The 288358-nt window shown below is 41.3% G+C and overlaps 1 protein-coding gene across 5 annotated transcripts; it reads right to left on the minus strand.

The window, feature by feature from the left end:
• Positions 1-11315: 11315 nt before the first annotated feature.
• On the minus strand, positions 11316-156045 carry tbx4 (T-box transcription factor 4). Of its 5 annotated transcripts, none has more exons than XM_072590038.1 (9): positions 155881-156045; positions 124818-124976; positions 113098-113192; positions 60423-60542; positions 58800-58947; positions 47237-47389; positions 27056-27168; positions 24132-24358; positions 11316-12225 (listed from the first exon to the last, which is right to left on the minus strand). In XM_072590038.1, the coding sequence occupies exons 2-9, from the start codon at positions 124971-124973 to the stop codon at positions 11609-11611; spliced, it is 1629 nt and encodes a 542-aa protein (XP_072446139.1). In that variant the 5' UTR covers positions 124974-124976; positions 155881-156045; the 3' UTR covers positions 11316-11608. The 5 variants fall into 5 exon arrangements, with proteins under 5 accessions (XP_072446139.1, XP_072446140.1, XP_072446142.1 ...); XM_072590039.1 differs by lacking the exon at positions 155881-156045 and adding an exon at positions 146939-146978; XM_072590041.1 differs by lacking the exon at positions 155881-156045 and adding an exon at positions 146014-146490 and having other exon boundaries at positions 27080-27168.
• Between the last annotated feature and the right edge of the window lie 132313 nt (positions 156046-288358).

Consider the following 288358-nt stretch of genomic DNA (forward strand, 5'->3'; position numbering starts at 1 on the left):
GCATGATCCATGCCCATTGTCCACACAAATCTATGCAGAGTTGCCCCCAATAACTGGAATGATTCTCTCAGCAACTCAGTGTAATGAATGCTATCCCCAGACTCGAGGTCCCTACTTTCCCCAGGAAGTCATCAACTGCCTTACTGATAAGCCACCTGACCATTATTGCCCAAACCCCCAGAACTGACCACAGCATCTCAACTGTAATTTATGGACTGGTTGCTTTTGATCTTCAGAACTGACTGTTGCTCAATCCCCAGACTGCAATTATACAGACCTCCAGCTTAGGTCAGATCATGTACCTGACTGACTATGGCTAACCACTGGACTGGAATCTGCTGAGGCCGTAGACTGTTCAGTGCTCCCCACCATGATAATCCACTAAACAGCAATGCAAGACACAAGGCTGGTACCCTGTAACTGAGCACTGAAGAGCCTGTGCACTAAGGAAGAAATGTGAAGTAGATAGAGGCTGGCAGTCTCTAAGTAAGTAGTATGGAAGTAAGCAGAAAGAAAGCAAGCTAAGAGCTATAAGATGCATCCTGTCTCAATATTTCCAACTCAGGATGGGGAGTGGCTTGGGGTGGGGGATGGAATTTACAACTAAAGCATTGCAACAACTTGCATGTTTCGGTTCTTTTTTTTTGAAAATTAGATATACTTTTTAAACATTTGCTTAAGAATTCATAATTTTCAAATCATTTTAAACATTTATAAATATATGTATGAACATTGCATTATTCAATGGATACACTTTCTAATCCTGCCAGCTGAAATCAGATACATCAGAAATGAAAACCTCAGAACTCATTGGTTTTTTAATGTTTCCACTTGCATTTAGCAAGTGGATGAGGCACTTGCTTAAATGGACCTCATGAACAAATTAAATTAGGCTTCTAAAGGACTCTGAATTATAACTGAGAACTATTCAGGCAAGTGATTACGGAGTTCCCACAAGGATAAAGCAAACCAATTGCTGGTCTTCAAACAGATGACAACCTCTAATGTGAGCAAAACTTTCATTTATGGGACATAGAGGAATATAAATGAACCTTCCAAGTCCAACATGGAAATTTGCATCTTCCTCCATGCTGGACTCCACTCTTTTCCACTTCTTATTCCTTCCTAATTGTTCCATGTTAGCATCCACTGCAGATGGGAAGTAGACCAACAGCACTTAAAAGACAGCTAGGAATTAAGATATTCTGAATCTAAAACACAGGCCAGCTAATGCATTTCTTATTTGTCTTGACCAGTGTCTTATTAAAATGGCAGAGTTGAAATTGATTACAGTGTACCTGCCTCATGTTCATCACCGTTATTTTGTCTTCGGCTTGATTTTATAAATTGCTAATTACTATTTCTTCTTAATCCTGTAGGTCTGGTTGGTTCCTACAGCTGTTTGGCATTGCCCATTGCTTAGAATTCCTGATACCACACTGGCAAAATGAGAAAGGAAGCAGTAAAATCTGACACAGAAAATTGGCTTTTACTGTTGTTTCTTCACCTAGTCAATTTCCATATATGAAGCAGATCTTTTATCTGCAACAGACATCTGATGGCTATGTTTACAGCCTATGTTTTAACTTATGTGGTAAACTTACAAGCCTATAAAAACATAAGTAACAAACTCACAGTTTCTGTAATTTTCAGATGACGATAAAGCCGTTGACTTAATTTGGATATTAGAATTCAATCCTTTAGCTGTTCTTTTTCAGATGCATTTTACTGTGTGATGACAAATTTGAATACTTCAGAATCAGTGCTATTAGTGAAAATGTCCTGGCACTTTTGTCACTGGAATATGTTTTGAATTGATTGTGACACCTGATTCTCTCAAAATGAATGCAGTACCTTCGGCTGTCAGCAAACTGAAATGAATGTTAAACTAAGCCAGGTTATGAAAAATCTCTGGAGAACATACGGTAATTGTCCTTTGAGGATATCCATACTGTATATCCTTTAATCTGGTTCAATTCAAGTTCTAGTCATTTCAATTAACCCTTTCAGTACCAAAGATTTATTGCACACTTCTGTGTTAACTGGCAGTTGCTTCTTGTTGTACCATCTCTATAAGTGTTATGTGATATTACACTGTGAAAATAGCAATTTGCTTGAAATATTTGTATGTGTTCACCCTCTCCTCAGATGGCTATGGACTAAGAACAGGTTCAACGTCCCCAACAATACAGTATCTCAGAAATTGGATACATAATTCTTGGTTTTTCTGATAACACACCTGGTGCATACTGCAGTGACTGTCTGTTTAAAACAATGAACTAATGAAGCGAAGGGCAACAGTAGGACTTATGTGGAATACTGCTATCTAGTCCTGCATTCATCATCCATATTAAAGTGTCTGTACCAAATATGCAAATTTAAAGTCAAAAGCTAACAGCCCATTTTAAAGTACTCAACTATTTATTCTTTTAAACTCTCATTGCTCATATTCTTTTTCGTATGAAATAGAAGGGTAGCACATTCAGCTAGTGGGCCTACACACATTTCTGTAGTCAGTATAAGGGCAGGTGTAACAGATTGTCAGATCATGGAAATGGGTCAGGCAATACAGAAGTGGGAATGATCTGCTCGAGCTCCTTAAGTTGGCTTTGATCTAAGATATCACATGTTCAATGAAGGAAGGCAGTTTTAATGTGGTTTAAATTAATGTAGTTTATGTAAAGCTCATGCTTACAGTTTGCACTGTCCAAATTATGCAGCACAGCAATTGACCAAGGCTTCTCCAACACTTCCTTCCAAACAAGACACTCACCATCCAAAAAAGGTGTTATGAGTTAGGAACACCACCAACACCACCGCCACCTCCAAATTACACACCATCTGACTTGGAAACATAATGGTTCTTCATCACTAAGTCAAAATCCTAGAAGTACTTATCTATGGGAGCACCTTCACTGTGTAGTCAGCAATAGTTCAAGAAGAGCTTAAAAAAGGCAATAAGTGCTGCTTTTACCAGTGGAACCATATTCCATATTTAAAACTCCTATAATCAGAGAAGTGATTGTTAGTAATTAGAGGGAGATTTGAAATACAAACATATGAACAAGGTGCAGGAGTAGGACATTCAGCCACACAGCCCACTTCACCATTCAGTAAAAACATGGTTGATCTGAATGCATCCTCAAATCTGCACTTTCTCCCACTCCTGATAACCTTTTGTTCCATTATTTTGCCAGAATCAAGCTACCATTGCCTTACAAATATTCAAAGTCACTTCTTCCGCCACCATTTCAAGAATAGAGTTTAAAAGACTCATGACCCTCTCAGAGGTGAAATTTCACCTCAACTCTGATATAATCAGGCAACCCCTGACTTTTAAACGGTGACCCTTCATTCATGATTCTCCTGTCAGAGAGAAAAAAGATCAGCTTAAAATGTATCACCAAGTAAATCTAAAGTTTGCTGTGTGAAAATAACAGTGGTTGGTTTTCGATTCTGTTCAGCTATACATGTTGGATATGCCCAATATACTGAAAATTGGGAGAAAACATACATATGTAAAAGTGATTATGATTTCATAGAAACAAAATCATTTTTACAAGAAACCAAAAATAATCAGGCATTAACAACATAGTTGGTCTGCTGGGTATTTTGTTTACATTAGCTGCCAAAAATTTAAATTGGAGGAATAATTCTGAAAAAGTCACAAGGTCAGTTGAAATGGAAAACTTTTTCTGGCCTATTTAATCCCATTGTTTCTCAAAGTCAGCTTTCCCATCCCCAATTAAACTTTTAAAGAAGTATCCACCTGTATGTTAGCCTTAATTTATAATTTCATCTGAAGCACAGCCTTCATTGTGAACTGGACATGGAATATTAAGAGACTTGGCTAGAACTGTTTGGGTGAGTCAATGCATAAATTGGGATGGCGATAGGTGTATTCATGGTGCATGAGGTGCTTGAAGTGTAAAATGAACTTTGTTCTGATCTCATCATGAATGAATGTACCATGTCCAAATCATTTGCATTTCCAAAGAGACTTCCTATCCTGCGCATCTTGTTTGCTACAAGAAAAGTTGTGGGAGAGGAGTGATAAAGGAAAGTTTTGGTATTGCAAAAAGGTAAACACGTATAATAATAGAGAAGAAATGCATTGAAGAAAAGGCAAAATGAAATAAAAGCTAATAGTTGAAAATAAATACATATTTCAAACCAACACACAAACCTCTGTGACAACTTTTAAGAATCTAATATCAGAGGCCAGATGAGCCAACCTGTTGTGCAGCTGTTTTGTTTGCCCAAGTTGCACTAAGGGAAGGGTAGAACAAAAAGGCATGAAATGTAGCTTGGTTCCATTCAATAACATTTAAAGCTTTAATAAGGCTTTTATCAGTCAGAAACTTGGCCACCACAAGGTAGTAGCATGTATTAATGACTTATCCTCACTCAAAGTGTAGCTCCCCACTGGGATGATATGATCACTTCATTCTTTCATATATACTATGTGATCTCCACACACCCCATTACTCAATTTCCAAGGTTTTTATGTGGAGGATGACTTGTTTATATAAAAAAAGCTATATAAATTAGAACAAGCACTTTCAACTTTGGGATTAGATACTTTAAATGACACTTAGTTTATGATGTCAAGTTTTCATTGAGTACGATATCCTTCTTGTATTATTGAAATCCAAATAGATCAGACCAGAGAGGGTTAAAAGGTTTGAATTAGCCCTGCTATTGTTCAGCTGAGTCATTCAGACTCGGAGTGTCCCAGTCTCATCCATGATCTGTGTCATATCAGCCATTCTCAATTGGAACAGAGGTAATGGAACCAGAATAGGCCTTTCCATTTCTGGGATAAGAAAGGGAAAATCAACGTTGCCCTATTTCTAACCACAAAAATGACCCTACTAGAGGTGCAAGGGGATTCTAGTCTGCAAAAATTGTACATAGCAACAGGTCAGCCATTTCAAAGGAGGTGAGAATATTGAAGAAAAATCTAGAGAAAAAAACTTTAAATGTTGTACATTAGTTTGCAAGGTATTTTGTTGTTGCAATTCATACCTTAACAATGAGGCAGAGAAGAAAAAGAAGCAAATCTTACACTCCAGATTCTATTACTTAATGGGACAACCAGTCATTCAGGCGGAAAGATAGATGGCTTGAGAATTGGCTTGGCCAGTCATGTGAAGACATCAGAAATTCACGACACTGAGTAGACATCAACCTCGAATCAAGTGACAACTGACAATGACAAGTTAGTCAGTGCAGTTAGGTTTAAGCATACAGTCTGGGGGAGATGTTAAATGATGCAAGAGGAGAAAGCTGTTCCTGACATGCAACATTTTCAAGCATTTCTTAGTGGCTAATTTACAAATTGGCATAGTCTAAGAATACGTTTATTGCAAGCAGTCATTGGGTAAAATTACAGCGTAAACTGCTACTCTTGTAGTGTAATCTGGAGTTTCAGTGCATTTTGTTCCAAAGTTGATTTACTTCCTGATTCTGGACTATATTTATAGGATAAATAACATCAATGTGAAGCAAACCACAACAACATCACTACTAACATTTAGTTAGGGAGTCTTGTAAATTACAGGGAAACAGGAGAAAAAGGGAACTAAATAGGAAAAAAGAAACAACAACAAAAAATAAACTACAAATCACAATCTATTGACCAGTCCACTTTCTTACATATGACTTGTTGAAACACACGTAATTGAAAATTTACTTCAAAGCTTTATGCAAACATCTTGATTAGTGGTTAGTTTCTATTCTCAACAAAATAAAAGTCACAGGTTACAGAGGAAAACATTTTTAAAATGTTTATTAATCCCAAATATCATAAACGCTAAAAAATGTGACCAGCCATTTGTTTATCTTTTGAACCAAACTATATACCTGATTTGTCTCGGCAAGTGACAGCTGTATTAACCTTTCGAGGTCACCAGAACACAAACTTCTACAAAATCGAGGATTCCAACATCCAGCCAATCATACAGATCAAAGTTTGGATAATTAAGGTGACCTATGTTACAGTGTGATCTTGAGAGCCTCTAATGAAAACAATGGAATTATTATTTGGTCCAGTTCCATTGGGTTAGTTTGTTATTGCTACTAGTCTGGCCAATAGCTAGCTTCAGGGAAAGAGCACTAGAATTAGAATCTAATTAAAGAGCTTTTGAATGATAAACCGTGTCATCCCTCACTGAGTAAGTGATAGCAATACTTAATCAGATTCAGAGAAGTACAAACCAATGCTATCAAATCTGCCTTGCTGGAACAGCTGGAAGAAACCAGTGGTACCTATAAAAATCAAGCCACAGCCACTACAATCCAATACTTCTCAGGTGAATGAGCTGGCAGTGAATGTCAAGCTGCATTAAGGCTGAACTCATTAAGGCTGGTCAGGCTCAAATTGTTTTATTCTTCTGACCAAAGCAGGAAGTATAGCTAGCTTCAGTAGCACTAGGTGGGGAAACATTTACATAAATACCAAATAAAATGCAGTTTTATCAGCTTTGAAATGATTGTAAATATTTTTTCCATCTCTGACTGAGATCATAAAGAGGTTAAATTGTGCAGAGTGCAAATATTGGAAACAGTCAAATGTTCTGAGTAATGGTCGTTCACTGAGTTATTCAAAAGATACAATGTTCTTACATTTAGGATATATAAAATATGGTTAAAACAGTGGCCCTGGTCTCTGATAAGATATAGCACCCACTGAACAAGACTCTTGTTGAATCAAACTGTTCAGAATTTGAATATTGGAAGTCTTATTTAAATTGTAATCACAACACTTCATATTGAGTTTATCACACTTAATGTTTTTTCTCAATTGAAAATTAATACTTAATTTCTGGTCCCACACAGCCCTTCACCAATGTGTGAAACTGGAAACAATTTAACTTCTGTGCTCAGCTTTGCTTTGGGTCTGATCCCAACACATTTCTGCCATTGGCTTAGAACAATTTGTAACTGTACAATAATATTTTATTGGCTACATTTTTCAGCTGAAATGGTTTCTGCACAGTCCTTAAAGTTGAACCATGGAAGTCATCACTCAATTAATCCACCAGATAAGTCTGTCATAATTTTTAAAAAGTTTTTTTAATGCAATGATCTGACTCTGGTATAAATAGGCAGGTTGGGCATTTGCTGAATATGATATTCACACAGCTCATGGATCTGATAACATATTTCTGAATGTGTTAATGTACTATTCCACCAAGTTTCTTGTAAAATACATCATATACAATATGCCCCCAGCACATATCCTATATATGCATATTTAAAGCTGAATATAATGTGTTGAGAAAAAATGTTTATTACTGCATAGCATATTCTTTTATTTGGTCAATATTGTTGACAGACTCCTTATAAATTTTAAGGTAAACAGACTATTTACAGGTAAAACCCATGGCAGAGAATATACAACATATTGAATTATTATTTTCAGAATGCGTTGTTTCTTAAATTTAATTTGAAGCAGATGTTTACTGTAATGTTACATTATTTGGTGGAGAAATGTAGTTTCTTAAGCAGATACAATAAATGTAATGGGATAGGTTGTTTCATTGCTGTGTACGTTCTGCTTCATTTAGGAAATGTGCAATGTTTGAGCAACAAATTCTTCATTTGTTTGACTGTATTGCTCATGAAAACTGAATGTTGATTCTGCTAACACTACACTGCCTTGTCCAGCACTCAAATGTCAATATGTAATAGTTATCGCTGTACAAAGTATTGCTAATTGCCCAATCAGTCATCACTATAGGTCCATGCCAGTTAATGTTCCACACATATCTCCTTCCACTCTTCATCTAACCCTATTCTACTATTCCTTTATTCCTGCAATAGTTACTGAGCTTCCTATGAATGCATTCTGACTGCTGTTTGGTTAATGAAGTTTGATTGACCAATGCAAGTTGTGTTGCCTGGTTTTGATTTAATCAGTTAACTAGGTCAGTTAACAATCCTTGCAGTAACTTCATCCTAATCATAGGCCAACCAACAGCAATCTCTTCCCAAGCTGTATAATTTGATATTTAATTTCCACGTTGTTTTCTTGTATTTCAGTTCTGATGAATGCAAAATGAAAAGCTTTAACTTCATGTCATTTTAGCAATGTTTAAGTCTGTAGTACCAAGGATTCAATTGACTAACATGGGAGGATTCAGATTTGCCCAAGTAGAATCTATGTGTTCAAAGGGAAATTTTTAAAAATGCTATTTTTGAAGCCCTCGTCTATACATTTTTAAGTGTGAACTTAAGAAATAGTAATTCTAAACCTGTTTTCATTAATATGTTTGACATTTTGGCAGGCTTTTGAATTAGCAATCCCAACAACAATCCTCCTGAGCTGTTCAGCCACACCAATTTGACTCTTTTTAAATTACCATGTGTATATAACTGTTCAAAATAATTTAGAGGAGTTCACACATTTGAACAAATCACTTGAATACTGTAAAACAAAAATATTTGGTCTTTAACCCCCAGCAGAAAATGTATAGAACTCTCTCATAATTATCAATATACAGTAACACAGCATCATATTAGGATTTTATTATGACACTTATTTGCATATGCTTCAGTTATTTATTATAAAATTCCTACCCTTGTTTTCAAATTACTCCATGGTTTCACCTCACCACCATCCCAAGTTTGTAATCTCTCCAGCTCTACAATCCTCAGTGATTTCTGTAGTTCCCTCTCATATCTCTAATTTTTATTTCTCCAGCATTGATAGCTGTACATTTATTTCAATTTTCTAAGCTCTAAGCTCTAAAGTTCTACCTCTAATCATCTCTGCCTTTCTACCCCTCTTTCCTTTTCTAAGACACTCCTTAAAATTTCACTCTTTGACCAGGCTTTTGGTCACCTGTAATAATATCTCTTGGCCCAGTATCAAATTTTGTCTGACACTGCTCCTATAAATATAAATGTTTGAGAATAATAGATTTTAATGAAACAATAAGTAATTTTCAGGTTGATAATGATGGTATATAAGTCATTGTAGGAATACTATAATACCTAGGGCATGTTACTTTTTGGAACTGCCAATGGTTCATTTTATAACTTACGGAAAGGTAAGAAATTCATTGATCCTCACTAATACACTGAATTGCTTTCTATCAACAGCTCATGGTTAAAGATTATCAATTTTAATTTTATTTTCTTTAATATGTTTTCTTCTACTAACACGTAATTGTGCCCTTTCGGCTACACATACAAGCAGTTATTAACAACCGATTGCTGAAAACATCCTTGTGATTTTAACTTTCAAAATATTGTTCACAACATTCTCTTGCAGCTGTATTTTAAACCTATATGAAACACTGTACTGCGCAGAATCCACTTGCAAATTAAGACTGATATTTTTGGCATTTTAATTAATATCATGCGACAAAATACAGTTGCAGATTTCAGCACCAGTATCCCTATTGATGCCTTTTTTTGGACTTACTCATGGTACAAACCGCCAGTTTGGCCACAAAACAAGAATGATTGTGCTTCAAAAAAATGAATCAATTTCAAAGCATGGTTGTACATCACAGTGAATGAAAAGGCACTATAAAAATGCAAGTTCATTCTTTTACCATGCTGTGCAGTACCGATTGCATGAAGAGCTCAATGAAACTATTTTATGGAAGCATCCTATCAGTGCAGTGCAAGGAGCACGATTGAAGAATTGGCAGCAAACTATTGGCTTGACCTTGCGTGGCATTGCGCAGCAATTATACTTTTCATGTCAGTTTAATGTTTGCGGAGCGAATTAAGCTGTTATTTTAGTGATTGAATATGGATCAATTGCTATGGTGTCCCCTTTCAGTAGTCTCATAATGTTGTACAATTGTAAGAGAAACTATGAAGCGATACTGGCCAGTTCTGTACAAGAGAGAAGAGAAGAACTGAGTTTGAATCCAACACATCCATCTTGTGGTACCTTCTTTCAGAGATCATTGCACGAGCAGAAGGTTATTTATCCACCTTTTTCGTTTAGATAATGTATTAAGTCACAAAGAAAGGACGTTTTACAATGATTTTTGTGCAGGGTTTAGAGGAACAAATTTATAAACAATCTATTTACAGTTTCACCACTGCTAGCATACAGGAAAATATTCCTTCTCCCAAAAGTGCCTGTACATTTCACATTTTCCTTACTTAGAAGACTGCATAGTATTAGAAAATAGTTGAAGAAAGATTGTGAAGAACGTGCACTGAAAAGCAACTTTTGAAAACATGATTGAGAGGTTTAATGGATGTCAGCAGTTGGAAAGTTAACTGACATCTGACTGTACAGAATTGTTATGGGGTTAAGCACTAAACTATAACATCAGTTGAAACACAAAGGTGTTAGGCACTGGTGTGGCTTAATAAAATGTTGCAAAGATTCAGCTATTATCTGAATTTAGGATGGTGTTTCTGAAAAGTTAATCTAAAAGTGCTTCACATTTGTAAACCACTATTTACCAAATTGGTTCACTGACTATGCAAGTTTGATAAATACTCCTTTTTCTCAATGTTCTCTGCATCAATATTGGAATCTCACCTCATTGTTTACACAGGTTTTACACTGCAAACAACTGATTACCCAAGTTTGCAAGCAAGTGAGTTTTCTTAGAAACTGCATGTAAAAGGCTGTATAGTTATGTCAAATTATGCACATGAACATGGCTAGTTTACATGGGTAATTAAGCAAACAAATATATATTTGGTATTATTCAGTAACTGGACACTTTTTCAAAGGTTAAATAACAAAAAAAAAAGAATAATTACAAGTTGGTGCTTCTCACAATGCAGTGGATTTAGTCACAGTCACACTGCATCACAGAACACAAGGACTTTGGTACTTCCCAGAGATCCTGGTGGCCCCACAAACAACAACCAGGGCCAAGCAACAGAAAGTTCTGGGTTTATGTGATCTCAGACCCAAATGAGGAAGAGTTAATTGATAAGCAAGTTGCTTTCTTAAGAAGGATTTTGCTTCTCCCTGGGGCAGCACTGGCAGACAGCTGGCAGCAATTTTTGCAGAATGAAGCACAACATGAGCAGGCAATAGGAGATGGGATGGGTGGGGATAACCCCAGCAGAGTGGGGGCTTGATCGGAGAAAGAAACATTTTAAAATGATTACAGCTCCAGCCACTGAATTCACAGTCATCAAATATTATTCATAGATAGATAATTTTAAAATATGATACTGCTCTTTATATATTCCACTATTGGATATAAGCACAAAATACTTGTCCAAAATAGCGCTGTCCATACAAGGATGTGCAGAATGTTTAGACTTCCCAGTCTAGTCACATAGAACTTCACAATACGAGAGTACTGAAGCATTGCCCATTATGTATTTTTAAGTTTACTCAACGCATCTTTGCAAAAAATGTTTTTACATCTCCTCAACATTGAGCAAGAATTGCATAATCTAAACAAAGCAGTGAAAAGCAGGAGTATTCTTGGAGGACTATCCTTAAAGTCAATAATAAAATATCTCTAGTTTAGCAGAGTCAAATTGAGAGATTGTATCGAGGCAACTTCAAAGCTTTTGCAGTGTGAAATCTATCTGCCTAACATTAGAAATCCAAAACAGTTTCTGCATTCTTCTTATTAATACTGCTTGGTTATATCAGTCTGAGTCAACTGTCTGTCCAGTTTGTCACAGGCCCCAAACCAGAATGGTATTGGGTAGGTAGCTCCCTTGGTAAAGATAGGCTTTGTGAGAAAAGGAATTCCCGAGTGTTCTGAGTGTGAGGAGAAGATGGCACTCTCTCGTGTGGCGAGAGAGGAATTCTGTCCCGTGGAGAACATGAAGAAATGGGTACCCGTTGTCGAACCTGGTGTTGAGGTGGCGAATGATAGCCACTAAACTGTGAATCACAGGGAGGCTGTGTGCTCTGTCCTGGGATGGTAGAGAGGTGGGGCATCATGGCTGTGGTGGTGAAGTGAGCTGAGAAATGCTGATAAGGAACAGTTTCCATGGTCTGAACACTGCAGTTACCATATGGTGGTACTGAAGCCCACATGTTGCAGTTTAATGTTTGAGGAGGATGCTCCTCGGCAGCAGCTCCTCCAGGCACATCACTTCCAGCAGTGGAAAACATGCAGGCGTCCCTTAGATCGGCCTCATTTCGATAGGATGGGCTCATCACCTGTTGGTCATATGGCGGCGGACGAAAGTAATGTTCTTCAGCAATGGAAGTAGGGGCTTCTAGAAAAGGCCGCTTACACGACAGCTCTGGATGACCATGGGCTTCTGAAAGGAGGCAAAAATATGTTTATCATTGTCATTAATCCCATGGCAGGACAAGAAATCACTACAGACACACCTTTCTGCAGCAGTGGCAGTGATAGTCATATACTAAGGCAACACACCACTGAAAATACTATTTATCTTTGAATCCACTAATGACAAATATGTTGTTAAAAATAAGATCTATTTTAAAAACGTTTCCTTTTATAATTTCTGCCCATCTGTATCTTTCCCTATTATTGATTTTTAAATTTCTTTGAGAGAGTTTCATGATGATCACGGTGACAAATCATACCATTGGGAATTAGAAGATATTGCCATTTCAAAATGTTTGATACTGCTACTCTAGCCTATTAATTCCTCATTTCATAAACTCCAATTATGACTGACAGATAAAGAGCTATGTGGTTGTAACTGTGACTCACTATTTAAGGATTGTATGTAAGATCGATATCCATCCTTTAAAACTGATTAGCTGGACTGACAAATTATAAACCTTTTATTTTAGTTCCTTATACCTTAACTGTGTCTATCAATCCAAGTGTGAGTAGGGTTATGATCAAAGAAGATTGGGTTTAAATCTTAAATATTAATTAGATTACTTTGATTAATTAGATTATCTTTGTCCTGCTAGGGGTTGCAATATTAGTAATAAGTTGTTAATTTCAGTTTAAGTTATAAACAAGGTGTCCAAAATCTGCTACTCATAAGATCTGTAACAATTGAGCGATTTTGAGGATCAATGAATATTTTCATTTCAATGCGTTGCGATCCAGTGATAATGATGATTCCATTTGCTATCCCTAAGTCATAACAAGGGAGAGAAACAAGAGTTACCATGTCAAGTCCAAAGAAGGTTCAGAAAGAATTTACAACAATATTGTCAGTGTTGAAGGATTTGAACTGTAGGGAGAGGCTGAATAGGCTGGGGCTGTTTTCCTGGGGTGTCGGAGGCTGAGGGGTAACCTTACAGAAGTTTATAAAATCATGAGGGGCATGGATAGGGTAAATAGACAAAGTCTTTTCCCTGGGGTGGGGAAGTCCAGAACTTGAAGGCATAGGTTTAGGGTGAGAGGGGAAAAATTTACAAGCGACCTAAGGGGCCATGTTTTCACATAGAGGGTGGTGCATGTATGGAATGAGCTGCCAGAGGAAGTGGTAGAGGCTGGTACAATTACAGCATTCATAAGGCATCTGGATGGGTAAATGAATAGGAAGGGATTACAGGGATATGGACCAAGGGCTGACAAATGGGACTAGATTAATTTAGGATATCTGATTGGCACAGACGAGTTGGACTGAAGGATCTATTTTCGTGCTGCACAGCTCTGTGACTTTCTTCAGAACTGAAGGGCTGGATAATAATTTTTTTAATGCTCTTGACAAAGCAGGAGGAGGAGCAAGTAAAACAGACGGTGAAGGTACCTGAGCAAAATACAAAGGGAGTGTTAATAGTGGTAAAGGAGAGATTGAGATTCAAAAGTAGTTGTTAATAGTAGGCTTGAAAAAGAGAAAATAAGTCAAATCCATTGAACGCAAAGCCAACAATGGCACAGGTTGAGGGAGGGAGGAGGGAGACAGTGTCCATGCTTTGAAGATGTTGAGCTCAACATTGACCCTGAAGTGTTTAAGTGGAAAATGAAGAGCTGATCCTCCAGCTTGTGTTTAGCTTTAGATTCCCTACAGTGTGGAAATAGGCCCTACGGCCCAACAAGTCCACACCAACCCTCTGAAGAGTAACCCACCCAGATCCATTTCCCTCTGACTAATCCACCTAACACTATGGGTAATTTAGCTTGGCCAATTCACCCTAACCTGCACACCTTTGGACTGTGGGAGGAAACCAGAGCACCCAGAGGAAACCCACACAGACACGGGAGAATGTGCAAACTCCACATAGTCACTGAGGCTCGAATCGAACCTGGGTCCCTGGCACTGTGAGGCAGCAGTGCTAACCACTGTGCCACCCATTTACTGGAGCAGTACAACAGGCCCAGGACAAAAGTTGGTGTAACAGCAGGTGATTTACTGAATTTGCAAGCAAGAATGTTGGGGTTAGTTGCATGGACAAAGCAGAGAGATTCCATAAAAAAGTAGTCACCCAGTCTACATTTGGTCTCACCGATGTACAGGAGACTGCACATGAGCAGAGGATACAGGAGACTAGACTGAAAGAAGCACAAGGAAAATGCTGGAAGATGTGTCTGGGGCCTTGGGAGTGTGACAAAACTTAGAAGCAGAAGATAGGAGCAGGAGTAAGTCATTAGATCCCTCAAGTCTATTATGAGAAACAATATGATCATGGCTGATCATCAAGCTCAAAACCCTAATCTTGCCTGCCTCCATAGCCCTTGGTCCCTTTAGTCACAATCCCCAAATCTGCCTCCTTCTGGAAAACATCGTGAATTAACCTCAACTGCTTTCTATGATATTAGCCTACTGGTATTATCATTGGACTGTTAATCCAGAGACCCAGATCATGTTCTAGGGACCCGAGTTTGAATCCCACCATTGCAGATGGTGGAATTTGAATTCAATTTTTTAAAAATCTGGAATCAAGAGTCTACTGATGGCCATTAAACCATCGTCGATTGTCAGGAAAAACCTATCTGGTTCATTAAAGAAACTACTATCCTTAACAGGTCTGGCCTACATATGACTCCAGACTAATGTGATGATGATCCTCATTTAACAAGGTCATGTTGTCCATGATTTTTTTTCAGGAGGTCGTAAAGACACATGTTCCAAAATATCTGGGGTTGATCTACTTGAAGAAACTTTTAAGTTTTAACAGAACTGTTTGTGCAATGAAAGGGGAGTGGCCAGTTCTCCCAGCTCAGCTTTTCTCTGATTTGGGTTTGGTTTGATTTTAGCAAGCCGTCAGTTGTGAAGATGCTGAACCCAAAGAAGCAGGTCCGTGCTGATCCTCCCTCTCTCTGACATCTCTGCTGTAAGACCCTGGGTTGGATTTTTCCTTTTTTTTGCAAAAGAGTGTTTATAGGGATTGTTGCAAGTATTTGAAACAGCATCATTAAGTTGGGATATTCTGTTGGGTTTTCAGATAGATTATGTTATTCAATATTGTGTTTTCTTCTGTTTGTGTTTCACTTGGTAACCTTGCAAATAAATTCTGTTTTGTTTAAAACTAAGTGGTTGGGCCAGCTGCATCCCTCCTGGAATACCTACATCATACCTGCTTAAAACAACTAGCAAAGTTAGGGGTCCAGGTTACTTTCTTGAAATGTTTTGAGGGGGTCTGGCTTGGTCCATAACAGATTGGAAGCTCTTTGCAGGATTTGGTCTACAGCTCCAAATTGGGAATTGGGTTGTTGGACTCAAAGGGTGCAAGTGGCAGATGTTGGTGTCTTTTGTTCTGAGTGTTGAATTTGGTTAGCTTAAATAGTGCTTGAGATAGCAATAGCTCTTTCAGTCACTAAGAGTTTTCTGGGGGTGGAAGGAGTGACTTTGGGAGTTTTACAAAAGATAATTAAGGCCAAACTGCTGGAATTAGCAGACAAGCTAGGGTTGGAGCTGCCTCCTTCAATTTACAGCAATAGCTCAGCATTTACATTTGCAGGAAACACCATCAGAAACTTTAGAGATGGCTAAAATTCAATCGAAAATGAAGCAGCTTGAGTTACAGGCAAAAGACAAGGGCGACGTAAATTAAATGGTTTGAATTATGATTAAAAGCATAGGAAAGAGAAGAACAAATTGCTTTGGCAGAACAAAAAGAAGAAGAGAGAAAGAGAGAAAGAAATAGAGAATGAAGAGAGAAAAGGATAGAGAGGAAAGGAAGATAGAGAGGGAGTTTGAACTTCAGAAATTGGCACTTAGACAGGAAAGTCAGCTTAAAAGGATGAAGATGAAGGCTGAATGAGGAAGAGAGTGTGAATGAGCAAACCCATGGTAGCCAAAGGCCTGGTGAGAAACTGTTTAAATATATTCAAACATTGCCTAAATTTGATGAGAAGGATATGGGAGTGTTTTTCATCTCATTTGAAAAGTGGTGAACAGTGACCATGTGGATTTTGTTAATCCAAACAAAACTTGTAGATAGAGCTAGTAAGGTATTTGCATCAGTAATAAAGGAGGTATCTGGGGTGTATGAGGAGGTGAAAAAAAAATCTTAAGTGCAAATGAGCTTGTGCCAGAAGCCTACAGACAATGTTCTAGGAATCTAAGGAGGGACCCTGGTCAATCCTACATTGAGTTTGAAAGGATCAAAGTAATAGGTTTTGATAGGTGGATAAGGGCATTAAAACAGAGCAAACCTGTGATGTTCTGAGAGAGACAATTATTTTGGAGGAATTCAAAAATTCACTTCCTGAAGTATTGAGAACTCATACGGAAGAGCAGAAAGTTAAAATGGCAAGATTAACAGCTGAAATAACGAAGGATTATGAGTTGGTCCATAAATCAAAATTTGGCTTCCAAAATCAATTTTAATCTGTGAGGAACTTCCAGTGATATATGAACCTCGAAAAACAAGGTTTAGTGGACCTTATCAAGTGAGGTGAACTATTTGATAAGGACTCCAGACAGAAAGAAATCTCACATAGTGTGTCATGTGAATACGCTCAAAAGGTATTTTGACAGGAAGGAAAGCCAAAGGAGACTGTGTCATTAGGTACAACACAGAGGGAAGAACCAAGTTCAGAGAATTCTGAACTGGATATTCCTCAAATTAAATTGGACAATGAGAAAGTTGTCAAAAGTTGGGTTAAATTATTGAGTTACCCTATGGAGGAAAATCAAAATGACCTGAAAGAGTTATTACTATTGCATGGGGAAATATGTGGAAATAAGCTAGGAAGTACTAACCTAATTTTACATGCTGTAGATATAGGAGATGCTGTTCCAATTAAGCAACATCCTTATAGGCAAAACCCTCTAAAGTTGGTACAGGTTCAAAAGGAGACTGAATGCACACTCCAAGATGACATAATCAAAGTGAGTTACAGTGACTGGAGCTCACCCATTGTAATGGTGCCAAAACCAGATGGTACCCAATGGTTATGTGTGGACTATTGCAAAGTCAATGCCATTACAAAGACTGATGCATATCCAAATCTGTTTTTGGAAGACTGTGTTGAAAAGGTGGGACAAGCAACTTATATCTCTAAGTTGGACTTACTTAGAGGATACTGACAGGTACCTTTGTCCAAAAGCTTTCATAATGCCGTTTGGACTGTATCAGTTTAAAGTCATGCCATTTGGTATGGAAAATGCATCAGCCACATTTCAGAGACTAACCAATAAGGTCATTTCCAGATTACTCAATTGTGTAGTTTATATTGATGACCTGGTGGTTTTTAGTCACACGTGGAAGGAACATTTGCAACATTTATCAGAATTGTTTGACTTTGGGAGGCAGGCTTGGTAATAAACCTGGTTAAAAGTGAATTTGTCAAGCCCAAGCCACTTTTGTGGGCCATGTTATTGGACATGGACAAATGGCCCCAGAGAATGCAAAAACAAAGATAATTGGGGAGTTTCCCATACCATCGACAAAAAGGGAAGTACTACAATTCCTGGGATTGAGTGGATTTTATCAAACATTTGTACCAAATTTTCGTAGTGTGGCTGCTTCATTCACTGAATTGCTAAAGAAAGGCCAAAAGTTTCACTGAACAATTGACTGTCAGGAGGCCTTTGACAGCCTGGAATCTGTGTTAAGCACTGCCCAGTGTTAGCCATACCTAATTATGCAAAGTCCTTCAAGGTGGCTGTCAATGCAAGTGATGTGGGGTGTCAGCACTGTGTTCTTACAAGACAACAACAAGATAATAAAAGACCGATTGGCTATTTCTCCAGGATACTGAACATTCATCAGCAGAAATATTTGACAGTTGAGAAGGAGACTTATGGCTTGGCGTTGGCATTGCAACATTTCAATGTTGATGTTACCAGTAATGTATCTGAGACAATCATATACACTGATCATAACCCATTGAAATTTGTGGAGAAATGTAAGGACAAAAATCCCAGATTGTTTAGACGGAGCTTGTTGTTACAGCCATTCAATTTGAAAACTGTGCATGTGACAGGATGAGAAATTGCTGACTCATTGTCGAGACTTGAATGAGAAATTGAGGTATTTGGTGGCAGGAGTAAAACAGACTGAAACAGAATATAGTAGTGCATGTTTGCATGATTATTGTCAATGTAATGTATATCAATTTTGTAGTGTATGGGTTTTGAAATGAAGCCATCTTTGAGTATTAATGGTTCTTTTTTTTAAAGGGGGGAGGTGTTGCGATGCCGCTCCTTTAACAATGTTGTCCTTGGGTTTTTCTTTCAGGGGATTGTAAAGACACAGCTTCAGAAATGTCTGGGGTTATAGAACATAGAACATTACAGTGCAGTACAGGCCCTTCAGCCCTTGATGCTGCGCCAACCTGTGGAACCAATCTGAAACTCATCTAACCTACACTATTCCATTCTGATCCATATATTTATCCAATGAATCTACTTGAAGAAGCTTTTCAGTTAAAAAAAACACTTGTACAATGAAAGGGGAGTGGCCAGTTCTCCCAGCTCAGCTTTTCTCTGGTTTGGTTTGGTTTTAGCAAGTAGTCAGTTGTGAGGCTGCTGGACCCAAAGAAACAGGTCCATGCTGATCCTCCCTCTCTCTGACATCTCTCCTGCAGGAACCTGTGTTGGATTTTTTCCTTTCTTTGCAAAGAGGTAGTTATGGGAATTATTGCAAGTATTTGGAACAGCATCACTGAGTTGGGATAATCAATTGGGTTTTTGGATAGGTTAAGTTATTCTGCATTCTGTTCTCTTTTGTTTGTGCTTCATGCGGTAATATTGCAAATAAATTCTGTTTTGTTTAAAACTAAGTGGTTTGGCCAGTGACATCATTCCTGGAATATCCACTTCACACCTGCTTAAAACAACCAGCAAAGTTAGGATCCAGGCTACTTTCTTGAAATGTTCTGAGGGGGTCTGGCCTAGTCCATAACAGTAACAACGAAGTGGTTGACTTTTAACTTCCCTCTGGGTAATTAGGGATGGGTAATAAATGCTGCCCCAGCCAGCGACGCTCTCGTCTAGTGAATGAATAAAGAAAACAATCCACAGGCTCACTACACTCTTGGTGAAGAAATTTCTCCTCAACTCAGTCCTAAAAGGTTTACCCTGTTTCTTTGAGTTATGATCCTGAGTTCTGGACTTCCCCACCATCAGGAATATCCTTCCTGCATCTAATCTGTCTAGTTCTATGAGAACTTCATTGGTTTCATTCTTCTAAATGTCAGTGAATACAATTCTAATGGACTCAATCTCTCCTCCTAGGTCAGGAATCAGTTTGGTAAACCAAAAAGATAAAGGGGCATGTGTTCCACTTTCTGTAATTGCATGGTAAGGTGCCATGGAAGGATAAGAGAGAGTCAGGTGTAATGCGTTCCTTTTCCTCCAACTCTCCCTTTGTCAACAGCATAAACACCACCACCTTCCAGCCCCTTCAGTTCCTAAGAAGAGTCTTTGGACTGAAAACATTAAATCTGCTCCTCTCAGCACAGAAGCTGTTGACCTGTTGAGTTTCTCCAGCATTTTCCATATTTTATTATGTGCTAGCTGGTTGGTAAGGCACAGAGCTCCTTGTGAGAGAGCAGTTTGACTGTCTGCCCTGCCCTCTCTGCTGGAAACTGTAGCAGATAGGAATGTGACAAGCGGAACATTATGACAGCACTGTGTCTGAAAAATAAAGTTACTTTTTAAGAAAGTGATGATAGTCGTCTGTAAAAAAAAATCTGCTTTCCAAGCTGGTGTTTACATTGGCTGATGTTCATCCACTTTTTAGGACAACTGGAAGTTTCAGTAATTTATTGCCATTCGTTATCTTGTATAAGTAGAAACAGCTCGTCCAAGTACAACCCAGCTCTCCGTTATAAAACACCATTGCTGTAAGACCAACTGGCTCAGCATCAATCAACACAAGGAATGCTTATCAGTCCGAGCTGTTAATTACTGACAGTTGGCTTGCAGAACTTGTTCTTGTATTTACCCAGACAGCCTCAGTACATAGATTAATGTGTCACATCCTGACAAGATCGGGCTGCCTTCTCATTTACCTTATCGCTCCCTTTCCTCCCATCCACACCATAGTCAAACTACATTTCCTATTAATGTCGGCAGGGTAATCACTTCATGCAGACAGACACACCAATGGAACTTCTTAAATGCAAATACATACAGCGTAGTATGTGTTCTCTTAAAAATCACGCAACACCACAGGTTATAGTCCAACAGGTTTATTTGGTAGCACTAACTTTCGAAGCACTGCTCCTTCATCAGTTAGCCAGTTATCTGACAAAGGAGCAGCACTCCAAAAGCTTGTACTTCCAAATAAACCGGTTGGGCTAAAACCTGGTGTTGTGTGATTTTTAACCGGATTTGGTATAAACAGACATTGTAACACCAGGCAGATGAAGTCCCATACCTCCACGCTGTGTTTCACAGTTCTATTGGCAAAATCAATGTTTCGGGCAAAAGCCCTTCATCAGGAATAAAGGCAGAGAGCCTGAAGCGTGGAGAGATAAGCTAGAGGAGGGTGGGGGTGGGGAGAGAGTAGCATGGAGTACAATAGGTGAGTGGGGGAGGGGATGAAAGTGATAGGTCAGGGAGGAGGGTGGAATGGATAGGTGGAAAAGGAGATAGGCAGGTAGGACAAGTCATGGGGACAGTGCTGAGCTGAAAGTTTGGAACTAGGGTGAGGTGGGAGAAGGGGAAATGAGGAAACTGTTGAAGTCCACATTGATGCCCTGGGGTTGAAGTGTTCCGAGGCGGAAGATGAGGCGTTCTTCCTCTAGGCGTCTGGTAGTGAGGGAACGGCAGTGTAGGAGGCCCAGGACCTCCACGTCTTCGGCAGAGTGGGAGGGGGAGTTGAAATGTTGGGCCACAGGGCGGTGTGGTTGATTGGTGCGGGTGTCCCAGAGATGTTCCCTAAAGCGCTCTGCTAGGAGGCATCCAATCTCCACAATGTAGAGGAGACCGCATCGTGGTGAGGACCAGTTCGGAAACAAATGAGAGTGTCAGTGAAAGGGTACTGTTGGGGACATCGGGAGAGGGAAAAATGGAGGGCTTGGAGTCATCACCTCAGGAGATCTCCCACCCACAGCTTCCAACCTCATAATCCAGGAACCCTGCACTGCCTGGTTCTACCTCCTTCCCAAGATCCACAAGCCTGACCACCCTGGCCGACCCATTGTCTTAGCATGCTCCTGCCCCACTGAACTCATTTCTACCTACCTCGACACTGTCCTATCCCCCCTAGTCCAGGGACTCCCCACATACGTTCGAGACACCACCCACGCCCTCCACCTCCTCCAAGACTTCCGCTTCCCCGGCCCCCAACGCCTCATCTTCACCATGGATATCCAATCCCTCTACACCTCCATCCGCCATGACCAGGGCCTCCAAGCCCTCCATTTTTTCCTCTCCCGATGTCCCCAACAGTACCTTTCCCACCGACACTCTCATTCGTTTGGCCAAACTGGTCCTCACCCTTAACAATTTCTCCTTCAAATCCTACCACTTCCTCCAGACCAAAGGGGTAGCCATGGGCACACGTTTGGGCCCCAGCTATGCCTGTCTCTTTGTTGGCTACGTAGAGCAGTCGATCTTCCATAATTACACCCGCACCACTCCCCACCTCTTCCTCCGCTACATTGATGACTGCATTGGCGCCACCTTGTGCTCCCGCGTGGAGGTTGAGCAATTCATCAACTTCACCAACACATTCCACCCTGACTTTAAATTTACCTGGACCATCTCTGACACCTCCCTCCCCTTCTTGGACCTCTCCATCTCCATTAATGACAACCGACTTGACACCGACATTTTTTACAAACCCACTGGCTCCCACAACTACCTGGATTACACCTCTTCCCACCCTACCTCTTGCAAAAATGCCATCCCGTATTCCCAATTCCTCCGCCTCCGCCGTATCTGCTCCCAGGAGGACCAATTCCACCACAGAACACACCAGATGGCCTCCTTCTTTAGAGACCGCAATTTCCCTTCCCACGTGGTTAAAGATGCCCTCCAACGCATCTCATCCACATCCCACACCTCCGCCCTCAGACCCCACCCCTCCAACCGTAACAAGGACAGAACGCCCCTCGTGCTCACCTTCCACCCTACCTTCGCATAAACCAAATCATCCGCCGACATTTCCGCCACCTCCAAAAAGACCCCGCCACCAGGGATATATTTCCCTCCCCACCCCTTTCCGCCTTCCGCAAAGACCGTTCTCTCTGTTACTACCTGGTCAGGTCCACGCCCCCCCTACAACCCACCCTCCCATCCTTGCACCTTCCCAGCCACCGCAGGAACTGCAAAACCTGCGCCCACACCTCCTCCCTCACCTCCATCAAAGGCCCTAAAGGTGCCTTCCACATCCATCAATGTTTTACCTGCAGATCCACCAATATCATTTATTGTATCCGTTGCTCCCGATGCGGTCTCCTCTACTTTGGGAGAGTCGACGCCTCCTAGCAGAGCGCTTTAGGGAACATCTCCGAGACACCCGCACCAATCAACCACACCGCCCTGTGGCTCAACTTTTCAACTCCCCCTCCCATTCTGCCGAGGACATGGAGGTCCTGGGCCTCCTTCACCGCCGCTCCCTCACCACCAGACGCCTGAAGGAAGAACGCCTCATCTTCCGCCTCGGAACACTTCAACCCCAGGGCATCAATGTGGACTTCAACAGTTTTCTCATTTCCCCTTCCCCCACCTCACCCTAGTTCTAAACTTCCAGCTCAGTAACTGTCCCCATGACTTGTCCGGACTTGTCCTACCTGCCTATCTCCTTTTCCACCTATCCACTCCACCCTCCTCCCTGACCTATCACTTTCATCCCCTCCCCCACTCACCTATTGTACTCCATGCTACTCTCTCCCCACCCCCACCCTCCTCTAGCTTATCTCTCTACGCTTCAGGCTCACTGCCTTTATTCCTGATGAAGGGCTTTTGCCCGAAATGTCGATTTTGCTGCTCCTCGGATGCTGCCTGAACTGCTGTCTCTTCCAGCACCACTAATCCAGAATCTGGTTTCCAGCGTCTGCAGTCATTGTTTTTACCTTCACAGTTCTATTCCCAGGTCCCGTACAGACCCCACATAATGGAAAAGAAAGTCAAAACAAAAATTCATAGAGAAAAAACATGCTATCATGATCAATGAACCGACAGAGAAAGCTGAAAAGATAACCAGATCTTGATATTTTGCGGGATTTTTGCCAGATTTTGACACGCTCGTTCGTTTTTGACTGGAGAACCGTTCCGTTTAATTTATTTGGCAATTACTGTCGGTAAATGTGAATGTTACAGATCTGTCTGTCCACAACAGGGAAAGTTCACCTTATCAGTGATACAAGGGAAAAACAGGATGGGGGGGGGGACTTTAAACCGCCCCGAACAGAGGGGGGAAAGCACAGAGCTCCTTGTGAGAGATCATGATTCGAAGATGCCGGTGTTGGACTGGGGTGTACAAAGTTAAAAATCACACAACACCCGGTAATAGTCCAACAGGTTTAATTGGAAGCACTAGCTTTCGGAGCGACGCTCCTTCATCAGGTGATTGTCAGACTAGTGTGCTTCCAATTAAACCTGTTGGACTATAACCTGGTATTGTGTGATTTTTAACTTTGTGAGAGATCAGTTTGACTGTCTGCCCTGTCCTCTCTGCTGGCAACCTTAGCAGATAGGAATGTGACAAGCGGAACATTATGACAGCACTGTGTCTGAAAAATAAAGTCACTTTTTAACAAAGTGTTGATAGTCAAACTGAGGAGGTTTGTTGCCATTTTGAGTCGGAACAATTCAAGGTATTAGATTGCGTCAATACAATGTTTTACCTTTGCTCATTGAATATGCATTTAAACTCAGTTCCCAGTTACCTCTTGGTTTAAAACAGTGGTAAATGAGCCCGGAGTCTCTCTGCGCCGCGAAGGGACTGAGTGCCAGGTCCTGGGCGCCGGGTGAGCTGAGCGGAATGGGCCCAGAACTGTCGTACGGATAATGCTGATGAGCCTGTGCTATACTGCCTTCCATTTTCGGTGTCAACTGGCCATGATTCGAAATCAGTCTTTGCCTGACGATGCTTTTGGAAATGACCGGATATTCCCTGCGAAGAAAAAAAAGACACCGGAAGAAATTTGTGTTTATACCAGGTGTAACATTACAGTGGAGTCAGGGCCAAGAGACGGGGGAGGTAATTAGATTAGAGGGTTCAGAGATAAAAGTTTTTAAAATAAACTGTTTCACTGCAGCGCGATGTAGGACTGAGGAACTAAACCCGTGTGTCTGTGGGAGGATGGAATCTCTCTAACCAATTTCATACAACTGTAAACATGGGAACTTTCAGTTAAAGCGTGGACACATTAGTGGTAAGGTTCTTAACTGAGAAGGCGGATTGGAGGAAGGAGACCAGCGGAGTGCCTCGGGAACTGTTCTATATCCACGGCTTCTCTCGGAATTATATTAATAACTCCGACTCGGGTACAATAAGTGGCACAATTTCAAATATTGCAGGTGACCAAACTTGGAAATCCTGTTAACTGTGAGGAGTGTAATGGCTACATAGGGAGATGGATGGAAAGAGCCTTCCCATGGAATCTCGTGCAGAACAGAATCAAGTGACACATTTAGTCGGCAGAATGAGGAAAGGGCGATGGAAGGTAAAGGCTGCCGTTCTCTTGGCAGAAGTGGGGACTGCGGATACTGGAGATGAGAGCGGTGCTGGAAAATCACAACAGGTCAGGCAGCATCCGAGGAGCAGGAAAATCGACGTTTTGGGCAAAAGCCCTTCATCAGCAATTCTCCAGGGACTGCAGTAATAGGCACGGTTCATGCACAAGCCTGTGGTTGTGGTTGGGCAGGTTAAAACGTTGACAAGGTATATAGAATTCCAAACATTGATTACAAAGCAAGGAAGTTATAACAAATCCTCATTTGTTCTCGCTTCACCTATAATATTGGTTCTAACTTTTCATCCTCTGAGGAACTGTCAGATCAAGCCTTGTGTGTTGACAATTTAGATTAGATTCCCTACTGTGTGGAAACGGGCCCTTCGGCCCAACTAGTCCAGCCCAACCCTCTCACTCAGACTCACCCCCTACCCATCCCTGTAATCCTGCATTTGCCATAGCTAACCCACCCCAGTCTAGGCAAAAGTGAGGACTGCAGATGCTGGAAACCAGAGTTTAGATCAGAGTGGTGCTGGAAAAGCACAGCAGGTCAGGCAGCATCCGAGGAGCAGGAAAATCAATGTTTCAGTCAAGAGACCTTCATCAGGAATAACCCACCCAGTCTGCACATCCTTGGACACTACTGTCAATTTCCCATGGCCAATCCACCCTAACCTGCCCATCTTTGGACTGCGGGAGGAAACCAGAGCACCCGGAGGAAACCCACACAGACACTGGGAGAATGTGCAAACTCCACACAGTCAGCCAAGGCTGGAATTGAACCCTGGTCCCTCACGCTATGAGGTAGCATTACTAGCCACTGTATGGCCTCTAAGGCGAACATTCTAGAAGTTCCTTACCTGCATTTAACTTTGTAACCCTAACCTCACATTCTAGACTTGCAGCAACTGGAAAACTACTTTCCATTTGCCCAGTCATGTCCTTTCCTACTTTTTAATGCATCTCTCAGATTTCCCCACAATATGCAATCTTCTGAGACAAATGTATTTTTTTGCTTTGTTTTGGAATGTTTCAAAAACAGACCAATCCAATAAATCTGCCTTATACCGTCTCTGAAGTCTCAAGATCCTCCCCAGAGCACACATCTCAATAATGCACATGGTATTCCAATTGAGATATTATTAAATTTCAACCTTAGTTTGTCATTTCCGCTGGGCTGTTATGTTCTATACTTGAGATAAATTCTAAGATTCTCTGTAACAGTCTAATCAGCCTACACCTGGGGGAGATTAGATTTTATATTTGGGTGATGAAAAAGTAATTGAATAAAGGGGGTGGAAGAAACATGTTTTTCACAACCTGAGTTGGGGAATGATCAAATCCACCCGATCTTCAACAACATTGAGAGTTTACTTCAATGGACAGCTTCACCTGCCTCCATCACCAACATCTTTTCAAGGGCAATCAGGGACGGGCAATAAATACTGGCCGGTCAGCGACAATCAGGGTCTGGATGGAATGCTCTTCAGAGGATAGGTGTGGGCTCGATGGGCTGAATAGCCAGCTTCCACACTGTAGGGATTCTATGATTCTAATCACCTTGCATGAAGAATAAATACAAGAATAAAAATAATGGTGAACACGCATTACCCCACACTGCCTGACCGAATTCCACCTGCCCCTTTTAAGAGTTTTAATCAACAAGGCAAGGGTCATGGGGAAAGGTAGGAAAGTGGAGTTGAGGATGATCAGATCAGCTAGGATAGCATTGAATGGCAGAACAGTCTCTGTCTGCCGTGACCTCTGATAGTCCTTGAGCCCACGCCCATGTTCGCAACCACCCATGGCTTCCATTTCATTTTCTGATTGAAAACACTCAATGGACATCTTGGAAAAAAACAGCATTTCTCCCTGAAAACAAAATCCCTCTATCTTTTCAGCTGTGCAGGAGTGACAGACGCCAAGAGACAGACCATCACCCCATGGCTGGAAATGACCAGAACTGATGGAAGGTGCTTGAACCAGTTGGACTGAAAACAACAAATGCTGGAGGTCACATGCATGAATGTTGGATGAGCCACTGTAACCTCCAGCACATTTTGTTTTTAGTGATGAAGACAAGATTCATGAAATCAAAACACAGTGACCTCAATCATTGAAATGAAATGTAGTACCTGCATGTTTGTTGCATAACGTACCTCTGTAAACGAGATACGCGCAGATCACTGTCATCGCCCCCTCGGAATCCTTTAGCAAAGGGGTTGTTTTCAATTTTGAGCTGGGTAATCTGAGGAGAATACACAAGATCTTTATTAACTTGCTGTCTATCAGATTATTTCAGTTTCTGTATGTACATTCAACAAATGGTTCTTGCTCTCTGCTTCCTTTTTCTAAAATATCTCCCATTCAGAGTACTTATTACTGTCATCCGACTCTGCCGTGAGCTGTGTGTCAACATCTGTTTCAGTGACAGTGGCTACTTAGCCCTTACTGCATTGTTTAAATTCAAGCTGCGGTCTGAGACAATAATAGCAAATGGAGAAATGTCTTAAGTAAGAGCAAATTACTGCAGATGCTGGAATCTGTACCGAAAACAACAAATGCAGAAGATTACAACGGGTCAGACAGCATCCATGGAGAGACAGCAAGCTAACATTTTGAGGTAAAAACAATGACTGCAGATGCTGGAAACCAGATTCTGGATTAGTAGTGCTGGAAGAGCACAGCAGTTCAGGCAGCATCTGAGGAGCAGCTCCTTGGATGCTGCCTGAACTGCTGTGTCTTCCAGCACCACTAATCCAGAAGCTAACATTTTGAGTCTAGGTTAAAAATCACACAACACAAGGTTATAGTCAAGACTGGGGTGCTGGAAAAGCACAGCAAGTCAGGCGGCTTCCTAGGACCAACAGAATCAGTTTCTGGCATAAGTTCTTAATCAGAAATGAGGCTTGGGGGGATGGGGGGGGGGGGGGGGGGGGGGAGGGGAATCAATGTGAATTTCACCAATTTCCTCATTTCCCCTCCCCCCACCTTATCACAGTCCCAAGCCTTCAACTCAGCACAACCCCCTTGACCGGTCCTACCTGTCCACCTTCCTTCCCACCCAGCCGCTCCACCCTCCCCTCTGACCAATTACCTCCACCCACACTTTCATCTACCTATCACATTCCCAGCTACCTTGCCCCCACACTACCCCTTCCATTTATCTCTCAGCTCCCCAGCCCACAAGCCTCATTCCTGATGAAGGGCTTGTGCCCAAAACATCGATTCTGCTGCTCCTCGGATGTTGCCTGACCTGCTGTGTTTTTCCAGCACTCCATTCTTGACTCTGATCTCCAGCATCTGCAGTCATCACTGACACCAGGTTATAGTCCAACAGGTTTGTGTGGAAGTATCGGCTGTTAACAGCAACCCAGGTTTGTCCAATATATCATTTTAATTGCATGACACTGTGATCTTTTGCTATAAATTCTATCTTATGATCCTAGTTAATTGATGAAGGAGCAGTGCTCTGAAAGCTAGTGCTTACAAATAAACCTGTTGGATTATAACCTTGTGTTGTGTGATTTTTAACTTTGTCCACCACAGTCCAACCGGATCCTCCACATCGTTTTGAGTCTACATGACTCTTTGAAGAGTGGGTGCTGCCTCACCTGCATTTGTAATTACCTTTACTTAAGTACTGCTTCTGAAGCATTGTGAATCAGATACATTTCAACAATTTCTCTTGAGTCTTTCAAGGGCAGAGGCGCTGCCTTTTCCAGCAGTGGTAAGGCTGGAGGGTGAATCGGATCCTACTCTCCCTATTCCTGAAGTGACTATTTCATACCCTTACTAAACAGAGAGCTTCATCTGGAGGCTCACTGAGATGTTACCTAGTATGGTGACGAAACATCCGAAAACCAACCTTCCAGCTCAGCAAGCAAACCTACATCCTGAACCTCAACCAAATCTTCTCCAAACTCACTAAGAGAGCTTCCCTTTTGGAAAAATGAAGATGTCTTCAGAACAGATTTAAAACATGATAATGGGATCATCAGCAAAATGACAAACATACCCCAGTCAGTAAATGGGCGCAGGAACTCAGAACCTGAGGTGAAGGAATGGTGTCCATGTGGCGCTGAGCTAATGTCCAACAATTCCTTTCTCCACAGTGAAGGTACTCGCTCAGTTTATAGCAACATATCTGAACTTCCAATTCAGTTTGTTTTTGTTTTAATTAGAGTGAAATAGGAGCTGTACAATGTGCAAACTGCACATAGACAGTTGCCTGATGCTGGAATCGAACCGGGGTCCTTGTTGTGAGGCAGCAGAGCTAACCACTGAGCCACTCCCCTGTGGAGTCTCCCCCCTCTCCTTTTGTCCATTAAACGGCGGATCCAAAGAAAATCTCTCACCTGGGAGAAGATTTGCTTCGTGCCAGAGAACCGATCAGCACTGCCTCAAACTGTTCCTCTCAGCATCTGAGCATCAACATTTATCATCACATCCTCCAACACTGCGCTCCCTACTGGCCTATTAAAATGACGTCATCACAACCACCTGACGAAGGAGCAGCAGTCCAAAAGCTAGTGCTTCCAAATAAACCTGTTGGACTATAAGCTGGTGTTGTGCAATTTTTAACTTTGTAACCGCAGTCCAACACCAGCTCCTCCAAATCGTCACAACAGGGAGGGTGATCTTTTTAAATAAAAAAGCCACCAAATAAATGCTAGTGCGACTTTCACTTTCTCCATTAGAATTTGAATGTTTCTTGAGAACTCTCTTTCTCCCCTAGAAACCATAAACAGAACCTGTTACCTCCAAGTTCCAGGGACTAGATCTCCTACCCACAGCTTCCAACCTCATAGTCGGGGAACCCCACACTGCCTGGTTCTACCTCCTTCCCAAGATCCACAAGCCTGACCACTCTGGCCGACCCATTGTAACCAAGAACTCCCCACATACATTCGAGACATCACCCACACCCTCCACCTCCTCCAAGACTTCTGTTTCCCCAGCCCCCAATGCCTCATCTTCACCATGGATATCCAGTCCCTCTACACCTCTATCTGCCATGACCAGGGCCTCCAAGCCCTCCGCTTTTTCCTCTCCCGACGTCCCCAACAGTACCCTTCCACCAACACTCTCATTCGTTTGGCCGAACTGGTCCTCACCCTTAACAATTTCTCCTTTGGATCCTCCCACTTCCTCCAGACCAAAGGCGTAGCCATGGGCACACGTATGGGCCCCAGCTATGCCTGTCTCTTTGTTGGCTACGTAGAGCAGTTGATCTTCCGTAATTACACCGGCACCACTCCTCACATCTTCCTCCGCTACATTGATGACTGCATTGGGGCCATCTCGTGCTCCCGCGAGGCGGTTGAGCAATTCATCAACTTCACCAACACATTCCACCCTGACCTTAAAATTACCTGGACCATCTCTGACACCTCCCTCCCCTTCCTGGACCTCTCCATCTCTATTAAAGATGACCGACTTGACACTGACATTTTTTACAAACCCACCGACTCCCACAGCTACCTGGCTTACACCTCTTCCCACCCTACCTCTTGCAAAAATGCCATCCCGTATTCCCAATTCCTCCGCCTCTGCCGTATCTGCTCCCAGGAGGACCAGTTCCACCACAGAACACACCAGATAGCCTCCTTCTTTAGAGACCATAATTTCCCTTCCCACGTGGTTAAAGATGCCCTCCAACATATCTCATCCACATCCCGCACCTCCACCCTCAGACCCCACCCCTCCAACCGTAACAAGGACAGAACGCCCCTGGTGCTCACCTTCTACCCTACCAACCTTTGCATAAACCAAATCATCCGCCGACATTTCCGCCACCTCCAAAAAGACCCCACCACCAGGGATATATATTCCTCCCCACCCATTCCGCCTTCAGCAAAGACCGTTCACTCCGTGACTACGTGGTCAGGTCCACACCCCCCCTACAACCCACCCTCTCATCCTGGCACCTTCTCCTGCCACCGCAGGAACTGCAAAACCTGCGTCCACACCTCCTCCCTCACCTCTATCCAAGGCCCTAAAGGAGCCTTCCACATCCATCAAAGTTTTACCTGCACATCCACTAATATCATTTATTATATCCGTTGCTCCCGATGCGGTCTCCTCTACATTGGGGAGACTGGACACCTCCCAGCAGAGCGCTTCAGGGAACATCTCCGAGACACCCGCACCAATCAACCACACCGCCCTGTGGCCCAACATTTCAACTCACCGCCGCTCCCTCACCACCAGACGCCTGGAGGAAGAACGCCTCATCTTCCGCCTCGGAACACTTCAACCCCAGGGCATCAATGTGGACTTCACCAGTTTCCTCATTTCCCCTTCCCCCACCTCACCCTAGTTCTAAACTTCCAGCTCAGCACTGTCCCCATGACTTGTCCTACCTGCCTATCTTCTTTTCCACCTATCCACTCCTCCCTCCCCCCACCCCCAACCTATCACCTTCATCCCCTCCCCTACTCATCTATTGTACTCTATGCTACTTTCTCCCCACCCCCACACTCCTCTCACTTATCTCTCCATGCTTCAGGCTCTCTGCCTTTATTCCTGATGAAGGGCTTTTGCCCGAAACGTCAATTTCCCTGCTCCTCAGTTGCTGCCTGAACTGCTGTGCTCTTCCAGCACCACTAATCCAGAATCTGGTTTCCAGCATCTGCAGTCATTGTTTTTACCTGGTTTTTACACCCAGTCCTGGTAGATGCTGATCCAGACTGACTGACCAACAGCCCCCAGTTTCACCTTGTCCCCTCCCCACATACAGTCAGGACACTTGGCTCTCCATATAATCACACCAAGGTTTACCAACAGAGACCACAATGATCTAAATCCCGCAGCTGCCATTAATACTATTAAAACTGAACAGTGATGAGAGTTGGGAATACTCCCTTTTGCAGTCCATTGTAATTTCAGGTGAAGTTTGCACTCAATGCCTGATCCCAAAAGCTCTTTTCAGAGCCACCCACAACTTCCCTGAAACAGCTGAACCATTATGTTTCTGGGTATGTATAATTAATGTCTCTGCAACATTTGTGTTTATAAATGTTTTGTTCTGCTACCCACAAGCTAGCCACCAGGGGTGCTGCCTGGGCCAGTGCTAACAAATAGGGGTTTCCTGTCAGATTTTGAATTTAAAGGTGGGGTTTCCAACGGAGGGCCAGTGGGAATGCGTGAATCCTTGAAGCTTTTCCTGTCACAGATACACGGCCGCCCGCAACCACAATCTCGGGCAGTGTGCCCCTCCAGCCTCTTGTGTAGGAAAGGAGAGAGCTAGCATTTCTGATGGGGGATTGTGACCAGGGATCCTTCCATTCTGACAGTGTGGACAGTCAGGAACCTGCAAACCACCACCCCATGACCCAACTACTGCCCCCTGACCCACAGGCACATCACCACAGGTAAGTGTTACAGGTTAGGCTGCCCAGACAGTACAGTGCCAAATAGCTGGGTGCGGGAGGTACCGTTTGATTGGGTGTCAGCTGGGTAGAGGGCTCGGTGACAGGGGTAGTGTGCCAAGGAGCAAGGTTCCACACTGCAAGGTGGCAATGAAGCCAGGCAACTGATGCAGTGTCTAGGGCAGGAAGGGGGAGGGTAGATCTGGTCTGGAATGAGGGTGGGGAGTATGGTAGATCCCAGCTGGGGGAAGCTGGATTGGCCCCAGGCCAGAGAAAGGGGATTGGGGGAAGTGGGCAGAAGCAGCTCTTTGGCAATGGAGGTGGGGGTGGAAGGGAATCACATACAGATGCAGGAAGGGGAGAGGTGGGAGAGTGAGTTTGGACCGGGGAACAAGGGATTGGGGAGAATGGGTCTGGGGTTGGGGAGGGGAAAGGGGTTGGATCCAGGGCAGAGGTAGGGGTACTCGGGAAGTGGGGGATTACTCTGAAGTGGGAGAAGAGAGAATTTTCCTGGAGATTCAAGTGCGGAACCTGGGAGGGGGCATGTCGAGCAGGTCTGGGTAGGGATGGGGGTTCTGGCCAGGGACAGGAAGGAAGAGGGTTGGTAGGTCCAGAAAGAAATGGGGACAGTGGGTCTGGAACCAGTTTGGGGGAATGTGTTCTGTGGCAGGGGGGGGGTGTCTGGGATGTTTAAGGGAGGAGATGTAGCTGGGGTTCTGATGTAAATATGGGGTTAATTGAATCATTCCTCAGAAGTTGAGCAACGCATTTATTAGTCTAACTTTTCCTGAGCAGCTGTTCATGTGATTTCATCAGAACCCTCCGAATTTCCCAGTTTAGGTGGATACTTTCAGAGGGTTCCAGGTGTAGGAGTATTGTCCTGTGGAATATTCATTTTCCCAGGCAATTCCTCCAGAGTCTGTCACAATGGGATTTTACAGGATCTCCATGCAAATCTCCCTTTTACGACTGCCAGCCATCTGAAAATCTAGGCCGTTGTGTAACTCATGGTCCAGTTAATCGCACTTTAGGTTCAATTCCCTCTCGGGGGAATATCAAACACAAAAGAAGGGTTGGAGTTGCCTTCTTTGAAATGGATCATTAGCCCATCGGATATGCTTAGATGCATAAAAAATATCATCTGATATTCTTTGATGACCCTTAGTTAACATGGATACAGACAATCTGATCATTTTCACAGTGTGGAACTGTTTCTTGTGTTCACCCTCGGGACATGGATGTCTCTTGTTAACCAACATTTAATTACCCACCCTAGATGCCCTTCAGAAGATTGTGGTGAGCTGCCTTCTTGAACTGCTGCAGTCCACCTGCTGTGGGTTGGCCCACAGTGTCATTAGGGAGGGAATTCCAGGATTTGTGACAAGTCACCACAAGTCAATAAGATTTCCAGTGTAGAAGACAGTTGTATGCACTAAGAGCTGGATTGTGTGTCAGTGGGCGGCATGGTGGCACAGTGGTTAGCACTGCTGCCTCACAGCGCCAGAGATCCGGGTTCAATTCCCGCCTCAGGCGACTGACTGTGTGGAGTTTGCACGTTCTCCCCGTGTCTGCTTGGGTTTCCTCCGGGTGCTCCGGTTTCCTCCCACAGTCCAAAGATGTGCAGGTCAGGTGAATTGGCTATGCTAAATTGCCCGTAGTGTTAGGAAGGGGTAAATGTAGGGGTATGGGTGGGTTGCGCTTCGGCGGGGTGGTGTGGACTTGTTGGGCCGAAGGGCCTGTTTCCACACTGTAAGTAATCTAATCTAAAAGTGATAAGTAACAGCTCTGGAAAAATCCAGCAGCAATGTCTCCATCTGATCCATGAGGAGGTCTGTCAAACAAATGCTTGTATCCTTTGTGAAGCCTGCGCAAAAATGTTCACACCAAACTGCTGCAAAATCTGTTTGATGGACTGGATTCTGTGTCCAGGTGTCTGAAACTTATTCACATAAGAACCTGTTCTTTCTACTCTGCAAAGATCATTGTCCCAGGAAGGATAAGGAAAAGGTCTTAAAGATATTTTACAGCCTCTTTGAAGCAATAACCTTAATGCTTAGGAGGAGATTGTTACCCAATCATTCAAAATGGTGACAATGTGTCTAACCAGGTTACATCAATGCCTTGATTCCAAATGCCATAATGACTAGGAGGAGTGACTGCAGTGAAGAAAAAAAGAAGTAAATTCTGAATTTCAGGTCCCACTACCTCTTGGGACATCCTGCTCCTTCTGAGAATCAACCTGTTCAGTCACATGAAGCCCCACGGCAGAAACATGCAACCCTGCGTAGAGATCATCCTTGAAGCCCAGAAGGGACAGTTGTGACTGTGGGAGCTTACTGAGTGCAAAGTGGTTCCTGTATTCCCAACTTTACAATGGTGACTACCCTGCAGAGTATTTCATTGGCTACAAAGTACTTTCAGCTGTCTGCCTGACGGTTGTGAAAAGCGCTTTGCAGAACAAGCTGATGTTTGATATACCTTCACAGGCATAAACACCAGGAATTCTACAGAAGACTGGCTTCTGATTGAAGAATGCTAAATATTGTCCAAATTCTAGCATAGGACTTGCAATACATTAAAGTCTAGGAGATGGAAAGAGACAAGAACCAATTTCTACTATCAAGAGTGTTTTTCCAGTAGTGTAAGTTCAACTCCCAGAGCCAAGGAATCTCTGGAGACAGACCAATAACTACATGTAAAATATTAATGAGGAACATATGAAACTGTTATTCTGATATTAATCAATGCTGACTAGATGCATTTTGCATATGACATCAACACTGTCACAGTACCACAATAACCATCGTGTTCAGTAAACCATAAATTTATTTTTTCTCTACCCATCTTTTTGATATCAATTTCTCCTTTTAGTAAAAGTCTTCCACATAACTATAATATGCACTATTGTGGTGCTAATTTAATTGATAGATTATGATATAATTCCCAAGTAGTTGGGGTGCTATTATACAATGACGGTAAACTCTCTGAATGGAACCAAGAGGTGCTGGGTCTGCCAGAGGGCATTATTTCATTTGAATTGTATTTTTGGCAGAATAGAAGTGAGTCATAAAGACTGTTGGAGTTTTATTTCTGTAGTTATTTGTCATAATTTCTAATCCAACATTTTTATTAAAAATATCATTTGGAAAGATACGCTGTGGTTTTATTATTTTTGACTTGCTCCATACTACCTCCTAACAGCAGTAGTGTTTATTCATTCCCTAGCACCCATGTTGTGTGTGTACAGGTGTAGGACACAGTGAAGAACAATGAGTGCAGAAATCTTTATTCATATTCCACCAACAGGAAGGAAGGAAACACCTGAATGGCCAGTGACAAGCAATGCCCTCCTCAACAAAGGGCAAGGCAGACTGAGCAAAACAGTGAAAGGGGGAAGGCAGGGATTAAATCAAAATAGAGTCAGAGGGGGAAATAAAACACTCCACACCCTGCGGTGCCCACCTCTCCCTGAAAACCTCAAGGCTGTTAGTAGACACCGCGTGCTCCTTCTCCAGGGACACCCGGGGCCGGACGTAACAGCGGAAGAGGGGCAGACAATTAGCCATAGTGACCCCCTCCATGGCCTGCTGCCTGGATCTTTTAATGTCCAGTTTGGCCAGGCCCAGGAGCAGATCTACGAGGAGATCCTCTGACCTGCCCCTCCCACTTCGCACTGCGTGCCCAAAGATCCAGACCGTGGGGCTGAAGTGTAACCAAAAACATGAAAGAAGGTCTTTAAGGAAAGCAAAAAGGGAGTGCAAACACCCACACACCATATATACATTGTTCACGGAACTTTGGTGTTGCCAATTAATGGCCTTAGTTTTAAAACTGATGGGGCAAGACCCTGTCCTGTCAACCATTAATCCAAACCCAGCTCAGAAAGGGTTATATATTCAGCTGGTTGTGAATATTTCAGTAAAATTCTGTAACGGTCTCTGAAAGTGTTGGAGAGTCACTTTGCCTTCTTATGACAGACACATTCATTGCTGTAATCCTCTGCCTTGCTCTCAACTATCTTACAGAAGAGTCAGGAGTTCAAGTGGAAAATGTTTTCCACCTGTATAAGGCAGAACAGTACAATTCCTGGCACCAGTCTGAGCTGTCCTGTGTCAGGGGGCAATGGTCTGTACACTATCACCTGCTGATACTTCGGTGAACTATTGTCCTCTGACCCCAATTAACAAACAATTAGGAAACCATTTTGTGCCACACAATGACCCTTTAGCTAATCACTGTCAGCACTTTGGTACTGGTGCATGATTAAAAGGACGAGACATGTTTGATCATGGAGCGAGCCCTTCATTTTATGGAAACGGATTGAATATCAAAATGGTTTGAGAAAGGGATAGTACTGTGCTGACTGAATGATGCAGGTATACACATCTGCATTATTTGACTGGAGCCCAGTGAGTCATGGAGTCATACAGCACGGAAACAGACCCTTCATTCCAAACAATCCATGCTGACTGTAATTCCAAACTAAACTAGTTCCACCTTCCTGAGATTGGCGCATAACCCTCCAAATATTTCATATTACTGTAATTATCTCAATGTATTTTAAATGTTATAACTGTATCCACATTCACCACTTCTTTGGCCTCAAGGAAATAGTGAGGTAAGAGATCAATCTGAGACTGGTACAGCTGAGAACAGAAGTGAGTCAAACAGTCAGGGCAGGTAGGGACAAGGTATGACTAATAAATTAAACTGCATTTATTTCAATGCAAGGGGCCTAACAGAGAAGGCAGATGAACTCAGGGCATGGTTAAGAATATGGGACTGGGATATCATAGCAATTACAGAAACATGACTCAGGGATGGACAGGACTGGCAGTTTAATGTTCCAAGATATAAATGCTACAGGAAGGAAAGAAAGGGAGGCATGAAAGGAGGGGGATTGGCGTTTTTGATAAGGGATAGCATTACAGTTGTACTGAGGGAGGATATTCCTGGAAATACATCCAGGGAAGTTATTCAGGTTAAACTGAGAAATTCAAAAGGGACGATCACCTTATAAGGATTGTATTATAGACCCCCTAATAGCCAGCGGGAAGTTGAGAAACAAATTTGTAAAGAGATCTCAGCTATCTGTAAGAATCTGTAAGGCGGCATGGTGGCACAATGGTTAGCACTGCTGCCTCACAGCACCAGGGACCCAGGTTCAATCCTCACCTCGGGCTACTGTCTGCGTGGGTTTGCTCCGGTTTCCTCCCACAGTCCAAAGATGTGCAGGTTAGGTGAATTGGCCATGCTAAATTGTCCGTAGTGTTTCCACACTGTAAGTAATCTAATAATAGGGTGGTTATGATCGGGGATTTTAACTTTCCAAACGTAGACTGGGACTGCCATAGTGTTAAGGGTTTAGACGGAGAGGAATTTGTTAAGTGTGTACAAGACAATTTTCTGATTCAGTATGTGGATGTACCTACTAGAGAAGGTGCAAAACTTAACCTACACTTGGGAAATAAGGCAGGGCAGTGACTGAGGTGTCAGTGGGGGAGCACTTTGGGGCCAGCGACCATAATTCTATTAGATTTAAAATTGCAATGGAAAAGGATAGACCAGATCTAAAAGTTGAAGTTCTAAATTTGAGAAAGGCCAATTTTGATGGTATTAGGCAAGAACTTTCAAAAGCTGATTGGGGGCAGATGTTCGCAGGTAAAGGGACGGCTGGAAAATGGGAAGCCTTCAGAAATGAGATAACAAGAATCCAGAGAAAGTATATTCCTGTCAGGGTGAAAGGGAAGGCTGGTAGGTATAGGGAATGCTGGATGACTAGAGGGTTTGGTTAAGAAAAAGAAGGAAGTATATGTCAGGTATAGACTGGATAGATTGAGTGAATCCTTAGAAGAGTACAAAGGCAGTAGGAATATAATTTAGAGGGAAATCAGAAGGGCAAAAAGGGGACATGAGATAGTTTTGGCAAATAGAATTAAGGAGAATCCAAATGGCTTTTACATTAAGGACAAAAGGGTAACTAGGGTGAGAATAGGGTCTCTCAAAATCAGTAAGGCGGCCTTTTTGTGGAGCCGCAGGAAAGGGGGGAGATACCAAATGAGTATTTTGCATCAGTATTTACTGTGGAAAAGGATATGGACGATATAGAATGTAGGGAAATAGGTGGTGATGTCTTGAAAAATGTCCATATTACAGAGGAGGAAGTGCTGGATGTCTTGAAATGCATAAAGATGGATAAATCCCCAGGATCTGATCAGATGTATCCTAGAACTCTTTGGGAAGCTGGGTAAGTGATTGCTGGGCCTCTTGCTGAGATATTTGTATCATCGATAGTCACAGGTGAGGTGCCAGAAGACTGGATATTGGCTAACGTGGTAAGGACAAGCCAGGGAACAAAAGAGCAGTGAGCCCGATGTCGGTGGTGGGCAAGTTGTTGGAAGGAATCCTGAGGAATAGGATCTAAATGTATTTGGAAAGGCAAGGACTGATTAGGCTTTGTGCGTGGGAAATCATGTCTCACAAACTTGACTGAGTTTTTTGAAGAAGTAACAAAGAAGATTGATGAGGGCAAAGCGATAGATGTGATCTATATGGACTTCAGTAAGGCGTTCGACAAGGTTCCCCATGGGACAACTGGTTAGCAAGGTTAGATCTCATGGAATGCAGGGAGAACTAGCCATTTGGATACAGAACTGGCTCAAAGGTAGAAGACAGAGGGTGGTGGTGGAAGGTTGTTTTTCAGACTGGAGGCCTGTGACCAGTGGAGTGCCACAAGGATAGGTGCTGGGTCCTCTACTTTTCGTCATTTACATAAATGATTTGGATGAGAGCATAAGAGGTATAGTTAGTAAGTTTGCAGATGACACCAAAATTGGAGGTGTAGTGGACAGCGAAGAAGGTTACTCAAATCATTCAAAACTCTACTGCTTGGTTTCTATGCTGTTACTTATCCATATTCAATGAGCATGATACTACTGCCCACTAAAGTCCTAGAGTCATAGAGATGTACAGCATGGAAACAGACCTTTCGGTCCAAACCGTCCATGCTGACCAGATATCCCAACCCATAGGCCCACCTGCCAGCATGCGGCCCATATCCCTTCCTATTCATATACCCATCCAAATGCCTCTTAAATGTTGCAATTGTACCAGCCTCAACCACATCCTCTGGCAGCTCATTCCATACACGTACCACCCTCTGCATGAAAAAGTTGCCCCTTAGGTCTCTTTTATATCTTTCCCCTCTCACCCTAAACTTATGTCCTCTAGTTCTGGACTCCCCAACCCCAGGGAAAAGACCTTGTCTATTTATCCTATCCATTCCCCTCATAATTGTGTAAACCTCTATAAGGTCATTGCTTTGTCTTCATCTGGTTTTACAAAGGACAGCGATATTACTGGCCCCGCTCTGGTCTTTTCCATGTTGGGGATGGGGAGGTAACTGCTTTCAATTTCACTGGACCCAAGCAAGATCCCACATGTTCACCAACAGCCACAAAATCAATGGTCAGATTCAATAAGATGGCAAGATTTGTTTTGATTTAGATTTGATTCTGAGCTATCGATCATAATGAATCCATTGACCTTCCTTTGATGTTGTCATTGGTTCCATGAAACCTGTCCACCTGGAGCTGATGGCACTGACATAGCACTTAACCCAAATATAAGAGATGGTATTGTTTAAAACTCAGGATGGATTTCACCCATCAATCTGTCCAATCTTTTGTAACTTTACCCTTTTTTTTATTTCTACCTCTATCAGGAATTTGGCTAACACTTTCTACAAGACCATTTATGTGTCAAAGGCCTTTACCAAGTCAATGCAGGCACAATAGAATCACACCTGTTGTTCATGGTATTTCTCTTGTATTTGTCTGAGGGTAAACATCATGTCACAACAGGTTCCTAGTTCCTTAAAAGTGGAGTCGCAGGTAGACAGGATATTGAAGAAGGCATTTGGTATGCTTGCCTTTATTGGTCAGTGCATTGAGTATACGAGTTGGGAGGTCATGTTGTGGCTGTACAGGACATTGGTTAGGCCACTTTTGGAATACTGCATTCGATTCTGGTTCCCTGCTACAGGAAAGATACTGTGAAACTTGGAAGGGTTCAGAAAAGACTTATAAGGATGTTGCCAGGGTTGGAGGGTTTGAAGTGAAGGGAGATGCTGATAGGTGACTTTATAGAGGTTTGTAAAATCATAAGGGGCATGGATAGGGCAAATAGACAAAATCTTTTCCCTCGAATAGGGGAATCTGAAATGAAAGGGCATAGGTTTAAGGTGCATTGGAAAAGATTTAAAAGCGACCTAAGGAGCAACGTTTTCATGCAGAGGGTGGTGCATGTATGGAATGAGCTGCCAGAGGAAATGGTGGAGGCTGGTACAATTACAATATTTAAAAGGCACCTGGTGGGTACATGAATTGGAGGGGTTTAGCAGGATATGGGCCCAGTGCTGGCAAATGGGACTAGATTAATTTCGGATATCTGGTTGGCAGGGGACAAGTTGAACTGAAGGGCTTGTTTCTGTGCTGTACAGCTTTATGACTCAATGACTCTCCCTTTCCTGAACCATCTTGACGTTCTGACAGTATATCCTTTACCTTGTTGTTTACCAGTCTGTTAAGTAGGACATTTGCTAAGATCTTACCAGCTGTCTCAAGTGGTAAGATTCCTTAGTGACTGTCACACACAAATTCTGTCCTTTTCCTTTGTACTGGTGAACTATTGAAGTATCCTTGAATCCTGCTGTATGATTCAATCATCCCACAATCTGTGTAATGGTGGGAGTTTGATGGAGACCCCAGATTTGTAAACTTCTTCTGGAATCCTGTTTGAGCCTACAGCTTTCCTTGAGGCTTGGGATCTGATTGTTTTGACTCCATCAGAGATTGTTTTGCTCATCCTTTAAACGTTCAGCCGTGCATCATTGTTAACTGACCTTGTTAGGAGACATTTTCCATCAGCATTGAAAACAGATGAGTAGCCACAAGAGGAAGGACCATACATTGCCTTTCATGTTTAAAATTCCTCTTTTTGTGCTGATGGGTTAAACTTGAAGCTCCCTGGCTTATTTAGCCACAATGTGTCTTACATCATAGGAAACTTCTGTTGCAGGTCCTTTTTGCTCTTCTGGAATGATCTCTGAGCAGTGGCTCTATCTTTCTTTCCCAAATGCTACATTTGCTGGAGTTTTTTCTTGTAGCAGTTCCTTATTTTGCTAATTGTTTTGGTCAAATCAATCTCAGTGATTTATCGTTCATATTCCCAGACCATCAGCAGCTGCTTTCAGATGAGTTAAGTTGAAACTTGACCGTGCTGCCTCAACATCATCACTTGGACTTTCTTCAGATGATTGCTCCTCCGCACGTCTGATTCTGAATTGTTCTTGGAGCATCCTGTGGTCTGCCCAGTATTCGCTTCCACTCATAACCTGGCAATCAGAACATCTTTGATGGTGCTCTGTGGGGCTATGATAAAGTCATTCTGACACCAGTGTTTAGAGACCTGGAGCAGCGATATGCTTTTGTATCTTGCCTTCTGTAAAAGATGGTGTTGGTGACTTGAGGTATTTCAGCATGTGCAAAGACTCAGGAGAAACACACCATTGCTATTGCATTTTCCCACACCATGACTCTGTAAGATCTCACCCCAAGCCTGATGGACCGCTCGAATGCCCTCACTGACGTCTCCCATCATAATGAGCAGTATTTGCAATAGTGCAGTCCAAGTCTTCATAGCATTTCTGATTGATATCCTCAGGATTAGTCATCGGTGGAACATATGCGCTAAAGACCATTGTATACATGTTCAAAACAGGTAGTTGTAGAGACATGAGAGGATCATTTCTACCCACAGGCAAAGTGTCCAAATGTTTTGTGACATTAGATTCTCACCTAACATTCTTGGCTCTCCTACCCAGAAGGATGAGTAACTGACAACTGTGTTCACTGATCTTCCTCAGCAAGGTGGATTTTGCTTAATGTAGTAAAGTTTTTCTTTATTCATTCCTGGGGTGTGGGTCTTTCTGGTTGGGTCAGCATTTATAGTTGTCCCTTGAGAAGGTGGGGGTGAGCTGCCTTCTTGAACAGCTGCAGACCGTGTGGACCCACAATGCCATTAGGGAGGGAATTCCAGCATTTTTACAGTGAAGGAACAGCGATACATCAGTAAGTTAAGATGGTGAGTGGCTTGGAGAGAAACTTGCATGTGGTGGTGTTCCCATGTGTCTGCTATCCTTGTGCTTCTAAATGGAAGTGGTCATGGGTTTGTAAGGTGCTAAAGAGCCTTGGTGAATTTCTGCAGTGCATCTTGTAGATAGTAGACACTGCTGCTACTGAGCTTCATAGAATCCCTACAGTGTGAAAACAGGCCATTTAGCCCATCAAGTCCATGGTGACCCCCTGAACAGCATCCCACCCAGATCCATTCCCGCCTACCCTATCCCTGTAACCCTGCATTTCCTATGGCCAATCCACTCTAACCTGCACATCTTTGGACTTAGGGAGGAAACCCAACACAGACAGTCACCCGAGAGTGGATTTGAACCTGGGTCTCTGGCGCTGTGAAGCAGCAATGCTGACCACTGAGCCACCATGCTGCCCACAGTGGAGGAAGTGGATGCTTGTGGATGTGGTGCCAATCTAATGAGCTGCTTTGTCCTGGACAGTATCAAGATGCTTGAGTGTTGTTAGAGCTGCATCCATCCAGGCAGGTGGAGGGTATTCCATTAGCATCATAAATCAGCCCTCCAACCAACTGAGCTAACCAATAAACTGGCAGATCACTGTTGACAGAATCAGATGAGGTCCTACAAAATAGCATAGATCTAGTGGTTCAGGATAAGGCCATAGTATGAACATCAAGAGGACAATATAGTTAGAATAAATCCATTCAAGGAAAGTGCAGTGAAGATTGAAGTGGATGGTGTTACACTGAGAAAAGTAGTAAAGCTTAGAGCAGATGACAGAGGTCATAGCCAGAGATAGTTAAATGGAGGGAGATGGTTAGGTTACTGGACCAATAACCCAGCCAAAGCCCACCATGGCTGCTGGAGGGAATTATATTAAATTAATTAAATCTAGAATTGTAAACTAGTCTCAGTGATACCTTATCATCAAATGTAATAAAATCCCATTGTATTTTCATTCTTTAGAGGAGGCGATTTAAGCAATGCACCGATATTTTCCTTCTATGTGCATGAATACTTTGGGATTTTTAAACATTATTCTTGGATATTGGCATCAATGAGTAGGCCTGCATATATTCATCAAGAATCCTGGAAGGGTGCAGCTCCAACAAATTCAAGAAGCTCAAACACCATCCAGGAGAAAGCAAACCACCTGATTTCTACTCTATCCAACCCCTTCAACATTTACTCGCTCCTTCACCAATGTACAATGGCAGCAGGGCTTACCATCTACAAAATGCACTGCAACAACTAACCAAGCCTCCTTAGACAGCATTTTCCAAATCCACAAACACTTCCAATTCACAGGACAATGGTAGCATATATAAGGAACACAACCCCCTCCAAGTTCCACTCCCCACCCACTCACCATCCTGACTTTGAAACATATCACCATTCCTCCAATGTTGCTGGTTCAAAATCTTGGAAAGCTGTTGCTTCTAGGGGAATTTGTGGTAAAAGTTGCAAATTTAGAAGGTGCTAATCAGCCTTGATGAGTTGTTACAGTGTATCTTGCAAATGGTACACACTGCTGTCACTCAGCATTGGTGATGGAGCGAGTAAGTATTGAGTGTGTTGGATAGAGTGCTAATCAGGTGGGCTGCTTTATCCTGGATGGTGTTTGAGCTTCTTGAATGTTGTTGGAGCTGCAGCCATCCAGAATTCTCAATGTGCTGACATGATAAATGAAGCAAAAGGCCGTTTGGTGGATTGTTGGCACTGAAGTACGAGAGGTCATGGGGGACAGGCAGAGAGGATTAAATTGCATAAATTGACATGGGTGGGAAATGGAGAGTGTGAGAGAGGAGGGTTTTGGAGGGTGAGGGTCACACGAATGCTTTATGTTTCCCACCTCTTATCTGGGTAAGGTACACCTTTATATCTGGTTCTTAAATACCTTTGGTGGAAGTTAGGTGACCTTCAGGAAAGGTGAGACGACCTTTGGGATTATAAAAAGGCAAGTGTGTTTGCAAAAAAGTGCAAATTTGGGACTTTGCAAAGTTGTCTTGAAACTGTCCAAAAGAAATGTGCAAATATGCACCACTGGTTGGGTATTTGAGAGTCTGGCTATATAAAACCATTATAATATTTGTGCTGCCTGGCAGATTTCCCTATCTATCATTTTCACAATGTTTGGTTTGCATCAATGAGAATGGGCTTTTTTTTTCAATAGTAACAAAACAAATTGTCTGGAAATTTCTCTATGCCAACCTATACCCTGTCATCCAATGGCCATTTACATCAGCCAATGGCTCTATGAGCCCCCAATTCAAATCTGTGTCCTTGTATGGAATCACGTAGCTCCTCATTCCTGCTGTACCAGCCCAATTCCCCTTGGTCATGTGCCCATGCTAGATAATGGCATGACAGGGAAAGCCATAGGATGGTCGGTATAAAATAAGTTGCCATTCAGTTGTCAAAAGGCTATAAAGGGTTGGGGTTTTTGGGAGCAAATGAAATATTAGGGACTATAGGGAATGAATAGATGGGAATAGGCTGGTATAGCAATTATGAGGGGCTATGGGATTCTGTACAGTGACATAGGTTTGCACTGGAGGCTCATAGGGCCACGGGTATATGTACATGAGCATTGGATGAAGGGGCATATGTTGGCAGAGAGATTTGAAGGACCATGGGGCATGGGACATGGGTAGTTGAGCATCTGATAGCACAGGGACAAGAAGGCCTGGCTGCAAGGGCATAGTTTGTCATGGGATGGGGTATAGAGAGAGGGTAAGAGCACAAGGGATATTTTCTCTGTGTTTTTAATCTGTGCATACAGTGCTGGAGTCCACAGACAGATGTTCCACCTGGCCTGCTCAGGAACCTCGGCAGCCTCCTTGGCACTTCCTGGGTCTTCATCCCAATTCCAAATTCAGTCCACACCACCATATGGAAAATCCAAACTACAGGCACTGTTTTTAAAGTCTTGAATTGTAGAGCCTAAATTTCTCCCGTGTTGTGACCCCAAGCCAGGGAAACAATTCAGGTCCTAAGAGTTTATGATCTAACCAATGTTTGGTACAGATTTAGCATAATGTTCTGACTTTTTAATTCTACCTGTTTGAAGTTTTTTTGAAGAGGTGACAACGAAGATTGATGATTGTGGATATGGAATTCAGCAAGGTGTTCGATAAGGTTCCACATGATAGATTGGTTAGCAAGGTTAGATCATATTGAATCCAGGAAAGCTAGCCAATTGGATACAGAATTGGCTTGAAGGTAAGAGACAGAGTGTGGCAGTAAAGAGCTGACTTTTGGACTGGAGACCTGTGACCAGTAGTTTCCCAAAGGATCAGTACTGGGTCCACTGCTTTTCATCGGTTATTTAATAATTTGGATGTGAATTTAGAACGTATGGTTAATAATGTTGCAGATGACACCAAAATTAGAGGTGTAGTGGACAGTGAAGAAGGTTATCTCAGAATACAACGGGACTTTGATCAGATGGGCCAATGGGTCAATAAGTGTCAGATGGAATTTAATTCAGATAAACGTGAGACGTTGTATTTTGGTAAGGCAAATTAGTGCAGGACGTGTACACTTCATGGCAGGGCCTTGGGGAGTGTTGCTGAACAAAGAGACCTAGCGATGCAGGTGCATAGTTCCTTGAAAGTGGAGTCGCAGGTAGACAAGACGGTGAAGAAGGCATTTGGTACACTTGCCTTCATTGATCAGTACATTGAGTATAGGAGTTGAGATGCCATGTTGCAGTAGTACAGGACATTGTTAGGGCACTTTTAGAATACTGCATTCAATTCTGGTCTTCCTGTTGTAGGAACAATGTTGTTGAACTTGAAAGGGTTCAGAAACAATTTACAAGGATGTTGCCAGGGTTGGAGGCTTTGAGCTATAGGGAGAGACTGAATAGACTGGGGCTATTTTCCCTGGAGTGTCACAGGCTGAGGGGCGACCTTATAGAGATTTATAAAATCATGAGGGGCATGGATAGAGTGAATAGCTAAGGTCTTTTTCCCAGGGTAGATAGTCCAAAACTAGAGGGCATAGGTTTAAGATGACAAAAAAAAAAATTTAATAGGGACCTGAGGGGCAACATTTTCATAGAGAGGGTGGTGCATGTATGGAATGAGCTGAAGAGGAAGTGATGGAGACTGGTACAATTACAGCATTTAGAAGGCATCTGGATGTGTACATGACCAGGAAGGGTTTAGAAGCAGATAAACGTGAGACGTTGTATTTTGGTAAGGCAAATTAGTGCAGGACGTATACACTTAATGGCAGGGCCAAATGGGACTAGATCAGTTTACAATATCTGGTTGGCATGGGCAAGTTGGATGGAAGGGTGTGTTTCCATGCTGTGTAACTCTATGACTCTAAATAAAGCCTAGTGTTTGGTTTGCTTTTGTTAAATGGTCCTGTTAACCTGTGGTGCAATGTTTAATTTTTAGTGTCTTTATACTCCAAGATTCCTTTGCTCTTGTACTGCACATAGATGCACAGTTTCTCAATAACATATGATCAGCCTCTTTTTCCTGCTAAAGTGTACAACCTCATGTATTTCTGCTGAATTTCATTTCGGCCTTTTTGTTTTGACTCTGATCTTGTGTTCCTTGTTTCTCACTCTACATCATTCAGCCTGAATGTTGTGGCTCAGATCACACAATGTCACTCACTTGTTATGACACTGATCCAGGTCCCAATCCAATGTCCTAACGGTGGATAATAGGACCCAAGCAGTGTTAGGAGCTGAACAATTCCCAAGAACACTCGACAACAATGGGACTGAAACGTTTCAAAAGGGTTACGTTAAAAGGAGATGAGAAATAGCTTACCTTATGATTCTGATATGATGTGACTGAAATGAATGTCGTCTCTGTGAATACATGGGTGGAAAAGGCAGTGTTTTTTGAACCAAATGCATTATTTTCATCTGCTTTTACAATGTGGAGCCTTGGTTGGTATTTGTGCATAGAATTCAAAATAATCTGTGGAAAGAAAGTCAAAACAAAGTAATTGTTACCATCATGAGCTATTAAATAGCAGAATGGTGTTAGTGAATGCCTTGTTGGTGTAGGGAGTGAAGGAAGAACCTCATCTCAGTCGTTCTGGCCCTCACTCACTCCCAGGACAGCTCAGGAATGTGGAAGACAAAGACAGGCCACCCTTTCATACTGTATTGACCATATCCTAATGTCTGTGTCACAGCAGCACACACACTACACAGCAATCTTTCTAAATCACACTATCTACCAACCACAGAAACAACTAGGATATCTCCAGGGTGTAGTAGTGCAGTTCCATTTTTAAAGTATTTCATTCACTTTTGCTCTTCCTTTGCCACATGATGCAACCTGATCTCCCTTCGCCTTAATGCAGTTCAGAATATTCTCCCACCCTCTGTTTTTTTCAAATACCTTCATAAGATGTGTGTGTCACTGGCAAGGCCAATGTTTATTGCCCATCCCTAATTGCCCAGAGGGCAGTTAACAGTCAACATTGCTGTGGGTGTGGAGTCACATGTAAGCCAGACCAGGAATGGATGGCAGTTTCCTTCCCTAAAGGGCATTAGTGAACCAGATGGGGTTTTCCCCTGAAAATCAATAACAGCTTCATGGCTATCATTAGACTCCTAATTCCAGATATTACTGATTTCAAATTCCACCATCTGCCATGGCAGGATTTGAGTCCAGGTCTTCAGAACATTATCAGGGTCTCTGGATTAGCAGTTTAATTATAATACCATTGGGCCACTGTGTCCTTTTGACACTGGCTCCTTTTAACACTGGCCAGTGGGACACAAGTGAGACTGCCTCAAGTGATCCACTCTCTAGTTTATCTCTCCTAGCCTGGCTCAGTGAGCTCTATTCTCAGCTCGAGTGAAAAGCGTGTGGATTCAAATTCTGCTGCTGAGATCTGGGAACAAAACCTCAGCTGACGTTCCTGGTGCAATATGAAGGGTTATTGCACAGGCAGACTTGCTGTCTTTTGGATGAGATATTAAATTCCAGTCCCATCTGTTATTTCAAGTAAACATATCACACCCTGTGGAACTATTTCTCAAAGAACAGCAGGAGAGTCCAAGCAAATACATGTTCCTCAGCAACACGTTTAAAAATAGGCAATCCCAAAGATTTGGATTTGTGGGATCTTGCTGTGTAAACATGTGCATTTCCCACATTACAGCAGTGCCTACACTTCAAAAAACTTTATTGGTTGTGAACAATTGATCCTTTGAAATGCAAGTTCTTTCTTTCCTCTCTCAGTTTTTGTGTATTGTTCACTGAGTTTTTTTACTTCTTCAAGACTTGATTTGTTAGCTTGCGTGAACAAACGCACACCCTTTAGCTTTAATGCCGTCTTAAAAATGTTACCGTCAAAGGCCAGTATCATGTTTGTCCCAGTTAATGTCAGATTCTATAATTTTTGATTAGTCTGTCAAGAGATTTGGCCTGGGTCTCAAGTGCAATTAGTGGAGAAATATTAAATCATAAAATTTACCTACAAGTATACAACTAATAGTACATTAGGGCAGGTCCTAACTCACCTTGCAATAGATTAATCCAGTTTTTAGGGACCATGTTTTAGCTTCTACTGACTCAGCTTGGCCAGAATGTGGCTCAAACCTCTCACCTTCTGATTCAGAAGTAGAAATACTAAAAGCTCACTCCTGTGGAACAGTAATAACTGTTTAATGTCACTTTCATGTTTATTATTGATTTCTTCCAGACAGCATGAGGGACAACAACTGAAGGAACGTTTGGAATGTTTCGAGCTCCAGAGCATTTCAGTCCAGCTGTGACAGTGGAAAAGAAGATTTATTAAAGGAGACTTCTCTTATGTGAGTAATTTCTATTCCTGGTACAGCCTTCTAACTGTGATGAAATCTCTCAATAAACAAATGTATCAGTATGTATTATCTAAACAAGGCAACAGGATATTGCTTTCCTGCTGGAGATTTTGTCAGGCAGTGATCTCAAAGTGAACTACTGTACAAGTATCAGCCATGAACTGTCCAGCAATCAGAATCTCATCTCAAAGGCAAAAGATCATGGATTCAGCTGCTACTCAGAGATTTGAACGCAAAATCCAGGCTGACACCACTGAGGGAGAGCTGCAATGTCAGAGGTGCTACCATTTGAATTAAATTGTAAACCCAAGGCTCTGCCTGCCCTCTCAGGTGGCTGTTAAAGAGCCAGATGCTATTTTCAAGAAATAGTTTTCCCTGTATGCTGGTCAATATTAATAGAAATATAGAAATAGGAGAAGTTGGCCATTCAGCCCTTCAAGCCTGATCCACCATTCAATATGATCTTGACTGAACATCTAACTCAGTCCCCTGTCACTGCGTTCACTCCATACCTTTTGATACCTTTCTAGAAAACATTCAATGTTTTGGCCTTAATTGCTGTTGTGGCAGAGAATTCCATCGGCTCACCACTTCCTGTATGATGGCATTTCTCCTCACCTCACTCCTAAATGGCCTAAGCCATATCCTTAGTCTGTGACCTCTGGTTCGGGACTCCCTGATTATCAGGAAGGTCCTTTTATAGATTTTTATAGGTTTCACAGTCAGTATCACTAAAACAAAATATCTGCTATTTTTGAGGCAGTAAATTTGCTGCATTTCCAACATAACAGTGATTACACTTCAAAATGATTTCATTGAATGTGAATTGAAAAGAACAAATTGAAAACTAAGTCATTAGAGATACAAGAGAGATTATGTGTTGTAGCTGCATGATGTGGAAGCTGGTAAACCCCATTGTGGTTCATAATGACAACATCTGTCATAAATGTTGGTTGCTTGAGGAACTCAGGCTCAGAGTTAATAAGCTGGAGTCTGAGCTTCAAACTGCAACACATCGGAGAGGGACAGAGTTTCTGGATTTTGGGTTTCAGGAGGCAGTCACATCCATTAGAGTGACTACCTGAAATTCAGTCAATGGTCGGAGACAGAAGAGTGTGTCTATGAGTGAGGCAGCTAGAGGGACCAGGAGGTAATGCTGAAGGGGCTTCAGCCCTTGTGCTTGTCTAACAGGTTTGAGATTCTTGCTCTGTGTGGCCAAGAGCATGCCATGTAGAGAGGATGAACAAATCGACACTACACCACGGTACAGGGAAACATTCAAGAGTGGGGGGGGGAGAAATGTAGTCATAGTCAGGGATAGTATAGTCAGGGGAATAGACAGTATTCTATGTGGCCAGGATCAAGAGACCTGAAATCTGGTGGTCGGGTTCAAAATCTCTCATCTGGGCTGCAGAGGAACTTGGGGTGAGAGGGGAAAGGTCCAACTGTCATGGTACACGTATGTACCATTGATATCAATAGAAAGAGGAAAGGTTCTGCTGAGGGAATATAAGCAGCTAGGGATTGAATTAAAAAGCAAAGGTAATCATCTCTGGGACATGAGCTAATTGGCACAGGGTCAACCAGATTAAAGATGTAAATGCCTGGCTCAAAGATTGATGTAGGAGAAACAGGTTCAATTCATGGTTACTTGGCACCAGGACTGGGGAAAGAGGGAGCTGTGCCAATGGGACCAACTCCATCTGGATCATGCTGGGGCCAGAGTCCTAGGGCGAATAACTAGGGCGACAGACTAAATAGTGAACTGCATGGAAAATAATAAAATCAAAGGTAAAGGAGAAGGTAGAGTTACACGCTAGAAATTGAGCTGATTGTTACCGGAAGGAAGGGTCAGAATGTGTGAATGTCATATTTGTCCTGTTGGTACTTACTTTGGAACCAGGAATTATACACAAGGCAGACAAATGCTAAATCTGAACAAGAACACTCTATTAATAATGCTCCCATCTCCACAACCAGTTCTGGACTGCTCCCAAGCTCCACCCCTCCAGGTCATCTGACCAGGTCCCTTAAAAGGGCAGCACCTGAAACAATATTGCGCTGAGGAACCATAAAGGTCAGGGAAACTCAATGATAGAAAAAAATTTAAGGCTTTGTATCTTAATGCATAAAGCATTTGGAATAAGAGAGACAAACTGATATCATAAATCAAGGTCACAATTGGGCGGTGGGGGGGATACTCAGCGGAGATTATTAAAGTTTCCAGAACAAGTAATACGACAGAAAGTATAGAAACGCCCAGGAATGTAGCCTAGCACAGCAGATAAGGGGACAACAATGAGAAGGGGGTAGTCAACACAGAACTGAGGATCTTAACTATACTCACTATACAAGGCAAGGAAAGTGAGCTTGTGAGCATAGATTGAAATTGTGCGTATCGCAGAGACATGATTGCAAGGGGATCCAGGTTGGGAATTAAACATCCAGGATACATATCTGAGCGAAAGGATGAGCAAATGGCCAGAAATGAAATTAAACCAGTCACCTAAAGTAGTATAGGGTCTGAAAATGTAGAATCTGTATGAGCAGAGTTGAGGAACTGCAAAAGAAAAAAAGACCTTGATGGGTGTTGTGCTGTGTACAGGCCTCCGACCAGGAGTCAGGATGTGGGGCAGAAAATAAATTAGGAGATCAAAAAGGCATGGAAGAAAGGCACTATTACAGTAATCAGGGTCGTCTTCAATATGCAGGTGGACTGGGAAAATCAGGTTAGTAGCCAGTCTGAAGAAAAGAAATTTGTGGAATGTCTACGAGATTTTTTTTTTGGAGCAGCTTGTGGTAGAGCCCACTGGGGAACAGGCAATTCTGGATTTGGTGCTGTGTAATGATTAGGGATTTAAAGTAAGGAATCCCTAGGGAGCAATGACCATGATATGATAGGATTCACCCTACAGTTTCAGGGGGATAAACTGGAATCAGATGTAAGGGTTATAATTAAGTAAGGGTAACTGAAAAGAAATGAGGAACAAGTTGGCCAGGGTTGATTGGAAGGGGAGCCTACAAGGGAAGATGGTGGAGCAGCACTGGCAGACCTTTCTGGTGGTAATTTAGGAGGCACAGCATAAATTCATCCCTAGGAAAAAGAAATATATTCAGGGTAGGAGAAGACAGCAAAGGCTGACAAGGGAGGTCACAGACTGCATAAAAGCAAAAGAAAAACCACATTAACTGAGATAAGGAGGTATTTCTTCAGCCAGAGGGTGGTTAATCTCATCAAACACATTGATGCAGAGGGCTATGGAGGCCAAGTCACTGAATGTATTTAAAACAGAGTTAGAAAAGTTATTGATTGGTAAGGGGATCAAGGATTATGGGAAGAAGGCAAGATATCAGTCATGGAGAAAGTGAGGACTGCAGATGCTGGAGATCAGAGCTGAAAATGTGTTGCTGGAAAAGCGCTTTTCCAGCAAGATATCAGTCATGATCAAATGGTGAAGCAGGATCAATGGGCTGAAGGGCCTAATTGTGCTCCTGTATCTTATGGTCTGTTGGTTTAAGTGCTTCGGATCATCCTGAGCTTTTTAAAACAAACACTAAATGAATGCAAATCTTTCTTCATTCTTATGTCAGTCTTTTCACAGTGTTTCCCCAAAAGTCAAAGTTACCACTTTGCTCTTGTGACCAACTGGTTACTCAGTAACACAGGCACAGACTCAGAAGCAGCAAACTATATCTCTATCTTTACAAACAGGGAATGTAAGACTAAGATCTAGTGTTAATTAAAAGTGATGGAAAAATAGGAAAAGAAATTAAGCTCCATGTGAATGAGTCAAAATCCGAATCGTCTTACTCCACCAGCAATGGTATGCCACAGAGAACAGAGATCCACTGTCTCCAATGCTGTAGATCCCAGCTCAGATTACAGAAGCATGCTCATTGTGTAGACAATGGAGGCCTTCAGCTCCAGCAAGGATATTTCAGTGGTACCTGCCTGGATCCAACTTTCCGAGACACAGTAACCCACAGTCACTTCACTGGGGACCCTCCTGAGGCTGTTCTTTCAGGAAGAACTAGCATGATGGTAAAGACAATCAACTGTCTCCACATCAATCCCTCCTGCCAGCTCTGGCATAAATTCGGTTGGGAATTTCTAAAGATGGAATTGCCAGAATAACTCAAGAACTCTTCCTCAATATGGCATGAATTACGTTCTGATGGTGTTGAGCTATAAATTCACTTGTGCATGCACTTTGTGACCAGAAAATGGAAGGAAGAAAGAAATGAACCTTGAGAGAACAGAATTCTGATGATCTGCTGGGGCGCAAATCTTGGGAAGAAATTTCTCAATGGAGAGGCCTTGATCCTGTACAAGAGCAGGTCAGAGGATAGGAATCCTGCAGAGAGTAATTCACCTCCTGACTCTCAAAAGCCTGTCCACCACAAGGCACAAGTCAGGAGTGTGATGGAATACTCCCCACTTGCCTGGATGAGTGTAGCTCCAACAACACTCAAGAAGTTTGACACCATCCAGAACAAAACAGCCCAGCTGATGACACACACCCACTCCCTCCACCACTGACATTCAGTGGCAGCAGTGTGTACTATCTGCAAGATGCACTGCAGAAATTCACCAAGGCTCCTTAAGAGAGAACATTCTAAACCCAAGACCATTCTCATCTAGAACGACAAGGGCAGCAGGGACATGGGAACCAGGTTCAGGTCCATTGTACCTTGAAGGTGGCTGCACAGCTGAATAGAGTGGTCAAGAAGGCATTTGGTATGCTTACCTTCATCGCATGGGGTATTGAGTATAAGAGCTGGCAGGTCATGTTAAAATTGTACAAGACTTTGGTTCGGCCGCATTTAGAATACTGTGTATAGTTCTGGTCGCCACATTACCAAAAGGATGTGAATGCTTTGGAGAGGATGCAGAGAATTTTTATGAGAATGTTGCCTGGTATGGAAGGTGCTACCTATGAAGAGAGGTTGAGTAGGTTAGGATTGCTTTCTTTAGAAAAAAGGAGATTATGGGGGGACTTGACTGAGGTCTACAAAATTATGAAGGGTATAGACAGGGTAGATAGAGATAAGCTTTTTCCAAGGGTGAGGGATTCAATAACGAGAGGTCGCGCGTTCAAGGTGAAAGGTGAAAAGTTTAAGGGGAATATATGCAGCAAGTACTTTACACAGAGGGTTGTAGGTGCCTTGGAACGCATTGCCAGCAGAGGTAGTAGAGACAGGCACGGTAGGTTCATTTAAGGTGCGTCTGGACAGATGCATGAGTAGATGGAGAGCAGAGGGATATACAGTAGATGCTTAGGAATTGGATGATAGGTTTAGACAGCGGATTTGGATTGACTCAGACTTGGAGGGCCGAAAGACCTGCTCCTGGGCTGTAAATTTTCTTTGGTCTTTGTACCAACTCCTGCAGGTTCGCCTCCATGTGACAGACAATCTTGACTTGGTTAAAAATCACATAAAACCAAGTTATAGTCCAACAGGTTTATTTGGAAACACTAGCTTTCCAAGCACTGCTCCTTCATCAGGTAGCTGATCAGCGCAACAAAAGTTAGTGCTTCCAAATAAACCTGTTGGACTATAACCTGGTGTTGCATGATGTTTAACTTTGTACAGCCTAGTTCAACACCGGCACCTCCAACTCAATCTTGACTTGGATATTTATCAGTGTCACTGGGTCAAAATCCTGGAAAACCCACTTTAATGGCAGAGTGGATCTACCTACAACACATTGACTAATGGTTCAAGAATACTGTTCACCACAACCATCTCAAGGGCAACTAGGGATGGACAATAAATGCTGGCCCAGCCTGTGATGCCTATGTTCCTTGAATGACTAAAACAAAATGCTCTCACCTTGTAATTAACAGCTTCTAGTTTAACTCAATATTGTGAACATAAAAAAGGCTAAAATTCCAGGTATATTAAGCCAATGCATATTGTTCAGAACACAATCTCTTAGAGTTATAGAGATGTACAGCATAGAAACAGACCCTTCGGTCCAACCCGTCCATGCCGACCAGATATCCCAACCAATCTAGTCCCACCTGCCAGCACCCGACCCATATCCCTCCAAACCCTTCCTATTCATATACCCATCCAAATGCCTCTTAAATGTTGCAATTATATTTGGGTAGTTTTAAAAGATCCATAACATTATTGAAAATGAGCAAAGATCTCAGATGTTCTTACCATCATTGATACAATGTGATTAGATCAAACTAACTGATCATTTGTCTCAGTTCTGTCTGTGGGACCTTACCTGTTGCAAAATTACTGACATATTTCCCTACACATGTGCTGCTTCTGCTTCAAAAGTGATTCACTGACTGTGAAGGTCTTTGCATGCATGGGATCATCGAATTATCCGTTAAAGCTGTCAGTTTGAAATGGGGCTGTGCTATATCAGTGTGCAAATACTTCAAAGCACATTTCGAGCTCCTTTGGCAGCTATTTTAACAAAACTGTTAACTATTTCAAAAAAGGGCCTGATGCAATATTACAGAATCACACAATTATTAAAGAGGAGGTCATTCAGCTCCACTATGCATGCATTAGCTTTTCAAATGAGCCTCATTATTTAGTATCAATCTTCTGTTTTCCTCCCATACCATCATAATTTTTAAAAATCTAAACAAAGATCCATTACCCTCTTGAATACCCCAGCTGAACCTCCGTCCCACCACATTTTCAGGTAGTACATTCCAGACCCCAACTACTCGCTGAGTGAAAATGTTTTTTCTCATATTGCCATAGCTTGTTTTGTAAATCACTTAAAATCTATGCACATGGGAACAGTTTCTCCCCATCTAAGGAAGAAAGTTATGTGTGGAGTCAGAGAAAATGGGTGAGATTCTTAATGAGTACTTTGTATTGGTATTCACCGAGGAGAGGGACATGATGAATATTGAGGTTAGGGATAGATCTTTAATTACTCTAGGTCAAGGAGAAAGTGAGGACTGCAGATGCTGGAGATCAGAGCTGAAAATGTGTTGCTGGAAAAGCGCAGCAGGTCAGGCAGCATTGGTTACTCTAGGTCAAGTCAGCATAAGGAAGGAGGAAGTGTTGGGTACTCTAAAAGACATTAAGGTGGACAAGTTCCCATGTCCCCAAGTCCCCAAAGTACTGAAGGAAGCAAGAGAGGAAATAACTGAGGCCTGAACAGATATCTTTGCAGCATCCTTGAACACAGGTGAGGTCCCGGAGGACTGGAGAATTGCTAATGCAGTCCCCTTTTTTAAGAAGGGTAGCAGGGATAATCCAGGTCATTGTAGACCGGTGAGTCTGACGTCGGTAGTAGGGCAGCTGCTGGGAAAGATACAAGGGATAGAATCTATTCCCATTTGGAAGAAAATGGGCTTATCAGTAATAGGCAGCATTTTGTGCAGGCAAGGTCATGTCTTACCAACTTATTAGAATTCTTTGAGGAAGTGACAAAGTTGATTGATGAGGGAACAGCTGTATGTGTCATATACATGGACTTCAATAAGGCATTTGATAAGGTTCCCCATGGTAGGCTGATGGAGTAAGTGAAGTCACATGGGCCCAGGGTGTACTAGCTAGATGGATAGAGAACGGGCTGGGCAACAGGAGACAGAGAGTAGTAGTGGAGGGAGTTTTGCAAAATGGAGAACTGTGACCAGTGGTGTTCCAAAGGGATCTGTGCTGGGGCCACCGTTGTTTCTGGTATACATAAATGATTGGACTGAACATGTGTTGCTGGAAAAGCGCAGCAGTTCAGGCAGCATCCAAGGAGCAGGAGAATCGGTGTTTCGGGTATGAGCCCTTCTTCATTCCTGAAGAAACGTCGATTCTCCTGCTCCTTGGATGCTGCCTGACCTGCTGCGCTTTTCCAGCAACACATTTTTCAGCTCTGATCTCCAGCATCTGCAGTCCTCACTTTCTCATAAATGATCTGGAGGAAGGTATAGTTTGATCTGATTAGCAAGTTTGCAGATAACAGTAAGATTGGTGGAGTAGCAGATAGTGAAGGGGACTGTCAGAGAATACAGCAGAATATAGATAGATTAGAGAGTTGGGCAGAGAAATAGCAGATGGAGTTCAATCTGGGCAAATGCAAGATGATGCATTTTGGAAGATCCAATTCAAGAACGAACTGTACAGTAAAGTCCTGGGGAAAATTGATGTACACAGAGAACTGGGTGTTCATGTCCATTGTACCCTGAAGGTCGCAATGCAGGTCAATAGAATGGTCAAGAAGGCATACAGCATGCTTTACTTCATCGGACGGGGTATTGAGTACATAAATTGGCAGGTCATGTTACAGTTGTATAAAACTTTGGATCAGCGACATTTGGAATATTGCATATATATCCAGTTGCCACATTACTAAAAGGATATGGATGTTTTGGAGAGGGTGCAGAGGAGGTTCACCAGGACATTGCCTGCTATGGAGGGCACTAGCTATGAAGGAATTTGAGTAGATTAGGATTATTTTCATTAGAAAGACAGAGGCTGAGGGGGGGAACCTGATTGAGGTCTACAAAAATCATGAGAGGTATAGGCAGGGCGGATAGCAAGAAGCTTTTTCCCAGCGTGGGGGACTTAAATATTAGGGGTCACGAGTTCAAAGTGAGAGGGAAAAGTTTACTATTCACTGTTCACTATCTGTCTCTATCCTCCTTTATGGTACTTGTTAAAAATCAAGCAGCATGCCCATCTGATCTAAAATCCATTTCATTGGTTCAGTACCAAATTTGTTTGAAAATACTCCGATCAATCAACGTGGAACATTTTACAATACTAAAGGTGCTATTTAAATGTAAGTTGTTGCTGTTATGAATGAAATAATCTCTTGTGCTGAGTATCAGTCTTGGCTCAGTGGGTAAGATTCTAACTTCTGAGCCAGAAGTCTGAGTCTCAGTCAGTGCTATGCCAGAAGATTAAGCACAAGGTTTAGACTGACAGTCACAGCGGAGTACTGGGGGAGCACTTCACCGTCAGAACTACAATTTTTGGGATGAAATGTTAAACTAACAACCCATCTGCTCTCTCAGGTGGTCATAAAAGATCACATGAAGCTATTTTGGGGAGGATCAGAAGAGATCTACCCCTCTTCTGGGGCCAATAGCTATTTCTCATCCAACATCACTAAAACAGATGGTCTGGCCATCGTCCTATTACTGTCAGTTGGACTTGGCTGTGTGTAAATTGTTTATGCATTTCCCTACATTACAGCATTTCAGAATTACCTTCTTGTTTGTAAAGAGCATTAAGATGTCCTGAAGTTTTAAAGGTATTACATTACTGCAAGTATTTCCTTCTTGTAGAGATGCCTTGTTGTCAAGAGTTAATAAGTTAATCATTGTCTTAATCATCTTGTAACAAAAGCTGAAAGCTGTCACCCATCCCATGGACTGGCCACTGTTTTTGCTAATGGATTTCTTTGTGGGAAATTACTAGTGAATACACGGTATCACTTATGGTAGCTGGAAGTGAAATTAACAGTCAAACCCCCTTGCGCTGACAGGTAAATTTTCTGTTTGAACCAAATGCCAACAGTGAACAATTGGTGAGCAGTAAATGTTTTTGTCTGTTTGTTCACTCACATGTCCAAATGGATCCAAGTGATTGTTAGTCAGTTTCAGCTTCTGAAAGGAGACAAGTTGCCGCATCCAGTGTGCTCCTGTTGCTGGCGAGTCTGGGTGTACATATAGCCTCCCAGGCATAGCAGGCTCTGCTTTTCCAGCCACCATCCTGGAACAAAATGAGGAACAAAAACCTGAGTCTACAAGTTATATTGCGCCCTCTATATAAAGTGATAGGGGAGAATCCATGAGCAAAAGAAAATCCACTTATATTTTATTCACATACAGAGTAGCATGTATTGTTTAATGGGATAGGGTATCTCTTGTAAAGACACCATTTGTTGCCAATCCCTAATTGCCCTGGAGAACTAGTAGTGAGCTGCCTTCCTGAACCACTGCAGGTCCATGGGGTGTAGCTAAACCCAGAGTACAGTTTGAAAGAGAGCTCCAGGATTTTGATCCAGTGACAGTGAAGAAATTAAGAAATAGTTCCAAGTCAAAATCGTGTGTGGCTTGGAGGGTTCTTGCAAGTGGTGTGTTTCCATTTCTCCACTCAACATGAATTTCCAAGTGGTAGAGGTGTGTGTGTGTGGATTTGCAAGATTCTGTTGGACAAACCTTGTCGAGTTGTTGCAATGCAACTTATGGACAGTGCACACTGCTGTCACTCTGTTTCAATAGTGAGAGGAGTGGTGGGAAGGTTGCCAACTAAGGAAGTTGCTTTGTCTTGGGAGGTGTTAAAATACTTGAGTATTGTTGGAGCTGCACCCTTCTAGACCTTGTGTTTAGTGATCGGTTTTGAGTAAGAATGTAGCTGAGATGACAGGGTCAGTTTTAGCCTGATCTATTCAACAGGAAACTGACCCATATAAAGAAGACTGAATAAAACTGAAAGAACTGCAGATGCTGTAAATCAGAAACAAAAACTGAAGTAGCTGGAAAAGCTCAGCAGGTCGAACAGCATCTCTAGAGAGAAATCACAGTTAATGTTTCAAGTCCAGTAACCCTTCCTCAGAACAGTTCTGAGGAAGAGTCGCCAGACCTGAAACGTTAACTCTGATTTCTATTCACAAATGCTGACAGACCTGGTAAGCTTTTCCAGTTACTTCTGTGTTTGTTCCATAAAGAGAAGAAAATTAACTCCAGATCGGTTTTCTGCCAGGATGGTTAAATTAAGACTGCTCTCCACATTTAAAGCAGAGACAAGGATTGAGAAACTGAGATTATTCTAATCACAAGTAAAAGAAGGGTAAGTGGAGATTTAATACAAGAGTTCAAAACTAAATTGATAGATTAGATAAACTGTTTCCAATGACAGGAAGGTCAGCATTCAAATAAGATAGATTTTAGAAAATTTGAAAGAAAGGTTTGCCTGGATAGTGAATGAGGAGAATTCTTTGTGGTGAGTCATTGTGATTTGATACCTCCTGAAAAGATACTTGAAGGTTGTCCAGTCATAACTTTCAAAAGGGATTTGGGAAATACTTGGAAAAGTACAAATTGCAGGGCTATGGAGAAAGAGCAAAGGAATAGGACTTTGACTGAATAGTTCTTTAGGAGAGAGGGCCAGGCTCAATGGGACTCTGGCCTCCTTCTATGCTTTAAATTTCTCTGATTTCTAATAGCGACGTTTCAAACACTCACCACTTGTTGTCACAAAACTTATAACGATGGTCATCAGCAGGCACAATGTCAATCAGCAGAATGTACTTTGTCTTGGGATTCATCCCTGTAACTTTCACCTTGTAACTTGGAAACATCCGCCTATAGGAATAATCAGAAAGAGGCAGCTTACAAACTGATACCAAGGCAGCAAATTTAAATTATTCCATTGCACAAAACCTCCTTCTTCAAATTTCTCACCACCAGTACCTTCTCAAAGATAAATAGGGATGGGCAATAAATGCCTGAAATGAATACCAGGGCAAAATGGTCAAGAGTAAAATTTAAAAAGTTTAAATATGAAGACAGGTTACACAGTCCAATCTTAAATTGGCTTTAATTTAGAGCATGAAGGGGTAAATTACTTTCAGGGTTTAAAGTGATCAAAGAAGTTTATGGGGCAGATACAGAATGATTTGTTTGAATGAGGGAACCAAGAATAAAAAGGCATGGCATTAAAGTTGGAGTTTGACCATTCAACAATAATGTGAAGAAACCCATGTACATTGAGCGGATTCTCGAACTTTCTTCTCAAAAGCAGTGGAAGTTAGATTAAGTGATGTTTTCAAAATAGACCGTTAGATTGTTTTGGACTAGAATATTACAAGTTCTGCGATGATGATAAATAAATGGAGTTCAGGAACAGTTCAGGCATAATGTAACTGAACCTATGGAACATTTGAGGACTCATGTTCCTTTTACCTATTTATATAAAGATAGATATTTTCTAACCAACCTGTTCAGAGACATTATGGTGCACCTCTGGAACAGGCGGTACTTAAACCCATGCCTCCTAGCTCAGAGGCAGATACACTACTACTGTCCCACTAGAACACTCATTTTGATGAAAATAGAATTTGTCTTATATTATTTATTATGAATTCACATACTAGCCTACTGCCCACTACTTTATCGGTCTCATTAACCAATGTAAAACAAACAGATTGACAGCTGCATTCAAGTCGCAGACAGAAGACTCTCACCAAGATCCCATTAAGTGTTTGTCCATTAATATCTTCCTGAAGAAGGGCTGATGCCCGAAACGTCGATTCTCCTGTTCCTTGGATGCTGCCTGACCTGCTGCGCTTTTCCAGCAACACATTTTCAGCATTAATATCTTCCACAATTATTTCTGAGCTCATGAGGAGACCGATGAGGTATTCTAGGTTCAATCGTGCCTACTACAGGCATGCAGATGTCACAAATTTTAAAACGATCTTGTTTTTAAAAGGATAAAACAGCTCTTTAAAATGACGCAACATATCACATGACTTCAACAATAACTGCTCAGAAAACCAGAACCTCAGTCGAATACCTCATTAATGTATGAACCATCCCAGCCACTTGTGACATCAATTCCGACTTTGAGGTTGAACTGTAGATCGTAGAGCAGCAGGACTATGATGAGCCTGCTAATCCCTGCCACATCATGCAGAATAGCAACACTGAAACTCAGTGGGTGTTAGACAAATATGGTGAGCATCATCAACCTTTCATTTTACAGAGATTGCTCCTCAGCTCAAACACAAAGATCCTCGCTCTTTCAAAAACCAGAAATACGAAAGGCTGCAGCGCAGGATATGTGAGTTCAGCCCACTCCCTTACTTACACAAAGACTTTGGACGAGCAACATAATATTACAGTAGAAGCTGTTCGGCTTCAGAAAAGAATCATAAAATCCCCATAGTGTGGAAACAGGCCTTTTAACCCCGCATGTCCACACTGACCCTCTGAAAAGTATCTCACCCAGACTCCCATTCCCCTACAATTACCCCTGACTAATGCACCTAGCTTACACATCCCTGAAGACTACAGGCAATTTAGCAAGCCAATTCACCTAACCTGCACATCTTTGGATTGCAGGAGGAAACCAGAGCACCTGAAGGAAATCCACGCAGACACGGGGAGAATATGCAAACTCCATACAGACAGTTGCCCGAAGCTGGAATCAAACCCGAGTCCCTGGTGGTGTGAGGCAGCAGTGCTAATCACTGAGCTACCGTGCTGCCCATAAAATACATCACAGGGAAGCAAATACCATCTGTGACATCCCCAAAATGCCATCAAAACAGATTCAAGCCCACTACACTGCCAAGGTAAATCAGTGACCCAGTGAAAGTAGAAGAAGGCTTCTATGCTAACCTGTTCCCAACCTAAGTTTTCTTAGCTTAAAGTCAACCTCAAGGTAACTGCAAGAAACTTGGTAGTTTACTGAGAATTCTCCTGATCTACACTTCAGTTAAAGCATTATTCAGCTAAGAAACTAAAGGCCTTCTATGAAAAATTGAAATCATTACAACCTGTAATTTTATTTTCTTTCGACCTGTACCTAATGTACAAGAACCTATATGAGATGCCCCAATGAGTCCACTGGGGAAATTTGTCATAATAAATAACTTTTTAAAATTTCAAATTCACAAAAATTATTTGAATTGGGCCAACTCATCCTGAGTGTAAGAAAACACCAACACCTCATACAGAAAGATAATCTGATCACAGACAATAATAAAACACCAAACACTGTTTGTGACCTGAACTAAGATAAAATGTGGTACAATTTCCATTCTTGGTCATTGCTCAGTAGTGTTTGATGTCTTTTGAGCATTTGCGATTGTCCAGTGAGGGCAGGGGTCAGGTTTGGCTGTGGTTCACCCTATAATTGATCAGCCAATCGCTCCTTAGGTTCAAGCAAAGATTGGTTGATTCAAGCAGCTGTCACAGGCAGAAATCACTCCGAACAAAAAGCAGGGACTTCGACAACAGGAAGAGCAAAGTAACTGCACATGGGATAGAGGGTTTGCATTTAAATAGTGCTCTGCTCAACCTTCATACATTTCAAAATCATTTTCATTGTTGCAATGTTCGAAATGTGTAAAGCAATTGCATACAATAAGCTCCTACAAACAGCAATGTGATAATGACAGCTAATTTATTGTAATGGTAATGGTTACTGGATAACTATTGGCTAGGACGCTCAGGGGAAGTCTCCCTGCTCTTCTCCAGTGTAGTGCCTTGGAATTTTTATGCCAACAAGGCCTCAGTTTAACTATTCACCCAAAGGTCTCCAACTTTGATGGTGTAGCACTCCCACATTCCTAACACTGGAAAATTAAAGCAGTGATCCAATGATTGGGATCATGAACCTGCAACTTTCTGACTCAGGAGCTGAAGTGTTTGCCACTGAGCCTCTTCAAATTCAGGGCTGGGGGATTAAAGGGATCAGAAGAGAATAAAACTCACATAGATGTCGAAACCTTGCAGTGAAATAGAAGACAAGGAACAGAGAAAGCACAGAAACGAAGAGGGATGAGAGGCTGTGAGTGGGGGTAGTTAATGAGATGTATGACCAGGGACAGCGTCATACCAAATAGGATTTATTACACCCGGCTTCTGGAAAATAATTTGTTGCTCAACCCACATGCCTGAAGTTAGCAGCTAAAGTAGCCTGGCCTTATAAATTTTAAGTGCTTTTTTAATGGCAATAAAAAGAGTCAAGGCATGTGAAATTCATATTGTTGACATATCTGGATATTTTTAAGTGGGTTCACAGAGAACTCAAGTAGCAGAATTATAGTCAGCTGAAGTAGCTGAAAGGATCAGAGCTTTTCCAGCTTGTTGAGCTGTAGAATGAATGCAGACTACCCCAGCTTACCTGCCGATCTCTGCTTTTCATTTTGTGTTATTTTATTAACATCCTCGTCGGGCTTTTAACTGTCTTTGCCCAATGTTGAGTTTTCTAGACCCTGTCAGTGAACGTGATGTAGTTGAAAACAGTCTGTTTATACTTGGAGAATTCAATTAATAAAAACATTTTATGTGTGTTTTTTAAAACCCCCTTCATTTCTTCTTCTCAATGTAATTCCACAGGACAGTTGATTATTTTGATAAGGGGTTTGCTGTTTGACAGCACCACAGAGATAAGTTGCTTTTAAATGTTTTCTTAACATTAAGCTTGTCTTGTATTCCTCTTCATTCCCCTCCCCTCCGGACCATCATTCCTGATAGCTCACATGCCATATGTCACAGTTAAAGTCAGTTATTTGTGACCAAATGTCACCTGGTTTTTCACCTTGTCATTGCTCGTCACACATACCACACGTACCCATTTCTAACAGGGTCAATTATTTTACCCAATTTTGAAAGGAACAGATGGCTTTGGACTTTGGGCCCCATCACTGAGATTTTCCTCATCTCATTTCTGGCTCCTTACAGACTATTTGACAGAGAGTGATTGTAATGATTAGTCAATAAATCCACGATACAGGGTCTTGTAATGCAGTGGAAGTGCACCTACCTCTGAGCAAGCAGGGTGACTAATATTACTAATAAATCTGTTATTGTATCTTATGATACCAGGATGGTGGACAGTACAAGGCCCAGCTATCTTTACTTGCTTGGTCAATGACCTTCACCCCACCAGAAGGTCAGAAGTGGGAAGGTTTACTGAAGATTGCACAATGTTCAGCACCATTCACAACTCCTCAGAGACTGAAAACAGCCCATGTCCAAGTGCAGCAAGATCTGGACAGCATCCAGGCTTGGGCTTATAAGTGGCAAGTAACCTTCATCCACACAATTCCCAGTCAATCACCATCTCCAACAAGAGACAACCTAATCATCACTTCTTGATAGTCAATGGCATTACCATCTCTGAATCACCACTATCAACATCCTAGGGTTTACCATCTACCAGAAACTGAATTGGACACGCCATATAAATACTTTTTTGACAAGAATAGGTAAGAGGCCAAGATTCCTGGAGCAAATAACTCACCTCCTGACTCCCCAAAGCCTGTTCACCATCTATAAGCCAAAGTCAGGAGTGAGATGGAATATTCCCCACTTGCCTGGATGGGTGCAGCTCCAACAACACTCAAGAAGCTTGACACCATCCAGGTCAAAGTAGCCCACTTGAATGGCACCACATCCACAAACATGCACTCCCTCACTCCCTAACAGCAGTGTACAACATCTACAAGATGCACTGCAGAAGTTCACCAAAGATTCTTAGACAGCAACTTCCAAACAACTGTCTTGAAGGACAAGTGCAGGAGATACAGAGGAACACCACCACTATTAGCCTGACTTGGAAATATGTTGCTGTTCCTTCACTGTTGCTGGTCAAACTCCTGGAGTGCCCTCACTAAGGGCATTGTGGATCTACCTAAAGCACATGGACTGCAATGGTTCACAAAGGCAACTCACTGCCACAAGGGCAACTAGGGATATTGTCATGGAGTGTATTAGAGATGTACAGCATGGAAACAGACCCTTCGGTCCAACCCGTCCATGCCAACCAGATATCCCAACCCAACCTAGTCCCACCTGCCAGCACCCGGCCCATATCCCTCCAAACTCTTCCTATTCATATATCCATCCAAATGCCGTTTAAATGTTGCAATTGTACTAGCCTCCACCACTTCTTCTGGCAGCTCATTCCATACACGTACCACCCTCTGCGTGAAAAAGTTGCCCCTTAGGTCTGTTTTATATCTTTCCCCTCTCACCCTAAACCTATGCCCTCGAGTTTTGGACTTCCCCACCTTAGGGAAAAGACTTTGTCTATTTATCCTATCCATGCCCCTCATAATTTTGTAAACCTCTATAAGGTCACCCCTCAGCCTCTGATGCTCCAGGGAAAACAGCCCCAGCCTGTTCAGCCTCTCCCTATAGCTCAAATCCTCCAACCCTGGCAACATCCTTGTAAATCTTTTCTGAACCCTTTCATGTTTCACAACATCTTTCTGATTGGAAGGAGACCAGAATTGCACACAATATTCTAACAGTGATCTAACCAATGTCCTGTACAGCCGCAACATGACCTCCCAACTCCTGTACTCAGTACTCTGACCGATAAAGGAAAGCATACCAAACGCCTTCTTCACTATCCTATCTACCTGCGACTCTACTTTCAAGGAGCTATGAACTTGCACTCCAAGGTCTCTTTGTTCAGCAACACTCCCTAGGATCTTACCATTAAGTGTATAAGTCCTGCTAAGATTTGCTTTTCAAAATGCAGCACCTCACATTTATCTGAATTATACTCCATCTGCCACTTCTCAACCCATTGGCCCATCTGATCAAGATCCTGTTGTAATCTGAAGTAACCTTCTTTGCTGTTCACTACACCTCCAATTTTGGTGTCATCTGCAAACTTACTAACTATACCATTTATGCTCACATCCAAATCATTTATATAAATGACGAAAATGGGTAATAAATTCCAGGCCAGACAATGACGCCCATGTTCCATGTGTGAATAAACAAAACGTGAACTAAGTTTGGGAGAAGATTTGTAGCTCGGGTGCTCGTTGTTGTGGTTCTGTTTGCCGAGCTGGGAACTTGTCTTGCAAACATTTCGTCCCCTGTCTAGGTGACATCCTCAGTGCTTGGGAGCCTCCTGTGAGGCTAGATAAAAGTGAACTAGATAAAGGTTGGTCTTTATTTGCTGACTATGTCCAATGCATGTTGAGCAGAGCATAATAACTACTGAAGGTTTTCACTGTACCTTAGTACACGTGACAATAAATTCAATTCAAATTCAATTCAATTCAGGTGTAAGAGCAGTGTCATAGTGAGCTGCTTTCACATCTGTCTGATCTAACACCTGAAACAGCACCACAAACCACACATTAATTTTGGACCTAGAGTCAGTGTCCAAAGTAATAAATAACAGTAACCCAAAAGATGGATACTTGACACCATGAATACTTGAAAGCTCATGTACCTGAAATGTTAACTCTTGAGCATCTCTACACAGATGTTATCAGACCTGTTGAGTAATTCCTGCATTATCTGCTTTAATAACAACCTGCTTCTACATGGTGCTGTTTAACATTGTCAAACATCCTTATTGTCCAAGTTGTATGGAACAGTGGATGTGCCAAGTGTGGGAGTAGCTGATTCAGCTTGACACACATTCATCATCCCATTTAATTCACAGAATGGTCACAGTGCAGAAGGAGGCCATTTAGCCCATGGTATCTGCACCAGCTCTCTGAGCAGTTTAAGAGTTGCAATAAGGAGCAGTAAGGAAAAGCCAGAAGACATGGACCATATTGGAACTAATAACGTAGCCAGGAAATGTGATGAGGTCCTGCAAAAGGAGTTAGGCAGCAAGTTAAAAAGTAGGACCTCGAGGGTTGCAATCTCAGGAATACTCCCTATGCCATATGTTAGTGAGACCAGAACTATGAAGATATTACAGCTGAATAGGTAGCTAAAGAGCTAGTGTAGGAGGGAGGGATTCAGATATCTGGATCATTGGGATCTCTTCCAGGGCAGGTGGGACCTGTACAAAAGGGTCAGGTTGTATTTAAACTAGAAGAGCACCAATATCCTTGCAGAAAGGTTTGCTATTGCCACCTGGGAGGGTTTAATCTAGTATGGCAGGGGGTTGGGAACCAGATCAGTAGGTCAGTATGTGAACAGAAGGTACAGGTTAATAGGATGAACCAGCAGAACCAGTTTAATGAACAAAGCGGGACTATAAAAAGTGCACTGAGTAAGACAGAAGGGAGAAATACTAAAATGATGCTGAAGTTCAGGATAGGGTGTACAGCCAAATTTAAAGCTCTTTATACAAATTCATAGAGTATAAGGAACAAATTACATGAGCTTCAGGCACAGATTTAAATTGGAAACTATGGTATAGTTGCCATTATGGAGACACTGCTGCATGATAGTCAGGACTGGGAACTAAACAGGTTATAATGTTTACTGGAGGGAAACCAGAAGAGGGGGTGGAGTAGCATCACTGATGAGTAACAGAATCACCTCTATGGTGGGAGAGGATGTAATGAGGGGAAAGCACCCAATGGAGACCTTACAGTGGAACTGAGGTACCATAAAGGAACTAAAACTATAATAGTTGTCATATATAAACCACCTGACAGCAGCTTAGAAGTGGTTTATTGTATAAAAGCTGAAACAAGGCAACTATAGCAAAGAGGTAAAAACAATGACTGCAGATGCTGGAAACCAGATTCTGGATTAGAGGTGCTGGAAGAGCACAGCAGTTCAGGCAGCATCCAAGTAGCTTTGAAATCATTATAGCAAAGGCAGAGTAGTATTAACTGGTGATTTTAACCTTAACATAGACTGGGGGAGATAGACAGCACCTGCCAGAAAGCTGTGAATTTCGAGAGAGTGTCCAGAATAGTTTCTTATGGTGATAGATGTTGGATATAACCCAGTGATATTGGATCTAATAATGAGCAATGGGCCTGATTTAATTAGTGACTGAGTAGTTCATGAGCAGTTGTCAAACAATGATCATAACATGATCAAATTTTTATGTACCATTTGTAAGTGATATGCAAAGATTAGATACTAGAATTTTGGATTTAAGTAAGGCAGACTTTAATGGGATGAGACAGAGACTATCCACAGTAAACTGGGAAGCTCTGCTAATAGGTAAAACAACCAAGGGATTGTGGATGGTGTTGAAAGAAACATTTGATGCCATTCAGAAGCAGTTTGTACCCATGAGAAGGAAAGGCTCCATCTCACAAAGAAAATAGCCATGGACACCTGAGGAGGTAAGGGACAGCATTAAATTAAAAGATAGGGCTTTTAAAACCATAAAGAACAGTACATCTCCAAGAGAATGGGACAAATACAAAGACCAACAAAGGGCTTCAAAGCAGTTTACAAGAACAGCTAAAAAGGATCATGAAAGGAAACTTACAAGGGATATAAAAGACAGTAAGTAGAGATTCTGTCGAGGGAAAACAGCTAGTTAAGAGTATTATTGGCCGAATGAAGGCTGGGAGTGGGGATATTGGCAATGACTATGGGGAAATGGCAGATTTGGTGAATTATTATTTTGCTTCAGTATCCACAGCATATGGTGCCACCGTGCCACCATATTTCAAGACTAGATGACTCTTCATCAGAGCTGAAGTGAACTGTGGAGCTGACTGCATTTATGCCACAGTTTGGGGGGCTAGTGTGTGTAAGGTGCTGATGGAGAGAAGATGTTGATAGTTCAGATAACTTACCGCAAGGCCCAAAGAAGTTTGTAGAGAATTGGGGATGGGGTCTAAATAAATTCAGCTTCAGTAAATCATCACTAATGGGGAATTTAATGGAACTGAAGGGTGACAAATCCCCAAGACCCCAATGGTTTCCATCCATGGGTGTTAAAGGAGGTACTAAAGCACATTACCGATGACCTAACCATAATCTTTCTGAGTTCCCTGGATTTAGGAGTTGTACCTCTGGATTAGAAATTTGCTCATGTTACTCTGATCTTGACAAAGGGAGGCCATGAAATTACAGAGCAGTTACTGACATCTGTGGTGGGGAAATTGTTGGAGTCTAAATCAAGGATAGAGTAATTGATCACCTCAAAAAATTGGAGTTAATCAGGGAGAGTCAGCATGGATTCATGTTGGGGAGATCATGCCTGACAAACCTCACAGAGTTCTTTGAAGAGAAAGAGATGGTGGGGACAGAAAGGTCAATGGATGTTTTTCATATGAACTTTTGATAAAGTCCCATATAAAGGTGAAAGATCATGGAATTGAGGGCAAATTACTGACAATAGATAGGAAATTGATTGAGCAGCAGGAAACAAGAAGTTGGAGTCATGGGTAAGTACTTAAATTGGCAGGATGTGACTGGTGGTGTCCTGCACTGACAGGAGGTACGCTGTTCTTCTACCATTCTCACATTCCAATCACTTAATCTGAACTATCAACATCTTCTCTCCATCAGCACCTTACACACACTAGCCCCCCAATCTGTGGCATAAATGCAGTCAGCTCCACAGTTCACTTCAGCTCTGATGAAGAGTCATCGAGTCTTGAAATATGGTGGCACGATGGCACAGTGGTTAGCACTGCTGCCTCACAGCGCCAGGGACTCAGGTTCAATTCCCGCCTCAGGCTACTGTCTGTGTGGAGTTTTCACATTCTCCTCGTGTCTGCGTGGGTTTCCTCCAGGCACTCTGGTTACCTCCCACAGTCCAAAAATGTGCACATTAGGTGAATTGGCCATGCTAAATTGCCCGTAGTGTTAGGTGAAGGGGTAAAATGTAGGGGAATGGGTCTGGGTGGGTTGCTCTTCGGAGGGTCGGTGTGGACTTGTTGGACCAAAGGGCCTGTTTTCACCCTGTAAGTAATCTAATCTAATCATAACATTAGCTTACTTTCTGTCTGACCCACTGTGATCTCCAGCATTTGTTGTTTTCAACATGGATTCCAGCATCTGCAGTAATTTGTTCCTGCACTGTGTCCTACAGGGATATGGGTTGGTGCCTCAATTATTTGCAATCTAAATTAGTGACTTTGGTAAAAGAAGTCAAATATCCAAATTTGCTGGTGACACAAAATTGGGCAATGTTGTAGACAGTGTTGACAACAACATAAAATTACAACAGGATATTGATTGATTAAGTGAATGTGGCAGATCAATTTTAATATAAGCAAGTGTGAAGGTATCCATTTAGAACTGAAAAAGAATAGATTTGTTAGAAGGCACAAATTTAAATACAATGATGTCCAATGAGATTTGGGGGTTCAGGTGCATAGCGTTTTAAAATGTAATGAACATGTGCAGAAAATCGTCAAGGCAGCTAATGGAATGTTGGCCTTCATATCTAAAAGCTTGGAATATAGGGATACAGACATTATGCTGCAGTTTTACAAAACCCCAGTTAGAGCCCACATAGAGTACTGTGAGCAGCTCTGGGCACCATACCTTAAGAAGGATGTTTTGGTCTTGGAGGGAGTTCCAAGGTTAAGTTATGATGAGAGATTAGACAAATTAAGCCCTTATTCTCTGGAATTTAGAAGGTTAAGGGGTGAACTTATCAAGGTCTTCAGGATATTAACAGCAATAGACTAGGCACATAAATATAAACTATTCCCACTGGCTGAAGTTTCTAGAACCAGCAGGCAGATTCTAAGAATTAAGGAGAGATGTTAGAAATTACTTCTACACACAAAGAGTAATGGAGGTTTGGAAAATTCTTCCTTAAGTGGCAGTTGATGCTTTTTCAGTTACTAAACTTAAATCTGAGACATACAAATATTTATTAAGCAAGTATATCAAGGGATATGGACTCATGGCAGGGAATATGAAGTTAGGCCACAAATCAGCCATGACCTTACTGAATAGCAGAGCAGACTCAAGGGTCTGAAAGGCCTACTCCATTCCTATGTACCTAAATTGGTCCTGAACTCCTGCTTTTTTCATGTGTTCCTCAATAGTATTTTTATTTAAATAATCATCCAATGCATTCTTCAACGCCCCAATTGAGCCTTCCTCCATCATATTTCAGGCAGTGCATTCCAAACTTGAACCACTTGATGTGCAAAAAAGATTTTCCTCACCTCGTATTCACTTGTGTTGCAAAACACTTCTGTCCTGATTGTAATGAGGTCAGCCAGGTGGACCTCATAGAATAGGACTTCCCTGATTGAGGCTGTTAACCTGGTCCAATCAGGGAGCCCTGATTGACAGATAGGAACAGGAGTGTCTCCAACTCTATTTTGATTTAGTCCCTACCCTCCCCTTCACTGTTTTGATCACACAGCATTGCCCTGTGGTTTGAAGGGCAGTGCTTGTCACTGGCCACTCGGGTGTCTTTCCTATCTTCCTGGTGGTGGAAATTGAATAAAGATTTGTGCACTTTGTGTCTTTTCACTGTGTCTCACACCTGCACACATACACACCATGGGTGCAGGGGATAAAAATAAGCACTAAAAAAAAAAAGAAAAAAAAGAAAAAAAAAAATAGAATTAAATTTAACCACCGACACCCTGGAGTTGTGACTGGCCACAAAAAGGAAGGAACAGGAGTGTCTCCAACTCTATTTTGATTTAGTCCCTACCCTCCCCTTCACTGTTTTGCTCACACAGCATTGCCCTGTGGTTTGAAGGGCAGTGCTTGTCACTGGCCACTTGGGTGTTTTTCATATCTTCCTGGTGGTGGAAATTGAATAAAGATTCGTACACTTTGTGTCTTTTCACTGTGTCTCACACCTGCACACACACACCATGGGTGCAGGGGATAAAAATAAGCACTACCGCACTTAGGTGGTAGTGTGGGATAAACAAAAAAAAAAAAAAAAAGGAACAGGAGTGTCTCCAACTCTATTTTGATTTAGTCCCTACCCTCCCCTTCACTGTTTTGCTCACACAGCATTGCCCTGTGGTTTGAAGGGCAGTGCTTGTCACTGGCCACTCGGGTGTCTTTCCTGTCTTCCTGGTGGTGGAAATTGAATAAAGATTCGTGCACTAAAAAAAAGAAAAAAAAGTAAAAAAAAAAAAAAAAGGAACAGGAGTGTCTGCCCGGGTGTCCTTGGAGAAGGAGCACGCGGGTGTCCACTGACACCCTGGAGTTGTGACTGGCCACTTGAGTGTTTCCTTCCCTTCTGGAGACTGGAGAAAAAAAAAGGAAAAAAAAAAAGAGAGAGAAAGAGAAAAAAAAAAGAGGAACAGGAGTGTCTGCCCGGGTGTCCTTGGAGAAGGAGCATGCGGTGTCCACCGACACCCTGGAGTCGTTCAGGGAGAGGTGGGCGCCGCAGGGAGTGGAGTGTATTATTTCCCCATCCAACTCTATTTTGATTTAGTCCCTACCCTTCCCTTCACTGTTTCGCTCACACAGCATTGCCCTGTGGTTTGAAGGGCAGTGCTTGTCACTGGCCACTTGGGTGTTTTTCATATCTTCCTGGTGGTGGAAATTGAATAAAGATTCGTACACTTTGTGTCTTTCACTGTGTCTCACACCTGCACACACACACCATGGGTGCTGGGGAAAAAAATAAGCACTACCGCACTTAGGCGGTAGTGTGGGGGTTAATTTTAAAAAAAAAGAGAGAAAAAAAAAGGAGGAACAGGAGTGTCTGCCCGGGTGTCCTTGGAGAAGGAGCATGCGGTGTCCACCGACACCCTGGAGTTGTGACTGGCCACTTGAGTGTTTCCTTCCCTTTGGAGATTGGATCATTTTAAAAATAGAAAAATAAATAGCACTGCACACACACCATGGGTGCTGGGGAAAAAAATAAGCACTACCGTACTTAGGCGGTAGTGTGGGGGTTAAAAGGAACAACAAAAAAAAAAGGAACAGGAGTGTCAGAAGTACTCTTCACTCTGAGAGCTGGATCTGAGGGAGCTGGGCCAGTGTCAAGGATGATGAACATGTATATAAAGGGTGACTTGGTATTGGGATAGTGGCCCCAACTACAAAACTGTGCTCTCTGGATCCATTTACGAGTGATAACAGTTTCTCCCCTTTCACACTGTCTAGGCCTCTCATGATTTTTGAAATCTGGAATCTGAAACTCAATATGTCATTTCGGTTTCTCTCTCCACAGATGCTGCCAGACCTGCTGAGTTTCTCCAAAATTTTTCCATTTGGTCAGACTTCCAGTATCTGCAGTATTTTGCTTTTATTAGTTGGAGAGGATTTTCCCTTATCAAGTCTATGCTGACCTACACCCCCCAATCAATCCACATTTTTCCAAATGACTTAATTCTATTGCAAATAATTATTTCTACAAGGCTCCCCACTACCAAAGTGAAAGTGGCTGGTCTGTAATTGCTGGGCTGGTCACACCAGACTTGGGTGGAGTAGACTATCTGTTGATGGTAAGACCAGGAGTTACTTCTGGAAACCTTCGTTGCCACATCTCCATTTTGATCTCCATGTGATTGACAACTCTTGATTTGTAGAATCTGTTGTTTCAGTTTCACTTGGGCAGCGGTATTAGTTAGCATCCTACCCAGGGGCCTATGCCAATGGCGTTGTGTGACTGTATCAGCAGCTGTACGGTTTTGTCAATGAGACAGTTTATTGGAAAGTATCCCTCCCTGCTTGAGTGACTGAGCCATGGCTGCGTGACAGCACTCTTGCCCCGAGACTTGAACTCGAGATACAGACTGAGCACAATGGATTGAAGCATTTTCGTGGATGCTGTTGAGGTCCAGCTTTAGGTAAACACGACGTTATGTGAAGATGAACGAGGGAGTCCAACACCCAACACCAGTAAAGAGCAGAACAATCCCAATCATGGACTGGTTTTCCACCCTCCCATAATGTGCATAAATTGAAGAGACAGCATGCGGCACAATAAAAAGCCTTTCCAAATGTTGTTTGTTTCCATTCTGTACTTTGGGTGATGTTAGAGAATCCATGTACTCCTCCCCAGACAATTGTACACTTTCGCAACGTAATTTCATCTGAGGACTCTCATAGATTTGGTGCAAGTGGGATTTAAGCTTATGTTTCCCTTCCATGGAGGGATCATCTGGTTCCTTGATCCTTACACCTCCATTCCACAGGAGGACTAATTGTGATCACTCAGGGACACAAGCATTTTCTACCTTGAAGAAGCCTATTTATACAAACAGGTTTCTCCTCTCCAAAAGGTTTAATTCTCAAAGGTGCCAGGTTTCCTCAGTTCACTTCGGTAAAGGAATAAATTCATAATTTCACTCATGATAGACATCAGAAGAAATCTTCCCCTCTTAATGATCCAAACCATGGAACCAGCAATAAAATTAATTACAAAGCCAATAATAAAGCTTTTTCTAGTTGCATTGGTATAAGGAAGAATATCAGCAGCCCTTCTCTCCTTCGTTCGTAACTATCTGAATAACAGACGTGGCTTCAGTTTAATGTCTCATTCAAAAGATAACTCCTAAGCCGAGCAACACTCAGCCAGTACTTCACTGAAAACTCAGCTTAAGTCAATTGTTTAACATCAAAGAGTGGGCTTCAATATACAACCTTCCAGCTCAGGGGCTTGACTATCACAAGTGAGCCAAGCAGATCCAAAATTCACATGAGATTCTTTTCATTTCATACCAGTTCAAGAAATTCTCTTTGTTTTACTATTCCCAAAATAAAATGCACAGGACATAAGGAGTAAAGAGAATGATTAATCTGAGAAATTCATTATCAAAGAAAATAGTTTTTAAAGAAGAGGGAAATTGCATTTCTATAGCTTCTTACGCAGTCTGAGAACTTTCTGAATCAATTTACAATCAATGAAGCACAATTTTCTTTTATACATTCACAGGGATGTGGGTATCACAGACTGGCAAATGGTACTAGATTGATTTGTGATATCTGGTCAGCATGGACGAGTTGGACCGAAGGTTCTGCTTCTGTGCTGTACATTTCTATTGACTCTATAACCTGGCATCTATTGCCAACCCTAAATGCCCTGCAGAAAGTGATGTTCTGTTGCTTTCTTGAGCCACTGCAGTCCATGGGAACACCCATAGTGTTAGAGAGGAGGTTTCAGGATTTTGACCCAATGACAGTGAAAGAGTGATATGTTTCTAACACAGGATGAAGTTGTGTCCTGGAAGTGAATTTGAAGTGGCAATGTTCACATGTTGCCTTTGCCCTTCTAAATGGTTGAGGTTTTGGATTGGAAAGTACTGTCCAAGGAGGTTTCATGTGATGCTATAGTGCATCTTGTAGGTCATACACACTACTGCCACTGTGCGTCAGTGGTGGAATGAATAAAGCTGATGAATGGGATGTGAACCAATTGACTGTTTTGTCCTAGTTAGTAGATTTTATATCTTCCAACAAGATCATCTCTCATTCTTTTAAATACCAGTCTAACCGTTCTTCATAAGATAACTCTTCCATCCCAGGTCTAAACTGCATGAGCATTCTTTCAACTGCTTTTAATGCATTTATGTACATTCTCAAATAAAGAGATGAAATCTGTACATAGTATTCCAGCTTGGGCCACTCCAATGCCATGCATAACTAGCAAAACTAGTACCCATCCTACTTTTATATTCTATACACCTTGCAATAAATAATATTCCCAGTTGCCCTCTTAATCCCTCCCTATACATGCAAACTGATGGTATGTGATTTATTTACCAAGACACCCTCATCCCTCTGTATTTGGAACTCTGCAATCTCCATTTAAACAATATACTGATTTTCTATTACACCTGCCAAAGTGGAAAAGTGCATAATTACCCATATTATACTCCACTCAGCCAATATCTTCACATGATTTGGAGATGCCAGGGTTGGATTGGGGTGTATAAAGTTAAAAATCACACAACACCAGGTTATAGTCCAACAGGTTTAATTGGAAGCGCACTAGCTTTCGGAGCGACACTCCTTCACAGACTTCCATGTCCTCTTCAAAACTTACCTTTCTACCTATCCTTGCGACATTGGTGGATTTAGCTTCCATACATTTGCTTTCTTTACTGAAGTCACTGAGATAAACTGTAACCGGTTGAGGCTCCAACGTTGATCCACTTAAAACACCACTGTCACTTCTTGCCAACGTGAAAATGACACTTTTATACTTGCTCGCTGTTGTTCTCTATCCATTTACCTCCCCCGTGAACTCTTATTTTATGCTGTGAACTTTGATGCGGCACCTTGTCAAATGCGTTTTGAAAACCTAAGTACACAATATCTACAGGTTCCCCTTTATTTATTAACTTGCTCAAGGAACACCAATAGATTAGACAAACATGATTTCCCAATCAAAAAACCTTACTGATTCTGCCTTCTTGTATTAAGATGTTCTAAATATTCTGCCATAATCTCCTTAATAATGAATTCTCATTTTTCCCCTCTGACAGACATTATACTAATTGGGCCATATTTTCTTGCTTTCTGTCTCCGTTCACTCGTGAATAGAATATTTACATTCAATATTTTCCAATCTGATGGAGGGGTGTAGAATCTTGAGAAAATTAAAATATATGGGTTTACGAGCTCAGCAACCACTTACTTTAACAACCTAGAAGGGAGATCCTAACAGGTAGGAGACTTGCCAGCTTTTAGTTCTAATCATTTTCTTATGTACTCCTTTCCTGATCATTGTAATTGTTTTACATTTCACTCTCTCTTTTAGATTCTAATTCCAATGTTGCACTGGTAGTGTCAGACCTGGATTATACCTGTATGCGTAAATCCCTGGAGAAGGACTTGAAGTGTTGATCTTCTGACTCACAGGTGAGTATGCTCGCCACTGAACTATGGCTGATGTTTGTCAGACCTGGTGAGTTTCACCAGTACTTTCTGATTTTACTTCAGATCTCCATCTTGCTTTTATTCAAGTGTTTAATACATTGCCACTTCTCTTCCAGATATGCCTACCTTGAATAAGTTCTGCTCCTCTGTCCAATGGGATTTACATTTAAATCTTTCAGCTTATTCCACTTGCACCTCCTCACCTCTCTCTTCAATAAACAGTTTTTCAGTTTTTCTCTTCAGTTCCAAAGAAGAGTCATGTTGGACCTGAAATGTTAACTCTGTCTGTCTCTCTCTCTCTCTCTCTCTATATATATACAGATGCTTCCAATGCAGCAGCTGTAATATTTTAATTTCATATCTCCAGCATCTGCAGTAATTGTACTTTGTTTTTAATGAAGTTGCAAGGGGGAGGATGGAGAATTTGAAAACTAGGCAAATGAGCTGAGAATTTTAATCTATTGGCTGCACAAAGTGACACGAGTTGAGTCGCAATTTGCGTGTGTTGAGTTTAGATATCTTTTGGATAAATTAAGCATCGCTTTTAAAAGCTGTTCTTTTATGATGTTGTTCTGGTTGCTCTTGGAACTGCTCTACTTTTAGTGGCTTCTGATGGATTTTTACTTGGAAGAAAAGACTTTAGAGAAGATCAAAGGGAGAAGGGGATTTCCTCGACAGAGTCTACTCATCTTTAAGTATTTAAATGCTTTCAGTCTCTTCCTCTTATCACTTGTCTTCTACCAGTCCTTCTAGTGCTGTGTATACAGTGAGGATCATTCACTTTGAAGTGCTGGATTAGAGTGCGCCAGAGGCAATTCTCATCATAACAAACAATACCCAGTTCAGCGGGAGTTCTCATCTCATGTTCATTTTTCAAACCCAACTTCACTGTCACTAACACAAGCAAAAGAAGTGAACTCTCTGGGTGTGAGGGGGTATTGTCTGCAAACAGATTAATTTGATGTCAGGTCTGTGACCTGTGGACAAGATGCCTTTTGTGTTCTACAGGAATCTGAGAGGCTGAGAAATGAATTCTTAAGATTTACGAGACACTGGTTGCCTGGATTTCAGGCCCTCTTTCATAACCCTTAAGTATGAGCATTAGAATATACTTTTCAACTATTAATTTTTCTCCTTTAACTCCCATCCTGTGTCATTAACCACTGACCTCCACCACTCCCAGAGTAAGAGGACTCTTTTTGCCACTTCCTTTCAGTATACTCTGAGAATCTCCCAGGGTTTGATATCATTACCCATCCCCAATCCTGAATTTCGGGAAGTATCTGACAGACTGGATCAGCCTCATTCCTGATGAAGGGCTTTTGCCCGATACATCGATTCTCCTGCACCTTGGATGCTGCCTGACCTGCTGTGCTTTTCCAGCACTACATCTCGACCCTGGATCTATCACCGCCCAGGAACAACAAAGATTGACAACTGGCCACTGACTCTTCTGTTTGTCATTTAATGCTGAGAGGCTAAGATGAAAAAGAGTGGAATGTGGCTCAAGTGGAACCTAAGTGTTGGCATCAACGTTTCAGGCTGAATGTCCTTGCTGTGTGCTCTCGATTCCCCATAGCTTCCTGAGCTCAGCTTCCTTAGTCCCAGCTCAGGCAATTATTCTCATCTTATTGTAACTTCCTCCTCTCAGCATCTTCATATTGTTTTGAGTTCCAAACCATTTAACATTTCAGAGTCAAATCGTTTTTACAGAGCACAGATCATATCACCAGGTTAATGGCAGGGAACGGGTTAATTGCTGTTCTGTACTGTTTTATTCTCTGTTGTAATTTTATTACCCATCTGGAGAATGTCCTTTCCATTAAACAATATCACACTCCTCCATTCTCAATCTGTTACAATCAAGTAGCTTGAGGCCTGGCTATTCTCGAGCTCCTGACCACTGCCGATATTCTGTACCACTCAGCTCACTGCAGGCCTTTCTTCTGTCTCTCGAACCAGACACAGTTCTTCCTGGTGAATGTCCTTGCAGAAATGACATCCACAAGTGCAAGTCTGTCTCAGGAAAATGTATCCAGCACTTCCCCAGATTTACTCAGGGGATAGAATGCAGAACATTAAGCATTCCTAACCCCCTCCCTTTGCTGAACAGGATGGTGAATTCTGAAAGGTAGTATTCAGGAGTATAACATATTCCATCTCTCCCAATAGCTGATGATTAATACTGTTACCTTCAGATTAATCATTATCTGATCCCAGTGTTGCTCTAAGTTTCAATTCCAGTTTACCATTCAAGACAATCTTATTATATAGAAATGTTCACATACATTTAGTTACAACTCAAGGATAAAGGTCTGGCAACCCAGCTATAAATGTCTCTCATCCATACAGAAAATACTGAAATCACATGGAGAGGTGGGTCATCATCTGAACAAGACAATAATTTAACATTTTGGGTGAAAATCCTTCACAGATTTTCATCAAATGCGATTTTATTTTTCAACTCTGCAACAGTACCTAGCAACAATAAAAAATAAGTGAATTTGCATTTCTGTCACACCTTTCTTCAGTAACTCTGGAATCCAACAGTATACTTTTACAGTGCAATTACTGCTGTCATGTCAGAAATCACATGACACCAGGTCGTAGTCCAACAGGTTTAGTTGAAATCATAAGCTTTCGGTGTGCTGCTCCTAAGGAGCTCCAAAAGCTTATAATTTCAAATAAACCTGTTGGACCACAACCTGGTGTTGTGTGACTTCTAACCTTGTCACCCCCAGTCCAATACCGGCCCCTCCCCGTCGTGCTGTAATGTAGCACAGCAGGATCCCTCAAATGGCTGGATAATCTGTTTCTCAATGATGTTGTTTGAGACATACGTATTTGGCAAAACACTCTTACTTGTACCTTAAATAGTGCAGCAGGATTTTCCACTTCCACCTGAGAAGACAGAATGGCCTCAGTTACTATCCCATTCAAATGGTGGATAAACTGACAGGACTTGATCCAAATTCCTCTATCTGCTATTTTACAGAAGGTGTTCAAAATTTGATATAGTTGCTTTCAGTTTGAAGATGATAAAATCTTCATTCTGGTGCTTCACCACACTTATGTTATTTAGCAAGTAATGTTGTACAAGTTGTTCATTCTCCCTCAAAGGGTCAGTAAACAACAGGAAATCATATGCTTAATGGAAGGAAGTGAATTTGCTTCCTCACTTCTGCTGAAAAAATGATTGAGTGACTGGAAGGTACAGCCATCCTGAGGCAAGATGATTTCACTCTGAAATATGGTGATTGGTTGCAGATTAACAAACATCTGGAGAAGTATCAAGCATCCCAAAAAAATACTTAAACCAGAAGAGCTTGATCTGAGAAGAAACCACAGGCCCCTGTGACTTTATAAGGAGGAACAAAAATAGGAATTGCTGGAAAAGCTCAGCAGGTCTGGCAGCACCTGTGGAGAGAAATCAGAGTTAACATTTCAGGCCAAGTGGCCCTTCATAACGAGATTTGGAGTTGAGCACTATTTAAAGTAGCATGATATTTTCAGTGCATTTTTGGAGTTTTTAAGTTGATGCTTTGTCATTAGGAATTTTGAATTACAAGCCAATTATTACATTTCCCGGAATAAACGCACCAAGCAATCGAAATACAAATGTCTCAGGACAGAAGGGTCCCGAGGTTTGATGTCTATTTGGTAGAGTCATAGAGATGTACAGCATAGAAACAGACCCTTCGGTCCAACTCGTCCATGCCAACTAGATATCCTCACCTAATCTAGTCCCATTTGCCAGCACTTGGCCCATATCCCTCTAAACCCTTCTTAATCATATACCCATCCAAATGCTTTTTAAATGCTGCAATTGTACCAGCCTCCACTAATTCCTCTGGCAGCTCATTCCATACATGCACAACCCTCGGCATGAAAAAGTTGCCCCTTAGGTCCCTTTTATATCTTTCCCCTCTCACCCTCATCCTACACCCTCTAGTTCTGGACTCCCCCACCCTAGGGAACATACTTTCTCTATTTATCCTATCTATGCCCCTCATGATTTTATAAACCTCTATAAGGTCACCCCTCAACCTCTGAAGCTCCAGGGAAAACAGCCCCAGCCTCTCCCAATAGCTCAAACTAGATTACCTACAGTATGGAAACAGGCCCTTCAGCCCAATAAGTCCACACCAACCCTCTGAAGAGTAACTCACCCAGACCCATTCCCCTCTCCTATATTTACCCCTGACTATGGGCAATTTAGCGTGGCCAATTCATCTAACCTGCAAATCTTTGGTTTGTGGGTGGAAGCCAGAGCACCAGGAGGAAACCCACACAGACACAGGGAGAATGTGCAAGCTCCACACAGGCAATCACCTGAGATGGGAATCAAACCCTGGTACCTAATGCTGTGAGGCAGCAGTGCTAACCACTGAGCCACTGTGCTACCCCAACCCTGGCAACATCCTTGTAAATCTTTATGTGGTTCACTGAGCAGCACTAGGTATAGATAAAGTCATCATATTCCCAGAGGACCATAGGACTGCTCTCTCCCTAGAGGGAGACTGCTAGTGGTTTAACCTCAGGGTTAGGGTTAACCATACCTCACCTCAGGAAAGGGGAGAGGTTATGAAGGAGAGTCCTTCATGGTCACCTCAGCCAGTGGTGGAAATTGAGCCCACACTGTTCATATCACTGTACATTGCAAACCAGCCATCCAACCAACAACACTCTGAGGCTACAACTGACCTTCTCATAGAAAGGGTGAGATCACCCAGGAATCAAATTGGCTTCTGCAGAAAAGTGGATGTGTATGAGCATCACATCAGACCCAGACTGGATGTGGCTTTTACTGACCTTCCATGAGAGGTGGATAGTCTGCTGGCCCTTATCCTCCAGACATCAGAAAGTTGCTGGTTGGTGACTTGGTCCAATGTATTTGTTATTATGGCTGAATATTATTTCTTTGTTTCATCTCTGCATTTTCTTTTGTTTCATTCAGTCATGGAATATGGCCATTTCTGACTGGGCCCAGCATTTATTGCCTGTACCTAGTTGCCCTTGAGAAGGTGATGGTGAGCTGCCTCCTTGAACTGCTAGAGATATTTGCTGTAGGTAGACCCACAATGCCATTAGGGAGGGAGTTCAAAGATTTTGACCCAAAAACACTGAAGGAACTGCAATATATTTCCAGATCAGGATGGTGAGTAGCTTCAAGAGGAACTTGCAGATGATGGTGTTCCCATGTACCTGTCAGCCTTGACCTTTTAGGTGGTAGAGGTTGCGAGTTTGAAAGATGCTGACAAAGAAGTCCATGTGAGTCACTGTGGTGTATCCTGAAGAAGGTACACACTGCTGCTACTGTACATTAGGGTGAACACTTGCAAATGTTGAAGGTGGTAGATGGACGCCCAGTCAAGTGGGTTGCTTTATCCTGGATGGTGTCAAATCTCTTGATTGTTTTCAGAGCTGCATCCATCCAAGCTAGTGGGGAATATTCCATCACATTCCTGACTTGAGCCTTGTAGATGGTGGGCAGGCTTTGGCGTTTCAGGAGGTGTGTCACTCGCTACAGTATTCCTAGCCTTTGATCTGCTGTTGTAACCATTGTATTTATTTGACTGTTTCATTTCAGATTCTAGAATCATAGCATCCCCACAGTGTGGAAACAGGCCATTTGGCCCAACAACTCCACACCGAACCTCCGAAGAGTAACCCACCCATTCCCCTACCCTATTATTCTACATTTACCACGGACTAATGCACCTAACCTCCACCTACGGGCAATTTAGCATGAACAATTCACCTAACCTGCACATCTTTGGATTAATAGACAATAGGTGCAGGAGTAGACCATTCTGCCCTTCAAGCCTGTGGGAGGAAACCGGAGCATCCAAAGGAAAGCCACGCAAACATGGGGACAATGTGCAAACTCCACGCAGACAATCGCCCGAGGCTGGAATCGAACTCATGTCCCTGGCGCTGTGAGGCAGTCGTGCTAACTACTGAGCCACTGTGCTGCCGCTTGTCAATGGTTAATGCCTGAATAGTGATAATAGGGGATTCAGTGTTGGGACTGTCATTGATAGTAATGCCATTGAAGGTCAAGAGGCAATAGCCAGACTCTCTTGTTTGAGATGCATATTTCCTGGCACTTGTGTGGGATGAAAGTTAATCGTCACAAATCAGTTCAAGCCTGGAAATCTGTTCAGGTTTGCTACATATGGACATGGACTGTTTCAGGTATTTCCTGTTCAAGTATTTAACCAATTCCTGTTTGAAAGCTACGATTGATCCTGTACTCACCATCCTACATCAGTGTTCTTCAAATCCTGATCACATTGTGTGGCACGGAGGGTATGAGGAGCCATGGGGAGTGAGAAAGTGAAATGATTTGGCATACAGTGTGTGTGCGGGGGATAGTGGGTTGTAAGAAGTTTGTTGTTTTTCTTTTTTTAACTTGCAATTTCCATCACCCACCAGCCAGCGAGTTCTGAAGTCTGTCCAAGGAGAGCAGGCTCAACTCTCATTAATATCCAACTCACCACCCCCCACCCCCACCCCCTTGTGGATCAAAATCTGTCCTTCTTTGGTACTACCTCCCCAGCCAGGTCTGTGGGACCAGGATGTTTACAGCATTGCATTGCAGACCTGAGGCAGCAATCCAGGCCTCAGTCTCTGCAATGCCCAGGGTTATACATGTTTTATTCAAAAGCTGTTTTGTCATTGCTGATTAAAAAAAAATACATTTTATTGAAGCAATTTATCCCAATGAGTGAAACAATGCAACACGGTGGGCGGCACGGTGGCACAGTGGTTAGCACTGCTGCCTCACAGCGCCAGAGACCCGGGTTCAATTCCCGCCTCAGGCGACTGACTGTGTGGAGTTTGCACATTCTCCCCGTGTCTGCGTGGGTTTCCTCCGGGTGCTCCGGTTTCCTCCCACAGTCCAAAGATGTGCAGGGCAGGTGAATTGGCCATGTTAAATTGTCCGTAGCGTTAGGTAAGGGGTAGATGTAGGGGTATGGGTGGGTTGCGCTTCGGCGGGGCGGTGTGGACTTGTTGGGCCGAAGGGCCTGTTTCCACACTGTAAGTAATCTAATCTAAAATGTCTTTCTCTCAGCATTACTCAAGTTTTGTATAACCAAATGATAACTTGTTTTGTTATCCTCATCTGCTACTTTCGAAGATTTGTACAGAAACAACCACAAGGTCTCTCAGTTCTTGCATCTCTTCTATATTATTGCTTGAATTGTGAAATTATGCATGTTAACTATGGAATTCATTCAAGAAACATATTTACTCAAACAGTGGTTGACACATCAATGGTTGAACTAGAATTTTTTTCTATAAAGCGGTGCAGTGGCCTCAACTAAAAATTTCAAATCTGAGAGGAACAGATTTTTGTGATGTAAAGGTTATGGAATCAAGGCAGGCAAATGGAGTTAAGACGCATCAGTCTTGGTCTAATTGAATGGTGGTATGTAGTGGAGGGCAGGAATTTTGATTCCAACTGTATACATGCTAGTATAAGAAAGGCATGTATTTTCCTCTGGTGTTTCTCCTTGGCATCGTGGCCAAATCTATCTCCAAACAATTTGAACAAAACAAATTGTTTGGTTCGTTATCACATTACCCACTTGCAAGAGCTTGCAGGGCATACTTTGGTTGCTGTATTTTTGATATATTGGGATTTATCTTCTTTAAAGATTTATGGAGAGATTTGCTTGTGTTTATCCAAATTTTGAAGAATTCAAATATCAATAGACAGTGAAAAACTGTTTCCATTGACAGAGCATCAGTAACTTGTGGTCAAACATTTAAATTAATTGACAAAAAAAAAGATGAGAACCTTTTGACAAAAACATATGGCAACTACACTTCAAAAATACTTCATTGGCTGCATTGCACTCCATGACATCCTGAGATTGTGAAAGGTACTATTCAAATCCAATTTTTGCATCTTTTTCTTATGAAAAATATCATTGGTTTTATAACAACAGTTGAGCAAAGTAATTATTTTAACATTGCTCAAAGACACACTGCATCACACACTGCACATCCTGTAAGTTAGATTTTCTGGACTACTTATGAACAATGAATACACATAAGCCTGAAGATTGGGAATGGTTTTTTTTCATGGGAACAGGCTCAGGTTTTAACAGGCATGTATGCTGAAGGAAGGACAAACCAGAGACCAGTAACAAGCTGTTTAATGTCGCATTCCCAATGAGTGTTGTGGAATTACTGGAATGATAAATAATCTCAGTTATAAAAACACTATTCCTGTAAGTACATTCTAAACTTGAGGGCACAGAAAAGCTACAGAAATATTGATGTTGGAAGATGAGACCACATTATGTAACAGTAGAAAAGAGATGACCATGAAGAGATGTTTAGGATAACAAATATAATTTAAAGGTAGAGTTGGTAAATAACTTCACATTAAATAATGGAAATGGGATACTCAAGCTATCAAGAGAATAATTAAAGATTAATATCAGAATTTTCCTTACACTGAGACTGATTGACATATAGAATGGAATTCCAGAGAGGGTAGATGACACAAAAATCCTAGAATGGTTTGACAAATGCCTTTAATGGGAAACAACAGGATTATTCTGAATCAATAAGATATGCTAGGCCAAATTCTGGATTAGTGGTGCTGGATGAGCACAGCAGTTCAGGCAGCATCCAAGGAGCTTCGAAATCGACGTTTCGGGCAAAACCCCTTCATCAGGAATAAAGGCAGTGAGCCTGAAGCGTGGAGAGATAAGCTAGAGGAGGGTGGGGGTGGGGAGAAAGTAGCATAGAGTACAATGGGTGAGTGGGGGAGGGGATGAAGGTGATAGGTCAGGGAGGAGAGGGTGGAGTGGATAGGTGAAAAAGGAGATAGGCAGGTAGGACCAAGTCCAGACAAGTCATGGGGACAGTGCTGAGCTGGAAGTTTGGAACTAGGGTGAGGTGGAGGAAGGGGAAATGAGGAAACTGTTGAAGTCCACATTGATGCCCTGGGGTTGAAGTGTTCCGAGGCGGAAGATGAGGCGTTCTTCCTCCAGGCGTCTGGTGGTGAGGGAGCGGCGGTGAAGGAGGCCCAGGACCTTCATGTCCTCGGCAGAGTGGGAGGGGGAGTTGAAATGTTGGGCCACGGGGCGGTGTGGTTGATTGGTGCGGGAGTCCTGGAGATGTTCCCTAAAGTGCTCTGCTAGGAGGCGCCCATTCTCCCCAATGTAGAGGAGACTGCATCGGGAGCAACGGATACAATAAATGATATTAGTGGATGTGCAAGTAAAACTTTGATGGATGTGGAAGGCTCCTTTAGGGCCTTGGATACAGGTGAGGGAGGAGGTGTTGGCGCAGGTTTTGCAGTTCCTGCGGTGGCAGGGTAAAGTGCCAGGATGGGAGGGTGAGTTGTAGGAGGGCATGGACCTGACTAAGTAGTCGCGGAGGGAACTATCTTTGCGGAAGGCGGAAAGGGGTGGGGAGGGAAATATGTTCCTGGTGGTGGGGTCTGTTTGGAGGAGACGGAAATGTCGGCAGATGATTTGGTTTATGCGAAGGTTGGTAGGGTGGAAGGTGAGCACCAGGGGCGTTCTGTCCTTGTTATGGTTGGAGGGGTGGTGTCTGAGGGCGGAGGTGCGGTATGTAGACGAGATGCGTTGGAGGGCATCTTTAACCACGTGGGAAGGGAAATTGCGGTCTCTAAAGAAGGACGCCATCTGGTGTGTTCTGTGGTGGAACTGGTCCTCCTGGGAGCAGATCCAGCGGAGGCGGAGGAATTGGGAATACGGGATGGCATTTTTGCAAGAGGTAGGGTAGGAAGAGGTGTAATCCAGGTAGCTGTAATCCAAACCCCACCACCAGGAATATATTTCCCTCCCAACCCCTTTCCGCCTTCCGCAAAGACCATTCCCTCCGTGATTACCTGGTCAGGTCCACGCCCCCCTACAACCCACCCTCCCATCCTGGCACTTTCCCCTGCCACCACAGGAACTGTAAAACCTGCGCCCACACCTCCTCCCTCACCTCTATCCAAGGCCCTAAAGGAGCCTTCCACATCCATCAAAGTTTTACTTGCACATCCACTAATATCATTTATTGTATCCGTTGCTCCCGATGTGGTCTCCTCTACATTGGGGAGAATGGGCGCCTCCTAGCAGAGCGCTTTAGGGAACATCTCCGAGACACCCGCACCAATCAACCACACCGCCCCGTGGCCCAACATTTCAACTCCACCTCCCACTCTGCCGAGGACTTGGAGGTCCTGGGCCTCCTTCACCACCTCTCCCTCACCACCAGACGCCTGGAGGAAGAACACCTCATCTTCCGCCTCGGAACACTTCAACCCCAGGGCATCAATGTGGACTTCAACAATTTCCTCATTTCCCCTTCCCCCACCTCACCCTAGTTCCAAACTTCCAGCTCAGCACTGTCCCCATGACTTGTCCAGACTTGGTCCTACCTGCCTATCTCCTTTTCCACCTATCCACTCCACCCTCTCCTCCTTGACCTATCACCTTCATCCCCTCCCCCACTCACCCATTGTACTCTATGCTACTCTCTCCCCACCCCCACCCTCCTCTAGCTTATCTCTCCAGACTTCAGGCTCACTGCCTTTATTCCTGATGAAGGGCTTTTGCCCGAAATGTCGATTTCGAAGCTCGTTGGAAGCTGCCTGAACTGCTGTGCTCTTCCAGCACCACTAATCCAGAATCTGGTTTCCAGCATCTGCAGTCATTGTTTTTACCTCTATGCTAGGCCAAATGACCATCCTCATCTCTGTTTATTTGGAGAGAAGGCCATTCAGCCCATGAATCCCAACACTATGGGCAGTCTTCGTCTATACTTTCCTGAGGAAAATTACAGAAAATATTTCCATTATTCAAATACTGGCTAAAAGAAATATGCGATATCTATAATTCCTTCAACAGTGCACTCCAAATGTGACAACTCAATGGTTACAGTGGCATAGACTTTACAATGACATAAATGTTATAGGTTTCCAATAGAGGATTTAATTGTTATTATGGCAATCAGTCCAATTTTTCATGAGTTTCTAATTAATTACTAATTGATAATAAGTTACTCTTTCAGTTGTTTTCTAATTATCAGAAAGTAATCAAGGCCCTTTTAGATTCCACTGTTTACTACAATGAAAGTCATGGAAATCATTGGGTATTTTAAGTTTAAATGTTAATTTAATTGAAAATTAGACCACAACTTTAAGCAAGATTAATAATTTCAGGTTAAAGAAAGAGATAAACAGCTAAACCTTTCTAACTCACCAGTTAGGCTTTCACTAGAATATTGTGCCCAATTTCTTTAGTTTACAGTTTAGGAAGAATGTCGAAGCTTTGGTGGAAGTTCTGAGGAGATTTACCAGAATTGCATAGTGATGAGAAATTTTAGTTATGTGGAGAAATTAGAGAAGCTAGGATTTATCTTCAAAGGCAGAGAAGTTTACAGAGAGAAACAAAACCAGAAATTACTGGAAAAGCTCAGCAGGTCTGGCAGCATCTGTGGAAAGAAATCAGAGTTAACGTTTCGGGTCCAGCGATGCCTCCTCAGAATTCAATTCCTCAGTTCTGAAGAAAGGTCTCTGGACCAAAAACATTAACTCTGATTTCTCTCCAGAGATGCTGTCAGACTTGCTGAGCTTTTCCAGCTATTTCTGTTTTTGTTTCTGTTTGCCAGCATCTGCAGTTCTTTTGGTTTTTATGTTTAAGGAGAGATTTGATTAAATTTTTGAAATTTATGTAGAATTCTGATATCAATAGATAGTTTAAAACTGTTTCCGTTGGCAAACCATCAGTAACCGGAGGTCATATATTTAAATTAATTTGTGAATAAAAGGAAAGCTGAGAATCTTTTGACACAGTATGCTGGATTGCACTGTCTGACTGAGCAGTGAAAGCACATTCACTAGATACTTTCAGCATGAAATTAGATGAATTCTTGAAAAGGGACAAAACTTGCCAAGTTATAGAAAAAGAATGGCAGAGTTGTACTAACTGGAAATTGTTTCAATGAACCAGTACAGATATGATCGGTTAAATGACCCCATTCTGATGATAAGAAGTACATTTGTTTGAAACAAGAGGGAGAATTGAAAACACAGAAGTTTTTGGCTTTTTAATTCTGTTTTTGCAGCAAGCTCAGTGCTTCCAGACAAAATACTCTCGGTTCCCAACTGGGGTTGTCTGACAATCTCTGTTACCTTCCGGACTTCATCTGCATCTTGTTCCCAGTCAGTGGTGCTGCTGGTAGACAAGGCCCGGGAGGATTGAACTGTTCAGATCAGTCATTAATCAAGTCCAAGACAAGGCCTTTATGCCTCACCATTCACTGTTACTTCTCACTTTGCTCAGTGAAAGTTGTAGGTATGGAAGCTCGGCTGAAAGGTCCAATCGTGTGTAGATGCAGCCAAAGTTAAAATGGTTTGCCTCACTCTAACAATAACTTTTTAAAAATAGAGAACATTTTTGCTTCCAAATATTCTCTCTGATTTCAATGGCAATTTGTACTTTTATAGCACCCTTAACAGTCCCGAAAGTGGTTTGCAGGACCAACATTAAACCATAGACAACACTGAGGTCTTCTTCAGACTGGCAGCTCTTCACTGATCATCAGCATCACCAGGAAGTGGTGGCTCACTGGTGGTACTTCACCCACATTGAGGCCAGGAATGGGTGAGTCTTTGTGGGATTCAACAACAAGTGGCAGTGGGCACCCCTTCCCAATGTTAGGTCTTTCAATCAGGCATTAAATGTCTTTGAATTAAATATCCAAATGAAAAACCCACAAAACAAATACATCAGGATTTGAGGTTTCTCGCATGGTATGTTCACTGTCCACTGGTGGGTAAATACCAGCCACTGAGGCCTGACTCCTTTAAATGGAGTCCATTCATTGCCCACTTACTGGCCTCAATTGATGGTGGGACCCAAAGATGTTCCACATACCTTCCCTTATGCAGACATAATCATGACAGTGACAGGAGGGCAGCAGAATGCTCACCTGGCACCTTTCTGCCTGTTTAAATGCCACCCACCCACCCGAACACAAACCTGCTACAGGGAAGGGCTTTAAATGCCATCCTCAATCTTAACATTCAAACCAGGTCATTGGGTGATAAAATCAAGAAGGCCTTCTCTGTGCAAATGTACTGGAAGTTTGAAACTCTCTTCCTGCTGATTCTGGGATGATTGGAGCTTTCAGATTGAAACTGATCACGTGTAAGGCCATTAACCCTTGGAGCTAGTGTGGACAAAAGACTACACATACAGATCCGCTCTGACCAAACTGAATAGCAGGGGGCTGATTAACCTCCTCCTGTCCCTATATTTTTCATTCTTTCATGAAATATGGGTATTGCTGACAAGACAATGGTGATGATGATGTAGGTTGCAAATATCACTCAAACAATTTATAAAAGGAGCAAAGAAAGAAACGGGAGGATATACCCATCCTCTTACACAGCACAGTGGCACAGTGGTTAGCACTGCTGACTCACAGTGCCAGAGACCCAAGTTTAATTCCAACCTCAAGCCACTGTCTGTGTGGAGTTTGCACATTCTCCCTGGGTTTCCTCTGGGTGCTCTGGTTTCCTTCCACAGTCCAAGGCCATGCAGTGTAGATGGATTGGCAGTGCTAAGTTGCCCATAGAGTCCAGGGATGTACAGGCTAGGTAGGTAAGCCATGGGAAATGCAGAGTTATGGAAATAAGGTAGGGGTCTGGGTGAGATGCTCTTTGGAGGATCGGTGTGGAATTGATGGACTGAATGGCCTGCTTCAGCACTATTGGGATTATTTCTCCACAAGTAGGGAAAATGCTAGAATCTATCATAAAGGATAAGTGGATACTTGGATAAAATTATCTGATTAGGCATAGTCAGCATTGATTTGCCAATGGAAATCACATTTTCACAAACTTTTTGGAGATTTTATAGGTGGTTCAGTGGTTAGCACTGCTGCCTCACAGTGCTAGGGACCCAGGTTCAATTCCTGTCTGTGTGAAATTTGCACATTCTCCCCGTGTCTGTGTGGGTTTCTTCCGGGTGCTCTGGTTTCCTCCCACAGCCCAAAGATGTGCAGGTCAGGTGAATTAGCCATGCTAAATTGCCCATAGTATTAGGTGCATTAGTCAGGGGGAAATACAGGGTAGGAGAATGGGTGTGGGTGGGTTACTCTTTGGAAGTTAGTATGGACTTGTTGGGCCGAAGGGCCTGTTTCCTTACTGTAGGGAATCTAATCTAATCAAAAATATTACTAACAAAATTGATGAAGGGGAGTTGATGGGAGTAGTATATTTAGATTTTCAGAGGGCTTTTGATTTCAGCCCTCACTGGAGGAAGAATTGATGAATAAACAGAAAGCAAGAGTGCAGGAATAAATGGAACGTTCTTGCATTAGGAGAATGTGACTAGTGGGGTATCACAAGGATCAGTATTTGGGCCCCAACTGTTCAAAATACATATACTAATGATTTGGATATGGACTCAAATTACAAATTTGCAGATTATATAAGGCTTAGCAGGAATATGTGTTGTAAGGACGATGTAAAACATATTTAGGAGGATTTGGACAAATTTAGAGATTAGGCAAGAACATGGCTGATGGAATCTAATGTGAGAAAATGTGATGATATCCACTTTGGTAAGAGAAACAGATGCGCAGAGTATTTCTTAAATGGTGAGGGGTTGGAAAGTGTAGATCTGCAAAGGTGTAGTTGTCAATAAGTCTCTGAATGCCAACACGCAGGTGCAAAAAGCTATGGGGAAGGCTAATGGAATGTTAACCTTTATTACAAGAGGATGTAAATACAGGAATAGTGAGGTCTTGCTTCAATTCTATAGGAGCTTGGTTAGACTGCACCTGGAGTGCTGTGTGCAGTGTTGATCTTCTTATCTCAGGAAAGAAACTATTGCCATGGAGAGAGTGCAACAAGGCTTCACTAGAATTGTTCCCAGGATGGTGAGGCTGTCCTACGACGAAATATTGACCAAACTCGGCCTGTATTCCCTGAGGTTTCGAGAAATAAGAGGTGATCTTATTGAAACTTACAAAATATGTAAAAGCAAGGATGGAGTAGATGCAGGTAAAATATTTCCCCTGGTTGGGGAGTCAAAAACCAGGGGCCATACAGTAAAAACTAAGAGGGATGCCAGTTCGGTCCCAGATGGGGAGAAATTGTTTTTCTTGGAGAGTGGTAACTCTTTGGAATTCTTTATCTTGGAGGGCTATGGAAGCTCAGTCTTCTGAGAATACTTAAACTACAGGTTGATAAAATTCTGATTACCAATGGTGTAAAGGGTTATGGGTAAAGGCATTGAAGTATTCAATCAGCCATAATTGTATTAAACGTGGATTGGCTCAATGGGCAGAATGGCCTACGTCTCTTCCAATGTTCCCATCCCTATCCTTAATTAACCTTGAACTGAGATGACAGTTTAGAGTCAACCATGTTACTGTTGACATGTATAAGACAATAAGATAAAGGAGTAGAATTAGACCATTTAGCCAACTGAGTCTGCTCCGCCACTCAATAATGGCTGATATGTTTTTCAATTCCATTCTCCTGCCTTCTCCCAGTAACCTTTGATCCCCTTACTAATCAAGAACTTCTGTCTTAAATACATTCAGTGACTTGGTTTCCACAGTTTTAAGTGGCAGTGAATCTCACAGATTCATCACTCTCTGGCTGAAGAAATTCCTCTTCACCTCAATTCTAAAGGGTTGTCTCTTTATTCTTAGGTTGTGCCTTCAGTCCTAGTTTCTCCTACTAGAGGAAACATGTTCTCCATTTCCACTCTATCCAGGCTTCTCAGAACTCTTTAAGTTTCAATGAAATCCTCCAACCTCATCCTTTGAAACTCCATCAAGTACAAATGCTGAATCCTCAACCATTCCTGTGAGGCAGTATTTTGGTATTAAGTTCAGGGAAATGGCAGCTGATCTTGTTAGATAATAGTTTCAAATGATTTGCAGCTAAAAAACAAATAAATAGAGTTGAGGAACAGATCAGCTCTGATCGAACAGAATGGCAGCACAGGCTCCAGGACTGAATAGTTTCCTCCTGACCTTGTAACCCTAAGTAAATAAATTAGTTAATTCAACGTGTCAGTTCCGAATGACATGCTAATTTTGTTCAGCAAGCCTTAGCGACTCCAACAAATCCCCTTTGAAATCATCAGTGGTACGCAAGAAATGCCTTATTAGGAGGCAACAGAATTAGCATTGACAAAAAACAATATCAGAATAGCTAAGCACCCAGAATAATATATAGCACACCAGAGTCTCCTTTAACTGATCATATCTGAAGACTATAACTGCAATCAGATAAAAAGATTGTAATTTGAATTTTAATAAATTGTAAGTCTTTTAAATGTATATTTTTTGTTTATGATAATTTTTTTCTAAATACAATCACTCCTGAGATTCATATTAATAATTCTGTTGAGATTTTCAACATTTAACTTGTCCTTTTCGTTATTTTTATTTCCTGGAGAGAATAAATCCATTTTTCAGAGATTGTACTCCAAGATCAATCATCTAGCTGCCTCTTGTCACCTTGAAATTTTGCCCTGATCCTTATCTATCTCCTGGACAATTTAATAGTGAATAGTAAATCTCCTAACAAACTGTGAAAGGAGGGATATGTCTGTTGTTACCAGGGATACATATTTATTCTAATTCATTCATCATTGAAAATATAGCACTGATTTATTTTGTCTTCATTTCACACTCCCTGATTGGAACATCTGCATTGTATCTTTAAACTTTAAGGTCAAGTAATATATTTAGTAAAGCATTTTTTTTTGTTTCATTTACACGCACTCTCTTTTTGAATAGTTTTTAACAGAGATAGGTTTTTGATTAGTAAGGGGGTCAAGGGTTACAGGGAGAAGGCAGGAGAATGGGGTTGAGAAACATCAGCTATGATTGAATTGTGGAGCAGACCAAATGGCCTTATTCTCCTCCAATAGCTAATAGTGTTATAGCCTTATAAGAAATTGAGTTGTTCTATTGGGAAGAATTTGATCTAATTTTGATGGTGGTTTAAATATGTAATATATATTTCTATATTGTCATACATAATTCCCTCCATAACAGTATTATGGGTAAACCTTTAGCCCATGGACTGCAGCAGTTCAAGGAGGCAGCTCACCCCCACCTTCTCAAGAACAAATAGGATGGGTAATAAATGCTGGCCAGCCAGTGACACCCATGTTCCACAAGTGGATAAAAAAATTGTATATTTAATATATACGTACATGAAAATATAGATGTGAGAAATCTAACACTAATGTCTAGGACTTAGTTCTTTGTGCAATAAGTGTTGGAGCAGTTGAATTCAGTGGCGAATAACTCCCTGCCATAAAGCTCACCATATCCAGCACCAAGTAGCTCCTTATGTGTCCAATCAAGAGTCTCACTGCTAACCTGGTTGGTCCGGGGCCCCTTGGGAGAGGAATCCCGCACCAATATGGGTTTTGTTACATTTAATGTTAACACATTCCGAGCATGTATCTCACTACCCAATTTCTATGTTATCCGCTGTTTTTTTTTTCTCTTTCGCTTATTTGAATAATGTAAGAGACTTAAATATACACTCTGGTTAGTTGTAGGTTAGATTAGTAGTTAGTTGAGTTTTGTTTATTTTTCTTGGTATTTTTCTTTTGTTAAATTTTGGTTATTCAACATTTAAGATTTAATTGTATATCAATGTTTGTACTTGAGAGTTTTGTTTATTTTTGTAAATTTGTAAAAATGTTAAATTTCTAATAAAAATATCTATTAAAAAAGAGTCTCACTGCTGAAGCCTTGCCTTGCCTGAGACTGTTGGCCAATCACGGGCCAGTAGTCTCAGGGAGGTGAAAGATGGGCTCCAGGGCCTGGGGTGGGGGGGTGGGGGAGCTGTAGTTGTGAAAAAGGGGTACTATTTGGGGTAGCTTGCTAACTGGGACAGTCAGAACGGTTAGAGGCAAGGGCAGGAGTTGGCTTTCAGTGGCATCCCCCTGGCCCCAGGCCCAGCCCTAACATTGATCAGATAGGTTACCATGGTTAACCCATCAGGAAAGCAGCCATTTTTCTCAGTTGCCGGGAAGGCACGTACTTGGGCTGGCAGCAGGTTGAGGGGCTGAAGAGGCTGTTAACTGATTATTACTTAGTGGTGGTTCATGGACATTCTCAACCAGGATTTACTCGCTGAGATTAGGAAGAGCTTTGCATCTCCCAGGTCAAAATGTCCAATTATTTGATGTTCTCCACCACATCCATGAGAGGGGAAAATCATGCCCAATGAATGAAAATGTCTACATTTTCAGCCAGTAATGGTTCCTTTGCACTTTTCTTTTATAAAGTCTGTATAGTTTTGTATTTGTTATCCCATTCCAGGTTAGTTCAACTTCCTATGATGTGATGTAAGTCAAGCAAACTTTATTGACCCATATAGGTCAATTACACGTATAACTCAATTTTATTTGATTTGATTTATTTTTTGTCCTATGTACCTAAGTGAAAAGCTTTGTTTATGACAAGTGAAAAAAATCTTAGACAGAGGCATACAGGTTACATCGCACAGGGCATGAGCGAGGCAAGATTGATGTTAGCAAGATCAGCATTATTTGAAGTTAGAAAGTCCATTCATCAATCTAATAATATCTGGGAAGAAGCTGTTCCTGAACTTCTGGTGCATGTGTTCTGGCTTCTGTATCTAGTGTCTGGTGGAAGAGGTTGTAGGAGAGCATTACTGGGTTGTGATGGGTCTTTGATGATACAGCAAACTGTGTAAGTGGAGTCCATGAGTGGAAGGTTGGCTTCTGAGATGGTCTGGGCTGTGCACACAACCTTCTTAGTTTCTTACAGTCCTTGGCAGAGCAGTTCCCATACTAGGCCATTACGCATCTGGATAGTATGCTTTTAGTGGTGCATCTGTAGAAGTTGGTGAGGGTCCTTACGGACATGCCAAATTTCCTGAGCGAGTGAGGAAGAAGAGGTATTGTTGTGCCTTCTTAACCGTTGCATCTATGTGGCAAGTCCGGGTCAGATTGTCAATTATCATCAATCCCAGGAACTTGACACTCTCCACCTTCTCAACCTCAGCTTCGTTGGGGTGGGGGGAGGGGGGAAGTGGTGTCTCCTCCTCCTTTCTCTCTGAAGTCAATAATCAGTTCTTTAGTGGCTCTAATGTTCTTTAATGGCTGAAATTGTAAGAATAGTGAAACCTATCTATGTTTAAAGATGGCAAGAGCTGCCTGCCTACCTTTTGGTGGATTTCAGCTGAGTGGCAAGGTGTTCCTGGAATGGTGCGAAGTAAGTTAGGCATAGAATCAGATGGGAGGGACACCATAGAGAGGCAGAGCAGGCAGTGACTGAAGTGCATTCGGTAAGATACAGTGAGACACCTTGCTTGACCTCGCAGCAAGAATCCCAATGTACTCATAAACCAAAACAGTTTAAGATTTCAACACCATTTTGTTTTATGGTATTTTCTGTTTTATATAGTCTTCAGGCATTGTTCACTTTCTAAACACTATTCTAGTTTCTGATATATAAATGGCTATATTGTTCCTATTTCTTATGGTCTAAGTCTGACTGTAATATGCGGATTAAGGCAATATTCATCATTTCAGGAAATGATACAATGTCACACGATCTTGCTTGCTTTTGATTGATTCATTTAATTTATTGTCACGTGGAATTAATTACATTGAAAAGCTTTGTCAGTGAACAGTACAGGCAGATCATAGTAAGCAGGGTCAAGGGTGATAAAACTTTGGATAGAGTGAGGTATTCAGGTTACACTGCACAGGACATACACAAGGCAAGATCAACATTATTTGAAGTTAGAAAGTCCATTCATCAGTGAAATAACGGCCAAGAAGAAGCTGTTTTTGAACCTGCTGGTGTGTGTGTGTGTGTGTGTGTGTGTGTGTTCTTCTGAACAATATAACACAGGAACAGGCCCTTCAGCCCTCCAAGCCTGCACCACCACATTTTGCCCTAACCTCACCTACAGGATCCATATCTTTCCATTCCCTTCCTATTCATGTATTCGTCCAGGTGCTTCTTGAATGCTGCTATTGTGTTTGCTTCCACCACCTCTTCTGGCAGTGCGTTCCAGCCACTCACCACCCTGTGTATGAAAAATTTGCCTCGCACATCTCTTTTAAGGTCCTCCCTTGCACCTTGAACCTGTGTCCCCTAGTAAATGACCCCTCCACCCTGGGAAAAAGCCTCATACTTTCCACTCTATCCACGCCATTCACAATCTTATAAACTTTCATTAGATCACCCCTCAACCTCCTGTGTTCCAGTGAAAACAAATCTAGCCTATCCAAGATTTCCTATCCAACTTTTCCTCATAGCTAAAATTGCCCATCCCTGGTAACATCCTCATAAACCTTTGCTGCACCCTCTCCAAAGCATCCACATCCTACTGGTAGTGTAGTGACCTGAACTGTACACAGTATACCAAGTGTGGCCTAACTGAAGGTCTCTAAAGCTGCAGTATAACTTGTCTATCCTTATACTCAATGCCCCTTCTAATTAAGGCAAGCATGTTATAAGCATTTTTTACTACCTTATTTATCTGTGCTGCCAGCTTTGATGATGTTGGCAGCCTTTCCGTGGCAACAAGAGGTGTAAACAGAGTGCATGGCTGGGAGGTTGACTTCCATGATGGTCTGGCCTGTGTACACAACCTTTGTAGTATCTTACGGACTTGGGCACAGCAGTTGCCACACCAGGCCATTATGCACTCTGACAGTATGCTTTCTATGATGCATCTGTAAAAGTTGGTGAGCCTTGTGGAAAAATGAAGCCAAAGTAAAATGGTTCTTAAATAAAGGACTTTGCAAATGTTCTTTAGCAGCGCAAAACTATGAATATTTTTGTTTCCTTTTTATGAGAGAGGAGATAAAGGCACTTAACTTAGTACAAAAATGACTCATAAGGACGATATCAGAATTGAGAAATTGTACCTTTTAGTAAGTCTGTAATTCTTTGTTCTCAGGCTGATCTAAAAGATTCTTTAAAATTATGGTCTGATCCAATCAGATGTTTCCACTTATGGAGGAGTCTAAAACTAAGGGTCATAAATACTAGATAAGCCTTAGTGGCTTTAGTTAGGAATTCAAAAGAAATTTCTTTACCTAGAGATTGATTAGAACGTGGAAAGTTAACTGAAGTGACTAGCATAGATGCATTAAAGGAAAAGATAAGTAAGTACGTATGGGAGAATGAAATAGAAGGCTATGCTGATGGGATAAAATTAAGAGAGTATGGGAGGAATCACATGTGGAACATAAACATGGGTATAGAGCTGTTTGACCAGCTGGCCTGTTTCAGTGCTGTGAATTCAATGTAAAAGTATGCACATAGTAGAACTTATAAGCTAAAATATTGACAGTCCCTATCACGTAGATAGTGCCTTGTATCCTAACTTTGTCATTCACATAGAAAGGGAAGTAAATGCAGGGCCATGAGGTAAAGGGAGGAGACTGGGGCTACCCACATTGCTTTTGCAGACAGCCGGCAGGCAAACTGACCTCCATCTCTGCTGTGGCCATTCGACAGTCTGTATTCTATGATCATCATAGGTGTTGATTACAATGGCACCATTCACATCGTACTAAATATACGATTATTATTATTTCAGCAATTCTGGCTCACCAACTTAAAAAATTCCTCTGATTTCAAGCAAAGCTAGATCTTTAAGGCTTTAATTCACTATTTGCACAATAATAACCACGGTTGATTAAGGGTGTGCTAATTCTCCACTTTCCCACTTACTTCTTAAGCTTTTAATAAAGTAAACAGCTGATGAGAATTCAGACAGTTTCACTGAATTGCTTTAAGTCTTTTCTGTGGCAAATTATATCAGTGTCTAAGTAGTGATCACCAAGTATGGAAGAGTTGGATCGGAGGGTTTGTTTCCGTGCTGTACATCTCTCTGACTCCACAACTCTACTCATAGTCAGAAGATTGACATGCACTAATCCCTTGTTCCACTACTGTGAATAGCACTGTTGACTGACATTTTAGATTTCCAGAGACTTTCAGGGTTATATAAGTAAGATTCAGCAACAGCATGCATTTATATATTGTAATACCATTAATACAACAAAATATCCCAAAACACTTCACAAGTATGTTAATAGATGAAGTTTGAGTCTGATGTGCCCAAAGGCTCGGTCATAGCATCATAACAGTAGGAGAAAAATACAAACGTACCAATGTTTTCCAGAATTCTAGAGCTTAGACCCCCAATTGCATTGTGAAGGAAATCAGGGGTTCACAAAGCTGCCAGAATTGGAAGCACACAGAATTCTCTACAAGCTGTAGGGCTACAGGAGGTTATAGGGATTTGAATGCAAGTATGAGAATTTTATATTCAAGCTGTTGTTAGATCCAGAGCTAATGTAGATTTAGTGACTACCAGAGTGAAAGCCAAATTAACATTGTAACTTTGTACGGTTTAGGATACAGGCAGCAGAATTTTGATGACTCAGTTTACCCTGGTTACTAGGAGCAATGATTAGAAAAAGTTGTGGATCCATCCCTCCATGTCCTTGATGTGACAGCAAGCCAACAGAACCTTCTTTACCCATCTATTTAACATCCCAAATAATACAGTGATGTGATGTTCTCAGGTTAGAGAGTGCAAAACACTGCATTTTAGTTACCCTGACATGATTTGAATACGCATTGTTATCACTGTCAATATTTAACTCCTAAATTTTGCAGTTGTAACAACTAATAATTACTATTAAGTAATAATCATCATTACTGTAAATAATTACCTGCTTCAAATGATAAGAGAGAAAGAAACATGAAATATTAGCAGCTGCTCTTTATCGTATTGCTGTGTATATCATAGATAGTGACATAGATTGAACGTGAGAAAGGGAAATGAGAAATGTACATTTGGTTTGTGTTAAGCTGACAGACTGTTTGCATCAAAATCATATTCACTATTCAATAATATCGTGATAACAGCAGCTGACATAAGACACTAATATCTATATTATAATTTAACAAAGAAATGTCTGGCCTGCCTTCAAATCCATTTAAGGTGTATGTCAAATAAATTGGCTATCGTCGAATGCTTTGAGAAGTCACAGACTGAAAAAGCAAAATCCCAGTGGTATAGAAGCACCAGCAGAACTCAACGACACAATCTCTGCCTTAAATACATTATTGTGGACAAAATCACATGAGTTTGATAATTACACTGTGTCCCTCTTCTTCAGAATGGATTTTATAAAATTTTGTAACATACTAGAATGCCCCAGTTTAGACTTCCATTTTGTGGTGAGCTCTTAGATGATAAAGAGTGACTCAATGAAATAACAAAGTATATTGTAATGACATTTTCAACACTTCAGGGGAGCATTAGACAACAGATATCATACTGAGCCATTTAAGGTGATATTAAGTCAATGGCCATAAGGTTGACAGAGGTAGATTTTAAGAAGCATATTAAAGGAGGAAATTGAAATAGAGAGGCAGAGAGGTATAAGAGGGGAATCAGAGTGTTAATGCCTGGCAACAAAGACCTGGCCCCCAAATGTGGAACAATTATAATTAAGGATACTCAAGACAGCATAAGTAATTGAATTCAGTTTTCTCAGAGAGTCGTGGAGCTGGAGGTGGTTGTAGAGATGGGGAGGAATAAGGCCATGGACAGAATTTGAAACCAAGAACAAGAATTTTAACACTAATACATTACTTGACCGGGAGCCAGTGTGGATCAGCGAGAACTGGAGTTGGAGGAGAACCAGACGATATAAGTTGGGGCATGGGTGGTCAGTGGAATTTTGGACGACCATAAACTTGCAGAATATGGGAGACCAGTTGGCAGTGCAGTGAAGGTCACAGAAGCGTAAATGAGGGTTTCAGCAGCAGACGTGCTCTTGGAGGAGCAAAGTTCGGTGAATTTATTGATCCACTCACAGAATGGCTGGGTCAGTAATTATTGCCAATTTCTAATTGCCCTGCAGAATTGAGCTGCTGTCTTGAAATGCTGCAGACCCATAGGTATGAGCACACCAACCACATTGCGGTTAGGGAAGGAGTTCCAGGGGATATTCAATGTTGACCAGCACAGTGGCTCTAGGGCAGCAACATCACTGATCAAGCTCGTTGAGTCGTAAAGGACATTGCTGCTGGGTCTGTGGCAGGAGGTGAGGGAACCAACAAGAGGGAAAAATATAGTTGACCTCATCCTTACTAGTCTGCCAGCCACAGATGCATCCATTCATGGCATTAAGAATGACCAAGTGCTTCCAGTTAAACCTGTTGGACTATAACCTGGTGTTGTGTGATTTTTAACTTTGTACACCCCAGTCCAACACCAGCATCTCCAAATCATCAACCCTAGACAGGGCTAAGTAATTTCAGAACGAGTGGATCAGTTATTATCCTGCCACATTTAATCATGTGTGATGGTAGACAATAAAACAACCCATTGGAAGAGGACCCTTCACAAATATCACCATTCTCAATAAAGGAGAGACCAGTACATCAGCAGGGAGGTTATGTTAGAGTTGGTGGGCCACAGCTGGAGCACTGTATATTGTTCTGCTCAGTGCACTACAGGAGGATGCAATTGCACTGGAGTGAGTGCAGAGGAGATTCACCAGGATGTGGCCTGGGATAGGCTAGAAATGTTTGGTGGGTACACTCAGGTTGTTTTCTTTAGAGGAGAAAAGGCTGAGAGGGGGTCTGATTGAGATGTAGATATTTTCCTAATCAACCTGTTTATAGCTGTTATTAAACACAACTGGAGCAAGTTTTCCAGGCTTCCTTGTAGGGACAGTGTCAGCCCTTGTGATTGAGGTGTGTAAGATTCTGAGGGGCATGGGTAGGGTGAATAGAAAACAGCTGTTCCCCTGAAGGGTTAGTAATGAGGGGGTATCATTTTAAGGTGAAGGGCAGGAAGATGAGAGGAGATTTGAAGAAAACTCTTTTCACCTCGAGAGTGGTGAGAATCTATAATACACTGCCGGGGAGGAGAGCAGAAATGGGGAACCTCACAACCTTTAAAATGTATGTGGTGAACACTTGAACTGTCATAACATTCAAGGCTATGGGCCAAGTGCTGGTAAGTGGAATTAGTGTAGGTAGGTTGGCACAGATATAATGTGCTGAAGGGCCTCTGCTAAAATTGTATGACTCTATGATTCAATCAGTGCAAACAATAAGGCTGAAGCATACACAACAACCTTCAGCCAGAAGTACCAAGAGAATAATCCATCTCATCCTCCTCCAGAGGTCCTCATCATCAAACAGGAAAGGTGTCAGCCAATTCAATGCACGCCATCTGATGTCAAGAAATGGTTAGCTACAGGCCCTGGCAATATTTCAGCAATAATACTGAAGGCATACACCAGAAAATGCCACGCCCCTAACCAAGCTATCCCAGTCCAGCTACAACACTGGCATTTGCCAACAATGTTGGAAATTGTCCAGGTGTGTCCCAAACACAACAAGCAGGACAAATCCAACCCAGCCAATTACCACCCCATCAGTATCGACCATCAGTGAAGTGATGGAAGGTGTCATCAACAGTGCTATCAAGCAGTAACTGCTCAGCAATAGCCTGCTCAGTGACCACCAGTTTGGGTTCTGCCAGAGCCACTCAGCTCCTGACCCCATTACAACCTTGGTTCAAACATGGACAAAAGAGCTGAATTCCAGAGATAATAAAAAGTGACAGCCCTTGACATTAAGGCCACATTTAATTGAGTGTGGCATCAAGAAGCTCCAGTAAAACTGGAATCAGAGGGAATTGAGGCAAAGTCTCCATTAGTTGGAATTATACTTTCAACAAAGGAAGATGGTTGCAGTTGTTAGAGGTCAGATATCTCAGCTCCAGGACATCTCTGAGGGGTTCCTTGGGGCAGTGTCTTAGATCCACCCATCCTCAGCTGCTTCATCAATGGCTTTCACTCCTTCATAAGGTCAGAAGTGGGGATTGCATAATGTTCAGCATCATTTGTAATACCTTAGGTAATGAAGCAGTCTAGGTCCAAATGGAACAAGACCTGGACAATATCCAGATTTGGGCTACTTGATGGCACTGTTAATGACACCATCCATCACTTTCCAGATGATCAAGACTGATGGGGCAGTAATTGACCTGGTTGGATTTATCCTGTTTCTTATGTACGGGACATACCTGGACAATTTCCAACATTGTTGGCTAGATGTCAGCTTTGGAGCTGGACTAGATCAGGTTGGCTAGTGGCGTGGCATTTTCTGGTGTAAGCCTTCAGTATTATTGCTGAAATATTGCCAGAGCCTGTAGATAACTGCTTCTTGACATCAGCTGACATGAATCAGTATGATGAAGCTCTGATGAAGAGTCATCTAGACCTGAAACGTTAGCTTGCTCTCTCTCAATGGATGCTGCCTGACCCATTGTGATCTCCAACATTTTTTTTATTTTCAGCTCTGGAATGAAATTTTTGTCAATTCCTATTACAGTTTTGGCAACTTCTACATGTACCCAATAATGAGCATAGGCTCACTGACAGCAACGTTTGCATTTCCACGTTATTCAGCAAGTATTCAAACTCCCCAAATTGCTGTCAGTTTCAGTGAAATAATGATGGCAGATACTAAAATAAGGCCAATATTACCGTGAAATGCTAGGAAGACCTATTGTTACAGCATGATATTTTACAACTCCACAGTCCTCAGTTGATTGAAATGTTTTATTAACTTGGTGAAGCTGGGTCAGGTTAATAGTTGGAAGGAAGGTCAGGCACAACATTTCTCAATTAAAGGGCAATGGAGTTGAAGGGAAGTTATTGATCTGGACATTGTAAAGTGTACATTCAAGGTAAAATTAGATATGTTTTTGGAGAGACAATGGATTGAGGGATATAGTGGTAGGCTGTTAGTTGTGGCTTATATCTATAAATAGAGGTATAATGGTCTTCCCTACTGCTACTCATTCTGACATTACGAGTCGACCACTTGTAGCACCCATGGGAAGTAGAGATCAGTTGTAGTCTTCAGAGGAAGTGTGGTGTTATTTGGGTAATTGCACAAGGCATGCAAAGTTAGGCCAGGCTCTATTTTAAAGTCACAAATGTCATCCTATTTCCTGTATTTCCATTGTAATTGCTTGCAGTTGTAAAGGGGATTGCTAATATAAATGAGTTATGTTACAACTACTGGGGATGACACTTCAGCACATCCATGAAGGAGAGGATGTAACCAAAGATGTTACAAATGTGGATGCGGGAATTCCTATTGGAAAAGGTTGACAGGAACTGCACACAAACAGAAGTTATCTACTACCTTGTGAAACAACTTATTATGAACATGTTGACGGAGGAATCTGATCTGTCCCCAAAACAGATCTGAAGTTGATGGAGACCTTTGCTGGTCTGTGCCACACTCAGTCCAAGTGAAATTCAGCTTTGGGCTTCTTTGAAATATTGCTGTCCAATTGCAGATGTCAAATCAGATCAGGGAGAAAGAGGACACAATCTGGGAAAGTATGAAGAAGGCCTGGCCCTTAACACTACGGTAACAGACACATTTCTGGTGCAAGTGATCATGACACAGAATTCAGAGGCTTAACACCGCACATAACCACAGTGACCACATGGCCTGAAATTGAACTTCTCTCCCAATATGGGCTGATTTTCTAAATAGCAGAAGGGATTTGGTGATGAGACTTTACATCAAAACCTTGGCTTATTACAGGCATTGGTATCAGTAAGGAATCTGATTTCATCTATTTAAATGATATGAGTCATGTTTACATGGCCAAATGAACAGAGAGATCAGAAACATAGTCAACTCCAAATGAATGAGATAGAGCAAACCAAAGTGAGCAAGATTCATCGGTTCAATTGGTTGCTACCAACCTTGGCTGAACAGGTTCTAATTGTGGCAAAGGACTGTCAAATCCAAACTCACTTTTGTACTACTCATGCCCAAAAGACTAAGGAATGTTTATTGGCAATAATTTGAAAGTTGTATCAAGTAATTTGACTGAGTCCTTGAAACTGTATTTGAAGATTTTTAATTGTTAGGGGTTGTTATGGGTAAGTAGTAACATTCTTACCTCTCAGCCTGGAAGTAATGTGATCAAGTCCCATCCCAACATCTTGAGCCCATTATCTACTGTCACTTAAACAACATTTCCTCAATAATGCACCAAGCAGAAGTACAAAGATTAGGTTAAAACATCAGATTGAAACCCCTTTAGGTGAATATAAAAGATCCCATAAAGTGGATCAAAGAAGCAGTGGAGAGTTCTCCTGATGTTCCGGTTTACATGCATGTCACTACCAATACCAACATTAAATTAACAGACCATTCATTAGACTCACTGCTAATTATGGGACCTTGCTTTGTGCAAATCTGCTGCCATACACTATGATAAGGAACTAGCACGTTGACAATTCATTTTGCAATGTCCCGAGGATCTGAAAGTAATTGTAAATTATTTTGTATTTTTATTCTTTTTGCTCATTGAAGTGAATGTCATGGCAACAATCAATGTGAGGAATTTGCATTTCAATTGCTTCAAGTTAATGTCTTAAGTTTGATTATTCTAATTAATCATTAATTTCCTCGTCTTCAAATACAACATCTTTCCTGCTTTCTCTGTACGAATGTAGGCCAAGCACCTCTTCGCCACAGCCACCAGAAGTTTGGTTGGAAGATTATGGAACAACTGTTCAATGACCTATAGCAGATTCATCATGCTACCAAATTTAAATTTTGATTGCTGTATTATAGATTTTTCCCCCAATGTGCAGGAGAACACCAGAGAAGTTCTCTACTTCAGAGCCTACGTCAAATATTCTACAAAATACTGTTCATTTCTGGCTATAGTTGGATTCTGGAAGAGAATTTGTAGGAGGAAGCTCAACAATGATATTATTTCCTTTAACTGTACAAAGACTGTTTGCATATCCTCAGTCACCCCCTTACAAGGCAATGTTGCTATTTCCAGGGCACTGTCTGAGTGATCTGGATAGGTAACGACTGTATTGTTTTACTTTAGTTTTGATTGTAGAGTGAAATGGGAAAAATCCTGTTTTAAAAAGGACTGCTAAGGAAAGATTTGCTGCATTTTTAAAAAGGCAAGTTACTGAAACTCATTGTATATTGTGTTTACACCGTTGTTTTGCAAGCAGTGGGGGAAAGAGACATCCTGGCTCCGGGGGTAGAAGGTGAAGTTCAGCCAGGAATAGGTTGCTGATTGGTTTGTGGGGTTGTGACCAGTTGTGGATGCCAAAGGCTATCAGCCTCACAACAGCTATCAGATTGGCTCCTGGGTAGTTGAACGGCTTGTGAGTGTGGAAAAATGCTGAAACCTTTGAAACCTTCAAACTATTGAATGTCTCCCTCCAGTAAAATACATAATGGCTGAAGGAAAACCATTTATTTTCCCTCACAAGTTGCTGTGAACTGTAAACTTTTAACCAATAAGTAAGAGATTATAATTTGTGCCTTCTGTTGAGAAGTGAATGAACTGAAGGATTCGAAAGGAATCTCTCCATTGAATCCTGCTTTTTTGTCTGTCTGTTTCTGTCTAAATCTGGGTAGAGGGATTGTAGAAGGGAGTTAGAGGTTAGAGTTCTATTAAGAACTGACAGTTCACAGATGTTTTCGCATTGTTAAAATCTATTTATTTGGTACACATAGCATTTTTGTTTAGTACAAAAACTTGAGTCAGACCGGTCAATTGGGGATATTTTGATAAAAGTCCTTGATTTTCGTGATGACTGCAGGATTTGCAGGGCTTGATTCCCAGTGAAGTGCAAAAGATATGATGCCACTGTGGGAAGTGTTAAAGGATGCTGAATGATATCACATTCTTTTCATTGTGCCAGGTTTGTCTGCCTTTCCTGTTTTTCTGCACATTGAGGGAAAAATCTACAATACAGCAATCAAAATTTAAACTCAGTGGCATGATGAATCTGTATGGGTCACTGAACAGTTGTTCCATAATCTTCCGACCAAACTTCATTTTGATTAGTGTTTTAGATTCAGACCTTTTTATTCCTTCCTTCAAGCAAAACAGAGATTTCTGTATCACAATTAGAGATTTCCACTGAATTAATTAAAACCTCCTCTGCATCAATCAAAATTTCCTTCCAGAGTTCATCGTGAAGTTTACTACAATTACAATCTTCCTTGGACAAAGTATTAATTGTTCTCAAGGGAATACCTTTGGGAAATCAGGTTGTAATCTCCACAATTCTAAGGGCAGATTTATTTCTTGTTTTCATTTTGGGTCATGATTCTACACAATCTATTAACACTCGACTGAATGGAATGGGAAATGAAGAAGCTGCTTTGATTACAGGTGGAGGTTTTTGTTATACCTGACACAAATGACATGTTTTACAGCGTTGCACCACATCCTTATCGTTATCAGAAGGACAGACTGACAGGCAGAGGTGGTGGGGTGGCCCTGTTAGTGAGGAATGATATTCAGTCCTTTGCAAGGGGGGGTGGGACACAGAATCAGGTGATGTAGAGTCAGTATGGATAGAGCTGAGAAATTCTAAGGGTAGAAAGACCCTAACGGGAGTTATCTACAGGCCCCAAATAGTAATCTGGATGTAGGGTGTAAGTTGAATAAGGAGTTGAAATTGACCTGTCACAAAGATATTACTACAGTTGTTATGGGGGATTTCAACATGCAGGTAGACTGGGAGAATCAGGATGGTACTGGACCCCAAGGAAGGGAGTTTGTGGAGTGCCTCTGAGATGGATCCTTAGAACAGTTTGTACTGGAACCTACCAGGGAGAAGGCAATTATGGATCTGGTGTTGTGCAATGAACCAGATTTGATCAGGGACCTCAAAGTAAAGGAGCTATTAGGAGGTAATGACCATAATATGACCATGATAAGTTTTAATCTGCAGTTTCAGAGGGAGAAGGGAGAATTGGAAGTGTCAGTATTGCAGTTGAACAAAGGGAACTATGGAACTATGAGGGAGGAGCTGGCCAAAGTTCAATGGTTCAATACCCGAGCAGGGATAACAGTGGAACATCAATGGCAGGTATTTCTGGGTATAATGCAAAAGGTGCAGGATCAGTTAAATCCAAAAAGGAAGAAAGATCCTAAGGGGAGGCAGGGGCGGCCATGGCTGACGAGGCAAGTTATGGACTGTATAATGATAAAAGAGAAGAAGTATAACATAGCAAAAATGAGCGGGAAGCCGGAGGACTGGGAAACTTATAAAGAGCAACAGAGGGTCACTAAAAAGGCAATATGTGGAGAAAAAATGAGGTACGAAGGCAAACTAGCCAAAAATATAAAGGCGGCTAGTAAAAGGTTTTTTAGGTATGTGAAAAGAAAATGGTTAAGACTAAAATTGGGCCCTTGAAGACAGAAGTGGGTGAATTTATTATGGGGAACAAGGAAATGGCAGAAGAGTTGAATAGGTACTTTGGATCTGTCTTCACTTGGGAAGACACAAGCAATCTCCCAGGTGTACTAATGGCTGAAGGACCTAGGGTAATGGATGGACTGAAGGGAATTTATACTAGGCAGGAAATGGTGTTGGATAGACTGTTAAATCTGTAGGCTGATAAGTCCCTGGGACCTGATGGTCTGCATCCCAAGGTACTTAAGGAGGTGGCTCTAGAAATCGTGGACGCATTGATAACCATTTTCCAATGTTCTGTCGATTCAGGATCAGTTCCTGCGGATTGGAGGGTGGCTAATATTGTCCTACTTTTCAAGAAAGGAGGGAGAGAGAAAACAGGGAATTATAGACCTATTAGCCTGATGTCAGTCGTGGGAAAGATGCTGGAGTCAATTATAAAATATGAAATTATAAAAGACTCATTTGGATAGCAGTAACAGGATAGGTCAGAGTCAGCATGGATTTATAAAGGGGAAATCGTGCTTGACTAATCTTCTGGAATTTTTTGAGCATGTAACTATGAAGTTGGACAAGGGAAAGCCAGTGGATGTAGTGTACCTGGACTTTGCTCAACCCTTTCAAATTTAATATAGATTTGGTCAGGCCGATACCTTAAATTTTGAAACTTTCTTCCTGTAAGCTTCAGGAACTATCTCACATATTTACCCAGAAGAGCCTGCTTTATGGCATCATAACCTATGGAACCCTCCTTCAATAGTGAAGCATAAACTTCCTGCGCTTTACCTATCGAATTGCTCTGCAAGGGCAGTGTCCAGTTTTCCTTATATCACTCTGTCTGGTCCACTATTTTCTCAAATGAAATAAAAATGCCTTCAAATCCTTTTCCTCAAAATTTGATGAGAACTTAAACATTTCCCGGCTGGATTTTAGACTATGACTAGGATTTTCTCCATCAAAGGCTTCTTTGGCTTCTCGGCTCTATTTTTCTTTAACTGTATCATTTTACACCTATTTGCTGTCTCTCTCTTGAAATGTTCATTTTCTTTCTTTTTCTTCAATCTCAAATCTTTGAAGTTTTAGTTACCTTTTTAAATCTCCATTTCCCATTTTTTCCACTCCATCTCCTATTCCTTATCTTTCTCTGCCATCTCTAGCGTCTTCCTTTTACCTCACAGCCAGGCTGCTTTAACTGTAAGTCAATGTGATCCAACTTCAATGTCTCACCGCTTGAAGCATCTAGTCTCTCTGATATTTCTTTGGTCCCAAATGTTGTGCCAAAGCTTTATCTCCGCCTTCTTCGCCATGGCAGGCAATTCCATTTCTAGTTTACTTGTCAATTCAAACAACTTGCCTTTTGTGATCTTTCATAACTTCATTAGGGACACCTCTTCTACCTGCAGGAAGACTTTAGCAACTTCTCATGCCATTTCCTGTTTTAATACAAAATCTGATGTTCCTCCTTTTATCCTTTATCACTTACACTAACTCTACACCCAATCTTATGTTGTCTTTTTTCCAAAATTGCAACAAATACGCCCCCAACCATTGTCATGACTCACTGGAGTAGTGAGCTGGAAATAAAGCTCCATTGTTCCTGCGTTTTTTGAAGAAGTAACAAAGAAGATTGATGAGGGCAGAGCAATAGATGTGATCTATATGGACTTCAGTAAGGCGTTCGACAAGGCTCCCCATGGGAGACTGATTAGCAAGGTTAGATCTCATGGAATACAGGGAGAACTAGCCATTTGGATACAGAACTGGCTCAAAGGTAGAAGACAGAGGGTGGTGGTGGTGGAGAGTTGTTTTTCAGACTGGAGGTCTGTGACCAATGGAGTGCCACAAGGATCAGTGCTGGGTCCTCTACTTTTTGTCATTTACATAAATGATTTGGATGTGAGCATAAGAGGTACAGTAGTAAGTTTGCAGATGACACCAAATTGGAGGTGTAGTGGACAGCGAAGAGGGTTACTTCAGATTACAACAAGATTTGGACCAGATGGGCCAATGGGCTAAGTGGCAGATGGAGTTTAATTCAGATAAATGTGAGGTGCTACATTTTTGGAAAGCAAATCTTAGCAGGACTTATACACTTAATGGTAAGGTCCTAGGGAGTGTTGCTGAACAAAGAGATTTTGGAATGCAGGTTCATAGCTCCTTGAAAGTGGAGTCATAGGTAGATAGAATAGTGAAGAAGGCATTTGGTATGCTTTCCTTTATTGGTCAGAGTATTGAGTACAGGAGTTGGGAGGTCATGTTGCAGCTGTACAGGATATTGGTTCGGCCACTGTTGGAAGATTGTGTGCAATTCTGGTCTCCTTCCTATTGGAAAGATGTTGTGAAACTTGAAAGGGTTCAGAAAAGATTTTCAAGGGTGTTTCCAGGGTTGGAGGATTTGAGCTAAATGGAGATGCTGAACAGGCTGGGGCTGTTTTCCCTGGAGTGTCGGAGGCTGAGGGATGATCTTATAGAGGTTTACAAAATTATGAGGGGCATGGATAGGAAAAATAGACAAAGTCTTTTCCCTGGGGTCGAGGAGTCCAGAACTAGAGGGTATAGGTTTAGGGTGAGAGGGGAAAGATATGAAAGAGACCTAAGGGGCAATTGTTTCACACAGAGGGTGGTACGTGTATGGAATGAGCTGCCAGAGGATGTGGTGGAGGCTGGTACAATTGCAACATTTAAGAGGCATTTGGATGGGTATATGAATAGGAAGAGTTTGGAAGGTTATGGGCCAGGTGCTGGCAGATGGGACTCGATTGGGTTGGGATATCTGGTCGGCATGGACAGATTGGACTGAAGGGTCTGTTTCCATGCTGTACATCTCTATGACTCTATGACTCTAAGTCATCACAAGTGCAAAAATCTGATTAAACCAATTTAATCCAAATCTCCAATTATAACTAACTTTCTAATTCAGATTAAAAGAATATGCCCAATATTTTTATTTGCATTAATAAGGAAGTTGCTGTTTATTGGAATCAAATTGCTTTTTTAACCAATGCAAAAGATAGACACGTGAATTACTAATTTATAACTCTATCGTTTAAACGTTACCCCTTGCTTAAAATTTCCACATACATACAAACAGAGACACGAAGAAATGAGACAAAGTATTATGGGTGGGGAAGGAAAAAGGGTCTTCGAAACACAGGTCTGGCAACAGTCTGGACCACACACATCACTGAGTTGTTTCCTTTCATCTTCCTTTTGACTCCTGACTCTTTGCTAATGTCACGAGGTTGTAGATCCACTGATTCTCATTCATTGATTGAGGATTCATTGTCTCTGAAGTGGTCTTTCCTCTTTTTCTTTCAACAGGGAATGTGCAGAGAGAACCATTTGCAGAGGATTTGAGAAAGAGTGACTAGAGATTTTCTTTTACTTATCCATATGGAAGAGAGGGATACAGTTTGATACTTTTTCTTGTTGGCCACATATTTCTACTGTATTGTCCATACCCAAGGCAGTAGCCACCCGGAAATCAATCCAGTGTTTCTGTGATGAGACCTCCTGAACCCAGAACAATTGACCATGATAGAAAAGACAATCAAAAGGCTGTCACTGGGCAAAACTGCCCTGACCACACACTGCTGGGATCATTCCGCCTATAATGTTCACTCACCGCTTAAAACAACATTGAAGGCAACACTATAGATACAACTGATAGTGAGGTCCAATAATTTGGTTTTAAAGCTGCAAACATGTTTGTACTTTGTTTCCTTAGTTTAAAGCAGTATTTTCTCCCACTTTTAGTTTACATTCCAAAAAAATAAAATGAGTGTTCACAGTATCTGTTTATGAGAAACAAGAGAACAGCCTTGGGACAACTATCTTTGATCTTTGCAGGAAGTGTCTGGGTTCCAATATTCCATGGAACTAATTGTTATTGCTTTGACCTCCTACATCCAACCCCTGCCTCATACTAATAATATGTATAAACGTTTACTATTTTTCAGGGCATGGAATCTCAGAATGCTACAGCAGAGCCAAATTAGACTTTTGGCTAATCTTTCCCATATCAGCTCTTTAAAAGAATTATCCAGTGAGGCCTAATCCTGTTCTATTTTCCCACTGCCCTAAATTACTTGATTTTTAAGTATTTGTTCATTTCCCTTTGAAAGTTATTTTGAATCTCATTCCACTGCCCTTCAGGAAGTTCATTCTTGATCATATCACTCAGTGTATCAGACAAGATTTTCATCATATCACCTCTGTTTCTTTTAGCCAATTAATTTACTCAGCCAGTTTTCACCAAAACCAATTACATTATGGTCAATTTTCCAATAAAACAATCAAATATACCCAATGCATATAGAATGTCACAAATTGTCTCGCAGTAAATCTACCTGCCAGCCTTTGTGATGATCATTTCTGTTCCAGCTTCATGAAATTTCTTCCAAAGTTCCTTCTCGTGGAGATAAACCTTGATGTTCTCTATGCTCTGGAATTGAATGTATCTTTTTAGTACAATGAATGCTTTTGTAATAAACAGTATTATTTAATTCTTCCAATGCGAATTGTAAGCAGGATAACTATATAAAATATGCTATATTTCTTAAATAGAATGTCAAAATTCCAGTTACAAAGTATTTTCTTCTTGAGAAATTAAAGAGAAAAACAATTAACTTCTAATTTAGTTAAAATGGGAGACTTCAGTTACCTGAATATAGTGAATGGGGTAGCAAGGGGCAATTGTTCCTGGGTTGCATGCAGGAAAGCTTTCAACCGCGATATGTTTCCAGTCCAACATAAAGGTTGCACTATTGGACATGGCTTTGGAAATGGGATAGACAAAGTTGGTCAAGTATCAGTTGGGGAACGTTGAGGAGACAGTGATCATTGTATTGTAATGTTAAGGATGATGTTGGGGAATGACATACGACAATCAAGAGTGAGAGAAATCAATTGGCGGAGAGCAAATTTCAATGAGATAAGAACAAAGCTGGGTAGGATTGACTGGAACAAGAGGTTGACAGGAAAAACAGTAACTGAAGAACGCTTCATCTTCCACCTTGGAACCTTGCAACCACATGGGATTAATGTGGATTTCACCAGTTTCCTCATTTCCCCTCCCCCCCAACCTTAATCCAGTCCCAAACCTCCAACTTGACACCGCCCTCTTGACCTGTCCATCATCTTTCCCATCTATCCACTCCACCCTCCTCTCTGACCTATCATTTTCCCCCCACCTTCATCCACCAATTGCATTCTCGGCTACCCCACCCACCCCCCTCCCAATTATCTCTCAGCACCCCCAGCCCACAAGTCTCATTCCTCATGAAGGACTTATGCCCAAAATGTTGATTCTCCTGCTCCTCAGATGCTGCCTGTTTTTTTTCAGCACCACACTCTCGACCATGTTTAAGACATTTGTTAGATGTCACCTGGAGTATTACGTACAGTCATGGACATTACATTATAGGAAAGATGTGAATACAAAAGCAATTTACAAAAATGATTCCATGAATGAGAAATTGCAGTGATAAGGATAGATTGAAGAAGTTGGGATTGTTCTCCTTGGAGACAAGAAGCCTGAGAGTAGGTTTGATAGAGATTTGTCAAAATCATAAGTGGGCTGAATTGAATAGATAGGGAGAAACTGTTCCTACTTGTCAATGGAACGAGAGCAAGAAGGCACAGATTTAAAGTGATCTGCAAAAGAGGTAAGGGTGAAATGAGAAAAAGTTTCACTCAGTGAGTCAGCAGTGTCTGGAATGCATTGCCTCGGAGTGTGATGGAAGCAAGTTTAATTGTGGTATTTATGAGGGCAAAGGATGATTATTTGGATAAAAATAATGTGCAGGGTATGGGGACAAAGCAGAAAACTGGCCCGAGGTAATGATGCCCATTAACCAACAGTGCAGGCAAAATGGGCTGAATGAGCTCCTTCTGTGCCGTAACAATCTTGTGATTCTGTGGTCAATAATTGGCAAACATTGGATTCTCCAAGAAACTTAACTTAATCAAAGGCAATTATTTATGAACAGGTTTTCTAAATAGAGTGTTTGACAAGTTGAATGAAATGGAAACAAGGCTGAGATTTAACCAAAAGATGGAACCATGACAGTAGATGGAGTTAAGTTCAGTTAGAACATGGCTGAGTGTCTGAATGGCCTCCTCCTAGTCCCTTAGGCAGGAAAGTGGAGTTAAGGAAGAAGTTCAGTCAGAATATTCTCAAATGATAGAGCAGGCTCAACGGACAATATAGCCAACTCCTGCTCCTGTCTCATAAGGTTCTATGTTCTTATGTTATTTCTATATTCCTATGGGAAGCATTGCAATTGCAGCAAGTAATCTGAGGGGATATCATAAAATAAGTGGCACCCAATGCATCACTCATAAGACACAAGTTGCCTATTCTTCATCAACACACATCCTATTTAAAGGCAAAATCAATAGATTCTAATGTTTCAAAATGTATGTTTTATCTGTACAACATTGAACACTATTCCAGATTGCTGGGGTGCAAATTTATGTAAGTACAAGAGTTGGGAAATCATGTTGCAGCTGTACAGAACATTGGTTAGGCCACTTTTAAAATATTGCATGCAATTCTGATCTACTTCCTATCAAAAGGATGTTGTGAAACTTGAAAGGGTTCAGAAAAGATTTAAAAGGATGTTGCCAGGGTTGGTGGATTTGAGCTATAGAGAGAGGTTGAATTGGCTAGGGCTGTTTTCCCTGGAGAGTCGGAGGCTGAGGGGTGACCTTATAGAGGTTTATAAAATCATGAGGGGCATGGATAGAGTAAATTGACAAGGTCTTTTCCCTGGGGTGGGGGAGTCCAGAACTAAAGGGCATAGGTTTGGGGTGAGAGGGGAAAGATATAAGAGACCTAAGGGGCAACTTTTTTCAGGGTGGTGCAATAGGCTGCCAGAGAAAGTGGTGGAGGCTAGTACAATTGCAACATTTAAAAGGCATCTGGATGGGTTTGTGAATAGGAAGGGTTAGGAGGGATATATGCTGTGTACTGGCAGGTGGGACTAGATTGGGTTGGGATATCTGGTCGGAACGGACGAGTTGGACCGAAGAGTCTGTTTCCATGCTGTACATCTCTATGACTGTATGACTCTATGATGTGGTTATGTCATCACGTAATTGGTATGACTATGAGTTTTAAATATAGTTTGTATTAATATAAGTTGCTGAATAACATTAATATTTCATTTTTGGGAAGACACTTTGATTACCCACGGAAACCATTAGCCTTTACAGATTAGAATCCTCTATGGTGCAGAAACAGGACCTTAAGCCCAACAAGTCCACACCAACCCTCAGGAGAGTAAGCCATTCCCTTACCCTATATTTACCCCTGACCAATGTATCTAACCTACACATCCCTGAACACTATGGGCAATTTAGCATGGTCAATTCACCTAACCTGCACAGCTTTGGATTGTGGGAGGAAACCCACACAGACACAGGGCGAATGTGCAAATACTATACAGACAGTCACGCAAGGCTGGAATGGAACCCAGATCCCTGGCATTGTGAGTTAGCAATGCTAACCACTGAGCCACCATGCCACCCCAAACATTGCACCAAATTTCTAAACATATATAAATTTTTTTGGGATTGTAACTCTTCGTCAGATTTTCATTGTTTTGCAACAATGAAGAATCAAATGATGCAGTGGAATTGGCAAACTTGCTTTTCACTCTAGGACAGATGGAATGAAAGCCAACTGTTGTAAGTTACTTTGAAAATAAGTTTAGGACATTCTGAACCAAATTGCTAAAGGTTTTTGGCCTTTATTCATGAGAAATAACCTGACCAAGACAGGACTGTGAAATGATGATAGCCAATACCAAAGAATTGAGTATGTCATTCCCCAGAATTGATTTATAAATCTTAACAAGGAAAACATACCACAAGAAATTGAATCTTTTCTATCAGTATCAAGGGGTATCCAAAGGGACTTGGCTTTTATAATTGCTCCCTATGATTGAAGGTGTTTACATGCTTTCCAGCAGACTTCAGAATATTTTAATAACTTGCATGCTCTGTATTTGAAACATTTCCCTCTGGTCTCCTAATATGTTGTTAATGAATACAACTGAATGCTACATTGATTAACATGTGAGTTTTTCAATATAGCCAGCACATCCACTGCCATGGCTAGTTCGGTTGGACCTTTGAGTTGTTGTGACGAAGAACCAACCTACGTCAGCAAATGCAGTAGTGATGAGTAAATGGAACTTGGTGTGTATTAGGATAAAGGCTGCAGATTTTTGGATGAGTTCAGGTTGACTGAGGTGCAAGGTAAGAACCTAAGCAGGAAAACATTGAAACAGCCATGGCTAAAGCAAAATTCTATCCAAGCTGTCATTGCCCCAAGCACCCAATTTCCACACCAATTCCTCTTCTGCATATTACCATGAGGAGATTATGTTAAAGTAGTACATCCATCAATAGTATCCAATTTTAGCCATTAACCATCACTAATGATTCTCCAACAATCACTGTGCATACTCAATTGCTTAATTTTGTGCTGTGCGTAGTTCAGATATTTTAATCCCGTGAACAGTGACAATGCCAAAACTAATTAATTCGATCCATTTCAGAGATTTTGCATGATAATCCCTGGTTTCGTACCCTTTCCTGGTTGTCTGGTCAAATTTAGTTGAAAAGTGCCTTATCCGACCCTGCTTTTGGCCATGCCATGCCCATAACACCTACTCATCTGAAGTGACAAAAAGAATCCTCTTCCATGTGCTTTCCATCACTAATTTATGAATTTCCTCTTGTTGGTTTCCCAAGTTCTGGCTTCATATCTATCTCAGAATCCCACCTGCACCGCATCTCAAAACAACTGGCACAGTGGCTCAATGGTTAGCACTGCTGCCTCACAGAGACCCAGGTTTGATTCCCACCTCGGGGAATTGGCCAAGTTAAATTCCCATAGTGTTAGGTGCATTAGTCAGGAGTAAATATAGGGTAGGGGAATGGATCTAGGTGGGTTCTCTTCAGTGGACTTGTTGGCCAAAGGGTCTGTTTACATACTGTAGAGAATCTAAGCTTTAAAACAAAATCTCCTGCTCCACTCTCGTTCCCTTTCTATCAAGTTCCATTTATTCCCAATTCCTCAACACATCAATGAAGTACCTCCACAGAAGCCAGTATCCCATCACCAAGTCACCCTTTAGTTACATGTGCATTGTAGTTGACACTGATCCAGCTTCCTCCAAGCCAGCACTCAGGGTGAAAGCATACAGTTTGGGTGCATAATAGCCTGGTAAGGAACTGCACTGCCTAGGACTATAAGAAACTACAGAAGGTGGTGTGCACCACCCAGACCATCACGGAAGCCAACCTTCCCTCCATGGACTTTAATTACACCTCACTGCCTTGGAAAGGCTGCCAATATCATCAAAGACCCTTTGTACCTGGTAATTATCTCCTAAAACATCTTCCATCAGACACAGGTGATGATGGGGAGGTGCTGGTGTTGGACTGGGTTGGACAAGGTCAAAAATCACTTGACACCATGTTATAGTTCAACTGGAGAAAGTGAGGACTATAGATGCTGGAGTCGAGAGTGTGGTGCTGGAAAAGCACAGTCGGTCCCTCAGCATCCAAAGAGCAGGAGAATCACCACAAAACACTGCATTTTATTATGGGGAGCAAGAGTGATTGTTCTGAGGAAAGGTCGCTGCCAGAAACCAGCTAAACTCCACCGGGATTTTCCTGGGGTTTCCAAAATGAAGATGTTGGCAAGAGGTTCTGTTTGATGGCCCGGGTTCTTTGCAAACATAGCTGTGTTGGTGGGGCAGTGCCTACAGGGACAAAAATCACCGCGAGCAGGTCCCCAACATTCGTGGGAATGGTCGGGTAAACCCTAGATTCGGATAGACATCGACAATGCAGGTCCTTTCATGGGCTAGATGTTCTTAGTCATTGTGGACGTCCACTCAAAGTGGTTGGATATGCAGAGAGTTTATTCATTAAATATTGGCAGATACAGAAGGAAGGTTTGATGGTCAACTTTGGTGTAAGAATGTATCTGTGGTGTTTCAGGCATAAGCCCTTCATTATTCCTGAAATGTCGATTCTCCTGCTCCTTGGATGCTGCCTGACCGGCTGTGCTTTTCCAGCACCACACTCTCAACTGCAGTCCAACAGGTTTATTTGAAAATAATAGCTTTCCGAGCACTGCTTCTTCATCAGATGAAGGGGCAGCTTTCCAAAACTAGTGTTTTCAAATAGACCCATTGGACTATATCCCAATGTCAAGTGAGTTTTGATCTCATCAGGCAGAAGATACAGAAGCCTGAACACATGCACCAGCAGGTTCAAGAACAGCTTCTCCCCAGCCATTATGGAACTGATGAATGGATTCTCTAGCCTCAAGTAATGCTGATCTTGTTAACATTGATCTTGCCTAGCGCATGCCTTGTGCGATGTAACCTGTATCCCTCTAAGTCTTTTTGATTTGTACATCCTTGCCTTCTAGGATGTGCCTGTAATGCTTATAAACAAAGCTTTTCATTGTACTTTGATACACATGACAATAAATCAATCAATCAGAACAGAACCTCTGACACTCCTGTTTATATCTGTCAGCCAAAGATCCCAAATTGGACTAAGTTAAAAGTCCCAATCAGGGAACTCATATGCTATGAGTTGACCTGGCTGACCTCGTTACAATCAGTCCATCCTCACCTTCTAAGTCTGGGGACGTAGGCCTGTTCTTTTCCTTGCTGCCTCTCCTGCACTATTTTTGCACCGGGTCCAGTTCCAAATCCTCAGATACAAGGGGACTGTACCAGACCGTAGCCTGCCTCTTGCACCTGGAGCATCTCAGAAGAAATTCATCTTCTTCAGGCAGTAAAGGTGTCGAGAATGCAACATTAGCCGTGTTCATCTGAGACTCTGAAGTTTCTTCAAGGCTTGATGGAGAGGGAGAACCCATGGGTTCTGAGGAGCCAAGTATGTTTTGCTCCTGCCACATTGTGAGTCTGCAGCTTTCATGTGTTCCATATGTTTGTTTAGGACCACCTCGCCTACCTTAACTGTGTGTCACAGGGCCTGACCTGGCATTGACCGTGCCTTTTGCTCATGCAGGGCCATTTCCATGTTCTTGGCAGCAAACTTTGTCCTCTGAAGTAAATGGTCTTTCTCGCTTAGGGGAGTTGTGTGTCCAGCATTGACATTCCTGTTGCCATTTCACCCTCCCTCCTCGGTCCAGGAAGATCAGATTTAATCTGGTCTTCTTCCCATTAGCAACTCTGCTGCAACTATCCTTGTAGTTGCTTTGGAAATGTCTGAAAATCAATTAGGAACTGGGTCAGTTTAGTATCGAGTGAAACTGTAGGCTGTTTCTTTAAATCTGTCTTGAAACTTTTGGACCGTTCTTCCCACCAGATGGTTGGATGATGGATGGTATGGACCTGCCCTTATTTGCCAAATGCCATTTAACTTTATTGGTAAAGAATGGTCTGTTTTCTGTGACCAACACATCCTAGAGTCTGTGTATTGCAAAAGATGCTTGCGGCTTTTCTATTGTCATACTTAATGAATAAACTCTCTGCATGTCCAACCACTTTGAGTGGACGTCCACAATGACTAAGAACATCTAGCCCATTGTCAATGTCTATCCGAATTTAGGGTTTACCCGGCCATTCCCACGAATGTTGGGGATCTGCTCGCAGTGATTTTTGTCCCTGTAGACACTGCCCCACCAACACAGCTATGTCTGCAAAGAACCCAGGCCATCAAACATAACCTCTTGCCAACATCTTCATTTTGGAAACCCTAGGAAAACCCTGGTGGAGTTTAGCTGGTTTCTGGCAGCGACCTTTCCTCAGAACAATCACTCTTGCTCCCCATAATAAAATGCAGTGTTCTGTGGTGATCAGATCTCACCAGGTCCAGAAAGGTTTCAGTTCTGGTTGTGACTGCCGTTTGGTTTCCCCCATCACCACCTGCTGTTTTAGTTTTGCCAGAGCTGGATCTTCTTATGTACACAGTCGGATATTGTCCGCGGTGACAGGAAGAGCATCCAGAAAGTTAAAACCAGAACGGACTGTTCCAGTGCTAGCACCACCGATAGTGTATCTGCCAGTAGGAGGTGGCTCAAGGCATCCACATTTGTTACTTGGCTTCCCAGACAGTGTTCCAACTTGTAATTGTACACACTTTGAAGAGGAGTCCATCACGGAATTTGATCTGAAGTTATAGGCCTTATCCTCTTAGAGTAGCCTTAGCAGGGCTTTGTGGTCTGTTATTATTATATTTACCCTTATTATCATAAAGGTACTGTGAAACATTCTCACACCAAAGTTGACCATCAAATCTTCCTTCTATATCTGGCTATATCTGTGCTCTGCATCAGCCAAAGTATAGGAAGCATACACTAATGAGCATTCCTCTACATTGAACCCTCTGTGAGCCAACACTACCCTGATACCTTCCAAGGATGCATCACATGTTATCATCAGATCTTGCCTGGGACCATAGTGCACCAATAATGTAGAAAATGATACTGCTCCACTATCCTAAAGGCAATGTCTTGGCTACAAGACCATTTCCAAGGCTGTCCCTTTTTCAATAGCAGATGTAAGGGTGTCAGGATGGAAGCCAGTTTATATAGAAACTTTCCCATAAAAATTCGCCAATCCAAAGAAAGATCTAACCTCCAGTACAGACATGAAGCCCAGTGCACCTTTGATTGCCCTCACATTACTCTCCATGGGCGCAAGCTGGTCTTGTCAACTTTGTAGCACAAGTAGGTCACTTATGTCAGGAACACACAGTTTTCCCTTCAAAAACATGTGCCCACTTGGGAAAAATGTCTAAGGATCATGGAATTGCTCCCAGTCAACATGTAAGGTGGTCTTATCTCTTTTGATATTCCCTCGACCTTCCTGAAAAATTTCCAGGTATTTAATTAGGACTTCACTCAGGAAACTATTTTTCAATTGAAAAATGTTGAGCTAAACGCAATGAATCTTTCTCCTCATCAAGCATGGGCCTGAGCCTGTTAGTAAAATCAGTGGTAACTGAATCAACTGCTTCTCATAAGAAACCAGAACCAAAGTTATACTCTTAATCTGTAAAGGATCCCCAGTATAGGTTCTCAGTCTAGCCGAGGTCTTGTGCAAACTTAAGGGTTGGAGTCTAGAGTGAATTTTGTTAAAGACTGGTTCTGCAATCACTGAAACAGCATTGGTTTCAAACTCCATTAAAATCATGTGACCATTTAACCAGATATTTATTTTGATTGGCTATGATTTGGATGTTGCTAAGCAATTGAACTCTTCCAAGCCAGATTTAGGTGGGTTTTCCAGGGTGTGCACTCTCCTGGATATCAACCTATGAGCTTTCTTACTCAATTAGGCCTGGTGGGACTCTTTTGCTATCTCCAGTTACATACCAGCAGCAACAACAATGGCTTGCCAGCTCAGATCCTGAAGAAAATGTTAAACATTTGGCTGAGGCTTGGCTTTGTTTTGCAGTTTTGCTGTGGGCTGACCTTCTTTTCAGGGTGTGTCCTGAGTGAGGCTATGCAATTGCTTTCACTCAAGTGGTGTTCCCCAAACTCAGTCACCCTGGTGAGGGTATCATCTTCCATCGGCATACCCTGTAACTCATATACTGCACTTGCTGCATTTCTAATGATAAAGCCAGTTGTAGCGCCTGTTTGGGGACCAGTTGAGCTTCAGCTATCAGGCTCTTTTACATTGTCATGTCATCAATTCCATAAACCAAACTGTCTCTCAGCATCTCATTAAGGGTTAAACCAAAGTCACATGCCTCTGCCAGTTCTCTTAACCTAGTCACAGAGGTGTACAGCACAGAAACAGACCCTTTGATCCAACTCGTCCATGCCGAACCAGATATCCCAACCTAATCTAGTTCCACCTGCTGGCACCCAGCCCATATCCCTCCAAACCCTTCCAATTCATATACCCATCCAGATGCCTTTCAAATGTTGCAATTGTACCAGCCTCCACCACATCCTCTGGCGGCTCATTCCATACACGTACCACCCTCTGCGTGAAAAGGTTGCCACTTTTATACCTTTCCCCTTGCACCCTAAACGTATGCCCTCTAGTTCAGGACTCCCTCACCCCAGGGAAAAGACTTTCCTTCTCTCCATCAATGTTCCAGCCGCCAATTCTCTCCATTAACCTAGCTGCCTTGCTACTTCAACTTCAAAAAATTATTTACAAATGTCAGATTATCCCATCAGTTACCGTTCCTTATTCCCTCACGCCCTCCTCTGACCTTTGGTACATTTTGTGTATTAAAGGAACAATATAATATTTTACAAATTTTGTTTTCTTGGATTGTTTCCAAAGTTATAAAAGTAACACATTACTCTTTCCCTGAATCAAAAACATCTAGTATATGGTTGTTAATATGAAGAATTCCCTCCCCAAGAGAACACTGGAGGCTAGGTCATTGAATATATTTAAGGCTGAGTTAGACAGATTTTTGACTGACTCTGATTCAAAACGTATCAGGACATACAATGGAATTAAGGCAAAATCTGATCAGAAATGATCATTTGAATTGGCAGAGGGATTGAATGGTCTACTCCTGCTCTTATTTCTATGTTCTTATTGATGACATATTCCAATTAATCTTCTCCAGAAAAATATTGCACAGTTGCACATTCACAATATGTAATTATCCATTAATCAAATTTAATGCAGAGGAAATTAAAGGCAGTGTAAGTGCAATTTTTCAATAACATATCTTGTAAGTGCATCCATTGTTGATCATTTCTTGCTCTCCACCTAGACCCATCTCCTCCTTCCAATTCTATGTCTTTCTATAATCGTCCCTGAAGTGAAAAAGAATTCTACAGCTGCACATCTAAGCTTTGACCCTCCATTATTCAGCATGACAGTTCTGTAGCTATTGGTCTGCTCAACCATGATTTGACCTTCACCCTTGGTACCTTAATCCTCCAATAAAACATTCTTATCTCTTTCTTATTTTTGTCATTTGCTTAAATACTCAGGTCCCAAGAGGGGTAGATTTGAATGGGAAGTGGGAGGCACTTGCTTTAAACTATTCATTGTTGAACCTTATTGGGCCTCATAAATCTGTAGTTCATTGGATCTTGCCCTTATTTGCTGAAAATTCCCACTATCCCCAATTCTCTTAATTACAAAGAATGCAAATAAGCTTCTCTCTTGTACTGCAAACCATCTTCTAAAATCTCTCTACCTATCTCTTCCACTCTCATATCCAACAGCAAATGCAAGCAGTCCACAAAATTCTTTGTCCATGAGATCAAGACCAACTGTTCACCTGCTTCTGCCATTTTCCTGGTTTCCTTTTGTTCGCAGGGTCGAACTTCTCCCTGAGTTCCTGCTTGAACTTATAGCTTGCTCTGTTTGCTCTCCATTCTCTCTTTAATCTCATCTTGTTATAAGAGACCCATCTCCTTCTCTCTTAACACTATTCCATGTAACTTGCAAACCTTGTTCCTAAGTTCACTGATGTTAACAGTTCTCCTTCCCCAAAACCATTTCCCTTCCTTTCATAGCTGCTGTCTTCATCTTTTTCCTTAAAAAACTCTACATTCTTCTGTCCTTGCAAACATGTGATAAGCCAAAGTTAGAAATATACTAGGTGTAACAGGTATCGTGAAGTGTTAAGCATGGATGACTTTGTAGATGTGGTTGGAGATTTTGAACTCTATAGCTAAAGGGTAATAGGGAGCCAAAGAAGATCTTAGAAGTTAGCATTCAGATGGTCAAATGGGTTCAATTGCAGTATATGGACAATGGAAGTTAGAAAGCTATCAAGAAACACATTAGATAAGCCAAGCCTGGAGTTGACAAAGGCATAGGAATGTTTTCAGTGACAGATGAGAATGAAGTAGGAGTGAAGTCAGCTGAAATTCCAGAGATAGAAGAAAATGTTCTTAAAGGTGGATTGAATATGATTATGAACACAAGGTTTGCCTAACACCATTGGATTATGTTGAGCACATAGCTGTGGAGGGAGGTGAAATGAGAGGCAGATTCTTTATGTGAGAGATGGGATGTATGATTCAAACTGTCTTTTGTTTTATCCCATGGGAAAGTATAAGGTAGTGATTTCATACCTGATCAGGGTCCTGTCCCTGGGGGCTGCCTGGAGACATGCTGCTTGCTCCTGGTGCTCCATGCCCTGGAGACTGTACATTGAATTCCTGGTGTCCATCTACTTGAGCTGCTGGAAAGCTCTCATCACTCTCAGCCACACTCTTCTCTTGCAGCATTTCCTAAAGAATCAACACAGGAGCAAATATATTGTGTAAATGAATAGTAGCTAGTCTATTCAAAAAGATAATCCGCATTTCAAATTGTAATAATGAATCTTTACTAGTAACATAAGACCATAAGATGTAGAAGGAGAAGTAGGCCACTCAGCCCATCAAGTCTGCACCATAATCCTATGAGGACATCGCTGATCTGAAACTCCTATTATTTAATCCTGTTTTTTATTAATACAAGCAAAATACTGTAAATACTGAAGATCTAAAATAAAAACTTTTGCACTTAAAATGTTAAATCTGTTTCTCTCTCCACAGATAGTGCCAGACTTGCTGAGTTCCTTCAGCATGTACCTTTTGTTATAATTTCATTTCTTAAGACTACTTTTCAATATTTTTTTTTTCTCAAAGAACTAAACTCTTGCTGGTACAATTCTACAAGAATGAATTTACCAGTTCACAGTTACTAGCTGACCTTCAGTCCTACACTCAGGTACTGGTTTATTCTCCTGCCTGTTTGGACAATAAGGATCAGCCCACTGTACAGACATCACAACTTGATCCTTTCCTTAAATAAAAACCAAAAGAACTGCAGATGGTGTAAATCAGAAACAAAAACCGAGATTTCTGGAGAAGCTCAGCAGATCTGGCAGAAAGGCTCACCTTACCCAAAATGTTAATTTTGATTTCTCTTCACAGATGCTGCCAGACTTGCTGAGTTGATCCTGTCCGTACTCGGCATCTGCATTTGTTCTGTTTGAAAGCATTCAGATTAACTGGAAGAGCTCTGCTTTATGTAAAGCCTGCTCCTCTAAATTTGTATGTTCCTCCCTTAGAAGTTGGCATCCTTTATTTTATTAAGTTAATATGAGTACTTGCTCTAAAATTCTGAATCGCACTTTTCAATTGATAACAAATTCACTTGCAAGTACAAAATTTGCTGAAAAAATGGACATGCTATTGAAGCTTTTTCTCTTGCACTCATCCCCTTGTTTGAGGAGGCAGTTCAGGCGAGGATCGCTAGAATGATTCCAGAGGTGAAGGTTGCCTTATGAAGAGAGATTGAGCAGTTTAGGCCTATACTCTTTGGAGTTTAGAAGACTGAGAAGAAATTGATTGAGGGATACAAAGTGCTAAAGGAACTTGACAAAGTAGATGTAGAAAGGATGTTCCCTCGTGTGGGATAATCTGGAATGAAAGGCTATTGTTTCAGGACAAGGGATGACAGATTTAAGCAAAGATGAGGATAAACTACTTCTCTCAAGCGGTTGTGAATCTGTAGAGTGGATGCTGGGACACTAAGTATAATGAAGGAGGAGACAAGACAGATTTTTAATTAGTCATGAGTTAAAGGGTAATGAAGAGTGGGTAGGAAAGTAGTGTTGAGGTTGAAGTGAGATTGGCCATGATTGTATCAAATGGTGGAGCAAGCTAATGGGGTAGAATTATTCTTATGCTTATATGCATCAGGACATAATTGCAAGAATATCTAATTTCAAAGGAAACAACAATTTAAATCAATATAGCTTCCTTTGAGGCTGACATCTGAGTCTAAATCAATTCTCTTCCCTGGCAGTCTGTTACCCATAACCAATGCTCCATAGAAAATAAATCTTTTCTAATTTCTAATCTTGCTTCAAGCTTGTTAATTTTTCACTTATGTAATCTACTCCTGAGCTCAACGTGTAAGCGATCGCTTCTTAACCTGTCAGATTTGGAAATGCTGGTGTTGGACTGGGGTGTACCAAGTTAAAAATCACACAACACCAAGTTATAGTCCAGCAGGTTTATTTGGGAGCACTAGCTTTTGGAGTGCTGCTCCTTCATCAGGTGGTTGTCCAGATGAAGGAGCAGTGCTCCGAAAGCTAGTGCTTCCAAATAAATCGGTTGGACTATAACCCTGGTGTTGTGTGATTGTTAACTTGGTAACCTGTCAGACGTTGCTTACCACTTTACATCTCTGTCCTGAGATAATACATTTAATTGTTTGAGCTTTTCTTTAAAATTAGTTTCTTAAGGCTCACTCTACCAATTGGCCTCCTAAAAGTTCAAATCAAGCCCTATATATATATTGTAAATACATGTCACAAAATCAAAATATAAATGAAACCAGGGAAGATCACCTGGTCTATCATCATAAGTCATGGGTCTCCTTGTCACAATGCTGCTCTCATGTATTTTATGCTATCATAGTAACTACAATTCAAAAAGTACAAGTTTTAGCACTGAAGACTTTGAGACGCCCTGAGGTCATGAAAGAAGTTAGAAAAATGTACGTTCCTTCTAGGATAATTGCTTGAAATTAAACTGCTGTCACACCAAGAAATATTGTATGACAAGGGAAAACCTAGAAAAATCTGTTCACATAGATAAATGTGGAAGCATTAGGTATCTTGCTTCAAACCATGTACGTAGGATGTACAATGGACCATTGGGTGACAGGTGACATATGGCTAGCTATGGTACAAGACATTTCACCTGGGGTCCAATCCCAAGAACTCAACCATTTAGGAGATGAGGGCAGGATTAAAATATTAAAATGAATATATTCTGCAATAGAATTTTTAAAATGAACACAGAAACAAATGCCTCCGAAAATCTTTTTTGTAACTTGCCAACAAACTTGGTTCAGCAAGTTTTGTACAGACCTGGTGAATATTAAAAGTCTCACTCACTCTGTATTTCTCTTTTTTAAGTGAGACTTTTCCAGTTATTCTCACTTGGGAGGAAAAAATAACAATTTTGCTCATTTCAGTGGTTTTTGTAGCCTACTCACTAATTATAAACCCATTTTAGTGCACTTCATGGTGTTCCCAACTGCTGATGAATAAGCAGATCTCTGTTCAGTCCAGTAGGTTCCCAACCTTGTCTTGCCTTTGTAACATTTTGCTACTGGCAATAGTGTCAACTTGATACATAAGAAAGTTACAGGAGAATTCAATACTAGGTAGAAAGAGCGAACACCAAAGTAAATCACAATAAATCACACTTACATAACATAAACTGACAAATTGTCCAAAATTACAGGGCGAAAGTGAGGACTGCAGATACTGGAGATTAGACTTGAGAATGTGGTGCTGGAAAAGCACAGCAGGTCGGGCAGTATCCGAGGAGCAGGAAAATCAATGTTTCGGCCAAAAGGCCTTTTGATTCCACCACCATTTCAGACAGTGATTCCCAGATCACAATAACTTGCTGCATATAAAATGTTCTCTTCATCTCTTCCCCTGCTTCCTCAGAAAATTACTTTAAATATGCATATTCTAGTAACCATCCCTCCTTCCATTAGAGTTCCTCTCTATCTACTCTATCAGAGTCCTTCAGACTTTTCAACATTTCCATTCAGGTTTCTCAGCTCCTCTAGTCTCCATGGGGGTAACCTGTGCCAGTGTCAATACAGTGATCAGCCAACAGGATCAAACAAATTTTTGTATTAAGTAAAACTGCAGCTGCATTATGCAAATATACAGCACATGTATATAAACATTTTACAGTCCCAATTTTCCTGTTAAAAATAGCAAATAGGGAAGATAGCTTTCCCAAACAGCTGTAAAAATATTTTCAAGGTAACTCCCTAAAATCTCACCTAAAGTATTGAAAATCTTGTCTTGAAGTTACAAAATTCCATTGTACCATCAATTTGGCATTGATATAATGTGACCCCTCTTATACTAGACTATGGACAAGCGGCATGTTATGGATTAGATCACCTAGAGACCCTTCTGTTCTACCTGTAAATTCCTAATGCAATGGGGAAAGGCCATTGTCTAAGGTCCTCCTCCCAAAGTCCACCAAAAGGCTGGAACCCATGTAGAGTCTCTTGAGATGTATGCTCTACAGAATTTTTGATATGATACATAAATGTACATTACAAAGATAACATCAAATGATGTGTCACTAAGCATCTCCTGTACGATGTTGCAAAACAATAATTTGCATTGCATTTTATGTAAATTTTAATTTGTATGTGATGTACCTTTTTACAAATGTTACAAGTAAGGTATATGTTTTGAAAAAATTCTGATGTTTGGAAACTCTGCCTTCTTTCTCTGATTCCACAGATGGTTGAATAATGTTAAACCCTCCGTTGGCCAAAGAGTACCTGAGTATGAGCTGCCTCCACACCTTATCCCACATGGAGGCCATTTGGATTCACTATAGTGGATGATCTCACTCACTACTGGTAACATATTGGTCTACACAATTTATCAAACCCATTCATAACCTTGAGGATATCTAATAAGTCTTGGTCTTCTTTCTTTCTAAAAAATGATCCCCAGTTGTGAAATCTTTCTATATAGCTATAACCTTCTCATTTCCATAAAGATTCTAGTATGTCTGTATGCATCTTCTCTGGTGTTTTATATCTTTATAATATGAAGTCAAGAATTTGTCACGTTACTCCACAGTGGGATTGAACCAAGTTTTGACATAAATTTAACATATTTTTTAATTCCATCTATCTAGAATTGGAGCCCATTGCTCTATTTCCTTTTGGTGGCCTTATCGACCTGAATGGTTACTTTTAACTGGCTGCAGAGATGCTCCAGTTGGCTTCAGTGCTTCTGGGCTCAAAAGAGGAAACTGGCCCATAACAGTATGCCTCTTCACTATCTGGCAGTGAAAGGTTTCCTTTCTAGAAGCATACGCTTGGAGAGGGTCAGGTGTGAATACAAGTCTTTCTTTTGCCTTCATCATTAAAAGTGCATACTTAGTCCCCTGGATTGGCAGGCAGTATGTCCTGTAACTGTCCCAGAACTTGAAGCAATTAACCTGCTTTATAACAGCAGCTTTGAATTGAGATTTATGATTGGCTCCAGTTTATATTACTATGGAGAATTTGGAAAGAAAACTGACTCAAGCAGAACCGTTGGCGATTCTTCAACCATTTATGAAAACCTTAACTAGCATTCACTGCGGCACTGTGTTCATGGTATACAATTGCAGCACTGATTTTGCCTAGTTGTGTCTATAAAGTTTTAAAGCTCACTCTCAAGTGTTTCCCTAACATTTCCTTAAATTATATTAGAATTACATCTGTACCTGGAACACTCATAAACTCTTCCAAAAAGATTTTCATTTAAACAACATATTTTATGAACTCAGTTCGCCAATGAAGCATTTTTGAAGTGTAGTCATTGCTAGAATATCAGAAGTGGAGCAATTGCATGCAGCAAACTGCCATGAACAACGTGACAATGACCAGATAATTTATTCTAGTGATGTTGAATGAGAGCTAAATATTTTCCAGGGAATTCTGGATAACTCCAATGTTGGGAGAAAGTGAGGATTCCAGTGCTCTTCTTCAAAGTGGTACCATGAGATGTTTCAAATCCACTGACGGTCACCATATAGTTCACCATAGTCCAACCAGACTGAGGTGGTGTAACCTGGGGGTTACCACATCTCAGACAAGGGGAGAGTTGAGACGGAGGGACTTTCATGGTAACCTCAGCTGGGTGTGTGAATTGAACCCAAACTGTTGACACCATTCTGCATTCAAGGAAAGAGAAGGCTTTGTCAAGGCAGATCTCTACCATTACTGTACTGAAAGTTCAGTATCAATTAGGCTCAACTCTGGAAAACAGAATGTGAACCAAATGTCTCTGACTTAGAGATGAAATCTTGCCACCCTGATTTTACCATTGGGATTTTGCCACAGGCGGCTTGTTGCTGGCGGGGTGTCTGCTGCGATTCTACCGCAGGCGGCTTGTTGCTGGCGGGGTGTCTGCTGGGATTCTACCGCAGGCGGCTTGTTGCTGGCGGGGTGTCTGCTGGGATTCTACGCAGGCAGCTTGTTGCTGACGGGTGTCTGCTGGGATTTTACCGCAGGCGGCTTGTTGCTGGCGGGGTGTCTGCTGGGATTCTACCACAGGCGGCGTGTTGCTGGCGGAGTGTCTGCTGGGATTCTACCACAGGTGGCTTGTTTTTGGCGGGATGTCTGCTGGGATTCTACCACAGGCGGCTTGTTGCTGGTGAGGTGTCTGCTGGGATTCTACCGCAGGCAGCTTGTTGCTGGCGGGATGTCCGCAGGGACTTTACCATAGGCAGCTTGTTGCTGGTGGGATATCCACCTGGATTTTATAACAGGTAGCTTGTTGCTGTGAGCGGTGATGAGAGCTGCGGAGGCATGTTGGAAAACCTGAAACATTTACGCCTCTCGTTGGGCCTTGAATTCTGTAAAGCAGTGCCTTTGGGACAGATGGACTTTCCACATCCAATCCGAGCAGTTTCCTGTGATTTTACTGTCTCCATATTTCACATTTTTCCTCTTGCTTCTCCTGGTCTATCTTGAAACTAACCACTTGTTTTCACTGGACTGGTTTGAGAGAGTCGACTGTCCTGTTCCTTGGATGCTGCCTGACTGGCTGTGCTTTTCTAGCACCAAACTTTTGACTCTGATCCCCAGCATCTGCAGTCCTCACTTTCTCCTCCCTAGAGGAACATGTTGGGCCTGGTACTGTCAGTGCTGTTTATAGAATAGCCATCAGGAACAGGAGTCCTGCAGTATTTTACCTTCCCTCAAAATCCAAGGCTGCTGTGGCCAATTGTTGCTCCTTTACCCTGGCCTAGACTGAGGTCCACCTATAGCACATATTCCTCCCAAATACCTTTCTCTTTTTGAGTTCAACATTCCTCAATCTTCACTACTTGCTACAAGCCACTGAGTGTTGTGACTTGGTGAGCATACAACTTCTGCAAGGTGCTGTCCTTCAGAATGTTTAAACTGTGGCTATATCTGCCTTCTTAAGTGGATATAAACCATCCCATAAAACTAAAACAGAAATTGCCGGAGAAACTCAGCAGGTCTGGCAGCAGCTATTGAGAGAAACTGGAGTTAATGCTTGGAGTCCAGTGACCCTTCTTCAGAGCTGCTGAGTTTCTCCAGTAATTTCTGTTTTTGTTTCAGATTTTTGGCACCTTCAGTTCCTTGTGTTAAATTATCCCATAAAACTATTTGACAAACAGCAGAGGAGTTTGCCTGTAATTCTGCCATTATACATTCTTGAATTAACATTAATAAAACAGATTGATCATTTCACTTCATCTCTGTTTTTCACCCTGCTGCACGCAAGTTCAAATTACTTCATTGGCTGTGAACTGCTTAGAACACACTGAGGTTGTGGAAGGCACTGTACAATGGCAAATGCATTCCTTCTTTGTAGGGGCAGTTTCCTTTGGCTAACAGTTGAAAAACTGGATTTGTGCAAACAGTTGCAAAGTAACAAGTGATATGACCGTTACTGTGAACTTTTCTCTTCTCTTAATGGTAGAAGAATATTATTGGGAAAATATTGCTGGTTAAAAGTTTATTAAAAGGTCAGCTCTCTCAGAAACTCAAGCAGAATTACACTGCAAGTCAGGATTGGGTAGGTGGGGGCGGTGATGCTGGTAGAACTGTAAAATTTTGTGAACACTCATTCAGAGTGAGTGTGCTGAACAGGCTGGGGCTGTTTTCCCTGGAGCGTCGGAGACTGAGGGATGACGTTAGAGAGGTTTATAAAATCATGAGGGGCATGGATAGGATAAATAGACAAAGTCTTTTCCCTGGGGTGGGGGAGTTCAGAACTAGAGGTTTAGGGTGAGAGGGGAAAGATATAAAAGAGACCTAAGGGGCAACTTTTTCACACTGAGGGTGGTTATACATATGGAATGAGCTGCCAGAGGAAGTGGTGCAGGCTAGTACAATTGCAACGTTTAAAAAGCATTTGGATGGGTATATGGATAGGAAGAGGGATATGGGCCGGGTGCTGGCAGGTTGGACTAGATTAGGTTGAGATATCTGGTCGGCATGGACAGGTTGGACCGAAGGGTCTGTTTCCATGTTATACATTTCTATGACGCTATGACTCTAATTATATGAAGAAACCACAAGGTTTTGAAGTAAAAGTTTTAAGTTTGAGCATAGCAAAATCTGATTCTATCAGAGAGAATTCAGATGTGTTGTACTGAAAATGTCACTGTATTAGCAAACTAATTTAACAATACAACCTTGTTAAGTAATGGAAATATTACATGCAGATTTATCATAAAATGTCAATGTTTGTTTGAAAAAGTTGTATAAATGGATCAATTATAGGATTGAGTAATGGTGAAATGTAGACATATAATTTATCCATGGATTAACATCATTAAATGTGGTAGAATCCAAAGCATTTCAAAACCATTAATCCTCAAATAGGACATTCCAAACTAGGACAATCAGTTTTAATGATTTTATAGTTTCATCTTACCATCATTACTGATTTTGATTTTTCAGTTGTTTTCATAGGTATGCAAGGATTTTCTGAATATATTCCTTTCTATCTTTCATTTTTTTCTATAATTTACTTTCATTTTTATACATTCTCACGTGACTTTTCTTGATAGTTTTCAATTCTGGTACCTTGTGCATTTTCACTTTCCGTTCTGGTTGTAGCCATTGAATTCCACAAAGCAGGAGGAGAAAACTTGATTTCATGATTTTGAATCACAGGAAAAACATTAAACAAAAGCATACAAATATGGATTTCCCCTTGTAACAATGGTATCGTATTGTTATTGAAATTCATGGCAAATACTTTGCTAGTTTGTGGCAGTTATATGTATCTAACTGTTTTTGTACCTATACACTTACATAAATGCTTCATCTATCAGACAGGGATATATAGTTGCACAGTAGAACTTTGCAAAGCAGAAGGTTATTCCACCCATTGTGAGTAGCGGAACTACGGTATTGTTTCGTTAATTCTGTTTAAATTTGTTTAGAAACTTCAGATTAAGTATAATGCTATATTTCCAGCATTTCATTCTTTGAAAATAAAAGCTAATGGAAAACAGCATTTGTAGACTTTTTTTCCATATCCAGTATTGAAGTTGTTTCTATGCAAAACTTAGCTTTGGAAAAGGAGTCATATTTGTGGTTAGCTGTTTATTATGCACGTTACCCAATGTCATTGGGAAGGACAATGAGGAAGATGTAGAATAGGTGACCACATGCTTCATATTCTGCCAAAGTTGTAAGTTCCAATAAGTATCTTGATAACTTGTTGAAAGTAAAAATAATTTATATTTCTCTAGTTCATTATCTCAGGTCGTTCCAAAACACTTTTACAGCAAATTATGATCTTCGGAGGTATTGTCACAGTGGAACTGTGTTGGCTAGACTGTTTAGGTAATATTGACTATTCACCATATATTATTTCAGTAATGTCTCATTATAAGCAGTCACTAATTATTCAGTGCTAAAAAATATCAGGAGAAAAATATGCATCCATGACTCACGAGAAAATCATGTTCTTGAAGAAGCAAAAAGGGTTCCATTTATTTAAAGTATTTTACAACCTGAAGATGTCCCAAGATATTGCATAGACAATGAAATATGTCAGAAAATGTGTACTGCCTTTTATAGTATTTATTTAGGTTATTGATGGTGCTAGTTGCCATTTACTTTTTAGGATTTATTCAAACTACACGTTTGGAATTCATACTCTGTGTCGACACTAAACATGGAAAGTGAATCAGAGACCCAAGCAGCCAGAAGTTAAGCAAACTAAACAGGGTTCTGGACTGGCTCAAATCTGAACTATAAATACTTTTTAGACAAGTAACCACAGTGTAAGTAGGACACTCAGATACTACACAAAATCCCTCAAAGAACCTGGCATCAGCGAGAAGGCAAGAAACTATTTGCATAATGTTGCACACAGAGGCAGCAATTATTTTGTGACTTCCAGTTTATGGGAGGATAGAAGTAAGACAAAATACAATAAAGAAAAAGCAAAGCTGAAAATTTCAGCAGAAAAAGTTTGGTTTGATGAGCTATTTCCAAGTATGTTGCAACAATTGAACATAGCTTTAGTGATACCACACCTGAAGCATTGTGCCCAATTTGGTCTACTTATCTAGGAATGGTTCACTATATTGATTCCTAGGGTGAGTTGACTTATTTTGACTTATTTTGATACATTGAGTAGAACGTGCCATTACTTATCAAAATATTATTTATAGTTTTAGCCTAAGGAACATATTTGAAGAAAATGCTTGCATTCTTGTAGTGTCTATCACAACTGCAAGACATCCCAGAGTGCATTACAACCAATGAAGTACTTTTGATGTGTGGTCACTGTTATGAAGTAGTAAGCATTGTAGTCAATTTGCACACAATAAAATCCCACAAAACAGTGTGATAAATGTTATCACAGGTTATCAGTTTATCTAATTTAGATGTGTTGATCAAGATGAAATATTAGCATTTAACCTAAATAAAACCTAATGAAAGTTGTTGGAAATAATTTTCTATAAAATAATCTCTCTTTCCATGAATTAACATTATATTTTTGCATATAATAATGATGATTTAAAAGTTAGACATAATCCTACAACTAATAAGCATATATTTGTGTTTGAACTCAAAATCTACTAGTTTCAGATTTTTCAGAATGAATAGACCTTTCATATACATATATTAATAGTAACTTTTAGCAAGTCATCCTTAAACGTACATAACAAAAGAAATATCATCTACTGTGCTTACCTTATGTTTATGGTCTTATAGTATGGGAACTGACTTCTGACTTATTTTTGAAGATATAAATGCCAATAAAAGGTCATTCACCTTTGGAAAACATTTAAAGCTATTGACAAACAGGCAAAATAAGCTGATATCCCAGAATATAATGAGTGATTTAATGTATATAAGACAAATATAGTGTATTGAATATTATACTATTCTCTGAACAAAGCTGAACCATTCGCATTAGCTCAAGGCCTTTCACGATCAGTCACCCCCAACCTTTCACAGTCAACATTAACAGATAACATCTCTCTTACGTTACCCTGGTTGCAAAGTTTTTACATATTGTAATAGCTTATTTATAACTGTAATATAACATTGTATACAAGGTTCCTTCAAGTCTTTGATTACCAAAGGTCAATTCTATTTCAAATAACTCATACTCCCTTAGTTAGTTGTGGGATCTCACTTACAGGAAGAATCACCAACTCATTCCAAACTTGAGGATCCCTGTGTCAGGAATTTCAAATATATATTAACTTCTATTAAGACTCCTATGTTGATTTTATATCAGTCTCGTTTAACTAAATGCAGGTGGAGAGCATTAATTAGCTTTCCCTTGAATGTATAGAGTGAGAATGAGAGAAAAGGTTAACTGACAGAACAACAGTGTCCCAACCTCTGGGCCAAAAGGTCTGGATTCAGTGCCACATTCAATAGAAGTGTGTCATAACATGTCCAAAAAGGTTGATTTTATATATTTTTACAGAGAGAGAGAGAAAGAGGCTAAAATGGGGATGCCGATTTCAGAGGTATATGTTTTTAGTAAGTACATATCAGACTGCATAAAGATTGATTCCAGAGCCAGCCTTCACTAACTGGATTTCTGTATTATAACTTACTGACTCAATGTTCCACCTCATAATAACAGCTTTGTACTTTTAATTAATTTGAACTATTAATTTTTGCAAAGTAATTATAACTTTGAAGTGATAAAGCAGACATGGTCAAGACATTCAGAAACAAAATGGAATCATTCCTGCTTTAACTACTACTCAAAAAGTATTGGCTGAGCAATTAGGCTGGAACAAGTTCCCTGAACCAGGATCCAGGTATCAGGTTGAATGAAATGGAATGAATGGCTTTCTTTTTTACATTGCTTCATGTTTAAATGCTAAAAATTAAAAATTTAACAGTTTTTTTTGTTTCTTTAACAATTTTAAAGTAAGTGATTTTGGAAAAGCCCATAACATCATGATCTGTGGTTCTTAACAATATAAGTGCAAGTTTCTTCTCATTGATAAACACATCATTTGTATTATTTGTGTCATAGATTTAATTGGTCAACTACAACTCTTCATTCATATGTCCTTTTCAGACATATCTTCCCAAAATAACTAATGAATTGTAGTCACTAAAGCCAAATAGCTATCTGATAGTCATCAGAACCCAATTGAGAATCACAGAAAAGCTTCTTCTACTGAAAAGTGGTTAAAGGTGCAACTTGTTAGTAGTAGTAGTTCAGGTAACAAACAGATACTTTTAAGGAAAAGTTAGATCTGCACATGAGAGGTAAAGGAAAAGAACAACATGTTGATAGCATTCGATGATTTAGCATGGGAGGAGGCTGACATGGATACAAATGCTGTCAATAACCATTTGGGGTGATTGACCTGCTTTGTTGCTATAAATTCTATGTAACCCTTTATAATATGTAAAATGAATAGATTTTCGAACAATCACTAGAATCCTGATTAAAGTCTGATTGTTTAACACTGCATTTGTCAATGGATCATGTTGCTTCAAAGCTTACACTTTCTGAACTCAAAAGTAAAGAATCTTTTTAACAGTTGAAGAGGCTTACTGATCTTATTTGCACATGTATGTGTGTATATGTATTTGTTTTGCCAAAATTAGAATTGAATAATCCCACAGACTTTCACAAATGCTCTTATGAAACTTGAACCAGGTTCTGGAATTGACTGCAATGTTGTGTGATTCTAAACTTTATTATATCATTGTGCCATTGTTTTTAATAGCTGCTCTGTTTTCTATCCAAATCCATCCTTCCCTGCTTTTCTGCAGTCTGGAAGACTCTGTAACTGCATGCATGGGTGCTGACATGTGAAAAAGGCAATGTGATAGAAGACAAACGAGGACATGACATCTCTCGTGAAGATATGAATTTGGAAGTTATATTTCAAATTGGCTGTAGTGAATCTTTACAGATTTATATTTAAAACTCCTTCAGTAATTATACCTAGACCAATTGCTTCTTAGTCACAAAATAAGTCAAATGTTGTTTTTATTACATGGCATTTCAAAAGTTTTATCAATATTTTGCAAATTGATTTCTGTAATTTTATGTTTTTTTCCATGTCAACTAAAAGTTAGTGCCCTTGCCAACACATACAAAGGGTCTGCTATTCCGTATAATCAGACATACTGGTTTATGGTGAGTGACTGTGTCAAATTCCATTTTTATTACATGCCATGCCTGGATATTTACCAGTGTTTTGGGGATTACATTCTGGAATTCTGTCTTTTTTTTTGTAAGAGCTACAAACAGTGGCATTGGTTATGCTAGTTTAATGTTGATCATCTTTCTTTCCATTCCTCTTTTAGAAATTGAGAAGGTAATAGATTTCTGATGAGTATAAACTACCCCTGCTTCTCCTAAAAAAAGTAAAAGGTTAGGAATAAATCAAAGATTTGTGATAAGCCATTTCCAGGTAATAGTTTTCAGACTTCATGGACAATCACATCATTTTCTAAATACACAATCCATAGTTCCTTTGATTTTTCTTTTCCTTTGAACAAATGTTCAAAATAGAAGCAAATCCAAACCCACATCCCACAATAATAGCCCTGTTGGCACTCACATTACCTCCAGCTGCACTAGAATCAAACCACAAGGAATCTAGTGCAACAGCAAACTCATCTAGTTAAGTTCCTGGTCTAATCAACTTTCCTTATCTAATGAAAGTTGCAAGAGAAAATTAATAATCTATGAAATGGTAATGATTGTTGCTCAGGAATTATCGCATTTCTCATAAGTTGTCTTACTTGGTGATCAAAATCATACATTGTAGCTCTCCTGAGCATTCTCTTAGTCACTAAGTCACTTTTCTCCTTAATGAGGTTATTCATACTGTAAAGTATTTTCAGCTTTGCACCAGTGCACAGTCTTCAATATAGCTCAATGAGGTTTCTCAAACCTTTGTCAGGTTAGCAATAAAAAACCATCTGAAGGATGTAGTTTCACTTCATTCTGGCTTCAGACCACTGCAGTCAATGCAAAGCAAATTTTAAAGACATGGATGGCCAAACTGAACTCAGTGGTCTACTCAACCCTTATACATTGCTATATTACTATTTAAGAATTTTCTGGGTGGTCCTTTAGACTCCCAAGAAAATTTTTAAACATTTTTTTCAATGTTAGCAAGATGCCAACAGTTTGTTTATTAAGATTTAGATTTTGAAAGTAGAATGAATAGTAGTGTTGAAAAGGGAGTTGGATACATACGTGAAAATGAAAGCTTGAAAGGATTAATTGGGCAGTTATTTTTTAAAATGTCACCATTATAATAAACTCATTCTGTGCTATAAGATGCTATAATTGCTGATATGTACTCCAACTAACTTAGGCTTAATTCTACCACACCACTAGGCAGGTACCCACTGATACCTGTAGTATCTCTCTTTTTACAATTAATTGTCATTTAGTAAATATGTAAATTATGGTATGTTAAAAGTAGGCAGATAAGGCAGAAACATAGCATATCAATAAAAAACTGGGAATTAAACAAAGAGTGACTTCCATTGGTTTAAGGTAATTGTAATGCCATAAGACATTGAGACAGAATATACATCATATGCAAAGTTTTTAAAATGCCGAGAAATTAGAACAAAAACAGAAAGAGCTGGAAACATGCTGGAAACATCTAGACAAAAACAACAACAGCTGTACAGATACTGACTGACCAGTTGTGTATCTCCAGATTTTTTTCATTATGTTTCAGATTCCCATTTCTGTTTTTTAGTTATGATGAATAAGTTCAATGTATAGTTATTTTCCATGGAAGTTATACTTATAACCCCAATTATCATAAACCTGCTGAACATTTCAATTAAAAGGATGTATATATTGCAATGTTAGTATGATTGTTGTTATTCAGGTTAGCAATAAAAAACCATCTGAAGGATGTAGTTTCACTTCATTCTGGCTTCAGACCACTGCAGTCACTACCACCTAAAAGGATAATGGGGCACCCGCATTGTATCTCCACCATCGGCAAGTCGTCTTCCACGTCACTCGCCTTCCCAACGTCACCCTCCCTTCATTGTCGCTGGGTCAGAATCATGGAACTTTCTTCCTAACAACACCGAGGGTGACCCTACGCTTCGTGCACTCCAACACTTGAAGAAAGAAGCTTACTATCGCCTCAAGGGCTATGAGTATGAGCAATAAATGGCAGCAATTCCCATTTCCTACGAAGGAATAAAAAGAGGAGCAAAAATGTGTGCCAAAGACTTCAACCCTGAAAGTGAGCACGAAGACACAGCATGATGGAAGTCGCAGCTCATGTGATGAAACCTTCAGAAGCATTATCTATCTTTGTTGGCAATAATAGTGATGTTAAATATTGGCCTCACCTCGCTCGAATACGATGCCTTGCGAATTTGGAGGTTCTTGTGACTTTAACCTTGCGCACTGTGGGTATACTTATAAATGTGGCCAGCTCCCTCTTGCCCCTCCTCCACCTTAGACCTCCTGGTTGATTTTAATACGCGCAGTTAATTGAAATGTTTGGACAGTGTTGCCTGCGCACTGTAAACATTGAAATGGTTTATTGGTTTGAGGAGTTCTACATATGCGTCTAATCAGTGTATGTTAAAGGAATAGCTTCACGGAGGAGATAAACAACAGAAACAGGGTCTGACTGCGCATCCTCCATCCAGGTAAATGCCTGGCAACAACCCATACTCTGCGCTGTTTGCTAGAAACTCATACAAGGGATTGGCTCAACATTGGCAAGTGATACAAATGCATCTTAAAGGTGAAAAATAAAGTAGTGCTCTTTCAAATACAAGACGCTGTCTAAACTAGATAAAAAATGAAAACCCCTATTGCCTAATTAATTAAAAATAAATGTGAACAAAGCAGCACAAATGTTATTTCGCTTGACCATCGCTGGACCTCAACAAATATGAATAGGATTCGAGTTTATATCTAACACACCCTGTATTGAGGGAAAGGGCTCGTCAATTGGAACTTGACTTGTAACCAAACATCTCCCCGGTTTAGATCGAGGCACCAGAAATTCTGAATGATAACCAGCTTTTTTGTCTAGCATAAGGACTTTGTTGCAATTTAAGAAAGAAAAGGTGATGTTTTGATGTGTGGCGGAAAGGAGAGAATGATTTGACTTTGCTTCCCCTCCAGTTTTGTTATTTTGCTGGCGAGAACTCGCTGTAACTCATCCTGCAGAAAGACTGAAGCAGTCACAACTAGAAATGTTTCCTTCACCACTAGATATTGAAGATGACCGGTTCAGCTTTGAACTGGCTGAATGACATAACCTTGCCGATCGTGGTGGATCTGTAAAGAATGCTGAGTGATTTCAGATCTACTGTGTTGCATGCATTTAGAATAAGCTTAATCGTCGCAAGGATGCGCCTTTAAATATTTAAATTTCTATCTGCTGGAGGTGAGCATCTGTATAAACGCAATATTCGTTTGAAATTGAACTGGAGAAATATTTAAAAACGGTGTAAGGACCGTGGGCAATGGAACTCAAGCAACCAACTGCTGGTGAGGTACTAACGACGGAATAGATTGCACAGGCCGAATGGCCTCTTTCTGATCGATTAGGCAAGTTTGAATAGCTCCAAAAAAGATTTAAATTATTAAAGCATTTTTTTAAACATAGAGTTCTAAGTGGGGGTGTATTTCCACCATGTAAGGTAGATGCAGCCCAGGGTACCTGCTATAGAAACAGGAGGTGGTCGTTCAACCCTGAACCTGTTCCGCCAATTATTCCGGACTGATGCAGATTTTAATTCGATCCACCCGCCCTTCTTCCGCCTCCTTTGATATTTTTGCTTAACAATAATCTATCGGTCTTAATTTTCTTTAAAAAGCTTCAATATAATTATGTGTGTGGGGGTGGGAGGAGAGGACATGCGTTATATCGTGAACACATGATTCAGCTTCCCCACCGACCCACATTGATAAGGCTCAATATTTCAGTTCATTTGGTCCAATGCCGATGGAGTTCGCCTGATGCGTGTTTTCATGTGTTTCGGTTAGGCCAAGCGCTGAGTATTTGCTTTATTGACAAGTAGAGTGCAATTTTCCAGTAGGAATTTATTGTTTTTTTTAGTTTGTGCAAAAAAGCCATCGCCGGTATCCTTATGTTAAAGTTAACGTTGTGACAGCAAAAATGGCGCATGTTTTCAAGCATGCAAAATCCCTCGCGGAGTCAGCCGCCTAAATTTTCTTCCAAACAACATAAATAGGTTGGATTCCAAGGCCTCTGTGACAGTGTTTGAAGCTTTTTGCCAACGTCCTACAGGAAATTGATTCAAACTCGGCCGAGAACAAAATAAACACATCGATGAATCATAGACAGCGGCCAGGGATGACTCAAAATACACAGATGATATCGACAGCGAACAGGTTTGTAGTGGTCCAGTCTATCTATGGCGGCCTATGCTATAGTTGAGTGTCACGCAGTCTTACCTCCATCAGTATAACCCTCGATTGTTTTCTCTCTGAAGTGTTTATCTGGGCTTCCGATTAAATAAATCTCTATCCGCCCCAATGAACCCCTGTCATAGCCATTTCCAGATTTTCTTTATCTGAGTAAAGACTTATTTTTTTCTGAATTTTCCAATTGAATTCTTGGTGACGATCTCCAAATGATGGCCAATCTAGAGCATTGATTAATCTATTCACGTCACTTTGTTTCCCTGATTTAACTTCCAAACAACTCTGAAAAGGTTCTGTCAAACTCACAGCAAAGTATTTGGTTCAAGGAGGTTTCTGTAATTGTCCCAATGGCGGTTAGTGTTGTTCTCCATCTATCCTTTAAGGCAAACTGGCACATTTTATTTAGTGCAGGCAATCGATTAGAAATTGCCTTGAATGAATTTATCAGATTGCCTTCGTTGCAAAAAAAAGGCCTTTATTCTTCCCTTCCCGCCTTCTTCCCCACCCCACCCTCCTTTTGCATCTTATCATCTCCACCTTTTGTATTATGGCTGTTCTCTCGGTACTTAGGGGCTCTCATCAGAATACAACGCAGCAATGTTGCTAAAAATATATATTGCAATTGCTGCTTGTTTTGTCTGTACAGCTTTTATTCCACTCTAAATTGAAGACGAGCTGCGTAAATAGGGCGGAGTACAGCAAACCTGTGCCTTAGAATTATTAACAATCCCGTAACCCTGAGCGGATGTTATACTTTGAACACGTTAATGAGATTGTTCACGACAGTGAGGGACCAGAGAGATCCCTGCAACTTGAGCACACTGAAGTTTCACGAGGCTACAGAATATTAGAACCTGGATGGAAAGTTTCGAACTGCAAAAATCAAGAAAAAGCGAAAGCAGAAGACAATTTAATGCACCCAAGCAAAATAATTAGCAGCTGCGCAGTGGGAAAAGTCATGAAAAGATTCGAGTCGACAAATCTCTCCCCTTTGATTGTTCTGTTTAGTATTTGTTTATGAAATAGCGGTGTGCTTTTGTGGCCTGGTGCTTTACATTGAAAAGTCTTGATGCTATAGTCACTGATGTAAAAATGTAACAGTGGAGTTGAGAATTGGAACAGTCTTGCCAGTTAACCGTGTGTTGATGGCAACTAAACCTAGGTACTTTATAGAAAAATAGTGAAGTGGCAGTGAATAGGGAAGGTACTTAACATAGGAGTATACTAGAACTATGTTTAAAACGGGTTTAATAAATAAATGCGTGGCGAAAGGATGTTTACACGGTCATCACAATTTTGAAGTTTTAATATTTACATTTAAACGAAAGGATTAATTTAACAGAATTTGCAAATAAAACTGACGCGCGCTTATGAATGGTTTCAGTCCCGCCTTTTAAATTCCAAATTTATTTTGTAATTGTCCTCACCCAAGGAAATCATTGCAAGCTTTGTTTTTGTTTCGGTTGTTCCAGATTCGACACATTTTCAACAACAGATCCGTTATCGTCCTAACCTTGGCGTTTCGTTAAGGTGAACGGAGTATTGTGTTAGCTGGTTTATCTCCTCCGGGGTGCGGGTGTTATGTGAAGTCGGGAGCCCATTTTGAACCTGTGTTTGCAGTGTGACGGCACGGCTTCGCCACCCGAACCGGGAAGCGAGCAAAGGGAGACAAGGCGTGTGCCCTATCTGATGTGTCTCTACTTCTCTCCATTGTATTAAGTTGCTGTGGTCCAACTCTGGGCGGCTCTATAATTCCAGGGCTATTACAGAAACAAGGGCTGATTTAACCTTACATCTGTCTTTTAGACTGTTAATAATAGAAATTGTGTAGTTTAGAAAGGAACTCGTTCGGAATTGGCTTCAATGTTCAAACTTAAACATTCAGATAAATTGTTCCTCCTGGGTGAGGGAGTGGGGTAGAGATGGATATATTAAAAAGTCGTTTTAAAGTTTAATTGCAATTTAAAGATTTGGCTTCGTACCTTCAGTGGTATGACAGAAAAAAACCCGATAGTGACAACTTTGTCTCCCAGTAGCTGTTTTTACAAAGACTTGCATTTCGATTATAACCGGTTAGAAAGAATCACCTCCCTGTAACATGGCAGAAAGTTTTACTTTCGATGTCGCGGGGTGCACGTCATCTCAATAATTTACCACAATTCAATTTCTGTCAAATTTCTGTGCCACGTTTAGTCAGCAATAATTTAAACTTGCAACCTTCAACTAACAACTGGAATGTTTCTGATGGCGCAAGTCAATGACGGCAATGATTTATACCTCCATGAGCTCCCAGTCTCAGAGAATAAATGTCTAACCCGAGAGATGTCGAGCTCCCAGGTTCAGATTCGCTGTCAAACGCTCGTTTGTTTTAAAACAACAGATATTGAGCCTAAGAAAAACAGCCTTCTTTTGGCGATTGCAGACTGCCCGTATGTCGATACTGGACACCGAGACAGAGAGACATTTATTAAATACTCTGTACAGACGAGTTCATTGCTGGTCGCAAGGACCGTTCATACTTTCACAGCCCAAAACTTTCGAATCCCACTCTCCCCACTCCGAGGCATTAAATACACCAGTTCTGTGCAAAATTGGCTGAAATATCCCATAATAATCACCACTACTGCGTGTGTAACAAATACAAAACTCGAAATATCTTAGCGTCAGTCTGTGTTAGATTGTCTGTATAAACACTTTGCCAGAGGATTAACATTTTCTTTTTGCATGTTTAATAATTATGTTCCCTGCTGGATCCCAGCGTGGGTCAGCATATTTACATTTCTGATTCTGTGAGTATTGTATACTCACATAGGTCACATTTCCAGAAATCAGCCAACACTTCCACGTGCCGCCCTTACAGTATGAGAAAAGTGCATCATCAAACTTATCGAAGGGCTAGTGACTGTTACTTTGTTTCTAATGACCGTAGTTACATTAGTACAGAGAATTCAGGTGAGTGTTTTAATTCGACAGAACAGGGAAATAAGGAAGGAAATATGATTCTTACTTTAACATGGGCGAGACCCGCTGTCAATGCAAAGGTACCAAAATATAAAATTATATTCTTACTACTTGACGATTAACTTGAATTAATTTTCAAAGCTACGTAAGTCATACATAAGTTAATCAAGAATTCGAAAGGGCGGGGGGGGGGGTATAGATGCCATGATGGTATTTTGTGAAATTATTTGCTATCTGTTGTACTCTGAGCGCGGGTTAACACTGCATTCTGGCTGACGTTTATCGCGAGGGAACATCCAATTCATTTAAATAGACAGTTATCAACTCAGAGTGGGAAGTTTCTGCAAACAGTCCGATAATTCCTAATGACTGGGCAGAGCAAATCAGGTGTAAACAAGAAGGTAGAAAGGGTCGAATTTCCGATTGGGATAGTTAATCAGGTGTGTGGTGGGAAAGTTAATGTGAAAGTTGAAGGACGGAAGAAAGGAAGGAAACACTTTCACTGCAAGGCCGCAGCGACCAAACAAAGCGTCAATGAGAGAAAACTAAATACTGTGCACTGAAAGGTTACAGCCCGCCCTGGGGTCATGCAGCCGAGAAGAGACAGACATTAGCTTAATCCACTAGCCCGATGTGAAACCGTCTCCTTTTAAGGAGCAGTTATATTTTGCAAACACTGAGGCCTGCTTAGTCTGCCTCACAGTAAAAAAAAACCTACCTTCTCTATGATCACCCTGGAAAAGATCAATAAATGAGTCTTTATTTTAAATTATATCAAATAATAAGACAGTTTCTAGCTTGCCCTGTATTGCAGATTTATATTTTCAGATTTCTCCTGTTTCTCCATGGAGGAACTGTCAACAATGGTAACTTACACAAACTGAACCTGTCTTCTCTCCGGTTCTGTCAGAGAATCCCCATTCGGGGTACAGTATTGCAAAGTACAGATTCCAAACTGCTTGAAGTGGGGGCGGGGGGCCTCAGTGTTTCCACCGGATGAAAATACGACCCTGGATTGAAGGCTCGGGATGTGCAGCGGCGGGCGACCCCGGTAAAAGATATCTCAAATTGTACTCGCTTCTGCAATGATCGCCTCGATTGAGTCGGCTTCTCTTGCCAGATATTCCTGAAGAACTAGGGGTAATGTCTGATCGCTTTCTCTGTCTAGCTGTATAAGTTGCAGCTGAGGATGGTCAGTTGATGCTGGTGCCTGGGAGATCCGGAATGCTGCTGTCTGTCCGGTCCTCTGCTCCCTCCCCGTCCCAGTCCTGGACGTTTGGGGCCTGCTTGCCTCTGTGCTGACGTAGATCCTGTCAATCACGAGCCACCTCAGAGGAGCCTCTGCATACACAGACCCGAGCACCCTCACTTACAGCCTCAGTCTTACAAAACAAAACACTCCAGTGAAGCAGGACAATAATGAACGCTCTCAGACATCCATCAACAAGTCAGCTTCTCAGCTTAGCAGCTCCTGCGATATAATCCAATAGTATTCTGTACTGCGTTAGAACGGAACTGCCCCTCACTTTTCCGGATCAAAACAACCTCAGGCCATCAAAGAGTCTAAAACCCAACAGAAACACACAGGAACAAAAACGGAAATTGCTGGAGAAACTCAAAAGGTCTGACAGTGTCAGCGCGGAGAAAGCAGAATTAACATCTCGGGTCCAGCCATCCTTCTTCAGAACTAGTACTGAGTTTCTCCAGCCGAAATAAAAAACAAACATTGCTGGAGAAACTCAGAACTAGTTCTGGACGAGTTCTAGTTCTAAGAAAGATCACAGGCTCATAGAGACTTACTCCACGGAAATAGATCCTTTTGGTCCAACTCGTCCATGCCGACCAGATGTCCTAAATTAATCTAGCCCGATTTGTTAGCATTCGGCCCGCATCCCTCCAAATCCTTCCTATTTATATACCCATCCAGATGCCTTTTAAATGCTGTAATTGTATCAGCCTCTACCACTTCCTCTGGCAGCTCATTCCATACACGTACCACAAGCTGAGTGAAAAAGTTGCCCCTTAGGTCGCTTTTATATTTCCCCTCTCACCCTAAACCTATGCCCTTTAGTTAAGGACTCCCTACCCTGGGAAAAATACCTTGGCTATTTATCCTATCCGTGCCCCTCATGATCTTATAAACCTCTATGAGGTCACCCCTCAGCTTCCGACTCTCCAGTGAAAATAACCCCAACCTATTCAGGCCCTCCCTATAGCTCAAACCCTCCAACCCCGGCAACATCCTTTTAAATCTTTTTTGCACCCTTTCAAGTTTCACAACATTTTTTTTTCAGATAGCAGGGAGACCAGAATTGAACGCAGTATTCCAAAAATAGATTAGCAAATGTCCTGTACAGCCTCACCATGACCTCCCAACTCCTATACTTGATGCACTGGCCAATAAAGGCAAGCTTGCTAAACATCATCTTCACCGGCCTGTCCACCTGGGTCTCCACTTTCAAGGAGCTATGCACCCAGACCCCAAGGTCTCTTTAAAACCCGAAAGAACTGCGAATGCTGTAAATCAGAATCATAAACAGAAATTGCTAGAAAAGCTCAGCAAGTCTGGCATCATATTTGAAGAGAAATCAGAGTTAACGTTTCGGGCCCGGCGACACTTCCTCAGACTGGTAGCTCTGAGGAAGGGTCACCAGACCCGAAAGGTTAATTCTGATTTTCTTCAAAGATGCTGCCAGACCTGCAGAGTTTCTCCAGTAATTTCTGTTTGTGTTTCAGATTTCCAGCGTCCGCCGTTCTTTGTATTACTTTAGTAACACAATGGACCTTCTTGCAGTCAACATGCTGGATACTACTTTGGGTAACACACACAGAATAACAATGGTTTCAATTTCTTCCCAAATAAATCTGTTAATGAATAAAATCTGTGCTCATTATAATCAGATGATAGTTCATTGCAGTATTTCCAAAGAAACGTCTAGCAAATGTAAACTTTCTGAATTTAGGTCCCCTATTTTTGTAATAATTCGACTTTTTAGATGCCCAGTTAAGCTTTGGCTAATTTTCTGAAATTCCCTAATCTGCCCCTATTTTCAGGCATTCATTCCTTAACAGTTCGCCCAGCATCTGGCCATGACAGGAGAAACAATATTTATGCCGCTAGTAAATCAACCACTCGCCCTGCACCACCCCACCCCCACCCCCTTCACCCCCTTCATCCGTCAAAAAATAAACAACTTGCTATGGTAAATTGAATTGTCATAAGATGGAACTGTTGTATTCCCAAGAAACTTCAACAAAATTATTTGCATGATATTCACATTCCATGGAAAGTTTCATTCACACAGCCAGTACTGTACTCTCATCAAAAACTTGTCACAATATTTAGAGCATTCAAAGTCCTCCTTTTCTTACAGCATTTCACCCTCCAATGAAATACGCCTGTGGCAGTTCATTCCGGCATTCCCCCACATCCCAGAACAACTATCCCAAAGAAAGGGTGGGATTAGTGAGGATTCCAAATGCTGAAAAGTGTGAATCGATTAAGTGTGGAGCTGGAAAAAGCACAGCAGATCAAGCAGCATCTGAGGAGCAGGGAAGTCGACGTTTCAGGTTGGAACCTTTCATCAGTGCCGCTGTGCTTTTTCCAACTCCACACTTCATCGACTCCAAAGAAACTGCATCCAGGTACCTTTGTACTTAAGCTGGCGTCATAACTGGCGATTTTGTAAACCTTTCACTCTACTCATGTGAGTACACGTGACAACAAACCCAATCCTAATTCTGAAGTTTCAAATCCATCACAGAGCAGTAATCCGCCATGTGTAATGCTGTTAAAAATCACGCAACACCAGGTTATAGCCCAACAGGTTTATTCAGAAGCGTTCGCTTTCGGAGCGCTCCAAAAGCTAGTATTTCCAAATAAACTTGTTGGACTATAACCTGATATTGTGTGATTTGTTTTAGCTTTGTACATCCCAATCCAACGCCAGCATCTCCAAATCATGTGTGATACTATCGGCCTACTCTCTGTTCAGCTAATCCTTTTTTTAAAATTCAGTTCACTTGATGAATGAATGAAAGGGCGTCATTGGTCAGGTCACCATTTATTGGCGAAAGTGAGGACTGCAGATGCTGGAGATCAGAGTCAAGATTAGAGCGGTGCTGGAAAAGCACAGCAGGTTAGGCAGCATCCGAGAAGCAGGAAAATCAACGTTTCGGGCGAAAGCCCTTCGTCAAGTTATTGGCCACAAGGCAGCTGAGAGTCAACCACATTGTTGTGGGTCTGGAGTCACCTGTAGGGTAGATTCCCTGAAGGACATTAGTGAACCAGAAGGAGTTTTCCTGACAATCGACTCATATTCATCATTAGATGCTTTAATGCCACTGTTTTTTAAAAATGTATTCACATTCCAACATCTGCCAGGATTGGAACCCGAGACATGGGCGCAATTGCTAATAATTTAGAGATAACACCGCTCGTCCATCACCTCCCTTTTCGCAGCACCTAAGAAACTTTCTGAGTTAAGGAACAACTATGTCCCAGATTCTGGGGCTCGGACACATTCGATCAAATGCCATATGCATCAGTTCATTTAGATGTACAGGTAAATGTGTCGTAAAATGCAGGGCTTGTACAGATTGAAATGTCGTGATGAAATCTTGAATTATAAGCAATATTCAAGATTTGATGTTCACTATTACATTTTTTGTGATTCTTAGTTCAAAAGGCCAGTTCTGGGGAAGTTGATTCGTGGTTCTGCATTCGAATAACAATGAGTCTTTGTAATGGTCCTTTGTGACGGTTCACGGTAGCCTCCATTAATTATGCAGAGTTAAATATATTTTCGACTTCTAGATTAGATCGGAGAAATACTTAGTTTCATTTAATAGGTTGGATAAAATGATTTCAGAATGTCCTATGTTTTGTAAATTAGCCATTTTAGACTTGGAAATGTGTTTCCTATTTTATTGGGGGGTTTTGTACCGACCTTAGTCTAGGACTGGCTAGTTTGAACTCAGAGGCTCCATGTGCTTTCAGTCACTTCAATAATGAGAAAGGCGGAAATCGTTTACCTGCTGAATCAAAATGAGGAAATTAGAGCATTGAGGATTATTCGAGGTGATCGTAAAACGGCAGGACAAAAACAACAAGGAGGCTCTGTCTGAGTCCCATTAGGGAGATTCTGTGGGTCCATGGTCTTTGAACGGAGTTCTGCTGCAGTCCCCAGCTGCAGGTATCTCGAGGTGACGCTTTTTAACCAGAATCTGCATTTAGCTAGACAGCCTGTGACACTCCCACCCCCATCCACCCACCAGCACTCCCATCCCGCTGCCAAACTGCAAGGAGCATCCAGCGGGATAATGAGAACATTCCAAGGTGCCATTCAGACAGAAACTAAACAGAAACCATTAAATGTTCTGAAGGGATGGACTGTCGGAACAAATCGTCACCGCTGAATTCATTCTCGGCGGGTTTAAGGTGAATTAAGTGTTCGTTTTTTTCACAAATGTTCTTTCTTTCCTAAAGAGTCAGTATTTATCCCTGATTTGGAGTAACCGTTTGTTCTCTTTAATATTCGCGAACCACCACAAATGAGGCTGCTATAAAAATAGCCGAGCACCGTATCATCTAACAACATCAGTCCCTGAACATTCCCAACCCAAATCTCCAGTTCCTATTTGGAGGGAGAGATGGAAGGAGGTGTCGTGGACAATGACTGGAGGCTGTTTACAAGTAGTCAAGTTTGTAATCTCAATCCAATCATCATCCAGATGCTTGTTTCGGAAATTCTGAGAGTTGATTCAATAATTGTGGGTTTTAAAAAAACTAGGAGCTAATCTGATTTTAAAATTGGTTTGGGATAAATAAGATTAAATTACGCGTGGACGTGGCGGCGTTACCCAGAATGTGTTCAGTCACCCGTTAGAAATCTGAGATAACATCAGAACCGCTTTTATCATCCATTTCTTAACTCACGTTATTTAAAGTCAGACAAACTGACGGTCCTTCCCATAAATAACTGGGTTCTACATTTGATGTTTTCTTTATTCGGTGTCAGACTTTTGGACTAATTTAAATTTTCTCTTTCCAAGCCCATTGAACTCACGCTGTGAGATTGTTTGGACTATTCACAATTACATCTCCTCAACTTTCCCCCGCATTGGAAACAGGCAACAAAAATAATTCGAATCACTTACAAATTTAATCATCAATTGGAAACTTTATTTCGTCAAAGTCAAAAACCTGTGGAGTAACAAATAGCGCGAGTAAACACTTTTAACATTGCAGTTAATTTTTCAGCGAGTGTTTTGCTGGTTTTACGTTTACTTTTAGATTCGATTGATCAATTTTAAGAGAGAAAGGTTTGTATAAAATATCACGTGCACTTTTCAACAGCGGACGAGGAATGCAACGCTGGGAGTGATTTGCTTCAAAATGTGGTTTAATTATTAAGCATCACGTTTAAAGTTTAGATTACACAATATTGATCTGTAAATGTTCCCAAATCCCCGGCCATACACAACTCTCTCCAGCTCAACCCGTCAAACACACCAATGAGTCCCTAGCTATGACCCGCTGCAAAGCTTATGTTTGCCAATGAACTAGAAGTTTGAGGATGCCACAGTTATGCTTACTTTCAGATAGATAGGTAGATATGAACGGGGTTAGGTTTTACTTTCAGGCGTTAATGGATAGTATATACCTCGGTGATGCCCGCTACTCCCTTCGTCACAGACAGACGGGAGACACACACTCCAACTTTTTGTCATAAAAATTCCTTTAAACTCACTATTTATAATTTAAAATAACAATTTGAATTTTGAATCGATTATGTAATTAGCATCTCCAAATTCTATCTGGATCTGTGCCATCTTTTCCATTACCGATATCCGCAATTTTCTGTCTGGCGGTTTAGCAGTTGCAATGAATGATGTTTATTTCGGAGATTGGACAATTTATTAATTGAAACTTGCGTAGAAACATTTTTCTGTTATTTGAAAGATTACGTTGTGACTGCTTGCTACATTATAACGGTTGCTCATTTAGATGACAGATTATTTGGCAGGGGAATAGGCGATGCTTGCTTAATTCTGAACAACCTGGTGTTAGTCGTGTCAATCAAATGTTGATCATATCAGTAATCTCATTATGGAGACCAACTTCAAATTATTTGTCCACATCCCAGTTTCCTGGAAACTGCCTTGGTAAGTATGGCTTTATAGTAACATAAGCCAATGAAGCATTTTGACATAAAGCAGTCTAGAAATAACTGTGACTTCATGACAACTTTCCCTAACATTTCCCACCATTCTGTATCCGCACGGAATGCCGCCTTTTTTCTCTAGGATCTGGTGCTCCTAGAGATCTATTTGTCCGGGTTACCTGCCTTGTGATATCAATGAGTTGTACAATTTTTCACAGTTCAGAATCGACAAAAGTGCAGCTTCAGGCCCTGAATCATCATTAGAGAATTAGTACGTTTTATTGGCCGTCTCGATCCAATTATATTTTGTTCTGTCTTATAGAATCCTCGAATGGCATCAAACAGAAGCTAGCCATTCGGCCCTTCACGTCTCTACCAGATATATAAAATCTGTAATCAGCTCTTTAAAACGCCAACTATCCTTCAAACGGAGAGGTTTTTTCCCCAGAAAATTTCGCCAACTTTAATTTTTAGAACATACATTTTCGGAGACTTTCTTTTGACTCCAGCGGTGTTTTAAACTATTGCAGGTTAAAACCCTGAGATTGCATTAGTCAAACAAATCGCCTCTTGCTTCCAGTTTTCTGTTGTGAAATGTTTAAAACAAAGTCTCAGTTCATAGCGATCGTGCATCTTAGGTTGCGGAATGTGGCTTAATTAGACTTAATTTTCGACAAAACCACTAATTGCCGGCTTCTTCAAAACAAACTGTGTTCAAAGAGGCATCCATACCAGAGAACAGAACATGCCAATAGCCAGCAGCAAGCACTCCAGTGTTTTTTTCCACCACAGGGAACAACAATTTGTCACTGATTTGTTTTGTAATCGCGGTTGCAGACATGTAGATACTGTAATAATGTGCAGGAAACTGTTGGCAGGTAAATTAGTCACAAATAAAAACACAACTGCGAGTCATCTGAGGGAAAGTGGGCTAGAGGACGAAGTCTGAATCAATTTGGATAGCTCATTGCCATTCAGATTCTAAACCTCATGATGAGAGTTACTGTTTCAAGAATGATTATTTTCACATTCAAATAAAAGACTGGAAATAGCCATCCCGACCTGGGCTGCAAACACAGAAAACCTGTTACACCCAATTTTCAGGGCTCAACATTGTCATATATCTGTTCACTCCCTTTCCAACGTGGCTTGTGGGTAGTTACCAGGTTTTTTTTAAAAAATGGTTAGCGAATAATTGCGGATTTTTAAAAAAAAGTTTTAAATTAATCATTTTTCCAATCTAGTCAGCTATTCTCGCACTAGCCAGGCTACAGGACACTTGCAGCCTGTTACCAGTATTAGCGCATATTCATGTTGCTTTGAAATATTTCAAATTGAATCGTGCTTTTTTTTGTTGATAAATACATCACCATCCCACCTTCCACCGCCCACCCCCCACGCCCCCCCCCCCAAAGCCACCCTGAGCTCTACATTTAAAAATCACACAACACCAGGTTATAGTCCAACAGGTTTAAACTATAACCTGGTGTTGTGTGATTTTTAACTTTGTACACCCCAGTCCATCACCGGCATCTCCATATCCTGAGCTCCAAACACCATCAGTTCCACGAGGCAAAAGTGAGGACTGCAGATGCTGGAAGCCAGAGTTTAGATTAGATTGGTGCTATTCCTGATACTTTTGCCCGAAACGTCGATTTTCCTGCTCCTCGTATGCTGCCTGACCTGCTGTGCTTTTCCAGCACCACTCTCATGTAAACCCCACTATCAGTTCCGGGGTCAGTTGTACACACATCAGTGTGGAGTCACCCTGTTGCAACCGCCATTACCAAAGGCCCACCACAATCGCCATCTTTAGCGGATAAACTAAGGCAGAAAGTTAAACGTTGCCCCTTGGTCGGGATCGGATTAAAAGGTGAGACACAGTGTTGGGAAATTTTGGACTATTTGGGTCTGGAGTTATTAAGACTTCCTCCACCCTCATAAAATATAATTTCCTTTGCAATCCTGCAATCACTGAAAAAGATTGTTTAATGAAGAAGCTGATACCTGTTACTGATGATCCTCTTTTACATCAACAAGATATGAGTAAATAGGACGGCTGGGTTTGAATAAAGCAAGTTTGTTTCATGCCATTAAGTTAATGCATTAATTGAACTTTTGCTAGAGATTTGTTTTGTATGTAAGAAATAGTCGTGGTAAATCACGTCGTTTCCGGTAATGATCCTACCAGTGAAGCAACTGTGCACTGAGGGCGAATATGTGTCTAACTCAGAAGTGTTACAAATCCCTTGTAGTCGTGTGCTGTAGAATGTTTTGGAGGAGTGGGGGTAGGGAGAGTGGGGAGGTGTTGTTGGCGATGGGCTGTTTCACAACACAAACCACCAACTGTCAGAGAACAGGCCGAAGCGCCAGACAGCAAATTTTCACCTTGATTTGCAACATGATCGCCTAACCAAGATTGCACTGATTTCAAGCTACAGTGATAATGGCCGAACAGGTAAAAGTAAATAGCGCCTGAGTTGGTAAAGCAACATTACTGAGTTCTGTCTCAAACGGAATAAAAAGACTAAAGTTCAATTTCATTTACTAAAACTTCAAAAGCAAATAAAGAAGCTCATGCTTCCTGCAAATGATGAAGGTATCAAAATATTTTTCATTCCCAGAGGCAAATAGTAAAATAACAAAAGAACCAACTGAATAATTACGTCCACGTGGAGAAAAGGCGTCATTTCTGAAGTCTACAGATGCTTAAAAGGGTTAGTTTTATTATTCTCCATCTCATTGAATGCTTTTAATCACTAAGCGTTGTGGACCTAGTTAACAATAACTTTTTTCTATGTTTCAAGCCTATTGGTAAAACCAGGAAGAAATAGAGGATAAAATATAATTCATTTGAAACATTAATTCCACCCAATGTCCGCGTACACAAACACAATAGTTTACGCCAGTTCCTTCACAACCTCCATCAAAGGGTACGTTCATTTTTGATGCTCTGTTAGTTTATATTGTCTCTCTATAAAACTTGAACAGTTACAGTAACATTCCTCAATGTAAACATTCCCTCTCGGTTTGACTTTCTTTCCGTCCCAGCTGCTGGTTCCTTGTTCGATTCTACCCTGCTCCTCCGTTCGCTTTGGTCCTTATCTTCTCCTTTGCCACTTGCTTCCAGTTACATCTTTCACCCGCTTCCACCCCCACACACCTTGATAGTTTTCCTCCCTATTTATCATCTTCTGTCATCGCCAACAAATTTACAGCAACCAGTGTGTAATCCCAAACCAACCTGAATGTCACAAGTCGGAGAAAAACGGCAGTTCATACGGCGTTCAATTAAATCTGTGAATTATGCAATTTATATTGAAAAAGTGGGTACAAAGTGTCAGTAACTTACAATAAAATATCATTTAAAACTGAGCATTAACTTTCAGTCATTCTATCTAACATTCAATTGAATTAGAACGGTACTTAGTAATTGCTGATATACTCGGCGCAGTTTATAAGTGTATGAGAAAAGAAAGTGCAAAACTACTGTGCTGATCAAACTTGAATTAAACTCATTCTAGAATTCATTTTGGTGTTTGTCTCGCTCCTGTCTCTGTTAAGACTGTTTCTTACCAAACGCGTCCTGTTTATCCAAAGAGATAATCCACTTTTTGGTGAAAGATTTGATGAAAAGTCCGATTTCGTGGTTAATAGCGACCCGCCTCGCAAACTCAGCACTGTCGATAATTTTTAACTATTCAGTAGACTGGGGCCGTTCCTTTTCAAAGGAGTTCCGGGGTCGGATCAGAGCCGGTTAGAGCTTGGTTGAGTTTAACACTGAATTTTATCCGAGGAGACTCCCCCGTCACGTGATGCAGACATCGACCCAACTGGAGCCTGATGAAATGTGGATTAAAGTGGGCAATCGTTTAGCAGCTTCTAAATATAACAGCAGGGCCTAAGAAAACTAAACTAATTGAATAAATATAACTCATGCAGAATTGCAACCAACAGAGGATGATGCCAACGCGTATGAATTAACTGAAATTTGTGACAAATTGAGGAAATTTCAACATAGCAGTTTTTAAAAAAAAGTTTTATTTGTCTCGATTTGATTTATTTGAGCTCCTTCTTGTACAGCTAATGTGAAGAGCAAATAGTTAATAACTTAGAAGCATTTTGGGCAATAACTAAATCCAGACAGGAGTTGGGCATTTAACATTTCCCCTTGTATTTTTGCCCTCCTTCCTTTATTTACACAGAACAAGGCCATGGCATTGTTCCCCCGACCCCCTCCCGTACCTCTCTCTCAGTCTTCCACTGTACAGGCACTGACTGACGTGGCTAAGTAGCCTCATACACCCCTCCCCCACAAAAAAAACACAACAGAGAAACGCTACCAAATGGGTTCCCAAATGTCAATCAGCTGTCAGAAAAGGAAATTCCCGCTGTGTCCATGACAGAAACTCGTCCACTTAATTTTTCAAAAAAGAAAAAAATCTAATTAGTACCAGAGTCGGCGGCGATAAAATATAATCTCTAGTTGGAAGATGATTTTATTGAAAGCAAATACAGTACTTAATCCATTCAAATTCCATACTTATTAAAGGGAATTCTTGGAAATGAAAAGATAGGTGTTATTGAATGTGAGAAGTCGGGAATTTGCAATAGCCGTCTCCATTCAACCGGTTCCTAAAGGAATATTGTTTAACATGAAATATTAAAGAAAAATCTTGATTAGTGGAAAATGTTTACATGAAATAAACAGAGGCCTAGCCCTTTGCACTGATCACTCCGTCAACAGGGCTCGGACCTCTGGACATAAATATTAATTTAATGTTTTCGAATCGGGCGTCATTGGATACGAATTGGTTTTCAATTTTAATAATCCAGGACAAATCGGAACTTTAGATTTCGAATTTTTTCGATCAAATCATCTCAGATAAGTTTTAAAGTTCCGACTACCTGTCGGTTTTTGCCTCCAATCTACAGAGTTAGTACGTGTTTGGGAATATTTGGTAATTTCGCTGTTTAAAAACAGACTTTATTAAAAACAATAAGGAGCGGCCCTGTCACACCTCCCTCATAATCTGGTTCCTTTCGTTCAAATCATATCAGTCCCGATAGAGAGAGAAAAAAATGACTAAATTTGTACTCAGACATTGGCTATTTTAATTATTGAATTTAGTTTCGCAACCATGCTGGGGGGATTTTTGCTATTAAAGAGCTTTCATTGCTTTTTACGAATTCTAGCACAAATTCTTTCGCAAATTCGCGCTGTGTAGCCCAAGCCCCTAACTTTTAATTGTGTATTCTTTCAGTTTTCACAGTATGCGAACACTTCTAATTTACTGCTGCCCCCAGTACTCCAGTGCCAGATTCCCATTCATTTCCTGGACTCAAATAAATAGGCTGAATCTATACTGACCGAACTTTTATTTGAGTCCCACAGGACTTCCTCTCTCTAAAGCTGATTGCTAAACCTAGCGCCAGTTCAACGAAGCCCGTCATCTCTGTGCATTGGTGTAAGAATATTTGGAAATTACTTACATTTGAAAAATTAAATCGGGCATAATCCTCAAGGTCATATAGTAAATGTGCCGCATTTTTTTCACGACTTTAAAAACACAAAATTTATGGAAGAGATATTACATTGACCAAAAGAAATTAAGTTATTCTGTCTAATAACCCAAAGTTAGAGCGAAATAGCTTATTGAATGAAAGGTAAACAGATCTTGTAAAGTGGTTTTACACATATTTCCTTGCTATTGGCACATTTTCAATCAGACGTTGAGATTTTCGTTACTTTTGGGTGTTGGAGCAACGTTATACAAGTTACTGCGAGGGAGTCAAATAACTGGCAGTGACAAGACAACGTTATTCTGTGAAGGTGAAGGCTAAGGGTCAAAATACGAGAGTCCCAGTTCACGGAAGGAGCCCCGGTCAGCGAGTGAGTGGTTTGGGTCGGTATACCCATCCCTGTCCGGCCGTGAACATGAGAATGAGATGAGGGAAGACAGCGAGTGCACTGACTTCGAGACCGGTGCTACCCACACACACATACACACAGGCACATACATGCAAACGCACACACAGAGACACACCACACACACACACAAAATCACATAGGCACACACATACACACACGCACACATACACAGACACAGAGACACACACAAGCCGCTACACACGCAGACACCAACACTCTCTCTCTCTCTCTCTCTCTCTCTCTCTCACACACACACATCTTGAAACCCCAAAGGGGATCCTTTAAGCCAAAATGAGAAGATTACTTAAAAACAAAATTCAGCCCATACTGGAAATAAGAAACAAAGAAACCTCGCAGCGAATTTCACTGAAATAAGGCACGACACAATATCAGGTTCTTGCCAAAAGACAATAGGGTGAGGCAAAATGAGGCAATCCAGGATGTGACACCCAGTGTGGGCATCTGTGGCTAACCATCACAGGTGACTATCACAGATGGACTCTCAGAGTTTGGCGGGAGGCCGGTGTTATATATTTATATCAAACAGTAATTGTCTACAGTTACATCAGGAATGTTTTAAAGATCAAGGGTGAACAATTTAGCAACTTTATGGATGGGATTTAAAATTCGATTCTCAAATGAAATATCATAACTTGTTTATCGTCTCAATCTTGTGTAAACCTCCACTGAATGTTTCCTTGGAGTCTCTCACACTCAGCTTCTAAAGTCTCTTCTTTACACGAAGGCTGGAGTGCATGTGTCTTAGGGGACAATTAAGACGGAGATGACTTCAGATCTTATCTCCGAATTTAATTTCGATTGTTCTCGAAAATGCGTGGAAGTTGCGTTCTACAGTCTGTTTTGATTTATAAAATACGGAAAATACACTCCCAAATCGATGATTGAGAAAAGTACCAGGTCTGAAAAGGGTCTCTTGATCTCCAAATTCCATAGGTAAACAGTAAATTGCATTGAGTATAAAATAAAATGCTTAGATTGCATATTAAATGTAGATATCAAACTTGCAGATTTTGGTGTAAAACACGTGTCCTGTGCCAGCAACATGCATCTGTACAATGGAACCTCATTAAAACCTCATTACTCTGGCTCATTATAAAACTCTGACTGAAAGAAACCTTCCCCAGAAAACTTAACCGAGTGACTGGGTCTAACCCTGGGTAATATGGACCTCATAATAACAGCCCCCAGGAGTTTGTATTAACCAGGCCCCGATCTGCAATGAAATGCATACGTTATGTTGTGAGATTAATTATTCAGGTAATGAATTCATTGGCAGCAGTTAGACTTGAGAGAGGAACTCAGAAAGGGAGGTCTTCGCTCTGAGTGGCTGAAATTGACCCGAAGGTCCACTGAGATCAAATGCCGGAGCAATCCTGAAATTAGCTTCGTGTAACATGTTCACGGTCAGCCTTCTTCAAATGGAGTTAAAGCCCAAAATAAATACACAGCAGAGACGGAGAATAAATCATCATCTCCCCTCCCACACCCACCCATCCACTCCAGCACTCTCTCAAAAGTCAGAGTGTGGACATCTTGTTTTGTGGCTTGAGTCTAGCTGTCATTCCTGATTCGCAGGAAGAATGCTTTCATATTTACGAAGTGCGCTGAGGGTATGTGCGCGGTAAGGCGCTAAAACACTAATTGGCGACTCTGCGATGGGAATTGCTATTCCCGGCTGGCTGGAAGAGGTGCTGTCCTAGATTTTAAAAAAACATGCCGGAGAAACATAGCAGGTCTGACAGCATCTGTGGAGAGGGAAACACAAATGCTGCTCGTAAACTAAAACTAAAGGACTGCGGACGCTGGGAATCAGAAACAGAAATTGTTGGAAAAACCCAATTGTTCTGGCACCATCTGTGGAGAGAACTCAAGAGTTAACGCTTCAGAACAGAAGGGTCTGAAAGGTTCTGGAGAAGGGTCATTGGACCCGATAAGATTAACTGCTTTCTCTCCCCAGATCCGTGAAACATTCACCAAACGGTAATTCGCATATATGGCTCACGACACAATATTTTTGCCGGACTTAAACTTTCCTGACTTTCCGCTATGTTCTCTCTCCCGCCCCATCAAATACTCGCTTCACCAACAAAAGCATCGGGTATGCAATTTCAAACGGGACAAGTGTTCAAAGCATTACAACTTTGAACCGTTTAACATAAGGGCGGTCAGGTGCCACAATGGTTAGTAATGCTGCCTCACAGTGCTTAGAGACCCGGGTTCAATTCCCGCCTTAGGCGACTGACTGTGTGGAGTTTGCACATTCTCCCCGTGTCGGCGTGGGTTTCCTCTCACAGACATCACGATGTACAGGTAAGGTGAATTGGCCATGCTAAATTGCCCGTAATGTTAGGTAAGGGGTATGGGTGGGTTGCGGGTCGGTGTGGACTTGTTGGGCCACTGTAATGTAATGTAATCTAATCTAAACAAGCGCCCGGATTTGCTACTGTTTTAACTTCAGCCTTGGTATCCAAATCTGACCACAGACATGAGCAAGTTACGTTCAGTACGTTTGGGTGAGTGCCCAAGAGACATTTTGAGAAGCAAGGGGTTTGTGAACTGAATGCGTCTTTCAGCATCTTCTCAACCTTTTGGCTCCTTCATCAGACTCACGCTGTAGCGTCACCGTCAAACGGCGAATCAGGTGAAAACTTAGACACCGACAATGGAGTTTCCTGAATGTCTCATTTCAGAAATGTTGACCACTCATATTTTATCACCAACGCAAGTTTACCATTAGATTATTAGCAACGACCCACCCCACCCAAAAAATGTTTTTCCAAGCGTTATATCATTTGAAGAAAATATTCGAAAACACAGTGGACTATCCTGAACCACCCAGGCTTCTCTGCATTTCAGATATTTGAGTCCCTAAACGACTTGACTGAGCATTAAATACAAAAGAAAAGAAACTCAAAGTGAATGAGGAGAGTCAGCGTTCAACAGAAGCGAAAGTTACAAATATTCCTCCAGTTACATCGTTCGTATTTCCAACACAAGTGGAGCAACTTTGCTTTTTTGTGATCTGAAACCTTGCATAAAGTATGAAATGCTGCGTTTTTAAAAAAACTTGTCTTTCTTTAAAGATGAGAACCCGGGCACTGAGGTAATAGAGCTGACGACCGGGCCACCCCGAACGCAGATGACAGGATTCGAACCTGGGTGGAGGAATCCCCACAGAATTACTAATCTATCGCTTTAGCCACTCGGCCATGCCTACACAACCTAGCGCCATTACTTTGAAAGTTGTTTGGGAATTTCTGAAACATTTCAATCTATATTTAGCCATGTAATTTTATTTACCCGGTAATTGTAGATTAACTGGAGCTAGGATCTCACCTTTTAAACATATCTCTTTACATGCCATATGCCATTACATACACCGTGGGCGGCACGGTTAGCACTGCTGCCTCACAGCGCCTGAGACCCGGGTTCAATTCCCGCCTCAGGCGACTGACTGTGTGGAGTTTGCACGTTCTCCCCGTGTCTGCGTGGGTTTCCTCCGGGTGCTCCGGTTTCCTCCCACAGTCAAAAGATGTGCAGGTCAGGTGAATTGGCCATGTTAAATTGCCCGTAGTGTTAGGTAAGGGGTAGATGTAGGGGTATGGGTGGGTTGCGCTTCGGCGGGACGGTGTGGACTTGCTGGGCCGAAGGGCCTGTTTCCACACTGTAAGTAATCTAATCTAATATCATTGTGAGCGTTTCATTGCTTAAAATAACCCTTACTAACTCGGAGGAGATATGGATGATATTGTTAGACACTTGGGTTGGCGAGTGGGGTACTTTGCTTTTGCAGAATTCAGTTTTAGCGTTGATGTTACAGTCTCTGGACTAGACAATCCGCAGAGAGAAAGAAGTTTTGAGTTTACATCTATCACTTCACGCATCACCATCTCTTGACATTGAAGCAGAGAAAATCCAAGCATGAGGTTTTTGCAGTAAACCTCTAACATTTGGTTACTGAATGGCATTGTTAGAAAGCGAGGGACAAAGATACTGTTTAACCTTCAGAGCGAAATGTATGGACAGAACCGTAACAACCTATATTTATATAAGCATGGCCTGTAACATAGCATAAATGCCGCAATATACTTCTCAAGAATATTATAAAACAAAATAAAACACCGAAATGCCTAAGGAGATATTAAGGCAGGTAACTAAAAACATGATTAAAAGCATAAAGAGCATCTTAAAGCCGGGGGAGAAGTAGGTTTGCACGAACTTAAAGGGGGATGCTAATGATTCTATGAAGGAAATCAGGAATGTAAACCAATATCGAGACAAAGTAGGAACAGGACTTGGCCATTCCTGTCGTACGATCCTACTCCACCATTCAGTTAGTCCTTGGCTGATCTGACTTTAACTCCATGTATGAGCCTTGGTTCCATATCTCTTGATACCATTAGACGCAACTTTTGTGAAGACAAGAGGAGAGGAAATCTCAGACTGACAAAAGACAGTATCCAAAGGTATCCAGTAATTGTGAAACAAGAAATAGAAATTGGGACCTGACTTTTATAAACTTAATTGAATATGTTCTCTGTGGTGGTTAAACATATTGGTGAAAAACAGCATGCCAATACAGATCAAACTGTTGCCTAAAAAGGAATGTCAAGAACACTCACAACATTCAACTTTGACATAATGCTTAGATTCAACATTAACAAACAATGGCATAATTCTAATATTGATATTCTTCAAAGATTTGTATTTCTTTGACCCCCTTCTCACATCAAACATTCCATTTTATTCGGCAGTACAAAGAGACATTCAGCTATAAATTGAGCACAAATTTCTAATTCCTCTTGTCATTATACTGTCCAGAGAAACTCAGTTAAAGACTAAATCATAAGGAAGATTTTATGAGCTCAAAGTGAATTCTTTATCTTCACAAATGAATTCAGACCTACACAGTGTCTTACAGAAGACCAAAAACCAATAGTCTATCGCAACCATTGTTTAAAACAGACATCAAATCCACAATAATATTTTGATTACCCTAGACTAACTTGTGATGCACTTGGAGACATAAAAAAATGTTTTTATGTACTTACTGTAAGAAGGTGATTTTGCTGCTTTGTCAGTTCAATGAAAGTTCCCTTTTGCCAGAATATTTTATCTGTTCCAACCAAAACATAAATAGCAATGATCCTAGACGTTGTTCAAGGTATTTTTAAACGCATCTGAAAAGTTAAGTCACAATAAATCTATCAGCTTAGACTGTTGCCTGAGAAATCATTGCTATTTGATAATCTGTGAGGAGACATCTTGTGGAACAGTGAGACAGGGTGATGAGAAATTTAACGCGTTAGGAATAAACATTAAAGCAACATGTTCATAAGTCCTTCGCCATCGCCTGCTGTCTTAGTTGGAATGAACGATTGTTACCCAAGCACATTTATTGAATGTTGAACAATCTTGCTGAAACATTGGGAACTTGAACAGCGAAACCTTTTTGTGGGTTTGCACCCAATAATTTAGGGCCGCATCTCAATTGGCGAGATGATTAGTACATGGTTCCAAATAGCGCCAACAGCGTGGGTTCAGTTTCTGTTCCATCTGATAGCGATAGCTGAGACATGTCAATTTGCCTTACTCCTGTGAGAGGAAAACAATAGCAAACAGCTGCAAAGAAAACAGTTCAGAATGAAGGATTAGCAGACAACGAAACAGGCAGAGCAGAAATGAATGATGATCTGTGATTTATTGGGTGCAAATCTTGAATAAAGGCAATTAGTTATTGTACTATTTTGTGTGCGCAACACCCACTTCATTTTCAGAATGTCGTGTACGTAGTACAAGAAAATGAATCTCATCAAAAGATGATCTCACTGTTTATGGTGAGAATATTCAATAGAGATTACCACAAGTGGTAATGAAATGGTTATGAAATCATTTCAATCAGGAATGAAATTAAACTCACAGCATTTTATCAAACTATCACAAATCTGTGCGGATTTAATGAAGAAATCCAATGTATAGTGCAGTGTAGCGTCAAACTAATTAAATGGTTACAGATCCAAATTCTGTTTACTGCTGAGACAGTTAATCTCGGCCAGGGTAGTACTAAGATTACAACAATTGCCCTTAATACTCCAAACCTGCAAATAAATAAGTTTCCTGCCCCAATGACTCCTACTAACATGTGTGAAATGTAATGACGTTGGGTAAGAATGGAATCCGATTCAATTGGGACGTCACCCATGGTCATCTAGCGTGACATTCATTGCGTGAAATCAAAAAAAGATAGTTCTGAACCACAATAAATACATTTTTTTGTTAATTTATTGCAGCGCCTGGGGAATTAGAGACTCACTGACAACATTGAGATCCATAATGGTCCAACAGAGAATAACCACAGAGTTATGATGAACACCACAAGACGGTCCATTTTGCTCCCTGATCTTTAATTTCCTGGAGATCTAAGTATAAAATGTGGTAGCCAATTCCTGATATAAACGTAAGTTACCAGTGTGTCCGTTTGTATAACTGACCACTTCGAGATCCTGTGATTTAGCTGCATCTAAGAAGTTTTTCCATGAGGGTTATATGATAAAACAAAGAACTGTGGATACTGGAAGTCTGAACACACACACACACACACACACACACACACACACAATCCGAAGCAGCATCTGTAGAGTGAAAACAGAATTAACGTTGTGAGTCAAGTGACCCTTCTTCAAAATGAGGGTGATGTTCGGTACTTCTCTCTCCACATACCCCCTCCCCCCAACACCGACTCACCCACACCCCTCCCCGTTCTCCGCCACCCTGCCCTTTGTCTAGAACCGTGTGCATGATGTCCCTGTGAATATGGTCCATTTTCAAACTCCTGATGAAATGTAAAATGGCTTAGGTGACCACCAGGGCGCACGGGCCAGACCTACACCATGTACACCAATTCTGGAAGCAATCGCATCTGACACCGAGCTCTTGCTCAGATGGCGAAGTGATGTCACTCTCGTGTGCCCAGTTTTTGTTGGGCCATGGTATTCACTCCTTCCAGTTTTTAATGCCCTCTCTAAATCCAACTCCCTGGCAGCTTCAGGAGATCTGACCAGACAGTGAAGGGGATAATAGATCAGTTGAGCCAGTTCTCAAGAAACGTGGTCATGCTCTTGCCTTGATTTCCTTTGGCTTCTGAGGTCTGTTCAAACTGCTCACAGATGCCCCTCACTCTGTACACTGACAGCAGAGCCAAGTAGAAGGCAATGAAATCATTCCTGTGCACGGAGGCTTTGACCTGGATGCATGTACCATCTGGGATCATCAGCAACTCTTCTGCGGCCATCCTTCCCGATGGAACGGCAGAAGTTCTATTCGAATAACCAGAAGGATAGCGGGAAGATAGGAAAGCCCTTCCTGACTGTCGATTTGATCAGAAAACTTTCTGATTCTCATTCACTGCTTGAAGCTGCACTCGTGATGTTTGGTGTAGAGCAGTTGCACATGCGCAGGTTTTCAGGAAAACCTTAAGAAGGACGAGCAGGGGTAGGCTATTCAGCCCATGGAGTACCCTCTGTCATTCAATGTGGTCGCGGCTGACCCCACCATCTTCAGATTCATCTTGCCTTTCACCGATAATCCTTGATTCCCTGACCGATTAAAAATCTGTCTACTCCAGCCTTGAGTATTCTTTTACGGGCATCTGTCGTAAAGAATTCCACAGATGCACTACCTCTGAGACAATAATTTCTCCTCCGTTCTGTCTTAATTGTGTGGCCCCCCTTATTCTGAGATGATGCTCTCAGATCCTAGACTTTCCCACAAGGGGAAACCACGTCTCCGCATCTCCTCTTCCCTAAGATCTTACATGTTTCAATAAGGTCGCCTCTCATTCTTCATAACTGCAACGAGTGCAAATCCAACTTACTCAACCTCTCTGAGCAAAAGTCCCACCAGGCCAGGAATCAGCCAAGTGAACCTTCTCTGGACTGCCTCCAATGCCAATACTGTATATATTTTTTCTGAGTAAATGGGTCCAAAACTATTCACGGTATTCCAGCTGTGGTCTGGCTATTGTCTTGTATAGTTTTAACAAAATCTCCCATTTTTACACTCCGTTCCCTTTGAATTCTTCACTTAGTAATAAAAATGATTACTATTAACGATTAACCTCAATTCAAAAGCAGACACGACTGGCTACACTGGGACAGTGAATATAGCTAACTCTATTTAACAGCTATTCTTGGCTCAGTTGGTAGAATTCTCACGACTGAGTCAAATTTTTGTAGGGTCCAGACCGGTCTGAGGAACTTCAGCCCAAAATTTAGACTGGCACTAGTTGTGCAGTATGGAGGGAGAGCTGAACTCTTCAAGACCGTGTCTTGTGAATGAGACGGAGGGTGAAAACTGGAGCGACTATTTGAGGAACCACAGAATCCTTTGTCAATACATAGTCCGCAATAAAACAAAAGGAAAGCAGATGCTCAGATTATTTATCCCGCTGCTGTTTGTGGGAGTTTGCTGCGTGCAAATCGTGTTTCTTATAACTTTACATTAGAGTGGTGCTGGAAAAGCACAGCCTGTCAGGCAGCATCCGAGGAGCAGGAAAAGCGACGTTTCGGGCAAAAGCCCTTCATCAGGAATGAAGGCAGGGATCCTCAGGGATAGAGAAATAAACGGGAGGAGGTGGGTCTGGGGAGAAGGTAGCTAAGAGTACAATAGATGGATGGAGGTGGCGATGAACTGCAAAAATATATGGTTGATTGTTAAGTGCCAGGCGCCGGGTACTCTGAAAGTGCTATCTCAATGCAAATTACTATTTTTTGAATATTATCGAATATATTAATTTATCTGGAGTAATTTTCTTCCAAAAGGTCTGAAAAACGGTCACTAGACCTAAAACGTGACCCTGCCTTCTCTTCACAGATGCTGCCAGACCTGCTGAGTTTTCCCAGCAATTTCTGTTTATTGTTTCTAATTTTCTTCCTGTTCTCACTTGTAAAGTTGATTTTTGCTTATGTCGTTACTTAATAATTGTCAATACTTTTGTGCCATCGAATATAACATTTCTAACTACACGCAAATAATTACGCTTACTTAGCGCCTTAAGGTATCTCCCAGAAATGTCTTTGTATTTAATTGATTAGAAGTGATCAATGGAATTTCTGCAGATTGATCTTGTAGGCATCAGGAACAACCACTATCTTGAATAAACACATTAATTTTGCTGCTACCTGGTCTCCAGTGCGATTATCTATCACTCGGTAGATGTGTGAATGCAGTTTCAATTCTGTCAATGGGACCGCGGGAGGAGCCGTAGTAATTAGCTGTTCAGCTTTACCATTACGGGTCTTTGTGCAGCAATGTGCTAGCTGAAGTTATAGCCTGGTGTGTGTCACGGTAGAAACCCTCTCACCGTCATTTCTACATCTGAGCAACAGGTGAACGCTGTGGTTACGAATTTTCAACAAATGTGGACAAGAAATTTTCCCTCTGTTCCATACTTGCAGTTATTTGTTGATGCAGTTAGTCCATATCCTTTAACTGAATGGAGATTCGCTGCCAAGGTACAAGTAACCAGGAGGTAATGATCGGTTGATAGGAAGACGGTGAGTGCTTCATAAATGTGTTTAAACTAAAACAGACTGGCAATGCTGAGTCATCAGAAGGGAACTAAAAGTTTGTTGTTTCTTCAGTTTCCTCACTTCCTCCAAGACATGTTCTTGATTAAAGCGAGCCATATTGTACTCTGTTCTGTCTTATGTTGTGTAAGAAATCTGAAAGGGAGATAATCCACTCCATGGAGAGAGCTGAAATTTACGAGTTGGGTATCGAGCACCGCAATGCTAGCACTACTAAATGATTGCCACGTGGAGGATGGATGCACTGGAGACACCAGCACTGAGCGGTTCACGCTCAGAGAAGGGAAAAGGAAAATCTCATAGTTCAACATTTGGGAGCAGTTATTCGAGTGAAAGAGATATGACTCTGCTAAGGGACGGAACCTGCAACACAGTTCAGAACTTCCCAAAGGTCTTTCCAGCCAGTGAACAACTGTTGAATTGTAGCAGTTAGCTTGAGCAATGCAAGCTCCCAGACTCAAGAATTTGATAACCAGGGGCTCACCTGTTCTTTGTGATATTCACTGAGGAGTAAATCCTAGTGTAGGCTATTTCGGCAGCGCCGTGAGATCAGTTGAAGGTTGACATTGACAGAGCAAAGCCAGATTTTACAGTGACAACGTTTGGACGACATACACACGCATTAATTTTATTAAGGGAATCTTTCCGATCAGTGAAGTGAATTTGAAGGTAGGGCCTCCCCCGTACGCTGGTGTCAGCCGCTTCTGGTGAGATCCAAAATCCCGCCCTCATTTCGAATAAAAGGTTCGTAAACGGGCGAACTCGCACGGACAGTTATGGATGTGGACCTTTAACTGCTCTCAAGAACATTCCTCCAAAATCTGAGCTTTAAGTATTCTTTTGTGAGGAGAAAGCTGTCCATTTTCCTCCGAGCAGTCTGAAGCTGGTCTGATTCTTTGTTCAGAGTCTTTCTGAGGGGTTTCTCACCTCCTCGTAATCTCCCAAAGAGTAATGTAGGAATATTAACCTTTATCTTAACGCATAGGAACTGAATATTAACGAGCCAACTGTCTCCTGACCCACGGTTAACTGGCAAAGCAGTATAACGTGGTTATAGATTAAGCTGAATAAAAATGTTCTGTTTTTGTTCATAATGCAGCAGACCATTCAGTGCCATTATGCTTTATTCGCATCTTTTATCGGTGCATTCCTGACATCATCCCTGAATTGTTCAGCTTTAAGCAAAACAGAAATTGCCGGAAAAGGTCAGCAGGTCTGGCAGCATCTATGGAGAGAAATTAACATAAACGTTTCGGATCGACTGACCTTTCCTCAGAGCTGAGTTCAGCTTTAATTTCCTTTGGTTATACCCCTTCGTTCCAGATTCTATTAGAGCAACTCGATGTTCTCTATCTGCATTGTCAAATCCTTTAATAATTTTCAGGATCTCAATTAAACCGTCCCTTAAGCTTCAGTGTTCAAGATAGAAGTGATTGATAAATTGGATCAAACCTCTAATAGTTCAGGGATGTTCAGGCCTTCAGGCCTGTCTAAAGAGCATAGGCCAAGGCTAGAGACTAATTTTACTGCTATTTTCTAATTTACAGATCTAATTTGAGCTGCACAAACAAAAAGGTCCTAGCATTCTTGTATTAGTTTGATGCTGTGGATTAAGGGAATCAGTCTTTGTACAGTACTTAGATTCCCAGAAGACGTTTGATAAGGTGCCACATCAATGGTTATTGTGCAAAATAAAAGCTCATGCTGCACGGTGTTACAGGCTGGCATAGTTAGAAGATTGATTGGCTAACAGGAATCAGATTTTCTGGTTGGCAAGGTGTAACAAGTGGTGTGCCACAAGGATTAATGCAGAGGCCTCAACATTTTACAAATCATAGGAATGACATGGATGGAAGAACTGAATGTACAGTCGCTAAATTTGCTGAAGATGCAAAGATCAGCCAGAACATAGGTTGTGAAGGAGATATAAGGAAGCCACAAAGCCATTTTGACTGGGCAAAAATCTAGCAAATGGAACATAATGTGGGAAATTTTGAAATTGTCCATTTTGGCAGAGAGAGTGAAAATAAGCATATTACTGAAATAGTGAGAGATTGCCAAGTTCTGAGGTGCAGAGGGATTTTGGGTTTCTTAGTGCATAAATCACAAAAGGTTAGTATAGAGATACAACAAATAATTGAGAAAGCTAATAAAATGTAATAAAACTTGGCAAATGGAACTAAATGTAAAAGTTGGAATATAATGGTTCGGTTACATAGGATACTGGTGGAGCATTGTTTACTGTTTTGGTCTCCTTATTCAAGGAAGGATGTAAATACTCTGAAATAGGTTTACTAGAAGTTTACTAGACTAACATCTGGAATGGGCAAGTTGTCTTCTGAGATAGATTGGATTGGAGTCTTGTGTTTTCTGCACTGTAGAAGAGTTTGTGGTAACTTTATTGTAGCATATAAGATTCCATGTGAATTTGAAAATGATGTTTCTTCTTTATGGGAGGACCTAAACTAGGGATGAATGTTTGAAAATAACCTTGTAAGGCAGATATGAGATAAATACCTGTTGGCTAGGGGCAGCACAGTGGCACAGTGGTTAGCACTGCTGTGTCACATTGCCAGAGACCTGGGTTCAATTCCTGCCTCAGGTAACTCCCTCTGTGTGGAGTTTGCACATGCTGCCCAGGTTTCCTCCCACGATCCACAAATGTGCAGGTTAGATGAATTGGCCATGTTAAATTGCCTGTAGTGTTAGGTGTAGGGGAATGGGTCTGGGTGGGTTGTGCTTTGGCGGGTCAGTGTGGACTAGTTGGGCTGAAGGACCTGTTTCCACACTGTAAATAATCTAATCTAAAAAACCAAGTGGATTAACCTTATGAAGTTGATGATCAAAGTTTCCTGAAAGCTACTGTAAAATAGCATGTTACGTTGCATTCATGTTGTGTAAGACTTTTTTCTTTAATTGGATTTCAAAAATAATTTCAAATAGTGACAGAGGATACAAATGTGCAGAGGATACAGTAGTCTGTCTAGCCTTTCTTTACAGGACAATCTAAGCATTCCAGACATTATTCTAGTAAAGCTTCTCTAAACTACTTCCAATACAGTAACATCCTTCCATGATGTATGATGACCAGTACTGTACACAGTACTCTAGCTGGGTCCTACCAATGCCCTGTATAAATGAAGCATAACTTCCCTCCTTTGCATTCAGTTTCTTTTACAATAAAATACAACATGCTATTACCTTTTCTAATTATTTTAGTTTTTGTGGGTTGTGGATATCATTGGCTGGCCAGCATTTATTGCCAATCCCTAGTTGCACCTGAGAATGTGGTAATGAGCTGCCTTCTTGAATTGCTGCAGTCTATGTGTTGTAGGTTACAGACAATGCTGTTAGAAAGGCAATTTTAGGATGTTGACCCAACAACAGTGATGGAATGATGATATCTTTCTAAGTCAGGATGGTGAGTGGCTTGGAGGGGAACTCTCAGGTGGTTGCCTTCCCATGCATCTGCTGTGCTTGTCCTCCTAAATGGAAGTGGTCATGGGTTTAGAAAGTGTTGTCTGAGTATATCTCTTGTAGATAGTACATACTGTTATTGTTGAGTGTCGGTGTTGAAGGGAGTGGATTCTTGTGGATGTGATGCCAACCAAGTGAACTGGTTTGTCCTGGGTGGCATCAAGCTTCTTGACTTTTGTTAGAGCTGTACCCATCTAGGCAAGTGGGAGTATTCAATCATACTGCAGAGTTGTGCCTTGCAGATGGCAAACAACTTTGGGGAGTCAGGAGGTGACTGACTCATAATAGTTTTTCAAACCCCAGGCCTGTTGTTGTCATCACTATGTTTATGTGGTGAGACCAGTTGAGGTCGCTGGTCAATTCTAACTCCAAGGATGTCGATACTGGGAGTTTCAGTGATTGTAACACCATTGAATGTCAAGGAGCAGTAGTTAGTTTTTCTCTTATTGGTGAAGTCATTGCCTGTTATTTGTGAGTCGTGAGTGTTACTTGCCACTTGTCAGCCCAAGCCTGGATATTGTCCAGAATGGATATTGTATACTTCCTGCACCTGCACACTAACTTTCTGTGATTCTCAAACTAGATCACTGAGATCTCTCTACAAAAAACAAAGAGCCATGGAAGCTGGAAATCTGAAATAAAAATTGCTGGAGAAACTTAGCAGGACTGGCAGCATCTGTGGAGAGAAAGCAGATTCAATGTCTCAGTTCCATCTTCAGTGACTGTTATAGAGTCATGGAGTCATAGAGTTATACAGCATGCAAACAGATTCTTTGGTTCAACTCGCCCATGCCCACCAGATAGTCTAAGCTAATCTAGTCCCTTTTGCCAGCATTTGGCCCATATCTGTCTAAACCCTTCCGATTCATTACCCATTCAGATGCCTTTTAAATTGTGCATTGTACGAGGCACCACTGCATTGTCTGACTGCTCGTTCCATGCATGCACCACCCTCTGCATAATGAAGTTGCCCTTTAGGTCCCTTTTAAATCCTTCCCCTCCCTCCTTAAACCTATGTCCTCTAGTTTTGGACTCCCCTACTCTGGGGAAAAGACTTGGTCTATTCACCCTAGCCATGCCCCTCATGATTTTATGAACTTCTATAAGATCACCCCTCAGCCTCTGACATTCCAGGGGAAATAGCCCTGGCCTAATCAGCATCTCCCTAAAGCTGAAACCCCCAACCCTGGCAACATCCTTACAAATCTTTTCTGAACCCTTTCACGTTTCATTTTCCAAAAATGGCCTAACCAATTTCTTGTAGAGCCTCAACATACATGGGTGGGGTCAAGCTTCCACACAGCCAGGATTTTTAGGGTTAACACTCTGCAGTCGCTGGGGTCTTGAAATGACTGCGGAAGTTCTCTTTTTTCAGCCACAGCTAAATCGTTATATTTCCGCGTGGCCACATCCACATGAACGACTAGAGAACCCTGAGTTGGATGGACAGGCACCTCCATGGTCAGTGCAGCTTTTTCTCACTATTTTACTGAAGAGTTTATGATTAAATCTCTGGCATGGGATTTGTCCCCAGAACCCCAAGGTGGGACCAACTGAGCCAGACTGGGCCCTTCCTGGAAGAAGTGAAGGGAGAAAGACTTGGCTCCAGCTGCCTGTGTTGGGTTTGGTTTGGAGGTTTATCGTGTGGCTCACTCCAGGGCACGGGCCATGTGTCCATGGCATGGCGTTAACACAACTATACGCAGAGAAAAGAAATCAGCACAAGTGCAATGACTGACCGACCTCTCTGTAGAGCCAGGCCCACTGTGCAATCATTGGACTGATTCAGGAGGAGCTGAAATCATTGATAGTCTGAAGAAGCTTTAGCTCTTCCAAGTAACCGGATTGAATAAAATCCAACCAGGTAGAAACCAAACTCCCGGCGAGAATTATAGAGCTGAAAACCTCAGCAACATTCACTTCCTCCGTTCTCAACCGAGCTTGGCGCGTGAAACCGGAGCAGCACTGACCACATGCCGAGAGCAGAGTCCATGAAGAGTGGTGCTGGAAAAGCACAGCCGGTCAGGCAGCATCCGAGGAGCAGGAGAGTCGACGTTTCGAGCATAAGCCCTTCATCGGGAATTCCTGCTTCTCGGATGCTGCCTGACCTGCTGTACTTTTCCAGCGCCACACTTTCCACTCTGATCTCCAGCATCTGCAGCCCTCCCTTTCTCCCACATTCCGACAGCAGCTTTCCACCTGCTCTGGCAGTGTCCGGGAGAGGAGTCTGCTGAGTATCGCCAGCAATTTCTGTTTCTGTTTCAGATCCGCAGTTCTTTGTTTGATTTCAGCGGTGAGTTGACATGAGGATATAGCCTCAGCGCCCTCAAGTTCACTCTCTGGTTTTAACTAAAGCTGTTCCTTTAAACAAAATCAAAATCCCACCGAATCTATAGTTACTGTTCGCGCCAATTTTTAAATAGATAATCGATGAATCCTTCGATAATATTATCACTTATGTCAAGTTTCGTTTTTGCCCCTGATTTACTCTCCCGGATGTCTCCAGATCAGGGTTTTTCCTTTACAGAGAAATTGCACCACACCAGACAGAGTCAGTTATGATGAAGCCTCATTCGACCCGAAACATTAACTCTGATTTCTCTCTCCACAGATGCTTCCAGACCTACTGAGCTTTCCCACCAGTATCCGGTATTGTTCTGATCTGCAGCATCCGCAGTTCCTCCGGTTTGAAGTAGAGGCAGTCTTGGGGTTGGTTCTGAAGATGAATCAGGTTGAACTGGAAACGTTAACTCTGTTTTTCTCTCTCTCCACACACAGATGCTGCAGGAGCTGCTGGGTTTCTCCTGCACTTCCGGTCTTTTAATAACAGCTTCGGTTTGACCTTGCAGTTGAGCCTGGCCTGGGGCGAGGTTGGAGTGAACAGGAATCAGGCCGGAGGACACTCGGTGTCACACACGGGCCCTGAATGACGGGAGCGTTTTGCTCTTTATCCTGATGGACAACTTGTGTCATCGGTGTGTTTCCCATTTCAGCCGAGAATGAAAAGAAGTGTTCACAGTGAACCACTATTTCACTGAGATAGCTGTATCATTGGATGGGCAAATTAATCACCAATCTTTATCTACATGGTACCGGCCCCATCAGTGGGGGACTCCCCTTATGTTTTCCAAAATATCTCGCTGCTTCTACAATTCCTCCAGCACTAAAGTCTTACCTCCACTGTGTCTGTAAAACCGGGTACACCAAACCGGCCCCGCACTTTGGTGCCATTATGTCCTGCATTCTAAAACTTCATCTCCCTTTCTGTCTCTCCCATCCTAACAACTCATTCTCCACTTGCCGTTTCTGTTCAGAATTCCCCCTCACCCGGATACACTGTCATATAATATTAACGATTCCTATAATACAGACGGATATCATGTGATGTTCTTGTCAATTAAGTCAGCTGACGACCTTATAGAAACGTGTTATAGGTACAATATATAATTGGAACCGTGTCCCCTGAGAACATGACATCTAGTTATTACAAAGAAAACACAAATATATAACAACAAACGTTTTGTGTTTGGTCAAGGGTCTGTGGGGAATATATAATTGAGGGTCCAAGTTTAAGACCTGGTTCAGTGACTGGAGAGTGTGTGGGTAAAAGCAAAGAACTGTGGATGCTGCACTCGGAAACAAACATAGAAAGTGCTGGACAAACTCGGCAGGTCTGACAGCATCTGTCAGATAGAGAAGCAGGATTAACGCTTTGAGCCCAGGAAGACTTCTTCAGAACAAGATTTTTTGGGGTCTGTTTGGTTAAAATATTTACTCAACACAGTTTTCACAATTTTGCTTATCTATCTTCGCAGTGTTCCTGAGTAATGGTGCGTTAAGGGAGCAAAAATTGTTAGGTTGCTTAATAAGATAAAAGGCCTTGATTTTGGACTTATATGAGCACAGGTAAGAGTGATTGCTGTACATGTGGAAGTCAATCTCTTTTAACGCCTCTTGTGTCTCAGTGTCCCTTCTTCGGGGCCAAAAGACCTGGATTCAAGTCCCACCTGCTAAAGAGCATATTGTAACATGTCTGAACAGACTAGGATATAAGATATCGAATAAGTTATTATTGTTATAGGTATCAATGTTTATTTATGAACATGGCTAGAGTTTTGACTAACAAGTAGAAGACAGAGTTGGGATAAGGGGACATTTTCAGGATGGCAAACTGTAAGTACTGGAATGCTCCAGGGGTCAGTGCTGGGACCACAATTATTTACAATATATATTGAGTTGGATAAGGAATGTCCAATAGTGAAGTTTGTAAATGAGACAAAAATATGTGGGAAGACAGGTGGTGAGGGTGATACAGGATCTGAGAGATATGTAGATAGGTTAAGCAAGTGGGTGAAAACTTGGCAAATGAAATATAATGTTGGAAAATGTAAGGTTATGCACTTTTGCAGGAATAGTGGAAAATATTATTTAAATGGGGAAAAGACTGCTGAAAGCTACAGCAGATAAAGCTTTGGGACTCCTCATACACAAAGCAAAAATGATGAGGATAAGTTCAGCTGGTAAGGTAAATAGAATGTTGACCTTTATTTCAAAGTGAATGGAATATAAAGATAGGGAAGTCTTGCTCGAACCACAGAAGGCACTAGTTAGACATTGGAAATACTGTGGAGAAAGTGAGCCTGATGAAGAGCTTATGCCCGAAACATTGATTCTCGGATGCTGTCTGACCTGCTGTGCTTTTCCAGCACCACACTCTCAACTTGGAATACTGTGAACAGTTTTCATCTTCTTAACTTAGGAAATATAGAGGCAGTCTGGAGAAAGTTCACTAGGGTGGTTTTGAGTAAGGAGTGACTGTATTATGAAGACATGTTGAGTAGGTTGGGCCTATACTCAATGCATTTTAGAAGAATGACAGATTACCTTATTGAAACATACATAATACTTGGGGTTTTGATAGGGTAGATGCAGATGTTTCCCCCTTGTGGGAGAGCCAAGGAACAGAGAACATAATCTCAGAATAAGTGGTCACACAATTAAGACAGAGATGAAGAGAAATTATTGTCTTAGAATAAGTATATCTGTGGAATTCTTCATTGCAGATGACTGTAAAGATAGGTTGTTAAGCACGTTCAAGGCTGAGGTAGACAGAAGTTTAATCAGTGAGGAGTCAAAGTTTATTGAATAAAGATAGGAAAGTGGATTTTCGGATCAGCCACTATCTCATTGAGTGATGGGGCAGACACTTCAGGACAAATGCCTACTTCTGCTCCTATGCCTTGAAGTCTTGCAGATATTACATACATACAAAGTAATATTTACACTAAATGTGTAGACATGTATCACTTTAGCACAACGTTTAGCAAATGACAACACTAGATATGTTTACTAAAAGGTTTGTCACATAGTTAATGTGATAAATGTATTTCCTCAGGTCTGTTAGGGAAAGCATTTCAGGATTCCAACAACAAAGATTCTACATCAGGATGATATATGACTTGGAAGGGAACTTGCAGGTTGTTGGGTTCTTTGGTCCTTGTTGGTACAGTTCATGGGTTTGAAAGGTTTTCTCCAATGAGCATTTGGGAGTTGCTGGAGTGAATCTTTGAGATGGAGCTAATGCCACCTCTAAGCTGTGCAACTGTGTATACATACAGTTGTTCTGACATTCTGCTCCCAGTGATCTGCATGCCAATACAATTGCAGCATTGACCCCTGGTTCCATAATCCACTGCCACACCTGAACATAGAGGAATAAATAAAATTAGCGAAAAGACTGAATCAGTGGTCACTTGTTCATCTCAAGTCAAACAGCATGGAAAAAGACCCTTCAGTCCAACTCGTCCATGCTGACTAGACATCCCAATCCAATGTAGTCCCATATCCCTCCAAACCCTTCCTATTCATATACTCATCTAGATGCCTTTTAAATGTTGCAATTATACCAGCCTCCACCACTTCCTCTGGCAGCTCATTCCATACATGTACCACCTTCTGCGTGAAAAAGTTTCCCCGTAGGTCTCTTTTATATGTTTTCCCTCTCACCCTAAACCTACGCCCTCTAGTCTTCAGCTCCCCTACCCTGGGAAAAATGCCTCGGCCATTCACCCTATCCATGATTTTATAAACCTCTATAAAGGTCACCCTTCAGCCTCCAACACTCAGGGAAAACAGCCCCAGCCTATTCAGCCTCTCCCTATAGCTCAAACTCTCCAACCCCAACAACATCCAGATAAATATTTTCTGAACCCTCAAGTTTTACAACATCGTTCCTATAGGAGGACAACCAGAATTATTCCAAAAGTGGCCTAACCAATGTCCTGTATAGGCACATGATCTCCCAACTCTTGTACTCAATGCTTGACCAGTGAAGTCAAACGTGCCAAATTCCACCTTAATCACCCTGCAACTCCACCTACAAAGAACGATGCATCTGCACCCCAAGGTCTCTGTTTGGGAACACTTTCCAGGACTCCACCGTTAACTGGACAAGACTTGCCCTGATTTGCTTTACCAAAATGCAACACCTCACATTTATCTGAATCTCCATCTGCCACTCCTCGGCCCATGTGATAAGGCTCCTGTTTTCTTAACCTTCACTGTCCACCATACCAATTTTGGTGTCACCTGCGAGCTTACTAGCAATTCCTCATGTGTTCACATCCAAATCATTTATGCAGATGTCAATAAGCAGAGGACTCAGCATCGATCTTTGTGGCACACTGCTGGTCACAGGCTTCCTCTACCACCCACTCTTACCTCCAAGACAATTTTGCATCCAATCCACTAGCTATCCCTGGATCTCTGTGATCTAATCTTAGTGACCAACCAGGCACAACCTTGTCTAATGCGTAAAGTCCATAAAAGACATCTACCGCTCTGCCTTCAATCTTTATCATTTCTTCAAAAAAAACCAATTGCCCCACACACAAAGCTATGTCCCACCCCAGGAGAAAAATAAAGCTTGACAATCCTATGCAATACTGTAGGATGAGATGTTGAGCCACAGCACACATTACTAGAGAAAGCAAAAGATCCTTTGTCACTACTGAAGAGCAGGGTGACCTCCCTATTTTTGATCAATATGCATTTAACCAGCATCATTAAAAACAGATGCACTGGTAATTTATATTGTTGATCTGTGGTATCTGGCACACATTTGCCATACAAGCAACATGACTGCCATACTGGTTACAGGTCCAAAAGATCTAAACGGATTTACAATTAAGGAACTACATTTAAAAAAAAGAGCATCAGGCCATCTTAAATGGTCAGGAAATGTGACAATCACAGGAATGGTTACAGTACCAAGGACCAAAAAGGAGCCTTTCAGTTGTTGCCACTCCCCATTTCAGATTATCTCATTCCCATTTGAAGTCCTCAATTGAAATTGCCATCACACACTTAGGAAACGCATTTCACATTTTAACTATCCAGCGTCACAAGATTTCTCTTCACATCACCACTTTCTTTAATTACTTGCGTCCTCGTTTTCAATCCTTTTCTTAGTACAAATACATGTTTTCTCCTCACTCTATCCAGATGCCTCATGACTGAACCTCAAGCTTAGAACATAGAATATAGAACATAGAACAATACAGCACAGAACAGGCCCTTCGGCCCACGATGTTGTGCCGAACTTCTAACCTAGATTAAGCACCCATCCATGTACCTATCCAAATGCCGCTTAAAGGTCGCCAATGATTCTGACTCTACCACTCCCACGGGCAGCGCATTCCATGCCCCCACCACTCTCTGGGTAAAGAACCCACCCCTGACATCTCCCCTATACCTTCCACCCTTCACCTTAAATTTATGTCCCCTTGTAACACTCTGTTGTACCCGGGGAAAAAGTTTCTGACTGTCTACTCTATCTATTCCCCTGATCATCTTATAAACCTCTATCAAGTCACCCCTCATCCTTCGCCGTTCCAATGAGAAAAGGCCGAGAACTCTCAACCTATCCTCGTACGACCTACTCTCCATTCCAGGCAACATCCTGGTAGATCTTCTCTGCACCCTCTCCAAAGCTTCCACATCTTTCCTAAAGTGAGGCGACCAGAACTGCACACAGTACTCCAACTGTGGCCTAACCAAAGTCCTGTACAGCTGCAACATCACTTCACGACTCTTGAATTCAATCCCTCTGCTAATGAACGATAATGCTCCATAGGCCTTCTTACAAACTCTATCCACCTGAGTGGCAACCTTCAAAGATCTATGTACAGAGACCCCAAGATCCCTCTGTTCCTCCACCTGACTAAGAACCCTACCATTAACCCTGTATTCCGCATTCTTATTTGTTCTTCCGAAATGGACAACCTCACACTTGGCAGGGTTGAACTCCATCTGCCACTCCTCAGCCCAGCTCTGCATCATATCTAAGTCCCTCTGCATCCGACAACAGCCCTCCTCACTGTCCACAACTCCACCTATCTTCGTATCATCTGACCCACCCTTCGACTCCCTCATCTAAGTCATTAATAAAAATTACAAACAGCAAAGGACCCAGAACTGAACCCTGTGGAACTCCACTTGTAACTGGGCTCCAGGCTGAATATTTACCATCTACCACCACTCTCTGCCTTCGACCGGTTAGCCAGTTTTCTATCCAATTGGCCAAATTTCCCTCTATCCCATGCCTCCTGACTTTCCGCATAAGCCTACCATTGGGAACCTTATCAAATGCCTTACTAAAATCCATTTACACTACATCCACTGCTCTACCCTCATCCACATGCTTGGTCACCTCCTCGAAGAATTCAATAAGACTTGTAAGGCAAGACCTACCCTTCACAAATCCGTGCTGGCTGTCCCTAATCAAGCAGTGTCTTTCCAGATACTCGTAAATCCTATCCCTCAGTACCCTTTCCATTACTTTGCCTACCACAGAAGTAAGACTAACTGGCCTGTAATTCCCGGGGTTATCCCTATTCCCTTTTTTGAACAGGGGCACAACATTCGCTACTCTCCAGTCCCCTGGTACCACCCCCGTTGCCAGTGAAGACGAGAAGATCAATGCCAACGGTACTGCAATTTCCTCTCTTGCTTCCCACATAATCCTAGGATATATCCCGTCAGGCCCGGGGGACTTGTCTATCCTCAAGTTGTTCAAAATGTCCAACACATCTTCCTTCCTAACAGGTATCTCTTCTAGCTTAACAGTCCGTTTCACACTCTCCTCTTCAACAATACGGTCCCTCTCGTTCGTAAATACTGAAGAGAAGTACTTGTTCAAGACCTCTCCTATCTCTTCCGACTCAATACACAGTCTCCCACTACTGTCCTTGATCGGACCTACCCTCGTTCTCGTCATTCTCAGGTTTCTCACATACGCATAAAATGCCTTGGGGTTATCCTTGATCCTATCCGCCAAGGATTTTTCATGCCCTCTCTTAGCTCTCCTAATCCCTTTCTTCAGGTCCCTTCTGGCTATCCTGTATCCCTCCACTGCTCTGTCTGAACCCTGTTTCCTCAACCTTATGTAAGCCTCCTTCTTCCTCTTTACTAGACATTCAACCTCCCTCGTCAACCAAGGCTCCCTCACACGACCATTTCTTTCCTGCCTGATAGGTACATACATATCAAGGACACGTCGTATCTGCTCCTTGAAAAAGTTCCACATTTCCACCACATCCTTCCCTGACAGCCTATGCTCCCAACGTATGCTCCTCAAATCCTGTCTTACAGCATCGTAATTTCCCTTCCCCCAATTGTAAAATCTACCTTGCTGTGCGCACCTCTCTCTCTCCATAACCAAGGTGAAAGTCACAGAATTGTGGTCACCATCACCAAAATGTTCACCCACTAACAAGCCCACCACTTGTCCCGGTTCATTACCGAGTACCAAATCCAATATGGCCTCCCCTCTGGTTGGACACTCTACATACTGTGTTAGAAAAGCTTCCTGGACACACTGCACAAACACCGCCCCATCCAATCTACTTGATCGAAAGAGCTTCCAATCAATATTTGGGAAGTTGAAGTCGCCCATGACTACGACCCTGTGGCTTCTGCACCTTTCCAAAATCTGTTTCCCAATCTGTTTCTCCACATCTCTGCTGCTATTGGGGGGCCTATAATAAACACCCAACAAGGTGACTGCACCTTTCCTATTTCTGACTTCAGCCCATACTACCTCCAGAGGCAGATCCCCCTCAAACTTCCTTTCTGCAGCCGTTATACCATTTCTAATTAGCAACGCCACCCCCCCTCCTATTTTACCACCCTCCCTAATCTTACTGAAACAGTACAACTTCCCCAATTTTAAAAGTTCTATTTTAGTCATGTGCTTGAATTTTTTGCATTCTAAGACAATAAAACACCTCAGTGGAAAAGAGCGTCAGATGGTGCTGTAGTGAATTTGATGTAAGTTGTGCAATATTAAACCTGGAGAAAGTGAGGACTGCAGATGCTGGAGATCAGAATCAAGCGTGTGGTGGTGCTGGGAAAAAAAACCAAACACAGGTCAGTTTTAAAAGGGAGAAGAACAGACAAAGGCAGCACATGGTGAGGCCAGTGCAGGAGAGGGAGAGAGAGAGAGAACTGCACAGTTACTGCCTTTGCTGTTTTTGAATACATGTATCGCTGGATATCGGAGTGCGTCTGGGAAAATTAAGAAACAGAGAAATTCTCAACTAATCTAAGGATGAACCTGTTGGGTGAAGTTCACAACACAGAATCAGATAAGTTAATTGTTGTTTTAAGTCTGTCCTAGAGAAAGGCTGCAGTGGTGAGTACAGTGGGTTCTTTCTTGATTATATGTTTTTGGAGATAAGTCTCTTGATTAAACTTAAAATATAAGCCATAACTATGAATTTAACCTGGTGCAGTGTTTTGTAGAGGAATAAGACGGTGATATTTTCTGGGTCTGTAGATTGTGAAGGAGCAAAAATGGCCTTTGCAGTGATATGTACGTCTTGTCAGATGTGGGACTTTAAAGAGAGTTTAAGGGTTACTGCGGATTATATCTGCCATTAATGCTGTTGGATGCGAATCTTATCAGATTGAATGGATCAGTTGGAGAGACAGTTAGAAGTGATGAGGAATCTGCAACAGCAACAGTATGTGATGGATGGCAGTTATAAGAAGGGGGGAAAGTCTCAGATACAGTTACATAGATAGGTTAACTCCAGGAAGGGTAAGAGAGGTAGGCACCGAGGGCAGGAGTCTTTTGTGGATATACCCATTTCAAACAGGTATGTTGTTTTGGAAAATGTAGGGGGTGATGGATTCTCAGGGGAATGTAGCACGAACAGCCAAGTTTCTAGTATTGAAACTGGCTCTAATGCAATGAGGGGTACATCGGCTTCCAAGAGATCAATTGTGTTAGGAGATTCTGTAGTCCGAGGAACAGACAGACATTTCAGTGGCTGGCAGAAAGGTGTGTTGTTTCCCTGGTGCTAGGATAAGGGATGTCTCAGAGAGGGTGCAGAATGTTCTCACAGGGGAAAGGGGCCAGCAAGAGGTCATCGTCCACAGTGGAACCAAGGATATAGGAAGGGAAAAGGTTGGGATTCTGAAGGGAGATTACAGAGAGTTAGGCAGAAATCTAAAAAGGAGGTCCTCAAGGGTAATAATATCTGGATTACTCCCAATGCTACAAGCTACTGAGGGCAGGAATAGGAGGATAGAGCAGATGAATGCATGACTGAGGAGCTGGTGTATGAGAGATCATTGGAATCTCTTTTGGGGTAGAAGTGACCTGTACATGCTGTACATCTCTATGACTCTATGGCTGGATGGGGCACACCTGTTATTGATGGTGGGAATGAATGCTTAAGGTAGTGTTGAAGGCATCTTTCCATTTACAGGCGATGGTGGACATGTAGTAAACAATCCATTGAGGTGGATGGGCTTCAGAGAGTTAAAGTGTCAGAGAGATGTACAGCACAGAAACGGACCCTTGGGTCCAACTTGTCCATGCTGACCAGATATCCCAAACCAATCTAGTCACACTTGCCAGCACCCAGCCCATATCCCTCCAAACCCTTCCTATTCATATACCCATCCAAATGCCTTTCAAATATTGCAATTGTACCAGCCTCCATCACTTTCTCTGGCAGCTCGTTCCATACATGTACCATCCTCTGCGTGAAAAAGTTGTCCCTTATGTCTCTTTTATATCTTTCCCCTCTCACCCTAAACCTACACCCTCTAGTTCTGGACTCCCCCAACCCAGGGAAGACACTTTGTCTATTTTTCCTATCTATGCCTCTTATGATTTTACAAACCTCTAAAGGGAAGTGATGCTCCAGGGAAAATAGTGCCAGCCTATTCAACTTCTCCCTATACCTCAAATCCTCCAACCCTGGCAACATCCTTTCAATTTTCACAACAACGTTTTGATAGGAAGGAGACCAGATTTGCATGCAATATTCCAAATGTGGCCGAACCAATGTCCTGTACAGCCGCAACATGACCTCCAACTCCTGCACTCAATACTCTGACCAATAAAGGAAAACATACCAAATGCCTTTTTAACTATCCTATCTATCTGCAACTCTACTCTCAAGGAGCTATAAACCTGCACTCCAAGGTCTCTTTGTTCAGCAACACTCCCTAGAACCTTACCATTGGGTATATAAATCCTGCTTTCCCAAAATGCAGCACCTTGCATTTATCTAAATTAAACTCTATCGACCACTCCTCAGCCCATTGGCCTATCTGATCAAGATCTCATTGTAATCTGAGGTAACCTTTTTTGCAGTCCACTACACCTCTAATTTTGATGTCATCTGCAAACTTCTAATGCTCACATACCTGTTATGCTCACATCCAAATCATTTATATAAATGATGAAAAGTAGTGGACCCAGCACCAATCCTTGTGGCACTCCACTGTCACAGGCCTCCAGTCTGAAAAGCAACCCTCCACCACCACCCTCTGTCTTCTATCTTTGAGCCAGTTCTGTATCCAAATGGCTAGTTCTCCCTGTATTCCATGAGATCTAACTTTGCTAACCAGTCTCTCATGGAGAACCTTGTTCAATGCCTTACTGAAGTCCATATAGATCACATCCACTGTTCTGCCTCATTAATTCTTTTTGTTACTTCTTCAAAAAATTCAATCAAGTTTGTGAGACATGATTTCCCACGCACAAAGTCATGTTGACTATCCCTAATCAGTCCTTGCCTTTCCAAATATATGTTCACCCTGTCCCTCAGGATTGCCCCCCAACAACTTGCCCACCACCGGCGTCTGGCTCACTGGTCTGTAGTTCCCTGGCTTGTCCTTACCACCCTTCTTAACAGTGGCACCACGTTTGCCAACCTCCAGTCTTCTGGCACATGACCTGTGACTATCGAAGATACAAATATCTCAGCAAGGGGCCCAGCAATCACTTCTCTAGCTTCCCACAGAGTTCTAGGGTACATCTGATCAGGTCCTGGGGATTTATCCACTTTTATGTGTTTCAAGACACTCCCTCCTCTGTAATATGGGAATTTTTAAAGATGTCACCATCTATTTCCCTACATTCTTTATCTTCCATGTCCTTTTTCACAGTAAATACTGATGCAAAATACTTGATTCATACCTCCCCCATTTCCTGCAGCTCCACACAAAGACCGCCTTGCTGATCTTTGAGGGGCCCTATTCTCTCCCTAGTTATCCTTTTGTCCTTAATGTATTGTAAAAACCCTCTGGATTCTCCTTAACTCTATTTGCCAAAGCTATCTCATGTCCCCTTTTTCCCTCCTGAAATCTCTCTTAAGTCTCCTCCTACTTGCCTTTATACTCTTCTGAGGATTAATTTGATCTATCCTGTCTATACCTGACATATATTTCCTCCTTTTCTTTAACCAAACCCTCAACTTCTTTAGTCATCCAGCATTCCCTATACCTACCAGCTTTTCCTTTCACCCTGACAGGAATATACTTTCTCTGGATTCTTGCTATCTCATTTCTGAAGGCTTCCCATTTTCCAGCCATCCCTTTACCTGTGAACATCTACCCCCATCAGCTTTTGAAAGTTCTTGCCTAATACCATCAAAATTAGCCTTCCTCCAATTTAGAACTTCAACTTTTAGATCTGGTCTATCCTTTTCCATCACTATTTTAAAACTAACATAATTATGGTCACTGGCCCCAAAGTGCTCCCCCACTGACACCTCAGTCACCTGCCCTGCCTTATTTCCCAAGAGTAGGTCAAACCTTACACCTTCTCTAGTAGATACATCCACATTTTGAATCAGAAAATTGTCTTGTACCCACTTAACAAATTCCTCTCCATTTAAACCCTTAACACTATGGCATTCCCAGTCTATGTTTGGAAAGTTAAAATCCCCTACCATAACCACCCTATTATTCTTACAGATAGCTGAGATCTCCTTACAAATTTGTTTCTCAATTTCCCACTGACTATTAGGGGGTCTATAATACAATCCCAATAAGGTGACCATCCCTTTTTTATTTCTGAGTTCCACCCAAATAACTTTCCTGGATGTATTTCCAGGAATATGCTCCCTCAGCATAGCTGTAATGCTATCCCTTATCAAAAATGCCCCTCCCTCCTCTCTTGCCTCTCTTTCTGTCCTTCCTGTAGCATTTGTATCCTGGAACATTAAGCTGCCAGTCCTGCCCATTCCTGAGCCATGTTTCTGTAATTGCTATGATATCCCAGTCCCATGTTCCTAATTATGCTCTGAGTTAATCTGCCTTCCCTGTTAGGCCCCTTGTGTTGAAATAAATGGTCCACTCTGTAGGCACCCTACTTCTATTCCTGATGAAAGGCTTTTGCCCGAAACATTGATTTTCCTGCTCCTTGGATGCTGCCTTTCCTGCTGTGCTTTTCCAGCACCACTCTAATCTGGACTCTGGCTTCCAGCATCTGCAGTCCTTGTTTTTACCTCGTTGAAATAAATGCAGTTTAATTAATCAGTCCTACCTTGTTCTGTGCCTTGTCCCTGCCCGCCCTGACTGTTTGACTTGCTTCTTTTCTCAACTGTACCAGTCTCAGATTGATCTTTTTCCTCACTATCTCCCTGGGTGCCCCCCCCCCCCCCCCCACCTTACTAGTTTAAATCTTCTAGAGCAGCTCTAGCAAATCTCCCTGCCCGTATATTAGTTTCCTTCCAATTCAGGTGCAATCCATCCATCTTGTACAGGTTACTTCTACCCCAGAAGAGATTCCAATGTCCAAAAATGTGAATCCTTCTCCCATATATCTGCTCCTCAGCCATTCAGTCATCTGCTCTATCCTCCTCCACCCTCACTATCTCGTAGCACCAGGACTAATCCAGATATTACTACTCTTGAGGATCTCCTTTTTAAATTCCTGCCTAACACTATATATTCTCCCTTTGAAGTCTCATCCTTTTCCCTTCCTATGTCAATGGTTCCAATGTGTATAATGACCTCCTGCTGGTCCCTCTCCCCCTTGAGAACATTCTGCACCTTCTCTGAGACATCCTTGATCCTGGTACCAGGGAGGCAACACACCATTCTGATTTTTCGCTGCTGGCCACAGAAACATCTGTCTGTGCCTCAGACTAGAGAGTCCCCTAACACAATTGATCTCTTGGAACCCGACATACCCCTCATTGCATTAGGCCAGAGTTGTTACCAGAAACTTGGTTGTTCATACTACGATCCCCTGAGAATCCATCACTCCCTACATTTTCCAAAACAGCATACTTATTTGAAGTGAAGATAGCCACAGAGACTCCTGCACTAGCTGCCTACCTCTCTTACCTTTCCTGGAGTTAACCCATCTTTGTGACTGTATCTGTAACTTTTCTCCCTTCCTATAACTGCCATCCATTACAGCCCCTTGCTCTTGTAAATATCTCATTGCCTCCAACTGATCCATTTGATCTGATAAGATTCGCAACCAACGGCATTTATTGCAGATATAATCCTCAGGAACCCGTAAACTCTTCCTAAACTCCCACATCTGACAAGAAGAGCATATCACCCTACTAAAGGCCATTTTTGCTTCTTTCAATCTACAGGCCCAGAAATAGCATTGTCGTATTCCTCTACAAAACACTGTTCTTGGCTAACTTAATACTTATAGCTTATATTTTTAAGTTTAATCAAGAGACATATCATAATAAAATGTATAATCAAGAAAGAACACACTACTCACTACTGCAGACTTACTGTAAGCCCACACTTAAAAATATTCACTTATCTGTTTCTGTGCTGTGACCTCTCCCAGGTTCCTTCAAGTCTGTTGTGAATTTCACTGTTTGTTAATTTTCCCAGGCGCACTCCGATGTCCAGCGATACATGAATTCAAACAGCAAAGGCAGTAACCGCGCAGGTTCACTACTGTATCAGGGAGCAGTGTGGGTTTCTCTCTCTCTCTCTCTCTCTCTCTATCTCTCCCCCCTGCACTGTCTGAACACGTGCTACCATTGTCAGTTCCTCTCCCTTTTAATAGTGCTGTTGTTTTTGACTTTTTTTCCCCCAAGTTCCAAAACAATGCAATAGCATATAAAACAGTAATTGCTGCTTCTGGAATTCGAGGAAATCACCTCCAACACCTAAAACACCTCAAAAAAAGGAGCACTTGATGCAATTTTGCTGTTACAAAAATCTGCAATCTCAAGCTCTAATCTGGACACTCTTTCGCCATTTTAATATATTAACTGTTTCTTAAAGGTATTGAAATCTATGAGATGATTGGCAGACCTTTTTGCTAATTCAAGCTTGTGTTCTGATCCCAGCTGATGGTAATACAGGATGACACAAGGACCTGGCTTGATAAGCCTTTAGTTTTATTTTTCATTTTGCTTACCATTGAGATTTATCACTGATCTAAATGGTTGCTGATGTACTTTTTACAAAAGAACAGAAAATCTTGTCACACAAAAAAAACACAAACTATGTTTTACTACACAAGAGATATATAAAACAAACTCATTAGAAATATCAGAAAGAAAGAAAATTCAGCACTTTACAATTCATTACAATACCCTTACAAGTACTGAAACCTCAGTGAAAGACCCCCCCCCCATCTCTACAACAAAACTCCTTGTTCAGCTGGCTTGGCTTTAATCAATTTCCTTTTTGTCAAATTTCTGTGAATTCATTCAATTCTGTTTTCTTCCATTAGTGTCTCTCCTGGAGAGCTTCAAACAAGCTTCAAACTCAACTTACTGCCACCACCAGAAATGGATTCCTTAAACTCATGTCTTCAACAGAGAGAAGCGCAGGACTGCAGACACTGCAGAGTCAGAGATGAAAAGTGTGGTGCTGGAAAAGCACAGCAGGTGAGGCAGCATTTGAGGAACAGGCGAGTCGACATTTCAGGCATTCCTGATGAAGGGCGTATTGCCAGAAACATTGACTCTCCTGCTTCTCAGATGCTGCCTGACCTGCTGTGCTTTTCAAGTGCCACACTTCTTGACTCATGTCTTAAACAGCCTTGGAGAATGACTTCAAACAGAAAGTGCTGGAGAAATGCAACATGTCTGGCAGCATCCGTGGAAAGAGAAACTTGGTCAAGGTTTTGCAGCCAACTTGACTTCTTTGGAGTTTCTCCAGCACTTTCTAATTTTATTTCAGATTGCCAGCATCAGCAGCACTTTAGTTTTATTGCAGTATGATTTCCTCTCTGACATCTTCACAACCTTTTGCTTCTGGAATTTTCTTCTAAACAACTCAGGCCTTCTCCCGTTCTGCTTTAGCTATTTTTAGAGGCTGCTAAACTAATGGTACCTCTGTGTTATAGACCTCTTTACTCTGAATTAATCTGCACTCAACACCCCCTCTCTCTGGATTGTAAAACCCAAATCAGCCAACACCTTAGCAATTAAAATGGGTTGTCGATGTGGTTTGCTAGTCATTTTATAAAAATCATATGATTTCTTGGAAATGCTGCCAAGCATTAAAATTTTTTTCTCGATGGGCTTACCATAATATCTTATTTGGAAACATAATTTTGCAAGTTAAAAACCAGTCAACTGACAACAGCCATCCTTATTGCCAAGTATCAAGAGGTCAGATCAAGCTGCGCTCTCCTCTGACTGCAAACAGCAGGAGTGAGGAAAAGCCAATCTCCCTGTCTCTCTCCCTCTCTATAATTTAACAACTCCATTTGGCTTTTCTCAGTCTTGACCTATGTCCACATCTCTGTAAGCAAACAGCGGGCTTGAGAGGACAAACCTCTGAATTTCTACAGGAATGTCTCCAGAGGAAAAAGGCACATCCAGCCACATTGTGAAATGTTGTCTCAGTTGAGAACCAAAAGCCTTTGAATTCCAGCTGGACCAAGACACTGATCATAAATTATGAACTGATCTTTCTTTTTCATGACTTCACATTTGGCCAAATTTGCATTTCTTGTCTGGAGCAAGTAAGGCAATGTTAATAAAATAATTATAAAACTGTCAATGATGTTTAAAATACAATAAATAAATAAATAAATAACTACTCTGTTCCTAGATCCCTTCTGTTGTAGTTAACATATGGAGAAGATGTCCATAGAAAATCTGTTGCCATTGAAACTGAATTATGTCAAAGCTTCAACTGGTTAGGAAGTGGGATGGAGTCTTAGAAGACTATCCCCATGAAGAACCTTCCTTGTCACTCTGATGAGTGAGCTGCCCCTGTAGTTGCCTTCTATAGTCTCTTTGGTTCCAGTTGTTATTGTGCATCATGATGAGTTGGCCATCACACCACCTCCTGTGGAACCAAGCCTACCTGTCAGCAGTGAAAGTGGAGGTCATAAAGGTATGGTAATCGATGCAACTTTCTGTACTTTAGCAATTTGGCTGGATTTCAGTTCTTGACAATTTCTTTTCAGTTTACCAGGTGGTCCATGACCCTCTTAAACTTAAGTGATGAGGGTTCTTCATTGAACTAATCTGTGACAGGAAATGGTAGGAGATCATCAAGTGCAGATTAGCAGATATCTGACTCTCAGAATTGCAGCTTACAGTAATACTTGGCTGAGTGAAACAACTAGGCAAAAGTGAGGACTGCAGATGCTGGAAACCAGAGTTTAGATCAGATTGGTGCTGGAAAAGCAGAGCAGGTCAGGCAGCATCCGGGGAGCAGGAAAATCAACGTTTTGGGCAAAAGCCCTTCATCAGGAATAGAGGCAGGAACCCTCTGGGATGGGGGGGAAGGGGCCGGGGGGGTAGCTGGGGAGAAGGTAGCAAAGAGTACAATTGGTGAATGGGGGTGGGGATGGAGGTGATAGGTCAGAGAGGAGGGTGGGGGAAGGTAGCAAAAAGTACAAAAGGTGAATGGGGGTGAGGATGGAGGTGATAGGACAGAGGGGAGAGTGGAGTGGATAGGTGGGAAGGAAGATTGGCAGGCAGGCCAAGTCATGGGGACAGTGCTGAGCTGGAAGATTGGAACTGAGGTAAGGTGGAGGGAGGGGAAATGAGGAAACTGGTGAAGTCCACATTGATGCCCTGGGGTTGAAGTGTTCCGAGGTGGTTCTGAGTGAAACAACTGTTTACTTTTGTTAATGAGTATGTCACCATCTGCTAATTTCCAGGAGGGAATTTTGGTAACACTAGGTCCCCTTCATCACTAGGCCAACCCCAATGAAGAATTCCCCTCAATTTCCATTGATTTTGATATGACCAGGTATCTTTGATGCCACACATGGTCAAATGTCAAGAATAGATATTCTAATTTCACCTCTGGAATGGTATCTCTTGTCCATGTTTGGATCAAGGCTGTAATAAGATGTGATTCTAAGTGTCTTTTTGAAACCTAAACTGGCCAACAATAAGCAGCCTATTGGTGAAGAAGTGTTGTTTGACTGCACTGCCAACTGTACCTTCCATCAATTTGCTGATGATTGAGAGCAGACCTGAGGGAATAATTGACCACATTTGATTTGCCCTTTTTTATAGCTGGAACAAATCAAGGCAATTTTTCACATTGTGGGTATATTTGTGTTTGAGCTCCACTGGAAAAGTTTGGCTGGAGGCAAGTATGGAGCACAATTCTTGAGCACAGCAATCAGGATATTGTTATGGCCTACAGCATTTCCTGTACCACTTGCAGTGAATGAAATTGGCTGAATGCTGGCTTCTGTGATGGAGGGGACTTCAAGAGGCAGCATCTACTTGGCATTTCTGGACAGTGGGGTTTGCAAACACTTCAATCCTGTCTTTGTACTCACGTGCCAGCTATTTCTGAGTATGGTGCAGAAGTGTGTATTGTTTGAAATCTGATACAGTAGAAGTGCATACCAACATAAGGATTTCATATTATAGATATACAGATTTATTCAAGATCTTGAAAATAATTCACATTGATGTTTGGACAAATATGAATGATTTGTAAATCCATTATATTTTTAACTAAATACTATGTTACAAATATGGATAAAATAGAATGAAATTATTAGGTACCACTGAACACTGCTGACCAAAACCAATAAACATTCATCTTGCCTCCATCAGCCAAAATTCTAATCAGTCATTGGGGTTCAGTCCAGACTGCTCATTGTGGATAGCTTTTCCTCCAGTCTCTGATTTATGCCAGATGAAGTACAGACTGTTCCTGTTAAATAAATAAATAGTTTGTCACAAACTTAGGCTTTCCTACCATATTAGAAGGTGGGGACTGTGAGGGAATGTCTGACATACTGTTAATGCAATTCAGGTTTTACAAAATCTAAACTATCTTTCAATACTATTCCGTTTTGAAAGATTTTTTTTTAATAAAAAGATCAACCTTTTCAAAATCGTTTGAACTGAACTCAATAAAAATATGAAATAAGAGCAGAACCATTCATTAACAAACATAATCAAAGTAAATTATTCAGTTAGTGTGAATAAAAATGTCAATGCCATGAATGAAAGCCTAGTGCTGTCTGCTTTATCTTGTGATTTAAGCCAATACTGTTACCTGTATATCGAGATACTGGTCTGGGGTATCTCAAACTGTGGGTCTCTTTACATATACTGTTCCTTAAGATCCCTGACTTTCTTCAACCCCACTTGTACTCTCACACTCCTATATGAATATAGGTTCTAAAATACAGGTTTCTAATGTAGTATCTAAGACCTCTCTTTTCGAGACTGCTTCTAAGCTGGTGTCTTCTCTCTTATTGATTTCAAAGTCATGAGATCAGTGATAGTATCCTGATTTACACAAATACCATTACATTACATAGCCCCACTCTCAGCTTTTGCACTTCAATTAGAATTGTACAACCTATGCTACTTTTATTTGTCATGATGAGGATGTGCCTGATGAAGAGGAGATGCTTAGCTACCTGGTGAAGGAGCAGCACTCCGAAAGCTAGTACTTCCAAATAAACCTGTTGGACTATAACTTGGTGCTGTGTGATTTTTAACTTTTATTTGTAGCATTTCTCTAGTTGTTTGACCTTCTTGTTGTCTTAAATAGTTAAATTTGGTTTGTGGTCATATTCAAAACTGGTACACCCATTTTTTAACCTCATCCTAAAATTAACAGTCTCACTGTTAAGATCCATTATTCAATGGCATTGGCGAAAGTGAATACTGCAGATGCTGGAGATTAGAGGCAAGAGTATGGTGCTGGAAAAGCACAGCCAATCAGGCAGCATCCAAGGAACAGGAAAATCAATATTTTGGGCAAAAGCCCATCATCAGCAATAAGGCTGGAAACCAGGGGTGGAGAGATAAATGGGACAGGGGGTGGGGCTGGGGGAAGGTGGTTGAGAGTTCAGTAGGTGGATGGAGGTGGCAATAAAGGTGATAGGTCAGAGGGGAGGGTGGAGCAGATAGGTGGGAAGGAAGATGGACAGATAGGATGGGTCATGAGGACAGTGCTGAGCTGGAAGGTTGGGGGTAAGGTGGGGGAGGGGAAATTAGGAAACTGGTGAAATCCACATTGGTGCCATGGGATTGGAGGGCCCCAAGGTGGAAGTTGAAGCGTTCTACCTCCAGGCACCAGGTGGTTAGAGAGTGGTGATGGAAGAGGCCCAGGACTTGCATGTCCTCGGCAGAGTGGGAAGGGGTGTTAAAGTGTTCGGTCATGGGGCGGTGGGGTTGATTGGTGCGGGTGTCATGGTGATGTTTCCTGAAGCGCTCTGCGAGAAGGCATCCAGTCTCCCCAATGTAAAGGAGACTGCATCGGGAGCAACGGATGCAGTAACTGACATACATGGAAGTGCAGGTGAAACTTTAATGGATGTGGAAGGCTCCTTTGGAGCTGTGGACGGAGGTGAGGAAGAGGTATGGGCGTGGGTTTTACAATTCTTGCAGTGGCAGGGGAAGGTGCCAGGAGGGGAGGATGGATTGGTAGGGGTCGTGGACCTGACCAGGTAGTCGTGGAGGGAACGGTCTTTATGGAAAGCGGATAGGGATGGTGAGGGAAATATATCTCTGGTGGTGGGGTCCGTTTGTAGGTGGCGGAAATGGCGGAGGATGATGCAATGTAAACAGAGGTTGGTGGGGTGGAAGGTGAGGACCAGGGGAATTCTGTCCACTTCCGAGGCTCCCAGACCCATTCATGAGGAAGGGCTTTTGCCCCAAACATCAATTTTCCTGCTCCTTGGATGTTGCCTGACCGGCTGTGCTTTTCCAGCAATTCAATGGCATTGCTATAGAACTGAGTAGAGCTAATTCCCAGTCTGGATTCTTAAGTCTCAGTCACATCACAGTCTTGAATACTCTTTCCCTCTGTCTGTTCAACTGAAGATGCAGTGAAGAACTTATTGCTTGATTGATGCCTGCCTCAAAAGTGTACTTGCCAAAATCTTCATTTACAAATTACGACCTATTGTCCAATATTAATTATTTTGGGGAAGTGTGTATCACAAAGATTCTTCGTTCACTGAATCTGCTGTGGTTGATGAAGTTTTAACACTTCAATCCACCTTGAATAATAATCAATTAGGACAACATAGAACTCCCTCTAAAATCAATTAAATTCATTGGTAGCCCATCCCATTGCCTTTCCAGAAGCTTTTGATGAAATCATTGCCTCTGTAGGCACTTGGCTGTGTATGGATCAAGATTGGTATGATGGGATGTAATCCTGTATGTCTGTTGAAATGCCTGGCCACCACACTGATTGTTGGGCTCTATCTCTGCACTTCAGATTACCTTGATGTCCACCGTGGAGTTTCTGCAGGATTTTTCTTTGCAATGATTTTGATATAACTATGCTATTGTTGTACTCCAATATATCTTCCACTATTGTCAGGTGTTGCTTCTGCCTCTGGAATCTCTCTAGCATTTGGTCTGTTGAACTATATCTGAACCACCCTTGTAGACAGAATTGTCCGATCTTTGTGTATTCCTTGTCAGATATTTGAGTTGCATGAGTTTGGGTGAGTTTACCAGGCTCATCAGTAATGTGTTGGTTATCCATAGAATAAGGCTTTTCTTTCTTCTACAAGAAGAAAGCCCTCTTTTTCTGTTGGATCCACTGCTGACCTTGAGAGTCTATCTGTCATTACTTGCACATACACCATATCATAATTGTATCTGATCAGCCTAAATCTAAATGTTTGTAACTGTAGAAGGCCAGTGCTGTCTGTATCGCAGGAACAAAGTTTAAATAAGAACATCTTAGCTTTCCTTTTAGATCCCAACAATGTCATCAAAGGCTTGTAGCTCATCTCGTTTCAATCCCATGAGGTAGAAAATATATCCATTTTCATATTCTGTCAATTTGCTGTTGAGTAAAACCTGCTTCTCGTCCTGTGGATGGGCATCTGCAGCTATAATAATGAATAAGCCACAATTGTAATATGCTAAAAGGTCAGTGGTAGAGTGTAATTTCTTTTTAATCTTTTCAAAGAATGCAGTCTGTCCCTGAGTTTAATACCAAGGCTTGCCTTTTTCTCAAAGCTGTCTAATGCTTTGGAATGCCTGGAAAAATGGTGGAGACAGGGTCAGTTGAGGTATTCAGTAAAGTAATGGATGATAATTTGGATAGAAATGATGTATGGGGACTTGGGGAAAAAAACAGGAGATTGGCACTAGATAATAGAACTGGTTTAGAAGTGATGGACCAAATGGCCTTCTTCTGACCCATAACGATTATAACTGGGTTGAGTAAGAAAGGGGATAAACTTTGCCTCTTTGTTCACAATAGCTAAGAAACACAGTACAATATTTATGCACCTTTATGCACTGGTCTTCGGTGGATCTACCATGATGCCCTGGGGGCTTTTGGTTAATGCATCCTAGAAATGTAAACTTCCAGGATTGTAGACATTCCCAGTAAAATATTTCTTGTACAAAGTAGATCACAAATGATGGACATTTACAGCAATACCATTTGGAAGATGTAATAAATAAAGTCAACAATCCTGGTGACTCTTGGTCAAAGGATACCTGCTGAAACCAATTGTTGGCATCAGTTTTGTGAAAAGCCTGCTGGTTTACAAGTTTGTCATGCTATTACTAACAGACAAGATTGAATGGACTTCCCTCTTAATTCCTTTGTTTAATTGAATTAGATCCACATCTAATCTTAGTCCTCAATTTTTCTTGGGAACAGTTCCTGAGTGCCATTGTGTCAATTCCTTCATTGGCAATGTGACCCCACTTTCAATCAATGAAAGGTTATCTTTTCACCAAAGGATGAGGAATTTTCACGAGAGTGTACAAGCAGATCAATTTAGCGTCTTTATGCAAAGTAATGTGACGCTCCTGCTTCGATTTGTTTAAACATTTAAATAATTTGGATATTCTTGCCCAAACTCTCCCCCGTTTTCATTCTTGAGTACTGCAAGCCACCCCCTCTAAGAGATCTGGATGGATACAAGTGTTTCACTCAACAATGATAACTCAGTATATATAATGATTTACTAACATTTTATCTGATATGACTCAGCTTCGTAGTGATTTATCCACACACCTGAAGATCTTGGAGATTTATGTTTATGAGTCTGTTTCTTACAGACTTCTCCATGGCTAGTTTTGAAACATTTGTGTCTGTGCTGCGTTTAAATTCTGAGTCCAAAGTTTTTTTGGCTCTCTTTGATGTCATCTAGGAATGTTGTCTTCAGATTTTGGATAATTAGCGTATACAAGACTTAATTTAGATTAGATTAGATTACTTACAGTGTGGAAACAGGCCCTTCGGCCCAACAAGTCCATACCGCCCCGCCGAAGCGCAACCCAACCATACCCCTACATTTTCCCCTTACCTAACACTACGGGCAATTTAGCGTGGCCAATTCACCTGACCCTGCACATCTTTGGACTGTGGGAGGAAACCGGAGCACCCGGAGGAAACCCACGCAGACACTGGGAGAACGTGCAAACTCCACACAGTCAGTCGCCTGAGTCGGGAATTGAACCCAGGTCTCTGGCACTGTGAGGCAGCAGTGCTAACCACTGTGCCACCGTGCCGCCCTAGAATGTTGTGGCTCCTTTGCAAACAAGGCTGAAGCTGTTCTGCAGTGCTGAAATTACCACTTTCAAAGATCCTGCTTCTAGCTTCATTGTGCACCTTCCATGTTGCCACATTTTTGAGGTAATGGCAAGGCCTCTGCCAATGCTGCAATCCCTATGTACTATCGCAACTGATTGACCTGGGTGACCAAGCCTTCTTGTTAAGCCAATTAAACACCTAGGTTATATCTTTATCGATTAACTGTTATATGTTATTTCCTATTACTCTGCCAATTTTGTATTCATGTCACTGCTGTCTCTTTTATTCTGTGGACTCTAACTTAGTGCAAAAGTATGCTATGTGGCACTGTATCAAAGTCTTCTGGAAGTCCATGTAGAACACATCAGCTTCACACTGATCAAGCTTCTCTGTTACCTCATCAAAAACCATCCAACAATTAATTAAACACGATGGTGTTTTAAGAAATCTGTGTTGGCTCTCTCTGATTAATCTGTTTTTGCCTATGTGACTATTCATTTTGTCAAGAATTATTTTTCTACAAGTTTCCAACCCATGATGGTTAAACTGACTGGTCTATAGTTGCTTACATAACTTATTCTTACATCCTTATTTGAACCATGGTTAAACTGTCATAATTTTCTAGTCCTCTGTTATATCACTGAGTCTAAGGAAGACTGAAAGATTATGGCCAGTGACCCTGCAATTTCTGCTCTCACCTCCCTCAGTCTTGTTGGATGTATCTCATTTGGTCCCAGTGCCTTTAATGGTAACATGAAGTACAGTAAAATCAGTCTGTCCATTTTCTCCTCCTTACCAATTTTAAACGCTTCTGGGTGACTGAGTTTCCTTCTCTGTCATCATGACTTGGGTAGTTTCTTCTTCCTCGGTAAAGCTAGCCAACTATTAAATACAAATAAACATCTATTAAGGCGGGAAAACAGATAAAACCTGAGCCATGGATCTTCATAAAAACATTCAAATGAGCAATCCTCCACCTGAGGGTAAGGTGGTTCCTCCTATTATCCCTTCTCCAATACACCAGAATTGGGCAGAATTTATGCAGTTGTAGTCAGGTTTAAGGTTTTAAGTATGTTTACATTCCACCCAACTAAAACCTATCCACTTTTTGAGGGTTAAAATTCCTCCCTTTTTGCTGTGGTTTTGTTAATAACTTTGAAGACAATGTTGTAGTTTATGTGTAAATTAAAACCAAAATCATAATTACCAACATTCTGTCAATCCACCACCTGACTGAATATTCACTCTGTTCACATACCTGTGTGTAGGCCGTGCTGTGGGTTTCAATGCTTTAGCTCTTTCAGATCGCTCCTGACTCATTAAGGTCCATTGCCACCTCTTGTGGTCTTACAGTGAAAATACAACGGGCCTTAACACTCCACAAATCAGGCAGAGAAAATCTGCCAAAATTCACACCTCATGATGATTTTTCAGAAAGCCCAGCAGGAATATGCTTCTATATAAAGATTGGGTGAGACAAGAATTGGGCATGACTTGCTATTGTTCATGGGAAATCATATAGTAACACACCCTCTTTAGAGCTTATATGAATTGCCACTGAGTACCCAATTGAACCACATACAGTCATAGAGTCATAGAGATGTACAGCATGGAAACAGACCCTTTGGTCCAACGTGTCCATGCCGACCAGCTATCCCAACCCAATCTAGACCCATGTGCCAGCACCTGGCCCATATCCCTCCAAACCCTTCCTATTCATATACTCATTCAAATGCCTCTTAAATGTTGCAATTGTACCAGCCACCACCACTTCCTCTGGCAACTCATTCCATACCCGTACCACCCTCTGTGTGAAAAAGTTGTCCCTTAGGTCTCTTTTATATCTTTCCCCTCTCACCCTAAACCTATGCCCTCTAGTTCTGGGCTTCCTGACCCCAGGGAAAAGGCTTTGCCTATTTACTCTATCCATGCCCCTCATAATTTTGTAAACCTCAAAAAGGTCACCCCACAGCCTCCGACGCTCCAGGGAAAATAGCCCCAGCCTGTTCAGCCTCTCCCTATAGCTCAAATCCTCCAACCCTGCCAACATCCTTGTAAATCTTTTCTGAACCCTTTCAAGTTTCACACCATCTTTCCGATGGGAAGGAGACCAGAACTGCACACAATATTCCAACAGTGGTCTAACCAATGTCCTGTACAGCCGCAACATGACCTCCCAACTCCTGTACTCAATACTCTGACCAATAAAGGAAAGCATACCAAACGCCTTCTTCACTATCCTATCTACCTGCGACTCCACTTTCAAGGTGCTATGAACCTGCACTCCAAGGTCTCTTTCTGAAAATTATGTTGCTGGAAAAGTGCAGCAGGTCAGGCAGCATCCAAGGAGCAGGAGAATCGACGTTTCGGGCATAAGCCCTTCTTCAGGTCAAGGTCTCTTTGTTCAGCAACATTCCCTAGGACCTTACCATTAAGTGGATAAGTCCTGCTAAGATTTGCTTTCCCAAAATGCAGCACCTCACATTTATCTGAATTGAACTCCATCTGCCACTTCTCAGCCCATTGGCCCATCTGGTCCAGATCCTGTTGTAATCTGAGGTAACCCTCTTCGCTGTCCACTACACCTCCAATTTTGGTGTCATCTGCAAACTTAATAAATGTACCTCTTATGCTCGCATCCAAATCATTTATGTAAATGACAAAAAGTACAGGACTCAGCACCGATCCTTGTGGCACTCCACTGTCTTCTACCTCTGAGCCAGTTCTGTATCCAAAGGGCTAGTTCTCCCGATAGATCTCCATGAGATCTAACCTTGCTAAGCAGTCTCCCATGGGGAACCTTGTTGAATGCCTTACTGAAGTCCATATGGATCACATCTACTGCTCTGCCCTCATCAATCCTCTTTGTTACTTCTTTAAAAGACTCAATCAAGTGGGACATGATTTCCCGCGCACAAAACCATGTTGACTATCCCTAATCAGTCCTTGCCTTTCCAAATACATGTACATCCTGTCCCTCAGGATTCCCTCCAACAACTTGCCCACTACTGAGATCAGGCTCACTCGTCTATACTTCCCTGGCTTGTACTTATCACCCTTCTTAAGCAATGGCACTATGTTTGCCAACCTCCAGTCTTCTGGAACCTCATCTGTGACTATCGATGATACAAATATCTCAGCAAGAGGCCCAGCAATCACTTCTCTAGCTTCCCACAGAGTTCTCAGGTACACCTGATCAGGTCCTGGGGATTTATCCACCTTCACCCGTTTCAAGACATCCAGCACTTCCTCCTCTGTAATCTGGACATTTTGCAAGATGTCACCATCTATTTTCCTACAGTCTACATCTTCCATATCCTTTTCCACAATAAATACTGATGCAAAATACTCATTTAGTATCTCCCCCACTTTCTGTGGCTCCACACAAAGGCCGCCTTGCTGATCTTTGAGGGGCCCTATTCTCTCCCTAGTTACCCTTTTGTCCTTAATGTATTTGTAAAAACCCTTTGGATTCTCATTATTTCCATTTGCCAAAGTTATCTTATGTCCCCGTTTTGCCCTCCTGATTTCCCTCTTAAGTATACTCCTACTTTCTTTATTCTCTTCTAAGGATTCACTCGATCTATCCTGTCTATACCTGACATATGCTTCCTTCTTTTTCTTAACCAAACCCTCAATTTCTTTAGTCATCCAGCATTCCCTTTCCCTACCAGCCTTTCCTTTGGGTGGAACTGAAAAACAGGGTGAAAAACAACCCCCCACCACCACCCTCTGTCTTCTACCTCTGAGCCAGTTCTGTATCCAAATGGCTAGTCCTCTCTGTATTCCATGAGATCTAACTTTGCTAGACCGTCGTTATCTCATTTCTGAAGGCTTCCCATTTTCCAGCCGTCCCTTTACCTGCAAGCACCGGCCCCCAATCAGCTTTCGAAAGTTCTTGCCTAATACCGTCAAAACTGGCCTTTCTTCAATTTAGAACTTCAACTTTTAGATCTGGTCTATCCTTTTCCATCACTATTTTCAAACTAATAGAATTATGGTCGCTGGTCCCAAAGTACTCCCCCACTGACACCTCAGTCACCTGCCCTGCCTTATTTCCCAAGAGTAGGTCACGTTTTGCACCTTCTCCACTAGGTACATCCACACACTGAATCAGAAAATTGTCTTGTACGCACTTAACAAATTCCTCTCCAACTAAACCTTTAACACTATGGCAGTCCCAGTCCATGTTTGGAAAGTTAAAAACCCCTACCATAACCACCCTGTTATTCTTACAAATAGCTGAGATCCCCTTTCAAATTTGTTTCTCAATTTCCCTCTGAATATTAAGGGGTCTATAGTACAATCCCAATAAGGTGATCATCCCTTTCTTATTTCTCAGTTCCACCCAAATAACTTATCTGGATGCATTTCCAGGAATATCCTCCCTCAGCACAGCTGTAATACTATCCCTTATCAAAAATGTCACTCCCCTTCCTCTCCAAAGAGACCTTGGAGTGCAGATTCATAGCTCCTTGAAAGTGGAGTCGCAGGTAGATAGGATAGTGAAGAAGGCATTTGGTAAGCTTTTCTTTATTGGTCAGAGTATTGAGTACAGGAGTTAGAAGGTCATGTTGCGGCTGTACAGGACATTGGTTAGGCTACTGTTGGAATATTGCATGCAATTCTGGTCTCCTTCCCATCGGAAAGATGTTGTGAAACTTGAAAGGGTTCAGAAAAGATTTACAAGGATGTTGCCAGGGTTGGAGAATTTGAGCTACAGGGAGAGGCTGAACAGACTGGACTGTTTTCCCTGGAGCATCGGAGGCTGAGGGGTGACCTTTTTGAGGTTTACAACATTATGAGGGGCATGGATAGGATAAATAGACAAAGTCTTTTCCCTGGGGTCGGGGAGTCAAGAACTAGAGGGCATAGGTTTAGGGTGAGAGGGGAAAGATATAAAAGAGACCTAAGGGGCAACTTTTTCACGCAGAGGGTGGTACGTGTATGGAATGAGCTGCCAGAGGAAGTGGTTGAGGCTGGTACAATTGCAACATTTAAGAGGCATTTGGATGGGTATATGAATAGGAAGGGTATGGAGGGATATGGGCTGGGTGCTGGCAGGTGGGACTAGATTGGGTTGGGATATCTGGTCGGCATGGACAGGTTGGTCCAAAAAGTCTGTTTCCATGCTGTACATCTCTATGACTCTTTGACTCTATGATTTGTCTCCCTTTCTATCCTTCCTGTAGCATTTGTATCCTGGAACATTAGGCTGCCAGTCCTGCCCATCCCTGAGCCATGTTTCTGTAATTGCTATGATATCCCAGTCCCATGTTCCTAACCATGTCCTGAGTTAATCTGCCTTCCCTGTTAGGCCCCTTGCATTGAAATAAATGCAGTTTAATTTATTAGTCCTACATGCCAAAAGAAAACGAAGAGGAGAAAGAGTGAAGACAATATAATTTTTAAGATATAAATAAATTGTCTAGGGGCGGCACGGTGGCTCAGTGGTTAGCACTGCTGCCTCACAGCGCCAGGGACCCTGGTTTCAATTCCCGCCTCTGGCAACTGTCTGTGAGGAGTTTGCACATTCTCCCCATGTCTGCGTGGGTTTCCTCCGGGTGCTCCAGTTTCCTCCCACAATCCAAAGATGTGCAGGTTAGGTGAATTGACCATGCTAAATTGTCTGTAGTGTTAGGTGTAGGGGAATAGGTCTGGGTGGGTTGCTCTTCGGAGGGTCGGTGTAGACTTGTTGGGCTGAAGGGCCTGTTTCCACTGTAGGGAATCTAATCGAATCTTATCAGAAGCATGGAAAATAGGATCAGGAGCAAGCCATTCCACAGGCTCACCAGTCTGGATGAACAGATTTCTCCTCATTTCTTAAAATGGCTCAAACCATCGAATTACGTTTGAAATTTTGTGATTGATACATGAACTAATTTGACAGATACTTTGAGCATAGCAAATTATTAGAAATTAGTTTTGAGAAGATTTGTAGCTCAGGTTGAGGTTCTGGATGTAAGTTTGCTTGCTGAGCTGGAAGGTTTGTTTTCAGAGGTTGCGACATCATAATAGGTAACATCATCAATGAGCATCCAGTGAAGTGCTGGTATTAGTGACCTGCTTTTTATTTATGTGTTTAGGTTCCCTTGGGTTGGTGATGTCATTTCCTGTGGTGATATCATTTCCATTGAACGGATACCCAATGAACACAGTCCATTGATTTCTCAACAACCCAATCAAGCAGACAAAACACATCCAGAAACCCTAGCCACTCTCCCCGACATCAAAGACATCTCAGAAATGATTACCAAACTACTCAGACTTCTTGGTATCATGGTAGCCCACAAACGTACCACACACTAAAACAGCAGCTAATGAACTTGAAAGACCCCATATAGACAGCAAGCAAAACTAATGTCATTTATAAAATACCTTGGAAGCACTGTAACAAACACTATGTTGGACAAACAGGCAGAAAACAAGCCACCAGGACACATGAACATCAACTAGCCACAAAAAGATATGACCCACTCTCACTAGTTTCCTTACATACAGATGAGGAAGGATACCACTTCGAGTGGGACAGTACATCCATCCTAGGACAAGTCAAACAGAGACATGCACGAGAATTCCTAGAAGCATGGCACTCCAACTGCAACTTGCATCAATTTGGACCCCGTTTACCACCCTCTGAGAAATAGAACAGGAAATGACATCACCACAGGAACTGGCATCACCACAGGAATTGGCATCACCAACCCAAGGAAACCTAAACACATGAATAGAAAGCTGGCCACTAGCACCAGTGCTTCACCGAAGGCTCACTAATGATCTTACCTAGTATGGTGATGAAACATCTCAAAATGAACCTTCCAGCTTAGCGAGCAAACTTACATCCATTATTAGAAACAGTCAATTGAATGATCAGTTCATCAATCAGTCATTATTTGAGGGAGAAACTTTGACAGGAAAACAGGGAGAACTTTGAACAATTCATCCAAGACACAGGCATAGGCTCAGGCAAACAGAAGTTTAGTTTCTTACCATTTCTGAAGGACAATATATTTAACATTGGAGTATTCCTTCAAGACTATCACCCCAGACTATGAACCCAAATCCTGATATGGGGTTCAAATCTCTGCCTCAGATAAACAACACCATAGGCTAGAGATTGAATGATTCCCCTCATTTCTTCATAAAATACTTCACCAGTAAATTCAATCTAAAACTCCAAACTGGTTTATGACATGGGTTGAGAATTGTCAACTGAGTATCACATAGTGTAAAGCATGAAATGGTCATCTAATTGAAACATACTAGATTCTGAGAGAAAATGAATAGGTAAATAACAGAGTTAAAGTGAGGACTGCAGATGCTGGAAACCAGAGTTTATATCAGAGTGGTGCTGGAAAAGCACAGCAGGTCAGGCAGCATCCGAGGAGCAGGAAAATCGACGTTTCGGACAAAAGCCCTTCTTCATCAGGATGAAGGGCTTTTGCCCGAAATGTCGATTTTCCTGATCCTCGGATGCTGCCTAACCTGCTGTGCTTTTCCAGCACCACTCCGAAAATAACAGGGTTGTTTGCCCTGGCAAGAAAATCTTGAACCATGAGGCATAATCTCTATATGAGGCATCGGCATCTAAGACTGAGTTGAAAAGGCAACTCAGGGTTGTGAATCTTTGGACTTTTTTACAATGCAAAGCTATGTGTGCTCACTTATTGAGGGAGAAAGGGAAATAGGCAAGCAAGTAGAATTGAGGTCATAGGTCAGCCATGGTATTAAATAGTGGAGCAGGCTTGAAGAGTCAGCTGTCCCACGCCTGTTCCTATTTCTAGGTTTTGTTTGTTTTTTCATTCATCCATTCATGCGTTCAGTAATTCGTTCATTCATTCACTCATAGGATTTGAGTGTCTCTGGCTGGGCATGCATTTGTTACCCTTCCCTAATTAGCAAGAGGACAGTTAAGGGTTACCTATGTTGCTGTCCATCTGGAGTCAAAGCATCTAAAGGTGAAATAGATTTGGATAGACTTTAATTCAACACATAGGAACTAGGCTCAGAAACTGACCACTGAACTCCACCTGGCTTTTCACAAAGATTTACATTGACTCAGTACCAATACAGAAATAGAGGCCCTTATATTTGGATAAAAAATGCACAGTTTCCTTTAAAACAAAATTCAGTTGACCATACTAATGAGAGCAAAGGTTTTTTTTCCTTTATATTCTTGCATCCAGTTTGGCTCGAGCGCATCTTTTGAGATTTGTTGAGATATTTCTAAATCACTAAACAATTTTCACCAGTCAGAATTCCAATGCTCCACCCAGTCCATTCTCCCAGCTGGAAGGAAAGACAACATCACTTTCAAACCCAAAACCTGGCAGAAGAGAGAAGAGATTGTAGTTAATATTTTTACACACTTTGAAGCTCCAGGCCAAAGCAAAATTGAGGAATTGAATATACTGAACTGATTAGCAGACAAGTTAGCAGCTCATCACTCAACTGGAGGCTTATCCTCAAATTCCCAACTTGTTTCATGATGTTGCTACACAAAAACTCAGGAAATAATTTCCAAAAATTAGTTAGGAGAAATAATTTTCAAGACAGCAGGAAAGAAATGAAAATCCATACTAGTGAATTGACTTTCTATGTTGACGATGTGTAGAATGAGATTCATGTGAATCATGATGATCTGATGAAATGCCTCTGGTATCAGAAAGAGAGAAGATACCAGTACATAAGGAGTGGAATATCCTTACATAGAGATAAGGAGCAAATAGCCTCAGTGACAGTGTATGTGCAGATGTCAACACACCAATATACTCCAGTCCTGTATCTCAATGAGCACATAGCAGTATTGACTTAAAGCACAAGGTAAAGCATGATAGCAGCTATGAAACAAAAACTTCCAGAACCAAGCTCTGAGCCTAAAGGACAGAGCTAACTACGGAAGACTCCAAAGACAGGATAGGACCTCAGAAGACTTCAAAGATGCAGCTGAAAAAAAAATCGGAAGCCTAAGACTATAGGCAAAAACCTTGCAAGACTCTGGAGTTTTCTACTGTCTAATTTTTTTTCTCAAAGACAGGGGTGAGAACTTTGGAAGACTTCAACACCAAGCCACAAACATGTAAAACTCTGGAGAGGAAAGGCACAGAATATGACACTTTGACAGTAAGAATTGAGAATGACAAGGAGTTACCTCCATCTTGCTTAGTCTATGCCCTAATGAGAACATCATTCTCTTCCTGTCCAGTGTCAAGGAATGTAAGCTCTAAAATCTCATAAATACAGATCCCCTCTTAATTCTTTCTCCCACCTTTCCTCCAATTCCAGCCCTTCTTTCACTCCCACCTCTTGTAATTTATTCACTACACACTCTTACACATGATCTAGATGAAGGAACTGAAGGCATTCTAACTAGGTTTGCACATGATAGGTAAAGGGACAGGTAGCATTGAGGAGGCAGGAAGGTTGCAGAAGGATTTGGACAGGTTAGGAGAGTGGGCAAAGAAATGGCAGATGGAGTACAACATGGGAAAGCGTGAAGTCATGTGCTTTGATAGGAAGAGGAGGCATGGACTATTTCCTAAATGGGGAGAAAATTCGTAAGTCTAAAGTGCAAAGAGACTTGGGAGTTCTAGTCCAAGATTCTCTTGACTTAAATATAAAAGCCAGGATGTACTTCTGAGGCTTTATAAAGTTCTGGTCAGACCACATTTGGAGTATTGGCCTTGGAGCATGTTCAGAAGAGGTTCATGAGAATGATCCTAGGAATGAAAAGCTTAACATATGAGGAACGTTTGAGGACTCTGAGGTTATACTTGATAGAGTTTAGAAGGATGAGGGGAGATCTAATTGAAACTGCTTCAGCCAGAGAATGGTGAATCTATGGAATTCATTGCCACAGAAGGCCAGGTCATTGAGTTTATTTAAGACTGAGATAGATAGGTTCTTGTATATCAAGAGGATCAAGGGTTACAGGGAGAAAGCTGGAGAATAGGGTTGCGAAACTTATCAGCCATGATTGAATGGAGGAGCAGATTCAATGGGCTGAAAGGCCTAATTTCTGCTCCTATGCCTTATTGTCTTCTGGTCATACCTTCCTATCTGTGTTGCTGAATAACCTGTGTTCAGCAAAGGGCATAGTTTTATCCCTTTATGCCTCTACTTCAATGAATTTTGAGCATGATATGCCATTGAACTCTTCTTCCATTGCCTTTGCCTTTATGCTAGTCCTCTACCCACTCCAAAGACCCTTTCACCATTTCCAATATCCCCCTGTACATGGACTCTTCCCTCTGGCCTCTTACCTGCTCTTGATCTCTTCATTGAAAATTGTCAATGTGACTGCTACTTCCTTAATTTCACTGTTCTCCCCACCCATTCTAACTCATCTCCCTTTGAGCTTGCTGCATTCCATTCTTTTCCATCTAACTGTAACCTTGTCATCCCTCTCTGACACCCTGGTGCACTCCCCAATTAATCCTATCACTCCTTCACCACCCCCCAGCCACCACCATAACCATAACACCTGAGCAAGTGTTTCACTTACACTTCTTTCACTCTAGTCTACTGTATTCACTGTTCACAATGCAGTCTCCTTTCCACCTGTGAGACCAAATGCAAACAGGGTGACCACCTTGTGGGACACCTCCACTCTATCCATAAAAATTATCTCAACCTGACAGTTGTCTATCATTTCAATAAACCATCTTGCTGTCATGTTAGCATTTATATTCTAGGTCTTCATCAGTTCAGTCGGATTCTTCAGTAGAAGATGGAAGAACACGAGCCACTTTTTCCACTTAGGCACTTTACAGCCTTCAGTATTCAGAGATCAACAACTTCAGAGCATGGACACTATCCTCTATTTTGATGACAAGCTTCCCCTCAGCTCCCTAAAACCCCTCTGCTCACCTTGCGACCACATCCACCCCCCACCACCACCCCCCACCCCGTGCCCGTCCTCCTGTTCACATTTTATGAGTAACATCTATTTTACCTCTCGATCACTTTTTAACAATCATTAGCACTCCCTTTGTATTTTGCTCATTCCCTTCACACCTCTTTTTCATCAATCTACAGCATAAAAAACATCACTTTGCAGGTCCATTCAATTCCAAAAATGAGTCATTGGATTCAAATTATTAACTCTGTCTCTATCTCCATAGATGTTGCCAGACCTGCTGAGTTTCTCCAGCATTTTATGTTTTTATATAATATTAATGGTGATGGATGCTTTTAGGCTATGGAAAGGCTTGTCATGGAGTTCCCAAGGTTCAATGTTGAAATCTTTGCTTTTCCAGAACCTGTGCAAGTGTTCAATTTCAAAATTTGTGGTTGTTATGAAACTTCAAAATATTGTAAACTGTGGAGAGGACAGTATAGAACTTTAGAAGGCTATAGAAAAGTTGGAGTAGTGCGTAGATAAATTAAAGACAGCAATCAATGCAGGAAAATGTAAGAAATGCACTTTGGTCAGAAGAACATGGAGGCAGAATATAAAACAAAAGGCACAGTTCTAAAGGGGGATTCGGGAGCAGAGGGATCTGGACGTATATGAGCATAAGTCATTAAAGGTGGTAGGACAAATTGAGTGAGTAGTTAGTATGGGACCATTAATAATAAGATCATAGAGATTTAACATAAAAACTGAGGAGCTTGAGCTAATATAAGTCACTAGCTTGGCCTAACTGGCAATATTGCATTCAGTTCTGATTACTACTTTAGAAAGGATGTGAAGACAGGGGGAGAGGTTGACTGGAATGGGTCCAGTAATGAGGAATTTCAGGTACAAAGATAGATTGGAGAAGTTAGGACTTGCCTGGTAGAAGAGAAAGCTAAGAGGAGATCTGATTGAAGTGACAGATGGAGTACAATGTTAATAAATGTGAAGACATCCATTTCAGTTAGAATAACAGTAAAAAGGACTATTACTTCAATGGTAAGGAATTGAAGCACGCTGCTGTGCACAGGGACCTGGGTGTCCTTGTGCATGAATCACAGAAGGTTGGTCTGTAGGTGCAACAAGCAATTAAGTAGGCAAATGGAATTTTGTCCTTCATTGGTAAAGGGATTGAGTTTAAAAGCAGAGAGGTTATTTTGCAGCTCTACAAGGTGCTGGTAAGGCCACACCTGGAGTACTGTGTGCAGTTTTGGTCTCCTTACTTGAGAAAGGATGTACTGGCACTGGAGGGGGTGCAGAGGAGGTTCACTGGGTTGATTCCGGAGTTGAGGGGGTTGGCTTATGAGGAGAGACTGAGTAGACTTGAATTATGTTCATTGGAGTTCAGAAGAATGAGGGGGGAATCTTATAGAAAGAAATAAAATTATGAAGGGAATAGATAAGACAGAAGTAAAGAGGATGTTTCCACTGGTGGGTGAAACTAGGAAAAGAGGGCATAGATTCAAAATTACGGGGAGCAGATTTAGGTTGAATTGAGAAAGAATGTTTTCACCCAGAGGATTGTGAATCTATGGAATTCCCTGCCCAGTGAAGTGGTTGAGGCTTCCTCAGTAAATGTTTTTAAAGCTAAGATGAATAATTTCTTGAACAGTAAAGGAATTAAAGATTATAATGAGAGGGCAGGTAAATGGAGCTGAGGCCACAAAAAGATCAGCCATGATCTTATTGAATGGTGGAGCAGGCTCGAAGAGGCAGACAGCCTACTCCTGCTCCTAGTTCTTATGTTCTTAGCTGAAATCATGAGAGATCTTGACAGAGCAAATAATGAAAAATTCCCACTCAAAATGATTCAGCGCGACAGAATAGATTTAAAGTAATCAGCAAAAGAAGCAAAAGTGATATGGGTAAAAGTTTTTCACACAATAGGTATTTAGGTTTTCTGCCTGAAAGTGTGGTGGAGTCAGGTTCAATCAAGTTGTTCAAATGACAATTAGATGGTTATTTGAAAAGGAAGAATGTGCAGAGTCCCAAGAAGAAGGTATTAGAATGAGACAAAGGAAGAACTGATGGAGACACAAGAAGCCAAAGGCCTCCATCTGCACTGCAATAATTCTTTAATTCTACGTTGACCAGATTTCTGAAACCATGGGAAATCCTGCAGCTAAATGGAGGTGAGACTGCCAAGAGGAAGGGGTACAGCAGGAGAGCTTTCCCAGGTAAACCTCAGTTAACCTGATTCCAATATCATCCCCAACCACCCATCTCCCCCACCCCCACACTGTGTACCCTCACCAACCCCCACCTCAAGATTATTGGTTCCACTCCCAGGAATGGACCTCCTATAAGATGTAAACCTGTTTCCCCCCCCCCACACCACCACCCCCTACCTCTCCCACCTCATCCCTGCATTGACCTTCCCCATTCCTCAAGGTTCACCCACCCCACGTTACCTGCATCTTGGGTTGTAGCTTCCTCCAGCCCTTCTAACCCCTGACAGGGAAACATTCTTGTCAATTAGAATGAAGTGCAGATAAGATTCACTGCTGGGAAAGGAAGATAGCTGCTGTGGATGCAGTGATATGTAAGGCTTAAACACAACAATTACCCTCTGGCTCAGGAAACCCTGCACCACTACTCCCTACACTGCAGCATTCCCTCCCTTCCCCCAAACTTAGTCCTCTCCAAACCCAGTAAGATCAGGGGCCCCAGCAAAGTGCCATGTGGAGGATAGTTACAAAACACACGTAAAGTCCACCCCAGTCACTCAGAACAGGGCAGCTTCTCAGCTGTGATTGATGGGGATGTAACCCAATCAACTCTATTCTGTAACATTACTATATTCAGGCTTAAATGTGTGGGTGAAGGTTTGCACGAGAGGGGAACAATTTCCTTCCATTGCTGCATCTGATCTATTTACTCTGCTATTCTAGACACACTGCTGCCTTCTACCATGTGGCCCCAGAGAAATCTGGAACTAGGCTGAGAGGGAAGGAACTAGTGAGGAGAGGTTCCACCCCACCATCTCCCCTTTCCCCAACTCCAGCCTCGCTCACTTTTGCACAGTATGTTGTGAAGGGGTAGCAAGGTTTTTCATTCCATCTTCACTATTGATCTGCCTGAGTTAAAGCAGGGTAGCTGAAAAAATACAACCTGACATATTACCTGAAACATTGTCCATGACGTTACACCATCCCAAAGTTCTGACAACATTTTTTTAGATATTGTGTCTTTCATAACTTCATGTTGGCTTTAACCCCCTGAATTTTCTGTCTTGAAGTGTGCTTTAGTTGCTTCCACTAAGGCTCCAATATTTTTCCCATTAGTGATTCCAAGTTAACAGGCATATATTTCCCAAGTTCAGGCTTGTGACCCTTTGTTTGAAAAAAGTTGGACTAACTTAGCTATGTTCTAACCTTGTGGTACCAAGGTTGTGCAAAATGAGCTGTGAAAAATTTCACCACAGCTCTCCTACTTCTACTCAGATTTTATGAAGTACTCTTGGATGGCTTCCATCAGATTCTGCTGCCTTATGAATGTTTCATTACTTCAATCTCTTTATAACCCTTATTTCTAAAGTCCATTTGCTCATATTTCCTGTAATTATTGGAAAAGGAACACCATTGTCAATATCTGCCAAATAGTTTGTGCCTCACTTGTTATCTTCTCCAAAAATACCTGAAAAATCTTTTCTTCCTAATGGATCATGTATATTGTTTTTCAATTTTAACCCTTTCAAAATGAATTTTCACTCCTCCCAATTCATAGATAGTGTATTTTTGAGGCATGTAGTTGTTGCCAAGATCTGTGGCCGTCATATATCTTAACCAGTTGGGTGTTCTTTGTATGTTGCACTGAAACATTGGCAACTCATTAAGAATGGACATGATCATAGTGAAGCCAAATTCTGTGTTGATTCAATTTCCATACCTGCTGACTTGCCTGAACGTGTTGCAGGACAGAATGACAAAGTGTGATCCTAGTTTATCTTAACCCATGAAAATTGAAGCCAATTATAAGGCTCCCTGTTATATTTTTGTTGAGACCTTTCTAGTTAATTATAGTTGAGACCTTTCTAGTTAATGTAGCTCAGTGCTACAACTTGAGGATTAAGTCTAATGTCTGTGTCTTAACTTATATTTCACATTTTATCTTCGCTGTTTGTAAATCTGTTAAAGCAGTTTTGTTTTTCCTTGTAACCTTATAATATCCTTGACTGACATATACATTTCATTTGCAACACTCCAGTACATTTTTAAAATCCAGTGTATTAATTACTTTATGCTTCCTTCCTTGATAGCACCCCTGTCTCAGAATGTTAATCTCAAGCCTCACTGTGGTCATAAACACAATATCTGGAGTAATAATCCTGTGGAATGCTACATGGTTGGAAGTACAATTTTTTGTGTAAATCAGGGAGAGCCTGCAGTATGAGTCCAGCGGCTTGGACGCAATCAGTCATCCCCCCAAAATGGTCAGAATCAAGACCTTCTCGACATAAGGGATAACTAGCCCACCACCTTCTGGGGGCTGATCCCCCTGGACTGAGAGAGGCAGATATTATGGGAGATGAAAGTGGACAGCACAGCTGTTACTATTGGTGCATGTGGGGAGATGTCCTGACAAAGTGTATAGTCAACACAAAGGGCATGCTGAGTTAGTGCTATCAGAGAGAGTGCTGTCTGACTTCCAGCATCTGCAATTCCTTCGGTTTTTACTTAATGCTATCCGAGATTGGGGTGGGTGACAGTGTGTGGTGAAAACATTGCAAGCAGCAATGAGAGTGGTAGTGTATGAGCCTTGGAGGAGTGTGAATACAGTAGCAGAGATAGAGAAAGTGTCAGCTATCAGAGACAAGGTGGGGATGCTTACACTGGTGGAGTGAGACGGACATTGACCTTCCTACAGTGTTGGCGATTCCTCCATTTGGTTTCACTGCCCTGGTAACATGGTCTGGTGCTGTAGCCTCCTCTGCTGGGCCTGGAGGAATAGGGGATGCCAGCAGTGTGCCACCCTACTCGGCAGGGCCTCCAGGTACCCGCCTGCAAAGTGTGACACCAAATTCCAGTTCTGGTCTGAAGATGTTTGTCCAGGTGCACGTTGGCCTTTTAAAGATGGTGTCTGCACCAGTGATGCTGATCAATTCTGGGATATCTAGCCAACGGTGAGTTGTTCTGGAGAAAGAATGGGGCTAGAATCAGGGAAAAGGAAAGCTGTTGGAACAGAGTGGGTAGTTAATGAGGCAAATTTGGTAAGTTACAGTGAGAAAATGTGTTAGGCCTCATGGGGGGAAGCCCTCAAAAATTCAGTGCATCTGATACTTAGCCAAGCAAATGTAAGATTTAGCTGGAGACACTGGAGATTTGGCTATCAGAAAACAAATCAGTATCCAAATGAATATCACCATGAAATATAAATCCATAACTTTCTGCTAAAACCACACTAAACAGCCATTAAGCTGCCATCAAAAGAAAGCCTTTGAAATTATTTTAACCAAACTTATCTTTGATGCATTGCATCAAACCAAATCAGTCTTCATCTCTTTCCAATGATTTTTAAATAAATTACTTAGTAAATTGGCAGCATTCTCACAACAGCATCTTACAGGCGTGTGTCACTGTTTTAAAACTCACACCTGTTCAGCATCCTTGAGTTTGTTTAAATATAAAACCTAATAAAGCTATGGGAAATAGAGCTGCAAGACTTTATCTCTAGTTTACGTGTCTGATGCAGGGTGGTTAGTAACCCAAGTGACTGCTTGGAGAAAAGTCTCCATTCTCTCCTACTTCACTTGGGTACTGGAGAAATAGGATTTACATTGTCAGTTTGATTGAATTAAAATTGTACAGGGTGTTCTCATTTTTTTTAGAAAGGGAGTATTTCTGCATTATTCAGGTGTATGAAATTTCATGGAATACAGGGAGAATTAGCCATTTGGATACAGAACTGGCTCAAAGGTAGAAGACAGAGGGTGGTGATGGAGGGTTGTTTTTCAGACTGGAGGCCTGTGACCAGTGGAGTGCCACAAGGATCGGTGCTGGGTCCTCTACTTTTTGTCATTTACATAAATGATTTGGATGTGAGCATAAGAGGTACAGTTAGTAAGTTTGCAGATGACACCAAAATTGGAGGTGTAGAGGACAGCAAAGAGGGTTCCCTCAGATTACAACAGGATCTTGATCAGATGGGCCAATGGGCTGAGAAGTGGCAGATGGAGTTAATTCAGATAAATGCGAGGTGCTGCATTTTGGGAAAGCAAATCTTAGCAGGACTTATACACTTAATGGTAAGGTCCTAGGGAGTGTTGCTGAACAAAGAGACCTTGGAGTGCAGGTTCATAGCTCCTTGAAAGTGGAGTCGCAGGTAGATAGGATAGTGAAGAAGGCGTTTGGTATGCTTTCCTTTATTGGTCAGAGTATTGAGTACAGGAGTTGGGAGGTCATGTTGGGGCTGTACAAGACATTGGTTAGACCACTGTTGGAATATTGCATGCAATTCTGGTCTCCTTCCTATCGGAAACATTTTGTGAAACTTGAAAGGGTTCAGAAAAGATTTACAAGGATGTTGGCAGGGTTGGAAGATTTTGAGCTATAGGGAGAGGCTGAACAGGCTGGGGCTGTTTTCCCTGGAGCATCGGAGGCTGAGGGGTGACCTTATAGAGGTTTACAAAATCATGAGGGGCATGGATAGGATAAATAGAGAAAGTCTTTTCAGTGGGGTTGGGGAGCCCAGAAATAGAGGGCATAGGTTTAGGGTGAGAGGGGAAAGATATAAAAGAGATCTAAGGGGCAACTTTTTCACAGAGAGGGTGGTACGTGTATGGAATGAGCTGCTAGAGGAAGTGGTGGAGGCTGGTACAATTGCAACATTTAAGAGGCATTTGGAAGGGTTTGGAGGGTTATGGGCTGGGTGCTGGCAGGTCGGCATGGACGGGTTTGACCGAAGGGTCTGTTTCCATGCTGTACATCTCTATGACTCTATTCATTACAAAAGCACTTCAGGTTCTCCCTCAGAGATGGAAAATAAATTGAAAATTTGTGTTCATTGCTTTCTATAGTTTCTAGCATAATATAGTCTGAGAATATCATTTAAAACATCACAGCTGAGAATCATGAGACATAATTGAATCATTTTATTATAAGTAATTGAATCTTTAGAACCTCAGCTGAACATATTTCAGATGCATCAACTCATCTGACCAAACAAATTCAGCAAATTATTATTGTAGGCAACATGCCAAAGCATCCAAGCTTTGCACTTTGCCAAACTTGCAGTTCATCTTTCTCTTATAAGAAACATCTACTTGTATTCATATTGAAGACTTTTAGTAATGAAAACAACTCAAGGTGATTCACTATTTGTTTAGGATAAAGGGAGGACGAGAATGACAGCTTAAGTCACCATGATCTGAGGGGTTGCTCTCTCAGTGGAGAGAGACAGCTTGTATTGAGTTTAGGCCGAGGATCACCAAAGCTCAGGTAAGATTGAGAAGAGAGACCCCTCAAAGTGACCTTATCTATTATGGGCATTGAACCCGTACAGCTGGCATCTCTCTGCCTCTTGCCAGTTATTTAGCTAATTGAGCTCAACAACTCTGGTTAAGTTCCACTTTAAGGCTTGAATGCACTAATTAAGGCTAACATTGCAGGGCAGTAGTGATGGACTGTCACACTGTCCCATGATAACTGTTGGCAGTGCCATCTTTCAAATAAGACATTGCATCAAGGTCCTATCTAACTGTTCGAATGCATGTAAAATATCCCATGGTATTACTTTGAAGATGAGCTAATGAAGTTATTCATATCTCCGGGTAAATATTTGTTTATCGATTAACAAGTAACTGATTATCTAGTCACTGTTACATCACTGCTTGTGGGAGGTTGCTGTCTGCAAATTAGCTGCTACATTTGCTATAACACAACAGTGATGCCACTTCAAAAATACTTTGAGATGTCCAGTGGTCATGAAAAGTGCCCTATAAATGCAAATCACCACCTTTCTTATGCTGGAAGTAGTTCTAATATAATTTACCAGACTCATACTCAGAATGGCCTGGTTATCTTATGAAGAAAAATCAGAAAGGCCAGGCTTGTATCCTAGGAATTAGAAGAGTTAGAATCAACTCGATTGAAGTGTTAAATCTCCCTGAGGGTGGGTGGTGGGCATTTCGGCAGGGGCGTGTCTAGACAGGATGCATGTTTCCTCTTATGGGAGAATCGAGATCTATAGGTCACTGTTTCAAAATAAGGGTTTTCCTATTTAAGACAAAGATTGGATAATAGAGTTGTTATGGACTAGGCCAGATCACTCAAAACATTCTTAAGCAGGCAGCCCAGGCCATAACTTTGCAATTTGTTTCGGTAAGTGTACAGTGAAAATTACCCGGATTAAGTTAGCAAGATTGACTACCAGGTTGAAAACAGACAAAAAACTTTATTCATAAAATTACACAATGAAACACGAAGAACAGAATAAAGAACCCCTACAGAACTCATTCTACAGGTCACTTCTAAAACATAACCCCTTTGGCCTGAAGTCTCACCTATTTACACATAAACAAAAGGCCTCTCAAAATCTTTTTCATCTCTGTACCAAACCGGTCTGATTGGATCCTGGCCTGGTTTATTACCTCTCTGAAAAAAATCAAGAACACAGTATCCTTGCACCAAGGAACAACTTTTGGAAAAAAAAGAGTAGCTTTGTGACACAGTCTTTGTACCAATTGTATAATAGATACAAAATCAGAAAGCTTAGTGATAGCCCTTAGTGATAACTCTTAGCCAACAGTCATGGGTTTGAGTTACATTTCAGAGACTTGGACATATAACTTCACCTGATGAAGGAACTATGCTCTGAAAGCTTGTGATTTTGAATTAACCTGTTGGACTATAACCTGGTATCATGTGACTTTTGACTTTGTCCACTCCACTCCAACTCTGGTACCTCCACATCACATATAATCTAGGCTGACACATTGATGCAGTTTTGTAGGTCTGATGCTCTGCTAAGAGTGCCATCTTCAGATGAGATGCCAAACAGGGTGTTGTTTGCTGTCTCAAGAAGACATAAGAAATCCTACACTTCTACTTAAAGAAGATCAAAGAAGTCCTCCTTGATGTATCACCCAATATGTATTCCTCAAGCAACTCCTATCGATCCATTCACCTCCTTCAGAATTACTTATGGGATTGTAAGTTATAATGATCTGATTTCATGCACAGAAAGGCAAGTGGAAATATTTCCAAAGGGAAGTAGCCAAATATTTGAAAATAAAAGAGATTGAAAAGGAACAAAGCTATGGGACAAGTTGAAGACTTCTTTAACAAGCTATTGCAATGGACCAAATGCGTACATTTTGTGCTGTTGGATTTGATGATTGAATGAAACAGGAAGAAACAAATAACTCTATGTATGAAACCAGAAATTGCTGGAGAACCTCAACAGGTCAGGCAGCATCTGTGGAGAGAATGTTTCAAATCCAGGGACCCTACTTCAAAACATAGAAAAGATTGCCAGCTATCATTCTGGATTGTTTAAGCAATTAGTCTTCACTTACAGAAAATGCAAACCAATAGGCTATTCTGATGACTAATTAGGGTGCTGTAGTCAAATATAACATCATCATATCTCATTCATTACATGCACATTTTCCAGCAAGAGAATAAAATCCTGGCTGATTCATCCTATTTTTGACCATGAGGACTGAGGTAGGAAAAATAATTTTTGAGAATTAACAATGTGCAAATTCCAAACATAAATATTATGCTCCTTAAAAGAGTTAATCTGTACTGTCTTTCAGTTAGCCCAGAAAAAAAATAGAAACTTGGAGTTATTGTTTCTCGCAAGGTCAATTGCCAAACTTGATCAGCAGCCCAGTGATTAAAATTGCCATTGCCAGAACAGTTTCCCAGTGGAAATTCAACTTCAAGTTATAATCTGTCCTAATTGGTTTTGCCTGAACCTGCTACTTCCAGAAACTGAGAAAACATGAAAGCATAAACCTTATATTCTCGATACTTCCAAATTCGAGATTACATACAGAAGAAGACTAGGTTATTAGATAGGAGAAAGTGAGGACTGCAGATGCTGGAGATCAGAGCTGAAAATGTGTTGCTGGAAAAGCGCAGCAGGTCAGGCAGCATCCAAGGAGCATGAGAATCGACGTTTCGGGCATGAGCCCTTCTTCAGGAATGAGGAAAGTGTGCCAAGCAGGCTAAGATAAAAGGTAGGGAGGAGGGTCTTGTGGGAGGGGCATTGGAAATGTGGTAGGTGGAAGGCGTTGGAAATGCGATAGGTGGAAGGCCGCCTACTTGTGGAACATTTCAGAGAACACCCAGACCAACCAACCCAACCACTCCGTGTCTCAACACTTCAACTCCCCCTCCCACTCCGCCAAGGACATGCAGGTCCTTGGACTCCTCCATCGCCAGACCATAGCAACACGACGGCTGGAGGAAGAGCGCCTCATCTTCCGTCTAGGAACCCTCCAACCACAAGGGATGAACTCAGATTTCTCCAGTTTCCTCATTTCCCCACCCCCCACCTTGTCTCAGTACCAACCCTCGAACTCAGCACCACCTTCCTCCTGACTGTCTGCCCCCACCCCCACTCCGGCCTATCACCCTCAAACTTATCACCCTCACCTTAACCTCCTTCCACCTATCACATTTCCAACGCCCCTCCCCCAAGTCCCTCCTCCCTACCTTTTATCTTAGCCTGCTGGACACACTTTCCTCATTCCTGAAGAAGGACTCAGTCCGAATCATCGATTCTCCTGCTCCTTGGATGCTGCCTGACCTGCTGCGCTTTTCCAGCAACACATTTTCAGCTACGTTATTAGATAGTCTTTATAAATCAGATAGAGAACGTAGAGTGCTATAGCCAATGGGGGTATCTTCGTCAGTACTATTTATCATTTATTACATGATGAAGTATCGGGAGATATGGACAATCTGCTTAAAACATGGGATCAGGATTTGGGACTGGAAATCTCTATAGAAACATGGAATGACATTTGGGAAAACGCTAGAAGAATCATCATCTGCAACAGAACTCAGGCCATTCAGTTGAAGATACTTCATAGGGCCCATATAGCACCGGATCGATTGGCAAAATTTAAGGCAGGAGCATCTCCAATGTGTCCCAAATGTAAAGTAGAGGTGGGCACTCTTGTACATTGCTTATGGACTTGTCATAAGATCCGTAGATATTGGACTAAAGTAGCAAGTGCTCTGACAGAAATCTTAGGAACGGAAATTAGAGTGGACCCTGTATCTCTCCATTTGGGCTTTTCGAACTTACCCTCCCTGGATATGCACAGGAAGAGATTACTTTCTATTCTCTCTTTCTGTGCAAGGAAAAATATTTTGGTAAACTGGGTGCTAAGGGCCCCCCTGGACTTTTGAATTGGCACAGAATAATTATGGAATGTATTCCCCTTGACTTCCTTACAAATATAGTGCACCAAAAGACCGCATTATTCCATAAAATATGGCAGCCCCTCTTGAATTATATAAATACAGATATTTTGGCCATCCTAACAAGGGCTTTTAGTTAACCGAGATGGCGAACCTGGCTGGTCCGGGGCCCCTTGGGAGAGGAATCCCACACGAATACGGGTTTTGTTACATTTGATGTTAACACATTCCCAGCATGTATCTCACCACCCAATTTCTGTGTTATCCGTCGTTTTTTTTCTCTCTTATTTGAATAATGTAAGAGACTTAATTATACACTCTAGTTAGTTGTAGTTTAGATTAGTAGTTAGTTGAGTTTTGGTTTTTTTCTCTCTGTATTTTTCTTTTGTAAAATTTTGGATATTATTAATTATTTAAGATTTAATTGTATATCAATGTTTATGCTTGGGTTTTTTTAATTTTGTAAACTTGTAAAAATATGTTAAATTTTCAATTAAAATATCTATTAAGAAAACCTTATATTCGACTTCCTCCAGGTGTCATGACTCATGTGGACATAACTATCAGTTCAGAACCATTGGGCTAAATGATCTGTTCCTTTGCTCACCATTGATTTTAATGTCAGATATTCTTCCCTCAAACCACTGACCACTCTCTTCTATCCATCCAAGCGCTGCCCTCTCCAGTGGTTTCACAATCAAATGGTACAAAATAAATAACAACCGGCTGAATTTCTGTTATTCTTCCAAATATTTGTTTCTCAAGAGTTGCTAAAACATTTTTGTGTATTGGCAAAAATGAGGCACCTGGTGAAAATGGAAAATGGTCTGCCCAACTTCGCAGATAATTGATTGTAAATTCTGCATCTTCTTGTTTTTCTGTACTTTCAGTTGTGAACTGAAATTGGAAAAGGACTGCAATATTTTAAAACCAAGGCTTGTGAAGGTGTGAAGGGACTGTTATATATTTACTAAATGGGTTACTGAAGACTCACTATAAGCCATTTGGCATGTACTGCTGCTTTGTTCAAGCAGTGGGGGAGGCTGCTTGTGGATGAGCTAGCACCAGGAGCTGTCTACAAAGTAAATGTATATGAAGTGAAGAACGCTAATTATATTTTCTTGGCTTATCCTTGCATAGAAGCCACTGAACACCAATTCAAACATTGTAGATGCTTTTAAGGAGGAACTAGACAAACATATGAGGAGAAGGGAGTGGATGGTTACAATGATGGATTCAGATGAAAAGAGACTGAGTCTCAAAATGAGGCATAACATGTGACATGGTTAAGGTGGATTGAATAAGACCAGGTTGTTTCATAAAACATGGAACATAGAACAGTACAGCATAGTTACAGGCCCTCTGGCCCATGATGTTGTGCCAAGCATTTATCTTTATCTAAGAACAACCTAATTTAAACATCCCTCAATTTAATGCTATCCATGTGCTTGTCCATCAGTCGCTTAACTATCTCTGACTCTACTCCCACCGCTGGCAGTGCATTCCATGCGTCCACCACTCTCTGCATAAAGAACCTACCTCTGATGTCTCCTCCAAATCTTCCTCCAATCACCTTAAAATTATGTCCCCTCATGACAGCCATTTCTACCTATGCCTCTCATTACCTTGTACATCTCTATCAAGTCACCTCTCTTCCTTCTTCTCTCCAGTGTGAAAAGCCCTAGCTCAATCAACCTCTCTTCATAAGACAAGCCCTCCAATCCAGGAAGCATCCTGGCAAATCTCCTCTGCACTCTCTACATCCTTCCTATAATGAGGTGACCAGAACTGGACACAATTTTCCAAGTGTGGTCTAACGATGGTTTTATGGAGTTGTAGCAAAATCTCATGGCTCTTAAACTAAATCCCCCTATTAATGAAAGCCAAAACAGCATATGCCTTCTTAGCAACCCTATCAACTTGGGTGGCAATTTTGAGGGATCTATGTACATGGACTCCAAGATCCTGCTGTTCCTCCACACTGCCAAGAATCCTGTCTTTAACCCTGTATTCAGCATTCAAATTTGACTTTCCAAAATGAATCACTTTGTATTTATCCATGTTGAACTCTATCTGCCACTTCTCAGACCAGCTCTGCATCCTGTCAATGTCTTGTTGTAGCATGCAACAGCACTTATCATTATCTACAACACCACTGAATTTTGTGGCATTGGCAAACTTACTAATCTACCCTTCCACTTCTTCATCCAAGTCATTTATAAAACTACAAAAAGCAGAGGCCCAAGAACAGCTCCCTGTGGGACACCACTGGTCACCGACGTCCAGGCAGAATACCTTCCATCCGCTATCATTCGCTGTCTTCTTTCGGCCAGCCAATTCTGTATCCAGATGCTAAAATTCCCTGTATCCCATACTTCCTAACTTTCTGAATGAGTCTACCAGGGGGAACCTTATCAAGTGCCTTACTGAAACCATATTCACCACATCCACTACCCAACCTTCGACAACTTGACTTGTCACATCCTCAAAGAACTCAATAAGGCTTGTGAGACACGTCCTGCCCCTCACAAAGCCTTGCTGACTCTCTTTAATCAAACTATGTTTTTCCAAATAGTCATAAATTCTAACCCTCAGAATCCTTTCCAGTACCTCACATACCACAGATGTAAGACTGTTGGTCTATCATTCCCAGAGATTTCCATATTCCTTTTCCCAAACAGAGGAACAACATTCGCCTCCCTCCAAACAGCTGGTACAGCTCCTGTGGAGAGTGATGATGCAAAGACCTTTGCCAGAGACACAGCAATCTCTTTCCTCCCTTCCCGTAGTAACCTTGGATATATCTGGTCTAGCCCTGGGGACTTATCTATCTTGATGCTTCCTAGAATTTCCAGCATACCCATTTTCTTAATATCAATCTGTTCAAGTCTATTAACCTGGTCCATGGTGTTCTATCAGCTAGGTCCCTCTCTCTAATGAATGCTGAAGCAAAAATCTCATTTAGGGCCTCCCTTACCTCTTCAGACTCCAGATACAAGTTCCTTCCACTATTCCTGATCAGTCCTACCCTCTCTCTGATCATTCTCTTATTCCTCATGCACATATAGAACGACTTTGGTTGTCCTTAATCCTTCCCACTGAGGCTTTTCTGTGCCCCCTCCCATCTCTCCTCAGTCCATTTTTGAGTTCTTTCCTAGCTACCCTGACATTCTCTAAAGCTGTGCCAGCTCCTTGCTTCCTCAACCTTAAGTAAGCCTCCTCCCTCCTTTTGATGAGAAGCTTCTCTGCTCTTGTCATCCAAGGCTCCTTCACCTCACCATTCATTTCATGTCTCAGTGGGACAAAGTTATCCAAAACTCGCAACAAATGCTCCTTAAACAGGCCTCACATTTCTGTTGTGCCTTTCCTGGAGAACAATTGTTCCCAATTTATATTCCATAGCCCCTATCTAATAGAAGTATAATTTCCCTCCCCCAATTAAATATCTTCCCATACTGTCTGTTCCTATCCCTCTCAATGGCTATGGTAAAGGTGAGGCAATGAAGGGCTTTTGCCCGAAACGTCGATTTCGAAGCTATTTGGATGCTGCCTGAACTGCTGTGCTCTTCCAGCATCACGAATCCAGAATAAAGGTGAGGCAGTTGTGGTCATTGTCACCACAATGCTCTCCCACTGAGAGATCTGACACCTGGCCTGGCTCATTGCCTAGCACCAAATCCAATATGGCCTCCCCCCTAATCAGCCTATCTGCATATTGAGCCAGGAATCTCTCCTGGACACACCTCACAAAATTGATTCTATCCAGATCACCTGCACTAAGGAGGTTCCAATCAATATTAGGAAAGTTGAATTTATCCATAACAACAACTCAGTTACATTTGCACCTTTCCTAGATCTGCTGTCTAATCTGTTCTTCCATCTCTCTGCAGCTATTGGGGGAGTCTATAGAAAACATCCAATAAAGTGACTGCTCCTTTCCTGTTACTGACTTCCACCCGTACTGACTCAGTCGACAAACCCTCCTCAACAACTTTCTTTTCTGCAGGTGTGATGCACTCTCTAATTAACAATGCTACTCCCCTTCCTCTTTTACCATCCCCCCTCCCCTCCCACTGCCACCTCTCTTTTCTTATTTAAAATATCTAAACCCTGGAACATCCAGCAAACATTCCTGCCCCTATGAAATCCATGTATCCGTTATGGTCACAATATTGTAGTTCCAAATACTGATTCATGCTCTAAGCTCATCACTCTTATTCCTGACACTCCTTGCATTAAAACAGACACACTTTAACCCATCCCTTTGCCCTATCAACTTTGTGTCCTTCCTGACAGACTCTCTGCATTCTATTTCTACCTGTTCAGCAACTAACTTCTCCTCTCATCTGTAGCTCTGGTTCCCAGCACTCTGCCAAACTAGTTTAAATCCCCCCGAGGTGTTCTAGCAAATTTCCTGCTCATTGGTGCCCCTCCAGTTTAAGTGCAAACCGTCCTTCATGTACAGGTCCCACCTTCCCCAGAAGGTACACCAATGATCTCTGTATCTGAAGCCCTCCCTCCTGCACCAGCCCTGTACCCTCGTGTTTGGCTGCACTCAGCCCCTGTTCCTCACCTCACTAGCATGTGGCACCGGTAGTAATCCTGAGATTACTACACTGCTCATCCTGCTTTTTAGTTTCCAACCTAATTCCCTGAAATCACTTTTTAAATCCTCATTCCTTTTCCTGGCTCTGTCATTGGTGCAAATGTGCACCATGACTTCTGGCTGCTCACCATCACCCTTCAGAATCTTGTAGAATCAATCAGAGACATCCTGAACCCTGGCACCTGGGAGGCAACATAACTTCTGGGAGTCCCATTAGCGACCACAGAATCTGTCTGTTCCTCTAACTATTGAGTCTCCACCCATCAGAGCTTTCCTATTCTCCTCCCTTCTTTTTTGAGCCACAGAGCCAGGCTCAGTGCCAGAGACCTGGCCACTATGGCTTTCCCCTGATAGGTCATCACCCCCACCCCCAACAGGGCATGGATCTTAAGGCAGGCCCAAGGCATGGACCTCAAGCTGGGCTCATAATCATATACGCTGCTGGAAAAGCGCAGCAGGTCAGGCAGCATCCAAGGAACAGGAGAATCGAGGTTTCGGGCATAAGCCCTTCTTCAGGTTTATGCCCAAAACGTCGATTCTCCTGTTCCTTGGATGCTGCCTGACCTGCTGTGCTTTTCCAGCAACACATTTTCAGCTCTGATCTCCAGCATCTGCAGTCCTCACTTTCTCCTCATAATCATATACCCAATGTATGCAATTATATTTATATGATTCAAGTTTTATCTTGAAGAAAAACTAACAGAAAGGCTTACTGCAATATTGTCCAATAAAATAGCTTTCATTTGTTGCCACGGCACATTTTGAATAATTTAAGAATAAGCAAAAAACTTAGAGCTTGAAGAGAGTCCATCATTCCTGAGCCAGCTCATTACAGTCAAAGACACCTGTGTCGTTATCTCTCTGCCCCTCCTTGCTCCATCCACACTAGACCCAACCAACATTGAAATGGCCACTCCTCAGGTGACACCTTTGCTGCTGGGCTGGTACTCTTCCACCACCGCCACACTGCCACCTGCACTAGACCCACCAACATCAGAGTGAGGTCTCTTGCCACTGGCCCACCTCATCAATGTTGCCATCATGCCTTTCTGCCACCACCAACAACAAAGTCGCTGATTTTCAAATGCCATCTTCTGCTACTGAGCCTATCTCTCCACCATCACCTCTGCCAATGTAGCAGCCACCAATTTCAGGTCCTGTGCTTGCCCAGAAAAGTAAGTAGGAAATCACTTTCCTCTGCCCTGGGCCCAACTCAAGGTCCATGCTCTGGGCTAGGCTCAAGGCTCGTGCTCTGCAACTGACTTAATGTTTGTGCCCTGGGCCTGTCTTAAAATCCATGCCCTGGGCCAGGCTCGAGATCCATGCCCTGGGCCCATCTCAAGGTCCATTCCCTGGGGCTGCCTTAATATCCATGCCCTGGGTTCAGCTCACGGTCCGTGCCCTGGGCCCACCTCGAGGTCTTTGCCCTGGGCCTGCCTTAAGGTCCGTGCCCTGGGCCCAGCTCGAGGGCTGTACCCTGGGCCTGCCTTAAGGTCCATGTCCTGGGCCAGGCTCGAGGTGCATGCCCTGGGCCTGCCTTAATATCCATGCCCTGAGTCCAGCTCGAGGTCCATGCCCTGGGCCTAGTTTGGCATCTGTGTTTCACCGCTACCAATGCTGTTCAAGCTCAGGACAAGATCATTAATTTAAAAAAATGAAAAGAGAGAGAAAAAGAAGAAAAGCACTCAGAGCAGAGGTTTGGAGGGATATGGGCCAAATGCAGGCAAGTGACACTAGTTTAGTTTGGGAACATGGTAAGCAAAGAGTCGTTGGACTGAAGGGTCTATTTCTTCACTGTATGACTCCATGACTCTGTAATTCTATAACTTATAATACCTTTCAGTTCTGAAGAAGATTCATGCCAGACTCTCTGCAGATGCTGCCAGACTTGCTGTGTCTATCCAGCATTCTTTGTGTTTGTTTTGCGATGTACTATTCCCTTGCCCAAGGCAAAATCTGAATCACCTATTGTGAAGAAATCTTCAGACAACTGGCATGTCCCAGTTTGATAGCACTCTGGCCACTTTAAGAAGCAGGCCAGTGTGTCACACTGTATTACAGGCAACTATGAGCTATAGTAGAACCATACCTTTCTTCTCCTTTTCCTCCAGGTTCTTCTGGAAGCCATTTTTGATGTGAGTCATAAATGGCAATATTTGATCACATGCTCTTAGCTGACATTAACAATGCTGGATTAGTGGTGCTGGAAGAGCACAGCAGTTCAGGCAGCATCCAACGAGCAGCAAAATCGACGTTTCGGGCAAAAGCCCTTCATCAGGAATAAAGGCAGTGAGCCTGAAGCATGGAGAGATAAGCTCGAGGAGGGTGGGGGTGGGGAGAGAGTAGCATAGAGTACAATGGGTGAGTGGGGGAGGAGATGAAGGTGATAGGTCAAGGAGGAGAGGGTGGAGTGGATAGGTGGAAAAGAAGATAGGCAGGTCAGACAAGTCAAGGAGACAGTAACTGAGCTGGAAGTTTGAAACTAGGATGAGGTGGGGGAAGGGGAAATGAGGAAGCTGTTGAAGTCCATATTGATGCCCTGGGGTTGAAGTGTTCCGAGGCGGAAGATGAGGCATTCTTCCTCCAGGCGTCTGGTGGTGAGGGAGCGGCGGTGAAGGAGGCCCAGGACCTCCATGTCCTCGGCAGAGTGGGAGGGGGAGTTGAAATGTTGGGCCACGGGGAGGTTTGGTTGATTGGTGCGGGTGTCTCGGAGATGTTCCCTAAAGCGCTCTGCTAGGAGGTGCCCAGTCTCCCCAATGTAGAGGAGACCACATCGGGAGCAACGGATACAATAAATGATATTGGTGGATGTGCAGGTAAAACTTTGATGGATGTGGAAGGCTCCTTTAGGGCCTTGGATTGAGGTGAGGGAGGAGGTGTGGGCACAGGTTTTACAGTTCCTGCAGCGGCACGGGAAAGTGCCAGAATGGGAGGGTGGGTCGTAAGGGGGTGTGGACCTGACCAGGTAGTCACGGAGGGAACGGTCTTTGCGGAAGGCGGAAAGGGGTGGGGAGGGAAATATATCCCTGGTGGTGGGGTCTTTTTGGAGGTGGCGGAAATGTCGGCGGATGATTTGGTTTATGCGAAGGTTTGTAGGGTGGAAGGTGAGCACCAGGGGCATTCTGTCCTTGTTACGGTTGGAGGGGTGGGGTCTGAGGGCGGAGGTGTGGGATGTGGACGAGATGCATTGGAGGGCATCTTTAACCACGTGGGAAGGGAAATTGCGGTCTCTAAAGAAGGAGGCCATCTGGTGTGTCCTATGGTGGAACTGGTCCTCCTGGGAGCAGATACGGCAGAGGCGGAGAAATTGGGAATACGGGATGGCATTTTTGCAAGAGATAGGGTGGGAAGAGGTGTAATCCAGGTAGCTATGGGAGTCAGTGGGTTCGTAAAAAATGTCAGTGTCAAGTCGGTCGTCACTAATGGAGATGGAGAGGTCCAGGAAGGGGAGCGAGGTGTCAGAGATAGTCCAGATAAATTTAAGGTCAGGGTGGAATGTGTTGGTGAAGTTGATGAATTGCTCAACCTCCTCACGGGAGCACGAGGTGGCGCCAATGCAGTCATCAATGTAGCGGAGGAAGAGGTGGGGAGTGGTGCCGGTGTAATTACGGAAGATCAACTGTTCTACATAGCCAACAAAGAGACAGGTATAGCTGGGGCCCATACGTGCGCCCATGGCTACGCCTTTGGTCTGGAGGAAGTGGGAGGATTCAAAGGAGAAATTGTTAAGGGTGAGGACCAGTTCGGCCAAACGAATGAGAGTGTCAGTGGAAGGGTACTGTTGGGGACGTCTGGAGAGGAAAAAACGGAGGGCTTGGAGGCCCTGGTCATGGCGAATGGAGGTGTAGAGGGATTGGATAACCATGGTGAAGATAAGGCGTTGGGGGCCGGGGAAACGGAAGTCTTGGAGGAGGTGGAGGGCGTGTGTGGTGTCTCGAACGTATGTGGGGAGTTCCTGGACTAGGGGGGATAGGACAGTGTCAAGGTAGGTAGAGATGAGTTCAGTGGGGCAGGAGCATGCTGAGACAATGGGTCGGCCAGGGTGGTCAGGCTTGTGGATCTTGGGAAGGAGGTAGAACCGGGCAGTGCGGGGTTCCCGGACTATGAGGTTGGAAGCTGTGGGTGGGAGATCTCCTGAGGTGATGAGGTTCTGTATGGTCTGGGAGATGATGGTTTGGTGATGGGGGGTGGGGTCATGGTCGTGGGAGCAGTAGGAAGAGGTGTCCTCGAGTTGGCGTTTGGCTTCAGCGGTGTAGAGGTCAGTGCGCCAGACTACTACTGCGCCCCTTTTATCCGCTGGCTTGATGGTGAGGTTGGGATTGGAGCAGAGGGATTGGAGGGCTGCGCGTTGTGAGGGTGAGAGTTTGGAGTGGGGGAGGGGGGAACGACAGGTTGAGGCGGTTTTTACCTTGACATTAACAATGGCCTCTCCATCCAAGGATATGGATTACAGAATCATGCATCCAGTCTTCTTAAAGCAGACAGAAAGTAGTAAAATCAGTCATTAGCTGGCTGCCAATGTTAGCTTTTCCAGGTTTTGGAATGGCAATGCTTTTTGCAATATGCAAACCATTTGGGAATGACTTTGACCTGATGATTCTGGTGCAGAACTGAGTCAGCTGGGCACAAGTATGAGAGCCAGGTTTTTTTCAGGAATTCTGGTGCAATGTTGTTATAACCCTTGTTTTGCTGCATCAAAATTTTGCTGTGATGACATTTTACCAAATTAAAGAATTGCTTATTTCTTAAAGACCCACTTGTTTTTGTTGGAGAGCAGTTGTTTAATAAAATATGCAAATAATAGCACACGCTATTTATATCCTGGACAGAAACTAGAAACTTAACAATGCTTAGTTTTGCTGAGCCTTAATGAGAAGCATTCACTATGGAAAGTTCTTACTACCTTAAAGATGCTCCTTTATAAACAATCATTCATGAGATCTGGGTGTTGTAACAAGGCCATCTTTTATTGCCCATTTCCAGTTATCCTTAAGTTGGTGGCAATGTGTCACATTTTTGAAACTCTGCAGCATGTTTGCTGCAAGCACTCTCAGTGCTGTTTAAGGAGGCAGTCCAGAATCTTGACTCAGCAAGGGTGAACTAACGCCAAAAATATCCAAATAGGATAATTCATAGTTTGCAGTATAGTATTCCAATGCACCTACTGCCATTTGTCCCACTCAGGGATAGACTTTGCAAATTTTATATTGTAATATACAAATGTAAGTTATTGTTGATGTAGAATGCAACTGTTGAAAACCACCCAATTCCCAGAACTAACCCTTCTATTTTATTAAACATATCACAAATAGATCAAAGTATCTGAACATCTGACCACCATTGACAATAATCGAGTGTAATTTTGAAAAGACTTAACTTGGATAAATGTGAGGTGTTACATTTTGGTAGGAAATCAGGGCAGGACTTACACAGATAATGGTAAGGTCTTGGCAAGTGTTGTCAAACAAAGAAACCTTGGAATGCAGGAATTCATAGTTCCTTAAAAGTGGAGTCACAGCTAGATAGGATAGTGAATTTGGTATGCTTCTCTTTATTGGTTAGTGCATTGGGTATAGGAGTTGGGAGGTCATGTTGCAGCTGTACAAGATATTGGTTAGACCACTTTTGGAATACTGCATTCAACTCTGTTTCCCTGCTTTGGGAAAGATGCTGTGAAACTTGAAAGGGTTCAGAAAAGATTTACAAGGATGTTGCCAGGGCTGGAAAGTTGAGCTGTAGAGAAAGGCTGAATAAGCTGAGGCGATTTTCCCTGGAAATCGGAGGCTGAGAGGTGACCTTATATAAGTTTGTAAAATCATGAGGGACCTGGATAGGATGAATAGTCAAGGTCTTTTCTCCAGGGTGGGGGATTCCAAAATTAGACGGCATAGGTTTTTAGGTGAGAAGGGAAAAATTTAAAAGGGACCTAAAGGGCAACTTTTCACACAGAGGATGGTGTGTGTATGGAAGTGGTGAAGACTGATATAATTACAACATAAAAAGCATTTGAATGGATATATGAATAGGAAGGGTTTAGAGAGATATGGGGCAAATGGGACTAGATTTGTTTAAGATGTCTAGTCGGCATGGATGAGTTGGACCAATGAGTCTATTTCCATGCTGTACGTCTCTACGACTCTCTGACTCTGTAATACATTCCCATTCTCAACAGGAAACTATTTGGAAAGCAGATATTCCAGCCAACTGTATCTGGCCAAAGAGTTTTAACTTTCAACTTAACAGCAATAAATTCTATACTGATTTCCACAAATCAAAAATATGAAATTACAATACTGTGTATTCTGTTTCAAGAGTGCAGCAAATCTATAGGACAAGCACAATGGACTTTTTGTGTTGATGTCATTTTGATTCCATGGCCATTTAGCCTCAAGACTTTGAGGAAACCTCTGAACTGCTGTAACAGCACATACACTTTCAACACCCACTGCTCTTGACTTTGTGACTGAGATCAGAAATTTGCTGTTATGTAATGATATCAAAAAATACATTAAGCATTCTAAAGATCATCTGCACATCGAAAATTCTAGTCTAATTGTCATTTTCAATAAACAATGACATTTTTGGCAAATGAAAGGTTTCCTTTTAAGATTATAATTCTTCAAGTAAAACTGATCAGACTCTCAAGTTTGTTATATTTTTGCAAGTTGCTAACCCTCTCTCTAATGATAAGTATAAATTTATAATTCATATAACTCCCATCTATATGTATAAATGGCCTTTAATCTTTGACTATATAGCAACCATTGTAAAATCCATCTGCATGTGATGTAAAATGAGATAATTTTAACACCAAAATGCTGCATTTAATCCTATTATTGTAAATTTTTCTCCAGAACATAGTATACAGCAATTCTTACAAATTTATTTCAAAAGCCAAGCAGTTTACTTAGTGTCTCTCAAACAATCTCTGAAGTTCCACATCTCCACAACATTGACAGATTCATGTATTGCACTTGATCTATCGTGTCTGCTGTCTTTCCATTTCTGAGAAGCTCAGGCCTTCTATTCCTCATTTATTTATTTAACTTGTCCTAGAATATACTTCATAATTTGAAAGATAATTTTTGGTCAGAGTATTAGCCATTGGAGAGCTATGTGTATATTGGAATCTCATGTTATTAGTTCCTATGATGACTTTATACAAAAATAAATGAACTGTTCCAGAGAGCTGCTTGTTTTACTCTGTAATTGCTGCCATCATTTGGCAGATGGTCTACAGCCAGCAATCCAACTAGGAAAATATAACACATTGTACCAGTTAGAAATAACTCACTAAGGGTCCCTTTACTTTTAAGTTTTTCTCTGGAAAGGTATCAATTGGTCTGACATTTCTGCTCATGCTCTGACTGCTTAACCCCTCCATGTTACCTGTGATGCCCAAATGAAGGATTTCTCTCCATTCCCCAGGATAGGTTCAGCTGCATTGCAATTCACAAAACTTGATATTATCCAGTAAAAAAAGGAGCTTACTTAGTTTAGTAAGTCATCAATCAGAATCGATATCCTTCAACAGTGTGCATCATGGCTGCAATTTATTATAAGCAAAGCAACATTTGGACAAGGGTTCTTTGACTGCATTCCTCAAAGGTTCAACCTCCATAAGTGTAACCAAAAATTGGGAATATGCTTCCCGATTCAGATCAGTTAAGAAATGCACTTCTATCCTGTATTGTTGGGTCAAGCCTCACTTTTAAGTATTGTTCTAATTAGATAATGACAGGATGGGCCTTTGTAGTGCAGTGGTGGTTTCCTTACCTCTAGCCAGGAGGGCTTGGTCCAAGTCCTAAATGCTCCAGAATTGTGTAAGAACGTCCCTGAACAGGTTGATTAACAAATATCCGTAATGATAGGAAGGTTATTACTAGAAACACTGAGGAGAAACAGAATTGCTTCTGTGGTGGGGGAGGATGTAATGAGGGGAAAGCACTCAATGGAGTGAAACTGAGAAACCATAAAAGAACTCAAACCACAGTAGGTGTCATATATAAATCACCTGACAGCAGCTTAGAAGTGCTCAATTGTATAAAAGCTAAAATTAGGCAACTATGTAAAAAAGGCAAAATAGTATTAATTGGGGATTTTAATCTTAACATAAACTGGGAGAGAAAGACAAGCACCTGCTAGAAAGGTTGGGAATTTCTGGAGATGTATGGGTATACAATATGCCTTGGATGCAATAAGGGGACCAGCAACAGTGAATCTAGTGTAGTAATGACCAACAAGCCTGATTTCATTAGTGATCTATTAGTCATGAGCATTTAGCAAATAGTATCATAACATGATTCAGTTTCACTTAATGTTTGTAAGTGATGAGCAAAGATTGGATCCAAGAATTTTGGATTTAAGTAAGGCAGAGACTATCCACAGTAAACTGGGAGGTTCTGCTAATACATAAAACAACCAAAGAATAGTGGAGGGTGTTCAAAGAAACATTTAATGTTACTCAGAAACAGTTAAGTTAAAAGAAAGGGCTTATAAAAACACTAAGAACACTACAGCTCCCACAAAATGGGACAAATATAAAGATCAACAAAGGGCCTCAAAGCAGCTTATAAGAGCAGCTAAAAAGGATCATAAAAGGAAACTTGTGAGGGATATGAAAGACAATAAGAGATTTTTATAGTTATATAAAGAGAAAGTGGCTGCTTAAGAGAATTATTGTCTGACTGAAGGCTGAGAGTAGGGATATTGGCAATGACCATGGGGAAATGGCAGATATGTTGAATGTACTTTGCTTCAATATTCACAGCAGAAAAGGAGGATAACTTACCATAAGTCCCAAAGAAGTTAACAATGGATCAGGAACAAAGTCTAAATAAATTCAGCTTCAGTAAGTCATTAATAAGGGAAATTAATGGAATTGAAGAGCGACAAAACCCCAGGTCCTGATGGTTTCCACCGATGGGTGTTCAAGGAGGTGCAGTCATAGAGTTGTACAACACAGAAACAGACCCTTTGGCTCAATTCATTCATGCTCCTTAGGTTTCTTAAAATGAGCTCGTCCTTTTTGCCTGCATTTGGCCCATATCCCTCCGTACCTTTCCTATCCACGTACCTGCTCAAACATTTTTTAAATGTTATCATTTTACTCTTTCCTCCCGCTTCCTCTGGCAGCTAGTTCCATATATGTACCAACCTCTGTGTGGAAAAGTTGCCCCTCAAGTCCCTTTGAAATGTTTCCCCTCTCACCTTAAACCTATGCCCTCTAGTTTTGGACACCGTTACCCTAGGGAAAAGACCTTGACTATTCACTCTATCCATGCCCCTCATAATTTAATAAAGCACTATAAGGTCACCCGTCAGCCTCTGAAACTCCAGGGAAAACAGCCCCATCCTATTCAGCCTCTCCATATAGCTCAAATCCTCCAACCCCATCAACAACCTTGTAAATATTTTCTGAACCCTTTCAAGTTTGACAACATCTTTCCCATAGCAGGGAGACCAGAATTGAATGCAGTATTCCAAAAATGGCCTAACCAATGTCCTATACAACCGTACATGACCTCCCAACTCCTATACTCAATGCACTAACCAATAAAGGTAAGCATACGAAACACCTTCTTCAATATCCTGTCCCTGCTGGGCCTCCCCCTTCAAGAAACTATGAATCTGGACTCTAAGGTCTCTTTGTTCAGCAACACCACCCAGGATGTGTCGTGTATAAGTCCTGCCTTGATTTTCTTTCCAAAATGCAGCACTTCACATTTATCTAAATTAAACTCCATCTGCCACTCCTTGGCCCATTGGGCTATCTGAACAAGATCCCATTGTACTCTGAGGTAACCTTCTTCGCTGTCTACTACGCCTCCAATTTTGGTCTCATCTGCAAACTTACTAACCATAACTCCTATGTTCCCATCCAAATCTTTTATAGAAATGATGAAAAGCATTGGATCTTGTGGCACACCTATGATCACAGGCCTCCAGTCTGAAAAGCAACACTCCATCACCATCCTCTATCCCCTACCTTCAAGTCAGTTCTGTATCCAAATGGCTAGTTCTCCCTGCATTCCATGAGATCTAACCTTGCTAACCAATCTACCATCAAGAACCTTGTTGAACACCTTACTGAAGTCCATTTGACTACGTCCATCATTCTGCCCTCATTAATCCTCTTCATTATTTCTTCAAAAAACTCAATCAAGTTAGTGAGACATTATTTCCCATGCACAAATCCACATTGACTATCCCTAATCAGCCCTTGCCTTTCCAAGTACTTGTAAATCCTGTCCCTCAGAATCCCCTCCAACAACTTGCTCACCACCAACATCAGGCTCACCGGTCTATAGTTCCCTGGATTTTCCTTATCACTTTTTTAAATAGTGGCACCAGGTTAGCCAATCTCCAGTCTTCCAGCACGTCTGTGCTTTTTGTTGATACAAATATCTCAGCAAGAAGCCCAGCAATCATTTCTCTAACTTCCCACAGAGTTATAGGGTGCACCTGATCACGTCCTAGGGATTTATGCATCTTTATGCATTTTAAGACATCAAGCACCTCCTCCTCTGTAACATGGACATTTTTCAAGATGCCACTGTTTATTTCCCCTCATTCTACTTCTTCCATATCCTTCTCCATCGTAAACACTGATGCAAAATACTCATTTAGTATCTTCCCCATGTCCTACAGCTCCACATATAGGCAACCTTGCTGATCTTTAAGGGGCCCTACTCTCTCCCTAGTTACTCTTTTATCCTTAATGTATTTGTAGAACATAAATGATTTGTTTGAAAATGTAGGTGGTCTGATTATTAAATTTACAGATGACATGAAAACTGGTGGAGTTGTGAATAGTGAGGTAGGCTGTCAATGTATACAGCAGGATATAGGTCAGTTGGAAGGTTGGGCAGAGAAATTGCAGTTCTAGTCGACACATTATATTTATCAGGATGTTGCCAGGATTAGAATGCATTAGCTACAAGGAGGGGTTAGACAAACTTGTTTTATTTTCTCTAGATTATTGGAAGCTGAGGGGTGACCTGACAGAAGTATATAAAATTACGAGAGGCATGGATAGTATAGATGGTCATCATCTTTTTCTCGGGGTGGAAATATCAAATCGGTTTAAGGTGAGAGGTGGGGAGAACTTCTTCAAGGTTGGCATCCTTGGAAGAGGCTTCGTAGTAGGGGTTGAAATCAGCTAGAAAAAAGTGAGGACTGCAGATGCTGGAGATTTGTAGAGAAAGGAGGAGAAATTCTTCAAGGTAGGTATTCTTGGAAGGGGTTTATTATGGAGGCCTTATGCCTGAAATGTTGATTTGCCTATTCCTTGGATGCTGCCTGAACAGCTGTGCATTTCCAGCACCACACTCTCAACTCTGACTCCAGCATCTGCAGTACTCACTTTCTTCTCTTTAAGGCGAGAGGGGGAAAGTTTAAAGGAGATGTGCAAGGCAAATGTTTCCACTAAGAGTGATAGCTGTCCATTACGTGCTGCCAGAGAAGGTGGTAGAGCAGATACAATGACAACATTTAAGAGGCATTTAGACTGACACATGAACAGGCAGGGAATAGATGGATATGGACTTGTGCGAACAGATGGCACTAGTTTAGAATTACATCATGGTCAGCACAGACACGGTGGGTTGAAGGGCCTGTTCCTGTGCTGCACTGATCTATGTTCTATGTTCTGTTTTCTATTTAGGGACTAAGCAAATGCTTTTAGTTGAATCAAATCCCTCATTGGAAGTGGAATCATCCTTTGAGTTATTATTTCTGCCTTTTTTTACTCTAAGCCATTCCTTGGCAGAGTCAAGCTGTCTGATTTCCCTATCTCTTTGGAGTTCAAGCTTTTTGTAAATTCCATCTCCCTTTCCATTATCCCCTATTTCTCTTCATCCTCTCTTTCCAGTTCAAGCTTTCTCATTTCCAATTTTCTTCTCCTTTCTTTCTCCTCTTTTTCCATCTCTTTTTTCTTCTCTTTATCACCTAATTCAAGTCTTCCATTTTTTCTTTCTCCCTCTTTGTTCTCCAACTTGTTTTTCTAATTTCCGACTTAAAAATAGTTTATTCTGGATGTGTCATCTCAATTTCAGGTTTCTCTCCTTTTAATTCTCTACTGAGGGAACTAGTTCCCCAAATGGGCCCTAAACTCCTTCTGGGAGAGAAAGAAAACTTAACTCAACCCTAAGGTCTTCTGAACAGAACTGAATTGAAAACAGAGCTAAAAGTCTTACATGCTTATTCTAGCTTTTGTAAATCCAACAGTATAAACACCATAAGCACCACAGATGTCTGTAGTCACTCACTTTGTGATAAATTGATGAATTTAGTCATTGTTCTGGAAAGACTCTCTGACAATGTTTTTAAAAAAACAAATCTCCTCACAGAAATAACCAGTACCAATCTGCCTTTATTTTGAAATTCAAATTCCAACAATGATATTAATATACATGCATATGTATACTATTCACCTCTGACAATAAGAGAAAGGGTTACCCAACTGGAGAACAAAAATATGATTTACATGTGAAGGTAGAGATCCTGGCTTAGGTACTAAATTAGTATTTTGCAAGAAATTTAATAAGAAAAGGGGGATTAAGTTAGGACTATTTGTCTTCCTTTAGAAAAGAAACTTCCATTGAAACCTTCAGGGTTATAGGGTTAATTAATGGTGATCTAGTCAAATTGTTCACTGCATGAAGTGTCCAATCTCCAAGATGCATAAGTGAGGAATCAATAAGTCATAGTAACACACTACTCGAATGAATTATATACGTACAAGTTCAAAGGTGATTTAATGAATTTCTGGAGAGATATAGGATTCAGAAAATTGTTGAGAAAGTTGGTAATTGGGATTTAACTCCATCAAAAAGCAATGGACTCTCTCTTTTTCCTAAAAATCCTTAAGTTGCATAATATTTGATAAATATTAATTATATTTTTAAGTTCTCTCCAACTGTTATACTGCTATTCTACACATAAATACTAAACTGGCTGTCCAATGTTTTACATTGTCAAGGTTAGGAGCTATCCAATATTTAGTCATGTCTATAAACATGTGAATAGCTCATAAACAATTATACTGAAGAAATAGTTATTTGCCCACCCTCTGTCGCAAACAATTAGACTCAAGAAGCCCCTAATTGTTTGCTTGGTCTATCAGAACTCAGGGGTATAATTAACTGGAACACTCTGTAACTAAGGAAATAACTAGCCATTTTCTTTTTACCAGAACAGCTATAAATTTTTTCTTCAGCATAAGTAAACACACTCAATGTATTTCAAACTTTGGACCATATGGAGAGAACTGTAGAATTACTTGTCAGAGTAATAATCTCTACATGATGAAATCTGATAGCTAATCAGGCTTCTAATACTGGATCAATAGTTTGGCAATGTTATAATAAAATTAAACTTTGACACCAATCCTTTTTACAAAATTATTTATGAGTTTTTCTTCATTGTGCTTTAATCTTCTAAAAATCTTAATTAACTATATGTATTATAGAAAATGAATTAACTCCAGGGATTAGTATTCTTTAGAGCACAAATCGGTCATAGAGTCATGGAGATGTACAGCATGGAAACTGACCCTTCAGTCCAACTTGCCGACCAGATATCCCAAATTAATCTAGTCCCAAATGCCAGCATTTGGCCCATATCCCTCTAAACCCTTCCTGTTCATATACCCATCCAGATGCCTTTTAAAAGTACCAGCTTCCACCAGCTCCTCTGGCAGCTAATTCCATACACACACCACCCTCTGTGTGAAAACGTTACCCTTTAGGTCTCTTTTAAATCTCCCCTCTCATCTTAAACCAATGCCCTATAGTTTCAAACTCTCCCACCCTGGGGAAAAAACCTTGTCTATTTACTCTATCCATGCCCCTCATGATTCTATATACCTCTTTTATGTCACCCTTTACCCTCCAATGCTTCAGGGAAGATAGCCTCAATTTATTCAACCTTTCTCTTTAGCTCAAATCCTCCAACCCTGGCAACATCCTTGTAAATCTTTTCTGAACCCTTTTAAATTTCACAACATTCTTCCTATAGCAAGGAGACCAGGAATGTATGCATTATTCCAATAGTGGCCTAATCAATGTCCTGTACAGCCGCAACATGACCTCCCAATTCCTACACTCAACAAATAAATCTTGGTAAATAAGAGAGCAACTTAACTCTTTCTATTTGTTCTCACTATAGATTATTATAAAATTGACTTTTTAAAGATATTCATTCATTGGAAGGAACATTTATCACCTATCTTGAAGTGCCCTTGAGAAGCGGTGCAGAGGCAGTCAAATGACAAGTGTATTTTCACTGTTATTTCGTATTTGTTATGTGTTGATAATATAATTTTATCAGCAAAATGTGTTAATAATTTTTCTAGATTTAGAATAAATAGATATCTATTAGTAAGACTAATTTTTGGGGCTTTCTTAATCTCATCTGTGCCATTAAGATTATAGATATTAAACATAGGCCAATTTCTCCACCCAAGGTCTTCTCCAGGACACTATCACACATAGTTGTGAGGTTTGTCTTATGAGGAGAGACTGAGTAGATTGGGATTATATTCATTGGAATTCAGAAGATTGTGGGGGGTTTCATGTAGAGACATATAAAATTATGAAGAGAATAGATAAGATAGAAGTAAGGAAGGTGTTTCCACTGGCAGGTGAAGCTAGGACAAGAGGACATAGCCTCAAGATTAGAGGGAGCAGATGTAGGACTGAATTGAGAAGGAATTTCTTCACCCAGAGGGTTATAAATCGATGGAATTGTTTGCCTAGTGAAGTAGTTAACGCTACTTCAGTAAACATTTTTAAAGCTAAGGTAGATATGTTTTTGAGCAATGAAGGAATTAAGGGCTATAGCGAGAGTGCAGGTAAGTGGGCCTGAGTCCACGAAAAGATCAGCCATTATCTTATTGAATGGCAGAGCAGGCTTGAAGGGCTGAACAGCCTACTCCTGCTCCTAGCTCTTATGTTCTTATCCCTCAGTAGTTAGCACAAGTGTGCACTGGTAGATTCCAGATATAATTGTCTACTTCCCTTCTTTCTTGGCTGAGGATCAGCATCACCGTGGAGAGATGCATCAAGGAAAAGAAAAAACAATATTTCAAAGAAGAAGAATAATTGTGAATGTTTGTTGTTGAAAAATGCATATTTTTAATTGTTTTTTATACAGCCTTGTAACATCATATTTCCACTCAGTGTTCTCCATAGTGCAACAAGGAATGAGGTCCTAAAACAAGTAGTAAGTATGCCCAGCTGCTCTGTAATAAATGTGTTGATACAGGTTTTTTTTTTCAATTTAACAAATTGATATGAATATCATCAACTTGCATTTATATAGCAACTTAGCATAGTAAAATACCCAAGAAGCCTGATTTAGCAAACCTTGATACATAGATACAAAAGAAAATTTTAGAACATTTAGCCAAAATCTTCATCAAAGGAGTTGTTTCTAGAAATGTCACAGCATGACTGTATGATAGAGTGGGGGGAAAGCGCAAGGACAGAATCCTAGAGCTTTAAGACAATAAGACTTTGGAGCAGAAATTAGGACATTCAACCCATCGAATGTGCTCTGCCATTCAATCATAGCTGATATGTTTCTCACTCCATTCTCCTGTTTTCTCCCTGTAACCTTCGATCTCCTTAATAATCAAGAACATATCTAAGTCCATCTTAAGTATATTCAATGATTTAGCCTCCACAGCCTTCTGTGGTAATGAATTCCACAGATTCACCACTCTCTGGCTGAAAACATTTCACCTCATCTCTAGTCTAAAGGGTCTTCCCTTTAGTCTAAGGATGTGGCCTTGGGTCCTAGTCTCTCCTGCTAATGGAAATATCTCCCTAATGTCCACTCTGTCCAGGCCTTTCAGTATTCTATAAGTATCAATTAGATCCCACCTCATCCTTCTAATGTCCGTTAAGTATGGACCCAGATTCCTCAAACGTTCATTCCTGGGACCATTCCCGTTAATCTCCGCTAAACTCACTTCAGAGCCTGTACATCCTTTCTGAGCTAAGGGGCCCAAAATTGCTCACAATATTCTAAACGTGATCTGATCAGAGCCTTATAAAGCCTCATAAGTACATCCCTGCTTTTATATTCTAGTTGTCTCAAAATAAATGCCAACATTGTATTTGCATTTCTAACTACTGACTCAACCTGCAAGTTAACCTTAACAGAATCTTGGACTAAGACTCCCAAGTCCCTTTGCATTTCAGATTTCTGAATTTTCTCCCTATTTAGAAAATATGTTATGCCTCTATTCTTCCAACCAAAGTGCATGACCTCACACTTTCCCACGTTGTATTCCATCTGCCACTTCTTTGTCCTCTCTTTTAACCTGTCTAAATCCTTCTGCAGCCTACTTGCCTCCTCAATGCTACCTATCCCTCTACCTACCTTTGTATCATCTGCAAACTTAGCCAGAATGCCCTCAGTTCCTTCATCCAGATTATTAATGTAATCAGTGAAAAGTTGTGGTCCCAACATTGACCCTTGTGGGACACCATTAATCACCGGCTGCCATCCTGAGAAGGCCTGTGTTATCCCCACTCTCTGCCTTCTGCCAGACAGCCAATCTTCTATCCATGCTAGTACCAGGCCTCTAACACCATGGGCCCTATCTTACTCAGTAGCCTCTTGTACAGCACCTTACCAAAGGCCTTCTGGAAGTCAAAGTAGATAACATTTGTTGGCTCTTTTTGGTCTAATCTGTTCATTACCTCCTCAAACAATTCTAACAAATTTATATCATAGCTGCTGAAAGAGTAACCATCAATGAATGAACAATTTGAAAAAGATTTGTAGCTCAGGTTGTGGTTCTGGATGTAGGTTTGCTTGCTGAGCTGGAAGGTTCGGTTTCAGATGTTTCGTCACCATACTAGATAACATCATCAGTGAGCTACCAGAAGAAGCACTGGTGGTATGGCCTGCTTTTTATTTATGTGTTTAGGTTTCCTTGGGTTGATGACATTATTTCCCATGATGATGTCATTTCCTGTGGTGATGTCATTTCCTGTTATTTTTCTCAGGCATGGTAAATGGGATCCAAGTGAATGTGTTTGTTGATAGACTTCCAGTTGAAATGCCAAACAGAAACATGTGCAAGAATTCCTCGAAACATGGCATTCCATTCTATCAACAAACACATTGACTTGGATCCCATTTACCACCCCTGAAAAAAAGAACAGGAAATGACATCACCAACACAAGGAAACCTAAACACATAAATAGAAAGCAAGCCATACCACCAGTGTTTCATCCGGAAGCTCGCTGATGATGATACCTAGTATGGTGATGAAACATCTGAAACTAAACCTTCCAGCTCAGCGAGCAAGCTGATATCCAAATGAACAATGTAAATGAGGGAATTTCTCAACAGTTCAATGAAGGGATACTTATATTAATTAACATTATCTTTGTCAGTCTTCATTACAATAACTCAAGACTGATGAACTGAAAATTAATTCTATATGGTGTGTTCAGAATCCAAACATATAATCTCAGTACAATGAGCAATCATTGGATATGATCCAGATAAATGAATAGAGATCATTATTGGACATACTCACATTTGCCCCAAACCACGATTCTTTGGGTTTTCGATTTTTTCAACATTTTCAAGACCACTGACAGGCTTACTTAACCCCATATAATGTTTTTTAATCACCTCAGTATTTAATTGGCACAGTGGTTAACATTGCTGCCTCACAGCACCAGAGACCTGGATACAATTCCCACCTCAGGCAACTGTCTGTGTGGAGTTTGCACACTTTCCCATGTCTGCGTGGATTTCCTCCGGGTGCTCCGGTTTCCTCCCACAGTCCAAAAATGTGCAGGTTATGTGAATTCGCCATGCTAAATTGCCCGTAGTGTTAGGTGAAGGGGTAAATGTAGGGGAATGGGTCTGGATGGGTTGCTCTTCGGAGGGTCAGTGTGGACTTGTTGGGCTTTAGGGCCTGATTCCACACCGTAAGTAATCTAATCTAATCATTTGGAGGACATTATGGCCCATCCAGCTCTGGATATCAGACAATTGGCATGAAAAATCCAAGCAGTAGAGTGGCGTAAATATGGAACCTGACACACACAACCGATTGTGGGGCCTGCTATACGGCCAGAGGTGTTATTGTTTTCATAGGACTATCAGCTAAGGCCCTGTCTGCCCTCCCAGGTCAATGTGTAAGATCTCGTGGTATAACTTTGAAGAAAAACAGGAACAATCCATCAGTGCCCTGATCAAGCTTTATTCTCCTTCAACAGTCCTACTTTGATTGAAAAACAGGTTATATGCTTACTAATCTCATTGCTGTTTGTATGTCACAATGATGCCTTTGATTCAGGAATTATTCAATTGCTGTTTAAACACTTTGTGACATCCAGCAGTCATCAAAGACACTGTATTATGTATGTTTTTCTTCTGGTTTAACTATTACTATCTGCTACTTTTGGTATCAGTTAACTATGTATTATTACCTTGGTATCTTATGTGTTATTATCTGGATGGACTTGTTTGTGTCGATTGTGGACTATAACATAGCACATATTTCTGTTTTCTGAAAATTGACACCAATACTTGATTAGTCTTTGCCTCATCTTGTCCTTCTTAAAATCTTTTAGTTATTAAACATTTGTGGATGGGGTTCAGAAATCCCAACTCACACAGGGAGGCTTTCAGAGATTATGACTTGGAGGATAACAAACTCTTGTAATCCATTAAACAACATTGTGCACTTGGCTTTTTTCCATCAGAAACTTCCGCAGTTACAAACTGCAGGAGGTTACCACACCAGCTGGCATTGTCATTTCTAATGTTTGTATCATATTTGGCACTGTCTGGTGTCATCCAACCCTGTTGTTCCATTGTTACAGTCTGGTAGACATTTACTAGCTGCAAGAGCAAAGGATTAAACATCATTGCAACTGTGGAACACAAACAAGCAAAATGAATCAATTAACATTTTCCTGTACTCAAAGTTTTCAGAGTTTCCTGTCTTAGTTTTTTTACTTGTTAATAAGCCATCTGACTATATGCATGAAACCAATGCATTGGAACATTTTAAATTAACTATGTGCATTATGTCAAATAATTCCATCTGTCAAGCCAAGTAAGCTATCACCAAACAACAACAGCTAGTTTCCTTTTTATATTAATTTTAAAACAGTAAAGTTGTTCCACTTGACAATTCTACTTGTCACAAAAGTTTTATCTAATTAGGTTTGACACCCTGCTGTCATGTATTAGACATGGTAACAAACAATTTGACCCATGATGTAGCTTTCAAGGACTGACTTCAATATGAAGAGCAGGGTGCAGAAGTGAAGATGTTAACAGATTTAATTCCAAAGTTCAGGGCCCTGGCCTGTTGGAGAAACAGCCACTGACAGTAGAGAAGTGAAAATCACACGATACAAATAAACCAGAATAGATGAAGCATAGAGATGTCAGAGCAGGCTATCGAAGTGGTGAGGGAAAGGGCTCAAAGGGGTATGAATATTAAGGTGTGAGTTGTCAACTCAAGGTGTAGCTAGATGGGTACAGTTGGTCAGAAAGCACAGAAGCTGGGGTTAAACACAGGGATCCAGCACAGGATGCCTCAGAAGGTGATGTTAGCCTTGTCCTTTCTTGCACAGCTTCTCAATGCTGGCACAAGAGCAGCATAAACAATCTGTGATACGTACGAGCCAAACAGAACTAATAAAAATAAAGGAAGCTGTCCTTTATGCTATGTCGAATGCTGTAATATTTTCCTCCGGAGGTCTGGTTTGGGTTAAGCACTTATCCAACTCTAGCAAGCCACTCATGTCCTGAGGCTCCAAAAATATATTGTATCAAATAACATTGCACAGTCTGTGATTCCACCACCAAGGTCCCTCCACCTGCCTTAACTGAAAGTCTCAAAATAACTTAATAAATGTTGTGCAGGTGGAGCAAAATATTAGTTGCCCTGTAAATTAGTTGTCAACACCAGGGTGTCTCAATCAGGGAAGGCAAGGTATGTGGGTGGGTTGGATTAATATCCCTATTCATATTTTATTATATTCATAGAATCCCTACAGTGTGGAAGCAAGCCATTTGGCCCATCGAGTCGACACCAACCCTCCAAAGAGCATCTCGTCCAGGCCCAATCCAGTAACACTGCATTTCCCATGTCTAACCCACATAGCCTGCACATCCCTGGGCACTGTGGTCAATTTAGCATGGCCAATCCACATAGCTTGCACATCTTTGAACTGTAGAAGGAAACTAGAGCCCCTAGAGGGTGCCCACCCAAAGACAAGGAGAATGTGCAAACCCACACAGCCAATGACCCGAGGCTGAGGTCAAACCGAGGTCCCTGGACACTGTGAAGCAGCAGTGCTAACCACTGAGCCACTGTATCATCCCAATGGCATTCTAATGATATTCAAGTATGTTTTTCTCTACCCAATAATTAGGTTTCCTACCAGACTGTTTTGCAATGAGAGAGTTCAAAATTTGATTTGGATTATCTAGTAATTTCTAAGATATACACAGGAAACCAAAGATCCAGCATGAAAAGAAAACATGTAACTATTGGAATTAAACATCGTTGAAACAATCATAATTTTCATAATGAATTATGTGAATTTGCACCCAAACAAAATAAAGCTTTGAACTTAAAGTTTGAATCCTAGTTTCAGTCCATCCCCTACCTGGCTTAAGGGGAAAATATTTTTACAACACAGGAATAACACACCTTAACTCCACCTGACCCAATCAACTACTGAAGTGCCAGAGATCTTTGGTGTTTTGAATATTATTAGTCACACAATAATTAGGCCTCACTTTGGATTTCATTGGATAATAAGGATGCAAGTACTTACAGTCCAAAGTATAAACAAAGTAAAGGCACCATCAGTAAGATCAGTGCCATCAAGATGGAATCATTGTGACCAATGCAAAAAATCAAGAACTTAAAATGTAAGTGTGTCACCTCCAAAACTGCTAATATTCAGCTTTCCACAATATTTTGCCTTAGTGTATGACCACATTTTCTGGGTAAATCCTAACCAAATTCTTGCTATTGTGATAAAAGTGTCTCATAAATATGTATAAGACTTTGGGATTTTAATTTCAAAACAGAGACAGATGGATGTGGGTCAGTTCTGTGAAGGTTTTCTTTTATCAAGTCAGAGAATCTTTTTGACAGTGAATTAACTGCACCAATTCCCAGAAAGCAAATAATTGTAGTCAAGTCTCTGAGAGCCCCCTGTGGTGTTGGGTTTATGACAGGAAAAATAAACACTTAAGACAATTAGTTTAATTTTGATTTCAGAGGAGAAGGTTCCAGGTCTCAGTTCAGAAGTCATGACTTGGAGATGCCAGTGTTGGACTGGGGTGTACAAAGTTAAAAATCACACAACACCAGGTTATAGTCCAACAGGTTTAACTGGAAGCACTAGCTTTCAGAGCGTCGAAGGAGCAGTGCTCCGAAAGCTAGTGCGCTTCCAATTAAACCTGTTGGACTATAACCTGGCATTGTGTGACTTTTAACTCAGTTCAGAAGAATCAAGATTTTAGTCAGAGGAGGCAGTCACCTCAGCAGAACCATTTTCTAGTCTGTGAAGTTTCCATGTCAAAGCGTTGTATAGAAGTCTTCAATCTGCTGGAACTGAGAGAAGGTTAAGCCATCAGAATAGTGAAAGGTTCATTCCAGCAGACTTAGAAAGGCATCGTGCAATTATCTCCACAGTCCCAGGTAAAGGAGTGGGAAAAATTCAGCTAAGTAAAGATATTAAAAGCTGAGATAGGAGCAATTTTCCTCTGGAATTAAGTCTCTGTAAAAAGGGTAGGGTTGAAAAATAGGTTGAAACTTTCTTTCCTGTATGTGTTAAGACCTCCTTAACTGCTTTCTATATTTGGAGCTTTACTTAATTATTCTTCTTTGTCATAAACTTATGTTCTGTTGTTAAAGAGCATCTGCAGCCTTCTGTGTATATAATTCAGTGACTAACAACCATGACAACTGCAAAAATTAAACATATGCTCTATCAAGTCAGGAGTCCTTCTGGGGTCTGACTTGTTCAGTGTTGCCATCAGCTGTGATCATAGCACTATTTTCTTGGGGGAAAACAATTTCTTATGAACTCTTTTAAGTACAAAACACACCTTTAGGCCTTTTATATCAAATTGTATATTTTACTGAAAACTAATTAAACCAAAAATAAAACAAACACAGTTTAGCACTGTTTTTTATTGAGTCATTTTCATTGAATTTAAATCAAGTTACTCAAAGTAATGGGAGCCGACCCTCTTATTAAAATGCTTATTTTTAAAAAGTAAACTTTTTCAGTCGTTTTAACAAAGCTGGAATTTATTTGTGCAGGTGAGCAAAAGCACCTCTTCTTTAAGATACCCATGTATTCTCCAATTCGCCTCAGTGATTCCAGCTCTCCAGGCAGGGTTATCAAGACTCCAGCACTGCTGGTCCTCTGAATAGGCCACCAGCACTAAAAGCCTGTACACCATTCTTAACTGAATGGTTAACATGCGAGTGACCAATTTGGAGACTGTTTCTAGGAACATTTCTTTGGCAGTCTCACTTCCCAGCAAGTACAGACTTAGGAATCTCATTTGGTCCCAAAGTTAAGCCTCAAAGTTTGCTGCAAGATCCAACCCAACAATATATCTGGTAAAACTGTAATCAGTCCCTGAATCACCTAAAAAGAAGGAATCAAACTGCTGTGGAGATTCTTTCATCAATAGCCATAGTGTTGAAAGAAGGCATCATAAGACATGTAATCGGAAGAAATACAAAGGCGGAAACTATCACTGCCACCCAATGCCAAAATTATACCCATCACCTAGAGCTCCAACAGGTATTGAGGAGTATTGTGTGGGTCTTCAGGACTCTGGAACAATCTTGCAATAATGACACAATGCCACCATCCTCAAAATCCCCCTCAGGATTCCCCAAAATGTGACACAGCCAGTGGTGATGTAATTTTGGCAAATACTATTATGCAAAGTAGTTTGTAACATGGTCCAGCTTTGAGAAAAGGAACATGTATTCTGTGAAGTTAAGCAAACAGGAATGTTTTACAATCTGGTCTGTTCCATCCAACAGGCAACGGCATCAATGGCACTCTTACCGCTGGGCCTTATCAGGCAAATCATTGAATCAAGAGTGAGTCATGAGACAACAGTGGAAGAAAATAAGGGAAAATTTGGAATTTTATGTCCTTTCTACAACCTCAGGGTTCCCCAAAATATTTTACAGCCAGCAAAATATTTTTTGAAGTGCCTTTGCAGTTAAAACTATGCAGTTCTATCCAAGATCCCACAAACAGCAATGAGTGAAATGGTTTGATCTTCTGTTTTGTTGATGTTGTTTCAGAGATAATAATTGGTCAGGACACCTGGAGAACTCTTATGCTCCTCTGCATATGGGATATTTTATACACACCTGAGGCAGAAAGGGCCTTATTTTAACAATGCATTTGAAATGAGAAGATAACAAGGTTCATGTAAGAAGAAGGGGAAGAAAATAGGGAATTGAGCAAATGGAACATACTTTTGCACTCAGCAGAACATCATTTTACTCTAAGAACTATTGGAACTCAACGCCAGCTCTCAGGGCTGGCTTCGTGCCACTTTATAACTGCATATGGCTTATCTTTAGTTTTATCACATGCATTGTACAGAAGCATAAACTTATAGACCGAGAACAACTATATTGAAAAGTCTACCTCACTCTCATAGTCAAAGCAAATCTCATTTAATGAGTGGATAAAAGCAAATTACTGCGGATGCTGGAATCTGAAACCAAAAGAGAAAATGCTGGAAAATCTCAGTAGGTCTGGCAGCATTTGTAAGGAGAGAAAAGAGCTGATGTTTCGAATCTAACTGACCCTTTGTCAAAGCTTTGACAAAGGGTCAGTTAGATTCAAAACGTCAGCTCTTTTCTCTCCTTACAAATGCTGCCAGACCTGCTGAGAGTTTCCAGCATTTTCTCTTTTGGTCTCATCTAATAAGGCTGTTGCATGATGATGTAACTTCAAAAAGCAATTTGTAAGGTCAGATTGTTGGTATGAGCTTGTTTGTTCATGCAGCATGTATGAGCAGCAGGGAATAATTTGCAGTGTTGATGTGGAAACAAGTTTTAGTGCTTTTATATTTAAATCTCTCAAGGGAGTCACTTGTGTAATTGAAGGTAAATTCAATGGTTACCTAGTGGTTATTTAAATATATTGGTTAAATATATCAAATATAAATCTATTTTTAGCTGAGTCAGATTATCTTTAAAAACTAGTCTTTTTTGATGATTATTTAGACAGATAAGTTGGACTCAGCACTGTGAAAATTGATTGTGTGGTTTGTATAATAGCAGCATGTCAGGGTCTCTATATTTAATCTCAAAGTTAATTGCTTTTTATTTGTATAGTGGGCTCTAGTCATTAAGTGTTAAGTAACAGACTAGGAATGATGACTATGTAGAGAAACAAAACCAATTGACCACATTTTTGAAATAGTATGCATCAATGATGCTACAAAAATAAAGTCTGGAGTGCGGTTTAGCTCTGACGTGGCATCTGAAGAAGAGTTACAATGAGCTGCATGTTTTAACAAATATTGTAAATTAACAGCAGTCACAAGGAGACTCTAGCAAAGGATTATTCTCATCAAAGCAAGTTAAGTTTGGAGAAATTTAATAGAGTATTCAAAATTGTGAGGATTTTCATGGTGTAGGATGTGGAAAGGCTGTTTCATCCTTGTCAAAAACTAAGGGCATTCTTTAAAAATAAAGAGTCACCAAATTCTTCTCTCAGGGTTGTGAGAATTTGGAACCTTTTTTAATTTATTCACAGGATGAGGGTGTCGCTGGCTAAGCCAGCATTTATTATCCATCATTACCTTCAATCACATTACAGTGGGTCTGGAATCACATGTAGGCCAGACCAGGTAAGGATGACAGATTTCCCTCCCTTAGAGGGCATTAGTGAGCTAGATGGATATTTCCAATAATCAACAATGGTCACTATTAGACTCCTAATTCCAGATGTTTTAAAGATTGAATTTTAGTTCCACCAGCTGCCACGGTGGATTTCGAACCCAAGGTCCCCTGTATGGTTCTCGGGATTAGAGTGGTGCTGGAAAAGCACAGCAGATCAGGCAGCATCCAAGGAGCAGGATAACAGTTGAGCAATAATGCCACTAGACCATCAACTCCTCAACTTCCTGCCTCAGAAGACAATAAAGGTGTGATCATTGAATATTTTTAAGTTGCAGCAGGATAGATTTTTGTTAAGTAGGGAATCAATGTTAATCAGGTGGAGATGAGAATGTGATATTCAAAACACAAACAGATCAAATAATTTTTAATTGAATAGATGAACAGGCTCAGGGATCCTAGTGTTTATTTCTCCTCCTACCTCACATGTTCATATTTGTATTCATGGTACTTAGGCTGAAACCACTTCTACAACAGATGGATGCAGAAACAAGTAATTGAAAAATCAATCATAGGATATATATGTGGAGTTTCTGTTGTATAGTAAATTATTAACATTAGAATGCATTTGTTTGAATCAGAAATATGTTTGTTGGTATCTGGAATGCATTTATTAGGATCTGGGAATCATTTGCTGGATCTGGAATTTATTTATTAGGATCTGGGATTCATTTGCGGGATCTGGAATGTGTTTATTAGGACCTGGAGTGTGTTTGTTATGTTCTGGAAGGTGTACATTCAGGACTGGAATGTGCTTATTAGGATCTCAGAAGTGTTTGTTAGCATCAGGCATGTATATGTCAGGATATGGAATGCATTTATTAGGATCTGATATGTGTCTATTTGAATCTGAAAAGTGTTAGAATCTAGAACGTGCTTGTCATGGTCTGTAATGTGTTTATTCAGATCAAGAATGTGTCAAGAAGCTGAAATTCTGGAATGAATCTGGAATTTGTTTGCTGGAACTGGGATGTGTATGTAGAATGTGTTTATTAGGGTAGGGAATTTGAAAGCATTTGTTAGGATCTGGGATGTGTTTGTTAGGGTAGGGAATATCTTTATTCGATCTGGAACAAGTCAATTAGAATCTAGAGTTAGGACCTAGAATGTGTTTGTTTGCATCAGTAAGGGTTATTAGGATCTGCAATGCATTGGTTTGGATTTGGAAAGTATTTGTTAGGATCTGGTATTGAGCTGGTAAGATGGATACAGAACTGGATTGGCCACTAAAAACAGAGTGTCGGTGGAAGGGTGTTTTTTTCTGACTGGAGATCCATGACCCGTATTCTGCAGGGATCAGTGCTTGGAACCTTGTTGTTTGTAATATAGATAAATGTTTTGGAGGGGAATGTAGGTGGTCTGATTAGTAAGTTTACAGACGACACAAAGATTGAGGGAGTTGCAGATAGTGAGGAGGATTGCCAGAGGATACAGCAGGATTGTAGATAGACTGGAGACTAGAGCAGAGAAATGAAATTTAATGATGCATTTCATAAGATCTATTACAGGAGGGAGATGTGCAGTAAAGGGCAGAACCTTTTGTAACATCAACATATAGAGGGATCTAGGCATACATGTCCATGGTTCCCTGAAGATGTCAACACAATTGGAAAAGGTGGTCAGGAAAGCATATAGCGTGCTTACCTTCATTGGTCAGGGCATAAGGTATAATAATTGGCAAGTCATCTTGCAGCTGTATAGAAGTTCAGTAATTCCAAATTTGGAATATAGTGTGCAATTCTGGTCACCACACTACTAGTACAGAACCGGTTTACCACGATGTTGTCTGGCTTGGAGGGTATTAGCTATGAGGAGAGATTCGGCAAACTTAGGTTGTTTTTATTTGATTATCAAAAGATGAGGGGCAATCTAATAGAAATTTACAAAATGATGATAGAATTGATAGTTGGAGTCTTTTTACCGCGTTGAAATGTCAATTACTAGGGGATATAGATTTAAGTTATAAGGGGGTAAGTTTAAAGGAGATGTGAGAGGCAAGTTTTTTACACAGAGGATAGTAAGTGATTGGAATGCGCTGCCAGAGGAGGTGGCAAAAGTGGATGCAATAGCAACATTTAAGATGCATCTTGAATGTATGAATAGGCACAGAATAGAGGAATACGGACCATGTAGAGGCAAAAGGTTTTTAGATTTAAAAGGCATTATGTGTTGGCACAGTTTTGATGGGCCAAAAGGCCGGTTCTTAAGCTGCTCTTTGTGTGTGTTAGAATCTGAGAAGTGCTTGTTAGAATCTGGAATGTGGAGAAAGTGAGGACTGAAGATGCTGAAGATCAGAATCAAGAGTGTGGTCCTGGAAAACCACAGCAGGTCAGTCAGCATCTGAGGAGCAGGAGAATCAGCCCTTCCTGATGAAAGGCTTATGCCCAAATCATCGATTCTCCAACTCCTCGGATGCTGCCTGACCTGCTGTGCTTTTCCAGCACCACACTCTCAACTCAGAATCTGGAATGTGTTTGTTATATTTTGTAATGTGTTGTTAGGACTTAGATCATATTTATTAGGATTTGGAATAGACTTATTAGGATTTGGAATGTGTTTATTAGATTCTGGAATTCACCCATTACAATCCGGAACGTTTTACCTGAGGGCATTAAGCTGATCAAAAAATAACATTCAGAGGGAATTGGAATGCCTTTATTAGGAATACAAGGGTGTGGGAGTATGTTGGTGACCATTATCAGATATAGAAATGTGCTTTTGAGATTCCAAACATATCAGCCATGAAATTATCAAATGGCAGAAAACAATAAATGCTGGAGATCACAGTGGGTCAGACAGCATCCATGGAGGGAGAGCAAGCTAACATTTTGAGTCTAGAAGAGTCATCCATGGATGTTCTCTGACCCACTGTGATCTCCAGCATTTGTTGTTTTCAGTAACAGATTATAGCATCTGCAGTAATTTGTTCCTCCTTATTAAATGGCAGAGGAAGTTCAAGTCCCAAATGGCCTATTCCTGTTCATTAGTTGCATGTAAAAGATAGCATTGAGTCATGTAAGAAAATATTATGTCAGATGGCAAAGAGCTGGTCACAGAGGTTTATTTTAAAGAGCATTAAAGAAAAAAAGCAAGGTCAAGGAGTAGGGACATATAAGGTGGATATTCCAAAAGTTGGAGTCTAGACAACCAAAAGCACAGTTACTAACAGCGAGCATTTAAAATTAGCAACCCACAAGAGACCAGAATTGGAGAAGTGCAAATGTCTTTGAGACTTGTGTGATTGAAGGAAATTATAAAGATATGAAGAGGCAAAGTAATGGAGTGACATAAAAACAAGATAAGAATGAAATAAACAAGTGTTAATTCACCAGGCACAAATATAGGTCAGTTAGCTCAGTTAATAGTTGTTGATAACTGCATGGTGTTCAATGCTATTCACAACTCCTCAGATGTTGATGTAATCTGTGTCCAACTTCTGCAAGACATGGACAATGTTTAGGCTGATAAGTAACAAATACATTTCACATAATGTTAGCGCCAAGCAATGACTACCTCTGACAAGAGAGAATCTAGCCATTGCCCCTTGACTTTCCTGGCATTATCATCACTGAATTCCTCAATTTTTATCATCTTAAGGGTTACCATTTATCAGAGATTGAACTGGAACAACTACGTAAATACTATGGCTATAAGAGCAGGTCAGAGCTGAGAAATTCTGTAGCAATGAACTCACATTGTGACTCCGCAAAATCTGTCCAGCATTGACAAGGTCAGATCTGCGCTGAAATACTCTGCACATGCCAGGATAAATGCAACTTCAACAACACTAAAGAAACTCAACATCAGGTGGAAAAAGCAGTCTGTTTGATCAGCACGCCAACTTAAACATTCCATCCCTATCTGTCTCTGCCTTTCTATTGCATTTTCCTACTATCGGACATTCCTTAACCCAACTCTTTGAAGAAATTTGTAGTTATCTGATACAAAATCTTTTGATGAGGCTCAGCATCATATATTGCTCCTGTGAGTACCTTGGAGAAATAATAAAAACTGAAAATTCTGGAGAAACTCAGCAGGTCTGATAACATCAAAGGTTTGAATCTATTTCTATCCCCACAGATGCTGCCAGACCTGTTGAATTTCTCCAACATTTTCGGTTTCCACTTCAGATTAAGGACGGCCTGGGGCTCAGTGGTTAGCACTGCTGCCTCATAGTGCCAGGGACCCGCATTCAATTCCAGATTTGGGCAACTGTCTATGAGGAGTTTGCACATTTGCCTCATGTCTGCATGGGTTTCCTCCTACAATCCAAAAATGTGCAGATTAGGTGAATTGTTAAATTGCTCATAGTGTTCAGGGATGTGTAGGTTCGGGGCATAAGTCAGGTGTAAATGTAGAGTAATAAGATAGGGCAAAGGGCCTGGGTAGGTTACTATTCGGAGGGTCAGTGTGGAATTGTCGGGATTAATGACCTGTTTCAACACAATACGGATTTTATGATTCAATTTTCAACTATCCACAATATTCTGGGTGGCATGGTGGCACAGTTGTTAGCACTGCTACCTCACAGCGCCAGAGACCCAGGTTCAATTCCCACCTCAGGCGACGCTCTGTGTGGAGTTTGCACGTTCTCCCCATGTCTGCGTGGGTTTCCTCCCACAATCCAAAAAAATGCAGGTTAGGTGAATTGGCCATGCTAAATTGCCCGTAATGCTAGATGAAGGGACAAATGTAGGGGAACGGGTCTGGGTTGGTGTGGACTTGTTGGGCCGAAGGGCCTGTTTCCACACTGTGAGTAATCTAAATTCTGCTTTTATTTAAGCACTGGGGAGCATTGAATAATATTAAAGATACTGCATTCATATAAGTTGTGCTTTGGTTTAAATATCCCATCCAAAAATGGCACTTCTGACAATGCAGATTCAAATTCTAAAGTAGGATTTGAACACAAATCCACCTGATCCAAAGTTCTAAGAATAGTTGTCTCATTACAGGGAATAACCAAGGCCACCAAGAGCTTCCAAAGGGAAAAGGCAAAGTATCATTTTATCGATTGACTTTGGAAAGTTCCAAACCAATGATGTGCCCTAAAAGTACTGCTAATATTGTGAAACTCCAAATATAGTGACATTGCTGATTGTGAAACACCAGATAGTAACTTTCTGATATAAGGACATTTTTGATGCAGCAAAATGATGACTGAGGTCAGAACAGTGAGTTATGCTCAAAATTGGTTGCCATAGTTGCTGTAAAAGTGCCGTCTGGTCATTTTGATTCTAGATTTTTTAATTAATTAGCTGAAATGACGGGATTTGATGCAACCAGAATATTAACACCAACATGCTATTGCCTGAAAGAGTGAGCAAAATTGCATCTTTGTGCTTTAGATGTTTCCAATCAAACTGTTCAAAGACATTATTATACATCTCAGGTTGGACTTGAACCCATGTCTCCTGGCTGAGAAGTAGAAAACACTACCACTGTAGTGCAAGAGCTGCACTGTAAGGATGTAATTAACCCCATGGAGCTATTAGAAAATCTCAATTAATTATATTTTTATTCATTCATAGAATGAGGGTGTCACTGGCTAAGCCTGCATTTATTGCCCAGAGAGCAGCTTTAGAGTCAACCACATTGCTGTTGGCCTGGAGTCACATGTAGAGATAAAATAAAACTGCAGATGCTAGAATCAAAGATAGACAAGCATGAGGCTGGAAGAACACAGCAAGCCAGAAGTTAACATTTCAGGTGTAACCCCTCTCAGGGCATGTAAGCCAGACCAGGTAAGGATGGCAGATTAGAACATAGAACATGGAACATAGAACAGTACAGCACAGAACAGGCCCTTCAGCCCATGATGTTGTGCCGACCATTGATCCCTATGTATGCACCCTCAAATTTCTGTGACCATATGCATGTCCAGCAGTTTCTTAAATGTCCCCAATGACCTTGCTTCCACAACTGCTGCTGGCAACGCATTCCATGCTCTCTCAACTCTCCGTGTAAAGAACCCGCCTCTAACATCCCCTCTATACTTTCCTCCAACCAGCTTAAAACTATGACCCCTTGTGTTAGTCATTTCTGCCCTGGGAAATAGTCTCTGGCTATCGACTCTATCTATGCCTCTCATTACCTTGTACACCTCAATTAGGTCCCTTCTCCTCCCCCTTTTCTCCAATGAAAAAAGTCCGAGCTCAGTCAACCTCTCTTCATAAGATAAACCCTCCAGTCCAGGCAGCATCCTGGTAAACCTCCTCTGAACCCTTTCCAAAGCATCCACATCTTTCCTATAATAGGGCGACCAGAACTGGACGCAGTATTCCAAGTGCGGTCTAACTAAAGTTTTATAGAGCTTCAACAAGATCTCACGACTCTTTAACTCAATCCCCCGTTAATGAAAACCAAAACACCATATGCTTTCTTAACAACCCCGTCCACTTGGGTGGCCATTTTAAAGGATCTATGTACCTGTACAAAAATACCTCTGTTCCTCCACACTGCCAAGAATCCTATCCTTAATCCTGTACTCAGATTTCAAATTCAACCTTCCAAAATGCATTACCTCGCATTTATCCAGGTTGAACTCCATCTGCCACCTCTCAGCCCATCTCTGCATCCCAGTCAATGTCCTGCTGCAGCCTACAACAGTCCCCTATACTGTCAACGACACCTCCAACCTTTGTGTCATCGGCAAACTTGCTGACCCATCCTTCAAACCCTTCATCCAAGTCATTAATAAAAATTACAAACAGTAGAGGCCCAAGGACAGAGTCCTGTGGAACACCACTCACCACTGAATTCCAGGCAGAATATTTTCCTTCTACTACCACTCGCTGTCTTCTGTTGGCCAGCCAATTCTGCATCCAGACAGCTAAGTTCCCCTGTATCCCATTCCTCCTGACCTTCTGAATAAGCCTACCATGGGGAACCTTATCAAATGCCTTGCTGAAGTCCATATACACCACATCCACTTTTCTAGTCACATCCTCAAAGAATTTGATAAGGTTTGTGAGGCATGACCTGCCCCTCACAAGGCCGTGTTGACTGCATTTAATCAAGCCATGCTCTTCCAGATGATCAAAAATCCTATCCCTCAGAATCCTTTCTAACACCTTGCAGATGACAGATGTGAGACTTACTGGTCTGTAATTGCCGGAGATTTCCCTATTTCCTTTCTTGAAGAGAGGAATTACATTTGCCTCTCTCCAGTCCTCAGGAACGACTCCAGTGGAGAGCGAGGATGCAAAGATCTTTGCAAGTGGCGAAGCAATCACATTTCTCGTTTCCCAAAGCAGCCGAGGACAAACCTGGTCTGGGCCTGGCGACTTGTCAGTCTTAATGTTTGACAACATTTTCAGCACATCAGCTTCCTCTGTCTCTATCCATTCCTGCATGCACACCTGCTCTTCAAAGGTTTCATTCACTACAAAGTTCATTTCTTTCGTTAAGACAGAAGCAAAAAACTCATTTAGGGCTTCCCCTACCTCCTCAGACTCCACACACAAGTTCCCTATGATATCCCTGATCAGCCCTACTCTTTCTTTGACCATTCTCTTATTCCTCACATATGTGTAAAATGCCTTTATGTTCTCCCTAATCCGTTCTGCCAAGCTTTCTCTAAAGGGCATTCGTGAGCCAGGTGGGTTTTTCCTAACAATGAACTCCAGATTTAATTAATCTTAATCCAATATTTTTATTGAAGAGACACACCTGCAGTGTGACAGGTTTTCAATCAAATCTCCATACCTGGGGTCTCTGGATTAGCAGTACAACGATAATACCCTTGATTGTCGGATCTTAAAGCAGTTTGCACAACTGTTTTTCATCGTGATTATCAACGTAACATCTAGTGTCATGTCGCTGATGTTTTCTTTAAACCGTGTTTTCTTTAATTCAAGATGTACTCTGCGTGCCTGGACCTGAGCTTCTCTTGTCACTGTGGTGTTTTATCATTCAGAACGGATTGGAATGCAGCTGGGAGACTTTTAAGTGGTAAGTTTCTTTCACAACCACTCAGTGCACACAAAAAAGTACTCAGACCCAATACAAAAAACAAGACGTTTTATCTCATAATCACGAGATCTCACATCATTTGCCCGCGGCTCAACAGGTAAATAATACAGCCTGGGAGGGGGGCGAACGTGGTTTAAACTTAGTTTCCACATCGGTCTCAACACGAAGAGTGAGACTAATGAACAAGAGGACACTGATGCTGGGCGATATGGACATCCAAGACAATGGTGGTAAGTGAACCTGCCAAAAATACCCGATTTACAGAATGTTAAAAGTATTTTTTAAAACACCGAAAGAATTGCGGATGCTGGTAATCAGAAACAAAAGCAGAAATTGCTGCAAAAGCTCAGTGGGTCTGGCAGCATCCGCGGAGAGAAATCAGAGTTAATGTTTCGAGTTCAGTGAACCTTCCTCAGAACTGCAGTTCTGAAGAAGATGCTGCTAGACCTGCTGAGTTTTTCCAGCAATATCTGTCTATGTTCAGAATATTGTTTGAAGTCCAAAATATAATTCCAAATTCAACATTCAGATCCCCTTTTTGTTTTAATATAAAAGGCATAGTTCGTCCGGTAAGCCAACGTAGGGCTATTGAATTCAACAATAACTCCGTGAAAAACATTACATCTAGATTCCCTCCTTTTTGGATTTCTTTATCAAAATATTGTCTTAGTTTAAATGCTGCATTTGCAGTGGCGTTCTCAACTTTATCAGAACCCGAGATTTCCAAACAAGGGATAAGTTAAGCGTGACATTATATATTAATGAGCGTGGCACTGGCAAAAGAGTAGGACTGTGGTTGCCATTAGAAGTTTTCCAAAAGAGTAAGTATGGACAAAATAGAATTCAGCGCTGTTACGACTTGATGATTCAGGTGGTCAGGATAAATGTATTAATTGAAACGTAGGAGCTTTTTATTTGATCAAGGAAATTATTGGAAATAGTTTGTGTATGAGGCTGAATTATATTCATTTAAATATCGTGCATAGACGTAAACCAGGGCTCTGTGATGTTCACTCGGCAGATAATCCAGCTTTGTGGGAATCCCATTCCCCCAACCCTGTGAATATTCACGACATCTCGAAATTAATGGGACTCAGGCAGTCCACGATAAACACTCAATCTTACTCAACACCCTCAGCCTCTCTTACAGACCCGCTGGTGTTGATGCAACTCTGATATGATGCCAACATCTGACAAAGAGAACCCGATCATTGGTGATGGTCCAATTATCAAACCAGTTATCATCCAGGCGTTATATTAACTATATTACACCACCATTAAATATACAGATTGAAAATAAATGAATGATTAAATCTCATTTTTTGAAAATGTTCTGTTTATTCTTTTGTCCCACTAGATTCCATTTATCAATAATATATCATTTTAAGGATTTTTTAAAAATATTGTGATCTGGATGAGCTCCACCACCTTGTTGCCTTAGGTTTTATGATTTCTGATTGATGACTGAAAAGGCTTCTAATATTAATAGACTTTCCCAATATTAATTCAAAGCTGATTAGATCTCCAGCATTACTGGGATCACACCTAAAAGCTGGCGTCAATGCTTAAAGCTTTCTGCAGCACTTACAATGAGAAGTGTCAGCACTGTGTTATTGTCCACACAGAGCTACACAACCAGACATTAAGATACATATACATATCTCTTCTTCTTAAGCAATCTATCCGCATTGAGGATAACCTGCTCCCACTTTGGTTCAATGTGGTTCTGAGATGGTTATTAAACACAATCTGCAAACTGTTACATGCAGCACAGCGAGTGCTTGAAGCATCACGAAGGTGGATCATTTGGAGTTCTATGTGCCGCCTTCAATGCGGCATCTTCCTGATGAAACCTTCCTGAATGAGCTTCTCCATTTTAGTTGGTAGGAGCTAGAATCTACCATGAGTTAGCAGCAATGTTTGACCTCTTCACAGACACATATCCAATATCCTCCTGGGAGGCTGCCATGCTCCAAATTCAGCAGTTACTTCAGGGGTCTGTTTTTGAGTGATTCATGCTTAAATGCTGAGCAACTTGACTTGAAAGATGTCACTGCTGTTGAATTGCCTTTCTTGCTGCTAGAATTGGAGAATCTTGTGAAAGCATCAGTGGTGATATCTCTCCAGTGCTTTGAAGTACCTGCAGTAGGTCATCCAAGTCTCTGAAGCCTATCAAAGCACAGAGATTGCTGTTGCTCAGTAAAGCATAGTCTCATATTTGAGATTCTTATCCTCAAATGCTCTTCTTCAATTAGTCATGATGGTACATGGAGGTGATGGTGAATTTCATCATTTGCATCTGCCTTCATTGGGAGGCAACTCCCAAGATCTGGAAAATGGTCGACACTTTCCAAGATCTCACCACTGATCTTAAATTATGAGGGGATATATTTTGCTGTGGGTGCTACGTTTCCTTGTGTTTTGTGAAAGGCCCCTTCTCTCGTTATGCTATGTGCGTATATCTGGATACATCGACACACACACATGGAGACACGCGGTTGTATGTAACATAAACATATGGAGAACAAATGTATGTATATACGTTTTCGTAATGCGTTGATATAATGTTATTGGGTGGCATGGTGGCTCAGTGATTAACACTGCTGCCTCATAAAGCCAGATCCCCTGGTTCAATTCCACCCTCAGGCGTTTGTCTGTGTGGAGTTTGCACATTCTCCTATTGTCTGAATGGGTTTCTGTTGGGTGTTCCGGATTCCTCCCACAGTCCAAAGATATGTAAACTGGGTGGATTTGACATGCTAAATTACCCATTGTGTTCAGAAATGTGTAGATTAAGTGCTTTAGTCATGGGAAATGCAGGGTTACAGGGATGGGGTAAGGGAATGCTCTTTGGAGGGTCAGTGTGGACTTATTGGGCTGAATGGCCTGTTTCCACACTGTAGGGATTCAATGTTCTATGAAGCTATATTATTTGTGGGGAGATACAGATGCTGGTGAAGGGAAACTGAGCCCTGAAGTTTTCAGTTACATGGTGTTCAATTGAAATCATCTCTACTCATGACTCCACTCACTACCTGCTTAACCATTGATAAATCCTCCCTTATCATTTAAGTGAGTTTGTTCTTGGTCAAAAAAAGCTACCCTTCCTTTTCTGCCATTTTCCATATATTTCTTTAAATAGATCTTATAAGAGAGTTTTGTGCCATAGTGCATAGCAGCCTCTTCTTTGAGCCAGAAACCCTGGATTGAAGCCCCACACAAGGACTTGTTAGCCATAGAAGCTTTGCTTATAATAATGACCAAAAGTTTGATTGTCAGTCTGTAAATTTCTCCTATCTACCTGTTGGCAGGCAGTCAGAGTGAAAAGTTTCTGGATCAGTCATCTGCAGAAGGCTACGGCTGACTATTGCAGTACTAAGCATGGACCAATCCAATGGATGTCTATGGCTCAGCCCTTGTCAATGAAGGCAGGGAAAAAAAAAACCAGACAGATCTTTCAACTTCAAAACAAAAATGGAAATTATTGGAGAAACTCTGGAAGGTCTGGCAGCATCTAGGGACAGAAATCAGAGTTAATGTCTCGGGTCCAGTGACCCTTCTTCAGAACTACTGTAGCTAGGAAAAGATTGGTGTATGTGCTGAAGATGGGTGGGGAATGGGGAGAGGAGTAAATGATAAGCGTAAATGGAGCCCAGAGAGAGAACAACAGTTGGCATACAAAGGAATGAGGAATGGTCAGCCTGAGAGAAACTATAGCTGTTAATGAGGATAATTAGAAGCTGACAATGGTTTGTTTGTGGTAGCAGACCATGTGATGACAAAGATTGGTGCGTGGGGTTTGGGGGGAAGGACATGTAGAAGCTGCTCAGGCCCTAAAATGATTGAACTCGATGTTGAGTCCTGAAGGCTGCAGCAGCCCCAAGTGGAAAATGAGATGCTGTTCTTCCAGCTTCACTGAGCTCTGTGGGAGCACTGCAGCAAGCTCCAGACAGACATGTTGGCCAGGGAACATGGTGTCATTCTGAAGTGGCAGGCAACTGGAAGCTCAGGGTTAAATTCCACAAACAGGACTGCCCAGGCAGACCCATTTTTTCTGCCTACTCCTTCACCACAGAACTCATCTCTTCCTACTTTGACCCAACTCTTTACCCCTTGCCCAATCCCTTCCCACTTACATCTGCAATTCTTCTGATACTGCATGTCAGTTTCAGAATTTCCAATTTTTTGCGGGCTCCAGTCACTTCTGCTTTACCATGGGCATGCAATCCCTTTATACATCCATCTCCCATCAGGATGGTCTCAGGGCTGTCCACTTATTCCTGGGAAAAAGTCCTGAACCATCTGAATCCACAATCCTCCATGTACCAAGCTCATCCTTACCCTGAACAACTTCTCCTTTAACTCCTCTTACTTCCTTCAGGTCAGAGAGGTGACCATGGGTACCTGCATGGGCCTTAGTTATTCCTGTCTCTCTGTGGAGTATGTGGAAGATTCCTTGTTCCAGTCCCTTGTTCCAGTCTCTGGTACAATGGTGACATCATCAGAACTGCTTCACTTTCTTATCAGGAATTTGAAAAAATTACTGAATTCACTTTCAATTTCCACCCTGCTCTCACCTTCCTGTGGTCCATCCCTGACTCCTCCCTTCCCTTCATCGACATCTCTGTTCCCATTTCTGGGGATATTGCCACCAATATCCATTACAAGCTCACCAACTCCCACAGTTAGCTGGACTTTACATCATCACACTCTGCTTCCTGTAAAACCTTTATGCGTTTCTCCCAGTTTCTCTGTCTCTACACTGCATGTGTCCCGACGATGGGGCTCCACCTCCAACTGTCACTTATTTCACCCCACCCCACATTCAGCATATACATCAATCTTTGCCCAGTTACAATCAGTTCTGAAGAACGGTCACTGGTCCCAAAACATTAACTCTACTTTCTCTCCACAGATGCTACTAGATCTGTTGAGTTTCTCCAGCAATTTCTGGTTTTGTTTCAGATTTCCAACATCTGCAGGTTTTTTTTGTTTAGATCTTTCAGACAGATGTATTCATTTCCACAATGATTATCCTGCAGCTAAGGATCAGCAATGGCTACTATATCTTCCCCAAGTTGATTCTAAACTGCAATTTGTTCCTTATACTTCACGTAGATATGTGAAGAACATTTATTTGGGTGTCTATGTTAACCTGTTCTTCACCTCTAATGTTTCACCCAAATGTTTTTTATTACCTTCACTGGGTAAATCATTTCAGATATTTTAATCTTTCATTTAAGCACAATTTCTGACTGTTACTCTATTCAATTTCAGTTTATTTTGAACAATTGTTAATACAATCTTTCTCATGATAGATCGTCAGTCCTCTATCCATTATGTCATCATTTACTTGCTTAAGATTTCTCAAACTTTACCTTTTTCAAAAAGACTCTGGTCTCAGACAATTCAGATGTAACCCAACCTAATGGTACAGGTCCTTTCTCTCCCAGTGAAATACAATCCAGTTTCTTACAAAAGTGATCATGGCTCCTAACCTGTCCATCCCTGCATCCGTTTGCACATTACTCAGATAATAATCAATTGATGCTAGCATCTGAAGTTATGTTCTTTCATTTAGCTTATGGTCCCTAGTACCATTCTGAAAGGAGTGTTCTACCCCATGTTTTAAGTCCCACAATGGACCACAATGACTGGATCACCCCTTCCCTCTCTGATACTCTTTCATGCTGGGTTGAGAAATCACTCATCCTGGCTCTAGATGGAGAGCGTACCATGTGGAATTCTCAATTCGATTTAGAAAGGAAACTTCTATTTCCTTAATAATTGAGTCTCCTACAACCAAGGCATTACACTTTTTCCCAACTCATTCATGGAATGTGAGCATTGCTGGTTGGGTCAGCAATGATTGCCCATTTCTAGTTGCCCCGGAGAAAGTGGTGAGTTGCTTGCCTGAACTGCTGCAGTCCCTTTGTTGTAAGAACACCCACAGTGCTGTTTGGTTGGGAATTCCAGGATTTTGACCCATTGACACTGAAGGAGCACTGACATAATTCCAAGTCAGGTTGGTGAGTGGCTGGGATGGGAATTTGCAGGTGACAATCTTCCCATGTATCTGCTGCACTCATCCATTGAGATGATAGTGGTCATGGGTTTGCAAGATGCTGTTGAATGAGCTTTGGTGAATTTCTGCATTGCATCTTGTATTTGAATATGGTGCTAATCCAGTGGGTGGCTTTGTTCTCAAGGATATCAAGCCTCTTGAGTGTTGCTGGAAATGCACTCATTCAGGAAAGTGAGGAGTATCCCAGCACATTCCTGACCTGTGACTTATAGATGGTGGACAGTTTTTTTGGAGTCAGGAGGTGAGTTAATGCAGGATTTGGAACCTTGAACTGCTCTTGTTGCCACAATAATTATACAGCTCATCTAATTCACAATGTAGAGGTGTCAGTGTTGATCTGGGGTGGACAGAGTTAAAAATCACACAACACCAGACTATAGTCCAACAGGTTTATTTGGAAGTACAAGCTGTTGGAGCGCTGCTTCTTCATCGCTAGCTAGTTCAATTCAATTTATGGTCAATGGTAATCCCTGGGATGTTGATAATATTCAATGTCAAGGTGCAATGATTAGATTCTCTCTTTGGATCTAGTCAATGCCTGGTGTTTGTGTTCTGAATGGTGCTTGCTATTTGTTAACCCAAGCCTGGATATTGTCCAGGTGTTGCTGCATTTGGACTTGGACTGGTTCAGTATCTGAGGAGTCAGGAATGGTGCTGAGCATTGTGCTTTCATCCGTGATCATCGCCACTTCTGATGGAGGGAGGGTCATTGATGAATCAGATGAAGATGGTTGGGCTGAGGACCGTGCCATCGTTCCTCCCCTCCCTGGCCTGTCTCTTCCCCCAAGGTGCAGGGGTCCGGATTCTGGCTGGGATTCGGGTGGTTTTTATCCTCACGTTGACAGGCAGCAAGTACTGTACACGTGTTGGGAGTTCCTCCCTCCGGATTCTTGTTCTCTCTCTGATCCGGGTTCCCCTTGCGATGCTCTCTGTCAGATCAATCCTTTTCTGCACCCTTACACCTCTTTAGGAGCTATGACAGAAATCTGCTAATCATTCTGATACTGCACTATTCCCCTTGACCACGGCCTCCGAGCGACGCTCGGTGAGAAACAGGTCAGGGTGTAAACCCGTTTGGGGAGGGGTTGGGGGTTAGCACCATGACCTGGAGACGGTAGACAAACATCCGCTAACTGTGCTGCCAAGTAACGAGATTTTCCAGCATACACGGGGATTCTGTTGAAATTAAGAGCGAATCATTTTGTTCGACTGAAGAGCAAAGCAATTCAAACAATGCACTTTGAAAAAATATTTTGCTCAAGGTTATGATGCCCAAGGCAGAGCCATTAATCTTGCTCGCCAGTGGCCTCAGGTAGAATTCAGTGATTATGGTAAAGCTCAGCTCTTTTTGAATTGGGAAGGTGTGTGGAGATTCAAGCCCAGAGACTAGACACAAGTGTACGATTGGGCATTCTTCTGCCGTTCCGGTCAAGATTCAATTTATTGTGAAAGTTTCAGATTTATTTTGAAGTGTGTCAGCTTCTCCTCCATATCGCTCTAAACCAAACTGCGCCGCTTTCTGTAGACAGGCGGATCGAGTGTGTTTTCAGTACATTCCGAGTGAAATTGGTTACATGTCCAGCAGATGTTTTGATTTCAAACGCTTTCCTCTCAATCGCAAATTTCTTGGGTTCGCCCTACCCCGAGTTCCAGGCTTTCTCTCTTTCTCTCTGTCCGATTCACTGTCCTTACCCCAGTTGGCAGTTTCAGGTCAGTTTGACTAAAATCTTATTGTTTTATTCACCTGGTGTCCTTATGAACGCCACCAATTAAACAAATTACATTTCAAAACGACAAATAATTCAATTTGTGACTGTTCAACTTGTAGAAGTTTTTCACCAAGTTCTAGTTAAGGCGACTTCGCTTCTAAAAATATTGTTTATTTCTGGATCATTTTCTTTTTAGAATGAGCAAAGTGAATCTTAAGAAAGATTTACAGTGTCTGAGTGCTTTGATAGAATACTAAATGGGGGACTTAGATTGACATCGAGGAGGTTCCGGCAATTGTCAGTTATACAGGAGGGTTAACAACTTTACATACCAACATTTGCCAGCTGTGGTTAATGTTAGCGACTATCGGAATTTGGGTCTGTTCCTACGTGGATGATTTTAAAAAGACTGCACCTGCCTTTGAACTAATTATAATGTAAACAAAACAGAATTTTGACTATAGGTTGGGAATTTTCTTACAATCTGGACTGTAGTATCGTAGCGCGGAAAGAAGCAGGCCATTCTGCCCAGCTATTCTGGATCTGTTATTAGCAATGATTAAAAAATAAATCACAATCCAACCACGCTAATGGTTCACGTTTCTGAAACAAGTAGCCGACATTAAAAGGGCAGTTTTTTAACACATATTTTCCTGAGGCATATTTGTCCAGCTCAGCCGAACAATGTCCCAACCGGAAGAATGCGATTTCACAGGTCAGCGATTAATGACGGGGATGTAAAATATCATAGAAATGGACGTGTGGGGCCTGGGGAATGGGGGGTGGGGGGTGGGGGGTGTGGTTGGGGGTGGGGGGGGAGCTGGGTACACGTATATATTGACAACTATTCATAATGTGACCATAAACCAGCCACCCTCCTCACGGTTCAATACTAACATGCTCACTTCTGAGTCAGAAAGCGGTGGTTCCAAATTCATCAATGTATCCCTCGGCCATCGTTACTACAGATGGACCAGTCATTTACTTACTTATGGGAGCTTCCTGTATGGAAATTGGCTGCCACGTCCTTATACATTCAATAGCATCTGTGCCGTTAACTGTGAAGAACTTTGGGATATTTGAAGAATAGAATAGGAAAGGCGCTACATGAATGCCACATTCTGCCACTGCCACGTCCTCTCTTTGAAGTATGACTGCACAAATTCCTCAGTCGCTCAAACACTTCAACGCCCATTGGATTTTGAAACAAAACCAGAAATTGCTGGAAAATCTCAGCAGATCTGGCAGCATCTGTGGAGAAAAAATCAGAGTTAATATTTCCGGGTCCAGTGACCCTTCCTCAGAATTGATTGATTTTGACCCTCGCATTATTTTACATCAATGTTATCTTCAAAAACATCAACATGTGATTCTCCCTTCCATATTCAGTGTGGCGGGGTCCATCGGGCATATTTTCATCCATTACAAGGAATGACTTGCCAGCAGAAATCTGACTGTATTTGCCAAAACAGTCAGGTCCATAAGCATAATGTAGACTCACTTCCTACACTTTTAATCAATCGCTTTTTGGGGGCAGAGCTCTGTTTAAAGTCAATATATTGTCCAAACTTTTAAAAAGCGTAATCCATTTCCTTGAGTAATTAAGTCAACTTTAGTATATTCTGCTTCAGAAAAATACAAATTTTTCGAATGGCCTTTAACAGGAATTCTAAATGTTTTCTAAACGTCAGTGGGGATTGAGCTTCCTATTATGAGATCCATCTGCTTTACCCAGCCCGCAGCCTCGCTAAAAAATATACAAAGCCTGTTTTCTTCTTAAAATTTTAGATTTATGTGTCGCTATCGTTTTAGACAATTTTCCAAAGGAAATTCGTTAAATGTTTTGCAGAAGAATGATTTAAAGGGCCACTCGGAGAGAGGACAGGACAACCCCTTAAGAACCCACACTGACACGATGCTGCAACAATCATTCTATGATTTGCATCTCATTGCAATTAAAAGGTTTACCTCAATCATTTCACTGAAGAAATATTTACCTCACCATGTAACTTGCAAGATTTAATTCATTTTGCCCTCGTGCCAAGCGATGTCCTGATACGGAGCCATTCAAATTGAACTCGGCCTCCAGGGGGCAGTGTCACCTTAATCTTGTTACCACTTGCTGGAGCCTAATCGCAATTGGGGGCAGTCAGATTAATATGCAGTACAGCAATGTGAAGAATTTAAGGTTCATTTTATATGTTTTTGTGGGACAAAATTAAATTTGGCCCCAAGCCCTTCGACATAATCAGGGACAAACTTCGGTTTCCCCGTGTCAATCACAAGCGAAATTCAGTTCATTTTTTCAGTCTGTCTCATTCCAGGTTATCTGTCTCATTGAAGTACATGTGTGCGTTGAGGTGGGGGGTGGCGGCTGGTGGTGGAGAAATTGCAAATACTGGAGATCGGAAGTAAAATCGGAAATTACAGGTCCAATGTTATTTGGAATCGTCTCCTTAATGTATGCTCATCTATGGCACATAATAGAAGTTCGTGGCTGGAATTTTACACTTCTACACGTATTAATTCATCTCAGGCCCAGTTTACAGTAAGAATGCGGTCTTTGAGAGAGGGAGTAGGAAGGGGAGGGGATGGTGGATTGTACAGTTTCTGGTTGAGGTCCCCCAGCATTGGAGCGTGAAGTATGGAAACAGTTCAAATCCATAAACAGAAAGCCCCAGTGGGATCTGCCACTTCCTATCAACGCGCAGCGTCACCTCGTGGCATCATCAAGGCATGACGCCTTGCTGCTGTGGGAAGTGACAGTGGAATCAAATCCCAACCTGAAAGTACAGTTTCTCCCTAAAATCTACATTTGCTGATCACCGGATCACTGTAGCCATTTGTTTGATATTTTATTATACACACATTTATAATAAAATAAAGCAAGAAAAAATAATGGGCGGAACAAATCATAACATTAATCATTAAAATAAAAGAAAACTGCTGATACTGGAAATCTGAATCAAAGAACAGAAAAATGCTGGAGAAACTCAGCAGGCCTATCAGCCTCTGTGCAGAAAAAGCATATTTCTCGTTTCGAGTTTAGTGACCGTTCAGATCTGTTCTTCAGAACAGATAATATTAAACATAACTATATAGAGGTGTGTGCACCGACCGAGCATGTGTGTGCTTGTTGTGATTTAATTATAATTCCACGAAGTGTTTATGAAATGAAATCGATCTGTATCAGACGCAACCTGGAAGCTGATACGTGCTAAGCGATATTGCAGAGGATAAAACATACACAGAACAGCATTTATTCGCTTTATAAACTTTCAACCCATTACTCCGCCGCCCTCGAACTCTTGATCCTCGACACGATCTGAATCTAAAATATTTGACGAAGAGGCGTTAACACTAGTGCGGTATGTTTGTTGTTGAACTAGTTTGACAGAATAGTCTGCCACCAAGGATTTATTTACTTCGTGAATGTGACTACTTAAAGCTGCATAGCATAAGGTCAACATAACCTATGACTGCACCTGCATTACTCACTGTGCATACACAACGAGCACAAAGCAAGTACCACACAAATGCTGACCGATGCGCACATATATATCTAATGAGTAAATTATCTGCTGCATTATGATCTCACAACTGCCCAGCTGGTGAAGGCAAAACAGGAATGGGTGCAGGTTCTCTATCCTGTTCTGTATTCTTCTCAAGTGAGGTGGTGGCAGGGACAATTACAAATACCCTAATTCTTCACCCCGAGCCCCTCCAGGTTAGGGACGGTTCTTGTTTCTAACCCACCCCTTTGTACATTCTGGAAATATCAATTCTGGACAGGGGCAGGATTCACTATGATATCCCAAGTCAATCACCGAATAACGCTCATGGCATTTTTACCAAGCTACCTTTCAAACACGTTTCAAAAGGAATAAATTGGATAATTTTTCAAAGAGTCGACACATTGGCTGAGTCAAATGGTTTCCTTGCGTACTGTAATTGCCCATCTGCATTTCAATATAGTGGCCAAGATACAATGTTTTCAGGAGGGGAAGAGGACAATGAGGGAGATTGTGTGCAGGAAATTGGTGGCTCAGGTGAAATATTCTGGGTGTTTGATTAGAGAACTTTTCAAAAGATTGGTTTGTTCATTTTGGAGGTGGCTGCATAGATTTGAATAAATCTGGGAAGATTCCACATAGCAGCTTATACATGTCCTGTGGAAAGAAATGACAAAGTGGAATTTACTCATGTTTTACTGTAACATACACATGCCAAGTTACAAAATATTTTAAAGCACAAATGTATACTAAGAGCAGTAGTATTTGGGAATACTATAAGCTACGCATTCTGATTTGGAAATATATCGCTGTTCCTTCAGTGTTGCTGGGTCAAAATCCTGGAATTCTCTCCCTCGCTCTAGATAGTAAGTTTGCAGAAGACAGCAAAATTGGAGGTGTATTGAATAATGAAGAAAGTTACCTCAGACTACAAAGGGACCTTGATCAGATAGGCCAACGAGCCAAGGAATGACAGATAGAGTGTAATTTAGATAAATGTCAGGTGCTGCATTTTGGAAAGGCAAATCAAGCAGGAATTGTACTCTTGGTAAGGTCCTGGGGAGTGTTGTTAAACAAAGAGACCTTAGAGTGCAGGTTTATAGTTCCTTGAAAATGGATTTGCAGGTAGGCATGACAGTGAAGAAGGCATTTGGTATGCTTGTCTTTATTAGTCAGTGCATTGAGTATGGGAGTTGGGAAGTCATTTTGTGGCTGCACAGGACATTGGTTACAATTCTGGTCTTCCTGCAATAGGAAGACTGTGGTGAAACTTGAAAGGGTTCAGAAAAGATTTACAAGGATGTTGCTAGGGTTGGAGGATTTGAGCTAAAGAGAAAGATTGAATAGATTGAGACTATCTTCACTGAAGGATTGGAGACTGAGGGCTGACATAATAGAGGTCTATAAAATCAAGAGGGGCATGGATAGGGTAAATAGACAATGTTTTTTTCCCTGGGGTGGGGGAGTCCAAAACTAGAGGGCATAGGTTTAAGGTGAGAGAGGAAAGATTTAAAAGGGACCTAAAGAGCTACTTTTTCATGCAGAGGGTCATACATGTATGGAATGAGCTGCCAGAGGAAGTAGTGGAGTATGGTACAATTACAGCATTTCAAAGGCATCTGGATGGGTATATGAATGGGAAGGGTTTAGAGGGATATGGGTCAAATGCTGGCAAATAAATTAATTTAGAATATCTGGTCGGCATGGACAAGTTGGACTGAAGGATTTACTTCCAAGTTGTACAGCTCTATGACTATGACTCTACAATGGCATTGTGGGTCTACCCTCAGCACATGGACCGCAGCAGTTCAATAGGCACCTCAGCATCACCTTCTCCAGGGCAACTAGAAACAGGGCATAAATGCTGGCCCAGCCAATGATACCCATGTCTCACATGTGAATTTAAAAAAGGCCAGACAATTACCATTAACAGGCACAAGGGCTCAATGGAGAGATGATGGACTGTTAATCCAGAGACCCTGGGAATATTCTGGGAACTCATTCCAAAGCTGCAAATGGCAGGTGGTGGAATTTGAGTTCATTAAAAATCAGGAGTTAAGAGTCTAACAATGACTACAAATCCATTGTTACTTTTTTGGGGAAAACTCACCTGGTTCACTAAGTTAAAAATCACATGATGCCAGGTTGTAGTCCAACAGATTTATCTAGAAACACTAGCTTTCGGAGCGCTGCTCCTTCATCAGGTGGTTGTGGAGAACCACCTAATGAAGGGGCGGCAGTCCGAAAGCTAGTGCTTCCAATTAAACCTGTTGGACTATAACCTGGCATTGTGTGATTTTTAACTTTGTACACCCCAGTCCAACATCGGCATCTCCAAATCCTGGGTCACTAATGGCATTTAGGGAAGGAAGTGGCCATCCTTACCTGGTCTGGCCTACATGTGACTGCAGGCCAGATTCCTTTGTCTAAAAGACACCAGTGAACCTCACAGGTTCTCAGACTATTCCATTGTTGGTGGACATCGTCATTGATACAGCTTTTGTTTATTTCAGATTCATGAAGTTAACTAAAAGCAAATTTTTTCTATATATATAAATATATATATATATATATATATATATATATATACACAGTCATGCATTAATGTTGAATATGCACACATGTTTATACATAAATGCACAAAGATAAAATCCATTGGCCAATACATGCAGAGATGTACACATCCATACATATGCAGATTATAGCTATGATGTGGATGCATATACACACTAATATATAAATGTATTTGTATGAACACAAATGTCCAGAAATATACATGTATACACAATTCACACAGTAATAAACGTACACCCATGCAAATATTCAGTCGCAACTGTATGTATATGTAAATTTCTACATAGATAAATTCATTTCTACAGAGCCCTGTGCATCCAAATACAAACAGAAATGCAACTAGATAAAAGTTCCTTATCACCTCAAACTTTAATAACTTGGATGCATCCATGATAGAAATGAATTGCTAACTAAATCTAAAATGATCATGCATAAAGTTTTGTAGCAATAACATTTCTTGGTTATAAGTGTGAGCAATTTTGATACTTGTTTTAATCTGACTTTCCTAAGTTTCCCCTTTTCTTGTATGTTTGTCATTTTCAAGTACAGTCAGTTCTGCTATAATACTCATTTCTTCAATGCGAATTGGCTATAACGCGATTGAAGAATTTAGATCATTATTTGTGGAGCACGAACTTTCGTTACCTGCATTGGCTGTAATACAATTCCAGTTCCATTGGTTTAAATGGTGCTGCTATTACACAATTTTCTTATAACTCGGGATTACACAGGAATACAACTATTGCGTTATATCAGAACAGACAGTCAAGTAATCATCTGAAATGAAATGGGGTAAAGGTTAACACAGCATTAAGCATAACATTGGCATTAAAATCATTATTGGTTTTGGATGAAAGTTGGTGTTCCTCAGTGCCATCTCTATAATATTCAGTTTATTTCCAAATCTGAGACTTGGGCTTCATTTGGTTTTCAATAAACAACCTGGAAGTAGTTTTCTCTGAAGTTTGATATTAAGATGAATTTATCTGATTACTTGATTGAAAAGAATGATAATTGTTTTGGAATAAGAGATGTATTTAAAAATATTTGTTTCATTGACAATGTCATCTTAAATGAAAATAAAAAGAGTGTAACGTTTCTCAAACAATAGAGCTAAAACAACTTTGATGTTCAACAAGTTGGTAACAAGGTCAACAAAAATAAAGAAAGCAGAGTCAGGGCTGAATTACTTTTCTTTTGAAATTAGAAACAATATACAATAACCTTCACCTCTTCTTCAAATAACAATAATTACTTCAGTGGCTGTCAGCAATGACTTTGTCATCAAGTCCATCACAAGTTATTTCTAGATCAGTGTCACAAATTACATCCTATGCGACTGAGACTAAAGTAAACATTTCCTCCTCAGCCTGTCTCCCCAGTCTTTGACACAGTTGACCATGTTACCTTCCTCCAATACCGTCCCATTCTCATTCAGCTGGTTGGGACTCCTGTCACCTAACTCTATTCTTATCTATCTGATGGTAACCAGAAAATCATTTGCAATGGCTTCACTTGTTGCTCCTGCACCAATACCTCTGATGTCTTTCAAGGCTCTAAGGATCTATTCCAATCCAAGGGTGAGATCTCTGACTTTGGTCCTGTCAATTTCTCTTTAACTAATTTCAAAGGCCCTCTCACTTCATATCCAAATATTAACTCAACGGGAGTAAACAGAGTAAATTAATTTGGGGCCTCTCTAGTGGGAAACAATATGAATGGGATACCTTTATCCTAATCATTGGGGTAATCCTGACAATATGCTTTTAAGATGGTCTTCAGTCTGATGCCACCTTTCTAAAGCTCCCTGCGATTCAGTATGATATGCATCTGAATGCCTAAGCTATCCATGACTTCCTTAAACAGCCTAGCAGTAAAATTAGATCTTAGTCTGATTGAATCTCTCTGAATAGCCCATACCGCATGATGAAAGCTACTAACTCCTCTACCATCCCTTTTGCCTTAATACTCCGTAATGGAATTGCCTCCAGAAATCTGGTAGATACATGCATTATGGTTAACAAGTACTGGTTCCCACTTCTAGTTTTCAGGAGGGGACCTACACAATCAATCATAACCTGCGTGAAACGTTCTTCGAATGTGGGAATTGGTAACAAAGGTGCTGGTCTAAATACTGCCTGTGGCTTACCTAAGACTTGGCATGTATGACATTTACAACAAAAATTAGCCACATCCTTGAGCATTCCAGGCCAATAGAAATGCTTTTGTACCTTAGCCTGAGTCTTCCTTACACCTAAGTGACCTCCTACCGGTAATTTTTGTGCTACCAGAACATTTCCTGTCTGTATGCTACCGGCAACACAATCTGGTGCACTTCTGCCCATTTCTCCTCTGCAGTAACCTGCCGTGGTCTCCATTTTCATCTTTGGATTCTATCTTTAAGATAATAATCTTCAGAAATATTCTCTAACTTCTTTTCTAAGTATGCATCAATATATATATTTCTTCTATTGTCTCGTCTTTCTGTTGTAAGTCCATTAGCCTTTCAGGACTAAACACTTCTGCCTGACCCTCTGCCTGTTTGGGTTTTTCCTGCACCATTCCATCAAACAGGGTGTCCGGTAACTGAACCTCAACTCCTTCATCTTTCTCTTTACTTTTCACTTTGTGCTTATGATAGTGAGATCTTGTTACTACACAGTGGAAAAATTCCAGGGTATTTTTCTTTTAATTCTTCAGTTCCCTGGTCTTTCTTTGGCTTCTCCACAACAAGGGGTGTCACTCCCACCATGGATCCTGCCAAATTGTTCCCAAGAACAAATTGTATTCCTGGAACTGACACTCTGTCAATCACTCCCTCTCTTACTTCCCCAGTCTTGAGTTGGCACTTCAACCTGATCTTACATAGGGGAAATGCTAAATTTATGTCCATCTATCCCACACATTACCACTCTCTTGGGTAACAGGTCTGAAAGAGTGCAAATACGTTCATCTCTTACTATTAGAGACTGGTTAGATCCTGTATCTCTCAAAATTATAAATTCTTTCCCTTCTCCCCTTGTTCTTTCTGAGTAAACTTTACCTAGAGAGGTGAATGCTTTCCAGAAGTCAGGCACTGACTCCATACCCAGCCCCTGCCTAGGCTATGCACCCTCCTGCAGCTCCTCAACTCTTCTTGGGTTTCCTTTACTACTTTCACTAATGCCACTGGCTTAGCCGCTTTTACCACATCTATTCCCACAGTGCCTTTCTTTAACAACTAGCACTGTGACTTTACGTGTCCCACTTTATGACAGTAGAAACACCTGAAGCCTTTCACCTCCTTTTCACCCTCTTGGGCTTTTTTAACTTGTGGTAAACTATTACTAGTGTGCTCTCTACACTTTGTTTTGTACTGTAGGATCTCCCTTCTCCCAATTTCAATTTCTCACAGGATGAAATTCTTGCTAGAAGCTAAACTTTGCCTTATGCACCACTGTATATCCATCTGCCATCTCTGCTGCTCTTCTCACTTCCTGAATTTTCTGTTCATCCACATGAATTCTTACGATCTCTGGATGTGAGTTTTTAAATTCCTCCAGCAGAATAATCTCTCTTAGTGTCTCATAGGTTGTTTCTATTTTTAAGTCCCGCACCTGTCTATCAAAATGACTATGTTTAATTCTTTCAAACTCAACGTAAGTCTGACCTGGTTCCTTCTTTATGTTTCTGAACTGCTGTCTATACACTTCTGGTACCAATTCATAAGCACTCAAAATAGCCTGCTTGGCATCTTCATAATCTCTTGACCCCTCATCTGACAGTGCTGCAAATACCTCACTAGCTCTGCCTACCAGCTTAGTCTGAACTAGCATTACCTGCAAGTTCTCTGACCACTCCATCTGCCTAACCAATTTTTCAAATGAAATAAAGAAGGCTTCGACATCTTCCTCATCAAAATGTGGCAGTGTTTTAACATATTTAGATATATCACCACCTTCTCTCTTCATCTCCATCCTATTAACTTGATTTTCCTGACTGAGTCACAGCTTCTGAAGTTCAAATTCTCTCCTTATCACTTTCTTTTCTCACTTTTTCTCTCTCCCATTCTTCTTTCTCTCTTTGGTCAGCTAAGAATCTTCTCTCCCTTTCTTTATCTTCTAACTCCATTTTCCTCAATTGTAATTTATGGGTCACCCAATATCCTGGAGAGGAAATTCACTAACGCTCTTCAGGGGGGTTTAAACTAATGTAGTGAGGGATGAGAACCTCAATTGTAGTTCTAGTGTAGACAAAATTGAGGGTAGTGAGGACAGGGAAATGTTTACAAGGTCACAAGAGGGTACTGGCAATCAGGATGTTGGTTATTTCAATGTCAGGAGCATCCAGAATAAGGTGGGTAAACTTGCAGCAGGGGTTGGTATCTAGAATTTTGATTTTGTGGCCATTTCAGAGACAGTGGCTAGAGGAGGGACAGGAATGGTTGTTGCAGATTCCAGGACTTGGATGTTTCAGCAAGAACAGAGATGATGGTAAAATGGGTGGGGTGTGGCATTGTTAATCAAAGGTAGTATTACAGCAACTGAGGTAACATTTGAGGACTCATCCACTGAGGTAATTTGGGCTGAGGTTAGAAACAGGAAAGGAGAGGTCACCCTGTTGGGAGTTTTCTACAGGCCTCTGAATTGTTCCAAGGATGTAGAGGAAAGGATAGCAAAGATGATTCTTGATAGCAGCGAGAGTAATAGGGTAGTTGTTATGGGGGGACTTTAACTTCCACAATATTGACTGGGAATACTATAGTTCAAGTAGTTTAGATGGGTCAGTTTTTATTCAATGTGTGCAGGAGGGTTTTCTGACACAGCATGTAGACAGGCCAACAAGGGGCAATGCCATATTGGATTTGGTACTGGGGAATGAACCCGGCCAGGTGTTAGATTTGGAGATAGGTGAGCACTTTGGTGATAGTGACCATAATTTGATTATGTTTACAATAACAATAGGCAGGGGTAGGTATATTACTCAGGGAAAGGGGTATAACTGGGGGAAAAGCAATTATGATGCGATTGGGAAGACCTAGGATGCGTAGGATGGGAAAGGAAACTGCAGAGGATGAACACTCTTGAAATGTGTAGCTTATTCAAGGAACAGCTACTGCGGGTCCTTGATAAGTATATACCTATTAGGCAGGGAGGTAGTTGTCGAGAGAGGGAGCCTTGATTTATTAAAGCAGTTGAAGCTCTTGTCAAGAGGAAGAGGAAGGCTTATGTGAGGATGAGGCATGCAGGCTCAGTTAGGGGGCTTGAGAGTTATGAGTTAGCCAGGAAAGATCTAAAAATAGGGCAAAGAAGAGCCAGGAGGGGATATGAGAAGTTGTTGACTTTTAGGATCAAGGACATCTATTGGTATATCAGGAATAAAAGAATGACAAGAGTAAGATTAGGATCAATCAAAGCTAGTAGTAGAAAGTTGTGTGTGGAATCTGAGGGCACAGGGGAAGTGCTTAATGAATACTTTTCATCAGTACTCACATTGGAAAAGGGCAATGTTAGTGATAATAAGGAGATATAGGCTACTACATTAGATGGGATTGAGGTTGACAAAGAGGAGGTTTTAACAAATTTGGAAAATCTGAAAATAGATAAGACCCAGGGACCAGATGGGATTTATCCTTGGATTCACTGGGAAACCACAGAGGAGATTGCAGAGCCTTTGGCTTCAATCTTTGTGTCATCATTGTTGACAGGAGTAGTGCCAGAAAACTGGAGGATAGCAAATGTGTTCCCTTGTTTAGGAAGGTGAGTCAGGACAACCCTGGTAATTATAGGCCAGTGAGCCTTACTTCAATTGTGGGTAAGGTGTTGGAAAAGATTATAAGATATAGGATTTATAATCATCTGGAAAGGAATAACTTGATTAGGGATAGCTAACATGGTTTTGTGAAGGGTAGGTCGTGTCTCACTAACCTTATTCAGTTCTTTGAGAAGGTGACAAAACCGGTGGATGAAGGTAAGGCAGTTGATGTGGTGTATATGGACTTCAGTAAGGCATTTGATAGGGTTCCACACTTTAGGCTATTGCACAAAATACGGAGTTTTGGAATTGAAGGCAATTTAGCAGTTTGGATCAGAAATTAGTTAGCTGTAAGAAAATAGAGGGTGGTGGTTGATGGGAGCTTAGTTACCAGTGGTGTGATACAGGATCTGTTTTTAGGCCTCTACTGTTTGTCATTTTTATAAATGATCTGGAGGTGGGAGTAGAAGGATGGGTTAGTAAATCTGCAGATGACACTAAGGTAGGCAGAATTATGGAGAGTGCCAGTGGACATTGTGGGTTACAGAGGGACATAGATAAGATGCAGAGCTGGGCTGAGAAGTGGTAAATGGAGTTTCATGTGGAAAAAGTGAGATAGTTCACCTTCAAAGAAGTAACAGGAATGCAGAGTACCGGGCTAAGGGTAAAATTCTTGGTAGTGTAGATGAACAGAGAGATCTTGGTGTCCAGGTGCATAAATCTCTGAAAGTGGCCACACAGGTTGATAGGGTGTTGGCGTTTATTGGTAGTGGGATTGAGTTTCAGAGCCACGAGGTCATGCTACAGCTGTACAAGACACTGGTAAGGCCACACCTGGAGTATTGTATGTCGTCTGATCACTGCATTATAGGAAGAATGTGGAAGTTTTGACAAGGATTCAGAAGAGATTTACTAGGATGTTGCCTGGTATGGAACAAAAGTGGCTAAGGAAAGGCTGAGGGAACTGAGACTATTTTTGTTGGAGAGAAGGTTGAGAGGTAAGTTAATCGAGATGTATAAGATAATCAGAGGGTTAGATAGGGTGGAAAGTGAAGGATGGTGAAGGCTAACACAAGGGGACATAGCTTTAAGATGAGGGGTGATAGATTTAGGACAGATATTAGGGGTAGTTTCTTTACTCAGAGAGTAGTAGGGGCATTTAAATGGGCATTGGCCATACATATGGATAATAATGAAACAGTGTAGTTTAGATAGACATCAGATTAATTTTGCAGGTCGGTGCTACATCGAGAGCCGAAGGACCTGTTACTGCACTGTAATGTTCTATGTTCTATGTTTAAGTTTTTCTAACTCTACTACACTTGTCTGTTTCTCTGACACACCTAAATGCTTAACTAACTCCCTTACAATTTCATATTCAAACCCCAGAACCTCTTTAGCTATTTTCAGAGCCATTTATCTCACTTTTAACTTAACCAAACACAAGTAACTGAAATTAAATAAATTATCTCACCCAAGTATTATTTAAAGATCTGGGACATGAATCGGCAAGTGTTTTAAATCTGCTGGGATCTTTCACACCTCAAATCTGTCCAGATCTCAGACTGAATCTGTCTAACCCTGTCTAAATCATGCACTGAGCCCCCAGACTGTTACAACACAGCGGTGAACCCTTCTGCTAATTAAACCAAGCACCCAGAAAAGCGCACCTCACCTCGTATTCTGTTAAAGTATGAGTGACAGAGAACTCCCAAATTCCAGTAAAGAAAAAATATCAATTTATTTATTATTTACAATTCTAAGCCTCCTTTCTCTTAAATGTTTGTCATCTACCTCCCACTCTATAACAATATACTGCTCTGAAAAAACCCATATTAAAATTACTTCAACTTGATTTCAAAACCATGCAGTGGCTGTCATCATCAGTGTCTGTCTTCTGCTGGCTGTAGATCTCCCTGGGTCATCTTCGGTCATTTGCTGCAAAGTATTTCACATGAAAAAGGTACATCTGATTGTTGCTCTGGCAATGGCAGTTGGTCTCACTCCATCTAATTGTCAAAATGTCTGCTGCTTTATACCTCTAGCATCGGATCATCTCATTGGTTTAATGTTGGCAAAACAATACATTCATTATCAATTGTTTTTTAGTATCCTGGGTCATAAATTAAACTGGTTCAATTCAAATTGTTGTAAAAATAGCAACCAAAACTTAGGTATTTGTGTCACTGCCAAATGTTATATATTTTCAATTTTCCAGTACACGCTGAGACTGCTAGGCAGTCACATGACAGGTGCCTGCAAACTCTCAGTGCAATACAGCTTTTACTCTCTCTTAAAGGTACAGTATACACCTTCACCTTCAGAACAGTCCCATTCCTCAATTACTCCCATCATTTCTCATCATTGCCTCAGTATTCCTGGCCATAACCGTTCCTACTTATCTCTTCTAGCCTCCCAGCTCTCTGGGATATCTATCTTCCTCTAATTCTAGCCTCTTGTGCACTCCCAATTATAAACAGTCCGAGACTTGGCAGCCAACCTTCACTTGCTTTGGCTCAAAGCACTGGAATTCTACATCTCTCCAAATCTCTACCTCATTTTCTTTCTTTCAAACCTTCATTGACTAAGTGTTTGGTCATCTGGTCAAATGACCCTTGATATGGCTTGGTGTCATATTTTATTTTGTACTATATCTGTAAAGAACTTTGAGGTGTTTTATTATGTTAAAGATACTACATGAATATAAGTTGTCATTGCTGTAGTTATATTTGCAAATGGAAGTGCAACCAGACCACAATCAGAGGACACTTTCATGATCTACATCACATTTACTCATGGCAACTACAAAACTACTCCCTCAGTCTGTGTGTGAACCAGCATTTTCTGATCGAAATATCTATTACAGGAAAAAAGACATATTTAGCCAGGAAGATTTGTAGTATTTAGCATTCACCTGTATGAAAATTACTTGTATGACACTCACCTGCATCAATTTTTTCAAAAATATACTTATTCATAAAACTTGCAAAAATACATTACAAAATATTTTGAATTGAATGTTGCAGGTTTTGCAATAAAATTTGACTTATCTCCATGCAGCATGTTACACTGAGAAATGCTCAAATCCAATTTTAATTTTCATGGCCTAATTCTGAGCTATGATTACTCCAATGACTCTTCTATTCACTCCCTTCCACATGAGCTGTTAAGGTTGCTGGTTAAATCACACTAACTGAAAATTTCTGTAGTGAAATTAGTGAACGTCTGCATCTGTGAATAACATAAATATGAAATGAAAAACAATGCACAAAATATCTTATCCATAAGAGTTAGATATGAGGAGGGATAGGTTGATATGCAATTCAGTTCAGCAACACAAACACAAATACTAAACATGTTCAGCCTGAGTATTTGCACACTTTACTGTCATTCATTTAATTTATCATTTCTTGTACTTTTCCACAAAAAGTGCTGTACCCAAGGTCTAAAACCAGATTAACAAATTTCAAAAATGTCAATTGCTTGCCAACTAAAAATGTTACGGTGATAAATAAGTAAATAAGCCATCACTGAAAATATTGTCATCTTACATTCATCAAGATAATTTGCAGAAATACCAGGTTCAGAGAAAAACCAACATTTATTCTGTTTGAGAAGAATATACTCATCTATTTTCGATCAGGCTTGCAGCATGATCACTTGTTTGAGGACATTTGATGTTCAAAAACATGAGAGGTTTGGCAGAATATGTTCCTGTTGGCAAATGGATTGAAAGGCAGAGGGCACTGATTTAACATAAATTGCAAAATGAGCAAAGGCAACATGAGGAAATGCATTTTTGTAGGATGTGGAATGCACTGCCTGAGGGTGTTCTGGAGGGAGATTCAATCATTGCTTTCAAAAGGGAATTGGATAAGCATATGAATAGAAAAGAATTGCTGTCTTCTGGGATAGGGTGGGGTGTGGGACTAGCTGAGTTGTTCATACACTGAGCCAGCATTGACACATGTTAATATATTATCCCCAACATCACGATCTCCTACTGTGCACAATAATCTTTCAGGTAGCACCTTATCAAACATTTCTGCAATTCCAAGTAATTGAAGCCATAACTTGGACATCCCGGTGTTGGACTGGGGTGGACAAAGTTAAAAATCACACAACATCGGGTTATGGTCCAACAAGTTTATTTAGAAGCACTAGCTTTCAGAGCACTGCTCCTTCATCAGGAGGTTGTGGAGGTTAAGATCATGCTCATAGAATTTATAGCCCAAGGAATCCACAAAGAAAATCAGGATATAAGGAAGTGAAACAGGCACCTTCTCAAGTACTAAGCTGGTATCCAAAATGTCTTTTTCAGGGTTTCAATTTATAAATCTGTCACTTAAAGCAAATATGCTGCTACGGATATTATAACTGACTTGTCCCATTGAAGTGTTACACTGTGGATATTACAGAATCTCATTATTCCCTTATATTAGTAAAACCTGTAAACACTATTTTGGTGTTTTGAAAGAATTGCTTTGAAATACCAAGAGCCCGCTGACTGTAACAGTCAACAGATCTTCTTAACAATGAATGATAATAATATTGCCAAAACAGTTTCCAAGTTCTATATTGCTTAAAGTGCCTGAAACACGTGTGATGAAAATGTTTCATTTTCCTTGTCCAATTACATTCCCCTAGAGAGAAGTGTTACTTTCTACATTATTAGGATCTGTGTTTTTGATGTGCTTCTTGCTGGTCCTGCCAGTTATCAATTAGATGGTCAACTAAAATTGAGCATTAACAGTAAATATTTCAATGCTTCATAGAATTTTAAACAAAGGAGGGCTTGCATTTTCATAGAACTTTTTATGACCACTGAACATCTCAAATTGATTTAGATCCAATATAGACATTTGAAATGAATTCATTGTTGTAATGTAGGAAAGGCTGAAACCAATTTTTTTACAGTAAACTACCACAAACAGCAATACAATAATGATCAATTTGGCTGACTTCAGTGAATGTGATTTTGGGGTGATTTGCAGGAATGAACAAAAGTCAAACAAAAGTTCTGCTTGTTTAAGAACTCAACTTTCTGTTGACTGAGGATAATTCCAGCCAAATTCTATTCTTCAGAATAAAATTAAAATGTCAATGCTTATGTATGATGATTAGTTTCCACATAGACACAAAATCTTTTCCTATATCACTTTCCTATCTTCCATCTCACAAACTCCCTCACCCCATTCCTGAACTATACATACATGTGGGCAGCATATGGCACAAAAATCAGTTGCTGTAATTACAGTCAGCTTCTTTGTGATTGTAAACAACTGGGTTGCCAGGGTTTGTGGTAGGAATCTCACTTCATCAACCATTTCATGTATCTCCATGTGTGCTGCCATAAGGCCTTTTACTTAATCAAAAATCCATTCTTCTATTCTACTGTTAACTCCAGTTGGTGCTTTATAAAGAGCAGACAAAATCGGTTTCATCTCTTTTCAGTTCATTGTCTCCCTGTTCCAATTCTTGCAATTTCTTTCAGCCCTACGATTCCCAAATGGAACCAACACTTCAAACACTGGACTCAAGCACCACTCATTTTAATCTTTTCATCTATGGTCGCTATGCCTTTCATTCCCTGCTCTACAATTCCCTCAGCCTCAGGATCACATGTCCCAATGTCTCCTGATATAGGTCAGTTTCAAATACTGTTTATTAATATTCCTGGGAAATCTCCTAGAGACATTCTATTATGTTAAAGGTGCTTTATAAATGTAAGTCTTCAAAGCTTTTCACTGGCAGATTGGCAATTAACATTGATATCAATGCCCCTGTGATAGGTGGGATTCCTGCTCCTGACCACACCTCTACATCGACGTTTCAGCTATAAGCTGCATTGTGATGGAGTTGAATTCATCTGTAATGCCCATCTTAGAGCAATAGCCTGCTGACATTCAATATCCACATACTGGGGCATGATTCTCTTCTCCAAGTACAAAACGATTACCAGGACCAAAGCTACAGCCCAGGAATGGGTGGAAATTATAAAATATTCAGCATGAATGGATTTAACTGTTTCCACTCAAGTTCTATCCTTCAGCCAGCATCACTTAAATAAATTATCTAAATCATCACTTCATTGCTGGTTGTAGGTCCTTATTCTGGTCAGCTGCCTTGTGTTCTACATTACAACTGTGGATATATCAAAATATTCTTACAGGTGCTATATTTTAACTCTGGACGTGAATGGGTTTTGAATGAGTTAAAATCTTGCCCACATATTCATTGAATGATACAACACAGAAGAAAGCCTCACAGTCCACCATATCCCTTTGAAAGAGCAATCCTGTAGCAGCACTACCTGCTTCTCTCCCCATAGTCCTGTAAAATGTTGCCCATCTTGTATTTAAATCTAGGTAGTTCTCTGAAGAGACCCAGCTAGACAATTCAGCTCCACTGGGAATGGGCAATAAATGTCAACCTTTCCATCAACATCCACATCCTGGGAATGTCCTTTTTTTTAACAAAAGCTTAGCAGCCAGACACTGGGGAAACACGAGAGGGAATGAAATATGATAAAAGTGAAACATAATGTTACAAAGGGGAAGCACTAGACTGGAAAAGAAACACTGAACAAACATGCACTGAGCATTATAGGACAATAAATTGGATTTACAGTATTTTATCACCACTTTGCCCAGACAGTCTCTTTCTGCTATTACGGGAGAAGGTGCCAGCAAATACCTTTCTTTATCTCATACCACTTCAAGCGTGAACTACTGTCATTGGGTTGTTTTCAAAGCACCTCCTAGCTTCAGTTTCATATTGACTTGCCTAATAGCATTGCACTCTAGCTCGCTGTTAGATGCCTTGCTGTTCTCTCTGCTCTAGACTGATAGCTCGCATTTTGGAGACCACTTTACAAATTCTGCTTTCTTCTCAGCATCTTGCTCTGATGCTGGTTTCTTGCAAATACCTCCTTTTCACTGGAAGCAATGCCTCAGCTTCGCATCTAACAACAGAAACATTTACATTATATTTTTTAAGATTTACACTACAGTGTGGAAACAGGCCCTTCGGCCCAACAAGTCCACACTGACTCACCGAAGCGCAACCCACCCATACCCCTACATTTACCCCTTACCTAACATTACAGGCAATTTAGCATGGCCAATTCACCTGACCTGCACATCTTTGGACTGTGGGAGGAAACCAGAGCACCCGGAGGAAACCCACGCAAACACGGGGAGAACGTGCAAACTCCACACAGTCAGTCACCTGAGGCGGGAATTGAACCCGGGTCTCCAGTGCTGTGAGGCAGCAGTGCTAGCCACTGTGCCACCATGCCGCCCACAAACTTCAGATTAAAACCAAAGTAAGACTGAATTTACACAGATCCAAAGAATTCTGAAGGTATTGGGCAGGTAAATTGGATGATTTAAAAGGCATATGGGATACGAACCTAGCCAAGACATATCAAAATGAGGAGGTTATGGCAGAACTATTCATAATGCTATTTCAGCCACAGCCAAGTACTGCCCTGGTCAACACATTATAAGAGAGACTTGATTGCACTCAGAAGGGTACTGTCAGAACTGGAGAATTTTAAACAAACACAGAGAATGCTGGAGAAACTCAGCAGGTTTGGCAGCATCTGTGGACAAAGAAACAGAATTAATGTTTTGAGTCCAATATGACTCTTCTTCAGCGTTAGAGAACTTTAGCTGTGGGGAAAAAAATGGATAGGATTGGATTGTTTTCTTTTGAACAGATCAAGCTGAAGGGAGACATAACTGAAGTATACAAAATTGTGAGGGATCCAAGACAATGGGTAGGAAAAATCTGATTCCCTTACAAAATTGGTTAATAAATCAAGGAGGCAGAGATATACAAAGCAATCAGCAGGAATGAGTGAACTGAGGGGAATTATTTTCATCCAGAGAGTGGTATTGGCCTAGTTACACTGTCTCAAAAGGTATTACAGGCAGAAATCCATATCACATTGAAAAGAAACTTGGATATGCACTCAAAGTATTATAGCACTCAGGGGTATAAATTGAAAACTGGAGAGTCAAATAAGGCCAGATAACTGTTTTAGAGCCAGCACAAACATGACGGGCCAAATGGCTTGCCATAAATTTTCTATGTTTTTTGTGTTAAAAAATCCCAACTAAAAAAATGATTGTATCCCTTTAATAACTGCACCTTATGATCAGTTTAATATAATATTAATAAGGCCTTTAAACAGAGTATGGAATCTCCTTCAGATATTTGATGAATGCTGAAGAGGCAACAACTATTGCTTATTTGCATCCATGATCTAAAATACACAGGACTTAAAACCTGATTGCAAAGCTACTTACAACTTTCCAGCTTGGGGGTAGGGAGGTCCCAGGACTAGGAGGGCATGGGTGGTGTGAAAACACGATAGTCAGACATCCAATTTCCCTTGCTCCACATGTCCACATCTTCCCCGAAGATTATCTCACCAGTTTCAAAACCTAATCTATGCTTGAGGGAACTGAGGAAAAGTAATGGGATCACTTTGAATGGGAACAGGCAAAGTCTCAAGTGAACTCACAGAGCACAAAGAATCCTTCCATAGTGAGAAAATCCCTTCACTAAATCATGGTTAGACCATCTTCTCAGGTGAAGTTGTAGTTTGAATGGAGCTCTTGATTTTGTTTTTTTTCCCAAGTGGCATGGTACATTTCTTTAGAAGCTATACCAAAGTATGAACATATACGCACTTACATTCTGTTTTTATATAGAGAGGGAGAGGGAAGGATTCAAAGAAGATTAATGAGAAGGGGGAGTGGGACCACAGTTATTTGAGAAGCTACAGAAGCCAGGATCCAAAGTACAGATAAGGTTAAGGGGAGATTCGAATACATAAAATAAATGTTATAAGTTGCGTGAATAAATAAGGATTAGTGGCTCCATTGATCTCAAAATTACTGTGAAGGAGGGATAATCTCCAATGTAATGTGAATGGATGAAGGTGACCTCCAGATTAGATTGCATACTGAGACGGGTTCGGGAGTTGGAACCTCCCAACTATTATAAGTGAGTGATTCAGGGTCATCTCCTGATTCATGTGATTGGTGCGGGAAAGGTTGACCTATGCATAAGTAGGAGTGTTAACAGGGTGGTAATACTTCTGTAGGGCTCGCTGCATGGACAGTGACATTTTGCTTTCTCCCCATCACAAAAATTAACCCAGGGTTTGGTTCCTTCTATTTTGGAGCAACCTTCATGGAGAGGAAGCAAGACATTTACAAGGATATAAGGGATGAAAAGTTCATTTTTCTTGGGAAGGAAGGGACAGAATATAAATGTTAACACTATTAGTCTAAGTGTGTAAATACTTCAGCTATTGATTTCATGCCAGTGGTTGTTAATATACTGCTGTTTCCAAGAGGCTGAGAGTTCAGTACTTAATGTTATTTATTCTATAAGAGGTAAACTGTCATACACCAGAACTAATCCTTGGTGACATGGCGTCACTGTGGCTGTAAACCTTTGGTTGCTGTCCCCACTTGGGACACATGTCTGGGAACATGGCCCAGTGTTACAGCGACAAGGATAACTTGCAGGAAAGATAAAATCTGATTAGTCACCAGACACTATATGGCAACAATTTCAATTTTCTAGGTTTTTTTTAACTCACATCCAGCATATTTTGTTCATTTACAATAGACCAGGATTAGCTTTGTGTGATTTCTATACCTATTCGTCCAAAGCTGCTAATTAAATTAAGTTGTAGGTGTTGATGAATCCACGTGCTACCTCACATCAAGCAATTGTCTGGTTAACCCAAGAGCCGATTCAAAACCTTTTTAGATAGAATAGAATCAGAAAGCACAGGCAGTTGTGCCCTTGGTAGCTTATTGTAAAGACTATGAAGTTAATCCCACTCCCTCACTTCCCTATAACATTACAATTTATTTCCTTTCAAGTAAATATCCAATTTCTTTTTGCTAACTACAATTAAATCGGCTTCCTTTTCAGGTAGTTCAGTTTTTGAAGTGACGGACTGTAATAGTTTTGCTGTTTAGCTGTAAGCACGTTACTATTGTATTTAGTATTTTGAACATGGTTCCCCAAAATATCTATCATCATTTTAATGCAATTATGTAATACTATTTGTCAGAGCATCCAACTTTAATTTTCATTTGATAAATTTCATTCTCCAGAATCTATCATGATTTTACTGCTGAAATATATTGCATGTAAAAGAATACACTATAATATTTCCAAATATTTGGAAAAGGAATCAGTGTAGCACACAAGCTAGGTGGTATGACATAATATCATAGAGAGTAAGACTCTACTCTGTAAAACTGAGGTGACAGTCACCATGTATTTGCATGATCCTAATAATGTACAGTTAGTTGTAGTAATCTGTTTAACTAGAATTAATACAATTTGCATTTTACTGATCAACTTTTCATAAATGTTGGATATTAAATCCCACCAGGTTTACACAGTTTGAGATATCTGCAGTGTGCATCTTTAATTCACAAAAACTAAGGCATTTAGCAATCACACTATTGAGTCAATATAAAATATGGATGTTTTATTTTTATTTCGGGTCATCATAATCTGGTTGATAACCCATCTCTATGAAACGTAAATTCACAATCTGTTCATTTTTCCTTTTTGATAAATGTCTTCGGATAATAATGGATACTTCAGATTAGAAAATTCTGACTCTCAGTCATCCCCTTCGGCCTTCACATGGATTGAAATTTAATTGAGATGTTAGTAATGCTAACCTTACCATACAGATTTCTCTTCTCTCACTGAATCCTAGAATTCCCAATAAACTGCTGAACTAAAACAACTTGCATATTTTGCCTTTAAGGTGTCAGATCCATTATTCCGGAAACTCTCAAGCATTTCTTTCTTGGCAAGAGTGAATAATGACTCATGCTATACAACTGGTATATAGGAGATTGCTTTTTGCAGGCTTGCAGACGCATTTGTCGGTAAACAGACAGTGCTTAATGATATTACACTTCACAAATACAAATAGCTTCCCACCATATTCAATTATAACATCGACAGAGATCCATTGTATAAGAAACACATTGAATTAATATAGCATCTTTCACGTCCTGAAAACATCCCAAAGCATTTCATAATTAATTACTTTTGAAGTGTAGTCACTGCTATAATGGAGGAAACTCAGCAGTAAATTTCTACACAGCAAGGACATACAAACAGAATTAAGTGAATGACTGGTAGCCATTTGTTTTGCAAGTATTGCTTGAAGAATAAATATACTGAAATTAATCATTCTATATAATGTGAGGAAAAATCATATTTGTCCAAAATCTGATGATAAAGCATATTCTACATATTGGCATTTGCTTTTCAGTCTGTCAGCTAGGGATTTTGTCATTTTGTTTTCAGTTCTGAAGTTTTGTTGAAATGACATAAGCTTGACTTCCTTTTGTGAAAACCACAATTGAAGGCAAGGAAAACAGGCCACCAACTTTGGGTAATTAAACATTCCTCGTCGAGTCATGCTGTGGGTCTGTTGAAAGGATGAATAATTTAAGCTGCTGTGAAAGGCAAGATTAAGAACATTTAGGTCTGTATGATTTTGGGCAAGATGTCTGATCTTAAGATAGTTGTTTCATTCTCATTGATCCAACAACAATTACTCAGATTTCAGAACAAAAAAACATAAAGTAGCCATGAAACAGATAACAAACAGATCTGTTTTCTGTACTGTCCATTGGGTGGGGTGATTAATATTATCAAGTTCCACAGATATTTTCATGAATAAATAGTGAGATGGACAGTGAATGCATTGAAACTGACTTGCTGACCAGTCATAACTATGGAGCTATGTTTACTTGAGTAACAACTTACAGATAGAGTGAAAGAAATGGAACGTTTGTATGTTTTAGTCAATGGACTGTAACAAATGATTAAGTTTCTCATTGAGAATGAGTGAGATTTGACAGTCTTGTGTTTCTTCCAAATATCAGCAGACACAATTCAAAGATTCAACATATTGCACCTATTGATGCTCAGTTGTTCCAGTCAATCACATAGAGGTTTTCTTCCATTTTGTTTCAGAACCAGTAACATAGCATGTGCGAATAAAATGGAAACTACAAGATGTCTTTATGTAACACCTTTAATGTAGTAAAATGTTACCATGGTATTTCTCAGGAGCATTATCTAACAAATATTGAGCCATTTGAGGAGATAATAGAGCAGATGGCCGAAAGCAACAGGTTTTAAGGAACATCTTAAAACATAGGAGACAACAGTTCAGATTTAGTAGACAAATACCAGAACCTAGAGCCTTGACACCTGAAGACATAACTGCCAGTAGTGAAGTGATTAAATTATGGGAGGTCAAAATTTAAGGAGTGCAGAGA

This window comes from Chiloscyllium punctatum, chromosome 19 (genome assembly GCF_047496795.1).
Source record: "Chiloscyllium punctatum isolate Juve2018m chromosome 19, sChiPun1.3, whole genome shotgun sequence".
Taxonomy (NCBI): Eukaryota; Metazoa; Chordata; class Chondrichthyes; order Orectolobiformes; family Hemiscylliidae; genus Chiloscyllium; species Chiloscyllium punctatum.

Bases quoted from the DNA above. Each gene is read 5' to 3' on its own strand.
- tbx4 (XM_072590038.1), bottom strand. From the start codon at position 124,973: ATGCTGCAAGAGAAGAGTGTGGCTGAGAGTGATGAGAGCTTTCCAGCA. The intron at 60,543-113,097 runs GTAGATTTACTG...TTATTCCTATAG, and splicing joins ATCATCACAAAGGCTGGCAG to GCGGATGTTTCCAAGTTACA. The intron at 27,169-47,236 runs GTAAGCTATTTC...TATTCTCCTCAG, and splicing joins CATCATATCAGAATCATAAG to ATTACCCAGCTCAAAATTGA.